The sequence below is a fragment of the Aquarana catesbeiana genome, linkage group LG04 (assembly GCF_042186555.1).
Source record: "Aquarana catesbeiana isolate 2022-GZ linkage group LG04, ASM4218655v1, whole genome shotgun sequence".
NCBI lineage: Eukaryota > Metazoa > Chordata > Amphibia > Anura > Ranidae > Aquarana > Aquarana catesbeiana.
The window spans coordinates 202990758-203275991 of NC_133327.1; the positions used below are offsets into that span (position 1 = coordinate 202990758).

Genomic DNA, 285234 nt, shown 5'->3' on the forward strand with positions numbered 1-285234 from the left:
ATTGCTATGAAAAATGTAACTGCGCTGACTCTGAAATATATATGGTCACTCATCAGAAACAAGGATAAAATGAGCCTTTGGTTTATGCTGGGTTAACCACTCCACTCATATAAGTATATCTGAAGATTCCCAAATTGGTTGCCAGTGATTGCTCCATGCACCTCCACATTAATCTCGGGATCTCATGAAAAGCAGACAAACATCATTGCGCAACATGTTTAAAATGTATTAAATCGATAAGATAGGTATATAAAATTTATACTCACAAGTGCAGTGCCTATAGACCGGCACTGAATCTTTCCAGCAGTGTTTTTTGGGGCTAGCTAGCGCTGTTCCATCCCCCGGGATCGGCGTGCGGTCCAAGCCTCCATCTGGTGCGGGTTGGGGCAGGAAGAGACGTTGACATTTACCCAGAAGCTTCTATGCGTTTGGCATCCAATCATGCATCTTCAGGAAGCTCCCTGAGCTCAGTTTCTGGCGAGTGACCATTTTAGAAGGTGGTGGTGTTTCACGAATTGGTGAAAAGTTTTCCAATCACGGATGTGAATTTGTGCATGTGGGATTCGGATAATCAGCTTGCAAAGAGGATTATTGGGATTGTTTGTTATGCACTTGGGGGCTAAGAATATGCATGCATCATACATGCTAGGGGGAGTACAACTGGGGGAATCCATGGTGGAGAAGGATCTGGGGGTTTTGGTAGATCATAAGCTCAATAATAGCATGCAAAGCCAAGCTGCGGTTTCCAAAGCGAGCAAAATCCTTTCTTGTATTAAGAGAGGTATGGACTCCAGAGAGAGAGAGAGATATAATTTTGCCCCCGTTCAAATCATTAGTAACACCTCATCTGGAATATGCAGTTCAGTTTTGGGCACCAGTTCTCAAAAAGGATATCAGGGAACTGGAAAAAGTGCAGAGAATGGCAACCAAACTAATAAGAGGCATGGAGGAGCTCAGCTATGAGGAAAGATTAGAGGAACAGAATTTATTCACTCTTGAGAAGAGGAGAATAGGGGGGATATGATCAACATGTTCAAATATATAAGGGGTCCATATAGTGAACTTGGTGTTGAGTTATTGTCTTTACGGTCAACCCAGAGGACACAGGGGCATTCTTTACGTCTAGAGGAAAAGGGATTTCATCTCCAAATACGCAGGTTTCTCCACAGTAAGAGCTGTGAAAATGTGGAATAGACTTCCGCCAGAGGTGGTTATAGCCAGCTTAGTAGATTGCTTTAAGAAAGGCCTGGATACTTTCCTAAATGTACATAATATAACTGGGTACTAACATTTATAGGTAAAGTTGATCCAGGGAAAATCCGATTGCCTCTTGGGGGATCAGGAAGGAATTTTTTCCCCTGCTGTAGCAAATTGGTTCATGCTCTGCTGGGGTTTTTTGCCTTCCTCTGGATCAACTGAGGGTATAAAATTGGGTATATTGGATTGTACGATATTTTTTATTTTATTTATTTATTGTTTTTAAGGTTGAACTGGATGGACTTCTGTCTTTTTTCAACCTGACTAACTATGTAACTATGTAACCTGAGCTGTGCATCTTCCAGCCAGAGCAAGCTATATTAATATGTAACACTGGGCAATGTTACTGATTGCAGAACATTCATTGTTCACAAGAAGGCAATGCCAGCAGTGGCGGTGCGTCCATAAAGGGCACAGGAGCGCCGCCCCCCCTCCTGTCACTCTCTAATCACCATAGATAGATTCATGCATTGCATGAATCTATCTATGGTTGCAGCTGACACCCCCTATTCAGGTGCCCAGCCCATTTTCAGGCCTTGGACATCTGAATTACACTGGCGGGGGTGTTTTTTGGAAGCACCTGATTAGAGCCATAGGCTCTAATAGGCGCCAAAAATGTGAGAAGCGGGCGCAACGCTGTGCGTTCGCTTCTCACTCAGCTGTATGTTAGCAAAGCGAATTCCTTCACTTTGCTAACATTGAACCGCCTCTCAGCCAATCAGGTTACCGGGTCTGTGTTACCTGTCACCTGATTGGCTGAAATGACAGGCGCTGTGATTGGACGCCTATCAGGTGTCTAATCATAGCAGAGGACGAGAGGAGGAGCGGATGGGAGAAGGCATCGGGTTCGGGAAAGACATGGAGGACACCGGACACCGCTCGCCGCCTGCCGCCATCACCCACTGCCCACCCGAGACAAGGTAAGAGCTGGGCAGACTGCAGCGGGCACAGTGGCAGCACTTGGGGCACAGTGGCAACATTTGGGGCACAGTGGCAGCATTTAGGGCACAGTGTCAGCATTTAATGGGCACAGTGGCAACATTTGGGGCACAGTGGCAGCATTTAATAGGCACAGTGGCAGCATTTGGGGCACAGTGGCAGCGTTTGATAGGCAGAGTGGCTGCATTTGATGGGATAAGTGCCTGCGTTTGATGGGCACAGTGGCTGCGTTTGATGGGCACAGTGGCTGCGTTTGATGGGCAAAGTGGCTGCGTTTGATGGGCACAGTGGCTGCGTTTGATGGGCACAGTGGCTGCGTTTGATGGCACAGTGGCTGCGTTTGATGGGCAAAGTGGCAGCGTTTGATGGGCACAGTGGCAGCGTTTGATGGGCACAGTGGCTGCGTTTGATGGCACAGTGGCTGCGTTTGATGGGTAAAGTGGCAGCGTTTGATGGGCACAGTGGCAGCGTTTGATGGCACAGTGGCAGCGTTTAATGGCACAGTGGCTGCGTTTGGTACAGTGGCTGTGTTTGATGGGCACAGTGAGGCTGCAATTGATTGTTTTTTTTTTCAGAATTTTTCAGTTTGTTTGCACCTCCCAAAAAAAATTTGAGCACCAGCCGCCACTGGATGCCAGTTACGCTTTATCTAGCTAGAACTGATTTTACACAGAAGCAGCCTGGGCAATCTAGTCTCAGAGGAGAATTTTAACTATAACCATCCTTGAGCCACAATTATAATGCCCATAGACACCTGGAAACAGGAGGGATCAGATATAAGCAAAAACCCAGGAATGAGCCGCGGAAGATGGGGAAGCCTGCCAAACGAAGAGGATTGGGGAGAGCTGCGCTGTGCCAAGCTTTTCTGTGTCCAGAGAACCCAGAGAGTGGGCTGCTGTGCTGGATTCACTGGACTGTTGAACCAGGTGGCTGAACTGGAGAGTAATCGCAGCAGCACCGGTGACACCTTCATCCTGATCGCATGGATCCCATCGGCTATCACTTTCACTGTACTGCTGGATAAGGGGACCTCCCACCGTATAGTGCACCTGTTGTTACCAGAAGACTGCTTAAAAGGGAATCCGGTGAGAGGGTTTCTGACCAATATTTAAATTACTACCACTCAGCCTAGACCCATTAATGAGCTAGGGCCCCAACGTAGCCAGCAGGACGTTCATAATAGAGACTTGCCCGAGTTACTCTATCCTGAGAAAAGAATTGTGTTCTATTACAGAGTTGTAGGCCTAAACCTAGCCCCTTTGAGAGCTCTCAAGTGACATAGCCTACTTCACTTCTTAGTTAATCCCTCTGGCCGCTTGAGGTATAACATCTTATGTGGAGAGCTACCATTTATGCTGCTTATGCTTAAGTATAAGCTGGGAATTGACTTTTAAAGGTACCACTGTGGAGTATCCTGTACCCTTACTGTTGTGTTTATGCATACTGATTTTCATATGCCAATCTATTTTGTCATATTTGTAATCTTATTTGCCAATAAAGTCTGCTTATTTTTTTAAATGGTGGTGTGTATAATCTGTATGATCTGCAGGGTGTTTCTAGACAAGGTATTCTGGTGGTGTCAGTGAGGATGAGGCCTTGGCCCTAGACTACAAGACCCAAAACTATCAGCGGCTCCTGTGGGGGTAGTGCTATATACAGTATATTTATTTATTAGATGCAAGATAAGTTATGTTGGAGTTGGCCAAAACAATCAGATTCCTCCACTGGACAAATGCAAAGCATGTGGGCATCTCACTTATATCAAACATCCAATAATTAAGAGGGCGATTCCTAACTTTAGGATAGTAGGTGAAGACATACAACTCCTTTCTTTTTGCCCCTGGGTCCACTGTGCACCCAGAACCACTGCTGTACAGCACAGATACAACCTAACATAACCTTTTTATTCCATACGTGTTAGAGTTGTTTAAGGCTTGTTGATTGGACACTAAGACCCCATACACACTATTAGATTTTCTGCAGATTTTTGTCTTCAGATTTACCCAAACCATGTAATGCAAGGGCCTGCCTGATTGCATACAAATTTAAACTCTTAAGGTTTGAACTCATATTATATGGTTTTTCGTAAATCTGAAGACAAAAATTTGCAGAAAATCAAATAGTATGTATGGGGCCTTAAACTTCTGGTGACCTCTGATTGCCATCTTGGTGTGGGACCCTTTAAATTAGGGTGCCTGTGCCATTCAAGCATGTCTGGAGTGAGTAGGTAGGTGAGGGACAGAGAACCTGTTTGTTAGGCAGAGTTATCAGCACTGGGATATGTTCCTAATGAACTAGGGTCAGTACAGGGGTACCTCGTGTTCCTCACAGGCGTTCCGGTACCCAGATTAGCGATTGGGAATCTCTTTAGTAGCATAGGGTGTCGCTACTATTTATTGCAGTTTGCCACCCCTCTAGCAGAAGCTATCCCCTAGTAAACAGGTTAAGTCTGGAACACTGCTACTGTTCATTACTGAGTGATATACCAATGCAATACTGTGCCATTGCCCAGTAATATACTGCTGCAATACTGTGCCTTACTAAGTGTATACAGTAACTGTGTGAACATCCTACAGTTTGTTACTTGAGTAACAGCACCTATAGTTACTATCTGCAAATATGTCTGTTAATCTTTTTACAATATACAAGATACAATATAACTTTTCAGCCTGTGTATGTGCGATCTCTCCCGGGATTGGGTACCGCCTACATATCTACATCTCTCACTTCCTTCCTCAAAAGATACAGTAACATATTTATGAATAGCATCCTAGATGTATCTATTTATTGTAATATGTTCCACTTTGTTTTAGGTTTACATGTCAGTGAATTGTTATAAATATGTTCTGTGTACCAGAAAGCCTCCTATTTTCAGAATATAAAAGAAGTCTATGGGACAGCTTCCGTTTGACATCCCTGTTGTGTAAGGATCATTGTCTATTTGGCTCCTTTGATACCAGATGATTTAAATGATTCAGTTCATTAGTTCTTTTCTGCATCTTGTTTTGGTATGCTAGTAAAGTTTCATTTTACTTCTAAAAATTGTTGTATCCTTCTTTCTTCATTATGGTTTCTTTACAATTAAATTTTCAATACCCACCGTACTTTTAAATAAAACAACTGAGTTCCTATATGATTTTATTGTTGTATTATGGCATACCTATTTAATACAAGTACTTATATAGCGCCGTCAATTTTATGCAAGGCTTTACACATATACAGTATCTCACAAGTACACCCCTCACATTTTTGTAAATATTTTATTACATCTTTTCACGTGACAACACTGAAGAAATGACACTTTTGCTGCAATGTAAAGTAGTAAGTGTACAGCTTGTATAACGGTGTAAATTTGCTGTCCCCTAAAAATAATACACACAGCCATTAATGTCTAAACAGCTGGCAACAAAAATGTCCAAATTGGGCCCAAAGTGTCAATATTTTGTGTGGCCACCATTATTTTCCAGCACTGCCTTAACCCTCTTGGGCATGGAGTTCACCAGAGCTTCACAGGTTGCCACTGGAGTCCTCTTCCACTCCTCCATGATGACATCACGGATCTGGTTGGATGTTAGAGACCTTGTGCTTCTCCACCTTCCATTTCAGGATGCCCCACAGATGCTCAATAGGGTTTAGGTCGAGAGACATGCTTGATCAGTCCATCACCTTTACCCTCAACTTCTTAAGCAAGGCAGTGGTCGTCTTGGAAGTGTGTTTGGGGTCGTTATCATGTTGGAATACTGCCCTACAGCCCAGTCTCTGAAAAGAGGGGATCATGCTCTGCTTCAGTATGTCACAGTACATTTTGGCATTCATGGTTCCCTCAATGAACTGTAGCTCCCCAGTTACGGCAGCACTCATGCAGCCCCAGACCATGACACTCCCACCACCATGCTTGACTGTAGGCAAGACACACTTGTCTTTGTACTCCTCACCTGGCTGCCGCCACACACGCCTGACACCATCTGAACCAAATAAGTTTATCTTGGTCTCATCGAACCACAGGACATGGTTCCAGTAATCCATGTCCTTAGTTTGCTTGTCTTCAGCAAACTGTTTGCGGGCTTACTTGTGCATCATCTTTAGAAGAGGCTTCCTTCTGGGACTGCACCCATGCAGACCAATTTGATGTAGTGTGCGGCGTATGGTCTGAGCACTGACAGGCTGACCCCCCACCCCTTCAATCTCTGCAGCAATGCTGGCAGCACTCATACGTCTATTTTCCCAAGGACAACCTCTGGATATGGCGCTGAGCACATGCACTCAACTTCTTTAGTTGACCATGGCGAAGCCTGTTCTAAGTGGAACCTGTCATGTTAAACCCCTGTATGGTCTTGGCCACTGTGCTGCAGCTCAGTTTCAGGGTCTTGGCAATCTTCTTATAGCCTAGGCCATCTTTATGTAGAGCAACAATTCTTTTTTTCAGATTCTCAGAGAGTTCTTTGCCATGAGGTGCCATGTTGAACTTCCAGTGACCAGTATGAGAGGGTGAGAGCGATAACACCAAATTTAACACACCTGCTCCCCATTCACACCTGAGACCTTGTAACACTAACGAGTTACATGACAGCGGGGAGGGAAAATGACTAATTGGGCCCAATTAGGGGTGTACTCACTTTTGTTGCTAGCGGTTTAGACATTAATGGCTGTGTGTTGAGTTATTTTGAGGGGACAGCAAATTTACACTGTTATACAAGCTGTACACTCACTACTTTACATTGTAGCAAAGTGTAATTTCTTCAGTGTTGTCACATGAAAAGATATAATAAAATATTTACAAAAATGTGAGAGGTGTACTCACTTTTGTGAGATACTGTATATTAATTATACATTCACATGATTCCCTTCCCTCAAGGAACTTACAATCTAACGTCCCTATCTCATATTCATACATACATATATTAGGGACAATTTAGACAGGATCCAATTAACGTACCAATATGTCTTCTCAACGTGGGAGGAAACTGGAGTAGCCGAAGGAAATTCAAGCAGGCACAGGGAGAACTTGTAAACTCCATGCAGGTAGTGCTTTGGTTGGGATTCGAACTGTCAATCCTAGTGCTGCTAGGTGGAGGAGCTAACAACTTAGTCATTGTGCTCCCCCAATACTTACCTATGCATCTTTGGCTACAGCCTTGATTACTACAGATACTTTTTATTTGGACAAGGTTCTTACATTCTCAGCATCTTGGGGTCACACTAACAGAAATCAGAGCTGTATAAGACTACATCCTTAGAGGAAACCAGTACTGTGAAAAAATATGATATGAGGGCTTGTTTTTACACCATTTGCACAGTGCAGCTGCTAGAGTGAATAGGCCCTAAGGCTCGGTTCACACCTATACCGGGCGCGGATCACACAGCAATGCTGTTCGTCCCTGTTCTCCATTTCAGGGATGAATCAGGGCAGAATCTTTGCCTCAGTTCGGCCCTGAAACGGAGCCAAAGATTCACATCATTTTTGTCCAGTGCGCTCTGCAGCCGCAACAGAGATATGTGAACCGGCTCCATAGGGAGCCAGTCACATTCTCCTGCTATGCAAATTAGATGCAGGGAAACCCCCATCTAATTCGCATAGGTGTGAACCCGGCCTAAATGTTACCATTCTGAAAAAACTGGTTGACTGGCTCTCCCTGGCTTCAGCGCTTTCTAAGTCACTAGCCTGGAGCAGGCATGCAGATCAGGAAAGCCAGAGTGAAGGCAAAACTCCTAATTTATATGTGTTTTAAGGTTAGCAACTTAGAAAGTACTGAATCAGAATAAATGGTATTTAAAAAAAAATAGTAGCACCTATATCAGGTTTGCTTTAAGATGACCATACTGTATGCATGAGAACACTGTTGCCCAATCTAGCCAATTAGCATGTATTGGGAACCCGTAGAAGCCCCTGGGGAGAAGATTCATGGCACCAGTTAGAAAATCTTTTGAACTTGTTACTGTTACCTACAAGATGTGCTGGTACCAAAAACATCTGGCTGTGCAGGGAGGATCATAGAACTTGCTGTGGCAGGTGGCATGTAACGCACATTGCCATTTTTTCCCGATTACAAGAAAGGGTTCTACCACTAAAAGGAATAATACTAAAACCCAGAAACGTGTGATGAGCTAGAGAAAGAGCTGGCCAATTTTCTCTACATCTGAGGTCTTTCTTATCTTGGTTATACGTAGAAAATGGTGCAGCACATTATTTATATAACAAATGAACTTGCCCTTTAAGATGCTGTAACAGTATTAGTCACATCAAGAACACATGAGGGGGAGAGTGCATTCTGTAATGTATTATTCAGTACTCACCATGTCATTTCAGAAATATATTTGGCATTGTCCAGAAGAACAACTGCATCATAAATTCTAATAGGACTAATACAATTTACTGTGTTAGTTATAAGACAAAGAAATGTGTAAAGGAAAGTAAACCAGAGCAATACAAAAATCACTGAACTCATCTAAAATCTGAATCTGGGTCACTTTCAGTACTGTTCTGAACTTAAACCTTTTGCACACAATGTGCAAACTGTCTTATAAGTTGATGTTCCAATTTGAAATCTGTACTAGGTCAGCTCTATAACTCCTAATTCCTGAAAATCAATACACTTCTCGTAAAAGAAACAATCATAAATTCCCTTTAAGCGTTCCTATACAGATGGACAAATTATGACTATTTTCATGACTCATTGTGCATGTCAGCTTATATATTAAGATAAGAAAAATTATATTTTAAGTATGAGACCTTGTTAGTGGCAGACAACGTGCTCATTTTATCCATTTCAGCTCAACTGTCTCCTGACCTGAAGCCAAGGGCATGTAATATGCTGGCAGAAAAATTCTCAGTATTTGAGCAATCCTCAGAAACTAAGACTACAGGATTTTCCAGCAGTACCACTCCTTTCAGCATATCTGTTTTATCACTATTTTATCAGACATCCCTTCCACACCCTGAATGGTGAACAAGCTGTGTAATGGGCGGTGGATGTGCACACCCTCAAAGCTAAGTAGATCAGAGGCACTGTTTGTTATACATGTTATAAGGTTTTAATGAGAAAGACAACAAAAAATACCCTAATGGCAAAAGTAAGAAACCTATAAGGTTTCTGTGTAAAAGAACAAACACGCTAAAATGTAGGTCATTTTGCAACTACGTACAAGTTTGATAATTGTTTGCAGTTTGCAACCTTTACAATACACTCTATTTTCAGTAAATATTAGAATTAGAGGCAAGTTGGCACTAAAAGCTTTTCAATGGTTTCAGTGTTCATAGGTATAGCCAGGACAAATTGTCATATAAAGCTTGGTATTTTTCTACTTTTTCTAATCTACCACTTATACTTCACAAAACAGAGTGGTATAGCTAGAATGAAAAGTATTCTGGCAGTTGCCCACTTTAAGTGCTGTATTTACAGCCTATAGGGTCCTCAGATAGTAAGCTTTAGATTGGATATCTGACACCTATACTGAACAAATGTTAGATTATTCAAAGTGCACATAGTTTGTAAATACCGTATTTTTCACTCCATAAGACGCACCTAGGTTTTAAAGGAGAAAAACAAGAAAAAAAATATTCTGAACCAAATGGTGTACTAAAAGATTTAATAAAATATAACCAAATAATATTTCTACACTGACAACCAATGTAAGGGGGCACTCTACACTGATCCCCAATGTAACTGGGACATTTACACTGACCTCAACACAACAGGAGTATTTACATCAACCACCAATGTAATTGAGACATTTACACTGACCAGCGATGTAACAGGTGTATTTACAGTAACCCCCCATCTCTCTGCTAATCTCTGTATTCTTATCTCCCTCTCAGTACAACTCTGCCCCTCTAACTCATCATCTGCTAACCTCTGTCCCCCAAACCCCTACTCTGCTAATCTCTGCATTCCAACCCCTTCTTCCCATTCAACCTCTGCACCTCAAACACCTCCTCTGCTCACATCTGCACCTCAAATCCCCCTCTTTGATTACCTCTACATGTCCCCCTATGCTCACCTTTGATCACAAACCCGTCCCTTTGCTTATCTTTGTACCCATGGTGATCCCTTTACTGTGTACCTCTTCACCCTACCTGTTCTCATTTGCTTCCCAAGCAATAACCCCTTCACTCTACTCACCTCTGCTGCAGGGCTGAACCACTCTGCAAGTGCAGTATATGGTGGGAGGCTCAATGGGGATAGAGGTGGTTGTTTACATCCTCTAGGTGGGCGGCATACAGAGGAGGGGCGTAAGTTGCATATGGATAGCGGCGGGTTGCCAACCTCATTTACAGATAAATGCCTGTGCGATTTACATATAAATAGCGGGCAATTTACATGTGAATGCTGAACCTGTGGGGTTAATTACAGAAAAATACTTTTATAATTGTGTTCCTCTCCCTCTAGCAGCTGAAGACGGGGGGGGGGGGGGCGGGGGGACAGGCTGTCAGCTATTGGAGAAACAGGCTTTCAGCTGTTGTAGAGAGCTGCACAGGGCATCGTTCTGCCGCCGCAACAATCCCCCTATCAGTGGCCCTGTTGGTCAATACAAATAAATACAAATAAATAAAATACAAATAAATAATAAATATAAATACATTTATTTTCTAAATATTCTGTTTTTGGTCAGCTTTAAAAATCACACAATTTCCTGCTATATCTAGTAAAGCATGCTACAGAGTGAAGGTAAATAAAAAAGACTAGAATATCATTTTATCTTGTTACCACCCCTTCTAGCAGGTTCATCTAACCCTCGGAACTTGCACGGGCACATTACAGATTCTTCAATTATAAGAGTAACCTAGACCACAACTACAATTCAATGCAATAAGGGAAACTTACTCCACAAGACACCTCCCTAGTCATTGTAGCAGGTCACTTTCTTGGGCCAATGCATTGCTCGGGGGCCTGTGCAAAACAGAGACTCAAGGCTCGGTAGCTATTTTCAGAAGGCGGTAAACGCCACCACTACATAACAACTGCAGGTCTTTCCCATGACAGACCAGCTACCCTGATTCTCTTTAGAGTCCACTACCAGCTTCTTCATTTAGACATTTACTTCTCTGTTGTTTTCTCAAAAGCAGCCAATACCTGCGGGGGCAGTCCCCACTGCCAGAATGCAATAGCGCGGCAGGGGGGATCCCCGCATCCACATTGCTTGTGTGTAGGTGGATATCTGCCAGGTTTTTTTTTGTTCAAACTGCTGTTTGAACGAAAAGACACTCTGCGTGTATACCCTGCTTTAGTTGCAGAAAACATTTGCATTGCATCTCGCACAACCTGTACATATTTAGTGACTTCTCATACAGCAATGCAGAGTCCCTTGAAAAAGTATTTATGCCCCTTGAAATTTTCCACATTTTGTCATGTTAAAACCAAAAATGTAAATGTATTTTATGTAATAGACCAACACACACATAATGGCACATAATTGTGAAGTGGAAGAAAAATGATAAATGGTTTTCAATTTTTTTTACAAATAAATACAGTAATACCTTGGATTACGAGCATAATTCTTTCCAGAAGCATGCTTGTAATCCAAAGCACTGGTATATCAAAGCGAGTTTCACAATAAGAAATAATGGAAACTCAGATGATTCGTTCCACAACCAGTGCTGGTGTATGCAGTACTGTATGTGGCCAGAGGTGCGGGGGTGCTGGTGTATGCAGTACTGTATGTGGCCAGAGGTACGGGGGTGCTGGTGTATGCAGTACTGTATGTGGCCAGAGGTGGCTCCCAGCGCTGCCTGGAGAACTCGGAGACACTCAGGAACTGTTGACACTTCTGGGTGCTCTAACGCACGTTATGCCCACCCCACTCAGCTGGGAGTGTCTCCGAGTTCTCCAGGAACTCCAGCGCCCCCGGATCTCTGGCCACATACAGTAATATATACACCAGCGACTTTAGTACATGAATGAGCACCAGAGTCCTGCTCGTCTTGCAAGACAGTGATCGCATATCAAGTCAACATTTTTAAAAAAATTTACCTTGTCTTACAAAACGCTCGTATAACACCTTACTCGCAAACCGAGGTATTACTGTATCTGAAAAGTGTGGCATGCATTTGTATTCAGCCCCCTTTACTCTGATATTCCTAACTAAAACTAAAATCTAGTGGAACCAATTGCCGTCAGAAGTAACCTAATTGGTAAATAGAGTCCACCTGTGTGTAATTTAATCTCAGTATAAATAAATCTGTCTACAGGACAACTATTAGTCATGCACTCCTCAAATCTGGCCTTTATGGAAGAGTGGCAAGAAGAAAGCCATTGTTGAAAGAAAGCCATATGAAGTCCCGTTTGCTGTTTGCGAGAAGCCATGTGGGGGGACACAGCAAACATTTGGAAGAAGGTGCTCTGGTCAGATGAGTCTAAAATCAAACTTAGCCTAAAAGCAAAATGCTGTGTGTTTGGTGGTGGTGGCAGTATCATGTTGTGGGGATACTTTTCTTCAGCGGGGACAGGGAAGCTGTTCAAAGTTGATGGAAAGATGGATGGAGCCAAATACAGAGCAATCTTAGAAGAAAACCTGTTAGAGTCTGCAAAAGACTTGAGACTGGGACAGAGGTTCACCTTCTAGCAGGATAATGACCCTAAACATACAGCCATAGCTACAATGGAATGGTTTAGATCAAAGCTTATTTATGTGTTAGAATGGCCCAGTCAAAGTCCAGCTCTAAATCCAATTGAGAATCTGTGGCAAGACTTGAAAATTGCTGTTCACAGACGTTCTCCATCCAATCTGACAGAGCTTGAGCTATTTTGCAAAGAAGAATGGTCAAAAATGTCACTCTCTAGATGTGGAAAGCTCGTAGAGACATCCCAAAAAGACTTGCAGCTGTAATTGCAGCGAAAGGTGGTTTTAAAAAGTGTTGACTCAGGGGGGCTGAATACAAATGCACGCCACACTTTTTCGATATTTATTTGTAAAAAATTTTGAAAACCATTTATCATTTTCCTTCCACTTCACAATTATGTGCCACTTTGTGTTTGTCTATCACGTAAAATCCCAATAAAATACATTTATGTTTTTGGTTGTAACATAACAAAATGTGGAAAATGTCAAGGGTTATGAATACTTTTTCAAGGCACTGTAAACAACATGGTTCTTTACCAGTACAAAGCACAATTCCTCCCACTGCAAGGTTAAGGTCACATCACATTTATTTTACTATTGGTACATTTTTCACTAGCACCAGAGTTGCAGTACCCACGTGTAGATTACTATCTCTAGTCCTATTTTTCAGCAAATAGCACCACAGCTCATAAAGCATCCTTTCCCAACTAAGGGGGAAAACAGTTTACCACTCCACTACACAAGTTAATCATCTTTACCAAGGACAAGGGTATTTTCAGTTTTGAATGGCAGCTACTCTGACCCCCACCAGCTACATCCCCAAGAGGCTTTATATCTCTAGACAGAACTAGGCTATAAATGGGACTTACACTATTACAAGCTACGGATGAACAATCATGACACTCTTATGCCCCGTACACATGGTCGGATTTTCTGACGGAAAATGTGTGATAGGACCTTGTTGTCGGAAATTCCGACCGTGTGTAGGCTCCATCACACATTTTCCATCGGATTTTCCGACACACAAAGTTTGAGAGCAGGATATAAAATTTTCCGACAACAAAATCCGTTGTCGGAAATTCTGATCGTGTGTACACAAATCCGACGGACAAAGTGCCACGCATGCTCAGAATAAAGAGATGAAAGCTATTGGCTACTGCCCCGTTTATAGTCCCGACGTACGTGTTTTATGTCACCGTGTTCAGAACGATCAGATTTTCTGACAACTTTATGTGACCGTGTGTATGCAAGACAAGTTTGAGCCAACATCCGTCGGAAAAAATCCTAGGATTTTGTTGTCGGAATGTCCGAACAAAGTCCGACCGTGTGTACGGGGCATTAGTCTAAACTGGGTTCGATGAGCACTATTAAAAAGTCGGACTGTTATTTTTGGTTGTGCTGACAATTCACTTCTTTTTCACATCAGCACCAAGTATGCTTACAACTAGGAGAGCTAGACTGTCCATGAATATCTAGCATTCATGTTCTAATTTCACCCATATTTTCTATCTATTATTGGAGAGACTGAAAGAGCTTACCTGGCCTTTAACATCTTGCTGACTGCATAATGCATATATGTGGTGGTGAAAAGTGGGCTTTAACGTCTAGCTGCCGCACATATGTGTCCACAATAGCAGAAGATTGTGTATTAAGAGTGCGCTCACTGCATGCTCCCAGCACACTTACCAAGCTGTCACACTGACCGATCTGTCTCAGTCAAGACTTTTGATTGGGAGCCAACAAGATGGGCTACCAATCATGTGACCGCTGAGAGAGCCAATTGCAGTGGTCACATAATACAGGAGAAATTAAGTTACATTTTAGTCAAAACTGAAAATTAAGCCTTGAATTACATACAGGGAGTACAAAGTATCAGCTCAGTTTTCAGGAATTGCTGTAGTACACCAGTCTACCCCACCCCCTTTGGGAAAAAGCTGGTAGTCCACTTTTGCTTCCATATTGTCATGGAGACAAAATATTCTCAAACATGCCCAACACATGCTCTCTACTGTCTCTTATATACAGAAAGCCTAAGAAATCAAAGTGTCCTTCAGAGTAGTTGCTTTATGACAGAAAACAATTAAATTCAAATCTGCCTTAGACCCCATTCACACAGGGACGACTTGTCAGGCGACCTAGTCGCCTGACAAGTCGCCTCCCGTTCTGTACTATGGAGCCGTTCTAAGGGGAGCGACGCAAGTCGCTCCGACTTAGAAAAAGGTTCCTGTACGACTTCGGGGGCGACTTGGGGTGACTTGCATAGACTTCTATGCAGAAGTCGTTTTGCAAGTCGCCCGGGAATTCGTTTGCAGGTCGCCTCGCTGAGGCGACCTGCAAGTCGTGTTGCCCCTGTGTGAATGGGGTCTTAGAAGTGTAGATCTGATTGATAATTGATGATACATAAGGCATGAAGAGAGGGCATTGCATAGAATTGACTCACAAAGCGGACCCACCTTTCACTTCTCTGGAATTTGGCTGCAGTGGAATAAATAGAACCCAGTATAGGGTACATTGAATGGGCTAAGTAAGTACAGTACAGCTGTAGTGGTTATTGACTTTCATTAAGCTGTACTCCAAGCAGATATAAAAGATACACAATTATGCGGCTCTGTATTCATGAATGCATCCTCAAATATATTGTTAATGCAAGCAATTTAAACATCTGAATTTGACTCTTGCGATTACTGGTGTTGATTTACTAAAACTGGAGAGTGCAAAATCTGGTGCAGCGCTGTATTGAAACCAATCAGCTACCAGGGTTTTTTTTGTCAAAGCTTAATTGAACACGCTGAAGTTAGAAGCTGATTGGCTACCATAAACAGCTGCACCTGATTTTGCACTCTCCACTTTACATTAGAGTTCCGACTTGGTGCAGTGTAATGTGGACAGGAGGAGAAAACAGAGTGACAGATAGATGAGCTCATTAGTCTGCTGACTCTTATTTCACTGTCTACTATCAGGGTAGGGGCCGAGAGGAAACCTGTCAGTGTTACTGAACTGCAGCAGACAGAGCTGTGCTAGGTGACAGGGATGTGTAAAACCCACAAAAAACAAACAAGTAGACTATTGTGCTGACTGGAACCCAACCGTCATAAACGTGGCACATAAGAGGGCCAGGAGGCTGGCAGGGAACACCAGGTAAAATTGATGCAGCTCCTCTCAAATAAAGTCTTGAGATCATAATGCACATATTAAAAACACAAACAGGCGCACAACTTTTATACCACATTAGGACCACCATCTGTGTCTTCCTGGACTTTTATCACCATTTGTCAATCTTCAATTTTCTCGTGTGCCATTACCATATGAAAGCTGGTCATAATAAATAATGACAGTAGCGCCGCTTTAGTAATCAGAGGTACCTTGGGAGTACCTGTGGACATTTTACTATATTGTATGGATTAGTGAATAAGTTCTGATTGGTTGCTAGTAGTTTCTGCACTTTGCACACTGCTTTTTATTAAAGCGGCTAGATAACAAATGGCATTGTTTTCGCTTAGCATTGTTGAATTTTCCTACTTACAGTTCATCCAAAATCTAAACTGTTCAGGGATAAACTTCAAACAAATGCGTTTGTTCTGTTATTATCAGCAACTACAGCTCGTCTCTATAAAGAGTCTTGTGATAGAATCATATTTTTGATTAACATCAACTGTCATCTAGAACTACAGTTTACCAGTCAAGCAGGGAAGATGGGAATATTACACAAGCCCAAAAGCCCTTGTCCATTGTAAAATATTAACACCTAAAAGTGCTGGATTCCCGAAAATATACACAATGGCATAAGGTTCATAATCATTTTCCTTTACAATCCTTACATCAGTGTTTCTTACAGCTTGTTCACAAACTCCCATAAATAACAATAATGTAGTGTCATACTGAGTTGAATTTGGCTTTTGGGGCTATTCTGTTACAAAACCATTACATGCATCTTTAGCTGCAGAAAAGCTCCTAATGCGAAACATTCGATGAAATGAATTTGTGGCTATTTACCGTATTTTGATGGTTGTTGTTAGTCACTTTATGGTTTTCAATCGAATAAAACCAGGAAAGCAGTTTGGTGTTCAAGAATGGGTTTTTTATTTAACAGTCAAGCAATTGGCGTAAGTGAAAAGCAGTTATCAACCAGTAAATGTTAAACTACTGAATATGTTCAATGTTTAATCAAATCTGACGGTAAAAGGGACACTAAACAATATGATTATTTGCCAAAAATAATTTAATACACATTTACTACTTAATAGCCCTGTGATCTATCTTTCATGACGTTTTCTGCTCACTTGTAGTGATGTCCATGAGCTCCCAATCCCACCCCCTACTTATGTTTGTTATGAGCAGTGCACATTCGTTTTGGTCATATGCAATGCCCTATGCACACTACAAATCACAAAATTCCATAGTCTATAATCCATCTTGGGAGTGAGCATGAGAGGGTGGCTATGCTCTTACATACATACAGTACATGCATACATACATGAAGAATGTACATAGCCACCTTGTAAAATGAAGTCAGATCACAGTGTGAGCAGGGTGCTGCGTGGTGAGTCAGTGAGCAGTGAACACACAGGGGCAAAGGAGAATGAGAACAGTGTATTAAGGAAGTCCTAACAATGCACAAGTAGGCCCAGCTGGTAGGCACAGCCTAAAAACCAAAACTGTAACAGCAGAGCATTAGCTTGAAATGATGTGGACAGCTTTTGCTGCAAGGAGCGGGAATGTGGCCTGGCCGGTCCACACCCAATTAGGAGGCTTCATAAATCCGAGGAAAAATGTAGTCCTTGCACTGTCCCTACTCCTCCGGAACCTTTCTCTACCTCTGAACACTATCCTTCACAGATAGGGAACCTGTCCCTACACTAAACAATCACAACTGTGTGTGTCAAACCCTGGCAGGCAGTGTCTTAAATAGACACTGCTCTAACCTAAGATGGCTGCCGAGGCCACAAGGGGCACCAGCGTCTAATTGGACAGCTGTTTTCCTGGTGATCACAGGAAATCATAGCGAAACCAAGCTCCTCATAACTTCCTTTCCCTGCTGCATGGCCTCTTTGATCGACACCCCCTACAGTGGGGAGTACAGACTGCATCTGCCTACAACAGCAGCTTAAAGAGGAATTCTGAGATCTGAAGGAGGCTAAGAGCAATAGAAAGTACTTTTTAAGTTTAAGAAGAAGCAAAGGCAAAATGTCTTTTTTCATATTCAATAGAGTAAGGGAGGGTTGTAATCCCTGTCATTTTTTTTTCTTGCCGTCTGTGTCCCATTGGAGAGATTTCCCTTCACTGCCTGTCCAATAGCCAAAACAGGAAGTGAAAGGTAATCCCTCCAAAGTGAGAGATCCCAAGGTGTCACCAGAACTACTGGCTTATCACTGTCCAAGGGTACTCGGGACAGGGTAGTTAGAAGAGGGGAAGGGGTGTGCATGTACATCAAGAGAGATGTCCTGGTGAACACGGGGGATGATATCACTAATGGGGCAATGGAGGGGATGGAATCCCTGTGGCTGGAGCTTCAAAAGGAAGGAACAATTGGAGTGTGCTACAGGCCCCCTAACCTGAAGGATGAAAAGGAGGCCGATCTCCTTTCACAGTTAGAAATAGGGGCAATGCAGGACAATGTAATCATCATGGGGGACTTTAATCTTAATATTGACTGGGCAGATGGAGCTTCTCATTTCTCTAAGGCCTGGCACTCCTTATATGTCTTGTGGGACAATTTTATGTGTAAGTTGATATATGCCCCAACTAGAAACAAGACTGCTTGATTGCTTGATTCACTAATCACAAAGAACACAGAGCTGGTAGGGGATGTGGAAGTAAGGGGTAACATAGGAAATGGCAGTCACAGGGCAATTACATTCAATGCAAAGCACAGGAAAGGCAGACAACAGGGTAGGACAAGCACATTGAGTTTCAAGAGAGCCAATTTTACCAAACTGTGCTCCGTACTGCATGACATTGAATGGAAAGATATTCTAGAAACAAAAAACACAGAGGAAAAGTTGTAGTATTTTAAGAAGATTTTAATTAATTGCATTAGCCAGTGTATTCCAATGGGCAACAAATATAAAAGAACTAAAGCTAAAGATGGGTGACTAATACATTGTTCTCAGTTTTTACTGTGGAAAAAGAGGGGTATATTAGACAAGATGGCATTGTTAGCAACACAGCTTGAATGTAGCCCTGTGGCTAACAGAGGCCAGTGTTCTAAAAAGACTGAAAAAACGTAATGTGAATAAATCACCAGGGCCAGAGGGACTATACCTGAGAGTCCTCAAAGAAATCAGACATTTCATTGCTAGACCACTATTCCTAATCTTTAATGAAAGCTTACTGACAGGAATGGTGCCAGCAGATTGCCAAAAAGCTAATGTGATACCAACACTCATATTGTATATACGTACCTGGAAACTACAGGCCAGTCAGCCTAACATCAATAGTTTGTAAACTTTTGTAGGGGATTATAAGGGACCATATCCAAGAATTTGTTAGTAAGAATAGTATCATTAGTAGTAAACCAGCATGGATTTTTGAAAGATCGTTCTTGCTAGACCAACCTATTAACATTCTATAAGGAAGTGAGCTATAATCTGGATAAAGGAAGGCCTGTGGATGTGGTGTATCTAGACTTTGTCAAAGCATTTGACACTGTACCCCATAACTGCTTAATCATAGTTACATAGTTACATAGTAGGTGAGGTTGAAAAAAGAAACACGTCCATCAAGTCCAACCCATGTGTGTGATTATATGTCAGTATTACATTGTATATCCCTGTATGTTGCGGTCATTCAGGTGCTTATCTAATAGTTTCTTGAAACTATTGATGCTCCCCACTGAGACCACCGCCTGTGGAAGGGAATTCCACATCCTTGCCGCTCTTACAGTAAAGAACCCTCTACGTAGTTTAAGGTTAAACCTCTTTTCTTCTAATTTTAATGAGTGGCCATGTGTCTTGTTAAACTCCGATCTGCGAAAAAGTTTTATCCCTATTGTGGGGTCACCAGCATGGTATTTGTATATTGAAATCATATCCCCTCTCCAGCGTCTGTTCTCCAGAGAGAATAAGTTCAGTGCTCGCAACCTTTCCTCATAATAACTAATATCCTCCAGACCCTTTATTAGCTTTGTTTCCCTTCTTTGTACTCGCTCCATTTCCAGTACATACCTCTTGAGGACTGGTGCCCAGAACTGGACAGCATACTCTAGGTGCGGCCGGACCGGAGTCTTGTAGAGCGGGAGAATTATCATTTTATCTCTGGAGTTGATCCCCTTTTTTATGCATGCCAATATTCTGTTTGCTTTGTTAGCAGCAGCTTGGCATTGCATGCCATTGCTGAGCCTATCATCTACTAGGACCCCCAAGTCCTTTTCCATCCTAGATTCCCCAAGAGGTTCTTCCCCAGTGTATAGATTGCATTCATATTTTTGCCACCCAAATGCATTATTTTACATTTTTCTACATTGAACCCCATTTGCCATGTAGTTGCCCACCCCATTAATTTGTACAGATCTTTTTGCTAGGTTTCCACACCCTGCGGAGAAGTTATTGCCCTGCTTAGCTTAGTATTGTCTGCAAATACAGAGATTGAACTGTTTACCCCATCCTCCAGGTCATTTATGAACAAATTAAATAGGATTGGTCTCAGCACAGAACCCTGGGGGACCCCACTACCCACCCTGACCATTCCGAGTACTCCCCATTTATCACCACCCTCTGAACTCACCCTTGTAGCCAGATTTCAATCCATGTACTCACCCTATGGTCCATCCCAACGGACCTTATTTTGTATAGTAAACGTTTATGAGGAACTGTGTCAAATGCTTTTACAAAATCCAGATACACCACGTCTACGGGCCTTCCTTTATCTAGCTTGCAACTCACCTCCTTGTAGAAGGTTAATAGATTGGTTTGGCAAGAACGATTCTTCATGAATCCATGCTGATTACTGCTAATGATATCGTTCTTATTACTCAAATCTTGTATATAGTCCCTTATCATCCCCTCCATGAGTTTACTATTGATGTTAGGCTAACTGGTCTGTATTTCCCAGGGATGTATTTTGGGCCCTTTTTAAATATTGGTGCTACATTGGCTTTTCTCCAATCAACTGGTGCCATTCCAGTCAGTAGACTGTCAGTAAAAATTAGGAACAATGGTCTGGAAATTACTTGACAGGGTTCCCTAAGTACCCTCGGGTGCAAGCCATCTGGTCCCGGTGATTTATTAATGTTAAATTTCTCAAGTCTAATTTTAATTCAGTCCTCTGTTAACCATGGAGGTGCTTCCTGTGATGTGTCATGAGGATAAACACTGCTGTTTTAATTACTGAAGCCCCCCAATTCCCTCGTGAAGACCGAGGAGAAGAATAAATTCAATACCTTCCCCATCTCCCCATCCTTTGTAACCAGATGTCCTTCCTCATTCTTTATGGGGCCAATATGGTATGTCCTCCCTTTTTTACTCTTTACATACTTAAAGAATTTCTTGGGATTTTTTTTGCTCTCCTTCACTATGTGTCTTTCATGTTCTATCTTAGCTGTCCTTATTGCACCCTTACATTTCTTGTTGGATTATTTATAAAGTTTGAATGCTGATGATGATCCCTCAACCTAGTATTTTTTGAAGGCCTTCTCCTTTGCTTTTATATGTATTTTCACATTGGAATTAAGCCATCCAGGACTTTTGATCGCTCTTTGAAATTTATTACCCAATGAGATGCATTGGCTAAAGCCCTTATTTAAAAAAGTCAAAATGCAGCGCTAAATTAAAAATAATAAAATGATTATAATAGTCCGTTGAAACTATTTTGAAGAGTAAAAGTGACGTGAAACCTCCACCAAAACTTCAGTGTGCGCAAAGGAAGCACACCACACCCAAGTGCAGCCAATCTACTTACCAGAAAACAAAGAAAAGCATGCGATGTAATCATATGATGCCAAGGCTCAACTGTAACTCCGAATGACACACTCCATCACGGACAGCCAGAAAATGGAAAAGCCAGATGGTCACATGACATCAGGACATCAAGGTTCACATGGGAAGATGAATGGATTATGTAGTCACCAGCGAGATAACCTTATTTCAGATGTCTTCAGGATGGTAATGTGATGTGCAGGGTCCTCTTCCTTTTCGCCTCTTTTCCAGTAGTGGGTGGTCCTCAGTGATGTAGAGAGCAGGGCTGATGTGATGGCATCAGAGCCATTTTCTTAATGTTTGTATGTGAGTGCAGGGTGTTGCCCCGGGGCGTCATTCAATCTGGAAAACTAAGAACATCTGCTCAGTAATTGATTTTTCATCCAAGCATAGTTGTAGTACTCAAGTCTATTGCACTCCCTTATCAGTAATCTTGTGATCCTGGAACACACCTGTTTAAGATGCTGGAACATATACTTCAGGCTCCCTGCTGCTGCTCACTTAAAGAAAGCCAATCCACGCTTCTTTGCCCTGCGAGTGAATGCCTTCGTAGCTGTAACCTTTGTGAGGAAATTCAACTGCAAAATTCACAATAGAGGTACTGAATGTTTGTAACCTGCCAATCCTCTAATGTAAACACACAGCTGAGGTTTTCAACCTATTTGTTAAAAAGTCTGTATATAGCACTACAAAACATACAGTGCACAGTCCACATGTCTTTCTTCAGACAGGAAACAGGAAACCTTTTTATTACAGGGAAAAGAGATGGCCATCTCTTTTCCCTGTAATAAAAAGGTTTCCTGTTTCCTGTCTGAAGAAAGACATGTGGACTGTGCACTGTATGTTTTGTAGTGCTATATAAGAACGGGCCGTCGTCGTCACGGAAACCAGTGACGTACGGCTGGCACTGCATCAGGCAACCAAAAAGAAGATGTGAGGGTGTGTGTGTAAGAGCGAGGCTAGGGAAAAGTGATCAACGCAAAAGAAGAGTGAAACAAGAGTGGAGCAGGGATAAAAAGGCAGGTGGTAACAAGGGGTGAACAGAGCAAATAGAGGAAAAGATGAAAAAAGGGAACAGCAAGAGGAGAGGAAAGAGGGGAAAGAAAAGCAATGGGGAGAAAAGCATGCAGAAACAGAGGGAGGAGAAAAGGAGGAAAGGAAGAAGAGAACTTGGAAAAAGGGAGGTGTCAAAAGGGGAAAAAAAGGTAAAAGCAAAGAAAGGAAGAGGAAAGGGGGACTAAAAGGGGGGGGGGGAGAAAAAAGGGGGGGGGGGAGAAAGGGGGGAAAGGGGGAATAAGATACAGGAAAAGAGAAAAGAGGAACAAAAGGAAGATCAAGAAAAAAAGAATCAAGAAAAAAGGCAAAGGCGATACGAGCAGATGAACAAAAATAAATAAATAAATAAAAATAAATATATATATAAAAAAATAAATATATAATTATACATTATAATTCAAATATAGAAAAATAAAAATAAAAATAAAAAATAAAAATAACAATCAAAAAATCAAAACAGAAATCTAAGCACATCGCTCCTATGTGAGAACACACCATGCTCATATCACAGCGGGGGCCTAGGAATGCATCAAATTGGTATTAATCTATTGTATAAGTCAATGGAGATGAAGTCATTACGTTTAGCCATAAAGAAGTATATAGCAATATAAATCATGATCAATACTGTATCGAAAAAACGTAGATTAATGAATTTACCGGCTCCCTAGGTACATATCACAGGTAAGCATATGGTGTGAGGAAAAGACAGGAGGAAATATACAGACCCGAGGAAAGGAAGGAAAGGTATAAGTATAATACATGGTATGTCTCCATAGGCGTGCGCAGGGGGTGTGCCAGGTGTGCCTGGGCACACCCTAATCACTATGTGTGGTGCCGATTCTCCCTACTGCCTGGGTTTCCCTCCTCTCCTCCTGTTGGCTCCACAGTGCTGCTGGCTTTCCTCCTCTGCTGCAGGGGATGTTTCAGGATGGAGAGTGGGGGATGGGGCTAGTAAATATGTAATTTACCAGCGCCTTCCTTTTGTAAATGAACACAGTGAACACACTCACTAACTGTGTTCATTCGTAACTGAAACATAGTGAACTGGGTTTACTTTGCTTCAGTTTGTGAATGAACAGGAAGCTGCTCAGCACAGAGCACTTTTTATTCATTCACTGTCCAGTGCAGCTGAGGCTGCAAAGAAAGGCATGTGTGTTTGAGCTTTAGGGTGCACACCCTAATGCAATAGGCTGCGCACACCTATGCATGTCTCATACCCAATGAGGCATCGCCCGGACTAGGCAACAACAGAAATTATACAGGTATACTGTACATCATAATGATAAACAAGCCATAGAAGAAAAAAACGAAAATAGAGAAGCGATCATTATCTTTCATCAATGAAACATGTGAAGGATAGATTGGTGTTGAGACCACCAGGTTGTACCGTGCCTAATATATGTATCCAGTATGCCTCGCGGCGGAGGAGTAACCGATCACAATTACCCCCCCTATAGGGTAGCTTAACATGTTCAATCACCATCCCACGCAGTTGAGGGATTTGGTGTTTAGTTGTCACAAAATGCATCGCTACAGGTTTGTTAGGGTCAGCCTGCTCACGCTTCCCAGTTTTGGCCAGGGCAACCCTAATGTCACTTCTGTGCTTTTGAAACTGTTTTTTGAACGGGCCAACAGTTTTTCCCATATACGTCAATGTGCAGGGGCATTTTAGCATGTACACACAGAAATCAGTGTTACAATTGAAATACTCACGTATCGGGTATCGATTACCCATGCGTGGATGTGAGAAATGCGTACCACAAATAAGTGAATTGCATACGTTACAATTTTAACATTTATAACAACCAGTTTTCTGGGATATCTTAGGTAGAGTTTTGGTGTACTTGTGTCTAGGATCTGCCTGTACCAAATGGTCGCGCAGCACCCACCATTTTATGAGCCATTTCTACAAGGAACATGTTCGATAGGAATATTGATCAGACGTCCAGGGACACCAAGGCGTCATCTGGGGGAGAAGTCAGCCAGCAGCGAGCTACTGTCAGTTGGCCAGCTAGGAAGTATTTATAAAAGCTAGGTACCGCAAGACCTCCTTCGTATGGGATTTTTCTAGTGTTATATGGAACTCCTTTCCCCAATCCGTGGTTTCAGCAGGAAGTGTCGCTAATTTAAAAAAACTTTTAGATGGGCATCTTACTGAACACAAAATACAGGCATATGAAAAGTGGTAAAGACATACACACACACATACATATGAAAAGTGGTAAAGACATACACTCACACACATACATATGAAAAGTGGTAAAGACATACACACACATACACACACCCACACAGGTTGAACTAGATGGACTGGAGTCTTTATTCAACCTTACCAACTATAACTACCCTAGTCACCAGAACTAGTCTGGCCAGAATACTCTGGAGAGTATGGGTGTACCTGGGTCTCACTTGTTTCCGCCAGCTCTGTAATGATGACACTGCTGGATGTCTTCTGATGTCGAAGGGAAGTAAGCATGATGTGTCTTTCATCTGCTGCATTGTTTCCTTGGCTGACCACTGAGTCTATGATCCCTAATGTGGCCCAATCAATGGTGTCCTCAATGCTGAGAAATACAGACAGATACTTATCAATCATGCCATACCATCAGGGAGGCATGTGATTGGCCCCAAATATATTCTGCAATGGGACAATTGCCCCAAACATACAGCCAATGTCATTAAAAACTATCTTCAGCATTAAAAATAACAAGGAGTCCTGGAAGTGATGGTTTGCCCCCCACAGAATCCTTATCTCAACATCATTGTCATTAAGTCTGTAAGGGATTACATGAAGAGACAGAAGGATTTGAGGCAGCCTACATCCACAGATGATCTGTGTTTAGTTCTCTAGGATGTTTGGAGAAACCTACCTGCCCAGTTCCTGAGCCAGGGTAGTAACACCAAATATGGATTTGATTTAGATTGTTCTTCTGTTTGCTCACTTTGCATTTTATAACTTGATAAAAAATAAGCAATTCAAATATATATTTTTGAAAGCATTCTTACTTCATAGCATTTCTACACACCGGCCTAAAACTTTTGCACAGTACTGTAGATGCATAATAATAGTATAATAATAATAATAATAATAATAATAATAGTACAAGCCAGTATGGAAAAAATACAAACATTATATATGAAAAAATATATAATAGCACATACATCCAAAGTACAAATAGGTATTATTAGCAGAGACTTTCTGGAATTGTGCACATATACCCAGGTATATATATATAGTTATTAATAAAGATACCTCCAGATGAATATTGCAGCCACGTTCAATTCAATTCAACTAAGGATGATCGCAATGCGGCATCTGTCTGTTTTTAGAGATCTGAAGACAGGATCAGTGGGGATGGGGAGATCCTCGAACTGTTGTCCAACCAGCCTGGAATTCAGTTTTTCACCAGCAGAAACTCTGGTGTGACAATGGAATTTAGAGTCAGTCTATCTCCTCTGAATCTTAGCCCCTAGTAGTTTCAAATCTGTCATGCAACCGGACCTCTAACTACCAGTGGCCATCGGGATGCCTAGCCTGGCTCTAACCTATGCTGGTTATTGGGCCTTGAGCTGAAACTAGCTATACAGTCTCAGATCAGATGGGACAGGGTTAGATAAAATAACAGGAGCTGCATATAAACTCTATTGCAATAAACAGGTTCACCTACTAATATACTGGAAGGTGACCACTACACGCCTACAATAGCACAGACCTAGCTATTTGGCACTGTGCATGTAAGATAATAAGAATAGGACAGAGGTACATCTGTCTCAAGGATATAAATACACACTCAATAATCTATGGGCAGCTGCTGTTAAACTATTAGAATATAGGAATACTTGCCTAATAGTCTCTTCTTCTGGCCTGGGTGAAATACAGCAGGTCCTGTGTGTGTGTATATGGTCATATGGCTGAGTTCTGTGTCTTTTTCCTGAAAACACCTGTTTATATAACATTGCAGTACTCCAGTTAGGGTTTCTGACCCAGCTAGCAGGGACAGGAAGTAGCTGTCTGTAACCAAATAACTCTGCAGTAAATAATAAGCAAAATCTATTTACAAATACAGACAGTAGAGGGCATCTTGAGGCATTTTAAATCCCCAAACCAGTGGATCAGGAGGAAGGAGTACAGTGTAAACCGGTGGAGGGGGAGGGCAGTGGTTGGTCTAGTGTTAGGTTACCTTTACAAATTTTCTGTAAAGGTGAAAGGTAATCAAACCCTTTAAGACCACATTGCTTGGGATGTCCTGAGTTTCCAGAGCAGACTGATATACAGTATATGATTACAGCCTGACAATCAAAGCTCCAGGTTGCTTAATGGGTTTATATTCTGCTTATTATGGGCCAAATACCCTTTATGTCCCTAATTTAAAATAGCCCTGTCTGGGACCCTGCACTGCCCATTGGTAGGGAGTCTTTTACAAAGTATTTCAATGCAATGGAGATGCAATATTGGTAATATCACAAGAGAAGCCAGTATTACAGCTAAATTAAACTTTCTGCTTTCTGCTATGCAAATGGTGATTTTGCAGTGACAGAAACAGGGAAAAGAACGTGATTAACAACAGCAATCGTATGAAAAGTTTTCATGATGTATACTGAGCACAATAAATAGTCTTGCAATACACTGGAGCTGCAAAGTTACTCTCATGGTTGGCAAGGAGAAGGCTAGTATAATTTCAAATTGGGGAGCTGAATCAAAGGTTGGGTTCATTGGATTCTATAGAGACATAGCATTTCTGAGCCCACTTGCCTATTCCTGTACAGAGAAACAAAAACTGCATATCGTGGCCTTTGATTAATTCTTCCAGCATCCTCTAAGAGCAGGTAATGCAGGCAGCTTATGCCCATCACAGTTTGGTTCACTTGTTTAAACTTCAAGCCAAAATTAAACTAAATCCCTAGATTCAGTAAGAATTCACAAACTGAATGCTGAAACCACTTTATGCCACTGCACCATGTATGAGCTAAATTCTAACTGACAGAGTAATCAGCTATTGGATTGGCAGCTAGATTTAATAAATACCTCTACTGCATAAAGAAATATAGTAAGTGCAATGAACACAAACGGTGTGCAAACTCCCAATGTGCCAAGATACCGACACTCACAAACTGTTAAAAGTATTTCTAACCTACCTGAAAACTTTGTATTGTTTTATTTATTCTTAAGGTATGATTTTTTTAAAATAAAGATGCAGCAACAAATTACAGAATAACTGCATTAAACTGCTAACACTAATAAGAAAATGCAGTGGGCTTCAGTGAGTATATACAGTGGCGTCATTGGGGTTGGTGTCATCTGGTGCGGTAAAACACCCCCTGTCTATCCTGCCCAGCGCCCTGCAGGCAGTGCATGGGCAAGCACCCCAAACCGGCCCCTGTAAATTATAGTATAGGGTGGTATAGTGGCAGGTTAGGGTAGTATAGGGCATTTTTGGATGGTATAGGGCAAGTTTGGGTGGTATAGGGCAGGTTAGGGTAATATAGGGCAGTTTGGGGTTGGTATAAGGTGCATTAGGATGCTATAGGGCAGGTTAGGGTAATATAGGGCAGTTTGGGGTGGTATAGGGCAGGTTGGGGTGGTATAGGGCAGATTAGGATGTTATAGGGCAGGTTAGGGTAATATAGGGCAGTTTGGGGTGGTATAGGGCAGGTTGGGGTGGTATAGGGCAGGTTAGGGTGGTATAGTGGCAGGTAAGGGTAGTATAGTGTGGTATCGGGCAGGTTAGGTTGATATAGGAAAGTTTGGGGTGGTATAGGGCAGGTTAGGATAGTATAGGGCAGGTTAGGGTAATATAGGGCAGTGTGGGGTGGTATAGGACAGGTTAGGGTGGTATAGGGCAGACTGGGGTGGTATAGGGCAGGTTAGGGTAATATTAGGCAGTTTTGGGTGGTATAGGGCAGTTTGGGGTTGTATAAGGCAGATTAGGATGTTATAGGGCAGGTTAGGGTAATATAGGGCAGTTTGGGGTGGTATAGGGCAGGTTGGGGTGGTATAGGGCAGATTAGGCTGTTATAGGGCAGGTTAGGGTAATATAAGGCAGTTTGGGGTGGTATAGGGCAGGTTGGGGTGGTATAGGGCAGATTAGGATGTTATAGGGCAGGTTAGGGAAATATAGGGCAGTTTGGGGTGGTATAGGGCAGGTTGGGGGGGGGGGGTATAGGACAGGTTAGGGTAATATAGGGCAGTTTGGGGTGGTATAGGGCAGGTTAGGGTGGTATAGTGGCAGGTAAGGGTAGTATAGTGTGGTATAGGGCAGGTTAGGTTGATATAGGAAAGTTTGGGGTGGTATAGGGCAGGTTAGGATGGTATAGGGCAGGTCAGGGTAATATAGGGCAGTGTGGGGTGGTATAGGACAGGTTAGGGTGGTATAGGGCAGGTTAGGGTGGTATAGGGCAGATTGGGGTGGTATAGGGCAGGTTAGGGTAATATTAGGCAGTTTTGGGTAGTATAGGGCAGTTTGGAGTTGTATAAGGCAGATTAGGATGTTATATGGCAGGTTAGGGTAATATAGGGCAGTTTGGGGTGGTATAGGGCAGGTTGGGGTGGTATAGGGCAGATTAGGATGTTATAGGGCAAGTTAGGGTAATATAGGGCAGTTTGGGGTGGTATAGGGCAGGTTGGGGTGGTAAAGGGCAGGTTAGGGTGGTATAGTGGCAGGTAAGGGTAGTATAAGGTGGTATAGGGCAGGTTAGGTTGATATAGGAAAGTGTGGGGTGGTATAGGGCAGGTTGAGGTGGTATAGGGCAGGTTAGGGTGGTATAAGTGCGGTTAGGGTGTTTGGGGTGGTATAGGGCAGGTTGGGGTGGTATAGGGCAAATTAGGATGTTATAGGGCAGGTTAGGGTAATATAGGGCAGTTTGGGGTGGTATAGGGCAGGTTAGGGTAATATAGGGCAGTTTGGGGTGGTATAGGGCAGGTTAGGGTGGTATAGTGGCAAGTAAGGGTAGTATAGTGTGGTATAGGGCAGGTTAGGTTGATATAGGAAAGTTTGGGGTGATATAGGGCAGTGTGGGGTGGTATAGGACAGGTTCGGGTGGTATAGGGCAGGTTAGGGTGGTATAGGGCAGATTGGGGTGGTATAGGGCAGGTTAGGGTAATATTAGGCAGTTTTGGGTGGTATAGGGCAGTTTGGGGTTGTATAAGGCAGATTAGAATGTTATAGGGCAGGTTAGGGTAATATAGGGCAGTTTGGGGTGGTATAGGGCAGGTTGGGGTGGTATAGGGCATATTATTAGGATGTTATAGGGCAGGTTAGGGTAATATAGGGCAGTTTGGGGTGGTATAGGGCAGGTTGGGGTGGTATAGGGCAGGTTTGGGTAATATAGGGCAGTTTGGGGTGGTATAGGGCAGCTTGGGGTTGGTATAAGGCAAATTAGGATGTTATAGGGCAGGTTAGGGTAATATAGGGCAGTTTGGGGCGGTATAGGGCAGGTTGGGGTGGTATAGGGCAGATTAGGATGTTATAGGGCAGGTTAGGGTAATATATAGCAGTTTGGGTGGTATAGGGCAGGTTGGGGTGGTATAGGGCAGGTTAGGGTGGTATAGTGGCATGTAAGGGTAGTATAAGGTGGTATAGGGCAGGTTAGGTTGATATAGGAAAGTGTGGGGTGGTATAGGGCAGGTTGAGGTGGTATAGGGCAGGTTAGGGTGGTATAGGTGTGGTTAGGGTGTTTGGGGTGGTATAGGGCAGGTTGGGGTGATATAGGGCAGGTTAGGGTGGTATAGTGGCAGGTAAGGGTAGTATAGGGTGGTATAGGGCAGGTTAGGTTGATATAGGAAAGTTTGGGGTGGTATAGGGCAGGTTAGGATGGTATAGGGCAGGTTAGGGTAATACAGGGCAGTGTGGGGTGGTATAGGACAGATTAGGGTGGTATAGGGCAGATTGGGGTGGTATAGGGCAGGTTAGGGTAATATAGGGCAGTTTGGGGTGGTATAGGGCAGCTTGGGGTTGGTATAAGGCAGATTAGGATGTTATAGGGCAGGTTAGGGTAATATAGGGCAGTTTGGGGCGGTATAGGGCAGGTTGGGGTGGTATAGGGCAGATTAGGATGTTATAGGGCAGGTTAGGGTAATATATAGCAGTTTGGGTGGTATAGGGCAGGTTGGGGTGGTATAGGGCAGGTTAGGGTGGTATAGTGGCAGGTAAGGGTAGTATAGAGTGGTATAGGGCAGGTTAGGTTGATATAGGAAAGTTTGAGGTGGTATAGGGCAGGTTAGGATAGGATGGTATAGGGCAGGTTAGGGTAATATAGGGCAGTGTGGGGTGGTATAGGACAGGTTAAGGTGGTATAGGGCAGGTTAGGGTGGTATAGGGCAGTTTAGGGTGGTATAGGGCAGGTTAGGTAGGTATAGGGCAGTTTAGGGTGGTATAGAGCAGTTTGGGGTGGTATAGGGCATTTTGGGGTGGAAAAGTCAGGTTGAGGTGGTATAGGGGAGGTTAGGGAGGTATAGGGAAGTTTAGGGTGATATATAGCAGTTTGGGGTGGCACAGGGCAGGTTAGGGAGGTATAGAGCAGTTTGGGGTGGTATAGTGCAAGTTAGGGAGGTATAGGACAGTTTAGGGTGGTATAGGGCAGTTTGGGGTGATATAGGGCAGGTTAGGATGGTATAGTGGCAGGTAAGGGTAGTACAGTGTGGTATCAGGCAGGTTAGGTTGATATAGGAAAGTTTGGGGTGGTATAGGGCAGGTTAGGATGGTATAGGGCAGGTTAGGGTAATATAGGGCAGTGTGGGGTGGTATAGGACAGGTTAGGGTGGTATAGGACAGGTTAGGGTGGTATAGGGCAGATTGGGGTGGTATAGGGCAGGTTAGGGTAATATAGGGCAGTTTGGGGTGGTATAGGGCAGTTTGGGGTGGTATAGGGCAGTTTGGGATTGTATAAGGCAGATTATGATGTTATAGGGCAGGTTAGGGTAATATAGGGCAGTTTGGGGTGGTATAGCGCAGGTTGGGGTGGTAAAGGGCAGATTAGGGTGGTATAGGACAGTTTGGGGTAGTATAGGGCAGGTTAGGGAGGTATAGGGCAGTTTAGGGTGGTATAGAGCAGTTTGGGGTGGTATAGGGCATTTTGGGGTGGTATAGGGCAGGTTGAGGTGGTATAGGGGAGGTTAGTGAGGTATAGGGCAGTTTGGGGTGGTATAGGGGAGGTTAGGGAAATATAGGACAGTTTAGGGTGGTAAAGAGCAGTTTGGGGTGGTATAGGGCAAGTTGGGGTGGTATAGGGCAGGCTAGAGATGTATAGGGCAGTTTAGGGTGGTATAGGGGAATTTGGGGTGGTATAGGGCAGGTTGGGGTGGTATAGAGGAGTTTAGGGAGGTATAGGGCAGTTTAGGGTGATATGGAGCAGTTTGGGGTGGCACAGGGCAGGTTGAGGTGGTATAGGGAAGTTTGGGATGGTATAGGGCAGGTTAGGGTGGTATAGGGTAGGTTATGGATGTATAGTGGCAGGTTGAGGTAGGGCTATGTAGTCAGAGTGTGCAGTAACTTACAGCATAGCTGCAGAGATGAAGACACTCGCGGCTGCTGTGTGCTTGCCTCTGAAGGAGGCAGCCACACTGAGGAGGCAGCCATACCCCCAGCTCCGCCCACCAACTCCTGCTGCGTGTCCTGATCGCACCGCTTCACTGCAGCTCTGCAAGTGCAAGCAATATAGTGCACTGTATAGCGGCGGCCCCGGTGTCACCCCTCTGGCGTGCACCCCCCCGCCCCCCCATAGGGACGCCACTGAGTATATATATATATATATATATATATATATATATATATATATATATATATATAAAATATATATCACCACATCCCAATGTGTTGCATTAAATGAAATGTTCATAGGGACACAAAAGGAATATATGGAACATTATTGGTGTATTTCTCTTAAAAAAAACTATACAAGACCCAAATAAAATCAAATTGTTTTATTAATTCAAATAAACATAAAACATTTAAAATCATATACAGTGCCTTGAAAAAGTATTCATACCCCTTGCAATTTTCCACATTTTGTCATGTTACAACCAAAAGCGTAAATGTATTTTATTGGGATTTTATGTGATAGACCAACACAAAGTGGCTCATAATTTTGAAGTGGAAGGAAAATGATAAATGCTTTTCAAATTCTTTTACAAATAATTATCTGAAAAGTGTGGTGTGCATTTGTATTCAGCCCCCCTGAGTCAGTACTTTGTAGAACCACTTTTTGCTGCAATTACAGCTGTAAGTCTTTTTGGTTATGTCTCTACCAGCTTTGCACATCTAGAGAGTGACATTTTTGCCCATTCTTCTTTGCAAAATAGCTCAAGCTCTGTCAGATTAAATTGAGAGTGTCTGTGAGCAGCAATTTTCAAGTCTTGCCACAGATTCTCAATGGGATTTAGGTCTGGACTTTGACTGAGCCATTCTAACACATGAACATGCTTTGATCGAAACCATTCCATTGTAGCTCTGGCTGTACATTTAGGGTCATTGTCCTGCTTGAAGGTGAACTTCTGCCTCAGTCTCAAGTTTTTTGCAGACTCTTAACAGGTTTTCTTCTAAGATTGCCCTGTATTTGGCTCCATCCATCTTCCCATCAACTCTGACCAGCTTCCCTGTTTCTGCTGAAGAAAAGCATCCCCACAACATGATGCTGCCACCACCATGTTTCACGGTGGGGATGGTGTGTTCAGGGTGATGTGCAGAGTTAGTTTTCCGCCACACATAGCGCTTTGCTTTTAGACCAAAAAGTTACATTTTGGTCTCATCTGACCAGAGCACCTTCTTTCACATATTTGCTGTGTTTACTACATGGCTTCTCAAAAACTGCAAATGGCTTTCTTTCAACAATGGCTTTCTTCTTGCCACTCTTCCATAAAGGCCAGATTTGTGGAGTGCACGACTAATAGTTGTCCTGTGGACAGATTTTTCCACCTGAGCTGTGGATCTCTGCAGCTCCTCCAGAGTTACCATGGGCCTCTTAGCTGCTTCTCTGATTAATGCTCTCCTTGCCCGTCATATGAGTTTAGGCGGACGGCCATTTCTTGGTAGGTTGCAGTTGTGCCATACTCTTTCCATTTTCGGATGAGGGATTGAACAGTGCTCCATGAGACGTTCAAAGCTTGGGATATTTTTTATAACCTAACACTGCTTCAAACTTCTTTATCCCTGACCTGTCTGGTGTGTTCCTTGGCCTTCATGATTCTGTTTGTTCACTAAGGTTCTCTAACAAACCTCTGAGGGCTTCACAGCTGTATTTATACTGAGATTAAATTACATACACTATAGACTCTATTTACTAATTAGGTGACTTCTGAAAGCAATTGGTTCTATTAGATTTTAGTTAGAGGTATCAGAGTAAAGGGGGCTGAATACAAATGCACTCCACACTTTTCATATATTTATTTGTAAAAAAATTTGAAAACCATTTATCATGTTCCTTCCACTTCACAATTATGTGCCACTTTGTGTTAGTCTAGCACATAAAATCCCATTAAAATACATTTACGTTTTTGGTTGTAACATGGCAAAATGTGAAACATTTCAAGGGGTATGAATACTTTATCGAGGCACTGTATGTAAAAGCATGTGTTGGATACATCCCCCCTCTCTAGCACCCCCTAGTGATCCGTGATCAGTGATCAGTGATCTGTAGCACAGAAAACAATGTCAAAAGGGGGAGAATATGTACTATAGCCACCCAGCGCATCAAAAATGAAATACACATAACATAAATGTACAATGTATTTATATAAGAGCATTGGTTATGGGTGAGGCCTCTTTCAGTGCGTTTCGCTTGTTGCTTCTTCAGTAGTGGGGTACTGTGGGGTAGATAACAGCAACAATACACGTAAGTGATATAGGAACACAATAGTATGCAATAGGGCAACTGCAACATAGGGCATCAAATATAGCATAATATAAAATGAATTACCAAAGGTTGTTAAACAGTGGCCCATTGACATAGGGAATCCGTTCACCCCAACAAAAGACAATGGGGGCATGAGGCAGGTATCACAGGAGCCGACATAATATTTTGAAAAGTTAATGTATAATTGTAATATATAGGATGTAACATATGAACCAAGTGTGACCTAACCCAAAACACGTCATCCGGATATGTAGGTTGATCATATGCTTTAATAAATGATAAATCTCATTACATACCTTCCAAGGTATAAATGATGCCCCCAACATATAAGAGAGTAATAGTGGTTCAAACGTATGGTCTAAGTTGTTGGATATATCCTATATAGAGTCCTTCTTATAGTGGATGTTAATGATATGGATGTAACCTCAGGTACATCCGGAAAAAAACATATATAGGTTCACTGTTATATCTGAGTTCATCTCACCAACCCATTTAAATGTGACTGCAAAACAACCCAGGTAAGTATGATAAATCAGTGCAAAATTCCTTGATAAACATGTATCCCCATACATAATGGCACCTGTACTAGTCTCCCACACCCTTCCTTATTGTACAGTATGTCCTTATGGACATATATTAAGCTTGTAACAATTAACTTCTATTTTGCCTCAATTTTCTACATAATTTTTCACATCTACCTTTCGTAAGAGTTCTCTCTCCTGAGCCTAATGCTACATTCTAATTATTAGTCTGAGAAATGATTGACCAACCAAAATGTGCAATTTTATAAGAATAAAAAAAAGTAATGCCTTGTGTATTAATAATGGATATTTTTACAATTTCTTTAAATGTTCCATTCAAATGTTAAACATCATGTAAGTGAAAAACTTAAGTGTGACCAGTTGTATTATCTCTAAAGTTCATGGACTTCATGTACAGGTCAGTGCTTTGCATCCATCCAAAATGCAGGCAGTGTAATATAGGGGCTGTCAAGGGCTTTACGAAAAAGGTCTGTAGACAAGATCAAGATCAAGTATTGCAGGAAATGACCTTTTACAAAACTAACCTTTTCCATACCATTAAAATAGGCCTGTGTCCAGATCAGTTGAGCACTTCATGGGATGTAAGTTTAAAGAAAAGTGTATACAAGTATTAAAGAAACAGCAAAACCTAAGAACTGACCACATTAACTTACAGTACTTATCTTTATGTTTGGCTTCACAATGCTGTCTGGAACAATACTAAAATGGATATGCATTATCACTTTAAATGAGCAGAAAGATTCATTAAAATGGAGCATTGGAAATGATTAGATGTCCACACAATTTGATTACTTTGTAGAATACATTTTTACTTCTGACTTCTGAGTTACAACAGATCAATGTACAATCTGAAAAATGCTCTCTGCTTACAATCATGTGGTAAGGTGCAAACTTTCAGGCCGGGTTCACACCTATGCGAATTAGATGTGGGTTTCCCCGCATCTAATCCCCATAGCAGGAGAATGTGACTGGCGTCTTTGGCTCCGTTTCAGAGCCTAATTCAGGCATAGAATCGGCACTGATTCGTCCCTGAAACTGGGAACAGGGACACAAAGTGCTCCTGTGCGATCCGCAGCGGGTTCCAGTGTGAACTCAGCCTCACTCACTAGCCAAAAAAACAGGATACATTCAACACAGCAGAGGTGCCCTGTAAACTCATCCTCTCAGGTATACCAATCAAATTCCCAAAATGGAAAGTGTCACGTACCTTACAGCGGAGCCCGAAATGATGAGGGTGTCCTCTTGCACGGTTCCGGTCCAAGCACCCCTGGTGGTGGGTACAGGGAGTGAGAGGGCAGAGAAAGGGTGCAGGTGCCTGCAGGCCGAAGGCTGGAACTTGGAGATACAGGAACCTCTGCTGAGGAGATGTGGAAACTGATCACCAAACTTGTTCAGCGGGAGCCAGATCAGGATCAACTGCAGAATCAGGAACAGGCAGGAGTCGGCAACAGGCTGGCAGCGGGGTACCAAATCAGAAGGCAAAACCGTAGTCAGAAACAGGCAGAGGTTGGCAACAGACGGGCAGCGGGGTACAGAATCAGGAGGCAGAGCCGTAATCATAAGTTCAAGCCAAGGTCATTATTGCAGGTAGAGGCAGGTTCAGCGGGCAGGGGAGATCCAAGAGAATGGTCAGAAGATAGCCAGGTATTTAGGAACAAAATCAGGTAGAGTAACAACAGGAACACAGGAACAAGCTGAAGACAATCCAGCACTGATGCTAGGCAGACTCTCTGTTTATATAGGGTGCTGTGTGCCAGGATTCGCGCCAGCGTACGTGCGTGCACGCATGCGCATTAGCACATTAGCACCTCAGCACATTGGTGCATGCGCATTAGCACATTAGAACCTTTGCACATTGGCGCATGCGCGTTAGCACATTAGCGCTTTGGCTCTCGCGGGTGCGTGTTATGTCTTCGCATAGAGGTGACATTGTGCATGCCCAACCTGGATCTCATTTGTCTCTGGCTACGGTTCCATGCATGCACATTGGCATTAGCAGAACGAGGATTGGCAGCTGCTGCACGGAGACGGGTGCTTGCTGTGTGAGTTCTCTGACAGAAAGCCTATGCAAGGGACTTCTCCACGCATGGAGCTAAAGCACAGTTACTTTCCTTATTGCAGTCTGACACTAAGGCTTAAATTACATGGGTGTTTTGAAACCTCTCCTGAACAATTTAACTTGACAGATAGTAATCGACGTCTAGCCTAGGTTCACATATATGTGATGCGGGAACCAGTGTGATTCCAGCGCCGGTTACCGCATCGTATCTCTCCCGCAGGCAGTTCACACTGCCCTCTGCGAACTGCTGCGGGTGTTAATGCAATGTTAATGACACCCCCAGATCGGTTCACAGATCGCAGTGCGAGCTGTGAACTTGCAAAAGAATCAGATCACATGGGTGAGAAAGTGTTTACATGCCGTGTTTAGCTGTGTTTAGAAGCCTTTTTTTTCGAAATAGTCAAAAATGTATCTCCATTAAAACGTCTGTAAACAAAACACGAGTTAACACTTTACACACATTTACAAGCTGTTACAGGCATTTTGGCGTTTCAAATGCCTCTGAACATCCGTCCTGAATGCGTTTTTTTTTTGCTTTCCAAAGAATGCTTCTAAACTCAACTGCCTAGAAACGACTATAAACGACCCTGTGTACATGTACTGATAAGATAACATTGAGGAGAGTTCAGGGGCAGCTGAAAAAAACGCCCAACTACTCCTAAACGTCCGTTTACCAGCAGCAGTGTACATGAGGCCTTACTGCTAGTAATGAGTGAACTGAGAAAAGTTTGTTTTCCTGGACATTTCACAAACATTTAAAGACATCCATATGATCCATCGAAACATACAGTAGCAGTGAACCCCATTAAAGTCTATGTAAATAAACCAAGCCAGTTTTCAAGTTTTTGGTAAAAAAAGGGTATAGGGGGGATGTGTGCTAATGCAAAAAAAACAAATTCAGCATGGGGTCAGCCTTTTAATAAGATTCAAAGACCAACATTAAAAATACAAAATTCCTTCAGGCAATGGTCTTCAGCAAACGTGACATTTACATCACAAGGCATTTTTTTAAATTAAAGACCTTTTCTACTGTGTCTGTGTGTTTAATTACTTAGTGTTTTTTTTTATGAATGAGTAAAAAGGGGTACTATGTATCTTAAAGTAGAACTAAAGGCAAATTTTTTTTTAAAATTTTAGATAGAGCAAGGGAGGGTTATAACCCCTGTCAATGTTTTTTTTTCCTGTGTCCCATTGCGGAGATTTATTTTCACTTCCTGTCCCATAGCCAAACAGGAAGTGAGAGGAAATCCCTGCAAATTAAAGGAATTCCTTGGGGACCCCCAGGTCACCAGAACTAGCATCCCTATTGAAAGATTTCCCCTCATTACTTTTCCGGGAACAACCCAAAATTTTGGGATTTTCTTTTACTTTCACTTTTAAGGATAATGATAAACAGGACTAATAGAGAGGATGAATCTTCTAAACGGGGGCACAGACAGCCATAAAAACGGAAAGGTGTTCTAATTCAAAACTAAAAAAAACATTTTTGACTTTGGTTATACTTTAAAGGCTGTCTAGAAAAAAAGCACATGGCAACAGCACTTATAATTAGGGTTGCCACCTCATCCCTTTAAAACCTAACACATATTAATTACATAGGTTCTCTGGCTGATTAAGGTGGTAATTAAACTTAAACTAAATGCCTTATTCGCATTAAATTAGCCACAGAACCTGTGTAATTCATATGTGTTCGGGTTTAAAGGGATGAGGTGGCAACCCTACTTATCATCTAAATATGAAGAAATCATAGGACTCAAATATTTGAATACTGTGGCTTTTTTCATACTGAGGTGACGCTCTTAGAAACACTTTTGCCATTTTATTCTTTCTGGATGTCTTTTTCCCCTGATCTGATTGTACCAAGGACTTGCCAAGAGACTCCGATTCAGTAACATTTTGTTTCTTTACTGCTATGATAGTTAGTTTTATATCTATATTTGGAGTTTTTATCTTAAAGGTAGCTTTCAGATTCCAAAAAGCTCCCCCTCTCCCCACAGACCCCCACATCCAGTGGGGCAGGGATGTGTGGATGAGCCCCTTGTCCCCATCAAGGCAAGGGGACAAAGTGCCTTGCTGTGGGAGCACCCGGGCAAGGCACCCTCCCAATGTTAAGGGCATGTGGCCTAGCATGGTTCAGGAGGGGATGGGATGCTTGTTTGCTGCACCTCTCTTTCCTGGCCAGGCTACATGCCTGAATATGGGTCTGGTATGGATTTGAAGTGGCCCCTATGCCTTTTTTTTTTGTTTTACTATATGGAGCCCCCTCAAGATCCAGATCAGACCCTTTTCAGTGCATGCAACCTGATTGCAAAAGCCAAGCAACATTTATTTAATACAACAAGCAACAAGTATTTAATAAAAATACATAGATTTTTCCACATGTGAAATTTATAGAAAATACCTTTAAATATGCCATAGATATATTTATTCACATAAACAATCCCCCATGTGCAAAATTCATATATGTGATAGTGTTTATGAATCACATGCAAAGCCGTTTTTACATAAACAGAAGTTCTTTATTTTCTCTAGGGCAAAAAAAAACCCAATGCTTTCAGCAGAAAATGGAAATAGCTTAACAAAACTTATCTTCAGCGCAAATAAAAAATAACAGCAAATAAAAAATAACAGCATATAAGCCATAGAGGGGCTTTACCCACAAGAAGAAAAGTCCATCCTAAAGCCTAGTACACACTACTAGTTTTCTTTTTGTTCAACCCAGTGGGAATAACAGCTAAGGAGGAGCCGTTGTACTAATCATGCAATGTTAGTACAGCAAACTCCCGTGCTGTGCTATTGTGTTCTGACGCAACGCTGTATCCTGGCCTAGGCCGACAAGGCGCAGGCCTAGGGCAGCACTTTGCAGGGGGGCAGCACGGAAAGAGTCGCCGCCAGTCTTATGGGGCAGACTGGGCTGAGAGGCAAATTAGTCTAGCGCCCCATCAAGCGCCCGCACTGCTTCCGTAACTCGGGGGGGGGGGGAGGGTTATAGCCCATGTCAGTTTATTTTTTACCATCCCTGTCTCATTGCAGAGATTTCCCTTCACTTCCTGCCCCAAAGCCAAACAGGAAGTGAGAGGAAATCTATGCAAATTAAGGGAATCCATTGCTCCCCCCCAGGCCCATCGGAACTAGTGTCCCCACTTGAAAATTTCAGGGCGGGTCTTAAACAGCAAAGGGTGTGGCCTTGACAGGAAGGGGGGGTCATATTTAAATTGAGGGGTGCACGAGTTTAGTCAGGCCTAGGGCAGCACAAAACCTAAATAAACTACTGTTCTGATGTAGGACGATTTTGATCCAGCGATGTGCATGAGAGCAGAGGCTCTCTCCTTACTCTTTGGCTCAGAGACAGCAACGGGAGCCATTGGCTCCTATTGCTATCAATCACAGCCCGCAAGGATGAAGCGCGGGGGGGGGGGCTGAGTCGCACTCTGTGTGTCTATGGAGCCAGCTTGGAAGTCACATGAGTGCCCCCAAAACAATAGGCTTGCTAAGGTGGGCACTTGGTAGGGGGGAGAAACCAGGAACAGAGGCAGAGGACCTCAGAAGATAAGGATTGGGACTGCTCTGTCAAAATCATTGCACATAGCTGACAAATATAACATATTTGCTATTTTAAAAGAAAAAAAAATGTAATACCGTAGCACCCTCTAGTGTAGTGTGCTAGCTATAAATAGTTAGTGTTTAGTGTAGGTAGGCTGGGTTAAATTTGGGTCAGGGTGAATGATATAGAGAGGCTGAATGACTCAGTAGGAAGCACCTCTGGTACCTCCCCCTACTCGCTGGAACATTGGAAAAGCTTCCAGAAGAATAGGAGGCAGGTTATAAGGAGCTGGCTGGAGTATTGAGGAGGGCCCCAGTCAATCCCCAGCAAGTGGGCTGGCAGGCGGTGGGCACCTCTTAAATACTCTGAGTCATGCCAGTAGGGGGAGTTGGGTGGAAGCTGGAGATGGAGTGCTGAGGAGGCTGTTGGTGACCCTGTCTTGGATGCACAGGAGCAGGTGGAAAAGAGTCGGCACATCCAGGAGATCTCCAGGGAGAAGTCAGCTGGGTGGCTGGTGAGTGTGTAGTCAGGGAGGACTGTGGAGAAGTAGCCAGTTGAGCTAGTGAAAGGGGCAGCTGCAGCCAGGCAGGCTGGCAGTGCCTAAAGAGGTGGTGCTGGTATCCGTAGCCACAGAAGTGTAAGCTGGACATTGTATCTGCTACACAACCTAAGGGGCCTGGGGTCCCTGCCTGTAAAGGGCTTTTTCTACAAGATCTGACTGTTGCCCTTTTGCCAGATCAATTAACAATGTGCCAGCTAGGATTCTGCAAGCAAGTGCGTCGGAGGAAGAGAGGAAGAGAGAGAGGAGTGTATATAGACTGTATATAGGAGAGTTGTCCCTGAAGAGCTCTAAGTCAAGTGGGCATCCCATAATATCACTATTCCCTAAAATACAAAAAAAAAAGACAAGCACTGGACTGTTCCTTCACTCTGGGAGCCTGTACAGAATTGGTGTGCCAGGCTGTGCAGGGTGGGAAATCGGGGGGGGGGTTAAAAAAATACACAGAGAACAGGAACTGAAACGAATAACATTTAATTGATATATTTGGGAAAAAGTTAAACAAGAATTTGATCAGTTTAGTTTTATTGGATCAGTCCTATAGTTTCTTAGGATAATAAGTTATGGAATGAAAGTGTAAATCTTCTTATGGATAGATTAGAAAAGGTTTAGGAAAAGGCCAACAGGTTGATTGAGATCTATCCATCGATCATGGCCATGTTGGGACATGGAAGGTTTTGGAAGAATTTACTGGGCTTTGGTCTCCCTAACATTGAGAACCATTGGCCTAGAGACTCAATCTCTGCATGCAGCTCCCAAGGTATTATATATGAATCCCAGGTATGGATTTTAAAGAATAGTTACATTTGGACCAATGTAAGTATGCATATTCCATACTTGGGTTACTCACTGTTGAAGTGGATAGTCACTGTAGTAGTCACTAGTACTACAATGATCACCATTATCTTCTGGGTCCCATGCTGAATGGCTGTCCTGCTGCATAGTGATGACATGGGGTCGCTTGTATGACATGGGCACCATTCACAGAACACCTTTCCATTTTCCCAGTGAATGCAAGGTGTTCTCTGATTGGACTAGGTGATGTCATAATCTATTTAGATTCAACATGGGACATGGTTTTAATATGGACCCCCCTCAAGTCCTTATTTACTCTATGATAAGCCCAACAATTAGTGCCCGGTATGCTCCTGTTTTGAACTTGTCTGCAATGATCTATAATGGGGTTTTTCTTCCTTTATATTTCTACGTGTGTTTTCCCTCGTCCTCATCATATGTTTAGTTTCCCTTATCCACTGTACATTACAGTTACATTGTATTCAGTGTATGACACTCCACTTGTCACATGTTAATAGATCCCTTATCTTACCTCTCGGTTGTGCTTGTTGAAGAACAAACATGTTTTTTTCTTACTTGACAGGGTGTGCTTTGTTTTCTGCATTCGCATGCTATGAATTTTAGACAGCACAGTACCTCTGACTTGGAGCTGAACGCTATTTTGAGTTGATTTAAAAACATTGTATCTGTTTACATTTGGAGAGATCTGTCCCTGGAACCAGTGCAGTGCCTAATCAACTTTTATTTCTTGAGACAAGGAGTAGTGTTGTCTGGAGGTTACAGCAGCTGTCCTCTGCCAGTTGTGCTCTAAGTTCTATAATTTGCAGATTTTTCTGCACCTATCAATGACTTGGACATTGAGGTCTGTGGCTACCCAGACTCGGCCTTTGCTAAAACGTCTACAAAAACATCTATTGGCAGCAAAATAAACTTCATTGCCAGCTCCTTTAACTCCCCCCGCGCGCCCAAAAAAACCAAAAAACCTCAGCAGTCCTTTGGAGGGGGTCTGTGTGCTGTTTTTTTTTTTTTCAATGACATGTCATTTGATGTCAGTTTTAAATACTTTTTCCCTTTCTAGAAATGTCAAAATGTCAGCGCTGCTGCAGCACTTTTTGTACTGTGATTCACTCCTTCGTGGTCAGAATTAGGACCTTCCCCCAGGATATTATTTAAAGGAATTGGACGTATTTAATGTTTCAATTTAAGCATTTCAAAAAAATCACTGCTCCTGGCTAAATGGAATTGAAAACAATTGTTTTGCATTGGTACATGTTCTGCAGGGCAGTGCCCACCTCCCCTGATATTTTTTGACACTCCTTGCCTAAGCCCAGAAAATGGGAAAATTTTTATTTCACAGAATAAGTCAGTGCACAATATGGAATATAAAGCCCAGCATGCAGAATGAGTCAGTGCAGAATATGGAATATAAAGCCCAGCATACAGAACGAAGTGGCGTGGAATAGAGAATGTATAACACAGTGTACAGAATTAGGAGGTGCGAAATAGGAAATGTACAGCACAGTGTACAGAATGAGAAGGAATGAAAAGTAAAGTACATGTTTGACGAACAGGCAAACTAAATTGGTGTTTGGCTGCTTAAAACCTACATCTGCAGCGGGAAGTGATGCACCCTTTCCTAAACAGGGGCTACTAGTCAAATTTAGTTTTGCTGAGTGGTAGACAAGTTAGCTGATTTATAGTGAGCTGATGGTCTCTAATTTCTACTTACCTTGTGGTCCTCTAGGGCAGTGGTCCCCAACCTTTTTGGCACCGGGGAACAGCTGTGTGCAAGAAAATTGTGCCAAGGCCCGGGGGGGGGGGGATTGGTTGTAAGCGCACGGGGGGTAAGCGATTTTTCGCGGGCAATTTTTCAGGGCAATGGCTGGTGTTAGTGCTTCAATCATCCCGGCACCATGGTTGGTATGGTGTCACTGAAACACATTATTTCTATCATTACATTGTAATATAGAATAAAATAGTTCAACTCACCATGATGCAGAATCATTGGGAGCCTTAAGCGTGTCACTTGCCATCATCGCTTGTCACTTGCCACCATTACTTGTCACTTGCCACTATGCCTGCTACCAGATGGGGATGTCACTTGCCACTATGCCTGCCACCAGATGGGGATGTCACTTGCCACTATGCCTGCCACTAGATGGGGATGTCACTTGCCACTATGCCTGCCACCAGATGGAAATGCCACTTGCCACGCTGCCTGCTACCAGATGGGGATGTCACTTGCCACGCTGCCTTCCACCAGATGGGGATGTCACTTGCCACGCTGCCTGCCACCAGATGGGGATGTCACTTGCCACTATACCTGACACCAGATGGAGATGTCACTTGCCACTATGCCTGCCACCAGATGGAGATGTCACTTGCCACGCTGCCTGCCACCAGATGGGGATGTCACTTGCCACGCTGACTGTTACCAGATGGGAATGTCACTTGCCACGCTGCCTGCTACTGTACCAGATGGGGATGTCACTCGCCACGCTGCCTGCCGACAGATGGGAATGTCACTTGCCATGCTGCCTGCCACCAGATGGGGATGTCACTTGCCACTATGCCTGCCACCAGATGGAGATGTCACTTGCCACACTGCCTGCTAGCATCATGAATTCATTTACATGTAAAATCAATCTCCCCCCAGCATTGCAGAGTACTTGCAGCCAGGTACAACGCTGTCAGCCTCTCCTCAGTGCGGGTACAGCTGCAGGTGAAACACAGGCACATGCAAGTGAGATGAGAGTGAGGGCGGGCGGTGAGAGATGACATCATTCTCTCTCTTCTGGGTCGCGGCTGCAGCTCTGTGTAGAGCTGCTTTCGCGGCCCTGTAAGTAAGGGCGGAACAGCGGTGCAGGCAATGAGAGATGATGTCATCTCTCTCCCCCATCGCTGCACCGCTGACATTACTTGTCTCCTCCTCGGCCCGGCAGCAGAGGCGCCATGGCCCGGTGTTGGGCCGCGGCCCACAGGTTGGAGACCTCTGCTCTAGGGGACATATAGGCCTATGGCCTTTTTTCCAGCCATCTTACTCCTACTGTTTATTTAACATTAGTTTTGCATCAACTGGGTACCTTACCTACCTTCACTGTGGATGTGTTCTAGCTGCTGGCTATTAGGACTCTGGTAACCACTTGTCCTGCTGTACTTATTCGTTAACTATAGCCTATAGGATAGGAGATGACATGGACTTGGAGATCCAGACTGCGTTCACTAGGGATCAGAGGGAACCGACAATGAGCAGAGTAAACAACTCTTTAAACAGCATAAAAAATGTACAATTAGATATCTAAATCGTAAATGGGATATCTCTTTGCTGGAATCTCATATTAAATTTGGGGTTATCCATAGGGGGCTACGGGAAAGGGTGTTGCCTGCAGAACATCTGCACACACCCAGGTTTATGGAAAAGTAGAAGGCTAAATGCTTGGAGAAGAGGCTGTCGATTATTCAACTCTCTGTCGATGAAGAAAAAACTCAGTTGGATGAGCTAAAAATGGAACTGGAACAGAGTAGCAAAGTATTGGAACCCTTTCAGGGAATCTGACTTTGAGAAATATAATGATATACTTTGAAAGAAAATAGAGGAAACACAGAAGCACCTCATGACAATGAAACGGCACAAATTTAGACAAAATCTGGACGATTTTGAAAAGGGTGAGGTCTTTGATCTCACACAGCCCAGGGGACGTAGCCAGAGTAGACGTAATAGACATAGATCTACCACCTGCTCCAGAAATCGTCAGCACTCTTCATGTTGTGATAACTCTGATAATATTAAAACCGTTGAGTTCGCACCTATGGAGGAGGTTGATGTTACTGAAATGGGCCCTTTGGGAAATTTCCCCAAAGAGGAGAGAAGGTTAGACAGAAAAGGTCGGGAATGAGGAAGAGGAAAGGGAGGCAATACCCGGGAGATATCCAACACTAGAGGAATGCAAAGCTTCGGCTTCGCCAAAGCCTCTAATAACAGACATAAAGGTCATTAATTTATCAAAATTCCCATTGGAAGAAAGACATGTCAAACTTTTGAGCAAGGAACTGTCCTTTTCACCGTCAGAGTCAATGGATGAGTTTAATGTATTTAAGGACATTAATCTATTTATGTGCAAGACTATCTTTCGCATCTGGCATGCTGGTCATGGTGATGGTTCCCATATAGGTTGTCCAGTATCTGTGACCCCGATGAAAAAGAGGAGAGACTAGCTTTGGAAAATCTGGTAGCCCTCTTGGATGAACAGACTGGTTATGAAGAGGAATCTGACCCTGATAGGATTAGGAGACCTAGTGACCTACGTATTAAATCCACCAAAATGCCACTGTAAGGAAAATGGCTGCACTTTGGTTCACTTGGTTCACTATATATATTTTTGATAATAGGCCTGAACATTTTTTTGTTATACAAGATAGGTGAAACGCTTTTTTATGCAAGGCTTTGACAATGTTTAAGTGGAAATTTTATTGAGCGAGCTGTCTGCAAAAACAGAAGGTTTGCGGTGACAAATCCTGTGAATATGTACGGGAACAAGTTAGAACATCCCACCGCAAGTCTGGGCCTAATGCCAAACGGCACCTTATCGAAAGTATCTTAAAAGGTTATTTCTATATTACACCCTTTTCTCGGAATTAAGCTAAGGCAAATATATTTTGATAAGGAAATTTGGGGTATTTTTTGTTAGGTACTTTTTAAGCACGTCATTTAGCAGAAATATCATTGTCTTTTTTATATATGCCATATACCATGTAACTTGTGATACTTGTATTCTTGTGATTGGATAAGCTAAGGGACCGCCCCTTGGTTTGCCCCTAATGATGTATTAATGAATTGTTGTCATATATAACATGAGAGAAAAATATAAAGGATCATATTATCGATATCCAACATAATTGTGTGGTGTCGTTCATATCACTCATTTTCCAATCGATTGAAGAGGCCTTCTTGGTGTCTGAGTCTAGCTCGAGCTCAAGGAAAAGGTTTGGGGGCGCACTTGACCAGTTTGCCAGTTGACCCCTACCCTCTCAGCCACCTCTACATAAGCACCACCGGATGAAGGTTTTTCTTGACTTAGTTAAAGAGGATCTTAACGAGGCAGCAGAGAGATGACATCATCTTTCACTGCCCTGAGCCAGCCCTGCATCCCTGCAGTGCAGTTCCGCCCTCACTGTGCAGGCAGCCGCGGGAAGCAGAGAGATGACATCATCTCTCTGCTGCCTGACTGGTAATCTGTTGCCTGACTCTGGGGCTCAGCTAGAGACCACCTTAGCAGGAAAGTGACACAGCAAGAGACAATCCGCAATGTGTGGCAGGCGACGTAGCAAGAGACAATCCGTAACGTGTGGCAAGTGACAATCCGCAATGTGTGGCAGGTGACGTGGCAAGTGACAATCCGCACCGTGTGGCAGGTGACGTGGCAAGTGACAATCGGCAATGTGTGACAGGTGACGTGGGAAGTGAATATCCGCAACACGTGGCAGGTGAAATGGCAAGTGATAATCTGCATCTGGTGACAGGTAACGTGGCAAGTGACGATCTGCATCTGGTGACAGGTGACATGGCAAGTGACAATCCGACATGTGTGGCAGGTGACGTGGCAAATGACAATCCGCATCTGGTGACAGGCGACGGGGCAAGTGACAATCCTCATCTGGTGACAGACGAAGTGGCAAGTGACAAGCTGCATCTGGCGGCAGGCGACGGTGGCAAGAGACACGCTCAGGGCTCCCACTGATTCTGCATTATGGTGAGTTGAACTATTTCATTTTATATAAATGTAATAATAGAAATAATGCGTTTCAATCATCCTGACACCATATCAACCATGGTGCCGTGATGATTAAAGTGCAAACACCAGCCATTTCCCCGATTAAATTGCCCCCCAGAAAAATGTATTTTCTGGTAGTGCCCCTCCTGAGACTAGACTCTGGATCCTCCCCTGAGCTATTCTTTGATTTTTGATTTTTGCATTATTTTGGTGACCTTTGTATTCTGCTCTGTGCTTCCTCTGTGCCCTGACCCCTTTAGCAACTCTGGATGGTCTGGTTACTATGATATGCCTTTGTAACTGTGATTAGCCAGCAGCAGAATGAATGTGTGGTGTTTAACGGGGAAGTTGCCATCTAGTGGTCAATGCTGAAAATTTAGCCCTTAATCACAGTGTGATGTGAGTAAAAAAGAGTATAAACAAATGATCGCTTCTGACCCCTCCCATCCTTGAGAAAACCCTTGTGATAGGGTGAAACATGTTGGCTCTGCAACTACACCACGGGAGTGGCGCTTTATATGTCACGGATGACGCACAGCGTCACGCTAGCGCAAGCGCAAGACACATTTTGAAGCCAGTTTATGCCATCTTTGGCCGAGGTATCCGAGTGGCGTCCCCAGACGGAACAATGCCATAATGATATCAGCAGACTTACTCAAAGAAGCTTGCCAGACTTCTGTGCGGCAATAGAGTACTCCAGCTGATTAAACTACCGCAGTGTGAAGAATTCCACCCCAGCAACGGAGTTCAGTGGATACACTTTGAACACCTGGCAGAGACCGGATATACCTATTTTCTTCAGTTGGATGAGCGGACCTTGTGGTCGTTAGACTCTCTATAACTTTGCATAAATTACTTGTGCTCACCAGCAGTTAACCTCCACCCACTGCTCAATGCTAAATAACCCTATAACGGATTAGCCCTGTTAAACGGCTGGATATAGAACACCTGAAATCATCAACTATATATATGGTTCTGTGCCGCTCTCCATACAGGATATATTATCAAGCCACATAACAGTAATTCAGCTTAATCCAGTATTACGTTTCCTATGGGGTTTTTTCTTCATATGTGTGGAATTTCCAACTAATACCCTGGTATCCCCTAGTAGGGGGCCTGTTTTACATATAGTGACGGGATATGCACATTGATCTATGGTGATACACGCTAGGATCTATGTGCTGACTCAATAGACACTTCTAGCACTTTATTTTGTAATCTAATTGGGTAATTGGGTGCTTACTGTATGCGTGACGCACCTGCTTTTACTCAGACAATGGTGTCTTATTTTATTGTAGTCTAGATGTCGGTGGTGGGTGCCTAGTTTTTGTATAGTTTTGTATCTATTTTTGTGCAATAAATATTTTTTCCTGATATAAAGCAGCGTGGTCCGCTTGTGACTTCTTTTTCAGGGTTTTTTTTCCTCTTCCCCCTGTATTATTATTTTCACCTGATTTCTAGGTCAAGGAGACTGCACCTTAACTGGCGAGTCTGCATTTCAGGAACGCTGTACCTGTTATGCACATCTATGGGATGGTGCAGTGTATATATAGTAGTGAGCTGATGGTCTCTAATTTCAAGTTAGCTCATTTATAGTATATTTGTTCATTTGTTTTTTTCCCCCAAATTCAGCGGAGCTCAGCTTTTGTTCTTCTGCCTGTAGGCGTCAATAGGTGGGGTTCAGATTCAGCACTGAACTTCAGTAAGGTTCTGGAAACCTGCCCTGAACCAAACCTAGCTACATTCAGCTCATTAGTAGTGTGAGAAAGGGAATGTACAGCACAGTATACAGAATAGGAAGGTGTGGAATCAGGGACGTACACACGGCCATTCTTGAGAATGGAAGAAGTGGGGTGGGGTTAAGAAAAAAAAAATGTAAACAATCTGGTAATCTGACACAGGGAAAAGACAATAGGACAAAATTTGTTGGGTTTTTTTTTTTAGTTAAGCTTTAACACCTTCCAGCACTAGATTCTCTACTCTACATTCACCAACCTCGACTCCAGCAGACTCTCGCACAACTGCACCACCACCACAATACTGACACTCCTTACTTGATCACCCCCCATGCTCCGGCACTTCCCCCTCCTCCCAACTCCAGGCATATTCTCCCCTCCCCGCTCCCACACCTTCCCACCCCAACACTGCACGCCCCTACCCATTCACCCCCTTTAAATCTGCATGATTACCTGCAAAATAGGTCTTTCTTTGGGCTCTAGAGTGAACAAGTCCCTTGTAGAACAACCAATTGAGTTAAAAAAATAAATGAATGGCAAACATTTGTGTACAGTATATACTGTATATAAAAACATTATACAGTATGTGTATATATATATATATATATATATATATATATATATATATATATATTTTTTTTTTTTTCTTTTTTTACAAGCGATCATATAATAACTCTGTTCTCAGCTGTATAAGGAGTTCAGTAAGCTAGTGTAAGAGAAACAGTAGCACACTGATCTTCCCTGTGAATGGTTGTGCAGAGGGGGAGTGTCAGCACAAGTCTGATCATTGGAGGACAGGCAGGCTGTTCTCCCAGCACAGCCAGAAAACTAACCACACTGAGATAGATGTGCTCTCATGCTTAGTTAGTGTGGTCGGTTTGAAAAAGGATACAAGGGGACTGGCAGGAACGCCAGGTATTTCACACAAAGGAAGCAATACAAAGAGAACAGGATAATTTTTAAGACAAGTACATGGTACAACAGATAAATATCAGGAGTATGAAATGTCGGGGTAACATATTCTTTAAGAATATACCCCTGACCCCATCCCTGTATCCTTCAAACCCAGCAAAACACTGAGACAGAATCTTGTAAATCCTAAAAACCCAACACCTGAACACAAGTGAGGTCACTTAGTGTAAGCAGTGTGGTGTAGTGAGGAATGGAATGATATGTACATTGGGCAGACAAAACAACCTCCCCACAAATGAATGGTTCAACAAAGGAGGGCAATTTCTACAGGCTAAGACAGCATTCTTTCTGCACCTAAAGAAAAAGAGGACAGTGAGGTGCACATTTTGAAGAAAGAAGACAAATGGTTGGCAAGAGGCTTGATAGAGTGCCATCTTTATGAAAATGAAACAACCATACCTGAACAGAGGTGGGTCCTTTGTCACCATCTGTCATCCACATATATTGCCATTTTACCATCTCTACCCCAGTGATTTGACAAAAATTTGCTACTTTAGCCATGTAAACTGAGAATTTACCACTTATGCAGGCTGCCTGACACCAGAAATGGTATTTTTTAGCTAGAACAGCATAGTTACACAATTTCACACTACTTTAAGCTGATCGAGCATAAGCGTCTCTCTAGGAACTGATGATGTGAGTTGACTATGAGATATAGTTGTCCAATAATGGCATAGATCATATAAAGATAACTAGCACATGTAAAATTATTATATATATATAGCACCCACCTAATATTGAGTAGGTCCTCCTTTTGATGCTGAAACAGCCCTAACCTGTTGAGACATGGACTCCATTATACATCTGTGCTGTGGTATCTGGCACCAAGCTATCAGTAGCAGATCTTTTAAGTCCTGTAAGTTGCAAGTTGGGCCCTCCAAAAATCGGACTTGTTTTTCCAGCATATCCCACAGATGCTTGACTGGATTGGGATCTGGAGAATTTGAAGTACAAGTCAACAACCTTAAACTCATTGTTGTGTTCCTCAAACCAGTTTTCAAACATTTTTGCAGTTTGGGAGGGCACATTATCCTGCTGAAACAGGCCACTGCCATCAGGGATTACTGGTTCTTTGAAGGGGTGTACTTGGTCAGCGACAATGTTTATGTAGGTGGTAGGTGTCAAAAACCATCCACATGAATGGCAGAACCCAAGGTTTCCCAGAAGAACTTTGCTCAAAGCATCACACTGTCCTCGTTGGCTTGCTTTCTTCCCATACTGCATCCTGGTATCATCTCTTCTCCAGGTAAGAGATGCATACGCACCTGGACATCCACATAATGTAAAAGAGAAAACGTGATTCATCAGACCATGCCACCTTGTTCCATTACTCTGTAGTCCAGTTCTGATGCTCACGTACCCATTGTAGGCACTTTTGGCTGTCGACATGGGTCAGCATAGGCAACCTGACTGAACTGCGGTGCCCATTTTTTCTGCTTTCAACACATCAACTTTAGGGACAACATGTTTACTTGATGCCTAATATTTCCCCAGTGACTTTCACTTTCCATTTTAATGTTATGATTAGTCTAATGCCGCGTACACACGACCGGTTTAGCCGTCGGAATAAGCTCCGAAGGTTTCTCCGACGGAATTCCAATCAAGCAGTCTTGCCTACACACGGTCAATCTAAAGTCCGACCAAAGTCCGACCGTCCAGAACACGGTGACGTACAGCACGTACAACAGGACTAGAAAAAGGAAGTGCAATAGCCAATAGCCAATAGCTTCCGTCTCGTACTTGCTTCAGAGCAAGCGTCGATTTTGGTCCGTCGGAACAGCATACAGACAATCGGTTTTACCGATAGAAATTGGTTCCGTCGGAAATATTTAGAGCATGTTCTATTTCTAGGTCCGTCAGAATTTTCGAAAAAAAAAAAGTCCGATGAGGCATACACACGATCGGAATAGACGATGAAAAGCTTCCGTCGGACTTTTTCTGTCGGACATTCCTCTCGTGTGTACGCGGCATAAGAGAAAGGCTTTTTCTGCAGTGGAGAATGGGACAACGAGTAAATATAGTAAATATCATGTGGTTTACAGCCTCTTTCCATATATTGTGAAATAGTCTATCACACTTTTCAACCTCAGGAAAAATTATTTATCATGATCTTCAAACATCACATAGGCAGAATGCACATATGTCCCCCCCCCCCACCTTATTGTGCACATCTTCACCCTTAAAAAGCAGTATTAAACCCAAAACCAAAAATGTAATACTGTATTTTGCAGCTTACTAATCATTAGATGTGCTGGCGGCATCAGACACAACTCTGGATTAATGAGCAGAGGAGGCACAGCAGACAACAGCACTGTCAGTCTGGGGGGGGGGGGGGGGGGATGGAGAGTAGTATTCAATGTATTAGCAGATTTAGATTACCTAACAAAATGAATCTAAACTTCAGCATACACTTTATAAACAGTTACAACAAACACGTTTTTCCTTTTGGGATAATGGCTTTGCATGAATAAATCAAATTTGATCATTTTAATCACTGCTGCCAGTGTTACGTGGTTTGTCTCATCCATCTAAACTGACACATTCTGCTGGGGAGCTGAAGCACTTGTACTTTTGAAAAACAACAGTATTGCTGGCTGGATCACCCGATGAAAATAGAAAAAAGAAGGCCTAAAAAAAGAAAACTAATACAGATATAATACAGCCATCCCATCTAAGAATTGGTAAGCAGCAATATATTAAATGTTTGATTTTGGGTTTAATACTGCTTTAACTGGGATTTTACTGAGCCAAAGTATCTCCAAGAAATAAATCACACTTTGCTTCTAACCAGACACGGTGACCCCATAAAGAAAAGAGGTCAAACTGCATTTCGGTAAAATGGGCACCAGGGAATTAAGCCGCCACGTAGGAATCCTCAAACAAGTATTATGTTGGCTTGAGCTAAATACACTTGGGCTTACCGACTCTCGCTATATGTCAACTGGAGCTTTAATTACTGTCCAAGGGAGCACTCAGGGGGTTCAGTGGCTCTCAGCAACCAAAGGTATACACAAGCAACTCACACTACAGGTAAAAGAAGAGAAAGGAATGCTCCACGCTGTGCAGATCGTTACATTTTTAATTCATAAAAACATTTAAAAGCATCACCACTTTATTACAAATCATCCGAAATCCACAGCTGGTAGTAGCATCTGACATCACACTTCCAGATTCTGTCCTATGTGTTTCAGCCAATAGGCCAGCTTAATATACAGTATATATGTGCACCAGCAAGACCAGCTAACTACAATAGACAATAATGTATTCTGGATAGATGAATTCCCATATGTTGGGGCTATTACTGCCACTTCAGGATATGGACATGGAATATTGAATATGAATATTACCACTTTATGGCACTGCTTTCCAACCTTTGTTTAAATACCCTTAGCAGGCTATTTCTATTGGTGGTACCCTTTATATTAGCAACATTTTAGTAATTAATATAGTTGTTAAATAAAATTTTCAATTAGTGATCCATATCTGATAGTACATGAATTCAAATGTGAATCACTTAAAGTAGAACTGAAAGGACAAACGTTTTTTTCTCATTTTGGATAGTTTAAGGGAGGGTTATAACCACTGGCAGGTTTTTAATGCTATTTATGTGGAATAGGGTAAAGTACCTTTCACTTCCTACTTCCTGTCTTATAGCTGCAAAAGCAACTGAGAGGAAATCCCTCCAAAGTGAGGGAAATTCCCTGTAGTCACAAAAAACTAGTGTCCTAATTAGAGGATTTCCCTTCTAATCCTGTTTTGGTGACCAATCAAAATTTGGGATTTTACTTCATGTCCACATTCGTTGATAATGGTCACCAGGACACATGGAGAGGGCGAATCACCCCAACAAGGATAAACAGAGCAATCTAAATCTGACATGTTTTCTAATCCATCACCACTCTATCAAAATCTAAAGTTATGCTTTAACCTAAAGTGATGACATAGGGGGTTATTTACTAAAGGAAAATCCACTTTGCATTACAAGTGCACTTGGAAGTGCACTACAAAGTGCACTTGAAAGTGCAGTTGCTGTAGATCTGAGGGGGGACATACAAGGAAAATAAAAAACAGCATTTTTGCTTGCATTTGATTGGATGATAAAATCAGCAGAACTTCACCTCATTTCAGAGCTTCCCCTCAGATCTACAGCGATCTTCAGCGACTGCACTTACAAGTGCACTTTCAAGTGCAGAGTGGATTTGCCCTTAGTATATCAACCCCATAATCTACCATATACAGAGAAGACCTGAAAGAACTTACCCATTGAACACTCTTCACTGGACTGACTGAGGTGATTGTTTAAAAAACACTGGTACTGACGCAATGGCTTTCAAATGTTCTCAAAGTGAAAGAGAGTAGGAGCTGAGCCTTTAAAGGGGCTAGGCAATGATCATGCACTCTTTAGTGGCGTGTTTGCAGCACACTGTTTAGTAGGGGAGTTCCCATCATTCGCCAGAATAACAAAGCGAGGGAACGTGGACTTTTCTTGAGGGTAAATATCAAAGAAAGTCTGCAATGCTACTTGTCATAATAATTTAATTTTAATAATAATTTCACAACTTTTGACTTGTAACTTGTCTTACATTTTTGACATACAGTGTGTAAATTTTTGCTGCCATTATTCATGTTTTTTTCACATACCCCAGGTTGAGAACCACTGTCATATAGTAAACTTTCGTTATAACTGTGCATTATTAGGCATCAGAGTTATATTTTTCTATATTGACTACAAGGTGCCTGTTTCTATATTGAGTACTACAATGTTGCAACACATTGGGGTTGATTTACTAAAGGCAAAAAATCTGTGCACTTTGGAAAGTGCAGTTGCACACGGCAAGAGCAGTTGCTCCAGAGTTTAGTAAATGAGCAGAAGCTCTGCTGACTTTCAGCAACCAATCATGTGCAAGCAAAAATGCTGTTTTTTTTTTTTTCCTTGCATGTGATTGGGTATTCTTTGCAAAGTGAAGCTTTACCTCATTTACTAAGCTCTGGAGCAACTGCACTTGCAGAATGCAATTGCACTTTCCAAGGTGCACAGTCTATTGGCCTTTAGTAAATCAACCCCATAGTCCACACAATTTCTATATGGGGTTATCTGGAAAGGATTTGTAAAAACTGAAAAGAACTATACCATTCCCATATTAAGTAGGAGTGACTTTGTATGTTGATGTTGGTTAGAAACCCATCCTTTCTAATGACTTTCTTGAGACCATCAATGATCACCTTGGTTTTTCTTTGTTAAAATGCAGCAAGAACATTGCTTGTTTGCAACAAATATTATATCCCTGTGGGCTGTTATCTGCATAAAAATGTATTACATTACAATCTGAACATTCTGGGATTGATAATACATATTAAATTTGATTCTATACAGTTCATTCGGAAAGTATTCACAGCGCTTCACTTTTTTTACATTTTGTTATGCTACAGTCTTATTCCAAAATGGATTAAATTCATTATTTTTCTCAAAATTCTACAAACAATACCCCATAAAAAATCCCACATACATAAGTATTCACAGCCTGCTCAATACTTTGTTAAAGCACCTTTGGTACTAATTACAGCCTCAAGTATTTTTGAGTATGATGCTACAAGCTTGGCACACATATTTTTGGACAATTTCTCCCATTCTTCTTTGCGGGACCTCTCAAGCTCCATCAGGTTGGATGGGGAGCATCGGTGCACAGCCATTTTCAGATCTCTGTAGAAATGTTCAATCGGGTTCAAGTCTGGGCTATGGCTGGGCCACTCAAAGACATTCACAGAGTTGTCCCGTAGCCACTCCTTTGTTATCTTGGCTGTGTGCTTAAGGTCATTGTTGGAAGATGAAGCCCCAGTCTGAGGTCCAGAGCGCTGTGGAGCAGATTTTCATCAAAGATGTCTCTGTACATTGGTGCATTCATCTTTCCCTCGATCCTGACTAGTCTCCCAGTTCCTACCACTCAAAAACATCCCCACCGCATGGTGCTGCAACCACCATGCATCACTGTAGGCATGGTATTGGCCAGGTGATGAGCAGTGCCTGGTTTCCTCCAGACATGACGCTTGCCATTCAGGCCAAAGAGTTCAATCTTTGTTTCATCAGACCAGAGAATTTTGTTTCTCGTGGTCTGAGAGTCCTTCAAGTGTCTTTTGGTAGATTCCAGGTGAGCTGTCATGTGCCTTTTACAGAAGAGTGGCTTCCATCTGGCCACTCTACCACACAGGCCTGATTGGTGGAGTGCTGCAGAGATGGTTGTTCTTCTGGAAGGTACTCCTCTCACCACAGAGAAACGCTGGAACTCTGTCAGAGTGACCATCAGGTTTTTGGTCACCTCCATGACTAAGGCCCTTCTCCCCCGATTTCTCAGTTTGGCCGGACGGAAGAGTCCTGGTGGTTCCAAACCACCAAACTTCTTCTATTTACGGATGATAGAGGACACTGTGCTCATTGGGACCTTCAATGCTGCAGAAATATTTCTGTATCCTTCCCCAGATCTGTGCCTCAATACAATCCTGTCTCAGAGGTCTACAGACAATTCCTTGGACTTCATGGCATTGTTTGTGCTCTGACATGCACTGTTAACTGTGGAACCTTATATACAGGTGTGTGCCTTTCCAAACTCTATCTAATCAACTGAATTTACCACAGGTGAACTCCAATCATGTTGTAGAAACATCTCAAGGATGATCAGAGGAAACAGGATGCAGCTCAATTTTGAGTTTCATGGCAAAGGCTGTGAATACTTATGTACATATGATTTTTTCCATTTTTAATAAATTTGCAAAGATTTCAAATAAACTTCTTTCACGTTGTCATTATGGGGTATGGTTTGTTTTGAGGAAAATTATGAATTGAATCAATTTTGGAATAAGGCTGTAACATAACAAAATGTGGAAAAAGTGAAGCCCTGTGGATACTTTCCAAATGCACTTTATATTAAATGATCATTGAGGGCTAATTTACATCAATGCTTTGCGAGAATGTATGCGTTAATGCATGCATTACCGCCACACGCAGCAGCGCACAATACATGCATTGATGCAATGTGTTTCCATTAATTTTTACCAGCAACCCTACACACAAGTCAATGCACATGTGTTGCAATGTGATGACACGCACCCAATTTTGTGACAAGTGGTATTTTTGGGATGTTTTGGTGCATTGGAAGCCCATTGATTTTGATGGACTGCCTTAATGTAATGGACGTTAATGTGTGACATAATGTGCATTAAAGAGAGAAAAGATCTAGAATTTATAACATGCATTAGGAAAAAAAAAAAGGTGTACTATAACAATAAACCTAGGTGGGACTTTAAAGGCATAGGAAACAACAAAGAGGTATGAGAATAAACACTATTTATTGAAAAATACACAATATGAATAGAACAGTACAGAAAAATTAAAAAGCATGCATATTGATACATAATGTGCAGTGAGCCCTTGTGTATCTACGCGTTTCACCGTTAGGCTTCTTCAGGATAAGTCTATTCATGTTGTGTATTTTTCAATAAATAGTGTTTATTCTTATACTTCTTCGTTGTTTTCTATGCCTTTAAAGTCTGACCTAGGTTTACTGTTATACTTAATCGCATTACAACTATTAGGTGGATTGTTTACACTTGAGATACCTCAGCTTTTGCTAACACTTTTGTTACACGCACAACAATATTTTTGATACAAACATTTTTGATACACGTATATATAAATCATTTTTTCACTTGTATGAATTATCACCTATGCACACACAGTTGGACAGCGCCAATTCCCCTGCTTATAATCATTTTTTAGGTTTTGGATTTCACCCCGGTGATTTTCATTTATAGGGGGGCAGCAGTCTTTCCTTGTTTCTACATTCCTAAGCGCGGAATTACTGTCATTTATCAAGTTTTTTGTGTCTAAAACATCTCAGAATCACACTGATCCATATATATGATATGCTTATAGATTACAGGGTAAATTAGACGTAAATTTTGGGCTTGCTTCATCTAGTCGCCCCCTTGACCCCTTGTGGGACTATGGCTCCATTGCCTTGATCTGGGACCTCTCGTAAGATGGGCTGCAGGAACCTTATACCCCACCTATCTGGTCTCTACTCATGCGAGTTGATATGTTGTGAACAAAGGTCTTGTTATTATTGTAAATGTTGTACTTGTATCAGGGCTATATACTTTCTATTGTTATCTGTATATTTAGGTGAGTTCCACTAGACATCCCCTGAAAGGATTGTTCACAACTGAAATGCTTCAGGAACAACCGGTGGCACTTAGTTATCCATGGTGTATATTTTTTCTCCTGGTGGGGCAAATAAGTACCAAATTATTTATTTACTGATGTATGCTGTATACTATCCTTACTTCCGATGGGAGAATAGTAAACTATAATGCTAAACCAATAGGCCAGATTATTTTATGTGAATATGGAATTGTAATCTTTTTGTACAAATAAACTTTTTGCTTTTAAAAGTGCTTGTTATAGCTTTTTGGCTGCCATAAAGTCCCATGGGAGATGCATTATTTTGTATAGTATTAATGGATGGAGCAGCCTCCAACCCATGCCATACTTACCTAAACTCACTCTATAAAAGTTTGGTTAATATTCTTGACCTTATTGGTGTTTAAGTGATACAGTCAGCAAAACAGATTTTAAAGTAGAGTGAGGAATAGTTACTGTAGAACTTACCTAGGGATCTGACAGGGTTCCGGCAGGCAAACAAAGCAGTAGGAGAAACTGGGTAAGGTTATAGTAGGAGGTTCGGGGGGGGGTTGGCATATGAAGAAAGCCTGTCATTTTGGCCTGAATGGGCAAAGCGACAGTTGTTTTGAAGCTTGAAAAATATTCCTAGGACTTACCCTAACCCTAACACTGTGAGAACAGAATTATGGGCCTTTTCATCGCAACTTATAGAGCATGTAGAGATTTGTATATGCAATAGAAATATCAATATGTCAGTTACATTCAGGTAAATGTTTCAAGGATAACTTCAAATACGCATCCACTAAAAATACATTAGTATTTCTTTTTAAAGATATATCTTTATTATTCTTGCTTACAAACCTTCCTCCTCCATTCTTGCATCCTCCATCTTTTAATTTGCCATGCTGCCTACTCTGTTTTCCATACTCTTTGCCCCCTACCTCTTATCGTCTAATACAATAAAATGCTAAGGTAATATACAGTATACTGATTCATTGTGATATATGCAATTAGCCATTAAGTAGAGATTTTCTGTAAATAGTTTTACGAGTAATACACCATAAGAAAACAATTTATACACACATTTTCCCTGTACCACTCCTCTATACCAGACAAGGGAAAAGGAAAAATATGTAGAAGAGTGGTGCTGAGGAAAGATATGTATGAAGGCTGTTGCAGAAGAGTTATGCGGAAAAAGTATGTATAAAGGACTGCTGTGGAAGAGTAGTGCAGAGTCAATGTATGTATGAAGGGCTGTTTTAAAGGAGTAATGCAGGGAAAATGTATGCGTGTAGGGCTGTTGTAGATGAGAGGTCCATTGAAAAGGTATGATTTTATAGAAGTGGTGCGCATGAATGGCTGTTGTAGAAAAGTGGTGCAAAGAAAAAGTATGTATGAAAGGGTGTTGTAAAGGAGTGGTGCAGAGAAAAGGTATGTATGATGGGGCTGTTGTAGAGGAGTGGTGGAGAGAAAAGATTTGATGATGCAGCCCTCCTTTGGGGTGGTTATGAGAAATGGCCCTTCCCAAACAGGATAGTATGCTAAACCTTTAAATAGATAAGAGAACATGAATCTTCACTAAGTGGAAGAGTAAACAAAGTAATTATGAAAAAGAGGAACTACTACAGCCAGCATGTAACATTAACCATAAGTGTATACTTAGATACACACAGTTTATATAATAAAAGACTAATGCCGCGTACACACGGTCGGACTTTTCGTCTACAAAAGTCCAACGGACGCTGACGGACTAAAGCTGGCTGGTAATCCGATCGTGTGTGGGCTTCTCCGGACTTTCAACGTACTTTTTTAGCCTCAAATCCGACGGACTTTAGATTTGAAACATGCTTCAAATCTTTACGTCGTAACTACGACGGACCCCGAAGTCCGCTCGTCTGTATGCTAGTCCGACGGACAAAAAAACGACGCATGCTCATAAGCAAAATCTAAACGGAAGCACTCGGTCTAGTAAAACTAGTGTTCGTATTGTAGGTAGCACATTCATCACGCTGCAAAATCTGTGATCGTTGAATGCAGCGCATTTTATTTCTTCTTTACGAATGCTCTAAAGAACGAAGGTGTTTTGCTGTTCATAATCAGAGTTCTCCCAAACTGATTTCTGGATTCTTTTTCTCTTTGATCTCATGAATGATATAGTATGCATTTTAAAAACAATGTTTCCATACTAATAATACTTTTTCCCCTTTTTTTTTTTTTTTTTTAGGTTTGTAAAGATACCACAAAGAACCCATTATTCTATTTTTTTTTATAGTGATTATTTTTTAGTTTTTAGATAAAGTTAACCCAAAGCACCGTTTTTGGTTATGTAAATTTTTTTATTTTCAAGACTTACCACTTGAACATTATTAACATTAGTAATGTATTTTTGGTGTGTTTTTTTCAAACTCAATGAGATTGTTGTCCCTTGTTAATTTAACATTGTGTGTAAAATCAATGATTTAAAAGAAAACACATAAAGTCTTTTGCTAAACTCAAAAAAGATCCATTTATTCATGGTCAAAATAAAATAAAGAGGAAGTCAACGCTGGAAAAAGTCGGTGTACAAGAAAATTGGGATCTTGCGGAGTCCATATAAGAGGGAGCACAATCTGGTCCAAGAATCCCAGAGATCAACAGCACCAGCAGATGATCTAGATGTCCCCAGACTGTGGTCCTACAACAGCCTGCGTCTTCTGTCAGACCAGACTGAACCCAGGTCATCACTTTCTTCTCTTCCCTGCAGCCTTTCCTCCACGCTGCCCTGCAGCCTTCCCTGTAGCCTTCTTTGGAGGCTGTGGCTGTGGTGTTTCAGTTGTGGCAGGAGGAGGAGGAGGAGGAGGAGGAGGAGGAGGAGGAGGAGGGGGGGCTGCCTCATGCAGGTATCCTGCCTGCTGATATAGGGGGTCAGCAAAGCCAACAAACGGTCAAAAACGGGGTCCGTCATCCGGAGAAAGTTCCTGAAATCCTCAGGATTATTCTCACGGATCTCACGGAGCAAAGGCATGTGACAGAACTGGTCACGCTGAAGCAACCAATTCTTGGTCCATGAACTCCTCCTCGCCCTGTTCATGGACTGGTCTTGGGCTGAAGAATAAACTACAGCACCAAGCACATACAATGCACGAGCTCGACGACGAGTACGTACAGGTAACATGGTTTCAAAACGGTCGGCTGGTCAGAACGCACTAAACAGAACGCACTGAAGAACAGCAAGGCCTGTGAAGAGCGACCTGAAAATCAGGAACGAGCGGCCAATAAAACAAAGATTTCTCAATGCCAACTGACCAAACGCACTGAAAAGCAGATACAAACCTCACAAGCACAGACTGAACAACAGTTAAAACGAACTGAAAAATACGAGTCTCACAAGCGCGAATCGTCTCTCACCAAACTTCTACTAACACGAGATAAACACGAGATTAGCAGAAGGAGCCCAAAGGGTGTCGTACGGGCTATTGAACTTCCGTTTTATAGTCTCGTCGGACTTGGTGTACGTCACCGCGTACTAGGCTGTCGTACTTTTGTGTGGTCGTGTGTAGGCAAGTCCGTTCGTAAGAAAGTCTGCCGCAAGTCCGCCGAAGGTACGTCGGAAGTATGTCGGACAGGCTGTCGGACTTTTGTAGACGAAAAGTCCGACCGTGTGTACGCGGCATAACAGTACATACATTTAATACACAAACAGGTGATATCAACAAAGGGCCCCACAGGAGTACTGGAAGAATTGTTCACAAATACCTGGAGTATATATAGTTATTAATAAAGATAACTCCAGATGAATGATGCATCAAAGTCTGGTTGCAGGGGCGCCTGAAGATGATCATGATAAGACATATGTCTTGGTGTTGAAGACCTGAAGAATACATCAGTGATGATGAGGAGATCCTCCAACTGTTGTCCAATCACCCTACAATGTAGCTTCTCACCAACAGAAACCATGGTGTGACAATGGAACTCAGGGTCAGCCTATCTACTCTTCTTCTTAGTCCCTAGTAGCTTCTAATCTGCCATACAATGGGACTTCTAACTACTTGTGGGCCATTTGATGCCTAACCCGGCTTTAGCCTATGCTGATTATTAAGCCCTGATTTAAAACCAACTAAAGAATACCAGACCAGATAGGACAGGGTTAACTAAAATAACAGAAGCTGTATATAAACTCTATTGTGACAAACAGGTTCACATACTAACATACAGCAGCGACTGCACACATTCACACTGTAGTTGATTTACTAAAACTGGAGAGTGCAAAATCTGGTGCAACTGTGCATGTTAGCCAATCAGCTTATAACTTCAGTTTGTTCAATTAAGCTTTGACAAAAAAACAAAATACAAAACATGAAAGCTGATTGGTTTCTATGCAGATTTAGCACTCTACAGTTTTAGTAAATCAACCCCATTGTGTCACATACAGTACTTAGCTTTGTGTTATAGTAACATACCTCCCAAATTTTTGAGATGGGAATGAGGGACACCTATTACCAAAAGTATGTAGGCATAGGACACACCTCCTGCCATGCTCCTTAAAGGAGAAATAAACAAAAAAATAGTTAAACCCACAAGTGCTTTTTATTATTTATTTTGACCACTACTGTTCCATTATACTGGCTTTTGAAATTTACAAATGCCGCAATTTAGAATTTGAATGAAAGATTTAGCACAGGGAAACACTTTTTGAAAAATAAATATTGTATTTTATATACAACTATATAGATCAGACCAAAATGGGGGACAACTGAGGAGGAAAGAGGGACAAAGGGAATTTGTTACAAATCAGGGACAGTACCTCAACATCAGGGACAGTTGGAAGCTATGAGCAAGAAACATGTCCCCGAAACGCATCAGCCTGCCGACTACGCCTATTGTTTGGTCACCTGTCACTATGTTGACTATTCATTGGAGATTGCTGTCATGCTTTACACTTCTGTCCACTTGTGAGTATTTTTTTGGCGTTTGGTTTCTTCAATAAATCTTGGGTAATGCACTAGGCATTTGCTCCCCCTGTGTGTTCTTTTACAGTTGGGAGCTATGGCTATAGTGCTTATGTAACAACCAGGAGACAGATATACTCCTGTTACCAGTCTATACCTAGAAGCTATGGACAACAATAGTAAACTATTAACATAGGAACAGTTAATAGTTCCCAGACCCCCCATCTACTTTCTCCTTCTGGGGTATCCAACCCAGTGACCCAGAGACAGGAAGTGCTACACACAATCAACTCTGTGATACCAAGCAACACAACCATTTAGAAATATGTCTGTAGAGGGCAACAGATCTCTACGCACTACTCCTCTACAACAGTAAAGGACCGTTGTACAGTAGTGGTGCAGACAAAAGGTATATGTGAAGGGGACTGGTGCAGAAAAAAAGGTAAGTATGTATGTATAAAGGGTTGTTTTAGAGGAGTGGGGCAGAGAAAAGGTGTATATGAATGGCTAAGTTAGAGGAGTGGTGATTGTAAAAGATATATATGAATGGCTGTTGTAGAGGAGTGGTGCAGATAAAAGGTATTTAAAAATAACGATTGAAGCAGAGAGGAAATTTTTAGTAGTCAGTCTGAGCATTTAAAATTGCCCATTTAGCTCCGCCCCGAAAAATATTCAGTATGTTCTGTTGTCAAATTTTGGGTTCTCCCCAAAACAGGAATCTTCAAATGGAGACCCTGGCAACAACCAAGGATTCCTTCACTTTAGAGGGATTGCCTCTCAGTTCTTGTTTTGTCTAGGGGACAGGAAATGAAAGAAAATCTCCCCAGTGGGGCACAAGGACCAAAACAATTAACCTTACAGGGGTTATAATCCTCTCTTACTCTATTAAAAATGAAAAAAAAAGAGTTTTGCCTTTAGTTCTACTTTAAGTTCAGATGAGAATTGCCAGATTACCAGTCCATGCCCAGGAACTCTTAACCTACTGCTATGTGAGTGTACAGGTGATATCTTTCCTGACTAAAGTTATACTTTATACATGTACCTGACATATGAAACAAGCTTTTCACTTCATCTCCATTACGTTGGGCCTTTACATAAAGGAAGGGATTGAAAGATGCTTTATAGTATTGGATTCCTTCCTCTGCCTTTAATTGAAACATCTTACCCTCTCTTTTGTACCAATGCTAGCGAACAGTAGCTAAAGGCAGGTTGTAATTACAAGAAACAGTAGATTAAGCAGCTGATTGTGTGGCTCTTGAACAAACTATTTCCTGTACTGGCCATTAAAATCTCAGGATGAACAAAAGCATGATTCATTCCCCATGAATACAAGTCTTGTCTTCTGCATTTCCATAACTTTGTTGTGGCAGAGTCAGGACTGTCTGAGAGTGTGGGGGGCAGACTGTGGAACAGTGGGCACAAACATATCTGTTACCTGTGCAACTTCTCCTCTAGTGTTTAAGGAAAAATAATAACTTGCAACTTTCAGATGAAAGGAGGAAATGAAATACTATTTTGCATAACAAGTTACTTGATTGCAAATTGTATTTAGAAAAAACCTAATGACAGTGGTTGAAAATGTTAGACAAACCATGCAAAAGTACAATGCTATGTTTTAATAATACACTTGGCAGCAGACAAGCCTCTATTATTGAACTTGGGGCCCATCAAAGCGGTATTAAACCCCAAACCAAAAATTTTATATATTGCAGTTTACCAATCATTAGATGTGGTGGCTGCATTAGTTTTCTTTTTTAGGCTTTTTCCCTACTGTTTTTTTCACAGTGTTTTTATTGAAAACAATTAAAGAAACGTAGACCAGTGTTTCTCAACCTTTTTTTCAGTCAAGGCACCCTTTAAATTATGAACAACTTGAGGCACCCTCCAAAATTATGGACAGTCTTGAGGTGCCCCATTCTAAAGTGTAAAAACTGTTCTAAGAGTTTTTCATAATGCAGCAACATGAACACACCTAGGACACCCATTGTTAGAGGGGATTTATTCTATTAAAGCAAATACACTTTTGCAATCATTGGTCGTTAGGAGGTTGGCAGCTTGAAGATTGTAATGGTGTACAATGAAAACCTGTGGCTTTGTGTAACTAAAACGCAGGTTTCATCCACTTACTGGCTTGTATACAGTTTTGGGGGAATTTTTAGGCAATTTGCCAAGGCACCCCTGAAGAAGCCTCAATGTCAGGTCACCTGTATCCAGGTGACAGATGCACCCCGTTGGGGTCAGGAGTGCACCGCTATGATAGTGGACCCTAAGGCTGACTGCTGCGGATGGAACTCGGGGTGGTTCAGGAAGGCAGGTCCCCTGGAGCCCAACACAGATCCCACAGTGAGTTAGAGCATAGATTCCCCAGGGCGCAGAGTCTAAGAGCCAGCAGGTGTTCACCAGAGCCTCTAGTGGCGAGGATGGACTGGGCTGCAACTGGCTCTAGGTCGCGGCCCCCAGGGTCTCCCAGCTCACGCTCACGGTAGGTATGTTTAGAACAGTCCCTGCACCAAATGTCATTTTTAAAGGAAAAAATCTCATTTAAAACTGCTTGCGGGTTTAATGTCATGTCGGGTCATGGCAATATGGATGAAAATCAGTGAGACAAACGGCATGGGTACCCCCCCAGTCCATTACCAGGCCCTTTGGGTCTTGTATGGATATTAAGGGGAACCCCGCACCCAAATTAAAATAAGGAAAGGTGTGGGGCCACCAGGCCCTATTTACTCTGAACAGCAGTATACAGGCGGTGCAAACAAGACAGGGACTGTAGGTTTGTTGTTAAGTAGAATCTGTTTGTAATTTTGAACATTTTTAACGTGTTTAGCTCCAGCCAAAAAATCTTTTCTAAGCTTTTTGGAAAACATAGGGAAGGGTTATCACCCCTGTGACATTTGTTTTGCTGTCTTTCCTCCTCTTCAGAAGATTTCACCTCACTTTTTTGTCCCAATGAAAAATGTTTTTTGAAAATTTGGGTTTTTTTGTGGAACAAGGATTGGAAAGCATCAGTGGAAAGGAGAAATTGTTTTCCCATATTAACTCTTACAGGAGAGAATTTCCCTTCCTAGGGGTAGATTTCATCTCACTTCCTGTTGTCTCCTTCCGTTTGCAAGTAGGAGTCGTTTGTAAGTTAGATGTTTGAAAGTAGGGTCCTGCCCTATATACTCAGCAGAAATTTGGGCCTTAGGTGTTGCTGTGGCCACAACACTGTAAGCCCTCACAGGGCCCTGCTGTGAAATATTAGATCAAGAATTGTAATTACATGCCCCTGTTGAACAGGAGCTGAAAAATTAGGCCTTAGGCACTGGTGCTGGTGCCACAACACTGCAACCCCTCACAGACACTCTAGTTGGAACGCAGGAACGAGCCCTGCTGCAAATTATTGCTTCAAAAATTGTAATTACACGCCCCTGTTAAACAGGGGCTGAAAAATTGTGCCTTAGGCACTGGTGGTGGCGCCCAGAACCAAAAATGTTCTTACAAGCTATCAGCGTGATGATTGAGGAGGAAGAGGATAATTACTCAGGGATAGTCACTCAGCATCAGCATAGGCAGTCTTTGAAGGGATCTGAGATTTCAAAAAAAATTATTCGGTTACATCAGCATCAGGTGCTTGGTAGCTGGTGGTGATCCAAGACTCATTCATTTTTATGAAGGTCAGCCGATCGACCGAGTCGGTGGACAGACGCACCCTGTGATCGGTTACCACGCCTCCAGCAGCACTGAATGTGCGTTCCGAAAGAACGCTGGATGCAGGACAGGCCAGTAGCTCAATTGCATACTGTGCAAGCTCTGGCCAGTGATCCATCCTCAAGACCCAGTAACCCAGAGGATTTTCGGTGGGAAAGGTGTCCAAGTCTGATCTTGCCCCTAGGTATTCCTGCACCATGTAAAACAGACGCTGGCGATGGTTGCTGGAACCGATCATACCTTGGGGCTGCGGACCAAAAAATTGTCTGAACGCATCGGTCAGACGGCCACCTTCTCCACCGCTCCTTCTTTGACTGACCGAAGCCTCAGCAACACGTTGTCCAGAAACAGGAGTTTGTAACCTCCCAGTCTCTGGGAACGCGTTGCACAGACCTTTCTGCAAGGCCTCCCGAAGATGTTTCATCCTCTGCTCCCTCTGCGATGGCAAGATAAGGTCCGCAACCTTACCCTTGTAACGTGGATCAAGGAGGGTTGCCAGCCAGTATTGGTCCTTCTCCTTGATACCACGAATACGAGGATCCTTACGCAGGCTTTGCAGGATCAGGGAGGCCATGCAGCGTAGGTTTGCTGAGGCATTCGGTCCGGAGTCCTCTGGGTCACTAAGAACGACATGGTCCGCAGCCACCTCCTCCCAGCCACGTACAAGTCCATGTGTTTCTTGGGACTGATCCCTTAAAGACTGCTGCTGATGCTGAGTGCCAGGCTCCACCTCCATACTGACACAATCTTCCTCCTCCTCCTCTTCCTCCTCGTCCTCTTCCTGTGTGATCGGCGGGCACGCAGGAACACTGTCTGGATAAAGGGGGCCTTGAGAGCTAAGGAAGTCCTCCTCTTCCTGCCTCTGTTCTGCCTCAAGTGCCCTGTCCATTATTCCACGCAGCGTGTGCTCCAACAGGTGGACAAGGGGGACAGTGTCACTGATGCATGCACTGTCACTGCTCACCATCCTCGTGGCCTCCTCGAATGGTGACAGGACAGTGCATGCATCCCTGATCATGGCCCACTGGCGTGGGGAAAAAAAACCAAGCTCCCCTGACCCTGTCCTGGTGCCATAGTCGCACAGGTACTCATTGATGGCCCTCTGCTGCGTGTGCAGCCGCTGCAGCATGGCCAACGTTGAGTTCCACCTGGTGGGCATGTCACAGATTAGGCGGTTCTTGGGCAGGTTAAACTCCTTTTGGAGGTCCGTCAGCCGAGCACTGGCATTATATGACCGGCGGAAATGCACACAGACTTTCCTGGCCTGCCTCAGGACATCCTGTAAGCCCGGGTACCTGCCCAAGAACCGCTGCACCACCAAGTTAAGGACGTGAGCCAAACAGGGCACATGGGTCATTTGTCCCTGTCGGAGGGCAGAGAGGAGGTTGGTGCCATTGTCGCAAACCACCATTCCTGCCTTAAGTTGGCGTGGCGTCAACCACCTCTGAACCTGCCCCTGCAGAGCTGACAGAACCTCTGCCCCAGTGTGGCTCCTGTCCCCCAAGCACACCAGCTCAAGCACCGCATGGCATCTTTTGGCCTGCGTACTTGCGTAGCCCCTTGAACGCCTACGGAGCACCGCTGGTTCCGAGGAAGAGGCCATGGAGGAAGAAGAAGAGGAGGGGGTGGAGGAGAGAGGTGTGTCACAATCAGCATTTTGGAGGCGTGGTGGCGGAACAACCTCCAACACTACTGCACCTTGTCCTGCATCCTTCCCAGCTGCCAGCAGAGTCACCCAATGCGCCGTGAAACTTAGGTAACGTCCCTGTCCATGCCTGCTGGACCATGAGTCAGCGGTAATATGCACCTTACCGCTGACCGCCCTGTCCAGCGAGGCATGGACATTGCCTTCCACATGCCGGTAGAGAGCCGGAATCGCCTTCCGTGAGAAAAAGTGGCGTTTGGGTACCTGCCACTGAGGAACCGCACATTCCACAAACTCACGGAAGGGGGCAGAGTCTACCAACTGAAAAGGCAGCAGTTGAAGTGCTAGCAATTTTGCCAAGCTAGCATTCAACCGCTGGGCATGTGGATGGCTGGGAGCAAACTTCTTTCGGCGGTGCAGCAGCTGGGGCAGGGAAATTTGCCTGGTACAATCTGACGTCGGTGTACCAAAAGCAGATTGCCCACAAGTACTTGGCTGTGACACACCTAATTCTACACCTTCATTCCTCTCACTGCAGGTCTCAGAGAGGACTGAAGGTCTAGTGGGGTTGGAAATCTCAGCTGATGAGGAGCAAGGAGAGATCCTCTTTGTTCTTTGGTGTGGGTCTTTTAGATACGCTTGCCAACGAACTACATGGCAGGTCAACATATGTCTGGTCAAGCATGTGGTACCCAAGCGGGAGATGTTTTGGCCACGCGAGATACGCTTGAGACATATGTTGCAAATAGCAGCGGTGCGATCTGATGCACTCGTCTCAAAAAAGGCCCACACCAAAGAACTTTTTGAATAACGCGCAGAGACTGCAGCGCCCTGCACATGTGGAGCTTTGGGGTGTGATGCAGTCAATGTGCTGCCCTTAGGCTGGCCCCTGGAGGGCATCCTGCCTCGTTGGTGATGTGCTGCCGCCTCCTCCTCCTCCTCCTCCTCCTCCTCTCTCCTATCAGGCACCCACGTTGAGTCAGTGACCTCATCATCCCCTCCCTCCTCATCACTGGAGCAAACCTGGCAGTATGCTGCAGCAGGGGGAGCATGACTGCCAGATTGCTGTCCTTCTTGGGCACCCCCTCTGTCCGCGCTCATGTTACTGCCTTCATCGAGCTCAGTATCGTCATCAGAGCCTTCCAAACGCTGGGCATCCTCCTGGAGCATGTACCCAACACTGTGGTCAAACAGTTCGAGGGAATCCTCATGAGGACATGGTGGAGCTAGGGAAGGAGTCACTGATGACATTGAGCTGAGGGAAGAGGCCGCTGCTTTGCCAGACAAAGCACCCTGGGCATGGGTGAGAGAGGATGAGGAGGATGAGGACGGCTTGGTCATCCACTCGACCAAGTCTTCCGCATGTTGCGGCTCAACACGGCCAGCTGCCGAAAAAAAGGCCAAGCGTGTCCCATGGCCACGTGCTGATGAGGATGCACCGTCTCCACGACCAGCACTAGACACAGAGCCTGCTTGCCCTCTCTTATTGGCTTGTGACTGTCTGCCTCTCCTTCTTGGCCTTCCAGACATACTAATGGCCTGTAGCTGCACTAAGCTGGGATAGAACACCTGTAATTTTCTTCAAGTAGCTTTATATACTGTAACCAGACAAGCCTGCCTGTCAGTAGGAAGATAACAGGAACGGATCTAGCTGAACACTGTGAGCAGGACGCACTGTACTAAATGTAAATAGTCTAGCTGCCTGACCGTGGTACTAATAGGATCAAATAGAACACCTGTAATTTTCTTCAGGTAGCTTTATATACTGTAACCAGACAAGCCTGCCTGTCAGTAGGAAGATAACAGGAACGGATCTAGCTGTACACTGTGAGCAGGACGCACTGTACTAAATGTAAATAGTCTAGCTGCCTGACCGTGGTACTAATAGGATCAAATAGAACACCTGTAATTTTCTTCAGGTAGCTTTATATACTGTAACCAGACAAGCCTGCCTGTCAGTAGGAAGATAACAGGAACGGATCTAGCTGTACACTGTGAGCAGGACGCACTGTACTAAATGTAAATAGTCTAGCTGCCTGACCGTGGTACTAATAGGATCAAATAGAACACCTGTAATTTTCTTCAGGTAGCTTTATATACTGTAACCAGACAAGCCTGCCTGTCAGTAGGAAGATAACAGGAACGGATCTAGCTGTACACTGTGAGCAGGACGCACTGTACTAAATGTAAATAGTCTAGCTGCCTGACCGTGGTACTAATAGGATCAAATAGAACACCTGTAATTTTCTTCAGGTAGCTTTATATACTGTAACCAGACAAGCCTGCCTGTCAGTAGGAAGATAACAGGAACGGATCTAGCTGAACACTGTGAGCAGGACGCACTGTACTAAATGTAAATAGTCTAGCTGCCTGACCGTGGTACTAATAGGATCAAATAGAACACCTGTAATTTTCTTCAGGTAGCTTTATATACTGTAACCAGACAAGCCTGCCTGTCAGTAGGAATTTAACAGGAACGGATCTAGCTGAACACTGTGAGCAGGACGCACTGCACTAAATGTAAATAGTCTAGAAGATAACAGGAACGGATCTAGCTGAACACTGTGAGCAGGACGCACTGCACTAAATGTAAATAGTCTAGAAGATAACAGGAACGGATCTAGCTGAACACTGTGAGCAGGACGCACTGCACTAAATGTAAATAGCAGGAACGGATCTAGCTGAACACTGTGAGCAGGACGCACTGCACTAAATGTAAATAATCTAGAAGATAACAGGAACGGATCTAGCTGAACACTGTGAGCAGGACGCACTGCACTAAATGTAAATAGCAGGAACGGATCTAGCTGAACACTGTGAGCAGGACGCACTGCACTAAATGTAAATAGTCTAGAAGATAACAGGAACGGATCTAGCTGAACACTGTGAGCAGGACGCACTGCACTAAATGTAAATAGCAGGAACGGATCTAGCTGAACACTGTGAGCAGGACGCACTGCACTAAATGTAAATAGTCTAGAAGATAACAGGAACGGATCTAGCTGAACACTGTGAGCAGGACGCACTGCACTAAATGTAAATAGCAGGAACGGATCTAGCTGAACACTGTGAGCAGGACGCACTGCACTAAATGTAAATAGTCTAGAAGATAACAGGAACGGATCTAGCTGAACACTGTGAGCAGGACGCACTGCACTAAATGTAAATAGCAGGAACGGCTCTAGCTGAACACTGTGAGCAGGACGCACTGCACTAAATGTAAATAGCAGGAACGGATCTAGCTGAACACTGTGAGCAGGACGCACTGCACTAAATGTAAATAGCATGAACGGATCTAGCTGAACACTGTGAGCAGGACGCACTGCACTAAATGTAAATAGCAGGAACGGATCTAGCTGAACACTGTGAGCAGGACGCACTGCACTAAATGTAAATAGCAGGAACGGATCTAGCTGAACACTGTGAGCAGGACGCACTGCACTAAATGTAAATAACAGGAACGGATCTAGCTGAACACTGTGAGCAGGACGCACTGCACTAAATGTAAATAGCAGGAACGGATCTAGCTGAACACTGTGAGCAGGACGCACTGCACTAAATGTAAATAGTCTAGAAGATAACAGGAACGGATCTAGCTGAACACTGTGAGCAGGACGCACTGCACTAAATGTAAATAGCAGGAACGGCTCTAGCTGAACACTGTGAGCAGGACGCACTGCACTAAATGTAAATAGCAGGAACGGATCTAGCTGAACACTGTGAGCAGGACGCACTGCACTAAATGTAAATAGCAGGAACGGATCTAGCTGAACACTGTGAGCAGGACGCACTGCACTAAATGTAAATAGCAGGAACGGATCTAGCTGAACACTGTGAGCAGGACGCACTGCACTAAATGTAAATAGCAGGAACGGATCTAGCTGAACACTGTGAGCAGGACGCACTGCACTAAATGTAAATAACAGGAACGGATCTAGCTGAACACTGTGAGCAGGACGCACTGCACTAAATGTAAATAGCAGGAACGGATCTAGCTGAACACTGTGAGCAGGACGCACTGCACTAAATGTAAATTGCAGGAACGGATCTAGCTGAACACTGTGAGCAGGACGCACTGCACTAAATGTAAATAGTCTAGAAGATAACAGGAACGGATCTAGCTGAACACTGTGAGCAGGACGCACTGCACTAAATGTAAATAGCAGGAACGGATCTAGCTGAACACTGTGAGCAGGACGCACTGCATTAAATGTAAATAGTCTAGATAGAAGATAACAGGAACGGATCTAGCTAAACTGAATACAGTGTATATATATGCAACACCTGGGATGCATATATATACACAATACACTGTAAGTGCAGCTAACTGACTGACTGTTCTGCCTAATCTATCTAACTCAAATCAAATGACACTGTCTCTCTCTCTCTCTATCTCTCAGCACACCGGAACACACACTACACAGGGCCGCCGTGCAGGCGGCCTTATATAGTGTGGGGTGTGTACTAAATCCCCTGAGCCATAATTGGCCAAAGCCACCCTGGCTTTGGCCAATTACAGCTCTCTCTACTGACGGCGCTGTGATTGGCCAAGCATGCGGGTCATAGTGCATGCTTGGCCAATCATCAGCCAGCAATGCACTGCGATGCCGCAGTGAATTATGGGCCGTGACGCGCCACACGAATTTAGCGCGAACGGCCCATAACGTTCGCAATTCGGCGAACGATCGAACAGCCGATGTTCGAGTCGAACATGGGTTCGACTCGAACACGAAGCTCATCCCTAGTCGAGAACACGCCAAGATCGGTAACAGAGACAAACTTAGAGCACATGGCAAACAGGAAGCCAAACACACAATATTGCATGGCAAGGCGGGCTTGGAGAATACGGTGTTAAATAGTGGTTCCTGTTGAGACTAGAGTGGAGCCACACAGAGGGAAGATTACTTAAGCATGCAGGTGTGAGAGTACAAGCCTCAAGGCTGATACACAGACCAGGTAAGAGACAGACAGGTGATGAATGTATTACTGCAAGGTCATGACACTCAAGCAGTGGTGTATTTAGGTTTTGTGCTGCCCTAGGCCTGACTAAACTCATGCACTCCTCTAATTTAAATACGACCCACCCCTTTCTGCCGAGGCCACACCCCTTCCTGTTTAAGACCCACCCTATCATCTGTAAACCACACCCCTTCCTCTTTAGGCTCATTTGGCACCTTTCAGGGGGGAGGGGGGAACGGGTACCTGTTTTTGACAGGTACCCTTCCCCACTCCCTGGAGACTGCGCTGCCCCCTCTGAAGTTAGGCCCCCTCCTCCTTCCTCCACTGGGGCATTCAGAAAGTGCAATGCGCTTCACACACGTGCAGTAGTGAACCGTCCGGTTTCCCTTACCATGAATGATGGTGGCAAAACCCAAGAGCCAATCCGAAAATCAGCTGAGGTGTCGACATCGTGGGATCCCTTAACAGGTAAGTGTCCTAATATTAAAAGTCAGCAGCTACAGTATTTGTAGCTGCTGAGTTTTAATGTTTTCACGGGATGGGGGAAGGACTCCTCTTTAATGAGTTTGCATTGATTTCAGCATTGATGGAGCACTTTATTGCAATGTCACGATCTGCATATTAATGCACTTTCACTAAATGTGGACTGTTTAAAGGGTTTGCATTGATTTTAGCATGCATGGAGCACTTTGCACATGCCAGTGGCGGCTGGTGCTCAAAATTTTTGGGGGGTGCAAACAAACTAAAAAATTCTGAAAAAAAGGCATCAATTGCAGCCTCACTGTGCCCCATCAAACGCAGCCACTGTGCCCACCAAACGCAGCCACTGTGCCCACCAAACGCAGCCACTGTGCCCATCAATTGCAGCCACTGTGCCCACCAAACGCAGCCACTGTGCCCACCAAACGCAGACACTGTGCCCATCAAATGCAGACACTATGCCCATCAAACGCAGACACTGTGCTCATCAAACGCAGACACTGTGCCCATCAAATGCAGACACTGTGCCCCATCAAACACAGACACTGTGCCCCATCAAACGCAGCCACTGTGCCCACCAAATGCAGCCACTGTGCCCACCAAACACAGCCACTGTACCCATCAATTGCAGCCACTGTGCCCATCAGTCGCAGCCACTGTGCCCATCAATTACAGCCACTGTGCCCACCAAACGCAGCCACTGTGCCCACCAAATGCAGCCACTGTGCCCACCAAACACAGCCACTGTACCCATCAATTGCAGCCACTGTGCCCATCAATTGCAGCCACTGTGCCCATCAATTATAGCCACTGTGCCCACCAAATGCAGCCACTGTGCCCACCAAATGCAGCCACTGTGCCCACCAAACGCAGCCACTGTGCCCACCAATTGCAGCCACTGTGCCCACCAAATGCAGCCACTGTGCCCACCAAACGCAGACACTGTGCCCATCAAACACAGACACTGTGCTCATAAAACGCAGACACTGTGCCCCATCAAACGCAGACACTGTGCCACATCAAACGCAGCCACTGTGCCCACCAAACGCAGCCACTGTGCCCATCAATTGCAGCCACTGTGCCCATCAATTGCAGCCACTGTGCCCACCAAACGCAGCTACTGTGCCCACCAAATGCAGCCACTGTGCCCACCAAACGCAGCCACTGTGCCCATCAATTGCAGCCACTGTGCCCATCAATTGTAGCCACTGGGCCATCAAACGCAGCCACTGGGCCAACAAAAACAGCGACTGTGCCCACCAAATGCAACCCACCAAACGCAGCCACTGTGCCCACCAAACACAGCCACTGTACCCATCAATTGCAGCCACTGTGCCCATCAATTGCAGCCACTGTGCCCATCAATTGCAGCCACTGTGCCCACCAAGCGCAGCCACTGTGCCCATCAATTGCAGCCACTGTGCCCATCAATTGCAGCCACTGTGCCCTCAAACGCAGCCACTGTGCCCTCAAACGCTGTCACTGTGCCCATCAATTGTAGCCACTGTGCCATCAAATGCAAGTGTTCCCATAACACTGATATAATTTATTAAATAACTTTACCTGCTGTCCTGGGGGGTTCCATTGTGCTTCTCTCTCTCTCTCTCTCTCCTCCTGATGTCACTGCCAGACCCCACCCCAGTGCCGAGGAGAAGAGTCAAGCAGTGTGGAGGAGGGTAGGCGGAGCATAAGGCTCAACCTCCGCCAGTCACCAGCCGCTTATGGGGGCGTGAGTCACACGCCACCCCCCGCATGAGAGAAAGTCCCCCCACCCGATTCCCGGCTCCCGCGGCCCCCCGCACACATGCAGCCCACGGCGGCCGCCTTGCTGTAGCGGGCGGCGCTGCTGTGTATGGGCGTGAGCCCCTCCACCCTCTGCCAAGCACGCCCATACACAGCAGCGCCGCTACAGCAAGGCGGCCGCCGTGGGCTGCATGTTGGGTGGGGGGACTTTCTCTCATGCGGGGGGTGGCTTTTTTTGCCGCCCCCCGCAAAGTGCCACCCTAAACACAACCCTGGCCTCAAGGCACCCTGGTTGAAGAAGGCTAACGTAGACAATGTCCAAAATTGGTACAGGTACAATTCCACGGGTACTTAACAACAGGATACACAGATGAGGTGTCTCGCCATCTAGGACAGGGTATAAAGAACAGCAGTGCCTTCAAAAGATGCAGTAAACATTATTCTCTGTTACCAATGGCAGGGGAGGCAGCCAGTGCTGTGGAAGATAAACAAAACACATACACAAACTAAAAGCTGTATATCAAGAGGAGGAATCAGGCCAAAATCCAGAGAGGGAGCATATGGGGAGCGGCAAAGCCTGGCAAATTACACGTCAGGTTAATTTTGACATGATGCAACATTATGCTAATAAAACCATGTGAACAACACGGGGCGCTGTAATGTACACAATTTTTGACCAGTGTACATAGAGCATCAAAAATGCTCATGAAATGCCTACTTTTGAAGCTAATGGCTAGTCAGATCATCAGTTGAACATAGAATAAAGAAAGCCTAAAAAAACAATTGCAGCCATCTCATGTAAGAATTGGTAAGCTGCAAAATAAAGGTTTGCTTTTGGGGTTTAAAACTGCTTTTCACTCTCCCTATTACTCATTGAAGATGAAAGTAAAAGAAAATCCCAAATGTGAGTCGTCCCCAGAAAAGTAATAAAGGGGAAATCTTCCAATGGCGATACTAGTTCTGGTAACCTGGGGGGGTCCCCAAGCGATTCCCTTAATCAGTGGTGTATTTAGGTTTTGTGCTGCCCTAGGCCTGACTAAGCTCGCGCACCCCCTAATTTAACTATGACCCACCCCTTCCTGTCAAGGCCACACCCCTTCCTTTTTAAGATCCGCCCTGTCATCTTCATGGGGGGACAGAGGGACACCGCGGGAGGAGGACAGTGAGCGATACAGCATCTTTTCATTTGGGGGGTAAGGGGATATGTGCTGGGTGCTTTGGGAGGCTCTTGCACTGAAGTCGTGTCCCTCCTCTGTGGCTCCTCCTCCTCCTGGCTGTGTACTGAGTGTGTGTGGCTGACAGTGGGGAGAGAGGTGTCGGCCCATCGCCACTTGTGGGACTCCAGGCGGCAGATGTCCTGGGTGCCCACGCTGGCGCATCCCTGTCTGGCCAGTTACCGAAACTCAGTGCCGTAACTTGTTGTGGGCTCTGGGACAGTGGCGTCACTAGGGTTGGCCTAGAGGATATCAGGTTAGGTACTTCCTAATGGCTCAGTTCCTGGGAACAGTAATAGATAATGGCCAACAGGCTCTCTTACCAGACCCGGTGAAACTGCAACAGTGATTCCTCCGGCTGGACGTTCGCTCACTCTGGGTTGCCCAGGCCAACTCTAGTCAGTAGTGTAGCATGTCTCTACCCTGGCAGTGGCTTCATCTTTCTCCCCCTCTGGTGGTGCGGGTACAGCGTGGCTCTCTGGTGGTGCATGTACAGCGTGGCTCTCTGGTGGTGCATGTACAGTGTGGCTCTCTGGTGGTGCGTGTACAGCATGGCTCTCTGGTGCTGCGGGTACAGCGTGGCTCTGGTGGTGCGGGTACAGCATGGCTCTGGTGGTGCGGGTACAACGTGGCTCTCTGATGGTACGGGTACAGCGTGGCTCTGGTGGTGCAGGTACAACGTGGCTCTCTGATGGTGCGGGTACAGCGTGGTTCTGGTAGTGCGGGTACAACGTCACTCTCTGGTGGTGCGGGTACAGCGTGGCTCTGGTAGTGCGGGTACAACGTGGCCCTCTGGTGGTGTGGGTACAGCATGGCTCTGGTGGTGCGGTACAGCATGGCTCTGGTGGTGCGAGTACAGCGTGGCTCTGGTGGTGCGGGTACAGCGTGGCTCTCTGGTGGTGCGGGTACAGCGTGGCTCTGGTGGTGCGGGTACAGCGTGGCTCTGGTGGTGCGGGTACAGCATGGCTCTCTGGTGGTGCGGGTACAGCGTGGCTCTGGTGGTGCGGGTACAGCGTGGCTCTCTGGTGGTGCAGGCACAGCGTGGCTCTGGTGGTGCAGGTACAGCGTGGCTCTGGTGGTGCGGGTACAGCATGGCTCTCTGGTGGTAGGGGTACAGTGGTACAGTGTGACTCCCTATCTGGCTTCCCCCAGCACAGTATTCTCTTTTTCTCCTCCTGTAACCCCCCCCCAGCACAGTGCATGCATGCTGGGGGCTGTAGCATGATGTCTGTGGACACACACAGGGGCCGCCATTCTTTAGGGATTCGTTTTCCTATGATGCCCCCAGAGTCTTCTGATTGGCCCTCTGCTGTGGCCAATTATGGGGTGGGAAACAGCGGGGAAGAAGCTGGGCGGCGGCATGGCGAAACCAATTAGAGCCGCACTCTCTCTTCTCCGTTCAGCTGACAGAAAGGGGAGGGGGCGAGCGGGGGAGATACACAGACAGCCCGCATCTCTCCTCTCCCTGTCACAGATCTGCTGCTCCATTTACCAGAGAACTCGCCCCCCCCTCCCCTTTCTGTCAGCTGAACGGAGAAGAGAGCGAGAGCGGCTCTAATTGGTTTCGCTGTGCCGCCGCCCAGCTTCCTCCCCGCTGTTTCCCACCCCATAATTGGCCACAGCAGAGGGCCATTCAGAGAAAGCGAGAATCACGGCTTTACGGGGCGGCTTGACAGCTCCTGTGCGGGAGGAGAGCGGATGCCGTTTTGGTGGGGGGGCGGCTTTTTTGCCGCCTCTCACAAAGTGCCGCCCTAGGCCTGGGCCTTGTTGGCCTAGGCCAAAACACAGCACTGCCCTTAATATGCAGGGATTATCCTCTCACTTTCTCTTTTGACAGGAAGCGAAGGTCATTGGATTAGAGGCCAAATATTATTCAACTTATACTTTAAATTATAATAAAACCAATAGACTTATTATGTGGTATGAATGGCCGCGGCCCATTATTACTGGTATGACGATATAAATAACCAATAATAATTACCAATACATTTTACTTTGACCACTTTGATAACCATTCATAGATTATAAATACCAATGGTTCAGCTTTAAAAGCTCAAACCAACCAAACAATGACAAAACCACTATCCCTTATAACAAAGGAATGTACAAAGCAAAAAAGGGGGGGAGGGAAGGACCGCGACAAAGGGAGGGAGGGGTGCCTGTTTCTTCTGCTGCAGCCGTTGTTCTGAGTAAAATTTGTTGGTTTGGATGCTTTTATAACCTCTTCTTTATTTTTATAGGTTTGTTGGATCACCTGATCAACTGTAGAAATTTCTAGAAGTTTAAAAGTCAGCTGACAGGTAAGTGACCAATAAATTAACTGAAATTTAAATTATGTATTAAACTGTTATTGACTTGTCCCTAATCCCATAGGTAGGGGGCGCTATTGCGTTCCCCCTACCCTCATGGGATTAAAGCCAAATATTATTCAACTTATACTTTAAATTATAATAAAACCAATACTTATTATGTGGTATGAATGGCCGCGGCCCTTTATTACTGGTATGACGATATAAACAACCAATAATAATCACCAATACATTTTACTTTGACGATATAACATTTATAATAAATGGTTCAGCTTTAAAAGCTCGAACCAACCAAACAATGACAAAACCACTATCCTATATGCCGGGCTTGCCTAATTAACATGAGCCTGGCACCCCACCCGGACCACGACCAGTTCAACACATGAATTAAAATCCAATATTGAGAATATCACAGCCGATGTCCGACAGATGGACCTGGTCAAAACGATAGAGACCAGGCAAACCCCCTTCCAGATCAACATGACGGAAGGATAGACCATCAATTGGCGGCATAAATTTTGCTACCAATCTATTAACCCTTTTACGGATCTTTTCTAAGTAGGAAAAGTCTGGATTAGTTAACCAAAGCAATCTTGGAACAATTTCAGAGAAGATTAAAACAGTGGAAGGCAGAACAGTATGAAGATGCAAAAGATCCGTTTGAATTTGGGCCAGCAAATCCAAAGTTTTAGAAGAACCCAAATCATTTCCAGATAGATGAAAAACAATAATAGATGGAGTAGGTAAAGAGGCAAATAGATTATCAAGAGCAGGACGTAGATTGAACCAGGACATGCCTCTGTAGCCAAACCAAGAAACTTTGTAAGACAAGGCGTCAAGACTCAAGTTGAGACCGTAGGATCTCAATGAAGCTCTCCTTTTTGCCCAATAGATGAACGAATGTCCTATAATCCAGACATGACGGGAGTGCCCTAAAAGGAAATTAGAAAAAACATAAATTAGGCCTGACATAAGACCTGAAACAGCCGGACTTCCAACCACCCAGATTTTTGATAGATTGAGATGACAAACCTAACTGTGAAGCTTTGGTAGCCGCTCCGATTCTAAAAGAATGCGAGGTAATATGCAAGTGACCCAAGCCTACATAGTAAAGACATTTACGCAAAATTGTCTTGAACTGGTATTGCGTAAGTGGAAGACCAGAACTGTGTAGCAACAAATGGCCTTGTCCGTCAGTGCGCAACAGCAAATATTTTGATAGCAAAGAAAGGATACACAGCAGAGAATCAGCCATTTTGTGAATGACAATCCAACGACCCTTCCCTAATTGATCAGTTTTGCTGAAGCGCAACAAGATTCTGACGCAATCATCATGCATAAAAACGTCAGAAAATAAAAGGCCACTGCAAGAAGACTTCGACTTCGGCAGCAATTCTGAAATGCGAAAAGCACTGAGGAAACACAGGCTAAAGGAAACATTCAAAAGAAGGGATTCATAATCCGAATAACAAATGACGGACGAGGCAAGCAACAGACGATGTAAAATGTCAGAAGTAATCGGCACTCTGTTGTCAACTCTAAAATGTTTTTTACGGTATCCTTTAACCACTTGCCGACCGCCTCACGCCTATATACGTGAGCAGAATGGCACGGGCAGGCAAAATCACGTACCTGATACGTGATGCCTTCCCGCGGGCGGGGGGTCCAATCGGACCCCCCCCCCCGGTGCCATAGGCGGCCGGCTCTTGTTCGCGGGCGATGAGAGGTCAGGGGGAGGCCATCCATTGATGGCCACCCCCTCCCGATCGCTCACAGCGAATCAAATGCTTCCTCTCCCTCTGTAATGTAAACAGAGGGAGAGGAAGTGATGTCATCTCTCCTCGAGCCGGTCTTTTCGATCCGGCGCCGAGGAGAGAAGACATTCAAGTAAGTTGCACCAACACTACACTTCCAGTAGAACACGCAGGCACACTTTTCACCCCCCTTCACCCCCGATCACCCCCCGATCACCCCCCTGTACCCCCTGTCACACTGACACCAATAGCAGTTTTTTTTTTTTTTTTTGCATTGGTGTCAGTTTGTGACAGTTATAAGTGTTAGGGCAGTTAGGTTAGCCCCCTTTAGGTCTGGGGTACCCCCCTTTAGGTCCAGGGTACCCCCCCTAACCCCCCCTAATAAAGGTTAACCCCGTGATCACCGCCCGTCACCAGTGTCGCTAAGCGATCGTGTTTCTGATCGCTGTATTAGTGACACAGGTGACGCTAGTTAGGGAGGTAAGTATATAGGTTTGCTGTCAGTGTTTTAGAGCGACAGGGACCCCCATATACTACCTGCTAAAGGTTTTAACCCCCTGATTGCCCCCTAGTTAACCCTTTCACCAGCAATCACCGTATAACTGTTACGGGTGACGCTGGTTAGTTAGTTTATTTTTTTATAGTTTATTATAGTTTATTATAGTTTTAGGGCACCCGCCGTTTATTACCTTATAAAGGTTTAACCCCCTAATTGCCCGGCGGTGATATAAGTTACGTTTTTAGGGTCAGATAAGGTCTGCGTCGCCCCAGGCAGCGTCAGGTTAGTGCCAGTACTGCTAAAACCCACGCACGCAGCATACACCTCCCTTAGTGCTATAGTATCTGAGCGGATCGATATCTGATCCGATCAGATCTATACTCCCCAGCAGTTTAGGGTTCCCTGAAACGCAGTGTTAGCGGGATCAGCCCAGATACCTGCTAGCACCTGCGTTTTGCTCCTCGGCCCAGCCCAGCCCAGCCCACCCAAGTGCAGTATCGATCGATAACTGTCACTTACAAAACACTAAGCACACATAACTGCAGCGTTCGCAGAGTCAGGCCTGATCCCTGCGATCGCTAACAGTTTTTTGGTAGCGTTTTGAATCAGTCGCTAACAGTCAGGAGCTTTTTTGCCTGTGAGTCTCAATAGTGTACCCCTAAATTTAGAGCCCAAAATGGCAAATCGAAGGTACACTAGTGAAGAGGCCTACACGTTTCTGAGCATGACAGATAGTGAAGAGGAAGTCACTCATCTGTCAGATTCAGGCTCAGAATACGATCCTGTAGAGGACAGCGGCTCCATGACTGATAGCTCTGACGACGGAGTTGTGGTCCCTGCTAAGGTCAGGCGTACCAGACCCCGAACTTCTTCTGTCCTTGAAGTGCAAGAACCGCAGGGCTCTCGTATGGAGCAGAGAAGTACTAGTGCCGCTATTCCTTCTGGTGAACTGGCAAGCACCAGCGGCCTAGTACACCCTGGTCGTACATCCAGCACTGCAGTAACACTTGGTGACGTGGCGAGTCCCATAAGTGCAGTTCAAGCTGGCGAGGTGGCAAGCACAAGTAGTGTCCCGCTGCCACCAAGAAGACGAACACAGGCCTGTCATGCCCATAGTGCCCTTCCTGCTGCATTCGCCAATCCGAATTGGGTACCCACCACTTCTGCAGCACCCGTACTTCCCCCTTTCACTGGCCAACCCGGAATTCAGGTGGAAACAGTTGACTTTATGCCACTGGATTTTTATTTGCTGTTTTTCACCGAAGATCTCTATAGATCTATTGTGGACCAAAGCAATTTATACGCTGGTCAACACATCGCCACTAATCCCCAGTCCTCCCTTGCCAGAGATTGGAAACCAATTACGGTTTCCGAATTTAAGATCTTTCTGGGCCTTTCCCTCCTCATGGGCTTGAATAAAAAGAGTGAGTTGCGGTCATATTGGTCCACTGACCCAATTTACCATTCGCCCTTGTTCTCTGCTTCCATGGCCAGGGCACGATATGAGCAGATTTTGTGGTTCATGCACTTCAACGACAATGAACTCTGTCGTCCTCGTGGAGACCCTGGATACGATCGGCTCTACAAAATTCGTAAACCACTTCAACCAACGTTTTGCAGACTTGTTTACTCCCCATCAAGTTGTCTGCGTTGATGAGTCCCTGGTTAAGTTTTCTGGCCGCTTGTCATTCAAACAGTACCTTCCCAGCAAGCGTGCCAGATACGGGGTCAAGATGTATAAGCTCTGTGACAGGGCCACAGGCTATACATGTAGTTTTATGGTTTACGAGGGCAAAGATAGTCACGTAGAGCCGACAAACTGCCCTGACTACATAGGAAGCGCTGGCAAGATAGTGTGCGACTTGGTGTCACCCTTATTCGGAAAGGGGTACCACTTGTACGTGGACAATTATTACAGGAGCGTGCCACTTTTTAGCCACCTTTTTGATCATCAGATTGGAGCATGTGGCACTGTGCGACCTAATCGCCGGGGCTTTCCCCAGCGGCTTGTAGATTCCCGTCTTAGGCTGGGGGAGAGAGCCTGCTTGCAGTGTAATAACTTGCTCGCATTGAAGTGGAGGGACAATAAGAATGTTTTCGTTCTTACCTCCCTTCATGCAGACACGACGGTCCAAATTCCTACGGCGACTGGTGTTGTGGAGAAACCCCTCTGTGTCCATGAATATAACCTTAATATGGGAGGGGTGGACCTCAACGACCAGTTGTTGGCGCCGTACCTAATTGCCCGTAAGGCCAGACGCTGGTACAAAAAGTGTCTGTTTATTTATTTCAATTGGCTTTGCTGAACGCTCATGTGCTATACAGAGCTTCAGGACGGACTGGATCCTTCCTTAAATTCCAGGAAGAGATCGTCAGAGCCCTTCTGTTTCTCCACCTCACCTTCCCCAACCAAATGCAGTAAGCCGGCTGCATGAGAGGCATTTTCTTTATGCCCTCCCGAGTACCCCTACCCAACGAACCCCCCAAAAAAGATGTCGTGTCTGCAGCAAGCGCGGATTTAGGCATGACACCCGGTATTATTGTCCCCTCTGTCCTGGCAATCCTGGTCTTTGCATTGGTGAATGTTTTGAACGCTACCATACATTAGTGGAGTATTAGAGTAGGGTACAGCACTGCACAGACTAGGACACACTTTCACAGGGTCTCCCAAGATGCTGTCGCATTTTGAGAGACCCAAACCTGGTACCAGTTAAAAAAGTTAAAGTTACAAAAAAAAGTGTGAAAAAAACAAAAAAAAGTAAAAAAAAAGAAAAAAACACAAAAAAATATATAAAATAAAAAAAACAAAAATAGTTGTTGTTTTATTGTTCTCTCTCTATTCTCTCTCAATTGTTCTGCATTCTATACTGCAATGTTTTATTGTTATGTTTTTATCATGTTTGCTTTATAGGTATGCAATTTTTTTATACTTTGTTTTTTTATTGTTAACCACTTTTTTGTTTTCGGGTACGCCATTCAGCTGCAGAGCGGATTTATTTATCTTGACAGCAACAGCGTTTGCTCCCACGATACATAAAGCCGTGACTCCAGCGCTGTCGGAGGTGATTTCACCACCACAGTTACATACTTCAGCATATATGCCGAAGCGTGGGGGCAGCAGTGGGTGGAGGAGCGATTTGCTCCTGCCTTTTGCGGGAGGATGCCCCCATGCTTCGGCATATATATATATATTTTAGGTAGGCACAGGTTGCGTTAAATGTTTTATTTTTTACTATGTTTTTTTTTGTATTTTGCTTTGCAGGTATGGTAAGTATTACTGTTATACTGTAATGTTACTTTGTTTTTTTGTTAACCATCATTTGCTTAGCAGGTACGCCATTCAGTTGCAGCACGGATTTATTTATCTTGACAGCAACAGCGTTTGCTCCCACGATACATAAAGCCGTGACTCCATCGCTGTCGGAGGTGATTTCACCACCACAGTTACATACTTCAGCATATATCCCGAAGCGTGGGGGCAGCAGTGGGTGGAGGAGCGATTTGCTCCTGCCTTTTGCGGGAGGACGGCATATATATATGGTGCATGTATGCCCATCATTAGAAGTGGGTGGATGAAGGGAGGTATTCTAATGGTGGGCATACCCACCGATCAATATCTTTTTTTCGTTCAGCCCACAGGCTGCATGAAAAAAAAGTTTACAATGTATGCCCAACAAGGACCAGCAACGTACTGGTATGTTGCTGGACTTTGAGTGGTTATACCAGAATGATGCCTGCAGGTTTAGGTATCATCTTGGTATCATTCTTTTCAGCCAGCGGTCTGATTTTTTATAAAAAGAGTACCTGTCACTACCTATTGCTATCATAGAGGATATTTACATTCCCTGAGATAACAATAAAAATGATAAAAAAAAAAAAAAATGAAAGGAACAGTTTAAAAATAAGATAAAAAAGCAAAAAAATAATAAAGAAAAAAAAAAAAAAAAAAAAGCACCCCTGTCCCCCCCTGCTCTCGCACAAAGGCGAACGCAAGCGTCGGTCTGGCGTCAAATGTAAACAGCAATTGCACCATGCATATGAGGTATCACCGCAAAGGTCAGATCGAGGGCAGTAATTTTAGCAGTAGACCTCCTCTGTAAATCTAAAGTGGTAACCTGTAAAGGCTTTTAAAGGCTTTTAAAAATGTATTTAGTTTGTCGCCACTGCACGTTTGTGCGCAATTTTAAAGCATGTCATGTTTGGTAGCCATGTACTCGGCCTAAGATCATCTTTTTTATTTCATCAAACATTTGGGCAACATAGTGTGTTTTTCTTTGTCAGAAAGGGCTTTGTCTTCAAGTGGTTAGAAGAGTGGGTGATGTGTGACATAAGCTTCTAAATGTTGTGCATAAAATGCCAGGACAGTTCAAACCCCCCCCAAATGACCCCATTTTGGAAAGTAGACACCCCAAGCTATTTGCTGAGAGGCATGTCGAGTCCATGGAATATTTTATATTGTGACACAAGTTGCAGGAAAAAGACACATTTTTTTTTTTTTTTTTTTTTTTGCACAAAGTTGTCACTAAATGATATATTGCTCAAACATGCCATGGGAATATGTGAAATTACACCCCAAAATACATTCTGTTGCTTCTCTTGAGTACGGGGATGCCACATGTGTGAGACTTTTTGGGAGCCTAGCCGCGTACGGGACCCCGAAACCCAAGCACCTCCTTCAGGCTTTCTAAGGGCGTAAATTTTTGATTTCACTCTTCACTGCCTATCACTGTTTCGGAGGCCATGGAATGCCCAGATGGCACAAACCCCCCCCAAATGACCCCATGTTGGAAAATAGACACCCAAAGCTATTTGATGAGAGGTATAGTGAGTATTTTGCAGACCTCACTTTTTGTCACAAACGTTTGAAAATTGAAAAAAGAAAAAAAAAAATGTTTTTCTTGTCTTTCTTCATTTTCAAAAACAAATGGGAGCTGCAAAATACTCACCATGCCTCTCAGCAAATAGCTTGTGGTGTCTACTTTCCAAAATGGGGTCATTTTGGGGGGTTTTGTGCTATCTTGGCATTTTATGGCCTTCGAAACTGTGATGGGTAGTGAGGAGTGAAATCAAAAATTTACGCCCTTAGAAATCCTGAAGGCGGTGATTGGATTTCGGGGCCCCGTATGAAGCTAGGCTCCCAAAAAGTGCCACTCATGTGGTATCCCCGTACTCAGGAGAAGCAGCAGAATGTATTTTGGGGTGTAATTCCACATATGCCCATGGCATGTTTGAGCAATATATCATTTAGTGACAACTTTGTGCAAAAAAAAAAAATAAATAAATAAAAAAATTGTCACTTTCCCGCAACTTGTGTCAAAATATAAAATATTCCATGGACTCAACATGCCTCTCAGCAAATAGCTTGGGGTGTCTACTTTCCAAAATGGGGTCATTTGGGGGGGGTTGTGCCATCTGGGCATTTTATGGCCTTCAAAAATGTGATAGGTAGTGAGGAGTGAAATCACAACTTTACGCCCTTAGAAATCCTGAAGGCGGTGCTGGGTTTTCGGGGCCCCGTACGCGGCTAGGCTCCCAAAAAGTCCCACACATGTGGTATCCTCGTACTCAGGAGAATCAGCACAATGTATTTTGGGGTGCAATTCCACATATGCCCATGGCCTGTGTGAGCAATATATCATTTAGTGACAACTTTGTGCAAAAAAAATAAAAAAATTGTCACTTTCCCGCAACTTGTGTCAAAATATAAAATATTCCATGGACTCAACATGCCTCTCAGCAAATAGCTTGGGGTGTCTACTTTCCAAAATGGGGTCATTTGGAGGGGTTTTGTGCCATCTTGGCATTTTATGGCCTTCAAAACTGTGATAGGTAGGGAGGAGTGAAATCAAAAATGTATGCCCTTAGAAATCCTGAAGGCGGTGCTTGGTTTTTGGGGCCCCGTACGCGGCTAGGCTCCCAAAAAGTCCCACACATGTGGTATCCCCATACTCAGGAGAAGCAGCTAAATGTATTTTGGGGTGCAATTCCACATATGCCTATGGCCTGTGTGAGCAATATATCATTTAGTGACAACTTTGTGCAAAAAAAAAAAAAATTGTCACATTCCCGCAACTTGTGTCAAAAAATAAAATATTCCATGGACTCAACATGCCTCTCAGCAAATAGCTTGGGGTGTCTACTTTCCAAAATGGGGTAATTTGGGGGGGTTTTGTGCCATCTTGGCATTTTATGGCCTTCAAAACTGTGATAGGTAGTGAGGAGTGAAATCAAAAATTTATGCCCCTAGAAATCCTGAAGGCGGTGCTTGGTTTTTCGGGGCCCCGTACGCGGCTAGGCTCCCAAAAAGTCCCACACATGTGGTATCCCTGTACTCAGGAGAAGCAGGAGAATGTATTTTGGGGTGTAATTCCACATATGCCCATGGCATGTTTGAGCAATATATCATTTAGTGACAACTTTGTGCAAAAAAAAAAAAAAATTGTCACATTCCCGCAACTTGTGTCAAAAAATAAAATATTCCATGGACTCAACATGCCTCTCAGCAAATAGCTTGGGGTGTCTACTTTCCAAAATGGGGTCATTTGGGGGGGGGGTTGTGCCATCTTGGCATTTTATGGCCTTCAAAACTGTGATAGGTAGTGAGGAATGAAATAAAAAATTTATGCCCTTAGAAATCCTGAAGGCGGTGCTTGGTTTTCGGGGCCCCGTACGCGGCTAGGCTCCTAAAAAGTCCCACACATGTGGTATCCCCGTATTCAGGGGAAGCAGCTGAATGTATTTTGGGGTGCAATTCCACATATTCCCATGGCCTGTGTGAGCAATATATCATTTAGTGACAACTTTTTGTAAATTTTTTTTTTTTTGTCATTATTCAATCACTTGGGACAAAAAAAATAAATATTCAATGGGTTCAACATGCCTCTCAGCAATTTCCTTGGGGTGTCTACTTTCCAAAATGGGGTCATTTGGGGGGGGGGGTTTGTACTGCCCTGCCATTTTAGCACCTCAAGAAATGACATAGGCAGTCATAAACTAAAAGCTGTGTAAATTCCAGAAAATGTACCCTAGTTTGTAGACGCTATAACTTTTGCGCAAAGCAATAAATATACGCTTATTGACATTTTTTTACCAAAGACATGTGGCCGAATACATTTTGGCCTAAATGTATCACTAAAATTGAGTTTATTGGATTTTTTTTATAACAAAAAGTAGAAAATATCATTTTTTTTCAAAATTTTCGGTCTTTTTCCATTTATAGCGCAAAAAATAAAAATGGCAGAGGTGATCAAATACCATCAAAAGAAAGCTCTATTTGTGGGAAGAAAAGGACGCAAATTTCGTTTGGGTACAGCATTGCATGACCATTAGCAGTTAAAGCGACGCAGTGCCAAATTGTAAAAAGTGCTCTGGTCAGGAAGGGGGTAAATCCTTCCGGGGCTGAAGTGGTTAAGGGCTTGTTTAACAGAAAAGAAATGCGAGCACAGAGGAAGACCTTGCATATTATTAAAAAAGGAAATACCCGCCAAAATTTAAATCAAATGAGAAGAAGAATAGGATCTTTTCATTAACTCATCAAGAAAGGCCAAAAGCAACAATTCAGAGAAATAGTGAACGGGAACATTAGCGGAATGTAAAAAGGAGCTCCATAGGGACCACGCGGCGTTGTACTGCGCCCACGTGGAAGGAGCCAAAGAACTTGAAATAGCAGAAGTAACGGAGGATAAACTACTGACCACAAATGTTCCAGGCATGGAGAACCCAAAAGGTCCTCATCGGGTGCCAAACTGCGAAATCGATCCAGCTGAAAATGGAATAAGGAATCAGCAATATTGTTAATGGAGCCTGGAATATGTTTAAGCTGAAACAGGTAAAGATTTAGATGTTAAACAATTTATAGCAAACGCAACACCTTTATTGTCTGAATGAAAGAGAATACGTGAATTCCGAAGACGATCACCCCAGAGTTCAAGGGCGACTAAAATAGGAAAGATCTCAAGCAGAACCACACTTTTTGTTAACCCTTGATCAACCCATGAAGTAGGCCAAAAGGCCATAGACCACTTGCCGCACCAATAGGCTCCGTAACTGACCGAACCGGAAGCATCAGTAAATAATGAAAGAGCAGAGGAATCATAAAAAGGACTTTGCCAAATACAACTGCCATTATAAGAAGACGAAAATTCACCCCAAATCAATAAATCAGAAACTAAGTCAGAAGTAATCCAAAAAAAGTGAAAAGGTGACCTAAAACCTACTAATGCCTTATACAACCTTTTAGAAAAAACCCGACCGATAGGTATAATTCTAGTAGCAAAGGCGAGCAGGCCCAACAAGGATTGAGAGGTACGAACTGTAACCTTAGGTCGAGAAATGACAAAGGAAACCAAAGCACGCAATCGTGTAATTTTAGCAGAAGGGAGACGACATTCCATCAGCGAAGTATCTATGGCTATGCCTAAACACTCGAGACAGGTAGTAGGCCAAACAGATTTTTCTTCCGCAAGTGGAACACCAAAACGCCTACAGATGACACGGAATTCACTAAACAAATACAGACAATGGGAAGAAGCGGCTGGACCTATAAACAAAAAGTCATCCAAGTAATGTAACAAGCTATCGGAATCTGATAGAAAGGAGATCACCCATTCGAGAAAACAAGCAAAGGCTTCAAAATATTTACAGGATAATGAGCAGCCCATAGGAAGGCATTTATTGAAATAATAAGCTTCATTAAAATAAAAACCTAGGGAGCTGGGAGCTAAAAGCTGTAGGATGAATAGGCAATAAACGGAAAGCGGATTTAATGTCAGCCTTAGCAAGCAAAGCAGATTGACCAATTAAACAAATTTTTGAAAGGGCATCATCAAATGACGTATAGGAAACGGAACTCTCAAAAGGGTCAATACAATCGTTAAGAGAAAAACCGACAGGAAATGATAGGTGGTGTATTAAACGAAAACTATTTTTGTCTTTTTTATGTATCAAACCAAGAGGCAAAACCCTAAAATCTGAAAAAGGTGGCGAAACAAAGGGGCCAGCGACTCTACCTTCATCAATTTCTTTAGAAATTTTATCAGCCACTACAGCAGGAAATCGACGAACCGAAGGGAGATTGTCATGACGAACACAACCTGCACCATCAAAAACTGGCAACCGAAAACCATTAGAAAAGCCATCAAGAATGAGACCCGCTTTCTGACGATCTGGCCAAATTTGCAGAAACGGTAACATTTTGACTAGTTTCACTGGGGTAATTGCCAGAACGAAAATTATCCCTAGAATGCGAAAGAACAGCCGGAGACAACTTTTTGAAACAGCGATTAGCGGGATGAGAACCTGCGCACGTAGCATATTCATGCCTATAGCGACAAGAGTTAGGCAATTTACATTGCCACTCTTTAAAACCAAAACACAAGCCCTTTTTAAAAGGCGCTTGTTGTGAAGGGAGAGAAGGCGGCAAAGTTTTTCTTGGAATCAGTAGATTCAGCCATAAGCCAACATCTTTAGAACCCCAACTTCTGACGGAATGACTCGTAATAAAACCATGCCAAACCGAAAATTTTTTAAATGCTTCGAGAAAGATGTCCACGTGTTGAAACATTCCACAACACAATTCTGGGTGTTTTTCGCCCATGACACTAGCATATATACAGAATGCCTGAAGCCAGTTGTTGAAAGAACGAGGCACATGTTTGCATTTTTCATCATGAAACTTATCAGAGTCCCTTCTCTTTAAAAGAAGGAAGGAGAGAAAGAAGGTCAATGTAATCGCCTCTCCAGATCCTTTCTTTAACTGAGGCTGATAAATGAAAAGAGGCGAGACTTCGCAAACTAATGCTTCTTTGAAACAAATCTCAGGGACCGAAGGAATAGAGACATGATCGGTCGCTGAAAAGGAAGGCACCACAGGCGACAAAGTATGCGGTTTTTGCGTAACATGGGAAGCAGACGTGTCAACATTTTTCCAAGCTTGCAATAATGAATTTTCGGAACTAGTAGGCAAGTTACTAATACAGCGCTTAAAATATTCAGTAGAGGAATTAAAAGACAATAATAAGGAACTTAATTGCTCGGACTCACCAGAATTATTAACCTGCACATTGTCAGATGGGCAGCACAGTGGTGTAGTGGGTAGCACTCTCGCCTAGCCGTAAGAAGGGTCACTGGTTCGAATCCCAACCATGACACTACCTGCCTGGAGTTTGCATGTTCTCCCTGTGCCTGCGTGGGTTTCCTCCGGGTACTCCGGTTTTCCTCCCACACTCCAAAGACATGCTAGTAAGTTAATTGGATCCTGTCTAAATTGTCCCTAGTATGTATGAATGTGAGTTAGGGACCTTAGATTGTAAGCTCCTTGAGGGTAGGGACTAATGTATATGTATATGTAAAGCGCTGCGTAAATTGACGGCGCTATATAAGTACCTGAAATAAATAAATAAATAAATAAATGAGGACGTAGTTTGAGCAGTAGATTCTGGCGAAATGTCAGCTGCAGGTGATGAATTTGATACAGGATCTGGCAAATGAACAAAAGGCAACGAAACCATAGTCGAAGCATTTGCAAAAGACAGAGAAGAAGGTGGACTTGACTCAGATAAACAGGAAATAGCATCATTGGCAGAAGAATTAACAGTAGTAATAATAGAATCATTTGTTTGCAAGGAATGATCTTACTGATGACACATTGACACATTTACCATGCTAGAAGATGTACTATCCATTAAAGACTGTTCTGACAATGTTACAGAAGGGGGAGAATGAGAGCGCAAAGATTTAACAATTTTACCGTCAATTCTTGTCTTTTTAGATGAAGGCTGGCTCCTGGATTCTATCCAGCGAACCAGCTTCTGTTTCAATCTTCGCAGGCATCTGGTCGGAACTGCGCATGCTCCTGCATCGCTTTTAGTGACCAGCTGATTGTCAGATGACAGAGGAGGGCAGGAGACAAGCGATCCTGCTGGAACCAAAGAGCGGCCACTTGGAGGAACAGAGGAGGGATGAATAAGCTGCTGCACAGGAGGAGGAGGAGCCGGTGTATGAGAAAAAGAGGAAGGAGGAATAGACTGGGACGGAGGGACAGCGGGAAGCGAAAGGGATGGCATAGGGGAGACAGGAGGAGCAGAAGTAGGAAAACCAGCAATAACAGCTTGGAAAGAAGGGGGGAGAGGAGGCGGTGAAGCCATGGAAGAGCCGGAAGATAATGCAGGATCTCATCCAGGCATCTCCATCCGGAGCTGAGGCCCTCTCCATTAGCTGACGCAGCAAAGAATTCATGGCAAGTGAGAGAACAACGCAGGGGTGACTTTTTCTTCTGCTGCAGCTGTTGTTCTGAGTAAAATTCGTTGGTTTGGATGCTTTTATAACCTCTTCTTTATTTTTATAGGTTCGTTGGATCACCTGATCAACTGTAGAAATTTCTAGAAGTTTAAAAGTCAGCTGACAGGTAAGTGACCAATAAATTAACTGAAATTTAAATTATGTATTAAACTGTTATTGACTTGTCCCTAATCCCATAAGTAGGAGGCGCTATTGCGTTCCCCCTACCCTCAATTTTCCCAATAGACCCAGATGTAAAAACAAAAACAACAAAAAAAGAAAACTGGCAGAGGTTATAATGCTCCCTAACTCTATCCAAAATTGAAAAAAATGTTTTGCCTCTAGTTCTTCTTTCGGTCCTAGATTCCTCAATAGCAGTGATATTTGAAGATGATACTTATAGTTGACAAGAAAATAAATCTGTTTGATACATTAAGCCAGCCCTCAAAACTTCAACTCGCCTGCTCGCATTTAGCGATTGAAATTATTAAGAGTGAGAGTATGGACAGGGCTATGCTGTCCTGGGAATGTATAGCCAGTGCCTCCCCCACCACGCACAGATTAACAGCAGGGGCATTTCAATAGAAACTGTACAGCCGCCTCAGACCGCCCCTCTCCACCTCCCTCCTGCCGCTCATCCCTACCCCTGCACAGGCTTGCAGCAAGGGGCATTTCAGTAGGAGCAGTCCGCCGCCTGGGACCGCCCCTCTCCACCCCCCACCTGCCACTCATACCCGCCCTCAGTGTTTACATGATGCTTGACCCCTTGGGTGCAGGAGAAAGGTATCTGTCGGTGTGCTGTGATTGTAAGCAGCACATGTGCTTGAGAGGGTTGGAGGCATTGAATGGGGAATTTAACAAGATGTGTGCTGGGAGGAAAGGGGGGTTAATTGGAGGCATAGGTCTGAATTACTTATGCCTCCAATCCCACACTAACCCCCTCCCCCTCCAATACCTATGCCTCTAATTCCACTGCATTGCATTGAGGCTGCATTGATGGGCACTGATCAGGCTGCATTGATGGGCACTGATCAGGTTTCATTGATAGGCACTGATCAGGCTGTATTGATGGGCACTAATCGGGCTGCATTGATGGGCACTGATTGGGCTGCATTGATGGGCACTGAACGGGCTGCACTGATGGACACTGATCAGGATGCATTGATGGGTACTGATGAGGCTGCTCTGATGGGCATTGATGAGGCTGCATTGATGGGCACTGATGAGGCTGCATTGATGGGCACTGATGTGGCTGCACTGATGGGCACTGATCAGGCTGCACTGATGGCCAGTTATCAGGCTGCACTGATGAAGCTGCATTTATGGGCACTGGTAAGGCTGCATCGATGGCCACTGGTGAGCCTGCATTGATGGTCACTGGTAAGGCTGCATTGATGGCCAATGGTGAGGCTCTAATCAGGCTGCATTGATGGGCACTGGTGAGGCTGCATTGGTGGGCACTGGTGAGGCTGTATTAATGGGCACTGGTAAGGCTGCACTGATGGGCACTGATGAGCCAACACTAATGGGCGCTGATAAGCTGCACTGATATGTGGTACTGATAGGCTGCATTGATGGTCACTGATAGGCTGCATTAATGGGCACTGATCAAGTTGTCGTTAATATTAATTTTTGTAACTTAATTCTGCATAAATAATTTAACAGTGTCATTTCATGAGATAATTTATGAGGGTGTGTTTAGGGGCGGAATTAGGGGCAGGGCAGGGTAGGGTTTGGGTGGGGCAACTGGTGGCGAGTAACACTTAAGGCCTGGCTGGTAGCTCAGGACTTGAAATTTTGAGCCCTGCATTAAGGTGTGAACTATTTTATACTATTGTGTGATTGGATTTTAAAACATGACTTGTTTTTCATCTAAGGTTACATAGTTACATAGCAGGTGAGGTCAAAAAAAGACACAAATCCATCAAGTCCAACTTATGTGTGTGATTATATGTCAGTATTACATTGTATATCCCTGTATGTTGTGGTCATTCAGGCGCTTATCTAATAGTTTCTTGAAACTATCGATGCTCCCCACTGAGACCACCACCTGTGGAAGGGAATTCCTTATTCTTGCCGCTCCTACAGTAAAGAACCCTCTACGTAGTTTAAGGTTAACTGCTTCAGCCCCGGAAGATTTTACCCCCTTCCTGACCAGAGCATTTTTTGCGATTCGGCACTGCGTCGCTTTAAATGACAAGTGCGCAGTCGTGCGACATGCCTCCCAAAAAAAATTGACGTCCTTTTTTCCCCACAAATAGAGCTTTCTTTTGGTGGTATTTGATCGCCTCTGCGATTTTTATTTTTTGCGCTATAAACAAAATAAGAGCGACAAGTTTGAAAAAAACGCATTATTTTTTACATTTTGCTATAATAAATATCCCCCAAAAATATCTAAAAAAACATTTTTTTTCCTCAGTTTAGGCCGATCGTATTCTTCTACATATTTTTGGTAAAAAAACCCTGCAATAAGCGTTTATTGATTGGTTTGCTCAAAAGTTATAGCGTTTACAACATAGGGGATAGTTTTATGGCATTTTTATTAATAATTTTTTTTTTTTACTAGTAATGGCGGAGATCAGCGATTTTTATTGACTGCGACATGTCAGACATTTTTGACACATTTTTGGGACCATTGTCATTTATACAGCAATCAGTGCTATAAAAATGCACTGATTCCTGTGTAAATGACACTGACAGTGAAGGGGTTAACCACTAGGGGGCGGGGAGGGGTTAAGTATGTCCTAGGGGAGTGATTACTAACTGTAGGGGGATGGGCTAGCAGTGTCATTACACTGATCACTGCTCTCGATTACAGGGAGCTGTGATCAGTGACACTTGTCACTAGGCAGAACGGGGAGATGCTGTATCTCATCAGAATCTCCCCGTTCGTCCTCTCCGTGAGGCGTTTGCGGGTATCCCCGCGGCAATGGAGTCCGCAGGACCCGCGACCTGACTCATGGAGCTCCCGGACAGCGTGCACGCAATGGCACGGCGGGAAATTCAAATGGACGCACTTGTAAGTCCATTTGCCCAGCCGTGTCATTCTGCTGACGTACATCGGCATGCGCCGGTCGGGAAGGGGTTAAACCTCTTTTCTTCTAATTTTAATGAGTGGCCACAAGTCTTGTTAAACTCCCTTCTGAGAAAAAGTTTTATCCCTATTATGGGGTCACCAGTATGGTATTTGTATATTGAAATCATATCCCCTCTCAAGCGTCTCTTCAGGGTTTCAAATGACAGATTTCTAGCCCTCATCTTCATCATTAGATGCAACCTGTCAGGAAAGAAATATGGCAACTGCCATTGCTGAGTTACTTTTTGAAGATACAGCCTCAAGATTTGTCATCATAATTCCTATGTCTTTACTTGGTAAGTCACTGACCTAGAACAAGAATGCACAGATCGGGTGTTAGGGCACCCAGTACACTAGTCTATTAAACTCCAGAGAAAATCATGTTGCCACAAGAGAAGAGAATAGGGGAGAGTGGTGATCAGTCAAAAAGAGCTCTATCCTTAACAATGAAGGTCATTACGGTCTGTCTGCACAGAGCACAGAGCCCAAACTAGCAATAAAGCATAATACATATTTAGAAGCAGAACTAAGAACACTGGTTTCAAACTCAATAGTAGACCCAAACACCATGTCCTTCTTGTAATGGCTGGGGAATGTGCTGATCAAATGGTAGCTTGGCTTCAACTTTGGAGAAAGAAAATTAGGGTGAAGCCATGCCATGTGTATGCTCAAAAGGAGACATAGCCTTTGTTTTTTGGGACATTAGGAACTGTTTAATAGTCCTTGGAGAAACCGCCTTTCTTTTCCTCAAAGCTGTGGGTTGAGCTGAAGTGATGGCAAAGAAGTAGGTAACTTTTTATGTGAGTGATGACAGGGAAATTTAATCTACACATCCAAAAGAGGACAACATTAGGACCTTCATCAAAAGAGGCAAGTCCTGTTTCAGGAAGATCTTCTCCAAGGACCAAGTCTCAGAAAGGTTATGAAGAATGGCACTAGAATGTAAACTGATACCTATGTCCCAATAAAGCTTACAGTACCAATCTAGACACCTTTACTGAACTGCTACTCCTTCAGTAAGGGGCAAAGTACAAGTCAATTTTGTTTGCCAGAAGAAATTATTCAATATTTTAAAGGAGGCAGACTTGGTTGAGCTTTTCTTTGCATTGAGACATATTCTCTATTTGCCATCTGTTCAGTGACCAGCTTTTATAATTCAGAAATTGGTAACCCATTCTTTCAGCAAAAATGATTCTAAAAGCATAGACTATGAGAAGTACCAGGGGCGGCCCGTCCATTAAAGGGTAAGTTCACCTTTCTACATTTTTTTCCTAAATTCCAGCTCCCCTATGCACCAATATAGCATTCAGGTACTTTTTTTGCAAAAATATCAAAGCTTTCCATTATATCTACAGTCACTTACTTTTCTTGTCCTAATCCATGTTTCTAGACATTTCCATTAGGGATGTCTTTGTCCTGATCAGACTTTAGGTCATGACACAGGAATGAGTTGATCAGCTGATCTCATTAGCACCCACCCATTCCCAGGTGCCTGTTTTTTAAATGAAATGCAATCAATGATCACCCTTCTCACTAAATACACAATATACAATCAGATTGCATAGTGTATGGCCATCTTTATACACCTAAAATTACTAGTTGCGCTTTCAGTGCCATTAATTGCTAACGGCACACCAAACACAGAAGCAAACACACATTTTGCCATGTGAAAAAATGAGGGGCAAATACGCACAGTAAAAAACACACAATCCAAAAAAAACGGCAAAATGTCCCATTACCACATGTAGTGCAGCCAATGGAAATCAACAGGCTGCCCTATGCATGTCACAGGAAAAATGAGACACAAAATGTGCGCTCCCGCTATGCTAGATGTAAATGGGGTCTGAAAGTGAAATTGGTGCGATAACACAAGAACAGGCTCCATTCACATCTGTGCTTTTCTTTGCATTTCAGAAATGTGCTGCACCAAAAATGGCAGTAAAAATACACCAAGCTCCACTCTAAAAAATAGTTCTGAAGCTTCTTTGGGGCGATTGTTGTGTGTAGGGCAGCCCATTCACATGGATTCACACAGCCCTATGTGTGATGAGTGAAAATACTCCAAAACGCCTACCCCCTTGCTAAAAAAAATGTATGTGGGAATGAGAGTTCCTGCTATACAGAGTTGAGGATGGGGCTTGACAGCTGAGTGTTTCTGTCCACTTCCTCCTATGTACTTGTATAAAGATGGCCATACACTATGCAATCTGATTGTGTATTTAGTGAGAAGGTTGATCACTGATTGCATTTCATTTAAAAATTTGCACCTGGGAATGGGAGGGTGGATGATGCAGGGTGTGTGCTAATGAGGTCAGCTGGTCAACTCCTTCCTGTGTCATGACCTAAAGTCTGATCAGGAAGAAGACATTACTAATGGAAATGTCTGGAAATGTGCATTAGGACAAGAAAAGTATGTGACTGTAGAGTTAATGGAAAGCTTTGATATTTTTTCAAAAAAAGTACATGAGTGCATAGGGGAGCTGGAATTTATTTAAAAAAAAATGTAAAAAGGTGAACTTACCCTTTAAGGGCGCATGGGCGCCGCCCCCCCCTATTCTTTGCCACCTCCCCCTATTCATGCGCCCGGCCCCTTGCAGGATGCTGGGTGCCTGAATTACAATGGCGGGTGTGTTTTTTTTGAAGCAGCTGATTAGAGGCAGAGGCTATAATAGGCTTCAAAATAGGGTGGGTTCAGGGTGCAGAGAATGAGAATGGAGCGCACCCAGGTGTGTTACAACAGTGAATGAATATTCACTATTGTAACACTGATCTTCCTCCCGGCCAATTAGGAAGCGGGTTTTGAGGACCGTCACCTTACTGGCTGAAAGGACAGGCGATCCTATTGGACGCCTAGGAGGAGGGGACGAGCCGCACGCTGGAAGCCACCGATGTAGTAAAGAACACGGAGCTGCTGCCCGCTGCCCACTACCTGCCTAGATGGGGTAAGTGCCAACCGGTCGATCGGGGGAGGGGGTGTTTGTTTGCCGCACCCCCCCCTAAAAAAAACACCAGTCACCACTGAGAAGTTATGTTCTGGTTATCTGGTAATGCTTAAAACTTCCTGAATAAATATGGAGTTATGAATTTTTCCTTTAATATGTTGGAAAACCAAACTGCATTTTGGTACTAGATACAGTTAAAGTAAGGGTCTGCTTTTGAGTCTGTAGCACGTGCCTGAGTTGGAGATATTGATAGAATTGTTTAGGGCAGTGGTTCTCAACTTCAGTCCTCAAGTACCCCTAACAGGCTATGTTTTGGGAATTCCTCTTAGATAAAATAGCTGTCCAAAATACCAAGCCATTGACTCTAAGCACCTGTGCAAGATAAAGGCAAACCTGCAAACATGGCAGGGGGGTACTTGAGGATTGAGGTTGAGAACCACTGGTTTAGGGGATAATGAAAACTCTGCACACAGGTGAGCATATGTCTTCAGAGTATCACCAGTATATAATTGATGAAAGAACCAAACACCTTTCTGCCTCCACGAGGAAAAACCCTGTAATTTACATAGTTTAGGATAATTAGGATTGTTTCATGAGGGAGTAAACTCCAGATGGCAGAGGGGCGTGGCCAACGACCAGGATGTGAGGACGTGCAAAGCCTGAGCTCCGTCCGCCTCACTCAGATCCTTCAACCATCCTGCTAGCCCGGCCGCCATCCACAACCATCCTCACACTTACTAACCTCCCAGGACTCCAGAGCACCTCGGGCCATGGTGAAATACGGTCCGGCCATGGAGGAAACCTCAGGATTCGGTCCGCCATCGCAGCCATGCCCGCCGCAGCAAAATGGCGCCGGCCGGCGCCACGCTCAGAAGCAAGGTCAGCCATCCACCTCCCTGACAATCCAGCAGCATCGAGGGAAGGGTGAGTCACAATATATCCCTGGCAGCGGCCCTGAAAACCCCCTTCTATCCTCCTCCCCGGATGACATAGACTCAGTATCTGATCCTAATGCTGATGTGGCTGCAGGCCCTGCAGAGCCCTCTCTCTCCCAAATTATGGAGGCCATACAGCACAGCCATGCTTCCCTCACCACACAGATGGATTCAATTAAAACTGATTTATCATTCCTGAAGCATGATGTACAAAACCTAAGACATAGAGTGCAAAATGCGGAACAGCGCATAGGAGATTTAGAGGATGACACGCGCCCTTTGCAGGGATCTGTAAGGGAGCTGCGCCAGGCCCAAGATTATATGGCTGATAAGCTTACAGATATGGAAGACCGTCTAAGACGTAATAATCTCCGCTTTCTAGGCTTCGTGCCACTTTCCTAGCAGTCAAGAGGCGTTTGCGTGATCTGCAACTACCATACAGCATGCTATATCCTGCACGCCTTCGGGTCATTTATCAGGGTAAAGCCCATTTCTTCTCTGATCCGAAAGAAGCGGCTCACTGGGCAGACACGCTGGGACCTTTAGATCAAAGGAACCTACCACGGAGATCACCCCCCCGATGACCAATATCTCCCCTTACTGTTCCAATATAAGCAAAGCTCTTTGTTCACTGATATTCTTGAACTATTGATCTTTAATATCCACAATGAAGATTGCAAATAAGCTCCAGGACATTGACATTTCCATATTAGCTCCTACTGTACTGTAGAAAGGCAGAGAAGACCAGTGCTGTACGTCCCATGATGGAACTGTTCATATCCTTCCACTGGCTGACCAAACTGGTTACAACTAGGCGGGCTGGAACTGGAACTTTTCTATCATCATCCAGCTGAATATTTTGCTAAGGCCGGGCTGAGGAATACTTTGATACACGGGTGGTAGCTTGTGTTTATAATCTCCATCTGTTTAGTGCTACCCCAGGTTGTTGACTACGGGACTGTTCTAAACATCCCCTGCTACGCAGGTTCAATTTAGGGTATAAAGCTCTCATGAGTTGGGGTATGGGAGCCGGGAGGGTTAGGGTGGGTTGGGAAGGTGGGAAAACCTTTTGGGTGTTGGCATCGTTTATGCCTTGGTTACATGTTTATTACTATTTTATGATACATATTTGCAGGTTCATGGATCAGACCAACCATCAAGGTGCTCAGGTATATGTACTAGATGACATACAAATTTTTCAGACAAACATCCGGAATTGCGCCACCGCTTCTCGAGGAGCCCGGGGACCCACAGGATGGCTGACCCTGGGGTGCCTCGGGAGGCGGTCGTGCAACCTTTTGTATTACACCCAGAAATGAATAATTTACGTCTGATATCATGGAATGTTAGGGGGCTTAATTCCAAGATAAAGCGTTCAGTGATGTTTGATTATTTAGCACGCCACAAGCCGCATGTGATCCTCCTCCAGGAGACCCATCTCCAGGGCTCCAGAGTTATGGCCCTTAAAAGAGCTAAAATAGCTTATGCCCTACACTCCACCTATTCTTCCTTTGCCAGGGGGACGTCTATTCTCATTGCCAAATCAGCACCAATCTCCATTAAACACATTAAACTTGACCCAAATGGCTGCTTTGTCATCTTGGTAATGGAACTTCTAGGTAAACCATATACGGTGGTAAATATTTACATCCCACCACCCTTTACGAGGAAATTCTTTGAAAGGGTGATGGGAACAATACTCGAAATCGCTGAAGGCCCACTAATCATAGCAGGGGATTATAATACGGTGCTAGACAACTCTATAGACAGATTCCGATGTTCTATAATGCCCCCAACGCCCTTAGGATCATATCTCACTCAATTTGACCTGGTGGAGGCCTGGAGGTGGAGACATGCGGGGGTAAAAGAGTATTCATGTCAATCTGACTCCCATAATACTCTATCACGAATTGATCTCTGTTTGGTCTCTTCTAACATTCTTCATTTAATAACAAGAATTAAGTATCTGCCCAGAGCACTATCAGACCACTCACCTCTGATGGTGGATCTGGCCCTTGACACGCCCTCCTCGTACAGAGTGTGGAGGCTGAGCCCGCTCTGGTTAGAGGATCAGGCCGTGGTGGACCAGAGTTCTGCTGATATGAAAATTTACTGGATAAATAACAAACATAGTGCAGACACCCTGACGGTCTGGGATGCCTTTAAGGCCACCACTCGTGGCTCCTTTACAGCTGCGATTGGGCAAGCCCGCAAGGCATCACAGTCCAGACTAATGGACGCAGAGGATGGGCTCAGGGACGCGGAGATTGCGTATTCTGACAACCCTACCTCTGCGACACACGCCACTTGGCGACATAGGGCAAGAGAACTGGACTTGGTACTGGTGGAACGTACACAAAAAAAACTCCTATATCAAAGCCAGCGGATATTTGAATTTGGAGATAAAAATAGTAGGTTATTAGCATACCTAGCCAGACCAGAATATCAACCATGCAATATTCCCAGAATCAAAAACTCGGCGGGCATAATAGTGGAACAGAGCAGTGATATTGTAGAAGCGTTTGTTGAGTTCTATTCCAACCTATATACAACCAGAGCTCACTATACGATAGTGGAACTAGACAACTACCTCTCCGAAATTTCACTCCCCAAACTAACAGAACTTCAGACAATCACACTTGACGCCCCGTTGACGGTTGACGAAATAGGAGACGCAATTAAATCTTTTGCTAGACACAAAACTCCAGGCCTTGATGGATTTCCTATTGAGTGGTACATGCACTTTAGGGACCTGCTAATACCTCATTTATTAAAGATGTATAACTTTGCCATTAAAACAGGTCGGTTGCCACCCTCCATGTCAGAAGCATTGATAGTGTTAATCCCCAAGCCTCATAAGGATCACCTCTTATGCGAGTCATACCGACCAATCTCACTTATTAACACTGATGTGAAGATTTTAGCTAAAATACTTGCTAAACGATTAAATGCAGTGATTACGACTATTGTGGGGGCGGATCAAACAGGGTTCATACCTGGAAGGTCAACCTCTATTAATTTACGTAGGCTATATACTAATCTGCAAGCAATCCATGACAAAACTGGTACCCGTGCTGTCCTGGCTTTAGATGCTCACAAGGCCTTCGATTCAGTCGAATGGCCATATCTGTTTGAAGTTTTAGCCAAATTTGGGTTTGGCTCTACTTTTATACAGTGGGTACGCCTCCTTTATTTCAATCCTACTGCTAGACTGAGAGTGAACGCATCTGTATCAAGGGCCTTCCAGATAAAGAGAGGTACAAGACAAGGGTGTCCATTGTCACCACTCCTGTTTGCAATAGCAATAGAACCCCTGGCAGCATTGGTGAGAACCAGTGGGGAGATTAGGGGACTGACGACTGGGGGCCTGGAAGAAAAGGTGTCCTTGTATGCGGACGACATGTTGATATATTTGGAGGACCCCCAGTCGTCACTCCCAACCCTGCTGGAGATCATCCGATGGTTTGGCCATTTCTCAGGCTTTCAGGTCAACTGGGATAAATCTTTATTGTTCCAGATTGACCGAGAGACTCAAGTAGAACTACCTCAAGATTGCCCACTACAAATAGTTCACAGCTTTAGATACCTGGGGGTATTAATTGAACAACCTATCTCTTCCTATGCCAAGATTAATTTAGACCCTCTCATTAGTAGACTGAAAAATACATTGAAAACCTGGAATAACCTCCCGCTTACACTCCTAGGAAGAATAAATATTTTTAAAATGATATACCTCCCGAGATTCCTTTACGTTCTGGGCAACTCACCAATTTATGTAACAAAAGCCAAATTTAAGGAAATAGATTCTATAATCACCCAATTTATATGGAGGGGTGGTGTAGTGAGGATTGCCAAACATACCTTGCAATTGCCCACCCTAGAGGGGGGACTGGCGCTACCGTGTCTTCAAACGTATTATATTGCTTCACAACTAGCACATGCCCATTGGTGGTTCTTCCCAGAGGCCAACAATGCAGCTACTGCTCTGGAGGCAGCCATCCTCACCTCATACGAATCCCTCCAAAACCTAATACATCGCATGTCACTAAGGGGGAGAGAGGGAGTAAAGGTTCTAGCCATGACAATACAGATCTTTAAAATATCTAAACTGCTACCCCCTAGCTCTAGAGCTGTCTTGTCTCCTAATGCTCCATTATGGGGAAATCCAAACTTACCTGAATTTAATCAGAGAACTGACGGGGGATATTGGGCAAAAAAAGGGGTTAAAACTATAGCACACCTGTTTTTAGACAATACATTCCGATCTTTTACGGAATTTCAGAGGGATTATGGGCTTCCACACACGGCATACTTCCAGTATTTACAGATAAGACATACTGCAGCGGCACAATTTGGGCTTCGCAATACAGAGATGCAGCCTTCTCAACTTGAACTCCTACTGACTGACTCCTCTCACGACAAACTTATATCGTTTTATTATAAGACTCTGCTACACTCTACTACTTCTAGGCTCACTGCTATTCAACATAAATGGAAATTGGACATACCCGAGCTGACGGAGGAGATTTGGGGAGAAATTTTACCCGTACAGGTCCCCTCTGTCATCTCTTCTAGAGATAAAGTGATCCAGACCAAATTATTGTACAGAGCATATTTCACACCACGACTACTATTTAAACTAAAGAGAGCACCTGACTCTCTATGTCCTCGATGCGGGATGGCTGAGGGCACGTTCTTCCATTTACTATGGGAATGCACGCCGATACGGCAATTTTGGTCAGAGGTTACGGCCCTTATCAGCACTGTAGCCAATATACCAAATATCTGTAATCCTCTTAGATGTCTGCTAGGATATATCGATGATGAAGAGTTATCCAAACATGTTCAATCATTCATACGTATAGTGATGTTTTACGCCAAAAAAACAATAACCATGCATTGGGAATCTAGTACGACCCCGACCGTGAAACTCTGGCTAACTATTGTCAACCAAGCTATACCATTATATAAGCTGACATACGAGGCAAGGGGATGCCCCAAAAAATTCACAAAAATCTGGAACTCATGGGTGAGTTCAGAGAGTACCATACCCCCTGTCTAATTAGTGAACACAACACTGGTTTAACCACTTCAGCCCCGGAAGGATTTACCCCCTTCCTGACCAGAGCACTTTTTACAATTTGGCACTGCGTCGCTTTAACTGCTAATTGCGCGGTCATGCAATGCTGTAACCAAACGAAATTTGCGTCCTTTTCTTCCCACAAATAGAGCTTTCTTTTGATGGTATTTGATCACCTCTGCCGTTTTTATTTTTTGCGCTATACACGGAAAAAGACCGAAAATTTTGAAAAAAAATGATATTTTCTACTTTTTGTTCTAAAAAAAATCCAATAAACTCAATTTTAGTCATACATTTAGGCCAAAATGTATTTGGCCACATGTCTTTGGTAAAAAAAATGTCAATAAGTGTATATTTATTGGTTTGCGCAAAAGTTATAGCGCCTACAAACTAGGGTACATTTTCTGGAATTTACACAGTCTTTAATTTATGACTGCCTATGTCATTTCTTGAGGTGCTAAAATGACAGGGCAGTACAAAACCCCCACAAATGACCCCATTTTGGAAAGTAGACACCCCAAGGAAATTGCTGAGAGGCATGTTGAGCCCATTGAATATTCATTTTTTTTGTCCCAAGTGATTGAATAATGAAAAAAAAAAAAAAAAAAAATTACAAAAAGTTGTCACTAAATGATATATTGCTCACACAGGCCATGGGCATATGTGGAATTGCACCCCAAAATACATTTAGCTGCTTCTCCTGAGTATGGGGATACCACATGTGTGGGACTTTTTGGGAGCCTAGCCGCATACGGGGCCCCGAAAACCAATCACTGCCTTCAGGATTTCTAAGGGCGTACATTTTTGATTTTACTCCTCACTACCTATCACAGTTTTGAAGGCCATAAAATGCCCAGATGGCACAAACCCCCCCCCAAATGACCCCATTTTGGAAAGTAGACACCCCAAGCTATTTGCTGAGAGGCATGTTGAGTCCATGGAATATTTTATATTTTGACACAAGTTGCGGGAAAGTGACAATTTATTTTTTTTTTTTTTTTTTTTTTGCACAAAGTTGTCACTAAATGATATATTGCTCACACAGGTCATGGGCATATGTGGAATTGCACCCCAAAATACATTCTGCTGCTTCTCTTGAGTACGGGGATACCACATGTGTGGGACTTTTTAGGAGCCTAGCCGCGTACGGGACCCCGAAAACCAATCACCGCCTTCAGGATTTCTAAGGGTGTACATTTTTGATTTCACTCTTCACTGCCTATCACAGTTTCGGAGGCCATGGAATGCCCAGGTGGCACAAACCCCCCCCAAATGACCCCATTTTGGAAAGTAGACACCCCAAGCTATTTGCTGAGAGGCATGGTGAGTATTTTGCAGCTCTCATTTGTTTTTGAAAATGAAGAAAGACAAAAAAAAAAATTTTTTTTTTCTTTTTTTAATTTTCAAAACTTTGTGACAAAAAGTGAGGTCTGCAAAATACTCACTATACCTCTCAGCAAATAGCTTGGGGTGTCTACTTTCCAAAATGGGGTCATTTGGGGGGGGTTTGTGCCACCTGGGCATTCCATGGCCTCCGAGACTGTGATAGGCAGTGAAGAGTGAAATCAAAAATTTACGCCCTTAGAAAGCCTGAAGGCGGTGCTTGGTTTTCGGGGTCCCATACGTGGCTAGGCTCCCAAAAAGTCTCACACATGTGGTATCCCCGTACTCAGGAGAAGCAACAGAATGTATTTTGGGGTGTAATTTCACATATTCCCATTGCATGTTTGAGCAATATATCATTTAGTGACAACTTTGTGCAAAAAAAAAAAAAAAAAAATAATAATTTGTCTCTTTCCCGCAACTTGTGTCACAATATAAAATATTCCATGGACTCGACATGCCTCTCAGCAAATAGCTTGGGGTGTCTACTTTCCAAAATGGGGTCATTTGGGGGGGGTTTGAACTGTCCTGGCATTTTATGCACAACATTTAGAAGCTTATGTCACACATCATCCACTCTTCTAACCACTTGAAGACAAAGCCCTTTCTGACACTTTTTGATTACATGAAAAAATTATTTTTTTTTGCAAGAAAATTACTTTGAACCCCCACACATTATATATTTTTTTAAAGCAAATGCCCTACAGATTAAAATGGTGGGTGTTTCATTTTTTTTTTTCACACAGTATTTGCGCAGCGATTTTTCAAACGCATTTTTTGGGGAAAAAACACACTTTTTTACATTTTAATGCACTAAAACACACTATATTGCCCAAATGTTTGATGAAATAAAAAAGATGATCTTAGGCTGAGTACATGGATACCAAACATGACATGCTTTACAATTGCGCACAAACGTGCAGTGACAACAAAATAAATACATTTTTAAAAGCCTTTAAAAGCCTTTACAGGTTACCACTTTAGATTTACAGAGGAGGTCTACTGCTAAAATTACTGCCCTCGATCTGACCGTCGCGGTGATACCTCACATGCATGGTGCAATTGCTGTTTACATTTGATGCCAGACCGACACTTGCGTTCGCCTTAGCGCGAGAGCAGGGGGGACAGGGGTGCTTTTTTTTTTTTTTTTTTTTTTTTTTTTTCTTTATTATTTTTTTGCTTTTTTATCTTATTTTAAAACTGTTCCTTTCATTTTTTTTTTTTTTTAATCATTTTTATTGTTATCTCAGGGAATGTAAATATCCCCTATGATAGCAATAGGTAGTGACAGGTACTCTTTTTTGAAAAAATTGGGGTCTATTAGACCCTATATTTCTCCTCTGCCCTCAAAGCATCTGACCACACCAAGATAGGTATGATAAAATGCTTTCCCAATTTCCCAATGGCGCTATTTACATCCGGCGAAATCTAAGTCATAAAATGCTCGTAGCTTCCGGTTTCTTAGGCCATAGAGATGTTTGGAGCCACTCTGGTCTCTGATCAGCTCTATGGTCAGCTGGCTGAATCACCGGCTGCATTCTCAGGTTCCCTGTTGAGACAGGAGAGCCAGAGAAAAACACGGAAGACGGTGGGGGGGGGGGGGAATTCTCTCCCACTGCTTGTAAAAGCAGTCTAGAGGCTAATTAGCCACTAGGATTGCTTCTACATGAAAGCCGACCGCTGGCTGAAAAGAATGATACCAAGATGATACCTAAACCTGCAAGCATCATTCTGGTATAACCACTCAAAGTCGTGAATGCTGTACCTGAAGACAAAAAAATGGTTAACAATAAAGCACAGTAAACGGTAAAGTATAAATAATTACATACCTGAAAAACAAACATGATAAAACATAATAACAATAAAACATTGCAGAATAGAATACAGTAAAAAAGAGCAGAACAATAGAGAGAGAATAAAGAGAGAGAGAACAATAAAACGACAACTATTATTTTTTATTTTATATTTTTGTTTGTGTTTTTTTTTTTTTTTTTTTTTTTTTACACTTTTTTTGTAACTGTAACTTTTATAACTGTAACCGGTTCCAGGTTCGGGTCTCTCAAAATGCGATGGCATCTTGGGAGACCCTGTGAAAGTGTGCCTAGTCTGTGGAATGCTGTACCCTACGCTAATACTCAGCTAGTGAATGGTAGCGTTCAAAACATTCACCAATGCAAAGACCAGGATTGTCAGGACAGGAGGGACAATAATAGCGGGTGTCACGCCTATATCCGCGCTTGCTGCAGACACAACATCTTTTTTGGGGGGGTTCGTTGGGTAGGGGTACTCGGGAGGACATAAAAATGCCTCTCATGCAGCCGACTGCATTTGGTTGGGGATGTGAATGGGGGAAGTACGGGCGCTGCAGAAGTGGTGGGTTCCCAATTAGGATTGGCGAATGCACCAGGAAGGGCACTATGGGCATGACGGGCCTGTGTTTGTCTTCTTGGTGGCAGCGGGACACTATTTGTGCTTGCCACCTCACCAGCTTGAACTGCACTTATGGGACTCGCCACGTCACCAAGTGTTACTGCAGTGCTGGTTTGACTACGACCGGGGTGTACTAGGCCGCTGGCGCTTGCCAGTTCACCAAAACGCTACCAAAAAAACTGTAAACGATCGCAGGGATCAGGCCTGACTCTGCGAACGCTGCAGTTATGCATTTAGTGTTTTGTAAGTGACAGTGATCGATCGATACTGCACTTGGGTGGGCTGGGCTGGGCCGGGCGGAGGGGCAAAACGCAGGTGCTAGCAGGTATCTGGGCTGATCCCGCTAACACTGCGTTTTTGGGAACCCTAAACTGCTGGGGACGCCAGTATAGATCTGATCGGATCAGATATTGATCAGTTCAGATACTATACCACTAAGGGAGGTGTACAGTGCGTGCGTGGGTGTTAGCGCTACTGGCACTAACCTGACGCTGCCTGGGGCTGGTGCTTGCCAGTTCACCAAAACGCTACAAAAAAAACTGTTAGCGATCGCAGGGATCAGGCCTGACTCTGCGAACGCTGCAGTTATGCGTTTAGTGTTTTGTAAGTGACAGTGATCGATCGATACTGCACTTGGGTGGGCTGGGCTGGGCCGGGCGGAGGGGTAAAACGCAGGTGCTAGCAGGTATCTGGGTTGATCCCGCTAACACTGCGTTTTTGGGAACCCTAAACTGCTGGGGACGCTAGTATAGATCTGATCGGATCAGATATTGATGCGTTCAGATACTATACCACTAAGGGAGGTGTACGGTGCGTGCGTGGGTGTTAGCGCTACTGGCACTAACCTGACGCTGCCTGGGGCTGGTGCTTGCCAGTTCACCAAAACGCTACAAAAAAAACTGTTAGCAATCGCAGGGATCAGGCCTGACTCTGCGAACGCTGCAGTTATGCGTTTAGTGTTTTGTAAGTGACAGTGATCGATCGATACTGCACTTGGGTGGGCTGGGCCGAGCTGGGCGGAGGGGCAAAACGCAGGTGCTAGCAGGTATCTGGGCTGATCCCGCTAACACTGTGTTTTTGGGAACCCTAAACTGCTGGGGACGCTAGTATAGATCTGATCGGATCAGATATTGATCTGTACAGATACTATACCACTAAGGGAGGCGTATGCTGCGTGCGTGGGTGTTAGCGGTACTGGCGCTTATCTGACGCTGCCTGGGGCGACGCATATCACCGCCGGGCGATCAGGGGGCTAAATCTTTATTCGGTAATAAACGGCGGGTGCCCTGACATTATAAAAAATAAACAAACTAACCAGCGTCACCCGTAACGGTTATACAGTGATCAGTGGTGAAAGGGTTAACTAGGGGGCAATCAAGGGGTTAAAACATTTATTAGATAGTATATGGGGGTCCCTGTCGCTATAAAACTCTGACGGCGAACCTAAATATTTACGTCCCTAACTAGCATCACCAGCGACACTAATACAGCGATCAGAAAAATGATCGCTTAGCGACACTGGTGACAGGGGGTGATCAAGGGGTTAAAACTTTATTAGGGGGGGTTAGGGGGGTACCCTAGACCTACAGGGGGCCTAACACTCACTGCCCTGACACTGTAACTGTCACAAACTGACACCAATACAGTAATCAGAAAAAAAAAAAAAAAAAAAAAAAAACCTGCTTGGTGTCAGTTTGTGACAGGGGGGGGGGTGATTGGGGGGGGATCGGGGGGCGATCGGGGGGGGGATCGGGGTGTTTAGTGTGCCTGGCATGTTCTACTGTGTGTGTGTGTGTTGTGCACTTACATTGCAGTCTTCTCTCCTCGGCCCGGAACGGAAAATACCGAGCCGAGGAGAGATGACATCATTTCCTCTGCCTCTGTGTACAATACAGAGGCAGGGAAATGATCCCATTGGCTGAGAGCGATCGCGAGGGGGGGGCCACGAATGGATGGCCTCCCCCTCACCTTCGATCGCCGGGGGAGATTTGCCGACCGCCGCAGGCACCGGGGGGGGGTCCGATCGGACCCCCCACCCGCGGGCAGGCAAGGACGTACATACACGTCCTTTTGCCTGCCCGTGCCGCTCTGTCGACGTATATAGTCGTGCGGCGGTCGGCAAGTGGTTAAAGATATTGCAACTCCCCATACCTACCTCTTGATAGAGACAATGTAATATAATGCAAGATGTACTGTGTGTATTACTATATAAGGTCAATCTGTATACCTGTCCACTGTACTGAACCTTGAATAATGCAATATTTGATGTGCCTTGTGAACCTGCTTAACAATTATTGTTACTGCTTATAAAACAATAAAAAATTACCCCTTTAAAAAAAAAAAAAAAACTCCAGATGGCAAGTAATGGATAACACTACCCTAGATGCTCGCCATACTCTCCAAAGCAAACCTGACATTGGCGAGGAAGGGGGAATACTCGGGAGATCCATCTCCAGATGGGAGCTGGCTGTTAATGTAGGGTTAGACAGAGACACCAACTGAGCTATAGGATCCACAGTATCACCTTGCCCTCTGCCCGTGAATTGCTGTAATTGAGATGCCAAAAATACATTTTAGAATGTGGAACCGCTAGCCCCCATCCCCTATCCTTACCATTTTGCAGGGTATACAAACTAATACGGGCCTTTTTCCTTTTCCATAGAAGATCCCCAAACTGTGAGTCAATACGTTTAAACCATTTATTAGAGGCCCACATTGGGGAGTTATGGAAGATGTATAACAGCTGTGGGGCCCAAAGCATCTTTATTAGATTTACCTGACCCACTACTGATAGGTGTAATTTGCACCAACTTTGGCATTTTAGCCATTGCCTCATCTATCATAGGATCTAAATTCAGTCTGAGGTAACTAGAAGGGTCTGGGGACACCACCACTCCTAGATATTTAAAGGAAGTGGCAATGGTAATTTGGATGGCACATACAGGAAGAGGTAGTACCAGCTGATCAAGGAGTATAAGAATGGATTTAGACCAATTTATGGTAAATCCAGAGAATTCACCAGGCTGTTTTTGCTGTCCCTCCTCTGGGTGCCAACACCACCCTTCATAACTTTCCCCCAGATATCACTCCAGTTTTACTTTCCCCTTTGGTTGTTAGGATGCTGGCTCAGCATCCTAGCAATAAATGATGTGTTAGCATAGTTGATTGCTAGGGTGCAGATGTCTAGGTTGTACAGTATCATTGATTGTTATGGAGCAGGCGCCAGCATCCTAGCAACCAGCTTCATAACACTGCTCTTTGTATACAGGGCAATATTACTGGGCTGCAGTGAGGACAGGGTGTCTGGTATGGACACTCTAGCATTAGTGCCACCTCTTTCTGGGTATCAGAAGATCAGTGTGTGTAGTAGGCACTGTCACCATAGCTGTGTGGAACCTGCAGGACAGATGAGTGGTGGCTTTCTTTTCACCAAAGTATCCGACTAGGCCACCAGGGAATACGAGGGGCTCTTTGCTCAGTAGACCAACAGGGAATATAGGGTCTATATAATTTCTGACTAATGCTGGAGTTGGGACTGCTGACCACCACTGGTGGAGGTGGGAGCTACTCACCACTAATGCTGTAAGGATGGTTACTAACCACCATTACTGAAGGGGGAGTTACTGACAACTAATGTTGGAGTTGAGGAGCTACTGACCACCAATGCTGTAGGATGGGGAGAAGTTACTAAGCACCAAAATCTGTCAATAGTAAAATTATACCTTCTTCCAGCAAATGTTTTTTCAAGGCGAATCTTTATAGGTGAATGTGCTTTTATTCTCCTGTACTTTTTATATTCTCTTCAAGGATGCAATAAGCTTGGCATAGGCAATGTGGTTATCGCTATAGAGATTTTCTTATGGCCAATTTGAATCCCACAATGGGTTTGACTAAACCATTATAACAAATCTAATGGTGCTGCAATTACAGCCAAATTATGCAGTAGTTCATAAAAAATTAAGACATTCTATTTTAAGAAATCATTAACTTGCAAAATGTAGTTAGAAATGGCAACCAAATGAGACGTACACAATGATGTGTGACAAGTAAGATGAGCCTATTGGTGTGTTTAGGCTGAGTCCATTGATCTCTTGTAGTAGTTCCCAGTGCAAAGGTTAACCTTAAAATTCCAGCTGGTAATGCAAGAGTAATGAAACAATAGAGGCATAGTGCTTTGCAAAATCTCGTAAAACGTTAAAAGTCTTGTTTTATACTTAGGTCGAGCCAATTTACTTTAGTACACCATCTAAACAGAATGAACAGTTATTGCTTTTAAAGAGTAGATAAGCGATATAACTAACAATTATTTTTTTAAAATCATAATCTACCGGATTTTTTATTTTAAGAAGACCACAGTAAAGCAGATTCTAATGTAACCATTTTTCCGGTTACAGTTTCAGGAAAAGTATGTATGTGCTTAAATTGACACTAAAATCTGCTATAAAAAAATTATATTTCTAACTAAAAAAAAAGTAAGTTCTATTGCTCTAACTTCTAGAGCTTGCTATGTTTGTTCGTCATGATCCCACTGTATGTAGGAACATAACCACCCTCTTTAGCTTGCTCCAAAGATAGACTAGGGGCTATGGATTATGGGATCTGTAGTGTACATAAAGCAGTGCACATGACTGAAACTAAAGTACACTGCTTGCTCCTAACAGAAGAAAGAAGAAAAGGAGAGGTTTGGGAGTTCAATACAAGGAGGCAGAAAAATACAGTAAGAAACTGTTTTATCAAAAATAGATTAAAGGACAATTAATATGGTTCTAAGAGCTTATGTTTTTTAACCACTTCAGCCCCAGAAGAATTTACCCCCTTCCTGATCACAGCACTTTTTGTGTTACGGCACTGCATCGATTTAACTGACAATTGCGCGGTCGTTAGACGTTGCACCCAAACAAAATTGACATCCTTTTTTTCCCACAAATAGAGCTTTCTTTTGGTGGTATTTGATCACCTCTGCGGTTTTTATTTTTTACACTATAAGCAAAAAAAGAGCGACAATTTTGAAAAAAAAAAAGCAATATTTTTTACTTTTTGCTACAATAAACATCCCCCAAAAATATATAAAAAAAGTGATTTCTTTCTCAGTTTAGGCCGATATGTATTCTTCTACATTTTTTTTTTTTTTTTTTTTTTTTTTTTTTTACGAAAAATATCGCAATAAGCATATATTGATTGGTTTGCGCAAAAGTTATAGCGTCTACAAAATAGGGGATAGATTTATGGCATTTTTATTATTAATTTATTTTTTTTTATTAGTAATGATGGCGATCTCCGATTTTTAGCGTGACTGCTCATTATGGCGGACACATCAGACACTTTTGACACTATTTTGGGACCATTGTCATTTATACAGCGATCGGTGCTATAAAAATGCACTGATTACTATATAAATGACACTGGCAGGGGTTAAACACTATGGTGCAATCAAGGAGTTAAGTGTGTCCTAGGGAATGATTCTAACTGTGGGGAGATTGTCTCACTACAACATGACCGTGATCACTGCTCCCGATGACAGGGAGCAGTAGATCGCTGTCATGTTGCTAGGCAGAACAGGGAAATGCTGGCATCTCCTCGTTCTGCCGCTCCGTGACACGATCGCGGGACACTGGCAGACATGGAGTCCACAGGACCCGCAGGCACGGTCGTGGTGAAAGCGTGTGTGCCCCACCGGTGGCGTGCGCACGCCTACAATGCCGTACAGGTACGCCCATTTGCGCAGCCGTGCCATTGTGCCAGCGTACATCGTCGTGCACTGGTCAGCAAGTGGTTAACCTTATTGCATTCTCTGCATTAAGGTGAAAATCCTTCTGTGACCCCCCCCAGGCCCCCTAAATATTTACCTGGGCCCGGTCTTGGTTCAGTGCGGTGTCTGAGAGGAGCGGCTCTCAATGCTCTCTGTCTCCTCACAGGACAGAGAGCAGTCATGGGAGTCATTGGCTCCTGCTGCTGTCTATCAAATCCTGTGACAAGAGATTGGTGGGCGAGGCCAAGCCACAATGTTTGTGTCAATGCATGCTGGCAGCACAGCTTGGGATAGAGCCTGCACGAGTGTCCCCCATAGGAAGGGGCACTAGCCAAAGAGGAGGAGCCATGACTGCCAGTGGGGGACCCCAGAAGAGGAGGTTTGGAGCTTCTCCGTGCACAGCCATTGCAAAGAGCATGGTAAGTATGACATGTTTATTATTTAAAGATTAAAAGAAATGTTTAGAATCATTTTAGCAGATGTGTATTGATTATTTTATTATTGGAGAATAAGGATACCTTTTAGTGTCATATTAAAGTGAAACTGCCCATATGGGGCAAAGCAACAGGTTTATTTTAATGCTGGCCCCATCTCCTTCATTTACTTTCCTTCCTATCACTTTTCCACAGCTTCTCCATTCTGCCATGAGGAGTGAAAACAATTAGCCATGTGTAAGCTAACAGTACTGGTTGTTTGAGTTTCCAGTCACTGAGCACGAGTGCAGTCCCATAGCAAGAAGGGGAATAAGTCACAAACTCCCTGATGGTAAAAGAAGCAAAAAAAAAAAAAAAGTACTGTCACTATGCTGATACAGGTGATGCATAACCAGGGCCGGGACAAGGGGTGGGCAGGAGGGACGGCTGCCCTGGGCACTGTGGTATCATGAGAGAAGAAAGGTTCCCAGTGACTTATTAATGTTAAGTTTTTCAAGTCTATTTCTAATGCTGTCCTCTGTTTACCATGAGTGTGTTTCCTGTGACATGTCATGAGGATAAACATTGCAGTTTTAGTTACTGAAGCCCCCCCCCCCTCCCAGATTCCCTCATAAAGACTGAGAAGAAGAATAAATTCAACACCTTCACCATCTCTCCATCCTTAGTAACCATATTCCCTGCATCATTCTTTATGGGAACAATATGATCTGACCTCCCTTTCTTACTATTTACTTACTTAAAAAATTACTTGGGATTTTTTTTTTTACTCTCTTCCGCTATGTGCCTTTAATGTTTTTGTTGCATCCTTTGTAAAGTTAGAATGCTGATGACTCCTCAGCCTTGTAATTTTTGAAGGCCTTCTCCTTTGCTTTTATATGCATTCTTACATTGGAGTTAAGCCATCCGGGACTTTTATTGGCTCTTTTAAATGTATTTCCCAATTATAAATATATATACGCTGTGCTAAAAGGCATGTATAAGAAGTGCACAGTAAATAATTGATCTTAAATAAATAATGAACCAGTGAATTATAAATGTTAATAACTATAACCATATATGATGTGTGTAAGTGCCTAACTGTGTTTTTTATATATAATATAGCAAAGTGTTTCTGTGCTTTCATATAGTGTCCAAATAAGTCAATAATGACTGTGCTGAAAAACGATCCTGTAAGTGATTTAAATCATATAACAAAGTGCTCATGTGCATGCAAGTAGCGACCAATTGCATCACTAATCCAGTATTGATAAAGCTCTGTGTAATCCAAAAGCTGTGATCCAAGCGGTGCTAAGGTGTCATCACTCAGGTGTCCCCCTTAGGTAATAAATGCTCACCTTGGAGCGTGTGACTTTGCAATTAAGCTAAGTCAAAACACGCACGTGAACCACCTCTGGGCTCTATGATGGTATTGGGCTCCTGGATTCCTCAGCATACACCAACCGGGAAATGAAACAGGAAAAACTTGATAGTGCAAGTACAGTTTGAACAGTTTATTAAATAAAGATATAAAAGAAATAAAAAGATCCCCTTCAGGGGTACTCACACAGATTAGGTGCGTCAGTTCACCGCTCTATAGTAAGCCTATATTGGTGTATACCAATGGTGGTATCGGGATGATGCGGGCATCCTCAGTGCACAAAATGCCTTCCGTGCAGTCCTGACCCCTCCCCAACGTGTATCGATGTAGGGATTACGCATCTACTTCAGGGGGAAATCAGGGGGAATATTTTCCCCTGAAGAAGATACGTAATCCCTGCATCGATACGCATTCTTACCCTGAAAATAAATTAATGCAGCCATCACATCTGTTTTTTTTTTAGGGTTACGGCCATGTAGCCAAGTTGGATCAGAGATGCCAAAAGCATCCCTCTTAAGGTAGGAGAGGGTTAATAGTTAAGGGCCTAATTGCACAGAGGGGAAACTTTTTTTTACCTCTTTAGGATAGTTACTGATTTTTGACTCCGCAGTGTTCACCTGCAAAAAATACCAGTATAATCGCTCCCAACGTAGAGACATTAAAGTGGCACATTAGGATAAAAAAAATAAAAGGAAGGGTAAACAAGAGTTCTGGTATGGGGTGCAATCAGTTACAATGATGTAAAAAATGAAAAAATATGAATCTGTACTAATCTATGAACATATAAAGACAACAAGAAGCTACATGGAGTGCACCATGTATTTTATTTGAAGTATGCAAGACACATTTCTTATATACATTTTTTTTTATTCATAACATTTAGCAATATAAGTTAAACAATCACACACATGTATACTTTATTACATATTCTTGTAGCTCCTGATGAACACAGGTTTGAAAGAAGCTGTCAAATAAAACCATTTAGAAAATATGAAAAAAGGTTTGGTGTGCAGCCAACAGGAAATAGTGAAAAACTTACAAGCCTCTGCATACTACATTATAATGTATTGTGCTCTTTAGAGTAAACACACACACACCCGGGATTTGCATGTAAACAAGTGTGTTTAGGAGCTGCATAGCGTTTTACAGCATGCTCTCTGCGTCACGGGCTGCTTCCATTGGAATTTATTGCATCTTTTGTGGTTTTTACAGTTTTATTGTTTACAACAGCTGTATGCTAAACTATATCCATGACTGACCCTTACAGAAGCGCTCACTCTGTCAGAAGATGGTCTAGATGAGAAGAGAAAAAAAAGAAAGAAAAAAAAACAAAAAACAAAACAAAAAGAAACACAGATATGGTTACGTTTTTGACAAAAAAAGGCTGAATTTTCCCCATGGATCAGCTTTTCCCCTCAACAAAAGTTTCAACATAAAAAATATCCATTCCATATTATTCCAAGAACTCAAGCCTCTGAGGTCTAGAACAACATTTGGGCAGGCTGGAATTAGGGAAAAAAAATATATTATATTATATATACACACACACACACACACACACACACAAACAAACAAACAAACAAAATGATGGTATGGATGCAGAATACATAAAAGTTAAGATCTATTACTAGAAACTTAGCATAACTAGTCTATTTTGAAACTGTGAATGATTCCAGTTTACATAATTTAAGTTGAAATAGTATTATGCTTAAAAGTAATGCAATAGATCTGAATCATAAAAAACAAAAACAATACTTATAGAGCAAGTCAACACCATTCAAATCAAAAGACAGACCAATTTCATTTAAATATGCACGGCCCAGTTTATCCGTAAAAGCACGTGCAAAATATATACTTCTCTTTTTGAAAAAAAAAAAAAAAAGGAATTTTCAAACATATAGGCCAGCAAACCTACTGCATTGTATTATACTATGTATACAGGTGGGTATAAGTACGTGTAGTGCAGCTGAGATTTGTGTTCAACACATCTTCAGAGTCCACCAGAGTAAACAATGGAAAGAGCAGCAGTGTCTTCAACTAAGGAGTCCTATGCCACAGCTCAAACACCATGCAAGCCAAATGATGTCCATCAAATTTGGAAGCACAGAAAGGTGCACTCCTATGAGTAAATAAGGAGGCATGTTGAAGTAGGATAGATGTCAGCTCATCAAGGCCACAGTACTTTCATGTTGCCCTCCAAAGATCCCAGAGAAAAATTCCATAGCCAGGCGAACATGGATGGGAATGAAGACATAGGAACTGTATATTACCATAGCGATGGCCATCAGTAAGATGGTGTTGAAGATGGTCTTTTCCCAGGGTTCTAGGACATAGCTGCAGGTTATGAGCAGATACTGGTAGTATAGCCAGGACAGGTAGTCTTTGATATACTTCACATCCATTTTAGGATTACAGCAATAGATTCAATGCTGAAAAAGAGAAATAGACTGTTAACAAGAAGAATGGATTTATAGAGAAAGCCCAGTATGGATTTGCTAGCGAGACAAAGGGGTTTGATTTAGGGCTGGTTCACACTGCTCCGACATGTGCTCTGACTTCCAGAGCACAGGTCACATGCCATGTCAAAATTAATGGATCCCTAGGAGAGCTGTCTTAACGGTCCGACTCGTGTCGGTCCAACTTTGAAAATGCTCCCTGCACTACTTTGGTCCGGCTTGGGCGCAATTTCAATGTAAGTCGCATCCAAGTCGGATCGTCTTAACTGATCTGATTGGTGCTATGAGGCCCTTGAAGGGGAACCCCATGCCAGAATTAAAACAAAAAAAAATACTAGACCCTTATCCGACAGATCCCATCCCCCCCCCCCCCCCCATGTGAATGAGTAGGGGGTGCCCCCACCCATTTACAAAAAAAAAAAAAAAAAAAGTGTCAAAAATAAACAGTACACAGGTTTTTGACAAAGCCATTTAATAAAAATAGCTGTCTAGAAGAACCAGAGGGGGAAAAAGACCACCGGAGAAAAAAAAGACACGTTGGAGCTATTTTTAATAAAGGACTGTCAAAAACCTGTGTACTGTTTTATTTATTTTTCCAACTTTTTGGTGAATGAGTAGGGGTACAATGTACTGCATGCTCAGATAAGGTTCTGGTATGGATTTTGGGGTGCCCCACAGCTTTTTTTTTTTTTTTTTTAATTTTGGCGGGGGGGGGGGGGGGAGGGGTCCCGTAAAATCCATACCAGATCTGAATGGTCTGCTGTGGGGGGGGGGGGGGCTTTTTTTTTTTTTTTCGGACGTGGGGTTCAACTCCAAGAGCCATACCAGACTCAAAGTCAGATCCCGTTCATTAAAGTCGCAGGGCAAAGTCAGATCAGAAGTCATGCAACTTTCGTGTCGGAATAGTGTGAACATATCCTTAATCAAGAAAAGTAATCACTTTGCATGGATTGAGCATTCTTTGGAAAGTGAAACTTCCAATACATTCACTAAGCTTTGAGAATTGCAAAGTGAAAAGCCTATTTGCCGTTATTAATTCAACCTCGATAGATCTAGCACAATAAAAGTACAGATAGAAAATATGTTTGCAAGTGTTTTATGATGCAGGTTTGCTCAGGAAAATATATAAGGCTATATAAATTTATATATTAGACCGTGGCTGATTTACTAACAGTAAAACACCTTCACTTTGCAAAGCAAATGAGGGGAAGCTGTTCTGACTTCTATCTAATCATGTGCAAGCAAAAAAAAAAAAAAAATCAGTTTAAAAAGTCTTCCTAGCATGCGATTGGGTATATTCAATGACCCACTACTTTATTAGTAAATAAGTCCCAGTATGTGAATAAACACTACAGTACAAGTACTGCTGTAGCCACTCTTATCCATTTATCATTATAGGCAAATAACTGAATCAATGTACAAGTGGAACCTCGGATTGCGAGTAACGCGGTTTATAAGCGTTTCACAATACGAGCTGTTTTTTTAAAAAAAATTCTGACTCGCTTTGCTAGCGTTGTCTCCCAAGATGAGCAGGATTCAAGCTGCTGGTGTTTGCAGTACTGCATTTGGCCAGAGGTGCCCCCGCACCTCTGGCCAGGGAAATCGCATTGTTTTCATTGGTGCCCGTCCACCACAATGCGACTGTGTGGTGTGATTTTGTAAAAGGTTCTAGTGCTACTTTGATGTGATTTCAGTGCGATTTGGCTCTATAGATTATGCTAACCACATCCAAAGACGAATCAAAGTCTCACGACATCATCGCACTGAAAATCGAATCGCAGTAATGTGAATCGAGCCCTAGTAAAATAGCCTCATCTTAAATCCTTGTGTAGGGGTCTGCTGCCCTCTACTATTAGCTGCTAATATCACTGTGTTATGTATGTATGTATTAGCACTTTGTCTTTTGAAAGCAGGCTTTGAAAAAAAAAAAAAAAAAAAAGGAAGAAGAAGAGTCCCAGCTACATGTCCTGTCCATGCTTCCAAACTCAAGCTTGAAGAGACTATTATGCAAGTATTCCAATTGTTTATCTGCAGCTGAGTGTGTATCTGAATCTTTGCAAGACAGACACAAGTACCTGTTCTTTTGTTATTATATAGTTTTAGCCTAGGGCTCAATAACCAGCATAGACTAGAGCCAAGTTAAGCATTCAACAGTCACTTCAGGTAGTTAGAGGTCCAGATGCATACCAGATTAGAAACTGCTAGGGAGGTAGTGAAGTGCATAGTAGATAGGCTGGTTCTGAGTTACAGTACCACACCACTGTTCCTGCCAGTGAAAAGATGCAGTCCAGGCTGGTTGGACAATGGCTGGATGGTCTCCCCATCACCGCAGATCTTGTCTTCAGGCCTCTGACACAAAGACAGGTGCTGCATCATTATCCTCAGGGGCCCCTGCAACAGAACTTTGCAGCAACATTCATCTGGAAGTACCTCTATTTAATAACTATATACCCGGGTATATGTGCACAATTCCACCAGGATGCCTATGGGGCTCTTGGACGTATGTACAACTATTACATTGCACATACAATTATTTTCTCTTGTAAAGATTGTCATTATTTCCATGATGATAGGCATCCTTATACTTATGGTTAATATTTTATGCGGTTTGCAGTAGTCCTCTGTTTCCAATTACAGTGGTACCTTGGATTACGAGCATAATTTGTTCCAGAAGAATGCTTGTAATGCAAAGCACTCCTATATCAAAGCGAGTTTCCCCATAGAAGTAAATGGAAACGCAGATAATTCGTTCCACAGTGACTTCTATTGTATGCAGTACCTCTTTTGTGGCCAGAGGTAGCGGGGCACCAGAGATGCTTGGAAATCACACGAATGCACTCGGAAACTGAGTTTTTCCGAGTGTATCCGAGCGGCTCTGAGTGTCACCAACACCCCTGCACCTCTGGCCAAATGCGGTACTGCACACCGCAGAGGCTTGAATCTTGCTTGTTTTGCGAGACATCGCTCACAAACCGAGTCAGAATGTAAAAAAAATAATAACTCGTATTGCAAAACACTCGTAAACCGCGTTACTCGCAATCCAAGGCATTACTGTACTTTGATTAGAGTACTGGTTGATTTCCCAGGGGAATTCCCTCTGGCAATTTTATTATCAAACCAACCCTTTCACTTAGTGAAGGTTCCTGTCCTCCTATTTACCTACAGGTTTAGCACACTATCCTACCCCCCCCCCTTCAAAAAAGAAGGCTACACTTGCAGATAACAATAAAGCTGTGTACAGTTAGAAATACTAGTTTTCTGTTTTTCTCTGTTAGAAAGAGATGCATTCGGTCTCCTGTGGTCTCCACTCGTGTCAAGCTCCTGGGTGGCCAGCAGCTGCTCTCTCCTCCTGGCAGGCAGGAGCATTGGTTAGTCCAAGTGGCTCTGCCTCCTCCCTGCTGATTGGCTTGGTTACTCTGGTGCTGTTTTCGAGCATTACAAGGCCAGAGCTCTGGGCTTATGATAGCGTTCCTGCTTCTTGGCTCCCTACCTGTACTACTGCTTGTCCCTGATCAATCTACTTGATTGGTTTCATGGTTTTTGAACCATGCTCAGATCACCGAGTACTTTCTTTGGCTTACAGTCTGCCTTGACCTTGGACTGTTTACTGGATTAAGCCTCTCTGCCTGCCCTGACCTTGGACATGTCTTCTGGACTACACTTGCTTGTTGCAAAACCTCACCTTGGACAGTATTACGATGTTCTCCTGCAGGGTGCAGGGCCCTGCCTGAGCAGCCTTGAGACTACAGTACCTCTGTTATTTTTGCTCAATCCCAGTGTTTTATTAGGAACATTAGCATCATGTACCCGGAGCGGGGGCAATCATGTATAGGTAGGTATGCTTGCCCTAAGGCTGATCTCCATCTTTTAGTGCAGTTTAAATATTTCATTTGGATCAAACTGTCCCAAACAAACTATTACCCTCACTATTAGATGATCCAGCTGTGTGTGCATGGTATGAACTGTATGTAAAAAGGAAGAAAACACCTGTGCTATGCCAATACTTTTTCTTAACACCAGCAACGTATGTATAATGTGGAGGCTGCTGCTCTTCAAAAGTGTTTCCCTTAGGCTCCTGAACCAACATCCATCCTCAACACTGTCTCTATCTCCAAATATCAGTGAATACATTCCCCTTAAAAACATGTATAAACAATCCATATCGCACATATACATGACAGATCTGCATTAATGTCAAAAAGTCCCAATCTTCCTGTGGTGTGTGCACAATATTAACATAATAAACCAGTACTCTGTCTTTTAACCACTTGCCGACCGTCTACAGTACATTTACTGCGGGCGGCTGACACAGGCAGGCTGGATCACGAACATCACCCAGCCTGTTCTGGATTAGGGGACTGCAGAGCATCCGCTCCCGCAGATTTGCGTGAATATGTGAATGAATGAATCATAACAGCTGTGTTTCCTATAGACTGATGCTGTGATTAGTCCACAGATATCACATGGTAGCTGGGCTAATCACAGCACCCCGCACCATTTGATTAGCTGTAGCCAATCACAGATCACTAGTAATCACGGCTGTTAATGAATGTAACCCATTCATGACAGTTCAAAGTATTTGTACTGTCCTAGCATTTTAAGGGCCTCAAGAAATGAGATAGGCCATCAGTAAATAAAGATTGATCAATTTTCAGAATACATCAATTTGTAGATGCTATAACTTTCACACAGACCAATATACACTCATTGGGATTTTTTTTTTCAATTACATGTTTTAGAACACATATGAAGAAATTTGATTTTATTGGATATACTTTAACAGAAGAGTAGGAGGTTTTTTTTGTTTTTTTTTCAAAATGTTTTAATTTATAATGCAAAAAATTAAAGTGGTGATACAATACCACCAAAATAAAGCTCTATTTGTGTGAAAAAAAAAATATATATATAAAATTTAATTTGTGTACAGTGTTGCATGAGGAAAAAATTGCTAATTTAACAAAGTGCAGGATAGCAAAAAAAAAAAACAAAACAAAAAAAGGACCTGGTCATGAAGGGAGAAAAACATTCTAGAGCTCAGGTGGTTAAACATTAATCCACCAGAGTGAAATTCAGTGCAGTGCTTTGTGATCCCAATGCTCCCACACTTAACAGAGATTACGGACCCCCTGCTGTACAGGAAAAGGGTCTGCCTCGCAGACTTCCTGGGTCTTTAAATATGAACTGTGCGCCTTTGCTCTTATCCTCCAGATCGAGCAATGGCCAGTACTTTACCACTCAAATTGTTTCAGGAGGACAAAAGGGAAAATACCATAGTGCAATAACCTTTACCTTTTATTAAAATGTATGCAAGTGCACTTGTATAAGAATAGATTATGGCATGGAAAACCCAAAAGTGTGGCAGTGGCATGTGCTCTACGGGTCAGAAGTGAGGTCATTGGAAAGCCCCGCCCAACATGTTTCGCCCTGTCCAATGGGCATCTTCAGAAATAGATGATGGTGAAGTACTGGCCATTGAGGGATCTGGGGAAAGTGTGGAGGATAACAGCAAAAGGACCACAGTTTATATTTAAAGACTTGGGTATATCAATAAGGGAGAAAGACCCTTTTTATTGTACGGCAGAGGGTCCATAATCTCTCGTGAGTGTGAGAGCATTGGTGGCAAAGCACTGCACTTCACTCTGGTCAGATTAATTTTTAAAATACAGCATTGGTGTATTATATGTTAATATTGTGCACATGGCACAGGAAGACTGGGACTTTTTGACATTAATGCAGGTCTGTCATATATAGTATCTCACAAAAGTGAGTACACCCCTCACATTTTTGTAAATATTATATATTTTAATGTGACAACACTGAAGAAATTACACTTTGCTACAATGTAAAGTAGTGAGTGTACAGCTTGTATAACAGTGTACATTTTCTGTCTCCTCAAAATAACTCAGTTTCAGGTTCTTGGCAATCTTCTTAAAGCCTAGGCCAGTGATGATGAACCTTGGCCCCCCAGATGTTTTGGAACTACATTTCCCATGATGCTCATGCACGCTGCAGTGTAATTGAGCATCATGGAAAATGTAGTTCCAAAGCATCTAGGGTGCCAAGATTCGCCATCACTGGCCTAGGCCATCTTTATGTAGAGCAACAATTTTTCTTCATATCTTAAGAGAGTTCTTTCCCATGAGGTGCCATGTTGAACTTCCAGTGACTATTATTAGAGAGTGAGAGTGATAACACCAAATTTAAACACACCTGCTCCCCATTCACACCTGAGATCTTGTAACACTAATGAGTCACATGACTCCAGGGAGGGAAAATGGCTAACTGGGCCCAATTTGGGGGTGTACTCACTTTTGTTGCTAACAATTTAGACATTAATGGCTGTGTGTTGGGTTATTTTGAGGAGACAGCAAATTTACACCGTTATACAAGCTGTACACTCACCACTTTACATGGTAGCAAAGTGTCATTTCTTCAGTGTTGTCACATGAAAAGATAGAATAAAATAATTACAAAAATGTGAGGGGTGTACTCACTGTTGTGAGATACTGTATATATGTGATTTATTGATTTTTATATCAAGGGGAATGTTTTCACTTATATAGGGAGATAAAACAGCGCTGTGGGTGGATGGGATAGAAAAACCGTATGTAGCTAGGGTTGCCACCTCATCCCTTTAAACCCTGACCACACATATTAATTACACAGGTTCTGTGGCTGTTTATGGTGGTAATTAAACTCACTTAGTGCCTTACCTGCATTCAATTAGCTACAGAACCTGAACCTGTGTAATTAATATATGATCAGATTTAAAGGGATGAGGTGGCAACTTTATATGTAGCCCAGGCTACATACATGTAAATATAAAGTTTCCACTGATTGACTGAGATGGAGAGGTGAGATGATGACTTACGATTTCCACCTCAGCCACTCGTCCCGCTGTATACTGTACATAGCTGAGACTACATAGAGTTTATACAACTCACACAGCAGGCACATCTAGTAGTGAAGGTAATAGTTTGGTCCAGCTTGCTCCAAACAAACGATTTAAATGTACCTAAAAAGATGGAGATCAGCTTTAAAAGGGGAAGGGGGGGGGGGGGGGTTGCTTTAGGGGGAAGAAACAATTTTTAGCTATAATTTCTGACCGAGACATATAGCTCCAACTCTGATACCGTGGGTCACTGACATGGAATAAGCATGAAGGATTACAAAGTTTGTGTGAACGTACAACTCCTGTGCTGTATCTCTGTACCTTAAAGTACCAACGCCTTTGGATCAGCATGACAACCTGCATCAGCAGCTGGGGTCTAAACATGGCCACATGTCCTTATTCAGTGTGCTCTCTATGAATATATTAAGAGTTAAAAGAAAAAAATTATAACAGCGTAAAAAAAAAAGAAAAAAAAAAAAAAAGAAGAAGGAGAAAGGAGGCAGCCATCTCTTCCGATCTTCTTAAGAGGCTAGTTTGCTTGGCTATCTTTTTTCCCATATCACTGACTTGCAAACAGTAAAGTCAGAGTAACCCAGAATTCCTGATCTGCATACTTGTTCTAACTTAGTAAGTCAAACTATTGAAGCCAATGCATCAGCATGACAGCCAGGCAAATGTATATATGTTGGAGGTCCGCATTTATAGATTCTGCATTACTGCCACAATAAGTTCATTCAACATAGTTGTGGCTTAGCCAACATTCTGACCAGGTCTACAAAGTATATGAATGGACATATATACAAGATCAAGATCTGGTTGAGTAGGTTTCTACTGTTTACCTCTTCTAGGAATGCTAGCCTAGCTTTTTTGCTTATCTTCTGAATTCAGTACTTTAAATCACTGAACAAAATATGCAGAATACAAGTCCTGATGTCACAGATTTGCTGCATGCTTGTTCCAGGGATGTTTTTTTTTTTTTAAAGAACCAAGGACAGAAGCAACCAGTCAATAGGCCTGCAATGTCAGCTTATGCCTCTCAAATTGCATTCATGTGGGTTAACAAAATAGCCAGGCACATAAAGATCAAAAGCTCTAGTTTTCTGATCTTCCTTATTAAATGACATATACCTAATATATGGAACATACAAACAACACACCTACTTATGTTTCTGCTCATTGCTATGATCAACAGACAATGCGAGTTTTCTAGAAGGCATTTCTTGAGCCATAAAAACCTGAAATGCTGGTTTCAGAACAAAAGAATGCATTGCTGAGCTAAATCATTCCAATTCCTACATAGTTGTACTGCTGTCTCATAGTCAGACTGGTCACGTAGCACAGTCACATGATTCACATGGATCTTGTATGTGTTGTTGCATGAAACAAAAACCATTTCATAGCATCTTTCAACAAATTGCAGCTGGGTACCATGTTATTATGCACTTAAAGTGAAAATGTTACTAAGAACAATAAACCAAATTGAAAAACTTACTATGTTTGAAAAGCATAAACATAGATTAGTGAGGCAAAGTGCAATGACAAAGTATACACTGCAGTAACCCATATTGTGAAATACAGTATACTGAAATAGATACTGTGCTTTGCACTATAGCCGGCCATAGATGAGAAGATATTTGACCCATCTTTCCTTGGGGTTGATTTACTAAAGGCAAATCCACTTTACACTACAAGTGCACTTGCAAGTGCACTTGAAGTGCAGTCGCTGTAGATCTGAGGGGAAGATCTGAAATGAGGGGGAGCTCTGCTGATTTTATTAAGCTAAAATGCAGTTTTTTTTAATTTGCCTTGCATGTCCCCCTCAAATCTACAGCGAATGAACTTCCAAGTGCACTTGTAGTGCAAAGTGGACTTGTCTTTAGTAAATAACTCCCTGTGTCTTGCTCCAGTGGTGGGACCCACCATGATATTTCCCTGACAATGGTGCATACGCAGTACTTTTGTGACCCTTTACTTTCTCTACTGGAGGGTGAAGTATCAGGACCTACTCACAGGGAGATTTTACAAGTTATAAAATTATTGTTTTAAATGGCCCTTCCAATCATCTGATATGCCATTTATTGCTTTTATGAAAAGGTATAAATAACTTCATGATCTCAAGCAATGTGCAAAATCAGGACCATAGCTTACTTTTATCAAACGGTTATGCATCGAAGCATGCACACGAGACAATGTTATATGGTGGTGGCAGGTTTTGCATGGAAAAAGCAACATCCTCTGTATTGTCTTGTAACAGTCTACTGGTCATATCATCTTACCAGAACTTCAGAGATCTAATACAATAGGAGGTAGAAAACAATTTGACATGAAATAAAACACTTGAAGGAGAACATACTAAAAGCTAAAAAATCCTTTGGATGTTGAAGTTATCTTAAGTGGATCGAAAATGAATACTTGGCATTTAAAACACGGTAGACTGGGGAGGCATTATTGTTTGAAGTACAGTATTAGGATTATTGGTAGCTCATGTGAGGATATACTATATAAAGAATTAGGACTACTCTATTCTCGCACAGTTTTTGGAATCAGGTAAACTTTAGTAGAAAAATTGGGTGTTTGTTCAACTTTCTAACATTTACTGAGTGTCCATTGATCCTTGGTGTATATACAGTTGTGCTCATAAATTTACACAGTTGATAATAAATGGCTTCAGCCAAACACTAACCATGAGTGAAAGAAAAGCTTTTTGTTATTCATATTCTCTGAAAAATGGCCAAGAAATCAAATTCTGACAGGGTATGTAAACTTATGAGCACAACTGTAGTATGTACTGAACCAAATGGATCAGTATACAGGATCCTGCCCTACTTTCTAACAACTACTGAGTGCTCATTGATGCTGGGTGTAAATAGTATGTACTGAACCAAAGGGATCAGTATGTAGAATCCTGCCCAGTTACAATTTGGCATATTTTCACAAAAGACTTTTCAGCATGGCTTAGGGAAGTTTGTAGTTTTATCAGTTAGGGAAATTATCCGGTTATTATAATACATCTTAAAACCAAGTCTCTCCTAGCCAATGTATCCAAACAACCATAGAGTACAGAAATGATTTGCTGTAGTGCCTGGCTGTAGAGAAAACTTCCATTTTAGCAAGTTTATTTTTCTAGACTAATTGTATGTTTTTGTGTAAAAGGTTTGCAGAACCTAAGAAAATACATCTGTGTAAAAGAAAAAGTGCATTTGAAATAAAACTACATATATCTCACAGCAACCTTGCCCAGCAAATGAAATGAAAATCTGAATAGTTGTGAGCAACACATTCAAAAGCCAATATATGATCAATTAAAGTCATTACAAGTGCATGCTTTATTGGAAGGAGTTACCTTTTACCAAGCTCCAGCGCAGTCTGTAAATTAATATACACAGGTAACAGTTTGTAATCCTGACCAGCTACCATAGGTGTTGTCAGCAACATAATTACATATCTGCTAATGCTCATTGTTACTTGTCTACAGATGCTCCAGGAAAAAAAAAAAAAAAAAAAGACAAAATATCAAGTAAACATGTCTTGTGTGACTAACCTCGGAACTGCAGCTTCGGTGCGCCGATGACAGAGAAAAGCAGGCACTGAATAGGATTTGATTTAAATACCCAACATATCAATGAACTCACATAACACCACGCATGAACTTCAACAACAAACATTAAGAGTTGCGGCAACCAAGACTTGCTACATACATAAAAACAACCCTATCAGACCACCATCACAAAAAGGAGGGTAAGGAACAGAGAGTGAAATCTTTGCATGCCTGAAAACTTGACAGACAAGTTTCTCCATTCAGATCTTGAAAATCTGGTTTTAATTGTTACACTGAAGCTATACATAATACTGTGCTTGACCAGTGTAGCCCAGATGTCCCAACGTTCTTAAACTGCCCAACCACTCATACTCCACCAACCCTCTCTTACTATTCTAAATTAACAAGACCACACCTGAATTTGGAGTATAACTGGCTATAGCAGCCTTTTATTAAAATATAAATAACTCAAAACTTTTAAACATAACATCTGTAATGACAACTTTTCACCCTCAGTCTGCTGGTCTTTGACGGTCCCGCGAACTTCACACTTCTTCCACCACTACACTGCGGGACCTTTTTCCATGATAGGCCTCCAGCTGTACCACCAGCTCAGAGACAATCCCCTTCCTGCAGTGCAACCATTACCGTATTCTAGCTAACCTTTATACGAGTGGAAGTGTTGGGGATCTCATCGGTAGTATACCTCATCGGTAGTATACCTACTGTATTCCAGTAGGTTTTCGGACACCATCAAAGACCAAAAACACCGCCACAGCCCGCAAGGGTAACACCTTAACCTTAAGGGCCTCTACACACCCGCAGGGCTCTCTGAATCCCATCTTGCAGACCCAGCGCCCACAGGTCAATCCCCACTGCTGATAGGTAGCCCCATCATCTCTTAAATACAGGCCAACATTTGGATTCAACTTAATGTGTTGGATGACCATGCCCCCATTCCTAGAAACAAATCTCCCGACCACTTTGTTCATTTTTATGCGAGCCTTGTTGAGCCTCGCTACCGATCGTGCCATGCGCCAAGCAACAATGTCGGAACACAACAGCAGCATGTCAGGAAAAGCTGTGCAGAGTTTCAGGAAGTCCGATTTCACATCCAAAATCAGTTCTCTGATGGACCTGACCTCCACATCGTTTCCCCCAACATGCAGCAGCAAAATGTCTGGCGGCCGGTCCAGCGTGGCATAACGGTACACTTCTGGCACCACTCTACCTCACATCATCCCTGGTATCCCCAGCCAGTGAATACAAGCCACCCTCCTAGATATACCTAACTGTCTGCCATCTGGTCTAACATCAGCTCTCCTGGCCCCCCAAAAGATATAGGAATGCCCCATAATCCAGACGAGGCATGTGTGCACTCCATCTGAAATACAAATGACAGAACACTACATAGCACCAGCACTCTAACATTTTTACCGCACCACAGATGATGAACACAGAACAAACTGAAAGTACCCTTGTTCTCCCCCTGTGCATTCCCCCTACTCAGCCAACAGATGTTGCCAAATGTACCTCCGAAATCTCTACGAATCCCACCTACCAATTCTCTTTACTGCCGCCTCATCAAACCCACACCGGGCCATCTCTGTGGCCGCCCCGACGCGGAAGGAGTGTGAGGCACATTGTGTGTAATCCGAACCCGCTGCCCGAAGGCTTTCCGAAAAACTGCAAAAAACGAAAACATCGCTAAATTACCCATCCCCGTGTATCAAGAACAGCCCTTCTATGTCTGGACGAACCACCAAGAACTCCCGCACCGCCCCCACCGGGCAAACCGTAAAACCCGGCAATGGAAACAGCTGCACACTCACTCCTTTTCCCTTTTGGTCCGTCTTCGATCTCCGCAGCTGTAACAAGACCCTGTCACCCACACAATTCACGTCCCGGGCCATAAGTCCACCTGCTAGTCCCTTAGACGGGCTTACTAACTCCCCAACATGAAATGCGCCAAAGAACGCTAACGAAAATGCCATTAAAAATAGAGATGTTCACAAGAATCCTAAATGACCACAAATGGCCTGAAGATTTGAAAATGAAACGAAATGCCTAGTGTCCTTGTGTCTATAAACCTTCCTATAACCCTTAACTGCCTTTCGTACCAAAAAATCCTTTGTGAAATCCGCCATGCCTTGTAACTTGAAGAAAAAAGCAAGACCAGCCAACTTCAGTTCAATGGCAGACACTGACTCCCCCATTCCATGTTTCACGACACAAAATACAGAACCAGCAGTTTCACCTCAACATCCCCTTGTTCCACCCCTGCCTGTTGAACCAAACCCAACCATTCCTGCCATACCTTGACGTATGCCGCCCATGTGGACTCACTCACCAACCTTCTGATCCAGCCCACGGCGACTCCAAGGCAATCTTCTATAGCCAACCCGGGCAAGGAATCCCTACCTTCTCTGCCGAAGGAGCCAACTCTGTGAACCTGTCCCACTGAAACCGAGATAAGGCATCAGCCAGAGTGTTCTCAACATCCGGCAGATGAATGGCATATATAAAGATGTTTAGTCGCATGCATCGAAGCACCAAGTGGCTCAGAAGACTTATCACTGGCTGTGACGACTTGCACCACTCCCATCTTGTCACAGTTCAACCTAATCTTCAAGTTCCTACAAGACCCCTGCATATCTCCATAGCCAGCACCACCAGAAAAAGTTCCAAGAGCACCATGCTTCAAAAAAAAAAAAAAAAAAAAAAAAAAAAAAAAAAAAAAAAAAAAACACCACCTGCTTCCACCCATGACCTAGGCCAAGGTTCTGCACTCCATTGTTCCCGATAAAATGCCCCATACCCGGTAGACCCAGCCGCGTGTGTAACTAACTCTAAGTCAAAATTACTCATCGACCGCTGTTTGATTCCAAAAACAGGGTGCCACACTTTCCTCACGATGCTCCCTATTCAGCCTAATAAAACGAGTCAGGGACTTAATCCCAGCTGTCGCCGCAGCCAGCCGTTGGCAAAAAACCTTCCCCATCGGGATAATGCGAAAAATTAAACTTCCCCAATAACTATTGTAATTTCCTAAGCTGCACCTTGCACTGTCCCATGATCCCGCGAATCTCCATTAATTTGTCCTCAGGTAAGCGGCATTCCATAGCGCCAGAATCCAGACCTATACCTAAGAAACTGAGCTCTGTAGTCGGGCCCTCAGTCTTTTTCGCCGCCAACGGAATACCTAACCTACCCGCAATGCATTGCAACCCGCAATGTAGACAGGAGAATCGCACACACATTGGATGAAGGCGGCCCCACACAAAGGAAATCTAAATAATGGATGACCGAATCCAGGCCCGATACGTCCCTAACCACCCATTCCAAAAATGAGGTGAACATTTCAAACATGGCCCATGAAATGGAGCAGCCCATGGGCAGGCAGCGATCCACATAAAATTCCCCTTGCCAGCAGCACTCCAGCAGCCAAAAACTGTCTGGATGTACCGGTAGCAAGCGAAAAGTGGATTCAATGTCAGCTTTTGCCATCAGCGCTCCCTGCTCATATCTCCTCACCCACCCAACAGCTGCGTTCAAAGAGGTGTAAGACACCGTGCAAGCTTCAAGGTCTATCAAATCATTGACTGAACCCCCTTTTGGGAAAGATAGATGGTGAATAAGGCGAAATTTGTTAGGTTCCTTCTTAGGCACAACCCCCAGAAGTGAAACAACCAAAGTCTGCAAATGCTTCTCATAGAACGGACCACCCATACACCCCAGTGCAACTTCCTTAGCCAATTTCTCTGAAACCACCCCTGGGTGTTGTAATGCTGATCTCAAAATTCCTCGCCATATGTGGGACATTTGACAGAGAACATGGAATCCTGAAACCTTCTGAGAAACCTACGGCCAGGATTTTCGCCGTTTCCCGATAAGGGCATCTATTTAGAAAAGGTTGCATACTCCCCCCCACACCGGTGTCATCCCTTTTGTGAGCAAAGTCAGCGATACGCTTACCTTTTTTGAAGCTTCGGGACAGATGATGTATGCCCCCGTATCTGGAGCACTCATGCTTGAAACGACAGGGACCCCAAACTTACAGGAGCCCTCATTATACTGCCAGCAGATCCCCCATTTTTTCCCGGCCGACAGTCCCGAGGAAGGCGCACCCCCGGCCCCTCCCTGAAAAAACTGGCTCTGGGCTCGATTCGAGGACATAAGCCGCATCCAAAGGCTGACGTCTTTGTGGTCCCATCTGAGCGACGGACGGACAGCCCTACGCTGCCTGAACTGTTCATCATACCTCAGCTACGCTGACCCCCCCCCCATATACCCAATGAGCCTCGCCGACGGCGTCCATGTAACAGAACAGAGCCGAACAATGTTCTGGGTTCCTCTCCCCTATAACGCTCGCCATAATGGCAAACTCCTGTAACTAGTTAACAAACATCCGAGAAATTAACCTGCACCTCCGCTTCTCCTCATCCTCCTTCTTGGAGTCGTCCAGCTTCACCTTATCTAGATTAAATTTTTCCAGAGGTAGTAAGAAGATGATCTCCACATACTCACCCTTGCAAATTTTGTCCCAGACTTCTTGCTTCAAATGTGCCCCTAATGACCCTTCAAAGCACACATACACTTCGCATTTTGCCGCGTCAGCAATCCGCACCACATCCTTCCTACCCGTGCCCTCCTGCGACACTCCCGCTTCTTCCCCAGCTTTGGAACTCACTGCCGCAGCTTCCGAGGGAGGCACGGGAGGCTCCGCTGGAGCCGTTGGGACACCCATTACCTGGGATGGTGTAGCTGGGACCCCATCCCAGACTGTCCCCTCCGCATTACCCCCCATCACTGGTTGTACCCATAGTGACACCTGTGGGGGCTGACTGTCTCCCTGCAAAACGCTGGATTAGATCCCGCAACCCTCCCAGCAAATCCAGCAACTGTGCCTCTGACCCTGAACTGTCGCGTGACGCGCCCGCCACCCGAGGGGCAGCTGCCGTGGCCATAGGTGGCTGTGTGTCAGCTCTGTCAGTCCCTGCCATGCCCCCCCCCCCCTTCCAATCCCAACAAACAACAAAGTGCAGCATTTAAAGAAGCATTATGTAAAACAGGTAACTTACTGGGCTGACCAGGAATGCCCCCCACAGCCGCCACTCCCACCTCCGTCAGTGCCGCAAGCCTCTGTAACTCCTCTTCCTCTGAACCGGACAGCTCCCCTTCGGACCGTACTTCAGGAGCCTGTGGTATTGAACTCTGCAGCCCCCCAGACGAAGAATGCTTCTAAGCCATGGATCCCTGCCGTAGATGCAAATGCCCACCAGCACCGGACCCGCTTACTGCTGTGCTACTATGCGTGCCCCATCTTGTGGAACCCTGGCAAGTCCTTCCCCCTCATCTGCCTCTGCTCTGTACCTAGTCTGACCTGGCTGGTGGACCCCTCTGCACTCTGGAGCCACCGGGCCATTGCTGAACTTCTCCCCCGCCGAGCCTCCTCCCGTGTGGGAATCACCAGGGGTGGGGAGACTGCATGATCCTGCGATGCGGGGGTGGGGACGAGGCATAATGGCGGCCTGTAGCCCCGCCCACCGAGCTCTGCTGGTGGGGAGGATTCCGACCAGGCCCCGAACTGGGGAAGCAAGTGGTCGCTTTGCCAGGGGGCCTGACGGGTTCCGTGGGGGGCTCCTGGTGTGGTGCACAGCTCTGGGGGAGGGCCCTGGCAAGAAATGCTCCGGAAGCCTAGACCTCTGAGCGCGTAGGGACACCTCACCTCAGGCCGCCCCCGATGCCTGATCTTCAATGAGGGAGGACACCTGGCCAAGCAGCCATTGCAGTCCCCGAGTCGCTACAGCCATCCATAGTCGCCGGCCATAATTTCTAAGGACATCAGCGTGTGTAAAAAAACTGCTTCCTCCTCTCTGTCCCTTCCTCTGCTGCTCAGAAGTCCACGCCTCCTCCTTAAATAACGCTCCACCCCCTCAGTTTTCACAAACCGTTCCAACCCCTTCCTGTTACACTTTTTTGTTACACCATTTTGTTAACCCTTTGTTGTCTCCCCTTTCACAATGTCATGCCTGGCCCTGCACTACTTTTTCTTTCCGTTTGCAGGCCTCAACATACATCACTCAAATTTTGCATATTAAAACAGAGAACTAAAAAATTATTACATAAAAGATGTATACACACACACACACACACACACACACACACACACAAACACGGCTGGCCTTGTGCAGTTACACCTAACAATGTTCTAGTCATCTAAGGTCAGATTCGATTTCCGTTGGGGCATTTGCTCCTTCACTGTTCTGGTTCTGTAATATAATAGCAGTATGTTTTTGATGATCAATCACAGCACATAGCTGGTGTACGGTGGGCAGGAGGCAAGGGTGGCAAACTCAGTCACTGGGCAACACATATCACATCTTACCAATACCTCCTTACACTATAGGATAGGATTTTTTTTAAATACAAAAGGACTTGTTTACAAAGTGTTGGTTACATAGGAGCATCCAATGTAGTGTGTTTTATGTATCTTTCTATCTAGATCATCCTCTTGCAGGAAAAAGCCATACAACAAAAGTAGTCATTGCCACAATGCTGCAGCTAGCATTCAGACTGCTGCACTGCAAGGCTCAGCACTTAGCAGACAGTTTTAGATGCAGCATTTGCAATGTGCTTGGTCAAGTTGAACCAGCCAAGCACCTAAAATCTGCTGGAAGAGGATGAACAATTGCTAAATAGATTAACCTTCAACTTGCATAAAGCTGGTCATACGTTGATCAGGTTTTTCAATCAGCCAATGAGCTGATAGGAAAAAAAGAACTTAATTCTCCTATCCACATGTATGAGGCAGATGCGGGAATCCTCCCTGCTGAGATATTATATTCCGACAGCAGGACTCCTCTGCTATCAGAATACACCGATTGGCTGTATGCATTGATCGATTGAAAATTTACCAGCAGTTCTGTTTGAGAGGAGTCAATCATTAGATCTATTCTTCTTAAAACAGGAAAGTCATGGATGGTTTGAAATGTGTCCAGTTGCTGCTGAACTAGCCAAATTTCAAAACATCTATGGCCAGCTTTACAAACATCATATTGCAGATTATCAAAGCATAAATGTGGTGGCTGCATTTTTTTTTTTCAGGTTTTTTCCCTTATTTTTATCAGACAATTTGACCAGTAACACACTTCCTGTATTAGGCAAGGTTCACACCTATGCAGGTTGCAGTTAAGGCGTTTTACTGGTTCATTTCGCGTTTTTCGACACTCGTTTTTCGTGCATTTTTGGGAGGTGTCTGTTGTCATGCAGATGAAACCAGCATAAACATAGTGGAAAGACTTAAAACTCAAGCACTGCTTTTTTAATGCCTTTCTGCTGTATTTTGATTGAAGTCTATGGAACCAAAAACGCAACCTACTGTGGTCCCTGACCCTTTCTAAAAAACACACAACTTGAAAAAGGCACATGTGTGAATGGACTGTAGTGCGTTACTGCAAAACTGGAAATGCACAGGTATCAATCCAACCTTAAGCTGGGTACACACGAACAGCTTGGCAGCTTCCGGTCGGAGCCGCTGTACTAACAATGCAAGGTTAGTTCAGCGACTACCTCTGCTGAGCTGTTGTGTTCTGACAGGGGGGTGACCCCCACCAGAACACGCCAATCAGCGCTCTCTGTATAAGTGTGCGAACAGGGTGTGCCGAGCATAGGCATGCGCACAAGGTGTGCCGAGTGTGCCTGGGCAGACCCTAATCACCCATTCAGTGTTTGTGTAGCCCCATGCTGGCTGTCTCCCGAGATCTGCCTGGGTTGCTGTGAAAGTCTGTATCCAAGCAATGTGTACCCCGCCCTGCTTGCTAGACAGTATCACATTGAGCAGATATTGGGGCTTGTAAGATCCGCTCAGTGTGTGACACTGTCATGTATTGTAATGTAACTGCATGCTGGGAGACAGAGGAGCCATCAGAATTCAGAGGTGATGTTGGGAGTGGGCGGGACGAAGCAACTATCGAACACCAGCCAATGGGATAGGGTCTGGGTGGGCCACTACATGTATGTGGCTCTGCCCCCTTTCTTAAGCAGCCCAAGAACTGGCTGGTGCTCGATAGCTACTCGGTCCCGCCCACCCGACATCACCGCTGAATTCTGACAGCTTCTCTCTCTTCCTGCATGCAGTTACAATACATGACAGTGTCACACTGAGCGGCTCTTACAAGCCCCAATATTTGTTTAATGTGATACTCCCCCCTCTCCTCTGTCAGGGCTCCGAGTGTAGGGATGGGGAGATGGAAAATGTGCCTGGCTGCTCAGTTCATGTGGGGCACAACTGAAATCTGTTGATGTTTATTAATGCCACATGCCGATCTTTAGTATAATAGTTAATCACCACACTACTATTTACAATAAACTACTGGAGGTAAAATAAAAAAGTGTCAGTAAGAGGCCTGCCGCTAAGCACTGTTATGTGTTCCCACACTACACTTAAAAAAAAAAAAAAAAAAAAAAAAAAAAAAAAAAAGGGGAAGGGGGAAGAAGTGCAGCACTAACTTACTAATCAATAACTTAACAAAAATGGTGGAATCCTCTAATGTATGGAAATCTCACACTTCAATATCACTAAATAATGGTCTCTGTGATACGTAACTTCACATATAACACACAACTGAAAATAAGACATAACAAATGAAACCTCTCTATAGATATTTGCCATACAGATTAACCTCAAGTGCAACAACCTTTTATTTGGGAGGTTCCCACCATTATAGCACTTTGGAATTTTTTTTTTTTTTTTACTGTTTCTATCTGGCACGTCCCCACATGTTATCCACTGCACTACACGCATGTCACATTGGTGGTCTTTTCGGATTGATGCCATGGGGTCCTTTTATACCTTTGAGACATATTTTCTACCATTGATATACTTTGCTATGTTTATTATTGGCTGCCTCTTTTTCTTCTCTTAGAATTTACCAAGCTCCCGAAGAAGCGTTTTTTTTTCGCGAAACATGTAGAGCTATTGTTTTATGTTACAATCTATGATAGAAAAACATGTTGCACATGACATGTTTTTGATGTGTTTGATCTATATGGGAGAGGATTAGTCGTTCACTGCAATTGGCAGTATTTTAAATGTCTTTAATAAAATGTATTTTATTTTTTCTATAATTGGTGCCTTTAAAAATAGTGAAGGAAATTTCCCTGTGGGGTTTTGAATTGCAGCAATGAAGTCATAAATTAGAAAAAATGGTTTTATTACAACAATAAATAAAGTTACATTGGCATGAACATTGTAAAAAATATGAGCTCTGCGATCAGATTTGGCATACATACAGAAGATACATAGAAACACCTGCTAAACAGTGTACATTAAAACATTACAGAATCTGTCACAGAAATCATGCTGGGAGTGCCCTCACCTGGAGCTTCCCCACTTGTCTCACTGTCACTCCATCACTTTCTTGTTCATCTTCCCCACGCAACTTGCATGTCCTCTAGTCACCCCATCACCGTTTCATCCTCTCCACACAACTTGCACTTTTTCCATTCTATCACTGTGTCTTATCTAGTGGTTTTTACATTTTCAAAACACAACCTCTCACTTTCACCCTATCATTCATACTTTTGAGTATCTTCTTGCCGTCGGTGGCAAGTGTGGCCTCTCGTAATTCCCTTTCTCGGCGGTGTGAGTTTTCACCCAACTGTTGGCGTGGGGGGGTTCCACGTTAGGCTCCTGCCAAGTGGTCTGGATCCTCGAATGATGTTTCAAGGCATACATCTGAGTGGTCTGTCTTACTGTTGTCAGTGGTAATTATTTATTATATACTTATATATATATATATATATACACACACACACACACACACACACACACACACACACACACACACACACACACGCACACACTACTTGTTAACCCATGTGTTATTGGTTACACATTTAATATACTTACTTAAATACTATTTATATATATTATATACTATTTTCTAGAAATCTACTGTATAATGCTTTTTTTCCCCTGAAGAGCGACATTACATATGGTTGAAAAAGGGGCTCTCCCAGCATGATTTTTGTGACAGATGTTATTTATTGTTGTAATAAAACCATTTTTTTCTAATTTATGACTTCATTGATGCAATTCAAAACCCCACAGGGAAATTTCCTTCACGTTTTGTATTTGCATCGGGACGTGCAGCTACCCTAGCTCATTGTAGGTATCGCCTTCCCATTTTTTCGCAATTGGTGCCTATAAAGTCCATTTTTCCATATGCTTTATTTTAAATTTATTGATATCACTAGAAAAATAAAAGCCTTTTAACCACTTCCATACCGGGCCAATTCTGGCACTCTTCTCCTACATGTAAAAATCTATTTTTTTGCTAGAAAATTACTCACAACCCCCAAACATTATATATACACACACATTTTTTAGCAGACACCTTATGCCGCGTACACACGAGCGGACATTACGGCGGACTTTGCCCGGCGGACTGGATTTCGTCGGACAATTCGATGTGTGTGGGCTCCAGCGGACTTTGTTTTCTCAAAAGTTGGACGGACTTAAATTTGAAACTTGTTTAAAATTTATCCGTTGAAATCGAGTCCGGTCGAAAAGTCCGCCGTCTGTATGCTAGTTCGACGGACAAAAAGCCATGCTAGGGCAGCTATTGGCTACTGGCTATGAACTTCCTTGTTTTAGTCCGGTCGTACGTCATCACGTACGAATTCGACGGACTTTGGTGGATTGTGTGTAGGCAAGTCCGTTCATTCAGAAAGTCCGTCGGAAAGTACATCGAAAAGTCCGCCGGGCAAAGTCCGCCGTAATGTCCGCTCGTGTGTACGCGGCATTAGGGAATAAAATGGCGGTCATTGCAACTTTTTATCTCACACGGTATTTGCGCAACAATTTTTCAAACGTGTTTTTTTTTGGAAAAGAAAAAGTTTCACGATTTAAAAAAAATAACAAAACAGTAAAGTTAGCCCAATTTTTTAATATAATGTGAAAGATGATGTTACGCCGAGTAAATAGATACCAAACATGTCACGCTTTAAAATTGCGCACACTCATGGAATGATGTCAAACTTCAGTACTTAAAATTTTCCATAGGCGACACTTTAAAATTTTTTACATGTTTAGAGTTACAGAGGAGGTCTAGTGCTAGAATTGTTGCTCGCACTATAACGCATGCGGCGATACCTGACATTTGTGGTTTGAACTGTGTTTACATATGTGGGCAGGACTAACGTGTACGTTCGCTTCTAAGCGCAAGCTACCGGGGACAGGGACGTTTTGAATTTTTTTTTTTTTTTTTAATTTTACTTTCTTTTACAACATTTTTTTTAATCACTTTTATTCCTATTACAAGGAATGTAAACATCCCTTGTAATAGGAATCTTTCGTGACAGGTCCTCTTTATGGAGAGATGCGGGGTCAATAAGACCCCACATCTCTCCTCCAGGCTGGAAAGCATGAGATCGTAAAAAAAAAAAATCCACGATCTCATACCAGCCGTGATCGCAGCTTTGTTTACATCCGTGGCCCAGACGTGACGTCATAACCTCACGCCCGGGCCTCCGACGGTCATAGAGACGACTGGTGACCATCTGGTCACTGGAAATCTTTATTCCCGTCATCCGGCGGCGGCCAATTCTTTCTCCGGGTCCCGATGGCACAGGAGAGACCGGAGAAGCACCGAATGGCGGCGGGAAGGGGGGGGGGGGGGGGGGTTTTGTCCCCTCCCGTTGCCTGTAAGTACGATCAAGCGGTGGAACTGCCCCTATGATCATTCTTATGGTGCACAGAATCACCGGCGGAAAACAAGGATATCTGAATGATGCCTGTAGCTGCAGACATCATTCAGATATTCCCACTGAAAGTCCAGGACGTCCTTGGGCGGGAAGTGGTTAAAATACATTTGGCAGAACTCCATCAGTATCACCAGCAAAGCAGCTTCATTATTATTCCATTAAAGAAAAAGAGAATGTGCACTGCATTTAGAGATTTTATAATTTGCCGCGTCACGAATGTTAATTCTCCATTACGAACGCTAGTTTACAAGACTGACTGCTTTTGACTCGTCCTTGCTTCCGAGCATGCGTGTTTGTACTTTGGACTTTTGTCTGATGGACTTGTGTACACACGATTAGATAATCCAACAGACATTTGTCCGCGGAAAATTTATAAGCCTGCCATCCAATATTTGTCCGCGGAAAATCTGTCAATTGTCCGATGGAGCGTCCAAAATGTCGGATTTTCCTCCAACAGTCTGTCATCACACAATTCCCAGTGGAAAATCCGATCACATGTACGAGGCTTTAGTCTACAACCGTCTTAGCTCCTACCTCAGTGAAAATAACCTTCTTGACCCCTTACAGTCTGGCTTTTGCTCGCAGCACTCCATGGAAACTGCCTTACTAAAACTCACTAACAATTTACTAACTGCTAAAACCAACAGCCAGTACTCCATACTCCTACTACTTGACCTCTCTGCGGTCTTTGATACTGTTGACCACCCGCTCCTTCTCAATAAACTACATTCCCTTCCTCCGAGATTCTGCTCCATCCTGGTTCTCTGCCTATCACAGCGCTCCTTCAGTGTTACCTACAACTGTCTCCTCCTCTCCATTACCCCTTTCTGTGGGGGTTCCCCAAGGCTCTGTTCTTGGACCCCTTCTCTAACTACACTTCTTCCTTTGGTCACCTGATAACTGCCCACGGCTTCCAATACCACTTATACACCTATGACACCCAAACCTGTCTACTCCTCACCCCTTCAGTCTCCTCTCGCATTACTAACTTACTGATATATCAGCATGGATGTTGCACCACTTCCTTAAACTAAATCTCTCTAAAACTGAACTATTAATATTCCCCCCCCCCCCATGACTTTTCCATCAATATCAACAATGCAACCATCCAACCATCAGTCCCTCCCCTCACGCCAGGGTACTAGGTGTAATCCTAGACTCTGACTTGTCATTTCAGCCTCAAGTCCAATCGTTGTCAAAAGTTTGTAGAATTCACCTCCGTAACATCTCTAAAATTCGCCCCCTTTTAACAAATGAAAAACACCAAGCTCCTCATTCACTCCCTTGTTTTCTCTCGCCTTGACTATTACAACTCCCTTCTCATTGGCCTGCCTCTCCATAGGCTATCCCCTCTTCAGTCTATCATGAATGCTGCTGCCAGACTTATACACCTTACCAACCGCTCAGTGTCTGGCAACACTCTCCTCCAATCCCTATACTGGCTCCCAATCACTCAGCGAATTAAATTCAAAATACTAATCACAACATACAAAGCCATTCACAACTCTGCCCGAGCTACATCACCAATCTTGTCTCCAAACATCACCCAAATCGTCCTCTCCGCTCTTCTCAAAGACCTCCTACTCTCAAGCTCTCTCGTCTCCTCCTCCCATGCTCGTCTCCAAGAATTCTCCAGAGCCTCTCCCATCCTGTGGAACTCACTACCTCAACCTGTCCGGCTATCCCCTACTCTTGCTACCTTCAGGCGATCCCTGATAACTCATCTCTTCAGGAAAGCCTATCACGTCTCCAACTAATCTTTTACCACTTCCATCAGCTCATTCCCCACAATTACAACCTTTTGTACCACCTACCCCACCCTATTAGATTATAACCTCTTAATCCTCTTGTATTTTATTGTATTATAAAGTGCTGCGTAAACTGTTGGCGCTATATAAATCTAGTTCTATCTAAAAAAAATACACACCTCTGACAGAAGTGGCCGAACGGACCGACATACACAGGGGCCAAATGTAAGCCGTTTTTCTTTTTTTTATGAACCAGAAGTGGTCTCCTGACATTCAGCCTGTGTGTACAGGGCTTTAGGGTCCCTTCACACAGGCAGTCCGCACAGCGGACCCAGTTTTGCTCAGCGGTGGGGGGGGGGGAATCGATCTGCTGATCCTCAATTAGCAGGCGGATGACAAGTCCATGTCCACTCATTCTGCTAGGACAGACCTGTCAGAGTCCCGCTCTCTTCTATGGGGAGATTGGAAAAAAAAAACAGACCGACTGCCCCTTTTCATCCGATCTGCCAGATGGATGGAAAATAGGGTCTCCATCCGTCTGGATTTCACGGACTGGATCGGATAGCAGCGGGTGTCAGCAGACATGTCACTGCTGACATCCGCAGCTCCATATGGGTGAATAGAGGCTCCAATCAGGCCTGCCTAAAAAGCTGATGTGAAAGGGGCCTTAAGGTGTCTCCACTCCAAAGGTGGCTCCGTTACTCCTCCAGTGGACAGCAGCATTGTCAGATTGGGGGAGGGTAGTATTAGATGTCCTAGTAGATTTAGGTGGACTTGACTAACACATTAAAGCCAAACTCCAGCAAACACAAAACACAGGTTTGTTTCCTTTTGGGATAAAGGTTTTACATAAATGAACAAAAGGTGAACATTTTAAATCACCCGTCAGTGGTAAATGGTTTATCTCAACCCTCCAACCGCTACTTTTTCTGGACAACTTGGTCTAATAAAGTTGAAAAATAACAGGATTTACTGGCAGGGTCACCAGGTGATAAAGAATAAAAAGGGAAACAAATACAGCAACCGCATCTAATAATGGGTAAGCTGCAAAAGATTACATTTTTGGATTTACTACCACTAACAAGCTTTCAGGGTGCTGTGGAGAATTTGTTTTTATCATGGAGAGGATGAGGAGAAATCATGGAACCTGGACCCACTTTGATGTTGGCATGAACTGCTACTAACATATCATTGCATTGGTGGCATGTTATCACACTGGCAATCTGGCATTATGCTGGTAATTCAGTGCTATGGAAACATAAGTCTTGATCTTGTAAGCAGGCACCAGCAGTGTAAGGCTCAAATAACACTAAGTGCCCTAGGATGCTTTCCCATTTTCCACTTCACTGCCATTATACATTGTATATAATCATTGCATGGAATAGGGGTGGGGGGTGATTTTAAAGGCAAATGGGCTGTTCACTTTGTAAGGGACTTTAATCCTATGGGACTTCCATCATTCAATTGTGTGCCTGCAAAAATTACGTGTGTATACACCGCTCCTAAAGCACTGCAAAGATGCTACTTGCAGGACTTTTTTTAATGTCCCGCAAGTGCACCGCTCCAGTGTGAAAGAGTGAGAGGAGAAGTGCTTTCCAGGTGCTATTTTTATTGCCCTATAGCGCCTCAGTGTGAAAGTAGCCTTAACAACCTCATAGCTAAAATGTATAAAAAAAACAAAAAAAAAAAAAAAAAAAAAAAGAACACCCTTTTAAATACCAGGCTTGCATGCCTAGCAAAAAACACATGGGCAAGCAAAGTCAGACTACTTAGTACTAAATCTTGCTACAACTACTAAAACAAATTTAGGAAAAAACCTGTAACAAGCAAAAAGAAGTCTACAAAAAAATACTTTTGAAAACAATTATCCAGATAAAAATAACGTATGGGTTGAAATTAACACACACACTGTAAAACAAATAGCTCCACATAGAAAAATAAAAAGGCCCCAAAAATAGTAACGTTATGCAAGTACATTCATAAACTTTATAAAAGGCAACTTATAAAAACAATAAAAGCATGCAAATAATTAAAGCAGTCGAAACATAAAAAAATACTTCAATTAAAAAACTTGATATATTCACCTGCTGCTAATGTATTTTGATGTGTTATCTCCTTCGATCAGATAAAGCAATTACTTAGCATTGTTCCTATGTAACAAAGGCTGCTTAGAGAGGCCTCACCTCTAAACTCCCACCAGTATAGTACAGAGCGGATTCACAGGATGATTGCAGGTGCAGCAGACGTGTAAAAAGTAAGTGGAACTGAATTGTGCTACTCAGGTGTGTATGTGCCCCTCCCAATTTCCTGCTGCTAGAAAAAAAAGCCTCCCATATAGAATACCTGCATCCAACCATTAAAAATTAACAGAAAGTAACCCATTGTATTTAAATCAATGGCACATCTAGGATGCCCCAACATTAAGAATAGTTCAGACAGTAAAGTGTGATTTTTGGGTATGTCTTACCAGCTGTAATTGTATAGATGGCTGTGCTAGCTCTCAGACTGGACTGTTCAGTGTGCAGGGCTGAAAACTGCAGATCTGGCTCTCCTCTCCTATGTCAGTGCTACAACGCAGAAGTACTGCAGATAAGGTAGCAGTGCATCATCACAGGATTGCTATCTAGGCCTTTCCAGCTCAGGAGAGAAGGTGTGTGTGCTCTGCACTTAGCTGCATGTTTAAAAAGAAAACTTTTAACCTATTTTCAAGCAGCAAGCATTTTATGCTAGGGAAAAGGTTGATTTCACGTTAAATGCCTTTTCATTTACTGTTTTATCTATGTGTGCATTCCAAGGTACTGGAACTAAGTTACATGATTTCTTGGCTCGCAGATCATGATGCTGGGTGACAGAAAGCAGATCAGGGTTCATACAAAAATAAGAGACGCTATATATTGAATCTTGGGGCACAGGGGTGTATTGTCTGTTCTTAGGGTACACATGTGTTACTACATTTCACATGTGGTTAACTTAAAATACATTTTCGTGCTGTGTTTTTGAAATGACTTTAACTTACATTTAGTATAGTTTATGTGCAAGTGGTCATGCAGCATCAACATTGCACTTAAAAGGAATGCATATTAAATGCAGAGAATGTGTTAGAGACTCCCACAGACTGGTATGTAAAATGAGGATGGCATTGGCTGGATAAAAATAGTACGGCTACAGCAGGGGCGGACTGACAACTCATGGGGTCCCCGGGCACTAGGGGATCATGGGTTTAAAGATGGCCACCACAAAGCAGCCATCTTTCTGATGCATCATTAATGCGGCATGGCCTTTGTGGTGCCCCTAGCTTGGTGACATGAAGAGTGGCAGGAAACTTAAAGCTGGTGACCCAATAAATGTACTGGGAGCCTCTCATGGGCAGTGCCACCTTAACAGCACGGCCTCTGTAGGTCTGGCACTGTAAGCCGGACTTTCAGAGTGTATGCACTGATGATGTCATCAGCTGCATACACTCTGAATATCTCCTAAACGGTGCAAGTTTATGAGATATTCACAGTACCTACAGGTAAGCCGTATTATAGGCTTAACTGTAGGTATAAGTGGTAGTACAGAGTTTAACACCACTCAGATTTTTTACAATTTTTTTTTTTTTAATCAAATTTTTAATTTAATAATTAAATTTTTTTTAAAACATTTTTTTTCACAACTCTGTTGGGGGGGGGGGGTTCTTTTGAGACAGGTACTGAGGACACAGATTCCCCAGTCCCTTTCTCTGCAGCCTAAGTTGCACTGAAAATGAATGAACAGGAGACAGAGACTACTGCCCATTCGTAAACTGAAGCGTAGTAAACATAGTTTACTATGCTCAGTTATGAATGAATACAGTGAGTGATCAGTATCAATCACTCACTGTCTTCAAAAGGAAGGGGCTGGTATATTCCATTGGAGAGGAAAGGAGGGAGGCCGGCAGCGCTGCGGAGGGGGGGGGATGGGGTCCAGGTAGTGAGAGAAATCCAGATTAGTGCAGCGAGTGAAGGAAATAACTGAACCAATCTTTCAGCTGTTGCAATGAGAGCCACAAAAGATTGGTTTCAGATATTTCCCCCACCCGGTCTATCCACGCACCATCCCCTTGGTGGGAATAACTACAGGTGCAGGGGTCCCCCCCCCAAGCACCAGTGGGATGGGGGTGTAAGACGGTGGGGGTGACTCGGTTGTGGAGGGATTTATTTCAGTGGCAGTGTCTGTGGGGTGACCGGATAGGGATGTTGGGAAGGTAGAGAATGAAAAGTAACCATGCAATAGAGTCACTCAGCTGGGGGGTAGCTCAAAGTGATGTCTGTCAGCTGGATGTATTAAGTAGCCTGGGGGTTATGCAAGCTGGGGGAGGCAGGGGCGGAGAAATATTTAGATAAAGATGTCTATAATCAAAAAACTTCTGCGCTTATCTACTAATAGATAAAACAATAAATAACACAATGGTACTGCTCAAAGAGAACAACCTCTTCTTACAATAATATGCAACCCCCAATCACTCTGTGTATGTCCAAATAATGTGAAGTTGTTTTATGACCATTCTTTTTCTAACCCTGTGTTATCCAAACTCTGTACAACCAAAAGTTTAAATTCAACACATAAACTAAACACTCAATGGGGTTGATTTACTAAAGGGAAAAAAACTGTGCACTTTGCAATGTTGCAGTTGCTCCAGAGCTTGGTATATGAGCAGCAGCTCTGCTGACTTCCATCGTCCAATCATGTGCAAACAAAAATTCCGTTTTTTTTATTTTTCTTGCACGTGATTGGATATTCTTTGCAAAGTGAAGCCTTACCTCATTTACTAAGCTCTGGAACAACTGCACTTTGCAAAGTGCACAGTCTGTTTGTCTTTAGTAAATTAAGCCCTATGGCTAAGTTCACATCTTTGCATTGGGGGAATGCATGAAAAAGCGTATGCTTTCCCAACATGCACAGAAATGAGCTGCCCTTTAATCAGATGCACAGTAGTTCTATTAATTAGTAATGGCACTCCCATGCATCTGCGCACACCGAACTGGACTTTTTCATGGCTTTTCCATGTTGCTTGCATGTAGGGCAGTCCATTGAAATTAATGGGCTGCCCTACACGTGATATGTGAAAAACATTCCCATGCTTGGTTGCACATGTACCATCACTGTTAGCACATAAAAAAAAATAACAATCCTCCATAAACATAGATGGTTCCCTAATGATCAGTGTTCATACAGTTGTGGTACCATGCAGATAGCCATGAACATTGTGTTATGATATGTTTATAGTTTATGTGGTTAGTGTACACTTTTCATTGTACAGGGTGTGCATAACACAGGGTTAAATGGAAAGGTCATAAATGAACTTCCCATTATCTGGGACATACACAGAGTGATGGGGGGATGTTTCTGTAGATAGATAGTGCTTAGTATAAAGTATGCCTGCTTAGGAGATGTCTGTCAGCTGGGGGGGCTGCAATCTCTGCTGGCTCCAACACACACAATTAACTGCTATTTCAACCCTCCTTGTCACCTTACTTAACCCTTCACATGTTCCCACAGAAATTTCCTCCTGACATGAAACTTTGTAGTGTGTGCAGCTTACCTCCAGGACAACTTTCCTCACTCGCTCACCTCCCTCCCTGCATATAGCGTGCAGTAGTCAGCAGTAGCTATGCCTTTCCTTCGGGTTCTCCCATCACACTGCACTGGAAGGGGGACCTGCCTGAGTGGAACACAGAGGGAGTGTGCAGGAGAACACTGAGGGGTGAGACAGAAAGAAGACTCGGAACTTCTAAATACATAAACCGCCAGGCAGTGTATGTATTTAGAAGCAATGACACTGCTACTGACAAACCCCGGGATTGAGCTGTAACGGAACACCTTCTTAAAGAGTGTGACTGTCCCTGCTCATGGAGCCCCCTACTGGCCATGGGGCCCTCGGTCGGTGCCTGAGTGCCCTGATGGTCAGTCAGTCCCTGGGCTACAGCTGTTTTTTCCATCATGTTGAAAGTCATTTGAAAATCTGAAAAAGAATGGAACAGAAGAAGTATCATTTATCGATAGCAGCAATAATATTTATTTATCATTGGCTGCCACTAGCAAATCCACTCCGTATACCGGTACTTAACATCCCCTTCACACTTTTGCATTCTGTAACAAAGTGTTTTAATGTGTTATGATGCTCTGCGTCAGGGCAGCCCATTCATTTTGAATGGGCCAGCAGTTCACATTAAATGCATTATAAAAAAAAACACTTGAGCCACACACACACTGAGTTTCACCACAAGACACATGAAGGGTGTGCTGTACCGCAGTTGCGTGGCAAGCCACTATACATGTGCATGTGTTGCACCAAAAAAAGCTCTATAAGTTCTGAGAAACCAGTGATAACTCCGGACAACAGACTTTTCAGGAAAACAAACTTTTTATTCTGGTAGCGGGAGATACTCCGTCCGACTAAAGTCAGCATGCTAAGTGCGCCCTTGTGGGCGTTAACAGCATATATATATATATATATATATATATTAACAATTACGTCACACAATACCTTTCCTCTTACAAAAACAATTCTTAAAACATTTTTTCCTTTAGCATAAGCTAAGCTTATACTCTAAGCCGTTAGCATGAAGCCTTGCGGTTTCCCACTTCTGTGCATCAGCTACTGAGTTGCAGAACACTTAAACATGCTTGTCAGAGTCATCCATCTTGTTAGTTTCCATTTTGTCTAAGTTTAGCCATTTTGCCTAAACTGGGCTGCTACTAGTGGTAGGCCCATCAATAGGGGGTGCAGGGGCACCGGGGCGCCGCCCCCCAAAGCTAGTGATCAAAAAAAAAAAAAAAGTTCGTGCGGGCGCTGGACACACAGGTGTCTATGGGAAACATTATGTTTCTGCAATCATGTGACTGCAGCTGGGAAGCTTGATTGGCTTCCTTTAGCATTTCCTCGGGGAGCAGAGCCATGCACCCCAGCACTGCCACTGTACAATTATTCTTTGTGATTGGCGGAGCCGTGGAGGACATAGGGCGGTGCTTTTAGCTGAATAGCTTCACTTCCGGTCTAGCTGGTCAACTTTTTTCAATCCCATGGTGGTGGAACACAAGAGTCGGCTGGCTGGCCATCAGATGCTCCTGTACACCTCCCAGGATGCTGCTACTGAGCCCAGAGAACACACAGATTGGACAATGGAGTGCCCAGGGCGATCGCTGCCCGGTCTGCATACAGGCAGGTGGCCAACTGGCCATCCATCCACTGCTCTATCCAGGGCGGTTGATAAGGGGGGGCGCCTGGGCCTGGGGCATCAGTTCATCTGGAGAACCCTGGAGATTGTAGCTGGAGGGACTATTTTTTTATATTTTGGCTCCTATGTGGATTTACACTGGCCGCATTTGCCGATAGTAGGTTTAAAGTCCCGGCTCTCTCAGTCCCTGTGCTGCTGGCAGAGGAGTGACTTGGCTCACACTGCCTGACTCCTTCAGCAAGTAAGTGCTGAGGGAATCGGCAGGAGAAGAAGAACAGTGGCAGGCTCAGGGAGCGATAGGTCCAAGCAGCAGGCAGAGGCAAAGGTTCATGTCCTCCGTCCATCTCCCTGTGACAGACTCGGCATCCAGAAGTGCACACAGAGGGATCCCTGGAAACACACAGAGGGGGTACAGTACATGCAGGGCCAGGACGGGGGGGGGGGGGAAGAGGCACCCGCTATGCTATTTTCACTGTCTTGAATCCTGCTACAGCAGCACCTTTCACCTCCAACTTTACTTCCCCCTCTCTCCGTGTACTGCAAGTCTGTAGATCTTCCCTATCACACCGATCCTCCCTCCTTCACTATTTCCTGTTTGCTCTTGCCTCACATGTATCGTCACTGCTCCCATCCTGCATCCTCCGGTGTCAGATCTGACCATTCCAATCACTGACTGACACCCTTTCCATCCCACATTACTTTTTATCTCTTTTACCTGTTCAGCATCTCAGTACGTTCTCTGCACTCATTTAAGGTGGCCATAGTAGGAATGAAATAAAAAGGAATTACCTATTCTATGGCCACCTTAAATGACTGCAGAGAATGTGGGGTAAAAGGGGGCAGACTATTTAGGCCCTCCCCTTGGCTCATGGGACCCTGGCATCGACTATTACATTAATATTAAAGAATTTATAAAGGGGCTTATTCTATTTGTGTAACGGAGTCACATGACAGAGAGGTTTCCAGAAGGTGAGAAGGTCAAATAGGATTGGCTAGTTAGGGTCAGGTGACCTTAGAACCTTCTTGAAGGTGTTTAGGGGGCTTTTTATAGAACCCCCTGATTGGAATTTTGCCAGTCGCCAGAGAGGAGACATCAAGAAGAGCTTCAGCAGAAGAGCTATAATACCACTGAACTCTGAGGTGATATCCCGGTTGTCATGAAGATGCTAGTCCGTCAGCTTTTAGAGAGAGCGGAAGCAGTGGGTGGAGAGGAATGGCTTTCGGAGCTGTTTAGCCTTACCTACAGGTCAAGAGTTGTTTAAAGCCGATGGAGAGAATAGCAGAGGAGCAAAGGAGATGGAATGGGACGGCGTCGGAGCTCTGCATAGCCATGTTCGTTCGCTGGAGGGAGAAGATCCAGCGGAAGAAGATGTGGAGGTCGGGAAACAGGAAAGAGTTATTTGAGGGGAGGAAGCGGAGGGTCGGAAAGAGGCGGCGGCAACAGCGTAGGAGCTTCAGCCTAGTCACGCCCGCTCCCCCTGGAGGCAGAAGAGAGAGGTCGGCCTAGGAGACGGGTAGAAGGCGCGCAGGCTCGGAGTCATCGGTGAGGAAAAGAGGTGGGCGGAGATTAAATCTCGCATCACAAGGTAGAGGAGAATCGCCACGGAGACGAGACAGAGATGAATTACTCCCAGGGCTGCAGGCAAACAAAGAAATAGCAGCCCGGGGGATAAGTTGGGGCGCTCATTTAGGGGCAGATAAAGCCGGCAGTGCAATTCCTGTGCAGTGCGAGACTCCCATGCACAATCAACTAGTACAACCAACTATGGCAGTTTTAGATAATGGTAAGCTTAACACAGTGAATCAGAATTCTGCATTATCATCATCGTTGCAATTAATTCATGCTTTACAGAGTAATAATGAAGTTCAGTCTGATCAAGCAGGGGAGGGTGGTGATGTTGCAACAGGAGTTTGGTCAGCAGTTATAAATGACAATGATAATGTGGCTAAGGGTCCGGTGTTTACTTCACAGGCATTAGAATCTCCTCACGGTAAAATGGTAAAGGAAATAAGAGGTAAAGAGTGTATGCCATGTGTGGACGTCCCCCCCCCCTCCCGCCGCCTCCCGCCGCTCTTACCGGGCCTCCCGATCCACCGGGAGGTCCGATCACCAATCCGTCGCCTCCGGCGGCTAGTGACAGTCTGGAACGAAGCCGTAAGCGGCTTCGTTCCAGCCTCCTAATCGTAAACATGCAAGTAACGTCATGACGTTACTTTCCATTTACTCGGCTGCCAATGGCGCGGGTTTAAAAAAAATATACAGTATTCGGAATCGCCAAAAACGTCGATCTGAATACTTTGAAGTGCAAAGGAGGGATCGGGGGTCCATAAAGAGTACCTGTCACCACCTATTACTGTCACAAGGGATGTTTACATTCCTTGTGACAGCAATAAAAGTGATCAATTTTTTTTTTTTAAAACACGATTTATAAATATAAAAATAAAACAAGAAAAAATATTTTTTTTTAAAGCGCCCCTGTCCCCGCGAGCAAAGAAAACACATACAGAAGTCGCGCCCGCATATGTAAACGGTGTTCAAATCACATGTGAGGTATCGCCGCGATCGCCAGAGCGAGAGCAATAATTCTAGCACTGGACCTCCTCTGTAACTCTAACCTGGTAACCATAAAAAAAATTTAAAGCGTCGCCTATGGAGATTTTTAGGTACCGTAGTTTATCGCCATTCCATGAGTGCGTGCAATTAGAAAGCGTGACATGTTTAGTATCTATTTACTCGGCGTAACATCATCTTTCACATTATACAAAAAAATTGGGCTAACTTTACTGTTTGTTTTTTTTTTAAATTCATGAAAGTGTCCCTTTTCCCAAAAATTTGCGTTTAAAACACCGCTGCACAAATACCGGGTAATACAAAATATTGCAACAATCACCATTTTATTCTCTAGATTCTCTACTAAAAAATATATATATAATGTTTGGGCTCTAAGTAATTTTCTAGCAAAAAATACGTATTTTAACTTGTAAACACCAAATGTCAAAAATAGGCTTAGTCATGAAAGGTTTAATGGCAAAAGCAGACATTAAGTCGGCTTTTAGACTTCTCCCGTTGAATCCAAATAGTTTTAACTCTTTAGGGATCTGTTTTGAGAATAATTTTTACTTTGACAAGTGCCTGCCAATGAGCTGTTCGTTGTCATGTGTATATATTTTGAAACGTTTTCTTCATTCATTCATTGGGTAGTAAATGAGGTGGCGGACTCTAGAATCTCAATTCATTATTTAGATGATTTTCTTTTCATGGGATCTGGAGAATCGGAGAACTGTCTTCATTTACTGAATTCATTCTTTTCAGTATATAAATATTTTGATATTCCTTTGGCAGAAGAAAAAACTGTTTTTCCAACAACATCTATAGAATTTTTGGGTATCACAGTGCATACGGTAGCAGGTAAGTTTCGTCTCCCGGCAATAAAATATACAAGATTATACAGGTTCTGTTGATGTTCATAAGAAGGAAGAAGATAACACTAAAAGAAATGCAATCGCTTTTGGGTCAATTGGTATTTGTGTAAAGGGTTTTACCGATGGGAAGAGGTTTTTCCAGAAGGTTGTACTCGGCTATATCTGGTTTAAAAAGCCCTTCCTCTCATGTCAGATTGACCTCAGAGATAATAGGGGACCTCTTGGTTTGGTTGAATTTTCTTGAGCAATTTAATGGGAAATCACTGTGACAGATGGATTTTATTTGTAACAGTGATTTCTTATTGGTGACAGATGCAGCAGGATCGATTGGTTTTGGAGCAATCTGGGGGGGACACTGGTGCGCATCTGCTTGGCCAAGCCGGAGGATTGCCAATTGTTTCTGCAGAAATATAGTGCATTTGTAATTCTTTCCGATTATTGTTTCTTTGGAGTTATGGGGTTTTCATTGTGCGAATAGGAGAATATTACTGAGCACAGACAATAAAGGTGTATGCTTTGCTGTAAATTGTCTTTCCTCCAAGTCTCCACAGGTGGTTTCTTTATTGTGACATTTAGTTTCTTTGTTTTAAATGGAACATCTGGTTAAAGGCTAAATACATTCAAGGTAAGGTTTACATCATGGCTGACGCTCTCTCTCACCCACAGATGGACCATTTTTTCTCCCCGCTGCCGGAGGCGGACCTAGTCGGAACTTCATGCCCTCCCCATTTATGGGATCTGATTTAATTTTTGTAAATATTAAGAATTCAGTGGCGGTATCTACTTGGAAAAATTATTCTGCTTCATGGTTGCTGTGGTTATTTTTTCTATCTTTTTTTTGAAAATTCAGAACATTTAGTGTTACTATTTCTTCATTCAATGATGGAGAAGAATTATTCTTAGTCACACATTAACCACTTAACAACCGGCCCATAGCCAAATGACGGCTACAGGGTGGTTGCTTAACTCTGGGAGGGCGTACTATGATGTCCCCCCAGAATTCTGCTCTTGCGCGCCCCCTGGGGCATGCACCCGAGAACATCCGTGACCGCCGGGTACAGAGGACCTGGCGCATCACGGATCACGGTAAACGGTTGCGATCCGTCAAATGACGGAGCGATCACTTGTAAACAAACCGGCGTCATATCATGATGCCTGTTCCTCTCTCCCCTCCAGTGTACTGATCGGTACAGAGGGGGAGGGATCGGATGGCAGCAGCGCTGTGGGCTGCATCTGTAGTGCCCACAGCGCTGCTCTGTGACACAGAGACACAATCCATGCTCAGCCATCCCTGCAATACCCTGTGCAATACCCTGTGCAATACTCTGCAATGCCCTGTGCAATACTCTGCAATGCCCTGTGCAATACTCTGCAATGCCCTGTGCAATACTCTGCAATGCCCTATGCAATACTCTGCAATACTCTGCAATTCCCTGCAATGCTCTGCAATACTCTGCAATGCTCTGCAATACCCTGCAATAACCTGCAATGCTCTGCAATGCCCTGCAATGCCCTGCAATGCCCTGCAATACCCTGCAATACTCCGCAATACCCTGCAATACTCCGCAATACCCTGCAATACTCCGCAATACCCTGCAATACTCTGCAATACTCTGCCATACCCAGCCATACTCTGCCATACCCAGCCATACCCAGCCATACTCTGCCATACCCTGCAATACCCTGCCATACTCAGCCATACCCAGCCATACCCAGCCATGCGCAACCATGCTCAGCCATACTTGGCCATGCTCAGCCATACTCAGCTGTAATCGGCCTCTGTATGTGGCCAAGCTGTGGAAGTCTCACACATGTGGTATCGCCGTACTCAGAAGGAGTAGGAGAATCTCTATTTTGGGGTGTCATTTTTGGTATGTACATGCTATGTGTTAGAAATATTATATAAATGGACAACTTTGTGTTAAAAATAAATAAATTGCGTTTTAATCACTTCCTGCCCGCCGTCATATGACGTCCTTGACTGCTGCAGCTACAGGCATCATTCAGATATCAGCTTTTTCAGCCGGCAATTCCCTACACCATAAAAATGATCATAGCGGCTGTTCCACTGCTTGATCGTTTTTATGGGAGGCCGCCACCCTCTGGTGCTTCTACCGACTCACCGCTACGATTGAAGCCAGGATCTTTTTTTTTTTATTATTTCAGGCTTCCCAGTAGGGATGAGCTTCGAGTTCGAGTCGAACTCATGTTCGACTCGAACATTGGCTGTTCGCAAGTTCGCCGAACAGCGAACAATTTGGGGTGTTCGCGGCAAATTCGAATGCCGCAGAACACCCTTTAAAAGTCTATGGGAGAAATCAAAAGTGCTAATTTTAAAGGCTAATATGCAAGTTATTGTCATAAAAAGTGTTTGGGGACCTGGGTCCTGCCCCAGGGGACATGGATCAATGCAAAAAAAAGTTTTAAAAACGGCCGTTTTTTCAGGAGCAGTGATTTTAATAATGCTTAAAGTCAATCAATAAAAGTGTAATATCCCTTTAAATTTCGTACCTGGGGGGTGTCTATAGTATGCCTGTAAAGGGGCGCATGTTTCCCGTGTTTAGAACAATCTGACAGCAAAATGACATTTCGAAGGAAAAAACTCATTTAAAACTACCCGCGGCTATTGCATTGCCGACAATACACATAGAAGTTCATTGATAAAAACGGCATGGGAATTCCCCAAAGGGGAACCCCGAACCAAAATTAAAAAAAAAAAAATGACGTGGGAGTCCCCCTAAATTCCATACCAGGCCCTTCAGGTCTGATATGGATATTAAGGGGAACCCCGGCCAAAATTAAAAAAAAAAAATGACGTGGGGTTCCCCCTAAATTCCATACCAGACCCTTCAGGTCTGGTATGGATTTTAAGGGGAACCCCGCGCCAAAAAAAAAAAAAAAAAACGGCGTGGGGTCCCCCCAAAAATCCATACCAGACCCTTATCCGAGCACGCAACCTGGCAGGCCGCAGGAAAAGAGGGGGGGACGAGAGTGCGGCCCCCCCTCCCTCCTGAACCGTACCAGGCCACATGCCCTCAACATTGGGAGGGTGCTTTGGGGTAGCCCCCCAAAACACCTTGTCCCCATGTTGATGAGGACAAGGGCCTCATCCCCACAACCCTGGCCGGTGGTTGTGGAGGTCTGCGGGCGGGGGGCTTATCGGAATCTGGAAGCCCCCTTTAACAAGGTGACCCCCAGATCCCGGCCCCCCCCCTGTGTGAAATGGTAAGGGGGTACTTATACCCCTACCATTTCACGAAAAAAGTGTCAAAAATGTTAAAAATGACAAGAGACAGTTTTTGACAATTCCTTTATTTAAATGCTTCTTCTTTCTTCTATCTTCCTTCATCTTCTGGTTCTTCTGGCTCTTCTGGTTCTTCCTCCGGCGTTCTCGTCCAGCATCTCCTCCGCGGCGTCTTCTATCTTCTTCTCCTCGGGCCGCTCCGCACCCATGGCATGGGGGGGAGGCTCCCACTCTTCTCTTCTTCTTTTCTTCTCTTCTTCTCTTCTTCATTTTCTTCTCCGGGCCGCTCCGCAATCCATGCTGGCATGGAGGGAGGCCCCCGCTGTGTGACGGCGCTCCTCGTCTGACAGTTCTTAAATAACGGGGGGGGGGGCGGGGCCACCCGGTGACCCCGCCCCCCTCTGACGCACGGGACATGACGGGACTTCCCTGTGGCATTCCCCGTGATGTCACAGGGAAGTCCCGTCAAGTCACCGTGCGTCAGAGTGGGGCGGGGTCACCGGGTGGCCCCGCCCCCCCGTTATTTAAGAACTGTCAGACGAGGAGTGCCGTCACACAGCGGCAGCCTCCCTCCATGCCAGCATGGATTGCGGAGCGGCCCGGAGAAGAAAATGAAGAAGAGAAGAAAAGAAGAAGAGAAGAGCGGGAGCCTCCCCCCCATGCCATGGGTGCGGAGCGGCCCGAGGAGAAGAAGATAGAAGACGCCGCGGAGGAGATGCTGGACGAGAACGCCGGAGGAAGAACCAGAAGAGCCAGAAGAACCAGAAGATGAAGGAAGATAGAAGAAAGAAGAAGCATTTAAATAAAGGAATTGTCAAAAACTGTCTCTTGTCATTTTTAACATTTTTGACACTTTTTTCGTGAAATGGTAGAGGTATAAGTACCCCCTTACCATTTCACACAGGGGGGGGCCGGGATCTGGGGGTCACCTTGTTAAAGGGGGCTTCCAGATTCCGATAAGCCCCCCGCCCGCAGACCCCCACAACCACCGGCCAGGGTTGTGGGGATGAGGCCCTTGTCCTCATCAACATGGGGACAAGGTGTTTTGGGGGGCTACCCCAAAGCACCCTCCCAATGTTGAGGGCATGTGGCCTGGTACGGTTCAGGAGGGAGGGGGGGCCGCACTCTCGTCCCCCCCTCTTTTCCTGCGGCCTGCCAGGTTGCGTGCTCGGATAAGGGTCTGGTATGGATTTTTGGGGGGACCCCACGCCGTTTTTTTTTTTTTTTTTGGCGCGGGGTTCCCCTTAAAATCCATACCAGACCTGAAGGGTCTGGTATGGAATTTAGGGGGAACCCCACGTCATTTTTTTTTTTTTAATTTTGGCCGGGGTTCCCCTTAATATCCATACCAGACCTGAAGGGCCTGGTATGGAATTTAGGAGGACTCCCACGTCATTTTTTTTTTTTTTAATTTTGGTTTGGGGTTCCCCTTTGGGGAATTCCCATGCCGTTTTTATCAATGAACTTCTATGTGTATTGTCGGCAATGCAATAGCCGCGGGTAGTTTTAAATACGTTTTTTCCTTCAAAATGTCATTTTGCTGTCAGACTGTTCTAAACACAGGAAACATGCGCCCCTTTACAGGCATACTATAGACACCCCCCAGGTACGAAATTTAAAGGGATATTACACTTTTATTGTTTGACTTTAAGCATTATTAAAATCACTGCTCCTGAAAAAACGGCCGTTTTTAAAACTTTTTTTTGCATTGATCCATGTCCCCTGGGGCAGGACCCAGGTCCCCAAACACTTTTTATGACAATAACTTGCATATAAGCCTTTAAAATTAGCACTTTTGTTTATTCATGTTCGTGTCCCATAGACTTTAACGGTGTTCGCGTGTTCGAACGAACTTTTTTCCTGTTCGCATGTTCTGGTGCGAACCGAACAGGGGGGTGTTCGGCTCATCCCTACTTCCCAGCCTAGAGGTGAGATGTGGGGTCTTATTGACCCCATATCTCACTGTAAACAGGACCTGTCATGCCATATTCCTATTACAAGGGATGTTTACATTCCTTGTAATAGGAATAAAAGTGATCAAAAAATAATTTTTTTGGAAAAAAGTGTCAAACTGAAATAAATAAAGTAAAACGAACAATTAAAAAAAAAAACATTTTTTAAAGCGTCCCTGTCCCCATGTGCTCGCATGCAGAAGCGAACGCATACGTAAGTCCCGCCCACATATAAAAACGGTGTTCAAACCACACATGTGAGGCATCGCTGCGAATGTTAGAGCGAGAGCAATAATTTTGGCCCTAAACCTCCTCTGCAACTCAAAACATGTAACCAGTAAAAAATGTTAAAGCGTCACCTATGGGGTTTTTTAAGTAGCGAAGTTTGGCACCATTCCACGAGCGTGTGCAATTTTGAAGGGTGACATGTTAGGTATCTATTTACTCGGCATAACTTCATCTTTCACATTATGCAAATACATTGGGCTAACTTTACTGTTTTTTTTTAAAGCACAAAACTGTTTTTTAAAAAAAAAAAACGCATTTGAAAAATTGCTGCGCACATACCGTGCGAGATAAAAAGTTGCAACGACCGCCATTGTATTTTCTAGGGTCTTTGCTAAAAAAAATATATAATGTTTTGGGGTTCTATGTAATTTTCTAGCAAATAAATGATGATTTTTACATGTAGGAGAGAAATGTCAGAATTGGCATGGGTGCTCCAGAACGCCTGAAGGTGCTCCCCTGCATGTTGGGCCTCTGTATGTGGCCACGCTGTGTAAAAGTCTCACACATGTGGTATCATCGTACTCAGGAGTAATAGCAGTATATGTTTTGGCATGAAATTTGTTGTATGCATATGTGGTGTGTGAGAAATAACCTGCTAATATGATAATTTTGTGAAAAAAAAAAAAGAAAATCTTGATTTTGCAAAGAATTGTGGGAAAAAATGTCAACTTCAAAAAACTCACCATACATCTTTCTAAATACCTTGGAATGTCTTCTTTCCAAAAAGGGTCATTTGGGGGTTATTTGTACTTTTCTGGCATGTTAGGGTCGGTTCACACATGGGCAACACGACTTTAGCGCGACTTTGTACCGCGACTTCAACGCGGCTTCAGCGCGACTTTAGCGCGACTTCAGCGCGACTTCGGCAAATTATGAGGCGACTTGAAGTCGCCTCCATGACAGGCGACTTCGCCTGTGGCCAATCACCTCTCTGGGAGGGAGGGGGGAGGGAGGGGTTTTCTCTGCAAAGTCGCTTGAGAGATCCGACTTGCAGGCGACTTACATTGAGTTGAATGGGTACAAGTCGCCTACAAGTCGGATAGAAGTAGTACAGGAACCTTTTTTGAAGTCGGAGCGACTTCAGTAGTGTCAGTTAAGACGGTTCAATTCACTACAATTGTAATCTAAATGCAAAGCGACTTGGGGCGACTTGGGGCGACTTGAGGGCGTACAAGTCGGATCCCAAGTCGCCCCAGTGTGAACCGAGCCTAGGGTCTCAAGAAGTAAGGCCGTCAGTAATTCAGGTGTGATCAATTTTCAGATATTGGCACCATAGCTTTTGAACTCTATAACTTTCACAAAGACCAAATAATATACACCAATTTGTACTTATTTTTACCAAAGATATGTAGCAGCATAAATTTTGGCCAAAATTTATGAAGAAAAATTACTAATTTGCTAAATTTTCTAACAGAAACCAAGAAAAATTCATTTTTTTACTGAATTTTCAGTCTTTTTTTCTTTTATAGCACAAAAAATAAAAAACCCAGCGGTGATTAAATACCATCAAATGAAAGCTCTATTTGTGTGAAAAAAAGGACAAAAATTTAATATAGGTACAGTGTTGCATGACTGAGTAATTGTCATTCAAAATGTGAGAGCACTGAAAGCTGAAAATTGGTCTGGTTATTAAGGGGGTTTAAGTGCCCAGTGGTCAAGTGGTTAACAAAACTCTATCTGGAGAGAGTGTATGCTTTCTTTCTACGTCTTTACAAATTACCTGCTTGTCAAAGTTCCTTGTCAATAAAGCAGGCCATGAAAGGATATAGAATGATTAATGATAATAGATCTCCTATTACACCTCAGATATTATTAAGGTTATGTAGGGTAACAAATTTAATATGCTCATGAGAATATGAAGCTATCCTGTTCAATGTGTTTTTTTTCTCTGCCATTTATTGCAGCATTCAGGGTTATTACCTCCATCGAGGGCAGAAAGGTCAGGTATTTTGTTATCAAATGTGCAGTTGTTGGAAGAAAGTGTAAGGATATTTCTAAAATTTAGCAAGATGGATTCTTTGGGTCTTGGTCCTTGGAATACTTTAAAGAGGTGCCAGGACGAAAGTATTTGTCCGGTTAAAGCATTGAGGTTATATATGAATATGAGGTTTATCTAATCTATTATTCATTCACAGTGACGATTCACCATTAACAGGTTATCAATTTAAAGTGATATTACAACCTTGTTTGTATCAATTACATTTGAGCCATTTAAGGATTACGACACATTCATTTAGAATAGGAGCAGCTATAGAGGCTGCTCAGATTGGGCTAAAGGCTAACAGCATTAAGAGAATAGGTAGGTGGAGCTCTGACTCTTATAAATTGTATATTCGCCCTTATTAATTTACTACTTTGTATAAGGTAATCATCGCTCGGTGTGGATAGTGGGACTTTCTTTTGTCTTCTGGGAGCAGAAAAGAGCGGCTGCTAGAATTTATTCCGAAAATTTGGGATTGAAACCAACCTCATTTTGCATTCATTTATATGATAGAAGGGGAATGGTTTGGAATGATTTAGTATACGAGTTAGGTAGAGTTTATGCTATTTCCCCCCCACCTGACATTCTTATAATTCACTTGGGGGGAAATGATATTGGAAAAATTAAGACATTACTGGCAAATATGAAGGATACTTTTAGGTTTTTGAAGATAGTTTCTCCAAATACAGTGTTGGTATTTTCAGAAATAACACCCAGGTTAAGATGGTTGGAATCAGTTACATTTAAACCCTTAGAGAAAGTTCGCAAGAGAGTGAACAGAGCTCTGGAAAGATTCCCAGTTCCAGATTTAGGTATTTAATTTCGTCATGTTGACCTTGAAGGTGGTATTCAAGGTAATTATCGGTATGATGGAATACATTTATCAGATGTAGGATTGGATATCCTTAATCTCAACCAGCAAACATGCACCGAAAAGGCCGCGGTTTGGGATGGTGGTGACAGGGGGGCTGTTTTTTCAGCCCTCATGTTGGTTGGGATATGTGAGAATATGTTTAAAAAAGAGATGATGGTCAGCCTGATTTTTAGTGGCTGGGTTGAGTTTTGGTGAATTCTGTTTGAAAAAATTATTTAAGTAATAAAGTTTAAGACGTTTTATATAATTTTTATTTAAACCAATAAACCAGGCCGTGGCCTAATTTTATCCAATTATTTATGTGTGGAGCGGTTTGTTTTTATTTATGCATGTTTGCAGGTTGTTTTTTGGCCTGACGTCCACGGTCCCATGTGGGGTAAAAGGGGGGGCAGCCTATTTAGGCCCCCCTTACCTCATTACATTACATTAACCACTTTCCGACTGACTCACGCCGATATACGTCGGCAAAGTGGCACGGTGTGCGCAAAACAACGTATCCGTACGTCGCTGCATCATCTGCGGCTAGTGGGCGTGTGCACGCTGCTGCACCCGCGGGTTAGAAGATGCTGAGGGAAGACAGTTAACCCCTTGATCGCCCCCTAGTGTTTAACCCCTTCCCTGCCAGTGACATTTACACAGTAATCAGTGCATTTTTATAGCACTGATCGCTGTATAAATGCCAATGGTCCCAAAATAGTGTCATAAGTGTCCGATCTGTCCGCCGCAATGTCGCAGTCATGATAAAGAATTGCAGATTGCCACCATTACTAATAAAAAAAATTATTAATAAAAATACCTTAAATCTATCCCCTATTTTGTAGACGCGATAACTTTTGCGCCATCCAATCAATATACGCTTATTGCGATATATATATTTTTTTTTTTTTTACCAAAAATTTGTAGAAGAATACATATTGGCCTAAACTGTGGAAGAAATTTAGTTTTTTTTATACATTTTTTTGGGGATATTGATTATAGCAAAAAGTAAAAAATATTGCTTTTTTTTCAAAATTGTCGCTCTTTCTTCGTTTATAGTGCAAAAAATTAAAAACCGCAGAGGTGATCAAATACCACCAAAAGAAAGCTCTGTTTGTGGGGAAAAAAAGGGTGTCAATTTTGTTTGAGTACAACGTCGCACGACCGCGCAATTGTCAGTTAAAGCGATGAGGTGGCGTATCGCAAAAAAGGGCTTGGTCAGGAAGGGGGTAAATGCTTCCAGGGCTGAAGTGGTTAATATTAAAAAAATTATAAAGGGGCTTATTCTATTGCTGTAACAGGGTCACATGACAAAGAAGTTTCCAGAAGGTGAGAAGGTCAAATAGGATGGGCTAGTTAGGGTCAGGTGACCTTAGAACCTTCTGGAAGGTGCTTGGTGGGGCTATTTATAGAACCCCCTGACTGGAATTTTGCCAGTTGCCAGAGTGGATTCGTCCCCCCCCCCATCGCGGACAGTTTATGTGGTAGGTCCCTTTGGTCAAATAGGCAAAGGGGATATGTGAGAATATGTTTAAAAAAATAGATAATGGTCAGCCCGAGTCTTAGTGGCTGAGGTTGAGTTTTGGTGAATTCTGGATGAACTTTGTTTGAAAAAATTATTTGAGTAATAAAGTTTATGATGTTATATATAATTTTGATTTAAACCAATAAACCAGGCCACGGCCTAATTTTATCCAATTTTTTTGTGTGGAGTGGTTTGTTTTTATTTATGCATGTTTGCAGGTTGTTTTTTGGCCTGACATCTACGGTCCCATGTACTGAGCTGCTGAACAGGTAAAAGAGATAAAAAGTAATGTGGGATGGAAAGGGTGTCAGTCAGATATAAATATAGGAACTGCTGTTATCCAGACATTGAATATGCACAGGCTTGTTTTAGGTCAATGATTCACAAAGTAAGGATAACAATGGCAGCCTCTGAGCCTGCACCTTATGCCGTGTACACACGACCGGACTTTCGGACAGAACGAATCTGTCGGACATTCCGATCGTGTGTGGGCTTCATCGGACCTTTTCTGTCAAAAAATCTGATAGACCTTAGAAATAGAACATGTTCCAAATCTTTCAGACGGACTCGATTGCTTTAGAAAAAAAAAACGTTTGTCTGTATGCTAGTCCAACGGACCAAAAACGACGCAGGGGCAGCTATTGGCTACTGGCTATTGAACTTCTTTTTCTAGTCCGGTCATACGTCATCACGTTTGAAACGATCAGACTTTGGTGGGATCGTGTGTAGGCAAGTCAGTTTCATTGGAACTCCGTTGAAAAGTCCTTCGGAGTTCAGTCCGACGAGAAGTCGGCTCGTGTGTACGCGACATTAGAGTCTAAGTTATAGCGTATTTAGGGTGTGACTATGGTACTATGCAGCACCCCCTCCTCACCCCCACCCCTGATCCCTCACTGTGACATTGGGCGGATGATCTTTTCCCCATCACAATTTAAAATGAATGCGGCTTTGTGGGGCTCCACAGTGAAGAAATGACAAGTACTGTCTATCACTGTGACAGAAAGACTTGTAGATTCAATGGACTGCTTTCTGCTGCTCTTAAACTGACAGCCTGTGCAGAGGACACAGAGCTGAAGGAAGACTGTGCAGAAGCCTGACATTGCACTCACGATCCACTGATCGTAAGTGCAATGCTCTACAGGCTCTTGAGAAAAAAATGCTAATTTTTACCACCAAAACATGTGCATTTATATATTTTTTTTAATGTGAACTTAACCTTTAAACATAAGCCAGACAAGGCAGTGCTCATATTTCTATACTAACCAGTACTTTTGAAGCCTTTTCTGGGCAAGCAGTAGCAACACCCTTTATTAAAATCAATCAGTAGTATGCTCTTTAAATCATGTCATAATATACTGTTCTACGTCTTTATTTTTCACAACACCAAGACTGAAGCTAGCAAACAAAAGCTTATCTCTGTCAGTGCAGAGGACCAGTTGATTTACCATATTTGTTTTTAAGTGTGATTATACCAAATGTACATAGCAACCAGAATAATAGCACTGCTGTTAATAATGAAGGAATAATGAAAAAAATAAACCTTTTGAAAAAGACAATTAAGGCTGCAATGGGTGTTAAATTGCTCTTGAGGGTCGGGGAATCTCTTTTTAACTATCCTGGACCTTTTATACTATTGCTCCTTAGCGAGGACGTGGCGTTAGTGTACCACACATGGTTTATTGTAACAATTGCCCACTTTATTGTCATGATTGACAGTTTATTTCCTGAGTATTGTAACTGTAGCAGAGTGCCCTTTTACCCACTCTCCCCAGTGGCAGATGCAAGGCTTAACAACTTAAACTCCCTTACCTTCTAGCCTTTTCGTGCTCAGTGGGGCCCTGTGTAATGGAGCAGCCATGACTGGGCTAGCTAGCTGTGACCAGGTACATCAGAGTCAGTGTGTGGGCCATCAAAAAGCATGAGAGCATGCAGCAATCTCCAGTCACATTGGTGGACATTGTCTGTAGAGCCATTCAAGTGGGGTGTCACATTCACAGCCACCTGGATCACTTTACTAAAGACTTCTGCAGCTGTACTTGTATGGAGCCTGCTGTGGCATTCTCATCCTCAAATAACTGACTGGGCTATTCTCTACAGCTAGTCCCATAATAAATAGGCACTGCAAGTATTTGCCATAAAGTGGATAAAGATGATAACACTCATACGTTTTCTTAATGTTCCATTCTAAATATACACAATTTAGATGTTAGTTGCTGCATGTATCTTAAGCAGATGTAAACCCCAGGGTCGTGCAGTCAGGGGAGGCAGGTGAGGCAGGCTTCGAGGGTCGTAGCTCGGCGACCTGGGATCATAGAGACAAAGTCCTACCCCACCACTGGTAAAAATTTGGGGCTCCTACGACCTATGGTTCCAGAGATATAGGGCTCTTTGCACAGCCTGTCAGAAACAAAATATAAAAATACAGAGCAGCCACTTTAAATACAAGCTGACACACTCTGTTTGCAGCAGACTGAGAGGATGAGCTCACAGTGCCTCTCACTTCTTGTCAGAGGCACTAAGCTGAATAAACAGCTTGGAGTCTTGGACCAATGGTAAAGTACTGCCGGCATTGCTGCAGAGGTTGAAGGGGTGGGGGGTCAGCCTGTCAGTGCTCAGACCATACGCCATACACTGCATCAAATTGGTCTGCATGGCTGTCATGCCAGAAGGAAGCCTCTTCTAAAGATGATGCACAAGGAAGGCTGCAAACAGTTTGCTGAAGACATGGACTGGCCAAGCATGTCTCCAGACCTAAACCCTATTGAGCATCTGTGGGGCATCCTCAAATTGAAGGTGGAGGAGCGCAAGGTCTCTAACATCCACCAGCTCCGTGATGTCGTCATGGAGGAGTGGAAGAGGACTCCAGTGGCAACCTGTGAAGCTCTGGTGAACTCCATGCCCAAGAGGGTTAAGGCAGTGCTGGAAAATAATGGTGGCCACACAAAATATTGACACTTTGGGCCCAATTTGGACATTTTCACTTAGGGGTGTACTCACTTTTGTTGCCAGCAGTTTAGACATTAATGGCTGTGTGTTGAGTTATTTTGAGGGGACAGCAAATTTACACTGTTATACAAGCTGTACACTCACTACTTTACATTGTAGCAAAGTGTCATTTCTTCAGTGTTGTCACATGAAAAGATATAATAAAATATCTACGAAAATGTGAGGGGTGTACTCACTTTTGTGAGATACTGTATCTATTTACTTTGAAATTACTGGTTGGAAGTTATAACTTCAAACTTCAGTAATTTGTCCGTTTAGCCATCTGCTTGAAGTAGATTTTGAAAATATAGTAAATTACCTTAAAAACAATATATAATAATTATTTGTATATTACTTATGGTAATTAACCCCTTGCCACCCAGGCAAATTCTGACATTTCTCTCCTACATGTAAAAATCATAATTTTTTTTGCTAGAAAATTACTCAGAACCCCCAAACATTATATATATTGTTTTAGCAGACACCCTATGAAATAAAATGGCGGTCATTGCAACTTTTTAAGTCACACAGTATTTGCGCAGCAATTTTTTATAAAAACCTTGTTTTTTTCGAAAAAAACTTTCATGAATAAAAAAAAAAAAAAAGACCACTAACGTCAGCCTGATTTTTAATTTTTTTTAAGTATAATGTAAAACGTGTTATGCCGAGTAAATAGATACCTAACATATCACACTTTAATATTGCGCACACTTGTGGAATGGCGCCAAACTTCAGTACAATCTCCATAGGAGACCCTTACATTTTTTTTACAGGTTTTTACATGTTTAGAGTTACAGAGTAGGTCTAGTACTAGAATTATTGCTCTCGTTCTAATGATCGTGGCGTATGTAACCTGTGTGTACCTGGCTCTGATACTAGCCAGTGCCTCACCAGCCACTGACCTCACCGCATGTCCCTGGTAAACCCTAATCAAGTGAATTTTAGTTTGCAGAAGCAAAGTGTATCATAAACAATTATCATTTTGTAAAATACAACCCTTATTTTTAACCGTTTTGTATCCTTTGTTGTATCCCTGCTGCTGATCTATTCCTGCCACTTCCTGTATACAATATATGCTTTGACAGTATGGTTCCCTGTCATGGTGTATGTCACCCAGGATCCTCAGCTAGGCAGGTTGAGGGGCTTCAGGATTCTTGTTTTATTTGGAGGAAACTGTGTCTTCGGTTTCCTTGGTGGTAGATAACATCTGGTTTGGGACCCAGAGATTTCATAGTTACATAGTTGGTGAGGTTGAAAAAAGACATGAGTCCATCAAGTCCAACCTGTGTGTGTGCTGTTATATTAAGAGTACATTGTATATTCTTGTATGTTGTGTCTGTTTAGGTGCCCATCTAATACTTTTTTGAAATTATCGATGCTCCTGGCTGAAACTACTGCTTGTGGAAGAGAATTCCACATCCTTACCACTTTTACAGTAAAGAACCCTCTACGTAGTTTAAGGTTAAACCACTTCTCTTCTAATTTTAGTGACAGGCCGCATGTCTTATTAAATTTCCTTACGCGGAAAAGTTTTATCCCATTTGTGGGGTCACCAGTATGGTATTTGTACATAGAAATCATATCCCCTCTCAAGCGTCTCTTCTCCAGAAAGAATACGTTCAATGCTTGCAGTCTTTCCCCATACCTGAGATCCTCCAATCCCTTTATTAGCTTTGCTGCCCTTCTCTGGACCCTCTCCAGCTCTAACACGTCCCTCCTGAGGACTGGTGCCCAGAACTGGACAGGAGTATGCGACAGGACCAGAGTCTTGTAGAGTGGGAGAATTATCGTTTTATCTCCGGAGTTAATCCCCTTTTTAATGCATGCCAATATGCTGTTGGCTTCTCTTGCAGCAGCCTGACATTGCATGCCATTGCTGAGCCTATCATGTACTAAGACCCCCAGGTCCTTTTCCATCCTAGATTCCCCCAGAGGTTCTCCCCCTACTGAATAGATTCCGTTCATATTTTTGTCACCCAAATGCAACATTTTAAAATTTTCAACATTAAACCTCATTTGCCATGTAGTTGCACACCCCATTAATTTCTTTAGATCTTCTTGCAAAGTTTCCACATTCTGCGTAGAAGTTATCGCTCCACTTAACTTTGTATTGGCCGCAAAGTTTGAGCTGTTTATCCATCCTCCAGATCGTTTATGAATAAATTAAATAGGATTGGTCCCAGAACAGAACCCTGGGGGACCCCACTTTCCATAGCAGACCATTCCGAGTACTCCCCATTTATCACCACACTCTGGCCTTCCTTTAGATGGCAGCAGAAAAAGTTTTTTTAAAATTCCGGTTACTGGGTTCAGCACTGAGTGTGTTGCTTGTTTTTCCACTAACTGTGCGAACTGTGCTTGGTGATCTCACCTCAAAAAGACCGGCACTGCGGCCTATCCTCCCACAAAAGATCTCCAACGGTGCAGGAGGAGGAGGTCAAGCCCAAACTCATATGCAGCCGGGCTTCCATCTCATCCGCCCCGGCCGGTTCCATGTATCCTGCATGCACTTCAGGACCGGCCGATGCTGCTCTTTGTCCCGGCTCTCACCCCTCCTCTTCTTACTGCCGCTGCTAGGGCGGCACTGCAGGCTGGGGATAGAGTGAAGCCCTGGCAGGGGAGTCCATGGCGCTCACAGTGAGAGACCCGTCCTGGGGAGCTCACAAAAGGAGGCTGATGGAACGAGGATGGAGAGGATATTCTGTTTGTGCGGGGATCACAGGCGCATTTTGCCGCCCCCCCCCAGCCTGGCGCCAATGCTGCTTTATGGTATTAGCGGCCCTGCAGGTATTTTAAAAATCTGAATCCCCAGCGAGTGGCTGGGTATGCGGATATTGCTGCCCCCACCCTGGCGCTCTAGGCAGCTGCCCGACTTGCCTATTGCTAGCGCCGGCCCTGGCTTTTGTACACCACACTTTACTCACAGGTACAGTTGAGCTTTCAATTATTTATTGTCCATATTGTCTTTTCTTGGAATCTTACTCTATGTAATGTAATGCTTTCCATGATTTTGTACTACAGAAATTTTTTCTGTTCCTTTTTTAAGACCTCATTCACATTGGACGTTTTTACAGCTGCTGTTTTTGTATGCATCCAGTAAACTCCCCAGCGTATTATCCTATGTGTCCATGCACACATAGGCTATCAGCCTTTTTTGGCAGGGGCGTTTTCTGGCAGGAAAAATCTCCAGAACTAGTGAGTTTTAAAAGGAGTTTTTCAGCTGTAAAACTCTGATAAAAGTTTAAAGACACTGAAAACCGCTACTGCAAAAACACTACTGCAAAAATGCTGTAAAACTCATTCTACAGCTACAGCTTTCTATAGCTAATGCTACTGGCATTTTTATAACGTCCAGTGTGCACCTCAAATATTTTAAATAAACGTTTACATATTTTTGCTACATTTGCTATTTTTTTTCTCCAAGATCCATTAAAAAAAGATCAGAGGAAAGAAAAACATAAAAAGAATAAAAGGGATGAAAGGCACAGAAAAAAGTTAGTGTGAAATAAATAAACCCAACCATTAAACAACAGGAACCCAATGTAAAGAATAATGTTCCTTTACTGTACTGAGTAATACTGATGTAATGAAATTGCAGACTACTACATGGACCCTGAGGCCACACTATAGTGTCAAAGGGATGCGGGTTGAGAACCAGAGCTTTAAAGGGTAAAGGGTGAAAAGTCTGTATACACTATTAAAACACATGTACAGGAATTACTTAAACCATGCAAAAAATGTGTAAAGTAATGCAAATACAATTGTGATCATCCACCCTCAGGTCCCGTCCACTACCCAGCTCTGGCCCCACCCATGGCTCACCATTGCCCTACATTTTGGACAAATCACACCTCTGCCTTGACCTGGAGAGGGGTCTCTTTCTAACAGTGTTCATTAGACAGTCTCTGTTAGAAAGCGTCCTCTCTAGGCCCCATTAGTGTCTACAACAGAGTCTAATGTGACCTGGAGGGGGTCTCTCTCTAACAGTGTCCATTAGAAAGTATCTCTTAGACCCCCTCCAGGACCTATTAGAGACTACAAAGAAGTCTAATGGGACCTGGAAGGGGGTCTCTCTAACAAAGTGTACAGTGAACACCTTCATTTACTCTGGTCCTCACAGGACCCCCTCCTTGTGCCATGACTCTCACCCCTGCCCCAACCTCTCACAAAGTAGAAATAAAACTGGCATTGTGTAGCGCTCCTCTTACCTTAAGTCTGGGTAGTACTGTAGCTGTGGCTGGCTCCTCTGTCCTCTGTGGCTGGCTCTCGGATCTTCTGTGGCTGGCTCCTGTGGGTGGTTGGCTGGCTGGCACCCTGCTGTGGCACCCTGGCCCTGCTGTGGGTGGGTCACAGGTGTGGGTGGCTGGCTGCTGGCTGGCACCCTGGCCCTGCTGTGGCTGGCTGGTGTGTCCTCTCCTCTTCCGCCATTCCAGGCACTGTTTGTCGAGGCGAGGGAGGGACTCAGAGGGAGGCAGCAGATTTCAATGCAGCCTCACCAGTGCCCTCTCAATGCAGCCTTACCAGTGCCCCTCAATGCAGCTTCACCAGTGCCCCTCAATGCAGCCTTACCAGTGCCCATCAGCACAGCCTCACCAGTGCCCCTCAATGCAGCCTCACCAGTGCCCCTCAATGCAGCCTCATCAGTGCCCCTCAATGCAGCCTCATCAGTGCCCCTCAATGCAGCCTCACCATTGCCCCTCAGTGCAGTCTCACCAGTGCCCCTCAATGCAGTCTCACCAGTGCCTCTCAGTGCAGCCTTACCAGTGCCCATCAGCACAGCCTCACCTTTGCCCCTCAATGCAACCGCACCAGTGCCCCTCAATGCAGTCTCATCAGTGCCCCTCAGTGCAGTCTCACCAGTGCCCCTCAATGCAGCTTCACCAGTGCCCATTAATGCAGCTTCACCAGTGCCCATTAATGCAGCTTCACCAGTGCCCATTAATGCAGCCCCACCATCCATTAATGCAGCCTCACCAGTGCCCCTCAATGCAGCCTCACCAGTGCCCATCAATACAGCCTCAGCAGTGCCCTTCAATGTAGCCTCACCTGCACCTCATCTGCAACCAGAAGGTATGCTTTACACTAAGAGTAGGCATTAAGGTAAAAAACAGAAAAACAAAAAAAAAACCCATAAGTCATTAGAACCACTTTAATTTTAAATATTGGCACAGCATGAACTGAGATTTAGGCTGGATTCACACTATTGTGAATTGGATGCGGTCTTCTCTGCATCCAATTCGCATAGCAGGAGATTGTAACCGGCTTTCTATGGAGCTGGTTCACACATCTCCGGAGTGGCTCTGGTGCGAATTGCACAGGAGTCCTGTGTGTCTTTTGGTCCGTTTCAGGTCCAAATTCAGCCAAAAAATTCATGTTGAAATCAGACCTGAACCATTGAATGGAGACGCACTGGACCCCTGCTGTGAGCCGCTCCGCGCTCTAGTGTAAACTCAGCCTAAATGTAATAAAGATGGCTTTTGAAGGCAAAAAATTATAAATTTGCTTAATCTTCAGTACTAAAGATACACATGTTGCTCAGACACGGACTGGGACAAAAAGTAGGCCTGGGCATTTTAGGCTGAGCAGCCCATTTTTTTTTTTTTTTTTAAATACAGATCAGCGAAGCATGACATATTTGTTATTTAACCAACCCCCCCCCCCCCCCGCTCGGGCCCCCTCCTTTCACAGTGCCCTGCCAATAGTAAGCAGCCGAGACATTTCATGGTCTGCAGCTGTACATATACAAGAGGAGTGTATCATAGTTGCCAACTGTCCCGGATTTCCCGGGACATTCCCGGGACTTGGACTCCATTCCCGAATTTGTGGTGTCCCGGGAAATGTCCCGAAAAATCCGGTTCTCGATTTTCAAAACCGCCGCCGCTGCCGCTAGAGGTCGGCGGCCGGCGGAGACATTGTCTCCGCCGGCCGCCATTTTATTGAAGTTTAGGAAGACGGCTGGGGGGGGCTAGACGGAGCTTTTGCGTCGCCACCCACCCTCCGCCCCGCTCCGCCTCGCCCCGCTCCTCCTCACCCCGCCTACCCCCCCGCCCCGCTGCCAGTCTGATATGGAAAGGGGCGGGGGTTCTAGCCATGATGCTGTGGACACACTACTAGGACACCTCTGAGGTGGGGGGGGGCTCGCACCACTGTGGGTCTCCTGATGTGAGGGGGGGACACCTGATGTAAGGGGGGGCCACCTGATGTGAGGGGGGGCACTGGGGACACCTGATGTGAGGGGGGGGTCCACTGGGGACACCTGATGTGAGGGGGGGCACCACTGGGGACACCTAATGTGAGGGGGAGCTCCACTGGGGACACCTGATGTGAGGGGGAGCTCCGCTGGGGACACCTGATGTGAGGGGGAGCTCCGCTGGGGACACCTGATGTGAGGGGGAGCTCCGCTGGGGACACCTGATGTGAGGGGGAGCTCCGCTGGGGACACCTGATGTGAGGGGGGGCTCCACTGGGGACACCTGATGTGAGGGGGGGCTCTGCCGGGGACTCCTGATGTGAGGGGGAGCTCCGCTTGGGACACCTGATGTGAGGGGGAGCTCCGCCGGGGACTCCTGATGTGAGGGGGGGCTCCGCTGAGGACTCCTGATGTGAGGGGGGGCTCCGCCGGGGACTCCTGGTGTGAGGGGGGCCCCGCCGGGGACTCCTGGTGTGAGGGGGGGCTCAGCCGGGGACTCCTGGTGTGAGGGGGGGCTCAGCCAGGGACTCCTGGTGTGAGGGGGGGCTCCGCTGGGGACATCTGATGTAAGGGGGAGCTCCGCTGGGGGCACCTGATGCAAGGACGGACTCTGCTGGGACATCTGACGCAAGGACGGACGGCTGGTGGCAGGCGACGTGGCTAGTGACACGCTCAAGGATCCCACTGATTCTGCATTATGGTGAGTTGAATGATTTCATTTTATATTACAATGTAATAATAGAAATAATGCACTTCAGTCATCCTGACACCATAACAACCATGGTGCCGGGATGGTTGAAGTGCTAACACCAGGTGTTTGGAGTATTTTTATCTGCTGATTGTTAAACTTTCTAGAATACACATATTTTTATTGTTGTGTAGGATCTGTGGCTGCTGTCCCGTCATTTCCCTCTCCCCCTCTCCCCCTCTCTCCCCCTCTCCCCCTCTCTCCCTCTCCATCCCTCATTCATCTCAGACTCTAACCACACCCTCTTGAGCCACGTCCATTTAAGCCACGCCCACTATGTTGTGTAAACCACGCCCATTTTTCGCCACGGCGCGCTTCGCGCGCCACACGTGTATTTTTTGCTAAGCCACACCTACAGACGAATGCCCCACCCCCTAATTATTGGGCGGCTCCGCCTACAGCCACAAAAGTGTCCCACATTTTTTTTTTACAATGTTGGCAACTATGAGTGTATATGTGCGGCTGCTGGAAAGCTCAGGATAGTTCAGACTAGGATCCAAACACACCTGAGCTCACCCCTGCCAAGGTGAATGCTGAAGCTGGCTTTAAGGCCTCAGCCTTAAAAAGGCCTCAGTTCACACTACTGCGGTGTGAGACACCACATGTAATTCGCACAGGAATCACAGCATATTCCTGTGTGAATTACATGTGGTGTCTCTGGGGTGCGATTTGAGCCATGCATTTGTATGGCTCAAATCGCACTGCATTCACACCAAACTGGTGCAGGACCCTTTATTGTCCACACCAGAATCTGATAGCATGGGTGTTCACACCCATGCTATCCGTTCCAGCAAACTGTGCTGCATTTTACAAACCGATTGCGGGGTATCGTTAACTTAACATACACTCTGCAATTGGTTCACATGGGCAGGTTGCGATTTAGATGCAGCGCTGAAGCCGCAGGAAATTTGCTGTGAATTTGCACCACATCTAGTGTGAACCCAGGCTAAGAGATAACAGGTAATTTTAGGGCACAATAAAAGTATATTACCCACAATTATTTATAATATAATACAAAAGGTGTCCTGCATTTAAAGTGTATATATGATTTTTTTGTTAACATTGCACTTTCCCAGCCGGCCAGTACTAAATATACCACAATTACAAACTCAAAAGAAAAAAAAAAAACATATATACACTTTAAATCAGTGGCGGCTGGTGCTCAAAATTTTTTTTTGGGGGGGGGGGGTGCAAACAAACTGAAAAATTCTGGAAAAAACCCCCCATCAATTGCAGCCTCATTGTGCCCATCAAACGCAGCTACTGTACCAAATGCAGCCACTGTGCCCATCAAACGCAGCCACTGTGCCCAGCAAACACTGCCACTGTGCCCATCAAACACTGCGACTGTGCCCCAAATGTTGCCACTGTGCTCCAAATGTTGCCACTGTGCCACAAATGTTGCCACTGTGCCCATTAAATGCTGCCACTGTGCCACAAATGTTGCCACTGTGCCACACGTGCTGCCACTATGCCCCAAGTGCTGCCACTGTGCCCATTAAATGCTGCCACTATGCCCCAAGTGCTGCCACTGTGCCACAAATGTTGCCACTGTGCCCATTAAATGCTGCCACTGTGCCCATCAAACGCAGCCACTGTGCCCATCAAACGCTGCCACTTTGCCCCAAATGTTGCCACTGTGCCCATTAAGTGCTACCACTGTGCCCCAAGTGCTGCCACTGTGTCCCAAGTGCTGCCAATGTGCCCATTAAATGCTGCCACTGTGCCCCAAGTGCTGCCACTGTGCCCATTAAATGCTGCCACTGTGCCCCAAGTGCTGCCACTGTGCCACAAATGTTGCCACTGTGCCCATTAAATGCTCCCACTGTGCCACAAATGTTGCCACTGTGCCACACGTGCTGCCACTATGCCCCAAGTGCTGCCACTGTGCCCAGTAAATGCTGCCACTATGTCCCAAGTGCTGCCACTGTGCCACCAATGTTGCCACTGTGCCCATTAAATGCTGCCACTGTGCCCATCAAACGCAGCCACTGTGCCCATCAAACGCTGCCACTGTGCCCATTAAATGCTGCCACTGTGCCCCAAGTGCTGCCACTGTGCCACAAATGTTGACACTGTGCCCATTAAATGCTGCCACTGTGCCCATCAAACACAGCCACTGTGCCCATCAAACGCTGCCACTGTGCCCCAAATGTTGCCACTGTGCCCATTAAGTGCTACCACTGTGCCCCAAGTGCTGCCACTGTGTCCCAAGTGCTGCCAATGTGCCCATTAAATGCTGCCACTGTGCCCATTAAATGCTGCCACTGTGCCCATTAAATGCTGCCACTGTGCCCCAAGTGCTGCCACTGTGCCACAAATGTTGCCACTGTGCCCATTAAATGCTCCCACTGTGCCACAAATGTTGCCACTGTGCCACACGTGCTGCCACTATGCCCCAAGTGCTGCCACTGTGCCCAGTAAATGCTGCCACTATGTCCCAAGTGCTGCCACTGTGCCACCAATGTTGCCACTGTGCCCATTAAATGCTGCCACTGTGCCCATCAAACGCAGCCACTGTGCCCATCAAACGCTGCCACTGTGCCCATTAAATGCTGCCACTGTGCCCCAAGTGCTGCCACTGTGCCACAAATGTTGACACTGTGCCCATTAAATGCTGCCACTGTGCCCATCAAACACAGCCACTGTGCCCATCAAACGCTGCCACTGTGCCCCAAATGTTGCCACTGTGCCCATTAAGTGCTACCACTGTGCCCCAAGTGCTGCCACTGTGTCCCAAGTGCTGCCAATGTGCCCATTAAATGCTGCCACTGTGCCCCAAGTGCTGCCACTGTGCCCATTAAATGCTGCCACTGTGCCCCAAGTGCTGCCACTGTGCCACAAATGTTGCCACTGTGCCCATTAAATGCTCCCACTGTGCCACAAATGTTGCCACTGTGCCACACGTGCTGCCACTATGCCCCAAGTGCTGCCACTATGTCCCAAGTGCTGCCACTGTGCCACCAATGCTGCCACTGTGCCCATTAAATGCTGCCACTGTGCCCATCAAACGCAGCCACTTTGCCCATCAAACGCTGCCACTGTGCCACAAATGTTGCCACTGTGCCCATTAAATGCTGTCACTGTGCCCCAAGTGCTGCCACTGTGCCACAAATGTTGACTGTGCCCATTAAATGCTGCCACTGTGCCCCAAATGCTGCCACTGTGCCCCCCACACGCCTTCTGCCCGGCCCTTACCTTGTCTTGGGTGGGCAGCAGGTGATGGTGGAAGGCGACGAGCGGTGTCCGGTGTCCTCTATTTCTTCCTCGATGTTTTCTGTTCTCCCGCTCGCTTCTCCTCTTATCCTCTCCTATGATTGGACGTCTGATAGGCATCCAATCACAGCGCCTGTTGTTTTAGCCAATCAGGTGACAGGTAACACAGACCTGGTGCACCTGATTGGCTGAGAGGCGAGTCAGTGTTAGCAAAGCAAATTCCTTCGCTTTGCTAACACACAGCTGAGTGAATAGCGAACGCATAGAGTTGCGCTCTATGGCTCTAATCAGGTGCTTCCAAAAAACACCCCCGCTGCTGTAATTCAGGTGCCGGAACTCGAAAAGGGGCCAGACAACTGAATAGGGGGTGTCAGCAGCGACCATAGATAGATTCATGCAATGCATAAATCTATCTATGGTGATTAGAGCGGTGACAGGAGAGGGGGGCGATGCTCCTGCACCCTTTATGGACGCACCGCCACTGCTTAAATGCAGGACACCTTTTGGGCCCAAGAACTGTCCTTCTCTCACACAATGTTTTACACCTGCATTTACACACAGCATGATGAGAGCATGCTTTGGTCTGGTCAGTGGTCTGTTTTACACAGTAAAGTGTGATGCTGAACTACCTGAGTAGTCATTTTTTCAAACAGGCAGACTGGCATTACTTACTTTTTAGCAGTCTTGTCCAGGCCCTGGTATCTGTGGCTGCAGATACACGTTTGTGACATCAGGCAGATATGGATTCCTCCAGGCAGCTCCTCCCTCTTCATGGTCATCTGACCCCTTCATTTCCACCCCCCTGAGCTGAATAGTCGGACAGCCGTGGAGCTGGCCGTGGTGAGGCCTGGTGAGCGGCCCCGACACACGGAGCAGCCTGGATGCTTTGGGAGTGGGCGCTGGGGACTGGGGACCCCAGCCAGAAGGACATGGATGCGGTCCTCTCTGTGGAGCCGGCCGCGGACAGGCTGGCAGCAGGTGAGCAGGCCGGCTCAAGCAGCTGCCTAGGAAGTCAGAGTCAGGCCCGAAAATGACATGTGGCCAGGCAGCCCCGGCCCACCGGGCATATGCCCGGTGTGCCCTATGGCCAGTCCAAGCCTGGTGTTGCTGCATGTTTTATGGCAGAGGCTGTTTTGCTAGATGATGCACCAAGAGTTTAAGCAGTGTCTGTGCCGTGTATTCATTAGTTGAACAGTTGATGAAAACTCAGCTTGATGTCTGATCTAAAAATACACAAACTGCAAATCAGCTGAAGATATCAATTTTTCATCAGTACAAATGTATCCTAAATATTGAATGTATGAGATTATTTCAAGCCCTGGGGACTGTATTTAGAGGAAAGTTGAAACCATTATACCTTCCAGCTTAATAAAATCAAACAATGGGTTTAATATGAGCTAATGCAAATCTCCAGGCTGCATGACAGTAAGTGGAGAGGTGAGCTGGGTTGCCATTAAAGTTAAACATCTATATTTTTAAAAGCAGCCACATCTCATTAAGAAGATTATGGCAGCCCTTTTGTGAAATTCACCTCCTAGCTAGTAAGGCCAGGCTAGTAAGAACACCCAGTTCTCAAGCAGAATTACTGGGCCCAGAAGGTTGTGAGGCTACAACCCAAATAGCAAGGATAGCTTGCCACAAATGTTTGGCAGTGTTGAATTGTAAGTCTTAAGTTGCTGCACTTTTTTACTGGCAAGTTGTACACTTTCAGAGCACTTGAAGCAAAGGTTTTAGTTGACACATTTCCAATTTGTAGCAAAATTGCGTGGCAAGTCTCTAGCAAGAGCAAAGTTTCAGTGCTGCGCTCTGCAAGTCACAGTGACCCCTGTGATGGGATGACTGTTGCACAACATAACTGAACCACAACTTGCAGCAGATTTGCAGAATGTTTGCAAAGAAAGTTGATCTGGAGTCATGCAATGCAGACTTGCTGCAATTGTGCAACAAACTTGTGAAGCCTGGCAAGTCTAGCAATAACTTAGCAAGTCATTTTCAAACTTGCTTGCCATCTGGGATGCTGGTGATCTGTGCCTACTTGTATATACACTGACCCACAAGTCTCATAAACCATGTGTATGTGCCATGCCCCTCTAATACTCATGTTGACTAGTGATAAATTCATTTGTGAATTAAGCCAATTTCAAAAGAATTTGTATTTGCGTGAATGTATCATAGCATATTGAGTTTCTGAACCATGTGCAGATCAAGTGTAACTGGCAATGATTGCACAAAGCACAAAGTGAACATGGAGCCAAAAGAAGGACCTCTGATGGTGTAATTCTTACAGATGCTTGCAGATGTAGGCAGGAGTTATTACCACTTATAGAGAGACCCCCCCTTTCCCGGGTGGGTCTCACTAGCTTCGTCCTTACTAATCTGAACCAAAAGAGCCTAGGGCAGAGGATGATGGGGAAAAAGCTACCTCTAGTACACTGTAATGTAATCTTGTAGCCAAAGAAAGTGAAGCCTTCGGGGTAGGCCCAGAACAGGCGCTGTTGGAGAGCCCCCCTATGGGGACCTACACTGAGGGCAATGAAAGAGTTTGGTGGCCATCCTATATTGATGCATAAGAAGAAAAAACTACACTTAGTGCCAACACAATCACCTAAAAGTATTTTTACAGCTGCAATCAAAAACACCAAAAATGCCACCAAACGTGTCTAAACCTATGTGTTACAATATTGTTGCGCTGTAAATTTACATCCACAACAATGTTTGTGAATATATACAGTAAATAAAAAAAGTCCCAAAATAATCCATCCAAAAGAGTGATTAGCTTGGGATATCACCAATGAGTTCTACCACCATGTCACACACAGCCTCTTACCAGATCATAAGACCCCAAATTATAGGTGGTCTGCATGTGCTTTTAGGTGCGTGGACCTTGTTATAGTTACTAATCCAACTATTAGGGAACCCAGAGCACACCAACAAGAAGACTTAATAGCATAGCCTCTTTAGCTCCAGAGATGTCAACCCAGCAACCAATAACAGCCTCCAATAAAAATTTGTCAGCACTGGCTCCACCCCAACACGCGTTCTCAAGGGGTTGTCCTATGTTAATGCTGGACTTTCACTGTGCAGAATTATTGATGTTGAGACAGAAAAGTCTGAACATGTGGACAATCATTATTTCTGAAGAGAATGTGAGTGACCAAAGATGGTGGATTTTCTCCATGTTACAGGTGTGTGTGTGTACCCATCTCGATCTTGAGCAGGAGTACAGTGGGGGAGCCCTTGCCTCATTCCTGAACAGGAGGACAGTGGGGGAGCCCTTGCCTCATTCCTGAACAGGAGGACAGTGGGGGAGCCCTTGCCTCATTCCTGAACAGGAGGACAGTGGGGGAGCCCTTGCCTCGTTCCTGAACAGGAGGACAGTGGGGGTGCCCTTGCCTCGTTCCTGAACAGGAGGACAGTGGGAGGGATCCTTGACCAGCTTGGCTGTTGCTGGTAACATATCAGGGGCCTGCTTACACTCAGGAGCTGGGGAGCTGAAGAAAACCGGCTGCATAACATTGTAAAAATACCCTTTTTTGCCCTTTGTTCAGACATACTTTTATAAATGTTATGTAGTCCTATCTACCATTAGTTAGATTTACAGGTATATGTGTAACAGATATAAAATGTATGTATAAAGCTTTGGTTTATGCTAAAATTTTTTCTATGTATAATAAAGTCTGTTTTAATATTCGTAGACTGGTTTACAAAGCTATGAAATCTTTTTCCCATTTCTGTCATAGTGATGCCTCAGTTGCCTAAACAGGTATTTTAAAAGGTATTTCCAAGAAAAGTATAAATACATTGGGTACTTTTTTCTCTTACAGAGAATGACCCCTTCCTCTGAAAACTTTTTAAGTTGTCTATTCTTTACATGATAATCAGACTATTCAACTCTTTAAATATGATAGACCAATCTACAATACTATAAAAAATATTCTCTGTCTTGAACATTTCATGTTTTGCTGTCATAGAAGAATCACAGGAGATTTATTTTTGTACACTAATTAACAAAAATACTTATTTAATTCCATTTAAAAACATTATACCATTTTTTTTTTTTTTTAGGAGTTGCAGCATAATTACTTATGTGGTACCTTGGAATACTAGATGTTCGTTCACTAGGTAAAACTATTGTTATTTTTAAAGCTGGGTATACACATGGACACAAATCCTTTCACCCGTTAGAATACAATGATCAGCGCTGCAAGTGCTGATCGAATGCTGGTTTCAGCTTCTGTTGAACAGAAAGTGGCACATATGGACCAAAATGTGTTTGGTTCCTGCTGAACCAGCCAAATGTTGGCACATGTACACCCTGCTTGTGTAATTTTTTACTTTATGAGTCATTATTGTCTTGTTGAGAGACAAATTTTCCTCCTAGGCTCACACAGCATCGGATTTTTCTCTATAATTTCTCCATATCAGTCTACCCTGTTCAAGCCTTCCAGGACGTTCCACAAAAGAAACATTCTTACAGCATGTTTATACCTTCACCATGCTTCACAGTGGGGATGGTGCATGAATTATGATGTGCATTGTTTGAATAATAAAAAATTTAATGGGTTGGTATGGCACTATATCGGTTTGTGCCCAAATATCCTTCTAGCAAAAAACTCAGTACCAACATATGAAACATTTGATAAAACCACATTTTTATTTCATAATACAGTATACTTTATAAATTAAAATACTTTTTTAAATAATAGAATATTGAAAGAAATACTTGTGATGGAATACAGGTTATAAATACATTACTAGAATCCCTACTTTATATACCACTGCCTTTCTTATTATTTACATTAACAAGGTAAGTTTGTCAATGCAAATATGGTACTATATACGCAATGTTGTATTGCAGCGTATGTAGTGAGATAAAGGTAACTCAAAGCGTTTGTCAGACAGCTAGGTCTGCTTCATCAGGAGGATATGGAGGTACAGTGCCTTGCAAAAGTATTCACCCCTCCCTTGGCTTTTTACCAATTTTGTTACATTACAGCCTTTGGTTCAGTGTTTTTTTAATCTGAATTATATGTGATGGATCAGAACACAATAGTCTAAGTTGGTGAAGTAAAATTAGAAAAATATATACATAAAACTATTTTTGGTAAATAAAAAACTGATAATCGGCATGTGTGTATGTATTCACCCCCTTTGTTATGAAACCCATAAAAAAGTCTGGTGCAACCAGTTACCTTCAGAAGTCACATAATTAGTGAAATGATGTCCACCTGTATGCAATCTAAGTGTCACATGATCTATCATTACATATACACACCTTTTTGAAAGGCCCCAGAGGCTGCAACACATAAGCAAGAGGCACCACTAACAAAACACTGCCATGAAGACCAAGGAACTCTTCAAACAAGTAAGGGACAATGTTGTTGAGAAGTACAAGTCAGGGTTAGGTTATAAAAAAATATCCAAATATTTGATGATCCCTAGGAACACCATCAAATCTATCATAACCAAATGGAAAGAACATGACACAACAGCAAACCTGCCAATAGACGGCCGCACACCAAAACTCATGGAACGGGCAAGTAGGAAATTATTCAGAGAGGCAGTACAGAGACCTAAGGTAACCCTGGAGGAGCTGTAGAGTTTCACAGCAGAGACTGGAGTATCTGTACATAGGACGACAATAAGCCGTACGCTCCATAGAGTTGGGCTTTATGGCAGAGTGGCCAGAAGAAAGCCATTACTTTCAGCAAAAAACAAAATGACACGTTTTGAGTTTGCAAAAAGGCATGTGGGAAACTCCCAAAAGGTATGGTGGAAGGTGCTCTGGTCTGATGAGACTAAAATTGAACTCTTTGGCCATCAAAGAAAACGCTATGGCTGGCACAAACCCAACACATCACATCACCCAAAGAACACCATCCCCACAGTGAAACATGGTGGTGGCAGCATCACTGATTTGAGGGTAGGACAGATGTTCACCTTCCAGCAGGACAATGACGCCAAACACACTGCTAAAGCATCACTTGAGTGGTTTAAGGGGAAGCATGTAAATGTGTTGGAATGGCCTAGTCAAAGCCCAGACCTCAATCCAATAGAAAATCTGTGGTCAGACTTAAAGATTGCTGTTCACAAGCGCAAACCATCCAACTTGAAGGAGCTGGAGCAGTTTTGCAAGGAGGAATGGGCAAAAATCCCAGTGGTAAGATGTGGCAAGCCCATAGAGACTTATCCAAAGCGACTTGGAGCTGTGATAGCCGCAAAAGGTGGCTGTACAAAGTATAGACTTTAGGGGGGGTGACTAGTTATGCACATTGACTTTTTCTGTTATTTTGTCCTATTTGTTGTTTGCTTCCAATAAAAAAAAAAAATCTTCAAAGTTGTTGGCATGTTCTGTAAATTGAATGATGCAAATCCTCAAACAATCCATGTTAATTCCAGGTTATGAGGCAACAAAACACAAAAAATGCCAAGGGGGGTGAATACTTTTGCAAGGCACTATATATATATATATATATATATATATATATATCAGTAAATTTTCAAAATTGTAGCGGCTTGAACTGTTAAAGTGGTATTAAACCCAAAACCAAAATGTATTATATTGTAGCTTACCAATCATTAAAAGCCCTTTGGGTTGTGAACAACCAAGCTATCGCTATCGGTTGTGAAACGTCTACCATTGCCTGTATCTATCTGACCCTTTTGACAATAAGGTTGACATCGAGATAATTTGGAGTTCCAGTGTGCGACCAATTCCTTGTCTTGTTCATCACATCTAGATATTCGTAATCTGCAATATAATACATCTTGCTTTTGGGTTTAATACTGCTTTAAACAACTCCCTCAGGCTGGCACATGAGAAATTGAAGATAAATCCAATTACCAAACTTCCCATGCAGGCCCACAACCACTTATGAAGAGCACAAATGAACTTCAATGTCGCAAGGAGTTGTCATAAGGCAATGTGTGTTATTTTCTTCAATAGGGGATGTCTTCTCAAAAGATCTAATATAAGACTGGCTGTAGTAAATATGTCATATGAGGAAAGCAGTATTCCAAAATAGCTTCCACAACTATTTAGTAGGAAAGGGTATCGCTCCCAGCAAAATGTTTGGCTAATGCCAATAGTAACTGTTCAGTCAAGTGGGAAAAAAGGCTACATTTTATTCTCCTCAGACCACAGAACCCTCTTTCTTCTAACGACAGATTTCCCCACCCCTTCCAAGGGGGTGAAAACTCCATCGAGGGACTGTATATGGTTGTGCCTTAACACTGTGGTTGTTCAACAGTGGGTGAAGGTGAGGTCTGCAACTGCATCTAAATAAATTCAGGACCTTCAAAGAAAATCCCTCTCCATGGATCCCTTTTTAGTACATTTTCCTAATATTTTTTTTTATCTATTAGATTGTGATTTAACTTTACTGTGGCTCCTCCATTTAAATTACTATTTTACTCAGCGTTGAGCCTTATTATTAAACACTTGTACATTTGTATATTTACATGTTTTTCTATGTGGCATGGCCTCTGGCACTATCATTGCTGAAATCCTTTCCATCATTTCTTATGTTGGCTTGCTGCCTTCCTTATTATTGTCCCACATTACTTGTTGTAATTGAAGATCCGGGAACACAAGAGCACATCCATCAAGGAGCATTCATGTCAGCCAGGATGTCCATCTGTATCTGTCAGCAGAAATGCTGATAATTGGGGATCCTGAGACTCCTTTACTGTTCAACTTTCTTGTAAACTACTATTACTGTAACAGCAAAATAAATGTGCACAAATATCAGGTTTTTTTAAGTGACATACATGCATTATATAGTATACACACTTTTATTTAGATTGTGAAATGTGCTTGGCTAAAAGGTCCTCTGTGTGTGTGTGTGTGTGTGTGTGTGTGTGTGTGTGTGTGTGTGTGTGTGTGTGTGTGTGTGTGTGTGTGTGTATATATATATATATATATATATATATATATATATATATATATATAGAATTATGTCATGAAAGTAAGTACACCCCTCACATTTTTGTCTTTTTTTTTTTTTTATCTTTTCATGTGACAACACTGAAGAAATGACACTTTGCTATAATATAAAATAGTGAGTGTACAGCTTATGTAACAGTGTAAATTTGCTGTCCCCTCAAAATAACTCCAGACAGCCATTAATGTCTAAACCGCTGGCAACAAAAGTGAGTACACCCCTAAGTGAAAACTTCCAAATTGTGCCCAAAGTGTCAATATTTTATGTGGCCACCATTATTTTCCAGCACTGCCTTAACCCCCTTGGGCATGGAATTCCCCAGAGCTTCACAGGTTGCCACTGGAGTCCTCTTCTACTCCTCCATGACGACATCACAGAGCTGGTGGATGTTAGAGACCTTGCGCTCCTCCACCTTCCGTTTGAGGATGCCCCACAGATGCTCAATAAGATTTAAAGAGGAGTTCCACCCAGGGGGTCCATTAAAAAAAAAAAAAAAAAATTAAAAGTCAGCAGCTACAAATACTGCAGCTGCTGACTTTTAATTGGACACTTACCTGTCCCTGGGTCCAGCGATGCGGGGGATCGAAGCCCCGCTCGTCCCCCCCCTCCGCTCGTCGGTGCCGGCATTTCAACTGTGGGCGCTGGGCTGTGGCTTCACAGCCTGGCACCCACTGCGCATGCGCGAGCGGCACCGCGCGCCGTGATTGGCCGCTCAATCACCTGGGACCTGTAATGGGTCCCAGATGATTGACAGGAGGGAGGGAGCAGAGCAGAGCCCTTCCTGTGCCGAGGGGGAAGTGATGTCACCAGCCCAGGCAAAGGAAGAGGCAGACTACGAGGGACCACCTAGCAACAGGCATTTAGAGGTAAGTAAAATAAAAAAAATATCCAAATGTTTTAGTTTTTTTAGAATTTTTCAGGTATTTTTGTTTTTTTGGGTGGAATCCCACTTTAAGTCTGGAGACATGTACATCACCTTTACCCTCAGCTTCTTTAGCAAGGCAGTGGTCATCTTGGAGGTGTGTTTGTAGTCCTTATCATGTTGGAATAATGCCCTGCTGCCCAGTCTCAGAAGGGAGCTCTGCTTCAGTATTTCACAGTACATGTTGGCATTCATGGTTCCCTCAATGAACTGTAGCTCCCCAGTGTCGGCAGCACTCATGCAGCCCCAGACCTTGACACTCCCACCACCATGCTTGACTGTATGCAAGACACACTTGTCTTTGTACTCCTCACCTAGTTGCCACCACACACGCTTGACACCATCTGAACCAAATAATTTATCTTGGTCTCATCAGACCACAGGACATGGTTCCAGTAATCCATGTCCTTAGTCTGCTTGTCTTCAGCAAACTGTTTGTGCATTATCTTTAGAAGAGGCTTCCTTCTGGGACAAAGGCCATGCAGACCAATTTGATGCAGTGTGCGGAGTATGGTCTGAGCACTGACAGGTTGACCCCCCCACCCCTTCAACCTCTGCAACAATGCTGACAGCACTCATACGTCTATTTCCCAAAGACAACCTCTGCACATGCACTCAACTTCTTTGGTCGACCATGGCGAGGCCTGTTCTGAGTGGAACCTGTCCTGTTAACCGCTTCAGCCCCGGAAGATAACACGAGAAACATTGTACAGGGATAGGGACAACTGTAGACACGCACCCACACTCACTCAGGTTGAACTGGATGGACTAATGTCTTTATTCAACCTTACTGACTATGTAAGATTTTACCCCCTTCCTGACCAGAGCACTTTTTGCAATTCGGCACTGTGTCGCTTTAACTGACAATTGCACGGTCGTGCGATGTGGCACCCAAACAAAATTGACGTCCTTTTTTCCCCACAAATAGAGCTTTCTTTTGGTGGTATTTGATCACCTCGGCGGTTTTTATTTTTTGTGCTATAAACAAAAAGAGAGCGACAATTTTGAAAAAAATGCATTATTTTTTACTTTTTGCTATAATAAATATCCCCCAAAAATATATAAAAAAATATTTTTTTTCCTCAGTTTAGGGTGATATGTATTCTTCTACATTATTTTGGTAAACAAAAATCGGAATAAGCGTATATTGATTGGTTTGCGCCAAAGTTATAGCGTCTACAAAATAGGGCATAGTTTTATGGCATTTTTATTATTAATTTTTTTTTATTAGTAATGGCGGCGATCTGCGATTTTTATCGGGACTACGACATTATGGCAGACACGTCGGACAATTTTGACACATTTTTGGGACCATTGGCATTTTTACAGCGATCAGTGCTATAAAATTGCATTGAGTACTGTAAAAATGTCACTGGTAGTGAAGGGGTTAACATTAGGGGGCAGTGAAGCGGTTAAGTGTGTCCTAGTGTGTGTTCTAACTGAAGGGGGGATGGGACTGTGCAGGGGAGATGGCAGATCGCTGTTAATACTCTGTATGAACAGATGATCTGTCTATTCTCCCCTCAGAGAACCGGAAACTGTGTGTTTACACACAGTTCAGGGTTCTCCTGTGCCCCGAGCGATCGTGGGAGCCCGGCGCTGATCGAGACTCGCATCGGCTCCGTGGGCGAGCAGGGGGCGCACACGCCTCCTAGTGACCACTGGAACCACAAGGACATAACGATGTTTTGCCCAGCCATGCCATTATGCCACAGTACAACTGCAGTGCATGGTCGGCAAGCGGTTAAACCGCTGTATGGTCTAGGCCACTGTGCTGCAGCTCAGTTTCAGGGTTTTAGCAATCTTCTTAAAGCCTAGGCAATCTTTATGTAGATCAACAATTCTTTTTTTTCAGATCCTCAGAGAGTTCTTTGCCATAGGTGCCATGTTGATGAGAGAGTGAGAGCTATAACACCAAATTTAACACACCTGCTCCCCATTCACACCTGAAACCTTGTAACGCTAACGAGTCACATGACACCGAGGAGGGAAAATGGCTAATTGGGCCCAATTTAGACATTTTCACTTAGGGGTGTACTCACTTTTGTTGCCAGTGGTTTAGACATTAATGGCTGTGTGTTGAGTTATTTTGAAGGGACAGCAAATTTGCACTGTTATACAAGCTGTACACTCACTACTTTACATTGTAGCAAAGTGTCATTTCTTCAGAGTTGTCACATGAAAAGATATAATAAAATATTTACAAAACTGCGAGGGGTGTAATAACTTTTGTGAGATACTGTGTGTGTATGTATATGTGTGTGTGTATGTGTGTACAGTGGGGACAGAAAGTATTCAGACCCCCTTAAATGTTTCACTCTTTGTTATATTGCAGCCATTTGCTAAAATCATTTAAGTTCATTTTTTTTTCCTCATTAATGTACACACAGCACCTCATATTGACAGAAAAACACAGAATTGTTGACATTTTTGCAGATTTATTAAAAAAGAAAAACTGAAATATCACATGGTCCTAAGTATTCAGACCCTTTGCTGTGAAACTCAGTATTTAACTCAGGTGCTGTCCATTTCTTCTGACCATCCTTGAGATGGTTCTACACCTTCATTTGAGTCCAGCTGTGTTTGATTATACTGATTGGACTTGATTAGGAAAGCCACACACCTGTCTCTATAAGACCTTACAGATCACAGTGCATGTCAGAGCAAATGAGAATCATGAGGTCAAAGGAACTGCCTGAAGAGCTCAGAGACAGAATTGTGGCAAGGCACAGATCTGGCCAAGGTTACAAAAAAATTTCTGCTGCACTTAAGGTTCCTAAGATCACAGAGGCCTCCATAATCCTTAAATGGAAGGCGTTTGGGACGACCAGAACCCTTCCTAGAGCTGGCTGTCTGGCCAAACTGAGCTATCGGGGGAGAAGAGCCTTGGTGAGAGAGGTAAAGAAGGACCCAAAGATCACTGTGGCTGAGCTCCAGAGATGCAGTCGGGAGATGGGAGAAAGTTGTAGAAAGTCAACCATCACTGCAGCCCAACACCAGTCGGGGCCTTATGGCAGAGTGGCCTGACGGAAGCCTCTCCTCAGTGCAAGACACATGAAAGCCCGCATGGAGTTTGCTAAAAAACACCTGAAGGACTCCAAGATGGTGATAAATAAGATTCTCTGGTCTGATGAGACCAAGATAGAACTTTTTTGGCCTTAATTCTAAGCAGTATGTGTGGAGAAAACCAGGCACTGCTCATCACCTGTCCAATACAGTCCCAACAGTGAAGCATGGTGGTGGCAGCATCATGCTGTGGGGGTGTTTTTCAGCTGCAGGGACAGGACGACTGGTTGCAATCGAGGGAAAGATGAATGCGGCCAAGTAAAGGGATATCCTGGATGAAAACCTTCTCCAGAGTGCTCAGGACCTCAGAATGGGCCAAAGATTTACCTTCCAACAAGACAATGACCCTAAGCACACAGCTAAAATAACGAAGGAGTGGCTTCACAACAACTCTGTGATTGTTCTTGAATGGCCCAGCCAGAGCCCTGACTTAAACCCAATTGAGCATCTCTGGAGAGACCTAAAAATGGCTGTCCACCAACGTTTATCATCCAACCTGACAGAACTGGAGAGGATCTGCAAGGAGGAATGGCAGAGGATTCCCAAATCCAGGTGTGAAAAAATGTGTTGCATCTTTCCCAAAAAGACTCATGGCTGTATTAAATCAAAAGGGTGCTTCTACTAAATACTGAGCAAAGGGTCTGAATACTTAGGACCATGTGATATTTCAGTTTTTCTTTTTTAATAATGATTATCATGATTTAATCATGATTCTCATTTGCTCTGACATGCACTGTGATCTGTAAGGTCTTATATAGACAGGTGTGTGGCTTTCCTAATCAAGTCCAATCAGTATAATCAAACACAGCTGGACTCAAATGAAGGTGTAGAACCATCTCAAGGATGGTCAGAAGAAATGGACAGCACCTGAGTTAAATACTGAGTGTCACAGCAAAGGGTTTTGATGATGATGATAAATGATTTTAGCAAATGGCTGCAATATAGCTCTTATACAGACAATTTTTTTTTTAAATGGAACCCCCCCCCCCCCAAAAAAAAAGGTTAAAATGTCAATATAAAAATGAATAGTCCACTAAAAGATATGATACGATTCCCAGCTTTTTCTACAATATTCACTCTAAACAGACAGTTGAGTTGCAGTTGTATATCCCACTACCTTCCCCCTTGACTCTCCACCTAAAGTCTACCATACAGAGAGAGGGGGTCAATTTAATACAGCATGTTGAGTTGACAGGCCCATCAAATCATCCATTCAATGGTTCAGCATTGCAACCATGAACCAGACACTTGGCTTTTGGTGGTTGTGATGAAAATCACTGTAGAAATGGTAGCTGCCAGAATTACTGACAAACATACAGTGTAGGGAAAAATATTTAAAAGTCCCTTTTATTCATGATGCTACAATTGATGTTAAAAGGTTAACTTCAGTGAAAATGTAAATGTTTTGGTAATAAAGCAAATACCATTCTGGCCATAATCTATAAGGAAAAAGAATGACATCCAAAGGCATACAATTATATGAGCCAAAGATAGGAATAAAATATTCAAATTTTAGAGAGTTAAAGGAAATCTGTGAGGATGGAATCACGTGAGCTGCTGTTGCAGATTTATTTGAAAGATGCATGGCTGTTGTTCTGATCATAACTGCTTTACCAATAAATCCATGACTGGGAATGCATGCAGGAATGACATGCAGATAGATTGCTAGACCTTTTTGGGTTGATTTACTAAATGCAAATAGGCTATTCACTTTGCAAGGGAATTTTTACCCAGAGCTTAGTGAATGAGCTGAAGCTTTGCTGACTAGTGACTACCATCATCCAATCATGTACAAGAAGAAATGCTTGTAGACAGGTATAGGTTTCCCCCCATAGGTGGCATTGTGCCATTATACAGTTGGAGCAGAGTCTATTGGTGAAATTGTGCCCTCACAGACTCAGTTGGTGTCTCAGAAGAACCAGCTGTCTGGTTAGATTCTGTGACCTTCGCCAGTCATCTTGTTGTGAGACCTTTTAAAATAGGGTACTTGGGTCATTCAGGCATGGTTGGAGTGAGGGGTAGGTCATGGATAGAGACCCCGCTTATTAGAGAAAGTGTATAGCACGGGGATAGGTTCCTGGTGAGTAGGACCAGAACAGGAGCAACACCTGCCTTGAAGAAACATTCTGGTATCTAGATCAGGGGCATGGGGCTTATTCTAGCAGCAGTATTGGGCTGTCATCCTGCTACACTACCAACAGCCATTCCTCCAGTGGAAGCAATCCACTGGTAATACAGGCCCAAGCCTGGTAACATTTTGCATGAATAATAACCAACTGCTCTATTACCCAATATCAGTGCCTGCAATCACAGGCAGTTTTTATAGTTTATCCAATTGTTATTACTCTTGACTAATAATCTATATACAAGACAACCATAACATCAAGAACTGCATGTATGGTCCTTACCTGATCTGGTACCCCAGGCCCCACCTACACTTGGCGTAATCATCAGGATATCGAAAATTCGTCCTGTTCACATTACCCCTGGGAGCTGCTTTGGCGCTAATCCCGAAATATATTCGCACAATACACTGATCTCTGGCAGGCTCTGCTTGTACACAGGTTCTTATTGCAACAACAAAGGCTCCTCCATCAACTCTTGGAGAAGCAGGTGTTGGTGTTTCCAGCAGGCCTGAGGATTACGGGTGTATTACTGCCCTAAATCATCCTATACATGCTGAGGATAGGGTCCCTGATAGTGAGAGATACCACAACATTCCTCCTATCATAAACCAGGAAGTCAAACACTTACTCCGTAACATGCTACAGAGTGGGGTTGTCTGGAAAAGTTGGTGCCCATGGGCACGTTACTCTTCATTCTACTTTGAATTTGGCCAGTGGCTTTGAGACAGTTCTCACTTTACTCTTACCTGGATAATATTATAATCTTTTCCAAAACTTCTGAAGATCATATCCATCTTAATCAAGTTTTCACCTAGTTGACACAATGGGGTTGATTTACTAAAACTGGAGAGTGTAAAATCTGGTGCAGCTCTGCATAAAAACCAATCAGCTTCCAGTTTTTTTTTGTCAAAGCCTAATTAAAGAAGCTGAAGTTACCAGCTGATTAGCTATCATGCACAGCTGCATTTTTAGTAAATCAACCCCAATATGTGTTGAAGCTAAAGCCAGGTAAATGTCATTCTATGAGAAGCTGAATACAGTATCCAGACCATGTAGTGGAGGCTGGAGGGGTGTCCGCTGATTCAGTTAAGATAGAAGCTATACAGGATTGGCCAGCCCCCAGAATGGTTTTCTTTTCTGTTGCTGTAGGCTGCTGACGCTTTATCCACACATTTGCTCAGATTGCGACTCCTGTTACACAGCTGCTATGCGGAAATTGTTCCTTCAAATACAACAAGTAGATAGTTGGAAAATATCATTAGCGCAAGCTGAACAGCAACCACCACTGGTAGCTGAAATATACAGTACACCTTGAGCGAATGGACTACGCGATGACAACTCGCTTGCTCGCTTATCTTCCTTTGATAGCTCAGGTAGGTGTGTTGTAATTAATTGTGACTGCACCTATCTGCTGGCAGATATTTACTACTTCAGCCACAGCACACAGCTGAAAATTAATGAGCGAGAAGTTTAACGTGACACTAAATTCTGGTATAAAAAAAAACTTAGTTAGACTTACTGGTAACATAGTAGGCAAGGTTGAAAAAAGACACAAGTCCATCAAGTCCAACCTATGTGTGTGATTATATGTCAGTATTACATTGTATATCCCTGTATGTTGCGGTCCTTCAGGTGCTTATCTAATAGTTTTTTTAAACTATCGCTGCCCCCCGCTGAAACCAGCGCCTGTGGAAGGGAATTCCACATCCTTGCCGCTCTTACAGTAAAGAACCCACTACGCAGTTTAAGATTAAACCTCTTTTCTTCTAATTTTAGTGAATGGCCGCGTGTCTTATTAAACTCCCTTCCGTTAAAAAGTTTTATCCCTATTGTGGGGTCACCAGTATGGTATCTGTAAATGGAAATCATATCGCACATTCCCTGTGCTGAGGGGAACTGATAAATTTGTTGTTAATATTTATTTTTGTAACTTAATTCTGCATAAAACATTTAAGTGTCATTTCATGAGATAATTAATGTTGGCGTGATTAGGGGCGGGGCAGGGTAAAGGGTTGAGTGGGGCAACTGGTGGCAAGTAACCCTTGAGACCTAGCTAGTAGCTCAGGACTTGAAATGTTGAGCCCTGTTTTTAATGTTAAGTTTCCCAAGTCTATTTAAAATTCTGTTCTCTGTTAGTCATGAGGGTGCTTCCTGTGATGTGTCATGAGGACAAACACTGCAGTTTTGGTTACTGAATCCCCCCGATTCCCTCGTGCAGACTAAGATGAAGAATAAATTCAATACCTTTGCCATCTCCCCATCCTTTGTAACCAGATATCCTTCCTCATTCTTTATGGGGCCAATATGGTTTGTTCCTTTTTTACTGTTTTTATACTTAAAAAATGTCTTGGGATTTTTTTGCTCTCCTCTGCTATGTGTCTTTTGTGTTCTATCTCAGCCGCTATAATTGCACCCTTACATATCTTGTTGCATTCTTTGTAAAGTCTGAATGCTGATGATCCCTCAGCCTTGTATTTTGTGAAGGCCTTCTCCTTTTGCTTTTATATGGATTTTTACATTAGAGTTAAGAGATCCAGGACTTTTGTGCGCTCTTTTAAATTTATTTTGTCCGCCAGGCTCCTGGCATTGGTGAACATGCCACGTAGTTTAGATCGGTCGCATACTGTCCTCTTATTGGGTGTTCCGAGATTGCAAATAATACTTGTTACTATACTTACCTTGGGTTTATGTGCTTTAGTCAACCTACCACTAATGCCCCAGTACAACCCTCTGGAATATGTTGATTGCTGACTATCTCTACCTCTGGACTCTCCCCCTGTCGCCTAGTTTAAAAACCCCACTAACTTTTCGGCCATTTTCACTCCCAGCAGATCTGCACCCTCCTCATTTAGGTGCAGTCCCTTCTATAGAACTGGTGACCGACTGAGAAGTCAGCCCAGTTCTCCAGGAACCCAAACCCCTCCTTACTACACCAGCTCCTCAGCCACTTGTTTACTTCCTTAATCTCCCTCTGCCTTTCTGGTGTGGCTCGAAGTACCGGTAGTATTCCTGAGAATACTACCTTGGAGGTCCTTTTTTTCAATTTAGCTCCTAAGTCCCTAAAATCGTTCTTTAGGACACTTCATCTGCCTCTGACTTTGTCATTGGTGCCAACGTGCACAATGACAGATGGGTCTTCCCTAGCCCCTCCCAGTAATCTGTCCACCAGATCCGTTATGTGCTGAAACCGAGCGCCCGGTAGACAGCAAACAGTTTGTCACTTCAGGTCTTTGTCACAGATTGCCCTCTCTGTCCTTCCTTCTAAGAATTGAGTCCCCTACCACCAGAATCTGTCTATCCTTTCACTTCGCTTCCCCCCCACTCTCACTGGAGTTCTTCCCCTGGCAGCTAGGAGTGTCCCTCAGCTCCAGCAGTGCTGATCCCTGACTGGTTTCACTAATGTCACTTAATGGAGCGTACTTATTGGGATGCTCCAGCCCGAGATTGGCCTCCCTGGCACTTCCCCCTCTATCCTTCCTGACTGTCACCCATCTACTCGTTTCTAGTGCCTGCACCTCTTTGTCTCCACCTGCCTCTGTGCTGACCCTTGCCAATACCTGCTGGGTACGTTCCCAGTTCTCCTTTAGTATGGAGGGTCTTCTCAGTGCTGACAGTTGCTTCCCTAGATTCAGAACCTGGGATTCCAGGGAAAAAATGTGCTTACATTTTGCACTCATGCTGCAAGTTTTACACCGAGTCGCATCTTCACACCTGCCAGGCATCGTATCTACTAATTTAATGAGGATTGAGGATTATACCCTGTCCAAATTACCTAACAAATAGCTTCCTGACACTAATACTCAACAATGCAATACACAGGTACTCGCCGTCCACGTGCACTCGCAGACCACGTGCACTCGCTGGGTAATGGTATTTCTACGATTCTTTTAGGACAGCACCTGGAGAGAGAGCGCAGTTCTACCAATTTCCCAGGAAACACTGCAGTCACCACTTTAAAGCATGTATACATCCACCATGGCCTCAGTTGTTAACGAGTACCTCCAGCCATGCTGAAAAATATAAGCAGAACATAACCACAATACCACAATACCACAGTAAAATCACAACCAAGGGAGGGTCATAGATGCTGTCCTGAAATACTCGTAGAAATACCATTACCGGTAAGTCTAACTAAGGTTTCTTACCTCGGCTTTCAGGACAGCACCTGGAGATGATAAGCAAGTACTTACTTTAGGGTGGGACCACCACCTGCAGGACCTTCCTGCCAAGCGATTCCTCTGCTGCTGAGAGCAGGTCCATCCCATAGTGACGAATGAAGGTGGAGAAACTCGTCCACATGGCCGCTTTGCAGATTCGCCCTGGTGAAGCCCCAGCTCATTCCGCCCAGGGCATTGCCACAGCATGGGTTGAATGGGCCACTACCCCTGCCTGAGGTTCTACTTCCGAGGCCCTATAAGCTTCTTTGGCCATCCGAAGCCACCTACCAATTGTGTTTTTAGATGCTCTGCAACCCTTACGCTGCCCCGAAAACAGAACAAACAGAGAATTGGATTTCCTAAACTCTCTTGTAACCTCCAGATAGTGTAACAAGCATCTTCTTATTCCAAACTGCGAAACTCCCTTTCTTTAGGACAGGACGCTAAAGGACAGAAAGTCAGTAGAACTATCTCCTGGGATCTGTCTGTGGAAAACGGAAGAAACCTTTGGCAAAACCTCTGGGTCTGTCCTCAGCACTACCCGGTCTAGAAAAACAGTCAAGAAAGGTTCAATAACAGATAATGCCTGCAGCTCGCTGACCCTTCTAGCCGATGTAACTGCCACTAATAGTGCTAGCTTTAGCGAGCAATCTTTAATTGTGGCCTCCTCTGGTGGTTCGAAAGGCCTTTTAGTTAGACCCTGTAAAACCACCGACAAATCCCACTTGAGAAAAAACTTAAATGGAACTGGCCTAGCTCTGCCTAGTGCCTTAAAAAATCTAGTGATCAAGGTGTCCTGAGATAACTATCTCTCTAAAAATACTAACAACACCTGCAAACCTGCATATTTAAGGTACTGGCTGCCAGACCTTTTTCCATTCTGTCATGGAGGAACTCAAGGAGAGAAATGACCTCCTGTGAGGAGCAATTTTTTGAGGTGCACCAGGAGTTGAAACAATTCCATTTTTTAAAATAAGTGGCCCTTCTGACCTTTTTCCTGCTATCTAGTACAGGACAAATTAATCTATTGGACAAACCCTTTCTCTTCAGCATTTGCTCCTTAGTATCCAGGTTGCCAGCCTGAGATGACCTACATTGGGATGAAGAAGGGGCCCCTGACTCAGCAGGTCCCCTCGTAGAGGTAGAAACCAATAGGGCTCTACTGCTAACTTCAGTAGGGTCCAGAACCAGGCCCTCTTGGGCCAATACGGGCCTACTAGAATTAGGCTTGTGTCTTCTCTGTAACTTTTTGAGCACTAGAGGAATCATCTGCACAGGGGGAAAAGTGTAACACAAGCGGAAGGTCCAGCACTGGGCCAGTGCGTCCAGACCAGTCGCTTGGTCCTGCCTGTTCAGAGAGAAGTAGACTGGTACTTTGCATTTGTTTGAGATGCAAAAAGATCAACCTGGGAACACCCTATCTGTCCACTATCATCTGGAAGATCTTTGCATTCAGGCCCCATTCTGACTCTAGTACCCATCTTCTGCTTAAGAAGTCTGCTACTTGATTTAGGCTGCCCTTAAGATGCACTGCTGTCAGGGACACCAAGTTTTCCTCTGCCCATGTCAGAATCTGGAGGGCCAAAGTTAGAAGAATCCTGCTTCTTGTGCTGCTCTGCCTTGAGATGTAGGCTACCTTTGTGGCGTTGTCTGATAATATTTGGATGTGTTGGCCCCTGATTATCTCTTTGAAGGACCACAGCCCCAGGAGAATGGCTCTTAGCTCTATCCAGTTGGAGGACCTCTTGGTTTCCTCAATTGTCCAGGACCCCTGGGCCATCTGGCTCTCGAGATGCGTGCCCCACCCCCAGGAGCTTGCATCCATTGTCAATGTTTTTGCTGCTGGAAAAGTCCAGAACAAATCCCTGTTCAGATTTGTTTGACTCCTCCACCACCATAACTTCCTCTTGACCGGAGAGAGAATCCTGATTTGTTTCTCCAATGACTTCCCATAAGACCAGTTCTGCAGAATTGCCTGCTGGAGTTCCCTTGAATGGAGATGGGCCCACTGAACAGCTGGGATTGAGGCTGTGGTTCTGCGTCTTTTTAAAGTCGCTGTACAATGGGTCCTTTGAGTTTGTGAATAAAAGGAGATCATTCAGATAAGGTATGACCTTAGACCCCTCCCATCCTGAGCGGTGCCAAAGCTTCTGCTATAATCTTCTGAAGATCGTTGGGGAAGAGGAGAGAAAGAACGTGAGGGCCCTGAACTGAAGATGCAACACTACTCCCCCTGTCCTTATCCCCAAACGCAGATACTTTTGCGATGCGGTGCTATGGGAATATGTAAGTAGGCATCCCACACATTTTTTTGTACCGAATGGACCTGTTCAAAATGTTTAAATTCAGGATTGACCAAAACTTCCCTGATGGCTTTTTGACTATAGGAACACATGTGAATAAAACCCTAGTCCTTCCTCTTCCCAGGGAACAGGAATGATTACCTTCTGCATGGTAACTTTCTTTTTGCCTGGAAAGGCCTTCTAGTTATCTGGCGTTCTGGCTAAAACAGCATCAAGACCAGGGCCAAACACCAGATCCCCCTCAAAGGGAAGTCCACACAGCTTCAACGAATCGCCTGACCACATCTTAACCCAGAATGCTCTTCGTGCTGAAATAACTAATGCCGAAGATCTTGCGAACATTCTCAGTTTCTGCAGAGGTGTCTGCCATGTAACCTACTGCCTTTTGTAAGACTGGCAGAGTATCCAGCAAATCTTTGCGAGAGGTCCCTGCTTCAAAATGACCATTTAACTGTTCTAACCAGTGTTCCATATTCCTGGCTACTACAGTTGATGCCATTGCAGGATAGAGATTAGCTAGCGTACAGTCCCAGGCCTTTTTTAGCTGGGAATCAGCTCTCTTATCCATAGTGTCTTTCAAGACCCCCGTATCCTTGAACGGGAATTTCGTGATACCTGTGATAAGGCTGTGTCAAGTTTAGGTCTTTTGTTCCAAACCTGCGTACTATCCTCATCAAAAGGGAATCTTCTTTTAAGTGATCTGGAAAAAAAAGGGGCCCTTTCCGGGTCTTTCCACTCCCTTTTTTTTCTGACAAACTTTGTGCACCAGGAACACCCGATGCTTGACCTTGTCCTTTCCCTGATACATTTTGTCATGAAGGGACAATTGGGCCTTATCCTCCTTGATGTTCAGGGTGGTATGTATAGTCTTCAAGAGGTCGTCCACCTCTTCCAGGGACAACCTGTAGCGGGAGGAAGATATCTCTTTTTCATCACCTTCCTCTGACCCTAGGGAAACACTTCCCTCCTCCTCTTCCGACTCACGGACCACCCTGTGGATTGAAGTGGACGTGTGAGAGCTGGATGGTGGACTACCCCTAGACTGTGCCATCGGACGTTTATCCAGATAAGACTGGAAGGACTGAAGCGTGTCTGCCATCTCTTTCCAGGAAGAAGTGAGCATTTCGCTAGGTTGGGCAGATGAAGCCACTAAGGACATCTCCTCTTTGACTAGATATGCTATGTAGATATACAGGAAAGCTTTACAGGAGGGACATCTCTTTTTGGGAGGAGGGGAAAGACCATACTTCAGGTCTCCTCCCCAGCAGACCCAACACCAATAGGCAGTGACAAAACACCCCACAGTATCACTGTCCTCATTACACTCCCCAGTGCCGTTAGCTCAAGAGCGTGATGCAGGCTCCCCTCCTCCCCCTCTTAGGAGAGGAAGGGAGGGAAACAAACATAGCCCAGGTAAAAAGAACTGATAGAGGTCACTGCCTCTCCTACATGGGCCTGGCTGGTGCTTGTGGCTTCTGCTCCTGCCACCGCCATCGATTCCTCTGGCTCCATCTTGCAGAGGGCTTCAGCGGATGTCTGGCAGCTTTAATTTAAATTTTCTCAATCCTATAACCGCTGCGAGGACTGGAAATACACCTGCCGAGGCCGACTCTCCCTCCTGCATTCCAGCAGACGGAACCGGAGGCCGCTGCACACCGCCGGCAGTCCCGCCCCATCCGGCAGTGACGTCGCCCGCCACCCAGGACCTGGAACAAGCGGAGGCTTGAAAATTGGAGATGCTGCCCTGCATTGCACAGCCCTTGCACTCAGCCCGCACCCTCCGGTCTATCGGTGCAGGATCCTCTGCTGCCTTCTACCCTTGCCTGCGGCCCTCACCCAGACAGCCACCCCCCCAGGCCGCCAACCAACCACTATACCCCACCCCCATTGCTTGATCGATTGCTGATTCTCCCCATTCCCCATAGCTCAATCGCTGCTTCGCTCGCCCGTTACCAGCCAGGCTCCCCACCATCCCCGCACCTACCCCATCCAGGTCGCAGCTTCGGCAGCTTCCCCCCTGTACCTCCTCCTGAGTCCCAGTGGTTGCTTTTCCTCATAGCCAAATAGGACTAGCGGCCAATCGGGTCTCAGGACCCATTTCTGATTGGCTGGGAGGAGAAAAAGGAAGACATTAGTGAATATTCATTCGCTAATATCACACAACTGGGTGAGCTCAAGGCGCAGTGCTCTGCGCCCTGAGCCTACCCTTTTTGAAGCCTATTAGAGCCTCATTGACCCATTATAAAACCAACTGAAATCCATGCATCTGGCACCCTGCATGGTAGATTAGAGCCCAGGTGCATGGAATAGGGGGCGGAGCCCCTGCACCCAGTATGAGCAGCCACCACTGCGCCTACATGCAGATTTGGTTATGACTTGGCTTGACACTGGTATGTGGTTTTGATCTCTAGCTCTGTGTTGACTTTTGACTGCAATTTTTGTTTGTTTGACCTCCTATATGATTTGACCTTAATTCTGGATTCCTTTCTCTGTCAGCTGGCTGCCTTGACTTTTTTGCCTGATTCTCTGACTAGACTTGCTGGCTGTCTGCCCTGAACTTGACTACTACTCTACCTGGTCATGGTGGTCATCTCTTGTGACTATAGCAATAATGAGGCCCACAGCCTGGGGACTTTCTTGCTGCCCAACTCATCCACGCCCTTCTAGAGCCTTGCCTGGTTGAGGAGCAAGCTGAACCAAGATTGAGACCCAGGAGGAGAAGCCTGCTGGAGGATGGGGCCAGGAAGAGAATGGTTTGTTGCAAGGACCTGGTGAAAAATACACAAAGAAGTCTTCTAGCCAGCTGGAGGTGTTATTTACAGTGTTGCTGGTGTTGATTTACCGGTCCTTTACACTGTGCAAGCTGGATGAGGACCTTGTGTCTGTAGTTGCTGCTTTTGGGTATCTTCAGCCCTAATCCCTCTCTCCTTCTTTACTGAGCAATAAACAAAAAGACACTCATAGTCACTGGCACCTAATGTTTCTCAATCCCCAATTTCTAGCCATTGACTCATCCCTGGGGTAAATGGTAGCCTTCCCTGCCACTGGGAGTCTCAGTCCCACATATGCTTCCCAGGGTCATGGGGGTGCCACATTACTTTACCTGCAGATGAGACAGATAATCCTCATAATCCATCATAACCACAAGTGCTATAGTTTAAACCTAGCTATTACATGCCTTTTCTTCTCTAAATATTTGTAACAACATTAATATCCTATCTTTAATATTTTATTACTACCCTTAAATGTAACTATATTGCAGAAAATCTGTTCACCACATGTGGTGCTGCATCTGCTAGAAGAAAACTTAGTGAGGCAGAAAACAATGCAAAAGTCAGTGTTAGCATAGCACATGTGATAAAAGCAATATTGTGATTGGCTTCCGTATTCTATAAATTTGCTGTTATTTAAAGCCCAATCAGTTACATTGCATACCAAGAGCTAGCTCTTCTCTCCTATGAAGCATATAATGAGTGCTCTGTGGAACCAATCTGCTATATACCATAATTTCAACATATTTTTATTTTATAGTGCTTAAATAGCTTGCTGTCACATCTGTAATCTCTCTGGCGGTATTACTTTCAGTTTTCTAAGTTGAGGGTTCCCAGGAGATAGAGCACTGCCATTCAAGTAAGGGGTGGCAAATTAACTTTTAAGAACACTTTTTAAAAGTGGTGTTATCGTTTAACTGTTGTGCTTACAGTGCTATAATTTTCAGGTCACTCCAACAGGAAGGAAGAGATATGTGAGATTAATCTGTATTTTCAGTTGAAGTTTTCAGTTATCATCGATGACCTGGACCTTTGTAGGTCTCCGCTAACCTATCAGTTGTGATCTCCTGCATTTATATGAGCTGCAATATCCCCGTGAAAAGATTTTAGAAAGAGCTGACACCTTCTAATATCAAGGTCAAATGTGGCACAAAGGAAGCTGTTGACAAGCCGGGTTTGAGAAATTAAATGTGAGAAGGAGCTGGCATTCTTCAAAGGATGAAACTCCACAGTTTTGAAGCATCTCAGAAATGTCAGAAATGCATGCAGTACAATCATAAAGATTTTGTTTTTATGAAGAGCTTAAAATATAGACAAAATGGTATGTGTGTTTGTATAGAAACAAACATACTATAATAACAGACAGTGCCTTGAGAAAGTATTCAAGCCCCTTGAAATTTTGCACATTTTGTCATGTTACAACCAAAAACATAAATGTATTTTACTGGGATTTTATGTGATAGACCAACACAAAGTGGCACATAATTGTGAAATGGAAGGAAAATAATAAAGGGTTTATAATTTTTTTTTTTTTTACAAATAAATACCTGAAAGGTGTGGCGTGCATTTGTATTCAGATTTCTTTGCTCTGATACCCCTAACTAAAATCTAGTGTCCCCAATTGCCTTAATAAGTCACCTAATTAGTAAATAGTGTCCACCTGTGTGTAATTTAATCTCAGTATAAATACAGCTGTACTGTAAAGCCCTCAGAGATTTGTTAGAAAACCTTAGTGAACAAACAGCATCATGAAGACCAAGGAACTCACCCGGCAGGTCAGGGATAAAGTTTTGGAGAAGCTTAAAGCATGGTTAGGTTAAAAAAAAATATCCCAAGCTTTGAACATCTCACGGAGCACTGTTCAATCCATCATTTGAACATGGAAAGTGTATGGCACAACTGCAAACCTACCAAGACATGGCCCTCCACCTTAATTGACAGGCCAGGCAAGGAGAGCATTAATCAGAGAAGCAGCCAAGAGGCCCATGATAACTCTGGAGGAGCTGCAGAGATCCACAGCTCAGGTGGGAGGATAAGTCCACAGGACAACTATTAGTTGTACACTCCACAAATCTGGCCTTTATGGAGGAGTGGCAAGAAGAAAGCCATTGTTGAAAGAAATCTATAAGAAGTCCCCTTTGCAGTTTGCGAGAAGCCATGTGGGGGACACAGCAAACATGTGGAAGAAGGTGCTCTGGTCAGATGAGACCAAAATTGAACTTTTTGGCGGAAAACTAACACTGCATATCACCCTGAACACACCATCCCCACAGTAAAACATGGTGGTAGCAGCATCATGTTGTGGGGATGCTTTTCTTCAGCAGAGACAGGGGAGCTGGTCAGAGTTGATGGGAAGATGGACAGAGCCAAATACAGGGTAATCTTAGAAAAAAAAGACTGCAAAAGACTTGAGATTGGTGTGGAGGTTCACCCTCCAGCAGGACAATGACCCTAAACATACAGCCAGAAATACAATGGATTGGTTTATATCAAAGCATATTCATGTGTTAGAATGGCCCAGTCAAAGTCCAGACCTAAATCCAATTGAGAATCAGTGGCAAGATTTGAAAATTACTGTTCACAGACGCTCTCCATCCAATCTGACAGAGCTCGAGCTGTTTTGCAAAGTAAAATGGGCAAAAATGTCACACTCTAGATGTGCAAAGCTGGTAGAGACATACCCAAAAAGACTTGCAGCTGTAATTGCAGCGAAAGATTGTTCTACAAAGTATTGACTCAGGGGGCTGAGTACAAATGCATGCCACACTTTTCAGATATTTATTTGTAAAAAATGTTGAAAACCATTTATCATTTTCCTTCCACTTCACAATTATGTGCCACTTTGTGTTAGTCTTTCACATAAAATCCCAATAAAATACATTTAAGTTTTTGGTTGTAACATGACAAAATGTGGGACATTTCAAGAGGTATGAATACTTTTTCAAGGCACTGTATGTACATAATAAAGTACTATATTATATGCTGATTATTAACTGCTAAAAAAAAACAGTAAAGTTAGCCCAATTTTTTTGTATTATTTATAATGTGATAGATGATGATACACCGAGTAAATAGAAACCTCACGTCACGCTTTAAAATTGCAGACATTCGTGGAATGGTGCCAAACTTCTGTACTTAAAAATCTCCATTTTTTTTACAGGTTATCAGTTTAGAGTTACAGAGGGCTAGAATTATTGCTCTCTTGGGCTAGAATTATTGTTCTTGCTCTAATGTTCACGGTGATACCTCACATGTGTGGTTTGAATGTTGTCTACAAACGCGGACGCAACCTACATATGCGTTCGCTTCTGTGTGTGAGCACTTTAATTTTTTTTCTTAATTGTTTATTTTACTTTAATTTTTTTTTTTTTTTTTTTTTTTTACACTTTTCCTTTAAAAAAAAATTTGATCACTTTTATTCCTATTACAAGGAATGTAAACATCCATTGTAATATGAATAGGACATGACAGGTCCTCTTTATGGAGAGATGTGAGGTCTATAAGACCCCACATCTCTCTTCTAAGCTGGAAAGCCTGAGATAGAAAAACCAATAAACAATCTCAGGCTTTCCAGCCGAGTCCTCGGCATTGTTTACTTCCGCTGGCCCGGACGTGACGTCATAACGTTGTGCCCAGGCCTCCGAGAGTCATAGAGACTGCCGAGGATCATCTAGCCCTCGTTTTTCTCTCTTGCTAACTTCCGGCGCATTCCTTCCCTGGTGTTCTGTCAAAATAGCCAATTCATCAAGATCAATTACGTCACTTCTGGTTACTGTAAACCATCATTAACTGGATATTTCGATGACTTGCCATTTTGACACAACACTGGCAAGTGTGTACACTCCGGTACATGAACACTTTGCTGTTTCGACACAACAGCGGGTAACGAGGAAAAAGTTGTCGCCGCCGAGGAGGCGGCCATTTTGTTGGTTAATTTCGGAGCAGACTAATAATATCTGCTCATAATACCGTATACCGGAGTGTACACGGTTGCCGGTGTTGTGTCAAAACAGCAAGTCGTCGAAATCTCCAATTGGTGACGGTTTACAGTAACTGGAAGTGACGTAATTGGAGATCTTGATGCACTGGCTATATTGACAGAACACCGCCTTGCCGATCCCACAGGCGAGCCGGTAGAAGCATCGGGGGGGGGGGGGGCGGGGAACATCTGCTTCTGTCGCCTTTAAGAACTATCAAACAACTGAACAGCCACTATGATTGGTGCAGGGAATCGCCGGCTGAAAAAAATGATATCTGAATGATGCCTGTAACTGCAGGCATCATTCAGATATCCCCACTGAAAGGTCATATGACGGTCTGCGGTATGGAAGTGGTTGGCACACTTTTTAGTTATTGTTTAACCATTCATATATTATTTTATGTGATGTTGAACAATAATTACATGGTTCTAATATTCAGTTTGCTGGCCATTAATGAACTGATATCTGCTGCTAGAAAGTTTAGAGGTTGGTACATGAACTTATTTTTATTTTTTTAACGTACTGTTTTTCATCCCTTCAAAGTATTGATATTTTTCTCTTCAGAAAGTGTATCTGAACTCCATTCCTTGACCCCGGCGTGTCAGATTCCCACCCTCTAGCTTCAGAGCGTGACCTCTCATTCTGGCACTTCTTTCTCCTAAATACACTTCCTTGCTGAAATGTTTTGAATCACTTTTTCTGTCACGGTAAACATTTGGCACTGTGAAATTTCTCTGCTGTTTTAATTCCCTGACCATCACTGAAAGGTTTACAACTACTAGAAAGAAAACATTGTACTCTTGTAGTTTATTGTGATTGCAGTCTGTAGCTATAGTTTTTCCACTCGTTACTAATCTAGTGTAAATCTGTTTTAAACATGTTGCTAGCATATTATGTAGGTAAATATTTACCCATGTCAACCATTCCAACCTTTCCAACCAGAAAAACGATATACATGACCTATTGTTTGTGGACCTTAGATTAGCTTTAGGATGAACAGCAATGGATGACAAAGCAGAAACCAGGGAACGTTAAAGAACTGAGTGTTTGTATGTGAAGTCCAGTTATAGATGGGGGCACGGACAATTTGTTATTGATGAGGGGACACACTGGACACCTTTGCTGCCCTAGTGTCCAATGTGCCCCTGTGCCTTTAAGGAGGACTGGGCTACCTCCAGGTCCACCTGCCTCTACCTATCCATTAGAATGCATGTGCTCCCACCATTGAAGACTCTCATACATTTACAAGGCTTGGGACTGCAGGTAATACAAGGTGCCATGGAGGGGCCCTGCAGCTTACGCATGCGTTTGCAAATGTGTGCTAACTAAACCCCTGTTTTTATTGCATACTGTTAGACGGGTTAATTTGGTTGGTAAGCAGACTGGTTGGTGACTGAGTTAAGCTGGGGATTTTCATTGGTTTTGTCTTGAGTGGTTGTATAACCTATACACATAGGACACCTGACAAAACTATTTCTATGAAACCTGTTAATAATTATGGCTCATCACACCCACCTGGGCATTGGAAGTCTGTAAATACCCTCTACTTGTAAGTTCACAGGAGCCTCTTATACCTGTGTGCCTGCAGTATGAAAAGTTGGAACCATGCTTCATGTTACACCCTAAATATGGTTGTAAAATGGTCTGAAAGATGGAGATATCCTTTAACAAAAAAAAAATTGCCTTCAAATACAACTTTACCTAGATATCACTTAACTGCTTCCGGACCAGCTGGCGCAGTTTTACTGTGGCAGGTTGGCTCTCCTGCGTGAAACCACGTTACTGTATGTGATCTTGCGGGGTCCGGATAGCAGGCGCACGCCTGGTGCACAGCGGGGGTGCCAATACTCGTGGCCGACGGTCACCCGTGCAATCGTGACCAGGAGACACAGAACAGGGACGAGTGTGTGTAAACACACACTTCCCTGTTCTGTTCTGACAGGAGTGACAGATTGTGTGTTCCTATTAGCTAGGAACCACGATCCGTCACTTCCTCTAGTTAGTCCCCTCCCCCTTCAGTTAGAATCATCTCCCAGGGAACACAGTTAACCCCTTCACAGCCCCCTAGTGTTAACCCTTTCACCGCCAGTGACATTTTTACAGTAATCAATGCATTTTTAATCGCACTGATCGCTGTATTAATGCCAATGGTTCCAAAAATGTGTCAAAATTGTCTGATGTGTCCGCCATAATGTTGCAGTCATGATAAAAATTGCAGATCGCCGCCATTACTAGTAAAAAAATAAATAATAATAAAAATGCTATAAATCTATACCCTATTTTGCAGACGCTATAACTTTTGCGCAAACCAATCAATATACACTTATTGCGATTTTTTTTTTACCAAAAATATGTAGAAGAATACATATTGGCCTAAACTGAGGAATTTTTTTTTTTTTAATATATTTTTGTGGATATTTATTATAGCAAAAAGTAAAAAATAATGCGTTTTTTTTCAAAATTGTCGCTCTTTTTTTTTTGTGTATAGCGCAAAAAATTAAAACTGCAGAGGCAATCAAATACCACCAAAAGAAAGCTCAATTTTTGGGAAAAAAAGACGTCAATTTTGTTTGGGTACAACGTCGCACGACCGTGCAATTGTCAGTTAAAGCGACGCAGTGCCAAATCGCAAAAAGTGCTTTGGTCAGGAAGGGGGTAAATTCTTCCGGGGCTGAAGTGGTTAATCAATATCAGTATCCCTTCAGTGGGAATCAGCTGGTATTTTTGAATAATAAGTTGCGTGTGACTCTTTTTCCTGCCTCCTACACCTTAGTGCTCAGTGTCAGAACTAGAAGTAAAAAACATGCAAAGCAATTTTGGTGGATTTGAGCGCAACAGATTTCAAGGTCACTAAAGGTTTTCTTTAGAGAAGAAGAAATGAGGTTTTTATACTAAGGGAGTTGAGGATGTTCATTTAGTTAAGTTAATAAAATTCAAAAAGTCGCGCTAAAAAAAATGAGAGTGGCAACAAACAAGTGCCTAAAGGCCTCATAAAAAATATGAGGATAGATAGTGGTCACTAAGCAAATATTTCAATGCTAATCGGTGTATGAATGCACCATAAAAAATTTAATTTATAGGACACAGATATTGCTTTCTATGTCCATGAGAAAAGAAACACTCAATAATAAGTGGCTTATGCGGGCAACAAGTGAATGCCTCAAAACACTAAGGCAAAATATAACAGTGTGACAGATATATGTCTAAGAGAGCCGTGTCACAACACTAGAAAAAATGATATTCAGTGTATAAAATAAACCAAGCTTATAAAATCCAAAAAAAAAGTCCATAGCTGTACAGAAACAATAATAATTATAGTCCGTACATGCTTTGTAGCACACATACAAAACGGAGTGATAAGTGTCCCCAAGTGCTGAGTGAATATTGGAACCAAAACTTGCTGCAGTGAATAGGGTGCGTAGACAGACCTCCACCATTCAAAAACTGCTGCCTCTTACCAGAAAAAGTTGGTCTCTTAGTTATAGGAGACCTAAAGGGCGGATGGCTACAACCCCAGCCAGGGATCTGTACAATAGGCACTTGTTGTCATCCGAATCCAGGAACTCTCTCCGCCAGTCACACCTCAGTAAGTAGGATGTGTCCCCATAAAAGAGATAAAGAGCTCCACATAGCATAAAATCTAACGTTTATTGAATAAAAAAGGGTATGGATTGCACTTACAAAATCAGTTGTGTATAAAAGCGTATAGGAAAGCCGGCCGGCTCCAAGACAACCCGTGTCTTCCGGGTGTTCGAATCGCGGTGTCGTCGGGACGTAGCTCCTCCTCCCTACGTCGTTTCGTCACAACAGGACGTGTTCACGGGATGCGAGCAACGTCCCGACGCACCGCTTAAATAGACACACTAACAACATCTCATCTCAACGCTTTGTATTTGCCCATACTGTTTCCCTTAAGCAAGATGGCGCTTCAATTCCTTCTATAGTAATGAGATGTTGTTAGTGTGTCTATTTAAGCGGTGCGTCGGGACGTTGCTCACATCCCGTAACCACGTCCTGTTATGACGAAACGACGTAGGGAGGAGGAGCTACTTCCCGACGACACCGCGATTCCTATACGCTTTTATACACACACTGATTTTGTAAGTGCAATCCATACCCTTTTTTATTCAATAAACGTTAGATTTTATGCTATGTGGAGCTCTTTATCTCTTTTATGGGGACACATCCTACTTACTGAGGTGTGACTGACGGAGAGAGTTCCTGGATTCGGATGACAACAAGTGCCTATTGTACAGATCCCTGGCTGGGGTTGTAGCCATCCGCCCTTTAGGTCTCCTATAACTAAGAGACCAACTTTTTCTGGTAAGAGGCAGCAGTTTTTGAACGGTGGAGGTCTGTCTACGCACCCTATTCACTGCAGCAAGTTTTGGTTCCAATATTCACTCAGCACTTGGGGACACTTATCACTCCGTTTTGTATGTGTGCTACAAAGCATGTATGGGCTATAATTATTATTGTTTCTGTACAGCTATGGACTTTTTTTTGGGTTTTATAAGCTTGGTTTATTTTATACACTGAATATCATTTTTTCTAGTGTTGTGACACGGCTCTCTTAGACGTATATCTGTCACACTGTTATATTTTGCCTTAGTGTTTTGAGGCATTCACTTGTTGCCCGCATAAGCCACTTATTATTGAGTGTTTCTTTTCTCATGGACATAGAAAGCAATATCTGTGTCCTATAAATTTAATTTTTTATGGTGCATTCATACACCGATTAGCATTGAAATATTTGCTTAGTGACCACTATCTATCCTCATATTTTTTATGAGGCCTTTAGGCACTTGTTTGTTGCCACTCTCATTTTTTTTTAGCGCGACTTTTTGAATTATATTAGATTATATGGTTTACTACTTTTTAGTCGCAGCTCATGTAAGTTTAATTAGTGTTAGCGCAGTATTTATTTTCCTTGTCAAAAGAAGTTTATTGAGTATACAATATTATAAAGATACATAAAGTAAGTTTACAAGGATCTATAAAGTAAGCTCATTGTTTTACAGTAGGGATTATATAGGTAAATATCATGAAATTTCAAATATTAAACATTGGGTTCATGTAAACCTAAATTAAAGATATATATCATTTCCTTAGTTACTTTTGTAGGTATTTAAATTATTTATACCTACTATATATATTGTTTACAGGTAGAGTGTATATAGGTCAAATAAATTCTGATAATGAGCTTTAATCGTAAGGTGGAGAAAAGGAAAGAGAAAGAAGAAAATAGGTAGAAAGGCAAAGGTATGGTCCACAAGGTTGTCCCGCTCGTCAGTTTATTATTCTTTTTTAGTTCTCTTTGAAGCCTTAGAATGGGTGTCTCTGTAAGTCATTTAATCTGTTACCATGGCAACAGGACAGAGTCATTGAAATTTGACAGGAACTGTTGTTTTATCCAAGGATGCCAAAGTTTTTCAAATTTTGGAATTTGATTTTGATCGATGGCTACCATCTTAGCATGGGACATTGTATTATTCATTCTGTGAATTGTTTCTGCTAGTACCAACGTAGGAGATTTCCATGCTTTGGCCACTGTTTGTTTTGCAGCCGTTATTAGTTGGATCATAAGTTTGAATTGAGAGAGTGTTAACCATTCCGGTTTTAGATTAAGTAAAGTTATATATGGATCTGGTTGTATTATTTTTTTAAATATTTTAGATGCAATCACGAAGACTTCCTTCCAGAAGGTTTGGATTACTGGGCACGTCCACCATATGTGTAAATGTGTGCCTATTTCTGGGCATCCTCGAAAACAAAGAGCTGAGGTATTAGGTGAATATTTTGCCACTCTAGCGGGTACAAGGTACCAGCGAGTTAGGACTTTATAATTTGTCTCCAGTGCTAAGATGTTGGGTGAGGATGACTTAGATGTGAGCCATATGTTAGACCAGTCTGTGTCTTCTAAAGTTCGTCCCAGGTCCTCCTCCCACCTCTGAACGTAAGAGGGTCTATTAAGATTTACTACTCCATATAATTGATTATAAAGTGATGAAATTGTACCTTTAGCAAATGGATCTTTTGTACAGATTGATTCAAAAATGGATAATTGGGATAATGGTGTATCCATGCCGGATAAAGGGCCGGATTTCTGATAAAAGAAAGGAGAGGATTGTGTGGAGATTGTAACTGATATTTGGTTTTTAGTTTATCCCAGAGAGATAAGAAGTGTTTAGTTATGGGATTATGAATTTTAAAGCGGTCTTTAGGATCAAGCCATAACAAGTTTGATATTAATAGAGGGTCATTTTCTGAAGCCTCTATAAATACCCATAATGGGATTTCCTGTTTTGCGTGGTATTTGGACAGACTGGCCAAATGTGCTGCTCTGTAGTAGTTAGTAAAATTAGGGTATCCCAGGCCTCCTTTATTTTTGGGAAGATGTAGTGTGTGTATAGGTATACGTGGTTTAGAAGAGCCCCATATAAATGAAGTTGCTCTTTTTTGTACTATTCTCAAAAAATAGGAAGGAATTGGAATAGGGAGGACTCTGAATAGATAAAGCAATTTGGGTAGAATAGTCATTTTGATTGCATTAATCTTCCCTATCCAGGATAAAGGAAGTTGCGACCATTGTTTTATTAGATTTGTGATCTGTCTTAATACAGGAGGATAATTGGTTGAGAATAAGTCAGAATGAGATACTGTTACTGTAAATTAATTCCAAGATATGGGATTGATTTTTCTGCCTATGTGAATGGGAGTGCAGCCCTAGCCGGGATCAATTCCATGTTTGTGAGCGAAATATTAAGCACTAGGCATTTCTTAGGATTAATCATAAGGCCGGATAGGGCTGCAAATCCATCAAGAGCTGGTATTAAGTTAGGACCAGAGACCTGTGGTGATGATAGAAAAAGTAATATATTGTCTGCAAATATACATAATTTGTGTGTAATACCTCCTACTTCAATGCCAGTTATAGTTTGGTTTGTTCTGATGTATTGGGCCATGGGTTCGAGTATAAGGGCAAATAATAAGGGAGATAATGGGCAACCCTGTCGGGTACCTCTTTCGATATTAAAGGCATCAGATTTGTATCCAGCGTATTTTATATAGGCTTTGGGTTTATTATATAATGCTTTGATCCATGTTAAAAAGTGGGGTCCAAAACCCCATTTTTGTAATGAATATTGCATATATTGCCAGGATACTGTGTCAAATGCCCTCTTAATATCGAGAGATGGAAAACATAAAGGGATTTTCCGTTTTTTAGCAATATGTGCCAATAACACTGCCCTGCGTATATTATCGCCTGCCTGTCTATTTGGCATGAAGCCTACTTGATCTCTATGTATTAATTTTCCTATAATGCTATTGAGGCGTTTTGCTATTATTTTTGCTAATAATTTAATATCAAGGTTCAACAGAGAGATAGGCCGATAATTCACACAGGAAGTATCATCAGAAAGGGGTTTTGGGATCATACAAACAATTGCCATTAGTGTTTCTTGCCGAAAAGAATGTCCTTCTAGAAGTTTGTTAAAAGTTTCAGTGAGAATGGGAGAGAGTATTTCTGAGAATGTTTTATAGTATAAAGCCGAGTAGCCATCTGGGCCTGGTCTTTTGTTAAGTTTTAGGTCTTTTATGGCGTTAGCAACGTCATCTATAGTTATAGGCTCATCTAATCTGCTTTTTTGATTCTGAGACAACTCAGGTAAGGTTATTTTTGAGAAGAAGGATTCAGCCTCTGTAGGATTAAATTCATTGTTTGTCTTGTATAAAGTTGTGAGATGTGAGTGAAATTCATGGACTATTTTAACTGGATTACAAGTATAAACATTTTTTGATAATTTCAAACGTATTGGTTTGAAAGATTTGTTAGTTGAATTTAATGCCCGAGCCAAATATGTACCTGGTTTGTTTGTATTCATGTAGAAATTGTGTTTGGAGCGTTTGAGGGATTTATCAACTGACTCAGTGAGAAATAGATCGTATTCCAATCTAGATTTTTCCAGATGAGATTTTGTACTCTGAGATGGATTATCTTGAAATGATATGTAGGCTGCATTAAAATTGAGTTCTAGTTTTTTTGCTAGATTTTTGCGTTCCCGTTTAAATAGTGCCATTTGTCTTTGTATTGTACCACGCAAGACAGGCTTATGAGCTTCCCACAGTGTTATTGGGGAAATGTCTGTTGTATTATTAATTGATATGTATTCCTTTAAAGCTTGTTCAATGGCCATCTGATGTAGTGGGTGTTTGAGCATTATTTCCGGTAAGTACCACGTTGGGTCATGCGCTTTTGGTATGGCTGAGGCTATAGTAGTGTATACTGCATTATGGTCAGACCACGGAATCGGAATTATATCTGATGCAATAATTTCTGGTATCATTCCTATTGTTAGAAAAATATGATCTATTCTGGTGAAGGTTTGATGAGGGTGCGAGAAATAAGTGAATTTCTTTTTCATTGTGTTACTTTCTCTCCACGAATCTTCCAGATTGTATTTGGAAAGAAGTTGAGAAAAAGGTAATCTAGAGGTTATTTTGGATGGTGTAAAAGGTGATTTATCTAGAAATGGGAGGAGGACCTGGTTCGAATCCCCGCACATTATCACTGTTCCTATTTTGTGTGTATTAATCACTTGTAATATATGTGAGAGGAATGGTGTAGGTTGTTTGTTAGGAGCGTAGTAGGAAATCACCGTGATTGCTGTATCCATTATATAACCCATGAGTATCAGGTATCTACCTTCTGGGTCTTTAATTTCTGATGATAAGGTGAATGGTGTGGATCGGTGAAATGCAATTAGAGTACCCCTTTGTTTGGTACAGGCAGAAGCCGTGTAAATTTGTTGATAAAAAGGAGAAATATATTTTGGAGTAGAATCTTTGGTGAAGTGTGTTTCTTGGAGGCATACTATGTGAGCCTTCTTGTTATGGAAAGTACGGAAGGCTTTGGTCCTTTTTTGAGGGACATTTATTCCCTGAACATTCAGGGAAAGTATATTCAGTGGTGCCATGGCAACAGATCAAATAGTTTTGACTTACTTTTTGTTATGCAGAGCTGACTGCGCAGATCAACCTGTGTGGACTGAAGAGATGAAAAGATAGAAAAGAAACCAGTGAATTCGGGAGTAAAGAGTAAACAAAAAACATATGAGATTAGATGATACTTTGTATAAATTATTTTTTGCAAGTAATCACAATTTACCCGTGAAAGAGAATAGATATCTCTCTCAGGGGAATAAGTGCCTTTGTCACACTCCCACATAATATGGTTGGGAGAATGAGGAGGGCTAATGGGGGTACACGGATCTTCCGCTTACAGGATAGAAGTGCTATGTCAAAAGACATCAAAATGATGATTCATTAATTGGAGTGCAGAATATAGTTTTTGTTGAAATTATTTATTCCAGGGTGGTTGTATATGGTTAGTCTTGCCCTAGGCTAAATAATTCAGTTAGAAAGGTACTGTTAATAACTTTGGTATTGATGAAGATAGTTTGAATTATTTTGGGATTTTAACCCTTTTAGAGTAAACAATTACATATTTTATTCATATGTAACTGTTTAGATATGTTAACTCATAAAATTGAGGTTGTATTGCTTCAGATTAGAAGAAACAAAAACATAGTTCTAGGAACTAGTTAGGTACTAATATATTTGTTTTAAGAAAAGAAAGAAAAAGCTTCCATTACTTCTGGATTATTGAACATATTTGTCCTAAAAAGTAATAAATCTATTGTTATTACCTGAAAATATATAACTGAACAAGAATTTCCTTATTTCACTTATATATTCTAAGGCTATATGAATCAGAAGTAATAAGAAATATAACTGGAATGTAACTTGATCCCATACAGTGTGTGACTATCAGAATGCAGTTACATTCAGTTATAAATACAGGTTTTTTATAGAGAACCATCTCTTAGTATAATAAATGAAGAGATATCAGGAATTAGGATGTCAGTCCATTGAATCTTCTTGGTCCATGGATGATGTGGCATAACGGCCTCTTTTGTGAGAATGATGATTCCCATTTTGTTCTGAAATTTTCTGGGTACTGCCTGAAGGTGAAGATGATGCCATTCTTCTGCGTGTGGGGGTGTTGCTGCTTGTGGGTTCTGTCAGATTTAATTTTAAAAGGGTTTGTTGTAGTTCATCTGCTGATCTGCTTCTGTAAATTGTACCTTGGTAATTAAATCTGACTGAAAAGGGGAAGCCCCATTGATACATAATGTTGTGGCATTGCAGTTCCATTAGTTGGGGTTTCATGGATCGTCTTTTAGTAATAGTAAGTTGGGATAGGTCAGCAAAAATTTGATAATTGTGTCCTTGAAAATTAAGTTCCTTTTTTTCTCTTGCAGCAATTAGTATTTGTTCTTTCGTTCTGTAATAATGAAATTTTGTGATTATATCATGTGGGGGTCCGTCTTTCTTTTTGGCTGTGAGGGCTCTGTGTATTCTGTCCAGTTCTAAACGTTCAATAGGGATATCTGGCTTTAGTTCTTGTAATAGAGCAGTAATAGTAGATTGCAGGTCTGTCACAGTTTCAGGTATTCCCCTTATGCGCAAGTTTGAACGTCTGGCTCTATTTTCGTAATCTTCAAGCTTAGTTTGAAGTATTAAATTCTCTTCTTTTAATTGTTCCAACTCTGTTATATTTTCTTGGGTTGTAATTTCAATTTCATCAATTTTTATTTCTAAGGCTGCGGTGCGGTTTCCCAGCTCTCTTATTTCTTTGGTTAGGCTTTTTGTTATTTGGTCTGAGGTTTGTTTTAAAGCCTTATGAAGCATCTTTTCAAATTGTAATAATATTACTGGGGATACTGAGGAGGCTTGTGGAGAAGTTTGTGAGAGGATTTGTTCTGTATCTGACTCAAATGGAGAGTCTTGCTGTGACATTTTCTGTCTGTGAGAGCGCCCTGGTGCTGTATATTGTGAGGTGACTGGAGCTGCTTTAGTTGCAGTGAGTGCCTGTGAGCTCTTTGTGAGGTGATTTTTATTTCTGCCACGGTTTCCTCCCAGTACCATATTTCCTGCCCAAACTTTCACAGTTTGTTCCCTGGGGCAAAAGGGTTCAAATGGATACCTTTTGAGCCTGCAGGCTCCGCTTTGTCCTTCTCTTCTCTCCTCAGCGGTGTGGAGCTCTAATAATGCATGTCTGCTCTGCTAGGCTCCGCCTCCTGTCCCCCCGCACAGTATTTATTTTATATCATTTAGTTAAGTGAATGTTGGTAAGTAAGGTGAACCTGTGCTCACTTTGTGGAAAATTGCAAAAATAAAAATGGATATGTGCTAACATATGGTTGGTTATCGAAAGTGAACACTGATTTACATTTGTTTCTAACGTTCACTTTGAAAGATACAGTACATTTCACATTGCTAAATAAACAGCTTTCGCTACTAATGGCCCGTACACATGATCCAAATATCGTACAACAGATCGTACGACTTTTTTCGCTTAATAGTCGCAAGTATAAATTGAATAGGTAACTAAAGTCACGAAAATTCTCGTACGAAAGAAAAAAAAATCGGAAGTGATGTCATGTGTTGTAGTGTATTTGTATTGTATTTTCAGACGACAACTATACTGACTGAACAAAAATCGTACGATCTGGTATCGTATGAGGAACATTTTCGTGCTTGTCCGATCGAATAATATCAGATGAACTATCGTGATTGGCTCTCGAAAGTGGTGTACACACAATCCGAAAATCGTACGATTCTTCCTCGGACGGATCCTGTGTATGGCCATTAAAATGGTTGTTAAGCCACTCTAACCTGTATAGACCATCACCACTGCCTCCTATTGTAGTATCCCCCTCTGTGAATGATTTATAAAAATAAATGCTGCAAATACCTAATTTCACTGCCAAGATTACGATCACATGACTATCCATCTTTCTCCTTTCCTCCTCTGAGAGATGCAGTAGGCGGGGCTGAGATTCCTCTGCTGACGTCAGTCTGGAGGGGAGGAGGAGGGGAGGAAGAGAGGGAGAGAGAACTGGCTGGTCATGTGATTGCAATCTCGGCTCTTAAATTAGGTATTTACAGCATTTATATTTATAAATCATTCACAGAGGGGGACACTGCAATAGGAGGCAGTGCTGATGGCGTATACAGGTTAGTGTTATGAGAGCAGTAGGAGGGGGGAGGGGCGGCTCACACACAGACAGAGCGGGGAGAGGAGAGCAGATAGCAGGTTGCTGATGATGGAGGCACGTAAACTGACCACGGTGTCAGGGCTCAGCAGCCATGATACACCGTGGTCAGTTTACAGAGGGGTGGGGAGAAACTGGCAGGATCAGCCAGGTTTTTTTAGGTGTTACAGGGGACAAAAAGAGACAGGACAAGCACTGTGTCATATATCATGCTTTAAAGGAACAGGATCAATTTTTTTTGGGTTAATAAAAACTCTTTAAGTGAATCAACCTCACTGTTTCCCATGTTGGACTATGCCATAAAGGTAAAAAAGAACTGATATGACTCATTCTCTTATTTCACTTTTTAAATTTCAACATTTCAGGTTTCCTACAACAAAGAAAAGGAGAAACTGTAAAATGAGTTATAGAAACTACAGCTCTGGCTGATGGCAGGAAATAAGAGATGCAGAGAGCAGTGCTGATGTGATTTACATCAGTGCAGTACTCTGCAGAAATACAATGTGAATGAAAGGTGGGGTCATTACGCCCTGCACTCACAGGCTTATGGGCTTAACAACATTGGGCTTCCTTTAATGTGGAAGAACAAGGACATATTGTGATGAGAAGAAAGTGGGACACTCCTGGATTGAAGGTTTAGGACGGAGTTGAGCTTTAATGTATCAGTATTGTTGTATTGTGTGAGTCTACTGAACACTAATATCCTTTTCATAAATGTTCTTTGGATGTGATCAGAATTTTTGATTATATTTGTGATAATTATCTTTCTATGGTGTCACATGTGTCCAAATATGATCAGAATTGCATTTCTCAGTTTGCGTGCTCTAAACTAAATAATACAGCCCATTGAAGACAAATTGTCCCAATCCGTCCTTTTATAGCCAACCAAAAAATCATATGAAAGTGAATAAAAGTATTCTTGCACATGCCTTGTTTTTTTTTTTTTTTTTTTTTTTACCAGAAACAAATATTGAGATGATTGGATTAAAATGTGCGTGGGCACCTTTTAGCTGTCAGGTTCAGTCTCACCTTGGCTTTTGTATATTATGATAACTGTGAATGCAAACTGTGCACACAATGTATCCAATATATAACTAGGACACCTGAGAAAGAGAAATCCCCTGCACAAAATGATTCAGAGCTGCACTCCCTGTTCCTGACAAAAATCCATATTTAATTCTATGAAAGTCGTTTATCTTTGTATAGGTAGCCATGGAAATGCTAAACTGTTACTGTTTGTGCAATTCCTCAGCTATATTTATATGTGAAATTATTTTGCTGCATTATGATGCAAAGTTGAATATACACTAACACTGGTAAAGCAGTACAGTAGGCTCTGTCCCTTCCTGCACTGCAAAACACAATACTAATATAGCTTTATTATAACTGAATGTAGTAGTTCAGAAATAAAATATCCCTTGTATCTTTTTATTTTCTGTGCACACACAAAGAGATAGGAAACCAAGTGTATCACAGCAGCACCTTAAAGTGCACCAGTGCTCTTACATTAAAGAGAAACATAGCGTCAGTTGACGTCTCATTTTTTTTTTTATGTTCCTTTATCCAGTCATTATTTTTCTGTCATAGAATCTTGGTAACCTGACTTAAAGTGTACCAATAGTGATATTAAATGTTAAGTCTAGTGTAAAAGAAAAAAAAAAAATCAGCTCAAGGGACATTTCTTTGTATCAGCGTGATTTATAGATAGAGGACAGGTGCATAATTGAAAATTCTGCGTCTTCCATTCATAGATTGTTTTTTCATTCATAGAAGCGATAGTACGGCTTCTATTATTAAAGGAGGTGTGTGCAAGGGATGGGCATAGTCTGCACTTTTGATGAGTACTTTCCATGGGTCCCTTGGTTCCTTCTTGCACTGGAAGATTACAGCAGAGGGGTTGGAGAGTGGAAAGTCACGTGGCAGAGGAGGAGAATTTCTACTAAACCAGGGGCTAGCAGCACAAGGAACACATCACACTGATTGTAAAAAATGTCCCCAGTGCTGATTTTGTTTTAAAAAACTTAACTTAACCATTAATGTTTGTAGTTTGAGGCTTGCATAAAAGAAGATCATTCCATGTGCAGTGTTGATGCAGTAGCCCTTTATTAGGCCCTTCCCACCATCCCTTTAAACAGTTTGGAACGCCTGGGGGTGATCATGTGGCCATGTGACAGTGGTCATGTGTTCGAAAGCTGGTCCCGTTGGCTACTGATCTGTAGCCTGAGCTGAAAGCTGTCTTTGTGTTGAGGGCAAGCGGTGAGCAGAACAGAGACGTATGCGTGTGGTGTGTGGGCATTAAAGTCCGCCCTTTTTCCACTGCACATATGTGTCATAGATGGTCATAAAGAGGTTAATTTATCCCACCCTCAGGTTGCTGGGCATACTCTCTGTCAATCATTATTATGGCAGGAGAGCGATAAAAACCTAGGAAGGTGGAGGCTAGTCAGTCCAGTCTATGGGAAGAGGTAGGCCAGTGAGGACCATCTGAGAAGCAGAACCCTGAAGGTCCCAGGTTTGAGAATTTAGGTGGGTCTTTAGGGCACCACCCACTGCTAGGTTCCAGAGAATTAAAATAAGGCATACTTGTTGCCCTGCTATGTAACACTTTTATCCACCTAAACACAGAAATGCCTGCTCAGGGCTGTACAAATGCTGTGGCAAAAATTAAATAGCATGTCGCATTCTACTGAACAGGGCTGCACCACAACCGCTCTACAACTGTGTGCAATGCACACAGCCGTGACATGGTGGATTGGCATTTTGAGGGTTAAAACAGATGATGTGAGAGGTAAAAAACCTCTGAAAAGCAATCCACCATGTCAGTGAGCCCTAAAAGACATGCGCAAGACTCAGCTGCAGTGAATATATAGTGTTTGTGCCACTGACTGCTTTATAAATATACTCATAATGTTAAGCTATTTTGTGTTTTTATGCATTTTAACAATAGAAAACATGTTGGTTAAAGTGATTGTAAAGCTTTGTTTATTAAAAAAAAAAAAACAAACATGTCATACTTACCTCCACTGTGCAGCTCATTTTGCACAGAGTGGCCCCCGAACACTGTCTTCTGGGGTCCCTCGGCGGCTCTCGCGGCTTCTCCCCACATCAGATAACCCCTTAGGAGAAGTTGCGGGTGCACTCCCGAGTCCATCATTCGGTGTCCATAGCCGCCGAATGTATGACTCGGCCCCGCGTCATTGGATTTGATTGACAGCAGCGGGAGCCAATGGCTGCACTGCTATCAATCTATCCAATCAAGAGCCCAGAGGAAGAGCGAGTCCCCACCAGATGAAGTTCAAGGGTTTAGGTAAGTAAAATGGTTGGCTGGGGGGCCGGTCACTGCCAGGTGTTTTTTAACCCCTTTAAGTTTCAAGCATTAGCTTGTAAACACACAGGATAGATAAGGATCTAATGCTGTTGTAAGCTGTTTCCTGCACTTTTTAGCTTGTGCTCAGTTCACAATGATCTTTAAAGCAGGCATATAATATGATGAAAGTGACACTACACAAATGTCTTATAAAGGGACAACAACAATGTACCTAGCCCACTGCTGAACCAACAAAAACTGGTGCTAATAGTCGCCTATCATTTACTGTACATACCATACTGGTAGAGGCTTGTTGGAATCAACAGCAAAAGAGAAAAGTGAAACACATTTTTACCTATATACTAAAATTGCTTGGTGAAGCAGAATAAATAATTGGGGGTTGTAAAAATGGGCTTATTTGTAACCTAGTGACCATAAACAATGGCTTCTTCAAGTGACCAGTTCAAGCAGGTCTGTAGTGTTTGCTTCCTTTATATTGCTTGATGGGGTTTTTTTTTTGTTTCCTTTCTACTGTAGTACTTGCTATTGTGATTCAAGATATTGTGAAACGAAGTATTGCAGACGTACAATTTCTTTACATTGTATAGATTAGATTATAAAGTCATTTTATGCATTTGCAATTCAGTTATAATGACACACTATTGTTACAGCACAGAGTGCCTACCTTTTATAGCACCATTTAGAAGGCAGCTATTTTATTACATTTTTACATTAAACAGTATACAGAGTTTGTTTTGCATTTAAACCAGAACTCCAGCTAAACATATAAACAAAGCAAAAGTTTTTTAACCCCCGCTGGCGGCCGAAAAAGGGTTAAAACCACTCGTACAGCGCAGATATAGCAGCGGTATTGCTGCGGTATAGCCGCGCTGTCCCATTGATGTCAATGGGCAGGAGCGGTTTAGGAGCGGTGAACACACCACTCCTTCACCGCTCCAAAGATGCGGCTCGCAGGACTTTTTTTACCGTCCTGCCAGCGCGCCGCTTCAGTGTGAAAGCCCTCGGGCTTTCACACTGAACAAACAGCGGAGGCTGTTTAGGGGCGGTTTGCAGGCGGTATTTTTCTCGAAAAATTAGAATATCGTGCAAAAGTTAATTTATTTCACTAATGCAACTTAAAAGGTGAAACTAATATATGAGATGGATCAAGTCATGATTTGTCATAATTGTGATGATTATGGCTTACAGCTCATGAAAACCCCAAATCCACAGTCTCAGAAAATTAGAATATTGTGAAAAGGTGCAATATTCTAGGCTCAAAGTGTCCCACTCTAATCAGCTAATTAAGCCATAACACCTGCAAAGGGTTCCTGAGCTTTTAAATGGTCTCTCAGTCTGGTTCAGTAGGAATCACAATCATGGGAAAGACTGCTGACCTGACAGTTGTGCAGAAAACCATAATTGACACCCTCCATAAGGAGGGAAAGTCTCAAAAGGTAATTGCAAAAGAAGTTGGATGTTCCCAAAGTGCTGTATCAAAGCACATTAATAGAAAGTTAAGTGGAAGGGAAAAGTGTGGAAGAAAAAGGTGCACAAGCAGCAGGGATGACCTCAGCCTAGAGAGGATTGTCAGGAAAAGGCCATTCAAAAGTGTTTGGGACTTCACAAGGAGTGGACTGAGGCTGGAGTCAGTGCATCAAGAGCCACCACACACAGACGCATCCTGGACATGGGCTTCAAATGTTGTATTCCTCTAGTCAAGCCACTCCCGAACAACAATCAACGTCAGAAGCTTCTTACCTGTGCTAAAGAAAAACAGGCCTGGTCTGTTGTTCAGTGGTCCAAAGTCCTCTTTTCTGATGAGAGCAAATTTTGCATCTCATTTGAAAACCAAAGACGCAGAATATGGAGGAAGAATGGAGAGGCACACACTGCAAGATACTTGAGGTCCAGTGTGAAGTTTCCACAGTCTGTGTTGATTTGGGGAGTTATGTCATCTGCTGGTGTTGGTCCACTGTGCTTCATTAAGTCTAGGGTTAATGCAGCCGTCTACCAGGAGATTTTAGAGCACTTCATGCTTCCTTTCACAGACGAGCTCTATGGGGATGCTGACTTCATTTTCCAGCAGGACTTGGCACCTGCCCACACTGCCAAAAGCACCAAAACCTGGTTCAATGACCGTGGGATTACTGTGCTTGATTGGCCAGCAAACTTGTCTGACCTGAACCCCATAGAGAATCTATGGGGCATTGCCAAGAGAAAGATGAGAGACATGAGACCGAATAATGTAGAAGAGCTGAAGGCCGCTATTGAAGCATCCTGGTCTTCCATAACACCTCAGCAGTGCCACAGGCTGATAGCTTCCTTGCCACGCCACATTGAGGCAGTAATTGCTGCAAAAGGGGCCCAAACCAAGTACTGAGTACATATGCATGCTTATACTTTTCAGAGGTCTGATATTGTTCTATGTACAATCCTTGTTTTATTGATTGCATGTAATATTCTAATTTTCTGAGATTGTGGATTTGGGGTTTTCATGAGCTGTAAGCCATAATCATCACAATTATGACAAATCACGGCTTGAACTATCTTGCTTTGCATGTAATGAGTCTATCTTATATATTAGTTTCACCTTTTAAGTTGCATTAGTGAAATAAATGAACTTTTGCACGATATTCTAATTTTTTCGAGTATCACATGTACTTACCTGCTCTGTGCAGTGGTTTTGCACTGATCAGACCCGATACTCCTTTTCTCTGGTCCCCTGCTGGCATTCCTGGCCCCTCGCCCCTGCTGAGTGCCCCAGAAAAAGCTGCTTGCTCTGGGGGCACTCGGCCCCACCCCCCGCTCTTTCCTCACTGGCTGTGATTAACAAACATCAGCAGGAGCCAATGGCTCTTGTTGATGTGTCTCAGCCAATGAGGAGACAGGGACCCGGGAGAATTTCTGCTCTTGTGCACTTTGCTGTATTAGGATGGGGCTCAGGTAAGTATTGAGGGGGGCTGAGGGGAAGCTGCACACTAGATGTTTTTTGCCTTCATGCATGAATGCATAAAGGTAAAAAAAAGCCTTCAGCATTTAGAACCACTTTAAGACTGAATGAAAGCCAGACTCATTATATCCAGTTCTTCGGACCATCACCATCACGGACTCTCCTCTTTATGTGAATAAGTATGACTTTCTGTTACTTTACTTGCTCCTTCTATTAGCATGCTTCTTGTCATCACATAAACAGATTGGCTCCCTGTGCTGCTTCATTTTCTGAATTGCTGTACAGGGTACTGAATAATGCTGATACCAAGTCACATTCAGGTACTTATACTGCTTGCATTGAAAATTTAATTTAATTGTGTATTAATGAATACCATGCATAGTTCATAAACTAATAGTAGGATTCTCATTAAAGCACATTTTATTGTACAATATACATGCTTTGCATCTTTAACAGGTCGATTATGTTTTTGACTTTCTACAAAATGCTAACATCTTTTATTGTTCTAAAGTTATATTTGCATCAGGAAGAGGGGAGGAGTCAAATGGTGACAACATGCACTTATCCTATTTTGCTCCCCTCCTAATCTAAAGTACTTCACCCTCCTGTGCCCCAGATGCATACTTTACTCCATTCTACTCTGCATTGTTGACAGTCTTTGGTAAAGTCTTCTTGGATCTTATTCTATGTGGCTGTCTCTCGAGGCAGCATAGAATGAAGAGACAGTAACATAAAGGTCCGTGGGAACAAAAGATTTTTACTGAAGCCTATGACCATTGGATGGAAGTAAATATACATTAGGTGTTATTGGGTACTTTAGGCCCAGGGAATGTGGTTGAGAGTTGGGAGGAGGATTTGTGCTTTGATGTGCTTTTCTGTATGATATCAAACCTCATATAAGATTAGGTGTTTTCCTTATAGGAGTATGTGTTTTCTTGTTATCTCAAATTATATTAGGTATTCAGTGGCAGATTAACGGCCTGTGTCGTCAGGCTTTGGGCTTTTATCAATAGCATCAGTTTGAGGTGCTTCTGAGATCACTCAGAAATCATTGACAGATGCATTTGACCTGCAGTTGGCCTTCTTCTAACCTATATTTGACCTGCTTAATGCAGGATTTGCATTCCCTAAAGCCTGGTACACAACATATTTTTTTAGTTAAACCCAGCGGGTCAATCCCAAAAAAACCTGACAGATTGTTGTACTAACAAGCGATTGTTTCAAAAAATTGTGTTGCGCTATCACATAAATCATAAATTTATAAAGAGCGCATGAGTCATAATATTATCAAATTAGAGTCCAGTGAAAAATTCAAATTCAAACTCTTGTAGTTCACCGTGAATACAAACTCTTCACACCAAATGTGCACCAGCGACCTTATACAAACATAGGAAATATATAGGTTGCGCTATTCAATCATATATAAAAGACATAAAATGATTCAGACAATCCACAAATAATATGACATCAATGTGAAAATAAATGAAAATCAGTCCATAAGTGATGTAACAGTAACTCTTAATAACAATCTCCATCATCCACCACCGAAGTTATTTAGATATCACTGCCTCCACCAACAGCTGAAAGGCTCGCTTACCAGCTCCAGTTGTTCCCTCATTACAAGGGATCATTAGCGCTTCTGGCTTTAGCCCAGCCAAGGCCTTTCTCCAGGTCCAGATGGTCTCCCAACAAGTCCACCCCTTGGTGCCCTATAGGATGTGATGATATCTCCTCTGTGGTTGGGGGTGTAGCCTCCTCTGTGGTTGGGGGTGTTGCCTTCTCTGTGGTTGGGGGTGTAGTCTCCTCTGTGGTTGGGGGTGTTGCCTCCTCTGTGTTTGGGGGTGTTATACAAACAGGCAGCTTGCCAAACATTTAGACCCGGCATCTCAAGAGGTGTATAGTATAATAAATAGCAGATTCCCAAGGAATGGTCTGCAACAAAGTACTCCGAATTAGTGGGTCCTACTCTAGTAATAGAATGGAAGATCCTTTGTCTCAACCATGGGAGCTGAACTCCTCTATGTGGGAGAACTGTTCCCCTTCAGAGTAGGACCCACTAATTCAGAGTACTTTGTCGCAGACCATTCCTTGGGAATCTGCTATTTATTATACTCTGATACGGGCACTGAAGGATCGATCTTGATGATCTGAGCTAGTGGAGTAAGCTGCAGAGGCTTGTCGAGCCACGGATGGATTGCTGACATCACTCACGGATAACCATACATGCCTATCACCCCTGCAGGGGTAATAGGAGCTGGTGAGTGGGGACCCGAAAGGGAAAGCACACAAGTCACCTGGATTTTTGAGCACAAGGGTCACCAAGAACTTTTTGCTTGACTTTGATCAATTTGAATTTATTTTTATTTCTATTTATTATATTTTTTGGCATTACTTGAAATTTTTTCATATTTGTGGACTTCACAGCACTCTCATAATTTATGTGTGATTAGGTTTTTATGTATATCACGGGTATATAGAACTAATTCATTATATCATTTTTGACAGCTTTTTATTTGTATTTTTATATACACATTTATATGTATTTTTTGTGACCATATATTTATATATTTTTCTGTGTAGGTAAATCTGGGATATCCATATTTACTTTTATTTAGTACTATCAATTAGGTAAGGGAGCATACTTTTTGCACATCAGGGAGACTGCTCCTATCAACAGTTTTCTGTATTCCCTATTTTGATAGAATCAGGGTAGCGTCATACACCCCATTTTCTTGCATTATCAATATTGTTAGTCCCCTTAGGGAGCAAATTAGGGGAGGCTTCAACCTATTATCCTGAGCGCGGAGACAACAATATTCTACTTAGCAGAAATCTGGCTAAGCCAAAATTGCAAAAAGATAATAAAGAATCACTTCCATTTCCGGATTTTTATATAATTGTGTGAAATAATAAAATGGGTATATATATACGGGTATATGTTCATGCTTAAATTTTTTTTACCAATCATGTTAGTATGAACATTAGATGCTGTTAAAGCCAGCTGATGCGTGTTACCCAATCTTAGTAAAAAAACACTTGGCAATAAAATGTACACAGAAGCTTAAGAGGCTATTGACAACCTTTTGTTCTCTGGGTTGTGCATTCCCATACAAGCCTAGTGCTGGGTACACATAGCTGAAAGTCAGCTGAAAACGGTAGGTTTGGCTGGAACTGGCTGACTTTCGGGCCCGTGTGTACAGCTCCCTGTCTGTCAGAAGCCGGCATCAGATCAGCTGACCGGTGTGTTCTGGAGCAGGAAAAATTGCTCTACTAACATCGCTTGTGTTATAAAATACAAAGGTAACCCACGCTAGAAAATAACCAGATCAGTGCAATAGCAGATACACAGTATCTCACAAAAGTGGGTACACCCCTCACATTTTTGTAAATATTTTATTATATCTTTTCATGTGACAACACTGAAGAAATTACACTTTGCTACAATGTAAAGTAGTGAGTGTACAGCTTGTATAACAGTGTAAATTTGCTGTCCTCTCAAAATAACTCAACTCACAGCCAATAATGTCTAAACCGCTGGCAACAAAAGTGAGTACACTCCTACGTAAAAATGTCCAAATTGGGAGCAATTAGCCACTTTCCCTCCCCGGTGTCATGTGACTCGTTAGTGTTACAAGGCCTCAGGTGTGAATGGGGAGCAGGTGTGGTAAATTTGGTGTTATCGCTCTCACTCTTTCATACTGGTCACTGGAAGTTCAACATGGCACCTCATGATAAAGAACTCTCTGCGGATCTAAAAAAAAAGAATTGTTGCTCTATATAAAGATGGCCTAAGCTATAAGAAGATTGCCAAGACCCTGAAACTGAGCTGCAGCACAGTGGCCAAGATCATACAGTGGTTTAACAGGACAGGTTCCACTCAGAACAGGCCTCGCCATGGTCGACCAAAGAAGTTGAGTGGCTCAGCGTCATATCCAGAGGTTGTCTATGGGAAATAGAGGTATGAGTGCTGCCAGCATTGCTTCAGAGGTTGAAGGGGTGGGGGGTCAGCCTGTCAGTGCTCAGACCATACGTCGCACACTGCATCAAATTGGTCTGCATGGCTGTCATCCCAGAAGGAAGCCTCTTCTAAAGATGATCCACAAGAAAGCCCGCAAACCGTTTGCTGAAGACAAGCAGACTAAGGACATGGATTATTGGAATCATGTTCTGTGATCTGATGAGACCAAGATAAACTTATTTGGTTCAGATGGTGTCAAGCGTGTGTGGCGGCAACCAGGTGAGGAGTACAAAGACAAGTGTGTCTTGGCTACAGTCAAGCATGGTGGTGGGTGTGTCATGGTCTGGGGCTGGAGCTGCATGAGTGCTGCCGACACTGGGGAGCTACAGTTCATTGAAGGAACCATGAATGCCAACATATACTGTGACCTACTGAAGCAGAGCATGATCCCCTCCCTTCGGAGACTGGGCCGTGGGGCAGTATTCTGCACAACCCAGCAGACAAAAGCTTATCAACAGGCTCTTAAGCTTCCGTGTACATTTTATTGCCAAGTGTTTTTTGCTCAGATAGGGTTACATGCATCAGCTTGGCTTTAACAGCATCTGTTGCGGGATGTATTGGAAGTTCATACTAACATGATTGGTAAAAAAAATGTAAGCATGAACATATACCCATATATATATATATATATATATATATATATATATATATACCCATTTTATTATTTCACACAATTGTATAAAATCCGGAAATGGAAGTGATTCTTTATTATCTGTCTGCAATTTTGGCTTTGCCAGATTTCTACTAAGTACTGTTTATGTTACGGTTTTTAATGTAAGGGTTAATGGTAATCTTACAATGACTGTTAGCAGACTTGCATAAGAGATATCCTGCTAATGGTTACGTACAATCTGCTCATTAACAGGCTATGTAAACCTAGTAAATATGTTTATGTCTTCCTGTGTATATAGCTGAGCTGTTTTATTTGTGATGCCTGCTTGTGTTAGATGTCTTTAGGATTCAGGATTTAGGATGTTTCATATGAAGACTTGTTGCTGACTTATGAGTTTTGGAAAATATAAGGGTGACACTGTTTTGTGCAACTTCCTATCTCTTTACTAATTTCAGGGTTCATTGGATCTCAGTATTGTACCACCTTCTCCCCCCCCCCCCCCCCCCGCCAGTATAACTTCCCAAATTACTGTATGATTCTGACTCTTTTCATAAATCATCACCTTACCTTTATCATAAAGGTTTTTTTTTGCATTTGCTTTTTGAAAAACGTTAAATCTGTCACAGTTAAGGGTGATTACACTATGGAGCGCCATCATGTTTCTGACACTGAGATATGCAGATGCTTACTAAAGGAAGGCTTTGCAAAATCAGCAATGGAAAAAAGTCAGGCCTTATGGTTACCAATCACAAAGGGAAACTGGTGGTTAAAGGGCATATCCCTAATAATTCAAACTGTGCAGACAGGATAACCGTTGACAATGAGAATCCTTTTTCTCCTAAGAGAGCAAAGTTAGGAAATGTAAGGGCTCATGCACACATAACGTATTAAAAACGCCAGCACTACTGCCAGAAAAAAAGCAGCATTAAAAACGCATTGTTAGCTGCGTTTTTGAATAACATTTATGGGCGTTTTTTTCATGTTTTTTGGCATTAGCGTTTTTTGGCTTTTTTTCAGTAAAAACACTCTCTATAATGTAAAAATGGCAAACATGGCTAAACTCAACTAACACGGCTAACAGTTTGTTACTGTGTTTAGCAGCGTTTAGGGGCGTTTTTGGGCGTTTTTCATTTTTGCAGCTAATTTTTACTGCTCCTGGAAGCACAGGCTGACATTTTTTTCTACTGCCCCTAAACGCTTATGCCTCCAAATGCCGCTGACAGTTTATGTGTGCCTGGACACATAGGCTAACATGGGGGGGCATTTAGAGGCAGTTTAAATAAAACGTCAGATGCCCCTAACAGTAGCTGTAAAAATGTCCTGTGTGCATGAGTCCTTAGAGACTAAGAAATGTAGAAATACAAAATATAAGGAGAACCTCCACATTTAAAAAGTGTTCTTCGTAGCTATAAAATATAGAATGGTCATCCATAGGTGCAGATTTGAGCCCACTAGGTTGCTTAAAAAAGAACTCAATATGTTTCTTAATACATGAAATATAAAAGGCTATTCGTTTTTTCTATGAAATAATTCTGTAAAACATTGATCCAGGGATTATACTGTATGCTTGATTTAGAGGATCAGGATGGATTTTCCCTGTTGTAGCTAATTAGATCAACTTTATAGGTGTTGTTTGCCTCCCTCTGAATAAAGAGAGGGTTATGCCGCGTACACACGAGCAGACTTCTCGTCCGCCTGAACTCCGAAGGACTTTTCAACGGAGTTGCGACGGAGTTCCAACGAAACGAACTTGACTACACATGATCACCCAAAATCCGATCGTTTTGAACATGATGACGTATGACCGGACTAGAATGAAAAAGTTCATAGCCAGTAGCCAAAAGCTGCCCTTGCGTCCTTTTTTGTCCGTCGGACTAGCATACAGACTAATGGATTTTTTGATCGGACTCGAGTCCGTCGGAAAGGTTTGAAACATGTTCTATTTCTAGGTCAGTTGGAATTTTCGACAAAAAAGGTCCGATGAAGGTCCAATGAAGCCCACACACGATCGGAATGTCCGACGGAATCGTTCTGTCGGACCTTTTCTGCCGGACAGTCCGCTTGTGTGTACGCGGCATTAGGGTTTTGAGGGCATGAGGTGTTTTATTATTTTTTTCTTTGGTTGAACTTAAAAAATGTCTATCTTAGAACGATGCAAGAACATTGACATTTTAGGAATGCATTTTATTCCTGAAAAAGTCCTGATGTTTTTAAGACATCATAGCTCTGAAAAATAAGATATTCTTACAATTTACAGATGTTCATTTGTTCTTCCTTTACCCCAGGTAAATTGTGATTCTACAATCCAACACTGTCTTTGTGTTAGTAGTTGTTCTGTCTTCATAGGCTCACAAACATTTCAAATGAATGATTTGTAATTACAGCTAAAACAACAAAAGCAACATTACATATAGGATTCCAGCAATATGTCTGATCCAGCCGCTTTCAGTATGTGCGAGAAGTAAACAAATTTGGTAAGTATGGCAAGCTCTAATTATTCAGAAACCATGCTGTTTTGCTGCAACAATAGACACACAATTGCCTTAGTGGAACATCTTAATGGTAATGCAAATGTTTATATCATAATGAGGTGTTTGGCAGTATTGGGACAGTGTCTGATGCCAGGTTTCTGAAATGTCTGAAATTATTCCACTATCCTGATTATTTACTAAGCACCACTGCAATGTCTGAGATACAAACAGGAGACAAAGGGAAACAAAGGATACATGGATCCCACAACTAAGTGAGGTCATCACATTTTGAAGAAAGTTATTTATTTTATTTAATATAAACTAAGCTGAAGAATAATCTTGTGGAACAATTTGATTCCTGTATTGGAGTTATATCTTGTTCGTTTTAGCTCACCTTGCCAGAACTTTCCTGGTTATACTGTCTTGGTGGTCCCCAAGCATTACCCCATAATTTTCATGCATTGCTCTGATGAAAGCCAATAAGTCTGTAATAGCTGTATATAGTATAAGGTGTACAGATAATTACAGTCTACACACGGTATACACTGCACTTTTGCTGCACTCCGTGTACTACTATGGGGCTGTTTAGTAACCAGCAACTGTGGAAACGACAAACACTTTGTCATTATTATGTAACACACAGCACTGCATAAAGATTGCCACAACTAAGATTATGTAATATTGTCCCTTACATTGCTAGTCTAAGGAAGGGAAAAAATGGCATGACATGCATGGTCAATGGGTGAAAGAAAAAATTTCCTACTGTTGGTGGTCAGTGGGAGAAAAAATGAAGACCATCATAGAGCAGTTTGAGAAAAATGAAATGCCCGCTGTTTGTGATAATTTGGAGAAAAATGCCTGGCGTTATTGGTCAGTGTGAGGGAAAATGCTTTGCAACGTTGGTCAGTGAGAGAAAAATGCCTGCCATTATTGCCCTGACATGGGAGAAAAAGAGAAAAATGGCGCTGGTGTCAGTGGGATGTAAGAAATGCCCCAGCGCCAATGAGAGCAAAATGTCTGGTGTTATTGGTCAGTGAGAGGAAAAATTCTTGTCTTTATTGGTGAGTAAAAAAAAAATGCCCTACAACATAAGACTGCATCATTGGTCAGTGAGAGAAATATGGCTGGTGATTTTGGTCAGTGGGAGGAAAAATTGCCCCAAAGTTAGGTGGAATCAAAAATGCCCTGGTGTAAGTGGTCAATGGCCCACTTTAACATTCAGACTCCAAATCAGCCCTCCCCACTTGAAAACTTCACATCCAGTACATTGCTGAACTTTCGGTGGTTATACTGGGATGATGCCTACAGCTGCAGCATCACCCCGGTATCCTTTTTTAGCCAGCAGTTGGATTTCTTCTAATAGCAATCTGATCGGCTAACTAGCCATTCGATTGCTTTTACAAGCAGTTGGGCTTTCTCATCCCTCCGGGAAACGTGAGCAACCAGCTGGCTGGACAGCTGGCTTCCAGTTTACTCGGAAACAATCAGTGACGTTTTTTAAAAATGGAAATGCAATAGTTTTAGTAAATATAAACAGCTAAATACCTTTTCTCATCAACAGTATACAGGAGTCTTGTGACTTGTATCAGTATCTGCTTAAAGCTTGTAGAAGGAGTTTTCATTCTACCCTGACCTTATTGTCGGAACAGTGCTGATTAGCCCTGTGCTGATCACATGCACTCTCTCAAGAAAAAAACAACTCTAGCAAATACATGTAGTACTCTCTACCTTGATAGGTGCTAGAGGTAGATTTTTGGCGACTACAGGTAAATTTAGGCAGGCCTAGCTAGAAGCTAGGCCTGTTTGTTTTGAACTGTGTGGGCTGGGAGTGGTTTAAAGTAGGCAGGTGGCTCACAAATCGCTTCTCGGTTGCCTCCCTCTGGCTTCTAAAGGATTCTAGAAGATAGGAGGGGAAGAGAGGTGGAGCTGTCTCAGGTGTCTCAGGGAGCCCTGACCAATCCTTATTTAGGATTGGCAGGGAGCAGGCCTCCTTGATATACCCAGGGTCAGCCCAGCTGAGGAGGAGTTGTCGGGTGGAAGAACTGAGGATGGATTACTAGGCTGTTGGGGCCCTATTCTAGAAGATAGGAGGGGAAGAGAGGTGGAGCTGTCTCAGGTGTCTCAGGGAGCTCTGACCAATCCCTATTTAGGATTGGCAGGGAGCAGGCCTCCTTGATATACCCAGGGTCAGCCCAGCTGAGGAGGAGTTGTCGGGTGGAAGAACTGAGGATGGAGTACTAGGCTGTCGGGGCCCTTGGAGGGCGCTCCCCAGTCTGGTGGGGTGACCTTGGGCCTGGGATCCCTTCAAGAATGCATGAAGGGTATGGACAGGAGGCACAAAGAGGAGTCAGAGGGGACAGTGAGAGCTAGTACTGCCGGGCAAATCTTCAGGAGGGAACCACCGGTGTGTGTGGCCAGGAGGGCCGGTGAGTGACAGGCACAGTCAGGAGGACTGGGGAAGCATGCCAAAGAAGACTGGCAGTGTGCAGTCTGGGATGGGTGCAGAGCCAGCAGTAATAACTGTGATGTCACAGGCAGTGCAGTCGGGCAGCTGTAGCCAGAAAGGATGACGGGGCCTGAAGAGGGCTTACTGGGAGCAGTAGTCCACCGAGGACAGCTAGCAGTATTGACTTTCTATTCTATTTTTGCTACATAAAAGGGACCCGTGGTCCCTGCCTACAAATGGCAATTTCTAGGGCCTGACTGAGTCAGTGTTGGGCCTAACCATGTGCTAGCTGTGCCTGGAGTTAAGTGTTGTGCATTAGAGAGAGAGAAACAGTGAGTCTGTAAGCAAGTGTTGTGCTGGAAGAGACTGGAGACTGGACTGAACTGGAGTCCCAACTGGTTGAGATACAATCAACCAATTGTTAGTTCTACTGGGCATCCCATATATTCCCATCCCTATTCAAGTTCAAATCCCTCAATGAAAATACAAAAAACAAGCACATGGACTGTTCATTATCTTCAAGGTGATTGGGAAGTGAATGCTGGGCTGGGCAGAGTAACAGGTGGACCACAACTTTCAGCAGCCCCTACGGGGGTGCTACATACACACCAAACTGAGCATGTGCAGCCTGACTCCTAATGCTCTGTTCTACCAGTAGATGGGTTGGAGTCAGTTAAAGAAGAGGAGGAACAGAGAGACAGAAACACACAGCCTTTATACACAATGCGCAGGATTAACCGCTTGGGTTCCACAGTGAGTACAACAAGCATGATTTACTGCATATACATCCTGATTTTACTGTTGTGGGTTTAGTAACGGTTTAGGGCTTGATCATCCTGTGCAGGAAAAACTGCATTGTTTGCAATGTGGTTTGTTGAACCACACATGTAGCAGTACTTGTTCCTTTGAATTGGACCTGAATATGTGCTTTATGCGAGGGAGAGCCTGAATTCACAGCCTGTATAGTGCCAGCAGTTGCCCGACTTGAGGGTTTTTGCCTAGGTCCCTGCAGTTTTGTTTTTGGATTGCAATTGTCATAGCCTTTGTTAGAGTTAAATTATGTTCGGAGAGCAATATTTTTCTAATATGGGCTGAGTTTGTTTTTTTTCTACTGGCTGGCCTCTTTTTGTTTCATCTGTTAGTGCACCAAACTTACAAGAAAAACCAACACAAAGCTGTGAAAAAATGCTGGCCACATTGCAAGAATGTATATCATTCTGCATCCATTTTTGCTTTAGACTCAAAGAAGTTCTTTAATGCAGTGAGGTCTTCTGTCACCTTCTGCTAGTATAGTTTGGAAAATATGCTGTCCTTCTGATTGCAGGCAGTTAATAAGTAAAGCAAACTTTCTAGTAGGTAAGTCTTCCTGATTAGCAGCACGTATGTACTTCTCAAATATATGAATTCAAGCACTACAAAGCATTGCAGGCTCCCCAGGGTGTGGAAGAAAAGGCTGTTGTAGAGTTAGAAGAGACATCCTTGTCCTTCTCAAGACTGCTTGATTAAGAAGTTAAGGCATCCATATTACATGAGAAAACTTTTGAGTATATCACAACAGGAATAGGAACTAGAACTAACTTGTCAGAAAGTATTATACATGTAACAACCAAAAATAGTAACTTATAGTGGTTGTAAACCTCTGCCATGAAATATAAACAAAGCATATCCCACTATAGTGTGTACTTGTCTCAATCCAGAGCACTAAGTGTGATTTCTCTCTGCTGCCTTGTTCCTCTGCTATCTGATTTTTTCTCAACTTCAAGAGATAAAATGGTGGCAGGTGAGAGAGCTTTAGCATACAGCCTGTGATTGACAACTTCAGCTCTGTTCCTGTGGGCAATGTGAAGGGGTGTGTGTGGGTCCCTTTCCTCTAATCAGATCTCAGAGCTCTCCTGAGGTCTGCAGCGTGTAACTTCAGCTCCCCGCCCCCTGCTTTCTGAAAGCTCAGACAAGCTGTATAAATTCTGGACTTTGAAGGGCTATAGAGAAGAGAGTGCTGCAGATAAACAGGTCCAACTTAAAGTGTTACTAACCCTGGGGCCCTGCATTCACTATATCTGGTCTCCCACAGTACATAGAACATGGGAATGCAATTATTTTAGTACATATGAACATACGACATACCTTTTCACATCAGCAGTATATAGCAGTCCCATGACTTCTATCAGTGTCTGGTTAAAGCTTGTAGGAGGAGTTTTCATTCTACTCTGACTGTCCTATGAGGCTGCAGGACCCCTGACCCTCTGTTTGGACAGTGCTGATTGGCCCTGTTCTGAACACATGCAAGAAAATTAAAACTCTCTGGCAATACACACCAAACTGAGCATGTGCAGAGTGACTCCAAAGACTCTGTCTTATCAGGAGCTGGATTGGGGATTGAGGAAGAAGGGGAGGATCAGAGAAGACATGATCAAACAGCCTTTTTACACAATATGGTGGATTAACCCCTTAGGTTCCACAGTGAGTAGAACAAGCATGCTTTACTGTATACACAGACAGATTTTACTGTTATGGGTTTAATAATACTTTAAGTCTGAGGATTTGTTTCATCTCTGTGTATCACCTGAGGCTAGTCACTTTGCTGGCTATATGTAAGCATTTAACAGATCATTTTTAATAGAGCATCTTTAATAGAATAGGTAATCGGTCGAACGATCAGACATGTGGGGAGATTTACTAAAACTGGAGCACTCAGAATCTGGTGCAACTGTGCATGGTAGCCAATCAGCTTCTAACTTCAGCTTGCTCCATTAGGCTTTGACAATAAAACCTGGAAGCTGATTGGTTTATATGCAGAGCTGCACTAGATTTTGCACTCTCAAGTTTTAGTAAATCTCCCCCATGGAGTAACTGTTGCAGTTTACTAATGCGGTGCAAAACTGGAAGCAATAATGCAAAACAATTTTGGGATTGAAAGGAGCATGCATGCCCTGCAGAATAATGCAAAACAGAGTATAAATGCTGCACAAACATTAACTCCTCACAGCAATGTCTTTGTGGCTCAGTCAGAGTAATGTGTGGATGTATAGCATAGTCTATATGAGACTTTGTAACAACAAGGAGTCTAGCTGAGAATGACTTCAGTAAAACGGTTCAGAATACAAACAGCTACTTGCAATTATCCTCATAAACAGCAGATCTCTCAGTAAAGTCCAGGGTAGTTATGGTAACACAAGGGAACAGTTGGAGGGGTTCAAGGCATGAGGACAAAGGGGGCCACCCTATTGAACCTGATATACTTTAGTAGCAAATGTAGAGTGGCTTCTAACTGTTGCTGGGTCTTTTGGAAAAGCTGTGTGCTATTAAGCTCCTGCCCTGCTGCTGGTTCCGATAGTGGAGGGATACTCCCCAGGCTGCAGACCACTTGTCCAGCTGCATCTGCATCATTGGATGTGGCCTCGCTGAGCGGCTCAGGGAGGGGAGCTGAGGAATTTATCCTCCCTGGGTAAGTCTAGGAACCCAGAGAATTGTAGGAAGTGGAGATAAATTAGCTCGAGCCTGCATCTGAGCATGGTGAATGGGCACTCTACTGCAGTAACATCTACAGTCCATAAGGGGCGCAGGGGCACCGCCCCCAAAAAGTTTTGAACAATAGGAAAGCTAATCATAGAATGATTTAATTTAAAATAAAATGATAATATGACTAATGTCCCAGTCAATCAGAAGGCGGAAAGAAGACCAGGTTAACACGGAAGCTGCGGACGGGAGCTGTATCAGGGAAGCCGTGACCATGGTGAGTGCGGACCTTCCTGGAGCGGTTTGTTTGCACCCCCCCAAAAACTTTTAGCACCAGCCGCCACTGGTGTTAAGACTTATAAAACACTAATAGCCAGTTATTTTCAGCGCATTTAAAAATGCATCCAGCTTAAAGTGATTGTAAAGTCTTGTTTTAAAAAATAAATAAAAATAACAAACATGTCATACTTACCTGCTCTGTGCAGTTGGTTTTGCACAGAGCAGCCCGGATCCTCCTCTTCTCAGGTCCCTCTTTGCTGCTCCTGGGCCTTCCCTCCTATGGAGCGCCCCCACAGTCAGCAGCTTGCTATGGGGGCACTGGAGCCAAGTCACAGCTCCATGTGTCCATTCAGACACGGAGCCCCGACGCGGCCCCGCCCCTCTCTCCCCTGATTGGCTGGCTGACTTTGATAGCTGCAGGAGCCAATGGCACCACTGCTGTGTCTCAGCCAATCAGGAGAAGATTCCCGGACGGCTAAGATACTCATGGACATCGCTGGAGAGAGATGGGGCTCAGGTAAGTAATTAGGGGGGCTGAGAGTGGCTGCTACACACAAAAGGATTTTTATCCTAATGCATAGAATGCATTAAGATAAAAAATCTTCTGCCTTTACAGCTCCTTTAAGATTAACTATTTATTGAGCTGGCTAGAATTAGCTCCTAAGTTAGTCTATTTTACATTTTCACGTCTTACTGAAAAGAAACCTTTTTTGTGAACCATTTATCTATTCTACAGTGTGATCCTTTTCTCTTAGTCCCCATGCAAATTTCCACAAATAGCTATTGAGCCAGCCAGTGAAATGCACTTAATTCATCTTCCTGTGAGGGGTGTCAATAAAGTCTCACAGCTGCTGAATTCAGAGTAGAGTTGTCACCAACATGTAGGCTATGTTAGATAAAAGGGGATTTTGCAAGCCACAATGGTATATTGCCTCAAATGTGGAAATCACCTAGCTGCCCGCGTAGAACACGTTTCATATGCCATGCAATACAATGTATACAAAAGATACGTTGCGCTAAGGTGAAAATGTCAATCTGGAGATCATTAATCCATATGAGGTATACTGAAAATACCGCATAAGCGGCTTATCCAGCCACAGCAAGGCACAAAGGATATATGTATAAAAAAAAAAAAAAAATTTAAAAGTGATTATAAGGTGCAATGTGTAAATAAAATACTAGATGTATACCATTAGAATAAGAGTAGTGATGCTCAAACTACTAACTGTATATATAATGAATGAAAAATTATTTATATAATCTGAAATTTACCGTGTAAAAAATATATAAATAATATCACAGTGATAAGTGCAAAAAATACAACAAAGTGCCAAGTGCCACACAATGAGTGTGAATATCAAATCCAAGATGTGATATGTGGTTATTAAAGTCCAATTTATGAAAGAAATGTACATAAAGTCCATAAAAACAGTTCATAAAAAATCCAACGTGCGTGCATTAATCTTAGTGCTTAGTGCTCAGAATTCCATGCTCAAGTGCCATCCAGTGACCCCCCCCCGGGGACAGCCGCTCACCTCAGAGCGTGCGACTCAGCTGTGAGACTGAATCTAAACAAGCTTATGAGCCATCCCACGGCTCAGTGATGGAATCCAGATACACAGTTTTCAGCAGTAGCTCCACAGTTAGGAATAAAGGAAAAGAAAAACTGGATAGTGTGATATCGTTTATAAATGTTTATTGGAATAAAAGCTCCCCACATTAGGGTACTCACATTTGCAAGGTGTGTGAGTGCACCAATCTGATAACAGTCTCCAAAGATTGCCTCAAAGTTTGCCTGTCAGGAGGGATAAGCTGTGCATCGCATCTCAGTGGAGTGAAAGGCTCCGTGCTTCGTCCTGGCCCCTCCCCTGCCTTGCTGTGGCTGGATAAGCCGCTTATGCGGTATTTTCAGTATACCTCATATGCATTAATGATCTCCAGATTGACATTTTCACCTTAGCGCATGTATGTTGACTTGAACTACTGTAAATTAAGATGAGAAGATGTTACAGGATGCATGGCCATCAACATTCTCATTGCTTATTCATAAGCTTGTAGTTTGTCAATCAACATCTAGCCACACCTAGCCCTATACCGGTTTTCTCGATTGATAGCTGAAGTGTCTGCAAAGGAGAGAATGTGAGATACAAATGAAGGAGAATTTGGCTCAGTCAGGGAAGGTAAAAAAAAAAAACCTTTTTGATTACTTGTGCATCACCTAGTACCTGGATTGGATTTGGGAGTTGTTTAAACCTTTAAAAGCATTTAGTTGTACTTTAATCTTTCCTAATAACTAAAGTCTTTTTAGTAGTTTAGGTTCCCTTCTCTGCCCTTTCTATAGTCCTCCATTATCCTTTTTCTCAACAGGTACCCAAAACTGAACAGCATATTCCAAATGAGGTGTTACTAGTGATTTTAACAAGAAAGTATTTTCCTAGCTTTAAAAGGTACAGCTGGGGCACTGCAGGGGTAACTGCTCGTTTTTGCTTAGGGGATTGCATTGGAGATATACTAATCCACCGATCCTCTAGGTCCAAGACTGGTCCCTGACGCTCCTGCCCCCCCCCCCCCCCACGCGCTTGCTGTCTTGTACATGGACTGTTCCTGATGTCATCACGCCCATAGACTGGCTCTGGACATGGTGATGGCGGGAACAGCCCACGGCTGGACGTGGGGGAGTGATGTTTTCTGGAGGATCAATGGATTGGGTAAGTATAGCCTTCTGGTGCGCTCCTGGACAAAACAAGCAGTTAACCCACAGCCCCACTGCATGGGAGATTTTTTTCCCCCTGGAGTTCCTCTTAAGTATATAGCTATAGTTAGGACCTGTTGAAAAGAAACATTAGGAAATGAATAAATGGACTTTGTAGACACACTCATAGGATAGGTAAAAATAATTGAAGTTTTTTTAATTGGATAAAGTTAAAAACATAGTTTACAAACACATTATAAAAGAAAAATATAATATTGTTAAGCAACCCCTGAGACTTAGATAACACCTCCAAAATATATAGATATGTGTAGCGGTACCCCCGTGAGGGCTGCTGATTGAATCTATACCCCACTGGCTAGCCCGACTCTGCAGATCCTCTCTTACCTCTGACACCTTGGGTTCCATTCTGCAATGTGACATCAGCAATGAGAAATGCACACAATATCACTGAACCACTTAGAAAAGTTTACTAAAATAAGTAATGGAACACAATGAAGGGCATAAATGAACACAAATTATAATTGGCAAATGTTATAACTTAATGCACATATACAGAATTTATAACCTTATAATCACTTTAGATAGTATATGTGAACAGGTGCACAGAGGAATATGTACTCAATATCTTCAAAAAATATATTAAATGCCTTCCCACTGAGTCCTCAACACACAGACCAAATGCAATAATAATCTTTACATTCAAAAGCACAGTGTAAAGTCTAGCATATTCTCAATGGCTCCCCCTAGGTTGTAATTCAGAGTTCTGAACTTATAAATAGAGCAGCAATGCTTGGTAAAAGAGGAAGATGATGAAAGTTCATTCAACTCCAGATATCTTCAGCTAGCCTGATGTTTAAACTGCAATATTTGTAATCCACAAGAACAAAGGAAAAGAAATGACCATAGAGCAAAAGATATGCTGATGGCTGTTAAACTGAAGAAATGTCACCAACTGTAGATTCCGCCTTACATGTGAGTGCAATACAGTACTAACCTTACAGTGCAGGGGAGAAAGACAAGCCCCAAAGTCCAGCTGTATGATGCCTGTAAAGAAGTAGATTCACCTCCGTGGAACTACAAGTCTCACCAGCAGTCTGTAAAATAACTCACTCAGCAATACTGTACTCTTTACTGGAAAGTGCCCTCTCACCACAATGGACTCCAATGGCTGTGAGGCTCTGTCCAGAATCCTCAACTGCTGTCTCCGTCTGGAGAAGATGGCGCCGCTGCACCATGTTGCAACTCCCAATGGGCTGAAGTGCACGGGCTTCCAGTTGCTCTGAAGCAAGCGCAGGCCGGTCCGCTTGCTGAGACAGCAAGGCTGTACTTCGAGATCCCTCAGAGGCGGGCGATCCGGCTCTACGCTGTATATGCCGCAGTCTCTCACTCCTGGTCACACACAGACTTGCTGCTGGCAGGTGTTCAATAGCGTCCAGAGAGGCTGAAAACAGGCTGCGCTGGTCCTTTTATCTCTCCTCCCAGCAGGCAGTGCTGTGCGCTTTGCATTTTCTATCTTGTAGTTCAGGGCTGATCCAGTTAACAGAATCACTTCCTCCTCCAAACTACATCTCCCACAATACTTTGCTGCATGCCTTCTCAAGTGGTAAGGAAAAAAATATTATCACAGTCCAGCAGTCACTAGAGGGAACCAAACTCATTTGAAACAACAAACTGTTCAACTAGAATAACTATAGTAGCAAACCCTTGGCTACACATGTATTAGTCCAAATTGGTGCAAATGGAAAAGGTAACCAGTAGCAGCATCCAATATAGATAAAGTGCGTGGAGTAGTTGAGTCACAATATGGGGTCACACAAAGAGTTTGCTCTACATCTTAAGCTTCAGGAGCTTGTAGATATAGAAAAATGGTTTCTAAGTAGCGCAGAATGAAAGCTGCATAAAGATGCCTGTCAACCGAGTTGTCCCAGATAGTCAAAAAAGTTGAATAGTAAATGCAGGCAAATATCCAACACCATATACAGCTGGTAAGCACAGGATCCAGGAAGCGTATTAAGGGGCACACACTTTGATAGAAGATAGTCTATCACAGTAATGTAAATAGATAAATGTCACTGTTTGTAGTGTCAGTGAACAATAATGTCCAATAATCAGAGAGGGAATTTTTTAGGCTCAAAAGGCCAGTAACCTAACAGAACACCCAGGTCCTTCTCAACCAATTACTCCCCCAGCTGTGCTCCTCCTACTATGTATGACGCATGCACATTTTTAACCCCCAAGTACATAATTTTACATTAATCAACATTAAACCTTATTTAGCATGCAGAAACCACTGCACACTGTACCAGCTCAAATGTAATGTGAATGGAAAACTGGCTTCAGCTCAGATACCAGCACATCAGTCATGCTTCTCCAAACCTCATTTGCCAAATAGTTGCCCAATTAAACATCACATTAAGTTCTGCTAGAGAGTGACTGGATATTCCAGGAGCCACACATCAAATCAAAACCTGCTCTATGATAGTGAATGGCAGTCTCAGCCTGGATCCCCGCCAGACCATGCCCTCAACGCATTTCACTCCGCCAATCGGAGCTTACTCATTCTGCTCAAGTTTTGCTTGTCTGCTTGTAAATTGGGGGCATTTTGTACGGACTTTATTCCACTACATAGCTTGGTGTTATCTGGTGTACTCTTATTGGACAAGGTGGAGAGGCGGGATGGTAACATTACATTCTACAGTTCACCCAATCAATTCTATTAATGGCGCCCATGCGAGCAAGCCAATTCCTTGTGTTCACTATGCAGAAGGGTAGATGCTCGGCTCTAGAAGAACACGATCACAGGCACCCCCCCCGGTTGGTCACCAGCCTCGCACTTACCCCATCTAGGTCGTGGGCAGCACTTCCTCAGGGCGGCGTCTCCTCCTCCTGGTGCTTAACAGCGGCTTCCCCTGTGTCTCCCCCCTGCTCCACCTCGGCGGCCGATAGGATCGCATGTCCTCTCAGTCAATCGGGTGACAGGTCTCAGGACCCTTTTCCTGATTGGCTGGGAGGAAAATCAGGAAGACAATAGTGTTGATTAATTTGCTATTGTCACACAACTGAGTAGGCTCGGACGCAGTGCGCCCCGAGCCCTCCCTTTTTTGAAGCCTATTAGAGCCTCTGGCTCTAATGACGTGCTTCTAAAAAAAAAGAAAAAACCCCTTTGGAATCCATGCGTCTAGTTCCCAGCATGTACAGTGCTGTGAAAAAGTGTTTGCCCCTTCCTGATTTTTTTTTTTTTTTGCATATTTCTCACAATGATTTAGGTCATCATACAAATTTTAATATTACACAAAGATAACCCGAGTAAATCCAAATTGCAGTTTTAAGTTATTATTTCATTTATTAAGGGAAAAAATCTGTTCAAACCTGCCTGGCCCTATGTGAAAAGGTAATTGCCCCCTCCCATACTGAATCACGAATGAACTGTGATTAACCACAATTTTATGGATAGCTGAGTTAAATTTCACTTGCCACACCCAGGCCTGATTACTGCCAGACCTGTTGAATCAAGAAATTACATAAATAGAAGCTGTCTGACAAAGTGAAACATGCTAACACATCACAAAAAGCTACACATCATGCCACAATCTAAAAAAATTCAAGAACAGATTAGAAACAAACATGTATCGGTCTAGGAAGGGTTTCAAAGCCATTTCCAAGGCTTTGGAACTTCAGTGAACCACGGGGAGAGCCATTATCCACAAATGGAGATAACTTGGAACAGTGGTGAACCTTCCCAGGAGTGGCCGGCCTACAAAAATTACTCCACAAGCATGACGACGACTCATCCAGGAGGTCATAAAAGAACTCAGAACAACATCTAAGAACTGCAGGCCTCACTAGCTTCAGGTAAGATCAGTGTTCACGATTCAACAATAAGAAAGAGAGTGGGCAAAAATGGCATCCATGGGAGTGTTCCAAGGCCAAAGGCACCGCTGACCAAAAAGAACACAAAGGCTCATCTTACATTTACCAAAAAACATCTCTATTATCCCAAAGACTTTTAGGCAAATATTCTGTGGACTGATGAGACAAAGATGTAACTTTTTGGAAGGTGTGCGTCCTGTTACATCTGGCATAAAACTAATACAGCGTTTCATAACAAGAGCATCATACCAACAGTCAGACATGGTGGTGGTAGCATGATGGTCTGGGGCTGCTTTGCAGCTTCAGGACCTGGACGACTTACCATAATTGATGGAACCATGAAAATCGAAAAAAGCTCTACCAGAAAATCCTAAAGGAGAATGTCCGGCCATCAGTTTGTGACCTTAAGCTCAAGTGCACTTGGGTTATACAGCAGGACAATGATTCGAAACACAGCAGCAAGTCCACCTCCAAATGGTTCAAACAAAGCAAAATTTAGGTTTTGGAGTGGCCTAGTCAAAGCCCGAACTTAAATCCAATTGAGGTGCTGTATCATGACCTTACACAGGCCGTTCATGCTGGAAAACCCTCCAATGTGGCTGAATTAAAACAATTCTGCAAAGAAGAGTGGGCCAAAATTGCTCCACAGCAATGTGAAAGTCGCATTGGCAGTTATCGCAAACACTTGATTGCAGTTGTTACCGCCAAGGGTGGCATAACCAGATCTTAGGTTTAGTAGGCAATTACTTTTTCACATAAAGCCAGGTAGGTTTGGATAGCTTTTGTGCCTTAATGAATGAAACCATCATTTAAAAATCAGCATTTTGTATTTACTCGGGTTAACTCTGTGTACTAATAAAATTTGTTTGATGATCTGAGTCATTTAAGTGTGACAAATATGCAAAAGAAAATAAGAAAGGGGTGAATACTTTTTCACAGCATTGTAGATTAGGGGGCAGGATGCATGAATTAGGGGGGAGGCACCCGTGCGCCCTGCATTACAGGCCACCACTGATCTAAGATGTACCACTGTAACTGCAATTAAAAACATAACTGGAGTTCCGCTTTAATGGTTTACCTGCATTTGATATTTTTAATGCTTATCAAAAAAAATTGTTGTGAAATTCTACATTTGCAGCACACTGGTTGCAGATGAGGCTATTCTTAACAAAGGGTTAAACCTCTTGTTAACAAGCGACATAAATCTTACCCTCAGCTGAGCTATAACGTACATTAGAGCTATACACATGTACATTAGACCGGTCAAAGCCAAAATTAGACTGCAGAGTGTCAGAAAACAACTGTGGCTAGCGTAGGGTCATTTTTATCTGTTGCCCGCTATTAAACCAGCTTCTGAGAAAAGCCATTATCGAATATGAGGAGCATTGCTAGCACTTTGCTGACCCTGTTCTTTGAAGCCCCGTCCAGCAAAGTGTAACCCTTGTTATTCTAAATAGACCTGTTAATTACAGCCCAAGCGGCAGCATACGGAAGATAGGAGGTTTTGTAATTAGGATCATTCATCATTTGTATTCTGAGTACATCATGAAAGGATTGGATATTGTTAGAAAATCCGTTAAATTTTACATCCCCTCATCATTTTTGCAGGTTTGCTATTTATTATAGCAGCGCTAATTTTAATGGTTTTAATTATCTTCAATCATCAAATTATTTTCTAAATTTAATAGCATAATTTTGCATCTTAATTTGTAAGTCATTTCTTTTTAATTGGAAGCTCACTAAGACTATTAATGCATGTGTTGCATGAAAGTTAATGTTATACACAGGAACAGCACAGGAACAGTTCACTTAGCGTACTGGAAGGAAGACATGATGAAATACTGCATGACTGAACATTGCCCTCTAGTGTTGGGAAGCATAGCAGCAGCTTGATCTATAGATATTTGTAAAATAATTATTTTCTAAGAGTAGCATGGATGCTGCCACTGCTGACTTATAATTATGCAAATGTTACTAGCCTGGCTGCTAATATACTTTGAATAAATGGCCTACAACAAGTACGTGGATAAAGACTTTTGACTTTCCTGAGATGCAAACTTGCTAAGTGATGAAAAGTGATAAACCGAGAAAGAGTGTGCATAACAGCAAGCAAGTAGCATTTTAAGAACAAAGTTCCGCAATGGCAGCCATCATAGTTCTCTTAGAAAAGATTTCCTTTAGGGCTACAATTTCATAATTTTTTCACTAATAGCACTAGAGATAAGTGAATTGGTCCAACAGAACACAAATAAGGGTTGTCACAGAAAACCAAATGGTTAAAGAGGAACAGCTTAGAAATGAGAAATAATTATAAAAAGTAAGGCACTACACCACTCAAAAAGTACAGTGCCTTGAAAAAGTATTCATACCCCTTGAAATGTTACACATTTTGTCATGTTACAACCAAAAACGTGGGATTTTATGTGATAGACCAACACAAAGTGGCACATAATTGTGAAATGGAAGGATGAATGGTTTTCAACATTTTTTACAAACAAATCTGTGAAAAGTGTGGCTTCCATTTTATTCAGCCCCCCCTGAGTCAATACTTTGTAGAACCACCTTTTGCTGCAATTACAGCTGCAAGTTTTTTGGGGGATGTCTCTACCAGCTTTGCACATCTAGAGAGGGACGTTTTTACCCATTCTTCTTATCAAAATAGCTCAAACTCTGTCAGATTGGATTGAGAGTGTCTGTGAACAGCAATTTTCAAGTCTTGCCACAGATTCTCAATTGGATTTAGGTCTGGACTTTGACTGGGCCATTCTAACACATGAATATGCTTTGATTTAAACCATCCCATTGTAGCTCTGGCTGTATGTTTAGGGTCGTTGTCCTGCTTGAAGGTGAACCTCTGCCCCAGTCTCAAGTCTTTGTATTTGGCTCCATCCATCTTCCCATCAACTCTGACCAGCTTCCCTGTCCCTGCTGAAGAAAAGCATCCCCACAACATGATGCTGCCACCACCATGTTTTACGGTGGGTATGGTGTGTTCAGGGTGATATGCAGTGTTAGTTTTCTGCCACACAGCGTTTTGCTTTTAGGCCAAAAAGTAAAATTTTGGTCTCGTCTGACCAGAGCACCTTCTTCCACATGTTTGCTGCGTCCCCCACATGCCTTCTCGCAAACTGCAAACGGGACTTCTTATGGCTTTCTTTCAACAATTACTTTCTTCTTGCCCCTTTCCCATAAAAGCCAGATTTGTGGAGTGCACGACTAATAGTTGTCCTGTGGACAGATTCTCCTACCTGAGCTGTGGATCTCTGAAGCTTCTCCAGAGTTACCTCTCGGCTGCTTCTCTGAATAATGATCTCCTTGCCTGGCCTGTCACTTTAGGTGGATGGCCATGTATTGGTAGATTTACAGTTGTGCCATACTCTTTCCATTTTCCAATGATAGATTAAACATATTGTTCCATGAGATATTCAAAGCTTGGGATATATTTTTTATATACTAACCCTGCTTTAAACTTTTCCACAACTTTATCCCTGACCTGTCTGGTGTGTTCCTTGGCCTTCATGATGTTTTTTGTTCACTAAGGTTCTCTAACAAACCTCTGAGGGCTTCACGGAACAGCTGTATGTATACCGAGATTAAATTAAACACAGGTGGTGTCTATTTACTAATCAGGTGACTTCTGAAGGCAATTGGTTCCACTAGATTTTAGTTAGGGGTATCAGAGTAATGGGGCTGAATACAAATGCACGCCACACTTTTGACATATTTATTTCTAAAACATTTTGAAAACCATTTATCATTTTCCTTCCACTTCACAATGTGCCACTTTGTGTTGGTCTATCAAATAAAATCCCAATAAAATACATTTACGTTTTTGGTTGTAACATGACAAAATGTGGAAAATTTCAAGGGGTGTGAATACTTTTTCAAGGCTTTGTATGTATATAGTAATCATCCAAGATAAACATAAATAACCAAACACATATATTAAATACAAAGTCAATCAAATAATTAGAAATAAAGTCTATATAACATCCGTAGATGATAATAAACAAATAACATCCCAACACCGTGCTGGAAAGTGATACGCTTGTGTATGTTCTCCTATTCCAATATGCACACTATTATGTGGAGTAAAAATGCAAACTCGCCAACCATAAATGACCGCTAGTGGCAAAACAAATGTATATACATGTGAATCCATCAAGGCAAAGATGGGAACGATCCAGTGACTTCCAATGGCAATTGGATCTCAGCTATGTTTCTCATGGAACAGATTAGAACCAAAGTTGCATAATTGTGTCTTTGCTTCTTCGTTTTCAATAGATTTTTATTGCATTAATCAAACATAAGGAAGAAAAAAAACACACTGGTTTATAAGATATTACATAGTACCAATAGATTTATAGCAGGGGTACATGAATAAAAACGAATAGCAAGTGAAGAGTCTTATAAGCCTTTGGATAATGAGCTAAGGAAACCAGATAACAACTCTAGAGATATAAAAGGGGGGACCACCGCCACCTCCCAACACCCCAAGTGGGATCAAGCTGTGTCAAGGGGTAGGGGGCACCATGCCCTGGTCTTTGGTTACTAAATACGAGCTAGTGATATATCCAAAACCATATAACGTAATAAACAGTTAAAGGCTCAAAGATATGGTGTATCCAATGAACTGTAGGGTGCAAATATGCACCACCTCAGAAGTGACCATTTAACTATTCAACTGAGACACACATTGAAACTATTGCTCATAGTAATACTGGAAATACATAAAGGTGAGTAGCACCTTAAAGTTGGTAGGAGAGAAAAGGGGTCAATAACAAAAAACTCTTCCTGTAAGAACCTGTATATTTCTGTATAGGGGAATGTCTACATCAGGATCATAACTCGTGTGAGCTCTCATAGACCATTTGCGTGGCTCCTGGATGACCAGATCTCGTAAGCGTCCTCTAAATTTCAGTAATACAGGAGAAGTAAACAATGTGTCCTTTTATGAGAATCTCTAGGTCAAGATATCTGGCCTAGGGGTAAAAAAGAAAAGTGCAAAGGTAAGAGGAGAGAGAAAAGTAGGAAGAAGAGAACAGAGGAGAAAGCATAGTGACCGAGAGAGACTCGACCCCTCACGTGGAGCATGGAAGGATCTAGGGGATGGGCTTCAGCCGAATATATTGGGTTCATGGTTCCCAGATGGCCTCAAATTTTGCAGTAGTGTCTAACAAAGTGCTCACCATTTCCTCCTAAATCATGGTCCAGGAGACCTTTCTTTTGACCAAAGTGAAGGAAACATGAGGTTGCTTCCAGGCTCAAGCAATTGTCAGTTTTGTCCCAAGAAAAATAAACATAATGAGCCAATTTGGGGGCCCCTGGGATCGGGAAGTTGAGCAGGGCTATGTGGGGTGATTTTCCTGATCATATGGAAAATTTTGTTCCAAAGACCTCTGAGTTTGGGACATTCCCACCATATGTGCCAATCCAATGTGTCCGCAATTTCGGAAACACAGAGGGGAGGATGTTGGGTAGATTTTAGCTAATTTTAAGGGGTTGAGATACCATTGCATCAAAACTTTCAGGTTTGCCTCCATTAGTGCTGTATTCAAAATCCCTTTAAAGGAGGAGGTCAAGGCCCTGTGCCATTCTGCTAAGCTCCAGGTTTGACCCAGATCCCTCTTCCATTCCAGCATGAAGAGGGACTAAGAATCCACCCTAGCCAATGACTGATAGATCACTGATATTCCCCGTGTCTTCGCTTCTTTTGTTCTTTATCAGAATCCCATTACAATTATATTACAAATACCTCCATGATTAATGCTACCCAAACATTGATCATACAGTCTCTACAAAGGATTTGTGGGAACAATGGCAATTTGCAGTTAGCGTTTCGCTGCTAGTACATTCCAACTATGATGTTGCGGCCAGGAAGCAGTGGCTCAATGGTGCACCTGTTGCTCCTTCTTACAAGGAGTTTACAAACTGTAAGAAGATCTCTAGCAGGATATTGACTCAGTATAGTCCCTTTCTATAGCACAGCGAGGCATTTATAAATTTAAAGTTTGGGAATTTAAATATCCCCATTCAACCAGTGTAATATTTACTATTGTCAGAAATATGCAAGAAAAATTAAGCACCATGGGGGTCTTCAAGCGGTAGTAAAACGATACTGAAATACAAATTAATTGGGCCCCTCTGCAGGGTCAAGTCATAAAGTACTAGTATGCACTGCATTAAGACAGGCTTACCAGTAAAAGGGACCCCTCCCTTGCAGCTCTGTCACAAATCCCCGACACTGCCATCTTCACCTGGCCTTCCTTCTGGGTTCATGAGCTCTGGCTGTATTAATGGCCGGAGCTATGTGACGCCACTCCCGCGTCTGTGCGCGGGAGCCCTCAGCTCTGGCATGTAGCTCAGAAGAAACAACATGGGTATGCCATCCCTTCAGAGCGCATGTGCCGATGACATCACTGGCAGCATTGCTTGTGAATATCTCTTAAATGGTGCACGTTTAGGAGATATTCACTGTAACGACAGGTAAGATTTATTATAGGCTTAACTGTAGGTACAAGTTCAAAAGTGGAGTTTACCTCCACTTTAAGGGAATACCCTCTACTGGCACATTAAAGAGAATGCCATTGTTGACCTTACCTGGGAACTTTTTGAAAATTGTAATTCTACAATAATAAGGCTTACCTGTAGGTAAAATGAATATCTCCTTACCCTGTCCACAGCTCACCTCTTCTTCCCCCCGTCTGCAGCTCACCTCTTCTTTCCCCTGTTCACAGCTCACCTCTTCTTCCACCCATCTGCACCTCACCTCTTCCTTCCCTCCATCCACAGCTCACCTCTTCTTCCCCCGTCCGCTGCTCACCTCTTCTTCCCCCGTCCGCTGCTCACCTCTTCTTTCCCCGTCCGCAGCTCACCTCTTCTTCCCTCCGTCCGCAGCTCACCTCTTCCTCTCCCCATCCGCAGCTCACCTCTTCTTTCCCCTTTCCGCATCTCACCTCTCCCCCCCCCCCCCCCGTCTGCAGCTCACCTCTTCTCCCCTCCGTCCCAGCTAACCTTTTCTTCCCTCCGTCCACAGTTCACCACTTCTGCCCATTGTCTCGGAAGCTCACCACTTTCCCCCGTCTGCAGCTCACCACTCCCCCCCCCCCCGTCTGCAGCTCACCTCCCCCCCCCAGTCTGCTTCTCATCATTTCTTCCCCCCGTCTGCAGCATACCTCTTCTTCCCCCTTGACCCCTGTTACAACCTCTTGTTTTCCACTCTGGTTTTTTAACTCGCCACTTAGTCGCACTTGGTCTAAGTTCCAGCAAGCTCAAAGATGAGCAGGCTCACAATGAGTTCTACAGGTTATATAGGCCTCAAGCACCTGTGACCAATTAACCACTTCCCTTAATTAGTAGGCTGAAGGAAGCAAAGAAAAAAAAAAGCTGTTTAAAAAGTGACAGAAAATGGTGTTAAAAAGCTACAAGGAAAAGTCACAAAAGAACCTAAAAATGCAACCCAGCAATCACCAGCAGTCAAAAAGCAAAACTTGTTCACACTCTCCACTCAAGGTCCCACTGTTTAGCTTCCAACCAGCAGTCCGTGACAGGATGGAGAGGACAGGGCTGCTAGAGGTGGTGGAACGCCAATCCGGCACATTCCAGCAGAAAAAAACCCCTGCTCATGCAGCCAGAGCCTGTGAGCCCGGAAAGAGAATCGGGGCAAAATGAAAGCCCTGCCAGCTTTACCTGGTGGGCTTCGTTCTAAGATAAGTATTTAATAATGTGCTAATATGCGATGCATAATAGCACATTATGCAATTGTCTTACAGGGGAAAGGTTTTATTTTTTTTCACTGCAGCAGGTTACAACCATTTTAAAGAATACCTAAAGTCATAAACTAACTTATATGTATCAGAAACTATCTTGTCTGCATGTATCCCTGTGGGTGGGGCTCAGTACCCGAGTAGGGGACCTTTGCAAACGTGCTTGCCAATTCCTGGGACACAGACATGGGGGGGCCACGGTCGTGTGAGAATCAACATTCAGGCGGGACCCTAACTTAGAGTTGAACCTTTTGCCTTGCACATTTTCACCTTGTACACTGAGGACTTCTCTGTAGGCACTTGTCCCATGTAACTGTATACCTTCTCCTTTTTTCTGAATGCAGCATTTCTGAGGGGACACAGTGGAATCTGTGTCCCACTCTTCCATACAGCCACGATTGCTACCTCACTTCAGTGAAAATATGAGAGTCCCGCCAGTCACACAGACCAGACTTCTGTTGCTAACAAGCCTTAACACTTTGTTTGGCTCCACTTTTCCCCCTCTCTCTCTTCTAGCACCCCCAGGCTAGGTCCATAGGTTCCCTATGCTGTGATGTTGGTCCCACGTATAGGGTACTGATTTCTTGGGATGGGATCAGGTTCACCAACCCCCTTGCTACCAGGGTTTCTGTCTCCCATGCCAAGGCACTAACCTTGGCTGCTATAACATTCTTCACCACTTCACAGGTCACCCATGGCATTGGCAATCAGCCGTCTCTCCCGCCAACTCCATAGCACGATTAACCCTTCTGTAGTGACCCTCTTGCATCTCCTCTTCATCCCCTGTAGTACAAGCCCTGTTCTTTTATGTGCCTTATATGCACTCCTTTTGTAGGAACTTCAGATCAGGCACTGGATAACTATGAGAACGTTTACTTGAACTTCTTAACATTACAGAATTATTGTAACAGTGTCTCAAAAGATCCATCCATACACAGCTTAGTTCATCCTAGCTCAGGCTGCCCAATTCATACCTTCTATATAAGAAAAGTCCTTTCTTCAGAGTCTATATCTGACTTCTGGTACCCTGACTAGGTACCCCAAAAGGGAGGCCACATGCTCAGTACAGCTTCACATGGTGCAGCTGCAGCATTTATTCCTCTTTTTTCCCACATACAAGGGAAGACTCTGAGATACTGCCCCCCTCTTATATTTATAGCCCTCCACAAAGGGGGCAGAGCTATGAACACCTGGGAGTGAGCAGGCCCTTCCTGGCTCCCTGGGCTGCCTATTACACAAAAACTCACTAACAGACTTTATTATAACACAGTGCAAATCAGTATCATGAGGCAGTATACACCCCAAAAGTAGGCACCGGCCTACATCCCCATGCTGCCTATACTCACTAAAAGTGTGTGAAAGCTACTTGACCTTCAGTCATTTTTTTCAAATTTCCATCTATAAATCTTCTGCCCTTTGACTTTGGATAGTAAAACATTCAGCCCACTTCCTGTTTCTTGTCTGGTAAAAAGCCTAGGCTTATGACATCATGCACAGCTCTCTCTCACTCTACTGAGAGTTTGTCAGAAAGGGAGGGGATTAGTCATAAGAAGGCCAATGAGAGCTGCAGAGCAGAAGAAGTGCCTCTGTGTGTCTGTGTAAATCAAGGAAGTGAACAGGCAAGATCTTCAGCTGTCCACAGTTAAAATGGATGCAGCCAGACTCAGTGGAGGGAGATTTTTGCAGCATATTTAGCAAGTACAGAATCACAGTATATTTAAAATAATATGCTAAGTGGTTGAAGGGAAGCTTCAGAATGGCAAAGATGTTTCATTACAAATTATGTCAGCAGGCTGCAGTTCCTCTTTAATCTGTGTGCAGAACATAAGATGAGAATTAGAAGCTGCTAACTTTCATTCTTATTGATAACTTGTAAAAACAAACTACAAAGTTGCATGTTGGCTCTTTAGGACTCTATTGTATTGTATTGTATGTTCTGGAAACCTACTGGCTACCATCTTTCTGCTAATGAGCAAAGGGTTTCTTCCAGAGTTTCCTGTATTCTTATATTCTGTGCATAATGAGGGACTTGGACTAAGGAAGGTGAAGCTTTTCTGCTTCTCTGGATCCCTGTGAACAACCACCTTCTTGTTAAGAAAAGTATTCAAGGGATACTTTTTACTTTTTTACAAGCAGAGGATGCTTTAGGGCTTGTGTACAATTTTTCTTCTTGCCTATGATCCATGTTTTTGAAGCATTTTGATCCTGAACTCAATTTAAAATAGGATCGTAAGGAGCCTTATATTTTTTTGCAATACTTTGCATTGTGTTACTTAAAATGCAGCATGACCTATTATGCTGCTGTTAAAATGCTTTGATCTCTGACTTTCACGTTAATTGGGAATACATTGTGAACACATGATAAACAGATTGCAAAAGCATAAAATTAATCTCAAACAAATCATAAATTAATATAATTTATGTGTCAAGTGTCACCGGTGCAAAAACAAAAATATATTGATACGTGACTTAAATCTATATAAGGGGTTTGCTGCAGTTATAAGACCCCCCCCCCCATAGGGTGTGGGATAAGCACTAAGCACTAAAATGAATATATTGGATAATCGCGCTAACCCTAAAGTTAATTCTGTGACATTAAATGCTGTGTGTATCCATCAGTGACTTCTTATGCATTAAAATAAACACATAAAAAACTCATAAAGGTAAATGTGAAATATTAAAAAGTCCCAGTGCTGCTCTTTTTCACAAATATTTTCAACCCCCGTTTTTAAAATTCAAATCCATGTTCCACCAATTCGTGACTCACCACCACCTTCCAAAGTTTGCACTCACCAGAAAGGGCTTCCTGATGACGCACAAGTGATACGTAATGCGTAGAGGCTAGTGAGCAGTGCTAATTTATTGCATGATCACAACACAAGGAGAGTGCAACGTTTTGGAGTCACGCAGGACCCCTTCGTCAGGCATGTGATGATCACATGATCATCACATGCCTGACGAAGGGGTCCTGCGTGACTCCGAAATGTTGCACTCTCCTTGTGTTGTGAACATGCAATAAATTACCTGTTTGGACACTATCTATGTCTTTCCATGGTGTGCTGGCAAATATCTTCACACTGAGAGAGAAAGACACTTTAGGAAATACCAAAACATATTTTTAGGCTGGTTGGAGACATAGGTTTCACAATGGCGCTCAGGGTGCACTGGAGTCATATAATGAGACAAGATGCTCCAGGATCAGTGCTGTAAGACATGATGATCTGTTGTCATGGGGTACCACTGGATGCTGTAAAGTCACTGAAACTCGCAGGGTCAATAGGTGAGGTCACTAGATGCAGGTTGCTCTGGGGTCATTAGGTGATGCAGAATGCTCAGGGGTCACTGGGTGACACAAGCTAGGAAACTTGGAGCCGCTTGCTATTCATGTAAGGGAGGGTGCCCTTTCTTGTATGAGTTTATATACAGCCACAGAACTGCAAATTTAAAGGGCCATACACCTAATTACAGGAAGAGACCCAGGACATCTTGTGCCCGAAATAGGGGAAAGTGCAACTTGACCTGGTATGATAGGTCAAATGTGGAGGTGAGCGCATTATTTGAATGGTGGTGGGAGTCACTGAAGCATTGGCACAATATTGTGGAGAATTTTTGGTCCACTATGAACTGTATCTCATATCTGGATTAATTTGAAGGATGCTTTAAAGAGTCGCATTTCACTTATTGTTTTTCACTGTGTTTTTTCATTTCCTATATATTTTAGAGGAGCTATGTTAGCTACTGCTGAAACTTAAATACTCGTGCTAGGTGCCAAAGAATAATAATAAGAAGAAACTGCAGCAGCTGTCCACAGAGTGCTAAAACCCCAAATTATAAGTATGCATATATAGCGCTTACAGAGATGCATGTGCTCATATAAAGTGCGTAGGTGCTCATAAAATATATTACTAAAGTGCTACATATAACACACATTCAAATATAAATACAAAAAAAGTCTCAAAAATTGTGCAAAGTGCTCCAATTAAAATAAAGTGCTTTAGTGCTCCAATGATAATTCCAGGTGCTGTGTGCCACCCTTCCCTCTTGTGACCCCACTCACCAGGAATTATGGACCCTCAGCTTTTCAGTCTGTGGGCAGTGCTGTGTTTTGGCCTAGGCCAACAAGGCCCAGGCCTAGGGTGGCACTTTGCGGGGGGTGGCAAAAGGCCGCCCCCCCGAAAACGGCAATGGCGCCCTCTTCCCGACTCCCGCACAGCAGGGCCACCATCTGGGGTGTACAGCTTAGGAGTGCAGTGGTGTCGCGGGTGCGGAGGGGGCCAGAAATCAGTTTAAGAGCTGTCAAGCCGCCCCCCGTAAAGCCGTGATTCTGTCTCTGATTGGCCCTCTGCTGTGGCCAATCATGGGGAGGAAAACAACGATCAGGAAGCTGGGCGGCAGCATGGCGAAACCAATTAGAGCTGCTCTCTCTCCCTTCTCCCTTCGACTGACAGAAAGGGGAGGGGAGGCGAGCGGGGGAGTTCTCTGCTGCTGCCGAGTTCTCTGGCAAATGGAGCAGCAGCGCTGTGACAGGGAGAGGAGAGATGCGGGCTGTCTGTGTATCTCCCCACTCGCCCCCCTTCCCTTTCTGTCAGCCAAACGGAGAAGAGAGAGAGCGCGGCTCTAATTGGTTTCGCCGTGCCGCCGCCCAGCTTCCTGACCGCTGTTTCTCACCCCATAATTGGCCACAGCAGAGGGCCAATCAGAAGACCCTGGGGGGGCATCATGGGAAAAGTAGTCCCTGAAGAGTGACGGCCCAGTGTGTCCACAGACATCATGCTACAGCCCCCAGCATGCATGCACACTGCTGAGGGGGGTGTTAGAGGAGAAAAAGAGAGTACTGTGCTGGGGGAAGCCAGAGAGGGAGCCACGCTGTACCTGCACCACCAGAGAGCCACGCTGTACTCGCACCACCAGAGAGCCACGCTGTACCCACACCACCATAGAGCCACGCTGTACCCGCACCACCAGAGAGGGAGCCACGCTATAACCACACCACCAGAGAGGGAACCACGCTGTACCCACACCACCAGAGAGAGAGCCACATGTTCCCGCACCACCAAAGAGAGAGCCACGCTGTACCTGCACCACCAGAGAGCCACACTGTACCCACACCACCAGAGAGCCACGCTGTTCCCGCACCACCAGAGAGCCACGCTGTACCCGCACCACCAGAGAGGGAGCCACGCTGTACCCACACCACCAGAGAGGGAGCCACGCTGTACCCACACCACCAGAGAGAGAGCCACATGTTCCTGCACCACCAAAGAGAGAGCCACGCTGTACCCGCACCACCAGAGGGGGAGAAAGATAAAGCCACTGCCAGGGTACAGACATTCTACACTACTGACTAGAGTCAGCCTGGGCAACCCAGAGTGAGCGAACGTCCAGCCGGAGGGATCACTGTTGCAGTGTTACCGGGTCTGGTAAGAGAGCCTGCTGGCCATTATCCATTACTGTTCCCACGGACTGAGCCATTAGGAAGTGCCTAACCTGATATCCTCTAGGCCTTGTTGACCGCCACAATGAGCTCCAACACTGGGCCTCCAGTCAAAAAATTAAGGGGGGATGACACAATTTTTATAGCTCCAGGTGACACCAAACCTAGTGACGCCACTGTCCCAGAGCCCACAACAAGTTCCGGCACTGAGCTTCGGTAACTGGCAGCCAGAGTGCGCTAGCGTGAGAACCCAGGACATCTTGCACCTGGGGTCCCACAAGCGGCGATCGGCTTTCCATAGCAGCCGCCACCTCTCTCCCCATTGTCAGCCACACACACTCCTCGGCTCCTCCTCCTTCTCGGCTCTAATGTTCTAGTGTACACAGCCAGGAGGAGAAGGAGACACAGAGGAGGGACACGACTTCAGTGCAAGAGCCACGCTGCTGCTCTGAGGTCTGTGTATAGTTTACAGTGGAGGGGGACACAGTAACCGGGAAGCGGGGCAGATAACAGATGCACACATGGATGAGGGGAGGGGAGGGTAAGGGGATATGTGCTGGGTGTTTTGGAAGGGGAGAGGATATGTGCTAGTGGGGGGGTCAGATCCTCCCCTCCCAAATCAACTAGCACATATCCCCTTACCCCCCCAAATAAAAAGATGCCACATGCCTCTCTGTCCACCTCCTGTGGTGTCCCTCTGTCCTCTTCCCACGGTGTCCCTCTGTCCTCCTCCAATGAAGTGGATCAACACATGCATCAACACATTTCGCCCCTCCCCCAGGGCGTCATCAAGGGATGCAGCCTCAGCAGCAGAAGAGGATTTGGGGATGAAGCCTTTGTTGGAGCTTCTGCCATGGCATTTGTCTCCGAAAGGCTGAGAAGATATACCCATTCCCCAGGTGGGATGGAGCCTGCAACAAGGTTGAAAGCACAATTGGTGGGTTGTCAATTGAGCTGACCTTGCGTTTGGAGAAGATGGTCGGGTAGTGAGCCAGAACTGAAGAAACCTCAAAGACAGCAAAGGGGTGCTTTTTGGCTGGCAGGACTTTGGTGACACATGGTGTGAGTGATAGGAGGAACCCCAGGTGAGTAATTTAGAAGTAGTCCATTCCAGCACTAGGGCATGTTGTTGGAGCCAGGGGAGGCCCAGGATGAGTATAGGAGTAGCTTGTGGCAGAAGGAAAAAAGAGATTGAAAACAACATGGTATGAAAACAGGTACACAGGTGAGGATAAGGCCATCCACAGTTAACATTCCAGGAAAAGCATCTCAGGTGAGGGAATCCTTTTGGAATGAAAATTGCCAGATACTCCTGAATTTAGGAAGCCTTCAATTGAGACATTGTCTTGTTGACCATGGGACAGGAACTGTGGGATGTTGGGAAGAGGGGTGAGATGAGTGGTCCAGCATTTTCCCCCATCCAGGTATACTAGACATTGGGATTTCCCAACTGCTGTGTGCATTACTTAAAGCTGAATCCCAGCTTAGACCAATGTAAATATGCATGTGCCATACCTGGCTGATCTCCATGGAAGCTGGAAATCACTGTAGTAGGCACTGCTACTACAATGATCACCGCTGGTTTTTGGGTTCTGTGCTGAGTGGCTGCTCTGCTGCATACTGAATACAGGAGGCCGCTTGCTCGGCACAGGCTCCATTCAGAGAACACTTGCATTTTCTTAATGAATTCACAGCATTCTTTGCACGAGGTGGAGAGGTGAGTCAGCGATGTCATGATATCTACTTTGTCCAAGTAGAGAATGCTTTGCATTCAATGAGAAAATGCAATGTGTCCTCTGAAAAGCGTCTGTGCTGAGCGAGCGAGCTCTTGTGTTCACTATGTAGCAGGGCAGCCACTTGGTATGGGACCCAGAAGCCTAGTTGCTAGGCACCATTACTACAGTGATTTCCAGCTTACATGGAGTTCAACCAGGTATGGCATATGCACAAGCGGAAATTCAGCTCCATCATATCATTCCATACCTGGAATTCAGATTTAATATAGTGTCCTTTTTCTCCACAGTAGATGCTGTGATCTTGGGACTGATGTCAGGAGCTTTCTGGGTGAGATATACAGTAGGTGAATGACCCACTTGAGGCAAAGCAGAGGACATGGGTGGGACATAGGGCACAGAAAGGTTGGTGCCAAAACAAGAAAAAGACTTTTGCAGGCGAGAGCTTTTTTGAGAGCACTCTTAGAAGCTAATGTTTATTTGTATGGCTCAGGTGACCATGTCATCTAGAGCAGTGTCAATTTCATGTCCTGCCAGTTCATCTTTAATTTGCTTCAAAGCCCCCTCTCCAAATGGTGGAAGTGAGGTCCTAATTGTTCCAGATGAGTTCAGCAATGAAAGCTGAAAACTGAATCATGTTTTATTCTACTGTATTGAAACCTTGGCAGAGGTATAGAAGAGTACTTACAAAAGAAGAAGCTTGAGCCACAAAGGCTGAAATTTTGTTGATCGCAGGATTGTCTTTTTTCCTGAACAGGGGTGCCCAGGCCGAAGCTTTCGTTTGCAGTAGGGAGATTACATAGAACAGTTTATCATAGTCCATAGGAAAGTTCTGTGACTGCATCCCAAAATGTGTATTACACTAAATAATGAACCTGTAGATGCGCTTAGAAGCCTGGTGGAGTCAGCAAATGAAGTTTGAAAGCCACTAGTGAAAGAGAAGGTTAAGGAACTGTTGCAAGTTAGGCCTGAAGTTAATTCAGACAAGTAAAAAAATAGTATAAGGATGACCAACCACTTGAACTGGACTGGTTTCTTGGGCATCAAGCCTTTTTTCAAGAGATGTTTTTTAGCAGGTGGCTAAGGTTCATTAGTTCAAACAAAGTGTCATGTACAGGTGTCTCTATTCACTGAGAGCAAATACAGGAGCGTACCTGAGGCTGCATGGAGGCACAGATGTCACAGAATTGCCCAGGGCACCCTGGAATCACACGATAACATATGTTGCTTCAAGGTCACTGGATGATGCAGAATGCTCTGGGATCACTGGGTGACACAGGAAGCTTCAGGTTCACTGGAGACACAGGTGTCATGGGAAACACATAAACATAGGGGTCTCAAAATACAACTGGGTCACTGGAGAAACACAGGTGTCAGTGAAGATCCAAGAGCACAGGGGTCAGATAAAACCCATGATACACAGAGGTTGCTGTAGACACAGGTGTCTCTAGAGACACAAGGATTGCTGGAGACACAGAGGTCTCTGGAGTCATTGGAGTCACGATGGTCACTGGAAAGACAGGGTCACTGATGTCAACAGAATTGCTGGAGAAACGTGGGTTGCTGGAGTCAAAAGGGATACTGGAAACACTGGTTTGGCTTAGGCATCACCTAGCCTTCTAAGGCCCCATCAGCAAGCTGATTGTCCCTAATGGGCATAAATGCCGGAGAAGAAACCTGGCTGTGGATCGTGGAAAAGTTAAATGTAACACATACACTCTAAAAAGAAAGATGGAGCTTATGATTTAAGCAACCAATCAGATTCCTTGTTTCATTATGCTAGCCTGGGTAAGGAACCTAAGGCAAAATCGAATTTGTTGTTATGAGCAATATTCCAATTTTTCCCAGTTTTTATGAATACTCTTAACACCTGGAACGTGCGTCCCTGATGCAAAGAATAATGCACGTGCATTGTTGCTAAATTTAAATGTGAAAGCTTATTTTCCTTGTTAGTTTGGATCTATCTTTTGTTGTATGTAAACATTCCATGGCATAATTATGCATAAATAAATGAGGATCTACAGTATATGTCAACAAACTATCACATGTTTGTAGGCGGGTAATGATCTCTGCTTCCCCAGCAGGAAGGTTAACTGCACTCCCGGGTTTTTCTAGGGTCCGACCCTACGGTCCTGTGTGCTATAAAAGGGATGAGGGCCCGGATCCTAGTGGTGTGGAAGGGGGAGAGAGAGGGGAGACTTGCGCACACACACACAGTCTATATGGGAGGAAAGACACAGACAGCCAGCAAGATGTAGGAGAGTGTTCCTGTTCCTGATTCCAGCAAAGCTGCTACTCGCCTGTGTCCAGGAGCCTTCTGCAATGTAGGGGGATTCCAGTCTGTCCTGATGATACCATCCATGCCGAGAATGGACTCTTTCCTATGCAGGTATGCTGGGGCAGCCACAAGCCTGAGTTAGGGACTAGTTTAGGGAAAGACTGTTGCCTTCGTCTTACTGTCATGGCACTTTATTTAAGTAAAGCTTTTGAAAACTTTGCCTTTGTCTGATCTGAAGGTACTCAAGGGGTGTAATGCAAGTAACCGGCACATATAGTTGCAGCTTGGGTCATTAAGCACATAGGGGTAAGAAGACATTAGTAAAAGAGTTAATACAGTGTTAACATACAGTGGTTACCAAGGGTAACAAAGGTTTCTCTATCAGTCTGTCACTAAGCGTGTACATGTGACAGGTGGGATAGCCTCATGGCACTACTTCGGCCGTAATCTGTCTCCAATAGCAACAGGAGCTAATCTGCACTGCTGGGGCCCTCATCCTGTACACAGGTACGGGAGATGAAGTGTTAAGTGAAGTATGCACATTGAGTCCATGCTAGGTGCAAGGCAGAAGCCATACTGTTACTGGGAGTGCGATAGCTGTGATATGCTGGAGAGGGCATTGGCTCTGCATGTCCCTCCTAAACACACAAGGGACCATGTTGGTGTATATGATATCAAGAGAATTTATTAGAGTTCGTTCATGTTTAACGATCTGTCCAGTTCGTGAGCGTGGCTCAAGTAAAGGTACCCCATGTGTAGTGCAGTGACCCTATAGAAAGTGCTTAGAGTAGCCCAGAAGAACCCACCCTGGGTTAGGCATCTCATGTGAATTTTGCTTGGTGCCCAACAAGTAGGGAAACATGAAGGACATGACAACCACCCCATCACCCTACAACCTGCCCCTAACAAGTTTAGAACACCATACACATTGCAGACAGTGTCTTAACACTTGCACTGTAGCTGACCCTATACAATTAATAATCCTACAAACACAAGTGCCAGATGTTCTTCTGTATTCAGGGTCTGTATGAACATGGGAAAACTGCTTCTGCAACATACTATCTTAAAGAGAATTGTTATCCATACAACTACAATACATCTACATGGGTTCTAAACAGCTATGTAAGACTGTAGAAAGGTCTACTCAATGTCTAGTCAAGGCAGCCATTCCTTCCAGAAGATGGTAAGTTTAGAAAGGGAGCTAGTAATATGTCTATGATTATGTGTTTTAGAGTAGTAGTGCTAAAAAATAGAATTGTACTTTTTGTTTTATATGCACTATTGGGAGATCAAGTGGAGATGCAGTATTGACTCTATGATTCTGGAGGCTCATATCTCGTTGCTTAGTGTTTACAAAAAGATGAAGGCTCCTAGTATAATGGGAGATATTAGGATTGGAAGGCCTCATAGACATCTTGACTATTCTTGTGGGTATTTTCTGATCCCTTGTGCCCACATTGAACAAAGGCATCAAGCCTAGATTGTAGCATGAAGGAAATCTTCTGTTTTGTGTAGTTTTCATACATGTGGCTTAGTGTCCCCTTTCTTCTGGAATGGAATCCAATGTAAGAGTCAGGGTATTTTACAGAGCATCTAAAATAAAGGTAAACCATTTTGCTTACATTTTATTGGTTGCATAATATTATGACTGCTATACTTTGTTCCGTTGAAATGAAGGTGTGCTACTTCCTCCTTTGACCTCCATACTCCATATAAACCTGATATTTTTCGTTTTTATTTCTGACTTAGCAAAGAACAAATTCAGGGATGGACAATTGTTCTATTACTAGCTATTCTTTTGAAATTAATTTTAACTAGCATGCTACAGTTATAATCTCCAGCATATGAATTGCCAGTAAAGTATATGGTCCTTTAATGTAGTTTCATAATTGATAGCTTGGAAATCACTTGTACAGTTTCCCGGAAAATTATATGCTTTACTTTCCATACAACAAGGAACATTTTCTCTACTAATGGAAGAACATTAATAGTTCTGTAATATCAATTGTAATTATAGATCAGGGAACACTAGATGGGTTACATTAGGGGCCACAGATGCTTACATCAGAGACCCCGTAAAGTATTGTGATTATACTTATATGAAGCCGGTTTAGGGACACCAATTACACAGCTGAGTACAAATGGCCTTTGTTCTTCATCTTGTATTTAATACCTCTCAATCCAATGTGCATTTTTGCAAAGGCAAAAGTCGTATCAGAAGGTCACCTATTTTCTTATCTCCTAGCAGGTAAATTATGTTTGTGTGGGATGAATATGATTTCAAGACTGAGCAGCATCTTTGAAAAATAAATGAAAAGCTTTTCGGGAAAAATCGATCAAAGTAATGTGGGTTGCTAAATATTTAAAATATCATGACAGTGCAATTATTTAAAAAAGTGTTCCTTCATCTGTTATGATAAATCTCCACCTGCATGCCTGCTGCTGATTGATCTACATGGCAGATTCGCATATCTAGACCTGGCTCATTATTCTAACAGATTGATTTACAAACCATTAAATTTTAGCTGTTTGATCGTACCAGTGATTTCTTCAATTACCGTTGTTTTATGTACATCACCTGCCTCTCTAATGACCATCTTTATACTTCAGAAAGGTCATCATGATGCATTGCTCAGCACAGGGAATGGTTGAATCGCTCCTGTCATACTGTGGTCTCATTCTCTCAGTCTCCTGTTCAGTATAGCAAAAATGAGCAGGAGCCAAGAAGTCTGCAACACAGGAGGTTATATAATTGTGTAGTATATATTTCTCAGCTCATGCACAGTTTATTACTTAAAGAGAAATTAAAGTAGAACTTTAAAGGATGACTAAACCCAAGAACAAAAATGTAATATATTGTAGCCTATCAGTAGCTGCATTTGTTTTCTTTTTTTGCAGGCTAACAAAATTTTCAGCAAGTATAAAAAAAACCCTGTGAACCTTTGTAACTTCCTCTGAACTCAACTGAAATCACAACAAAGTAATCTTTCTTCTAAAACAGAGGTCTCCAAATTGCAGTGTGTGGGATGAATGTGGCTTTTGCTTGCTCTTATTTGGCCCTTGGGGCACTAATCCTTCCACTGACACTAAAGACGGGGCACTATTCCTCCCACTGACACCAACAATGGGGTACTATTCTTCTTACTGACACCAGAGATGGGGAACTAATTCTCCCACTGACACCAATTATGGGGCACTATTCTTCCCATTGACACCAGAGATGGGGAACTAATTCTCCCACTGACATATATTATGAGGCACTAATCCTCCCACTGACACCAATGATGCATTTTTTTTCTCCCTTTGACCACCAAGCCTTGTTTACTCCCACTGATGCCAGGGCATTTTCTACTCCCACTGGCCACAGTCCAGCTCTCCCTAATGTATGCAGTCAACTGGCCCTTTCCTTTTCCTGGCCCAGTGTAATGGAGATGAAGAGAGGTATATGTGTTTGTAGAACAAATTAGGAGAGCAGATTAAGATGACAACGATGATACTCCATAGATACAGAACAACGAGTGTGTTGTCACTTTAAGACAGGAAGTGTGTTCTTTGCAGAATTACTAGGGTAACAAAAAGAAAAAACAAAAGAAAGCGAATGCAGCCACCATATCTAAGGACTGGTAAGCTGAAATGTAAAGCATTTTTCTTTTTCAGTTTAGATATGATTTGGAATGCTAATCTTTACTAAGTTATCTGCATTTTTTTCAGCTGCTTTGTTGGTTAACACTGTTAAAGTTGTAAATGGCCTTGTTTGGCTCAGAAAACAGTTAATAGATGCTATGGGTGTCACAGAAATCTCAGTACAGTTTGAATATATGAAGATTTATCCCAGCAGTATAACACATCTGTAGGTAACTTGAATACAAATTAATGCTTGTACAGTTCAGGAACTTCAAACATCTATGAAAACAATTCAGCCTAGTACACATGGGCCAAATGTAAGCTGGCATGTGCTGGGTTCAATAAAAACTGGACAACATTCGGCTCATGTGTGCGGCAGCCGTTCTGACAGAAGCTGGCCGGCTCGTGTCTGGGTCTGCCGACCAGATCCAACTTAGCACTTTCAGCCAATGGCTGACCAGAGTGTTCTGGTCAGCCATTGGCTGACCATCACACTTAATAGCACAATGGGGAGATTGCTGTGCTAACATTGGATTGTTAGTACAGCGGCTCTGACCTGAGCTGTCAGTTTCTTTTTCGTTCACCCCCCCCCCCAAAAAAAAAAAAACTAGTAGTGTGTATGAGGCTTTAGTACCAAGCAATGGTATCTACATTGTAAAGGTCTTTAAATTGGAAGTAATATTAAACTGTATCCAAAGCCAACATTTCTGAATATAGTGGGGTTGATTTGCTAAAACTAGAGAGTGCAAAATCTGGTGCAGCTGTGCATGGTAGCCAATAGGCTTTTAATTTCAGCTTGTTCAATTAAGCTTTGAAAAAAACCTGGAAGCTGACTGGTTACCATGCACAGCTGCACCAGATTTTGCACTCTCTAGTTTTAGTAAATCAAACCCAGTGGGTAGGTACAATCAAATCCGTCAGGGTATTTTGGGGAAAATAATGGGAAAGTTTTCTATGTATTGCAGAGACAGTTATTAGACAGATGTTTTTCCTCATTTTTATAGAGATTTCCTCTTACTTCCTCATGTGTTTCCAGTACAGGAAGTAAAATCGAGATCCAACATGACACAAACTAAAAAAAAACTGATGACTTTTAACTCTTCCCTATTCTAATCAAAATGAAATAAGGCTTTAAATATACTTTAATATTGAGATTGAAGATTTCAATGTCTATAAATTATTTTGCTATGAGGCTTTGTCTTGTATTTACATTCCCAAATACAAATATGAGGTCTGTTGTATAGGGAAGGGTGAGTTCTGATCTGTCATAATTCAGTCATTTCTATTCAGTATAATCAACACTTAAATGTCCTCCTGCCTGGAATTGCAAGCACGTGAACTGGGACATTTGATCTGTCTTGACCGATTTGTTAATTTTAGGAATGAGTGTGTATTTGGAGATTTGAAGGACTGAGCTCATTATCCATATTCCCATTGAATTACTTGTCAGCGCTCTGCAAAGCATGCATTAGAGTTGAATGTCTAATCTTTATAAAACTGATCTACCTCTGATAGGTCATAGCGAACACCTGCACTACCCTGGGACAGTTGAATTTGTGCTGATGTGTTCTATTATCTCTTCTTGCTGACGTGTGGAGCATTTTAACAAAGCAGCAGCAAGTATTTATGCTTTATTTCTTAGCCATTTTGAAAATGGATTGCAGGAGTTGGAATAGTGGATCATATTCCTGTGAGTAATAAATATGCTATTCTCTCACGCGTACCTATTTGAGTGCCAGCCCTGAGAGTGGAGTGCCATCTACATTAGTCATACCATGGGTGCTTTAAATCATGTCATGAAAAGTATTCACCTGTTGCAAAAATGGAAATTATGCTCATATTTAACATAATGACATAAGAAATATTTGTCACTTAGGGACTTCTAGATATTTTTTTAAATTATGCCTAAAACAGTATGACACATTTTCAAAATGCATCTCTCTAACCTTAATTCTGGCCATACACTTGGTGTAATTTGGAAACTTTCCATCAACCTTGATTCAAAATAAGATTGCATGAAATTGAACTGTCCACAACAATTTAACACTTATGGTTTTGATTCTTTAATGATTTAAAGAACCAAAATGTAGGTGGAAATAGTTTAAATGCCTTTCAATTGATACTCTGGTAGTTTTAAATTACTTTCATTTTAATTTCGATCATTTGGTCATTTGAAAATGGGAAAAGAAGGGACCAGTGGATGACAGATTTTTTTGTGGACTGCTCAACTCCTAGCAATTTTCTTTACTGTTAAAAAATAATGGCAAGCTTACAGAGCTTCAACAAACCTGTTGTTTGTATTTATGGAATCAAAGCCTTTGGAATTCTCTACTACACTAAACTACTCACTCTTCTCTATGACTATCGAATGAAGCACTGAGTAACTTGCCTATGAGTCTCTGGAGTTTATGCAGTCTGGTGTTAGCATTGTCTGGCCTGTGTGGGCTTTACAGTAGCAGTTCCACTAGTTGTCAATTCAGTTTTTTAGGACAACCCCATATGTTAATCAAGTAATGATGATTGTTTACTGCGGTCTCTGGATAAACATTTTGGTGTCTGATCATAATCCGATAAATACTGATGAATCACTGATGTTGGTTAAATTAGAAATCAGTTCTATTTCAGTTAGCAATATATTCCCTAAACTAAGAAATTAAAATAAAATTACATTTGCTTTAAGGTAATTAAAATAAGTAGAGATTTTACCATGCTGGTCTGTTTATTGAAGATCAGATTTATAGCCCTGCTATTAAAATAATTAACATATTCTCTGCAGTATTTTGGATTTATGTAATAACATGTGGTCAGGTTTATAGCCTATTAAAATAGATACACTTTCAGGCCAACTAGCTTAGTGTAATAAAATTGTATTTTCTTTCTTTAAACTGCAGGTATGCTCTCTGTGTTACTGATGCAACTGCTGTTATGGAGTTTGTGGAGTACCGAAACCTCTGCTATATTTAGCTTGATAGCTAGCCCATCTTTTACAATGGAGTCACTCAATGCTACTGAAACTGAGGAGCCCAAACAAGCATTTACTGTTCCTCTTGATCTGGACCTTGAGACAACTGAAACTGATCCAGTCACAGATGGTGGGATTCAAACCAGTTCCCAGATTGCTGTAACTTCAACAGTAACCCCTGCTTCAGACAATGTGACAGATGGAGTGGAAAATAAAATAAAACAACAGGAACTAACTACAAGAAGTAATGAGCAGAGGCAACCAATTAGTTGGAATGCATTCAACATGAACATCACTGAGAGTTCTCTCCATGCAGTAGACAGCACTCCCAAAGACATCGGGAACAATAGCACCCTACTCCCGATACAAGACCCTAACAATGAACAACCAGATCCTTTCTTGGTAATACCAATGGAAAACACTACTGAAGAAAAACAGTGCTTCTGTAATATTCCTGGGCCCACAGGACAAAAGGGAGACAAAGGTGACAGAGGAGAGCCAGGTAATTGTACCTGTAGATGGCATCATGTATCATGCCTCATTAGCTTGTGAGAGATAAGACAAACAGTATGTCACAGACATCTGATCACTTGAGAATTTACGTTTGAGGTGATATAGTGATCTTAACTAAACGTTGCATAAACATGTGCACGGGAGTTACCTGTGCGTGTGAATTATGTGAAATTGAAATATAGTGTTGGTGAGATGGTGAAAGCCCCAATTCAGGGAATACCATTAGTTTTTCCTACACTTTTTATGGCTTTACATGGAAGTTTAGAATTGTTAGAACAAGTTAGATGCTATTTTAGTTGCATCACTATAGATTTTTGGGATATTCCATAATAAATAAAGGTTTAAGATTTTCTTCTCAAGTATATTCCATTGTTTTGAAATTGTACTCTTTGGTTGCACCAAAATAACATTTTCTTTTAATGAACTTTATCGAGCACTACCACAATTCTCAAGTAGATCAATAATTCAATACTCTTTCTACTAGTTAATTTAAAATATGTTTTGCAAAATTACCTGCCAATTTGTTAATTGCATAATATTTCCAAAGAGCATTGATGATGCCCAGTGTGGCAAGCTATATAAAGTGTTCAGAAATGCAAAACTTTTAATAATCTAAGTTCTATAAACTGAAATGAAATTGGCTTCTGGTTTGCTGAACTGCCTCAATTAATCATCAGATGCTTATATATGATGTATACACCTTTTGACTGTATATTGTAAGACCCCGTATACTGCAAAAGGAAGTTCCAAAATATAAGAAAATACAGGTCACCTTTACCCAATTTTATACTGAATAACGTACACTACTTATCTATATATATATTTTAAATGCACCCTCAGACCTTAAAATGGTATCAGAACTGAACTAATGTCTATGAATATTACAATTCATGAGAATGGCATCAGACATTATTATTATTATTATTATACATACATTTTTATAGCGCCAACAGTTTGTGCAGCGCTTTACAACCTTACGACAGACAATACAGTTACATTACAATTCAATACAGGAGAAATCAGAGGGCCCTGCTTGTTAGAGCTTACAATTCATGAGGGGGGTCAAGTGAAACAAAAGGTAATAACTGTTGGGGATGAGCTGATGAAGAAAATGAAAGTACAGTTGTTACATGGCAGGCAGGAAGGCAGGAAGAGAAATGTTTTCAGGGATCGCCTAAAAGTGGATAGTGTTGGAGATATTCGGATAGACTGGGGTAGGGAATTCCAAAAGATGGGAGAGACTCAGGAGAAGTCTTGGAGGCGAGTATGGGAGGAGGTGATGAGGGAACTAAAGAGCAGGAGGTCTTGGGAGGAACAAAGAGGATTATTTGGTTGGTATTTTGAGACTAGGTTAGTGATGCAGCTGGGGCAGAGTTGTGGATGGCTTTGTAAGTTATTGTTAGTATTTTGAATTTAATTTATTAGGTGAGTGGAAGCCAATGGAGGGATTGGCAGAGAGGAGTAGCAGACACTGAATGGTTTGTAAGGTGGATGTGTTTGGCAGCAGCATTCATTATGGACTGAAGGGGGGATAGCCTATTTAAAGGTAAAGGTAAACTAAGGTAAAGGTAAGTGTCAGGTCACCTTAGGCCAGGTGACAGATGCACCCCGTTGGGGTCAGGAGTGCACTGTTAAGGTAGAGGACCCTACGGCTAACTGCTGCAGTTGGAGCTCTGGGTGGTTCTCTTGAGCACCAACACGGATCACACTGGGAGCTAGAACATGAGCTTTCCCAGGGCACGGAATCTAAGAGCCAGCAGGTGTTCACCAGGAGCCCCTGAAGGTGGGAATGGATTGAAGGTGGGGATGGATTTCGCTGCAGTCTGGGTCCGGGTGGCGGCTCCCAGGGTCTCCCGGCTCACCCTCACAGTAGGCTAATGAAGGATAGAGAGGAACCAGCAGCTTGGGACAACAAGGGATAGTCGGGAGATAGCCAATAGGTCAGGGCAACAAGCAGATAAGGATAGTCAAGAACACACCAAAGGTCGGGATATGAAGCAGACAAGGACAGTCAAGAACAAGCCAAGATCAATTACCAGAACCAGATGTAGAGCACATGGCAAGACACACATGTAGGAAGCCAAACATACAATATTGATCAGCAAGGCTGGCTTGCAGTGCACAGGTTAATATAGTGTTCCCAGTCAGAGGCTGCGGTGAAGCAATGCTTGAGGGGAGATTACTCAAGCAGCCAGGTGAAGGGTGGCTGGTCTCTTAAGCTGAACACATGGAGAGGTAAGCAGACAGACACGAGCATTACTGCAGATCAATGAGAGTAAGCCAATGAGGAGGGAGTTGCAGTAGTCGAGGCAAGAGATAACCAGGGAGTGAATCAGGAGCTTTGCCATTCCACTGGTTAGGAAGGGACATATTTAAGAGCTTTTGCGGAGGTTGAGGCGGCAAGCCTTTGAAAGTAATTTAATGTGGGGCTGAAAGGAGAGTTCAGAGTCCAGGATAATACCTAGTACCGTGGCATGCGGGGGTGGGTGGATGGTTGTGCCATTGCTCTTAACAGAGATGTCAGGGGAAGAGGCACGTGGGAGAGGAAATATTATGAGCATGACAGACATGTTCTTTTCAGTGATTTGACAGATGCAAAGTTTGTTAGTGGGCAAAAACCCTTTATTGAACATGCAAAAACTTCCATTTATAAATCGGTTCATTGAAGCCTACTGGAAGAAATCTTCTAATTGGGTCCCTGTATACCATGGCTCATGACATTATGTTAATAGGAAATTATTTTGTTTGTATTGTGACTTGGTACCATCAAAGCATTTTTTATGCCTCTTTTTTGCTATTTACTATTAATCTGATGACTTTCCTTTTAGGAGAACTTGGACCCCAGGGGTTAGAAGGTATAATAGGAGACTATGGTCCCAAAGGAGACGCAGGAAGTAAAGGTGATAAAGGTGAAATGGGTCCTCCTGGAGTTAAGGGTGAACCAGGAGAAACGTGTACACTTTGTGAAAAAGGTAATATAGTGGATCAGGGAATTCTAGGTAATGATGGAGCCTTAAGATTACAAGGTGATAAAGGTGAGCCAGGAGAGAAAGGTAGAAAAGGACAAATAGGACAAATGGGCCCTAAGGGAAGCCCTGGTGAAAAAGGAAACAAAGGTACAAATGGGATACCAGGAATTCCAGGAGAAACTGGGCTTCAAGGACTTATGGGTCAAAGGGGTCTTACTGGACCAAAAGGTGATCGCGGAATGCCTGGACCTATTGGACCACAAGGGTACCGTGGACCAGCTGGAGTTCCTGGAATAAAGGGAGAAAAAGGACAAAGAGGATCACAAAAGGAGCTTGATAATATTGCATTTTCAGTAGCCGTCAGAGGAAATAGATATTCCTTATCACCAGGACAGCCAATTAGATTTGATAAAGTTTTTGTGAATGAAAATAAACCATACAGTGTAAACTCAGGCGTGTTTGTGGCCTCTGTTGAAGGTGTCTACTTTTTCTCTTATCACTTAAGCCCATCACATCCTCTTCTAGTTGCTGGCTTAGTTCACAATGGTAGAATCATTGTACAGACACAAGCCAGGCATTCTGAGCGCAATGCATGTCAAGTCTCGGGATCGGTCCTACTCCATCTTCGTGAGGATGATGAGGTTTGGCTTCAGGTTCTAAGCATCGGACAGAATGAATTTATTTTTGATGAAACAGACTCCCTCTTCTCTGGATTTATACTATATTCACTCGAAGATTAGAGATGTCATTTCAGATGGACAATTTTGTGCATTAGCATTTTTCATATCCCACGTATTTAATAATGGAGGCCTATGTGGCCATTTTGAACAAATCTCTTACCAATGTTAATAGAAACACTCTTGAATAGAATTAAGATATTCACTATATATAGCTACAGGAAGACTTTTTGTTAAATATTATTGATAGCAGCTGAGTAAATATAAGGTTATATTGAGCATTTACAGTGACTTGTCCTTCTAAATGGCATGACTGATTTTTTCAGAATTACTTTGAACTAGCATTGCAAAAATGAAATAAATGTATCATGTTTATAATATAATTTGAATGGTATGTACATAAATGACCAAATATTTACCGGTGCAAGATCTGCTTAGGACCTGGAGTCCTAAACTGTACAACATATATTAAACTATACCCAAATGAAGTCTTGCCTTGTCATTCCCTACCCTGTTTTTTCTATTATCTATACATTGTAGTAACTTTTTTACTGCTTTTTTACACATTTAGTTTGACTGCAAAGGATCTACAAAAGGTTTTTGCAGTATACTGTATGTAACCTCATACACTGAAATATTGTGTACATATTACCATGTTTTTAATATTTGAAAACCTGCAGCTCTCAGTAAAATAATACCTGGTGATCCTTGTTCAGCTCCTTCCTGTTATAGGATAACACTCTTTTCCTTACTCCCAACTGTGCTCCTGTGTTGTCACCATGTCACAAGAGTTTGTAAAGTGGCTTTTTAATAAAATTACATATGAATGGTCCTCTGTTATCACCATCAGTAAACCCATCCTGAGAAATGCATGAGTGCATGCATGTAGGCACCAAATAGCTGCAAAGGGGCTGCAAGCACACACTGGGTTGCAAAAGGTTAAAAAGGTAAAAACATTTTTTGGGGTTTTTTTTTTATATCTAGGAAGGTGAACTGCTAAACCAGAAATAATGTGTGTCACTTGTCTGACAGTGCAGTGTAGAATGTGGTATAAGTCACAGTTTAAGGTTTTCTCAAAATTAAAATATATTAGTCAGTTGACTCTTGACATGTTTAATGAGGAAGGTAGTGACTGCACCAAATGTTTAAAGAATAACTTTACTTTAAACAACTTTCATATACTTCCGTGTCCATGCTCCATTGTGGTCTTTGCTGTGTAGCCACTGGGCACATGAACGGAAGGATCTACATTTATTTCTAAGGGAATGCCTTTAAAGCTTGGAAATTTCCATGAAGAAGCTATAAAGGCCTCCAGTGGCTACACAGCTAAGATCTCCAAGGGACATGGACAGGTAAGTGTGAGACTTGCAGTGACAGGAGGGTTGCTGGGGATGAATCAACAACTGTTGAGGGTTAACTGTACTCAAGTAATTCCTGGGTGGCTGGTCTGGCTCATTGCACTCCAGCAAGTTAGTCAGAAAAGGATATGAATTACCCCACACAATGCTGCAGCAACTTTCAAAAAAGTGCTTTTCAACAAGAATCATGTCAGAGGTGACTCCTGCTGCTGCTCATTGAGGACTTATGCACACAGTGCAGGCCGTTGCACACTGTCAAAAATGAGTATGTTTCTGTGCCCAGGAATCACAGGTGTTTGTGTACAGCCATGGACAGTAGCATGTACAAATCAAAAACAGGCGGACATATGTCATGGTGACTATAACTGCTCACCTGAGAGGTTATATTCATATAGGAACAGATGAATGCCCACATCCATTAGAGTTTAAGTTTAAATTCAGTCAAGCTGCTAAATACACAGTTGAAACGCATATACACTATATTGTCAAAAGTATTGTGACACCTGCCTTTACACGCACATGAACTTTAATGGCATCCCAGTCTTAGTCCGTAGGGTTCAATATTGAGTTGGCCCACCCTTTCCAGCTAGAACAGCTTCAACTGTTCTGGGAAGGCTGTTCACAAGGTTTAGGAGTGTCTATGGGAATGTTTCACCATACTTCCAGAAGCGCATTTGTGAGGTCAGGCACTGAAGTTGGACGAGAAGGCCTGGCTCGCAGTCTCCACTCTAATTTATCCCAAACATATTCTGTCGTGTTGAGGACAGGACAAGTTTCTCCACCCCAAACTTGCTCATCCATGTCTTTATGCACCTTGCTTTGTGCACTTGTCCAAATCATTCGGTGGAGGGGGGATTACGGTGTGGGGTTGTTTTTCAGGAGTTGGACTTGGCCCCTTAGTTCCAGTGAAGGGAACTCTTAAGGCGTCGGCATACGAAGACATTTTGGACAATTTCATGCTCCCAACTTTGTGGGAACATTTGGGGGTGGCCCCTTCCTGTTCCAACATGACTGTGCACCAATGCACAAAGCAAGGTCCATAAAGACATGGATTAGCGAGTTTGGGGTGGAGGAACTTAACTGGCCTGCTGGATTTTTATATGGTGACCTACCTTCCTGCTTAGGTAAACAAGAATGACACATATAATATATCCCAGGAGGCTGCAGAAGCAGGGACAGACATAGAATGAAGGGTGGACTTGATAGCTCATCACCCAAGATAGGCTACAAGAGCCCAGCAGAGAAAGCCTGCTCTCTTGGTAAACTAGGAATGGAACATCGTGTCCTGACCCCCCCCCCCCCCCCCGCACCTTTATTCTCACTTAGGTGACAAGACTTGTCCTGCACCTCAGCCTTAGGTATCTCACATATCCCAAGAGGCTGAAGGAGCAGGGACACACTGCTGCAAGAACCCAGAAGAAACAACTGACTTCCAGTGACACAGTAAGGGAAAATGGCGGCGCAGGACCCAGTCTTCTTAAGAAAACCCTGCATAACAGGTAAGAGGGGATGAAAAAAAGAAAACGGGGGGGGGGGGGGTGAATTTCATCTTTATACTGTCAGATACTCATAAAGTAAGCCAAAGAAAGCTACACACAAAGGGATTTCTTTGATGTGCCTATCATACTTGCAATGCAAGATAACCCAATCTCAAGAGATTACCTTCTTCAACACATTACAGGAGTCATGTACGTAAGTTTGCTTTTACTGTATTACATGATGCAGCAGAAGTATACTCTTTGGTTTCTGTTTGCTGAATATAATGGCTAGAGCCTCATGTCACCAGGGAGTGCATCACTCATCACGCCAACACTAGCTCTTCAAACACAACAGTGAAGTGAACTATGTCCGCTCTTGACTTTTGTGTGAATGTGTATTTAATTGGTTGTATATTGCCGCAGGGCAAAGTAAAACACCAATTGGGATACTAATTTATAAAACAAAGAAAATTATAAACACATCAGTAGGCTTTGTTTCTTCAGTATGTCCAGTGCAGACAATACATTATGTATGTGGATTTCTGTTGTATTAGTGGTGATACATTATTTATAATGGGACAAATACAGAATAACAAAATACCCTGCTGTAAATAAATCCTGCTTTTATTGATCACCACAAGAGCACACTGATTGAAAAAAGGACAAGGCCATAGACCTAATATATAATACAGTGCAGAATATATTATTTTACAAAAGACCATCTTTTTAAAAAAGGTTGTTAAAGGGTAACTCTGCCTGTACACAATTTTCTGGTTATGTTGTTATTCCAAGTCAAGGCAGCAAATATTCAACTGTAGCTGTGCAGTTCCCTTATACAGAATTGTGAAGTATCCATTGTATTCAATCCAGGGGTTTGGAACTCAGCTTGCTGCCATATTGAATCAGTGGAAACTATGTAATTCTGCATCTTTGTGACCATTCCATAGTAGTGTTACTTATGCCACGTCTACCTAAACGCAGGTGGTCAGACACTATAGCTGGCTACTGTGTGCTTCACCTATAGCAGCCCCCTTTCCCTTAAAGCAAGCAGGCCTACCGGTACTTGGTTGCCCCCAGGACTTATACACAATGCTATAGTGCCTGGCCACCACACTAGGGCAGACGCGAGCAGAGAAAACAACAGACTATTTGCAGTTTAGCAGACAGATAGCGTGGTTCTAAGACAGTCCAGGTAAAGGCAGGCTGAGTTCAGGGAATAGTCCAATATCTGATCCAATGACAGTCTAAGTAAAAGGCAGGCTGAGTTCAGGGAATAGTCCAATATCTGATCAGGTCATACACAGGGAGATCCAACAGCAAAGCAAGGCAGACAAACGGGAGGTTTGATCAGGAACAATGCAGGTAACTGTGTCTCTATCACAAGCAAGGGTGTTTGGTTTGCTTATATCAGGTGACTGACCAGATCAATCAGCTTCCAGGTGAACACAGACAGGGGCAATGCAACAGCCAACACCTAGATGCTGGAATGAGTAACAGGGGCACTAAGTGATCCTGACAAGCAGGGCGTTTTAGACTGAACTCTGTGACACTGATCATTATTTGGACTTTTTCAGTAGGGTATAATGGAAACTTTCAAAGCCTGTGCAATATATAAAGAAATAAATACTAAATATTGTCCTTCTGTACGGTATTGAAGTTGTCACAAAAGTGGAATTTCATTTTAAAAGTGTACAGTTAAAATGTGCCCTTCTGGGTATAAGTATGAAAAAAGAAAAACACCGAGGTTACTATGTGCTAATGAATGTAATTTAGTTGCATATTTTGCAATGTATTTTCTCTTTCCATATGTGTAAATTGTCATAGATAGCAACGTAACGTTTTTTTTTTTCTTTTCTAATTTCTATATAGGGGCCTCTGTATGACTTGCAGTTAAGTTAATTCCAGCAGTCTTTTTGTCTGATAGAGACTCCATGTTAACAGATCTCTTACAGTGGGACTTGAAGGACAAAGCTAGGTCAAACAGTGTGAAAAAAAAAGAAGGTTAATTTATGTTAACGCTAGCTGCAACAGTGGGGAGCTTGAGAACCTCTTTGGTTTTTATTGCTGTTTGAGTCTCTACTGGGATGGATTTACCTTCACTTCCTCTCTGCCCATAATTCTTAGTTAGAAAAAAATGCTGAAAATCATCTTCCCTTTCTACACTTTCTCCCAACACTGAAACCAGGCCAAGAAAAAAAAAGTTTCAACGTATAAAACATTAGGACAGCTCCACGGCAAATAGGCTCTATACAAAGACCTACATATTGCTTCTTTATTTAAACCTGTGAGAGTTATCCATTTCATGGCCAGAGCAAGCTTTGTATTCCTAATGTACTGTACCCAATACATGATGAATTATGAAGATAACTTTCCACTAACCAGAATATGACCATCACCATTTAAACGGATGTAGCAAGCTGGGATGGAAAGTAATGACCCACAAGAAGCAGTCCCCTGTCATATGTCAAGGTACCCCTAATGGTGGATATACTATAAGTTGGGAGGTACTGATTTATTATCTGGTTAAGACAGCAACTACTTCACACCATGGGAGGATATTTGCAAAACATGTATTTTTGGTGGTACGCGAGGAGAGGTTTCGAAAATAATGTGTCTATAGGGTAAAGCAAAATTATTAAAGGATACCTGTGTGTGAAAATGTGGAGCTGCAATTCCTAAATTGTCCCTGTGACCAAGCTAATTGCCTGACTGTCATTTTGATACAAAGACCTCAATACTCTGAGTTATTGACCTGAAAGATATGTGTAGATCAGAATTTCTAAAAAACAGGTAAATTCATTTTAGAATCCCTGAACTCCCATTGATTGCAGTTTGATAATCTATCTTTAGATTTTGGGGTGAGTATGGACATCTTTGAGCTGAATATGCACATATGTATTGTTTATTTGTTTTAACACAGTTTTTTGCTAAAATAGTAGAATACTAAGTTGCTAAAATACTCTGTGCTCATTACAGTGTACATATTTCCTTATATCTTCTTATTAGAAGGCTCTGTTTCCAAGTGGACAGCATCCCCTGAGGAAGCCCAGTTTCAGGGTGAAACATGTTGGGAACCATGTTTATCTTGCTGTACCTATAAGGACTGTATTATATGAATTTGCTGTACTGTACTGTTTTTAAACACTATTTTAACCAATGCTAAAAATAAAATGTTTTTCTTTTAAATGAATCTTTTTGGATTCACTCATTAGTCTATGAACCTTAAAAATCCCATAAATACCCTAATATTTTCCAGGTTAATAGAAGGTTATCAATAACTGCCACCTTATTTTTTCCAGTAAAGGGTTTCTTAAAGATATAGAGGAGGAATGCACTTTGTCATGAAGCAAAGCTTTACTTACTGCTGACATAAAATATATTTTGTAAAGTATTTGCATGCTAAGTAATATGTAAGTGTAACACTTACAAGTATGTATTATCTCCCAGAGATCACAATACTCTTCCTGACAATGCAGTCACCTGTTTTCCTGTCTAAGAGCATGGTGCCATCTTTGTTCAGGCACCATTTAGGATTAAAGTCTACTTCATGAAATAAAATGCTGGCTCAGTGTATATGCAGTTCTTGGCTATGTTCACAAATGTCTGACAAAAGCCCTGGCTACAGCCGCTCACCTTGTTATCTAATACAAAGCTACAGTGTTGCAATCTAATCGCTGGGGTAAAGGAGACTGAGAAAATGCTTCCTTGTGCCAGCGGCAGATTTGCCCGCAGTGATTCGGAAGACATAACACTACAACTCAAGTTTGGATTTTTATGATAAAGTACTTTTTTTTAATGGTAAAATAAATTTTGGGGAATAATTACAGTGTCACCTTATATTGTGACATGCCATGTTTTTTTGCCAATTTGTAATGTTACTGAAAGGTCTAATTTGAAACCCTGAGTACCACATAAAAGGTAAGGTAAAACATTTGAAGGGCCACATAACCTAAATTACATCATTTTCAAATGGTAGTTTACATAAAGGTATATTTTACCAGTATTCATTAACACATGTGCAAAAGCTACATAGGATTGTCCCACAGATTACTATTCAGTTAAAGGGACATGGCAGGTAGTAATGTTTTGCAACACGTAGCTGATTTCCTGTCCAGTCCCTTAGAAGAAAACTGCCATTGTCGCTTTACTGCTTCCTTTGTGTATAATGGCAGCTTGAATCATTCGAGAGCTGCATGTAAACTGCTCAATTGCTGGCACTTGTACACAAGGCATATGACTAAAGGATTCGTCAACCTTGGGTCCTTACCATTAGATTAAAGACACAGACCGCGTGACATGGGTTTTAAAAGGCCACAGCAGCCCCATTTATTAACAAAATAATAAATAACATAACGTGAAAACACGTAACACATACCCGTAAGAACAAAAATAATATCCAACAGCAAGAGGTCTTTGGGTGTATTAAAAAGGCACACTTTATGACTTTAATGGTCTATATCCTCAGCTGTACCCCAACTGGCTCGAGGACGCTCGGACATCACACCAACTTCCATATTCCCTTCCCCCAGGGGACTTATCTCCTGGGAGAACCACTGCTAACCAAAGGTAAGCGCCATCCTTAGATGGGCCCCACTAATTCTGTGACCATGCTAAATTTTCACTGACCCCCAAAGACCCCTTGAACCGCCGACTGCTGCGACAAAATTGAACAGTACACCTTAACATGAAATTATACCATAAACCATAAATATAGTTGTTTTTTTTTTTTTTTTATACTTATGTGTGTTCCTTCTCTTTTTTTTTTTTGAAAAGCAAAACGTGGAACAACAAAAAACATTTACCCCATCCCTAAATACCAACACTCCCCCAACCTGTCCAGCATGCTAACCCCTAACACCAGGGCGGGAGGGCAGGAAGATGTCTCCTCTCCAACTTCTCTGAGTGATGAAGAATCCACCCCCTACACCGAACCCCAAGCCTCTGGACCCTGCCCCATCTGCTTTCTACCTTCAATCAGGTAAGAGATGACTTTGTGCCCCCACCACTGACCTAACTGACCGTTACCTGACCCCTATTCCTCCCATAGTCATGCAGCCCCTGTGTCCATTCTCTCCTATGGGTCTTACTTGACTAAAGGATTCGTCAACCTTGGGTCCTTACCATTAGATTAAAGACACAGACCGCGTGACATGGGTTTTAAAAGGCCACAGCAGCCCCATTTATTAACAAAATAATAAATAACATAAACGTGAAAACACGTAACACATACCCGTAAGAACAAAAATAATATCCAACAGCAAGAGGTCTTTGGGTGTATTAAAAAGGCACACTTTATGACGTTAATGGTCTATATCCTCAGCTGTACCCCAACTGGCTCGAGGATGCTCGGACATCACACCAACTTCCATATTCCCTTCCCCCAGGGGACTTATCTCCTGGGAGAACCACTGCTAATCAAAGGTAAGCGCCATCCTTAGATGGGCCCCACTAATCCTGTGACCATGCAAAATTTTCACTGACCCCCCAAAGACCCCTTGAACCGCCACATGAACTTGATTGAAAACCTCATTCAAGCGAATCCCTCCACACCTGCAAAGCCCAAACCACCCCTTCCTGAAGGCCAAGGGACCAGATGTCTATACCCACAGCATTCAAATGAACACCGTCATCTCTCCAATATCGAACAGACTGATCCTCCAACTCCCTGTGTCAGACCACTATCCCTCCCAGCCTGGCCACAAACCTCCCAATCTCCCTGCTCAACTTGGTTCTGGCTTTGTTCACTCGGACTACGGAGCGGGCGAAACGCCACCTCTTTCTCGCCACAATATCTGACCATACTATGATGCAGCCAGGGAAATCACGCAACAGACGCAAAACATCAAACTTTATATCCCTTGCCAAATCCCTGGCTGCACGTACCCCTAAATCATTGCCCCCTGCCTGAAGAACTACCACATTTGGTGGCCTGTCAACTCTTGAAAAATAATGAAATTCAGGGAGAACCTGGCCCCACATCATTCCACGAATCCCTAACCATTTCAGGACAGCCTCACTCCGTGAAATGCCCAGTTGTCTCCCATCCGGGCGGACATCTGCCCGAACAGCCCCCCAGAAAACATATGAATGCCCCAGGATCCACACCAGGCCAGGAGGAAGACCTGAAAGGAAACAAAAAGGAACATAGAACCATGCACAACACTCAATGACACTTCAAAGCAGGTGAGGGCGAACATAAATCTTAAAACGATCTGACTCCCACCTCCCTATCCGTCTCACTACCTGGGAATCCAAACCCCACCTGGCCGCTTCTGTGGCTGCCCCCACACGGAAGGAGTGAGTATTAAACTGTGAAACCTCCCTGCCTGCCTGCTTTAAACAACGGCGAAAAATGGACAAAAATTGAAAACGCGACAGGGATGAACCATCTTCGTGCAATAAAAAGGTCCCCGACCCCAACCCCCTCGCTTCCAGATACCGTTGCACAGAAGAAACCGGACAAACAGACGCCGGCAGCACCCGAAACAATGACACAGAAACGCCTTTTCCCAACTGATCCGTTTTAGACTTACTAATATGAATCTGAACACGCTCCCCTGACATTGTCACGTCTGTCAATTGTAACCCCCCGGCCCCAGACCTGTTCTTGCTCACCAGCTCCCCAATACGCAACGCCCCGAAAAATGCTAATGCAAAAGCCACCGTGAACAGCCTCACCTCATAATGAGAAGTACAAACCCCTGGCAACAGCCCCACTAACTCCTGAAGCAACTCAAACGAGACCGGGCGCCTAGAATCCGGCTGCACTCGCCCCCTCCGGAACCCCTTCATGGCCTGGCGCACCCTAAAATCCTATGTCACATCCGTCAGGCCTTGAATCCCAAAGAAAAAGGCTAAGGCCGCTAAACTCTTTTTCGACACCGATGTGCCCCTCGCAAACCCATTCCCAATAAAGTACAGCAGCAAAGCCAAGTGCTCCTGTTGTGAAACACTCCTCCCAACCGAACTTACCAGGTTAGACCACTCACCCCACACCGACGAGTACGCTGCCCATGTACCCCCCGGTCACCGATCGACGTAACAGCTCCTCCGTTACTCCAATGCCAGTCTCCACAGCCTGTCTGGACAAGGAACCCCCAGTTGCTCTGACTCCGGCGCCAACCTTCGAAACCTTGTCCACTGAAAACGAGACAAAGAATCGGCAATGGAATTCAAAACACCCGGGACATGAACAGCTTGTACAAGACAATTCAAACTTAAACACCGTAAAACCAAGTGACGCAGCAATCGCACCACCGGCAGCGAAGAAGCTGACAAGCTCGATATTACCTCCACCACCCCCAAGTTGTCGCAGTGAAAACAGACCCGCCAGTCCCGAAATTTGGAGCCCCAAATCTCAACCGCCACCACAATCGGAAATAGTTCCAGCAACACTAAATTACGCAAGAACCCCACCACACTCCACTCCTCGGGCCAAGCCGCCACGCACCAAGCCCCTCGGCAAAAAGCCCCAAAGCCCCAACTACCCGCCACATCCGTGAAAATGTCAATGTTGGAGGCTGCCACAACAGGGGCCATCCATAATGACCTGCCATTATATGTGACCAAAAACTCACCGCAAACCTTCAATTCGACCTTCAGCTCCCTTGAAAGCCTGATGAAGTGATGCGGCATAAGGACCCCCGCGGTAGCAGCACAGAGACAACGACTAAAAATGCATCCCATAGGCATGATGCGGCAGGCGAAATTAAGCTTACCCAATAACGACTGCAACTGCCTAAGCCTCACCTTCTTTGCCGCCAGCGCCTCCGCCACCCCCCGACGCAAGTCTTCCAGTTTGTCGCTCGGGAGCCGACATTCCATTAGACGCGTGTCAATGACAATGCCCAAAAATTGTATGACTGTGGAAGGACCTTCCGTTTTACCCGGCGCCAAGGGAATCTCAAAACGGGTCGCAATAGATTCCAAAGTGTGCAACATTACTGAGCAGACTGAAGAATCCGGGGGACCAATGCAGAGGAAATCATCGAGATAGTGCAGCACCGACCTCAACTGAGTCTCTTCCCGAACCACCCATTCCAGGAAGGTGCTGAAGACCTCAAAATATGCGCAAGAAATGGAACAGCCCATCGGAAGACACCGGTCAAGATAAAACTGCCCCTCCCAACGACAACCCAGCAAATGCTGACTGTCCGGGTGCACTGATAGCAAGCGAAAAGCGGATTCAATATCCGTCTTTGCCATCAATGAACCCTGACCCAACTTCTGAACCCAACGAATTGCGGCATCAAAAGAGGTGTACGACACTGCAGCCAAATCCGGAGAAATCGCATCATTCACCGACGTCCCTTTTGGATACGACAAATGATGAATTAACTGGAATTTGTTGGGTTCCTTTTTGGGGACAACCCCCAAGGGGGACACGTGTAAAGACGACACGGGGGGGGTGATCGAATGGTCCAGCCATTCTCCCGAGTTCCACCTCCTCCGCCAACTTGTCAGAAACAACCTGGGGAAATTGGCGGGTTGATTTTAAGTTTTGGTGCTGAGGCGACGGGGTCACCGCCCCCGAACACGGGATCCGAAAACCATGGGCAAAACCATCAGCTAAAAAACGTGCCGCCTCCCTCCGCGGATACCTATCTAGATACGGCACCATCGCGGGGAGGTTTACCGGCGTCTTCCCTTTTTGAAGTCGACTCGACGGGTTGGGACTTTCCTTTCTTAAAACACTTGGCATAACTGTGGGAGCCCCCGCAACCAGAGCAAAACCATCAGCTAAAAAACGTGCCGCCTCCCTCCGCGGATACCTATCTAGATACGGCACCATCGCGGGGAGGTTTACCGGCGTCTTCCCTTTTTGAAGTCGACTCGACGGGTTGGGACTTTCCTTTCTTAAAACACTTGGCATAACTGTGGGAGCCTCCGCAACCAGAGCACTCGTGACGGAAACGACAGTTCGTGCCAAAACGGCACGACCCCTCCTTATACTGCCAACAAATTCCTTTTCGTTGTGAGGCCGACTGTCCAGCGGTACCTGAACTGCCGGCCCCCCCAAGAAAGGGCTGTCCCGAAACCCGTGCCTGGGACATAAGCTTCATCCAAAGCCCAATATCCTTATGATCCCAACGCAAGCCCGGACGCAAAGCCTTGCTCTGTCGGAATTGCTCGTCATAACGCAACCAAGCAATACCCCCTTAAACCCGATAAGCCTCCCCAATGGCATCCAGATAACAAAAAAGCGGAGAACAATTCTCCGGTGCTTTTTCGCCAATCACGCTAGCCAAGATGGCAAATGCCTGAAGCCAATTCGCAAAAGTGCGAGGAATAAGCCTCCAGCGACGCTTCTCTTCCTCCTCCTTCTTGCTTTCGTCTGCCTTCCCTTTGTCAATTTTAAATTTTTCCAATGGCAAAAGAGAGAACATTTCAACATAATCCCCTTTCCAAATTTTTTTCCCGTACGTCTTGCTTCAAATGAACCCCCAGTGGGCCCTCGAAGCACACGTAAATTTCGCACTTCGCCGCATCTGCCAACCGCACCTGCCAACCGCACCTTATCCTAAGCAGACTCCTTCCCCTTACTCGCGTCCGCCCCAGTCACTTCTGTCTGCGACGCGGCCGTCATACTATCACCGGAGGACACCCCTGCCCCCGCTGAGGGAACCGTGGTAGGAAAACTCGAGATCCCGCCCAAGGCAGCCGGAGCCCATGCCCCAACAGGCCCTTGAGATGTGCTAGGAGTTCCCACCGGGTCAAAACGGGCCAACAAATCTCAAAAACCTGCAAAAAATGCGGACAAAACCGGCGCGGCACCCGCATCTCCCCCCACAACTCCTGATCCACCTGTACTAGCCCCCGCAGAAAGTCCCACTTCACCCCCCCAACTGACTACTAAGTATAGGTAAAATTGGCGACTTACCAGGCTGCAGCCGCACCGCCACACGACTAGCCTTCTGTCCGGATCCCAGCTGGCTCCGCAAGGCAAGACGCCTCCCGACCGACCGATCATCATCATCATCTGCGCTGGTAATCTCGCCGGACTCAGCCGAAGAATCTTGCTGCGGCGACGTCCCCTGCCTCCTTCGCACCGACGACTCTTCACCTGGGCTCCCGGAAGCCTCCTCTTCTGCCCCAGGCACAGTTCTCACCACCGAAGAGCTGCTGGGCACTGTAGTACCCCCAGCTGCAGCAGGGACGCGCTGTCTCTTTAAGGGGGCATGTCCCCCAGCTTGAAGGCTTGCACTGCTCCTGGCCTGCGATCCCGCTGGCGAACCAGCAGAGGGCGCTCCAACCCCCCTGCCGTTCGTATCAGTTCCTCTCTCCTGCCGAGTTCCCCTCCGTGCAGCATCCGTGGAGGGAGCCGAACGCTCCGGAGCCCTGCATCTGCGGCTGGCGGGGGACGATGGCGGCACCCCCCCAGTGAGTACCCTCTGTTCCTGCGGCTCCAATTCGCTCTGGGCAGCTGAGGGGCATGGCCGCCCCCCACCGCTGATACCGCTGCTTCTCCCACGGGATGCAGCCCGGCAGCAAGCCCTGGAGGGTCCCTGGGACAGGGGCTCCTTCTAGCCTGTTGAGCCCGTGGGACAGGAGATGGGCTCAGGCGCTCCGGAGGGCACACCTTCCTGGCTCGTTTTCGCCCTGGGGGAGAAGGGGCAGGTGAGGGGGAAGCTCCCGACCCCCCAAGCACATCAGATAGCTGCTGTTGTAGCCACTGAGGGCCCCGCTCGACCGCTGCGGCCCTGACCTGAGCCAGCAAGGCTTCAAGATCACTCATCTCCCTATTTCTCTACCTGCAGGTGATCCGCAAGGGTGTCCCTAGAAGATGTCTCCTCTCCAATTTCTCTGAGTGATGAAGAATCCACCCCCTACACCGAACCCCAAGCCTCTGGACCCTGCCCCATCTGCTTTCTACCTCCAATCAGGTAAGAGATGACTTCGTGCCCCCACCACTGACCTGACTGACCGTTACCTGACCCCTGTTCCCCCCATAGTCATGCAGCCCCTGCGTCCATTCTCTCCTATGGGTCTCATTTGAATATTATTAGCATGCTCATTCACATACTGCATATAATGTTATTTTTATTTTCTGTATAGTGGTTCTGTAAAACTGCACTCTGTTTAGCTTATACCTGTACATTAGATCACTGAAATGTGCAACAGCTATGTGCAAAGTATAGACACCAATGAGATTCAATTGGCTTTTATCTTTTTTCCCTGAGGTGTCATAAAGTGGAACCTGTTTTCTATAGGTTACTGCTCTTTGCTCATCGCTATTGAACTGCCTTTTAAAATAAGATTGTAACATGTCTTTTCTTGCTAGGCAAAGCACACTTTGTTTTTTTAGGACATGTTTACATAGTGATTTGGAATCCTAGTCAAGCTGTTAGTGTGGGTATGTCCTCTTCTTTGAAAGGTTGTAAAAACTAGACTGGACAAAGTTGGCTCAGCGGTTAGCAAAACCTTTGATTAGTATTGCTTTCCAATGTGGAATTACAAGTATTGAGTTTTTTTGGGGGAAATTCTTTATTTAATGAGTAGCAAAAGACAAGCCTAAAAATTTGCAAATATAGGGCGGAGCCAGCAGCCGACGTGTGAACAGCCCTGTGAAGGAGCTCCGGCTGGGACGACTTCTCCTGCTGACATCCTGAGTGTCAGAGACAAAGATCCTGAACCACACCGGCACCCTAATACTCCCTAGAGTTGGCAGAGCTCTGGGATATGGTGAAATATGTGTTTTGTCAGATTTGGCAACCCGTCAGAATGTGACTTCCATCGCCACCATCTTGCTACACCCTGCACTCCTCCACAGTAAGGATACAGTGAGAAGGGGGAAAGCCAACATTTTGTTCACCCACTGGAGTTTTGCATTTTACACTTATTTTTAACAGTACAGTGACTTTATACAGTGAAATACAGTAGTTAGAACCAGTGGCGTAGCGTGGGTTGTCAGCACCCGGGGCAAGGCAAGTAATTTGCGCCCCCCCCCCCAACCTGTGGACTTTTAGCTATCCCTGAGTCCCTTCAAATACAATAGTACTGACCTACCGGATTCCTATACTGACCACTACACTGAGAACTACACTGTCCACTACACTACATTGTCCACTACACTGACCACTATACTATACTGACCACTATACTACACTGACCACTACACTGACCACCATACTACACTACACTTGACCACTATACTACATTATACTGACCACCATACTACACTGACCACCATACTACACTGACCACCATACTACACTACACTGTCCACTATACTACATTACACTGTCCATTATACTACACTACATTGACCACCATACTACACTGTCCACTATACTACACTATACTGACCACCATACTA

The 285234-nt window shown here is 43.4% G+C and overlaps 2 protein-coding genes and 1 long non-coding RNA gene across 12 annotated transcripts; 2 read left to right on the forward strand and 1 right to left on the reverse strand.

Moving 5' to 3' along the window:
- Positions 1–117411: 117411 nt before the first annotated feature.
- SPTSSB (serine palmitoyltransferase small subunit B) lies at positions 117412–145667 on the reverse strand. 10 transcript variants are annotated; one of them, XM_073626121.1, is made up of 3 exons: positions 145477–145664; positions 128103–128245; positions 117412–119035 (listed from the first exon to the last, which is right to left on the reverse strand). In XM_073626121.1, exon 3 carries the CDS (start codon positions 119006–119008, stop codon positions 118766–118768), a length of 243 nt encoding a protein of 80 aa, XP_073482222.1. In that variant the 5' UTR covers positions 119009–119035; positions 128103–128245; positions 145477–145664; the 3' UTR covers positions 117412–118765. The 10 variants fall into 10 exon arrangements, with proteins under 10 accessions (XP_073482222.1, XP_073482220.1, XP_073482223.1 ...); XM_073626119.1 differs by lacking the exon at positions 145477–145664 and adding an exon at positions 145094–145287; XM_073626122.1 differs by lacking the exon at positions 145477–145664 and adding an exon at positions 145193–145275.
- Positions 144381–229368, forward strand: LOC141139728 (uncharacterized). The gene is made up of 3 exons (XR_012243793.1): positions 144381–145263; positions 180676–180732; positions 229276–229368. It is a non-coding gene; the product is annotated as an uncharacterized lncRNA (long non-coding RNA).
- Positions 229369–261459: 32091 nt separating this feature from the next.
- On the forward strand, positions 261460–270563 carry LOC141139729 (uncharacterized). The gene is made up of 3 exons (XM_073626130.1): positions 261460–261585; positions 265853–266425; positions 269265–270563. Exons 1-3 carry the CDS (start codon positions 261522–261524, stop codon positions 270143–270145), a joined length of 1518 nt encoding a protein of 505 aa, XP_073482231.1. The 5' UTR covers positions 261460–261521; the 3' UTR covers positions 270146–270563.
- Positions 270564–285234: the final 14671 nt, after the last annotated feature.

What these genes read in the sequence shown, in the direction of transcription:
- LOC141139729 (XM_073626130.1), top strand. Translation starts at nt 261,522, where the DNA reads ATGTGCATTTTTGCAAAGGCAAAAGTCGTATCAGAAGGTCACCTATTT. An exon ending in ATTTTCTTATCTCCTAGCAG is followed by an intron (nt 261,586 to 265,852) that starts GTAAATTATGTT and finishes TTTAAACTGCAG; the next exon opens with GTATGCTCTCTGTGTTACTG. An exon ending in AGGTGACAGAGGAGAGCCAG is followed by an intron (nt 266,426 to 269,264) that starts GTAATTGTACCT and finishes CTTTCCTTTTAG; the next exon opens with GAGAACTTGGACCCCAGGGG.
- SPTSSB (XM_073626125.1), bottom strand. Translation starts at nt 119,008, where the DNA reads ATGGATGTGAAGTATATCAAAGACTACCTGTCCTGGCTATACTACCAG.